At 41.7% G+C, this 228,691-nt stretch overlaps 12 protein-coding genes across 17 annotated transcripts; 5 read left to right on the forward strand and 7 right to left on the reverse strand.

Moving 5' to 3' along the window:
• Nucleotides 1-13,201: 13,201 nt before the first annotated feature.
• eral1 (Era-like 12S mitochondrial rRNA chaperone 1) lies at nucleotides 13,202-18,674 on the reverse strand. Its single transcript, XM_034099739.2, has 11 exons — nucleotides 18,443-18,674; nucleotides 17,275-17,424; nucleotides 17,025-17,152; nucleotides 16,865-16,942; nucleotides 16,734-16,780; nucleotides 16,579-16,640; nucleotides 16,320-16,432; nucleotides 15,603-15,908; nucleotides 14,992-15,141; nucleotides 14,409-14,489; nucleotides 13,202-13,561 (listed from the first exon to the last, which is right to left on the reverse strand). The coding sequence occupies exons 1-11, from the start codon at nucleotides 18,546-18,548 to the stop codon at nucleotides 13,439-13,441; spliced, it is 1,344 nt and encodes a 447-aa protein (XP_033955630.1). The 5' UTR covers nucleotides 18,549-18,674; the 3' UTR covers nucleotides 13,202-13,438.
• Nucleotides 18,675-23,481: 4,807 nt separating this feature from the next.
• fam222ba (family with sequence similarity 222 member Ba) lies at nucleotides 23,482-55,715 on the forward strand. Of its 4 annotated transcripts, none has more exons than XM_034099717.2 (3): nucleotides 23,482-23,576; nucleotides 45,705-45,832; nucleotides 52,050-55,715. In XM_034099717.2, exons 2-3 carry the CDS (start codon nucleotides 45,751-45,753, stop codon nucleotides 53,813-53,815), a joined length of 1,848 nt encoding a protein of 615 aa, XP_033955608.1. In that variant the 5' UTR covers nucleotides 23,482-23,576; nucleotides 45,705-45,750; the 3' UTR covers nucleotides 53,816-55,715. The 4 variants fall into 4 exon arrangements, with proteins under 4 accessions (XP_033955608.1, XP_033955609.1, XP_033955610.1 ...); XM_034099718.2 differs by lacking the exon at nucleotides 23,482-23,576 and adding an exon at nucleotides 24,476-24,818; XM_034099719.2 differs by lacking the exon at nucleotides 23,482-23,576 and adding an exon at nucleotides 43,621-43,753.
• Nucleotides 55,716-56,543: 828 nt separating this feature from the next.
• On the reverse strand, nucleotides 56,544-70,919 carry trpv1 (transient receptor potential cation channel, subfamily V, member 1). 2 transcript variants are annotated; one of them, XM_034099707.2, is made up of 17 exons: nucleotides 70,737-70,919; nucleotides 70,263-70,478; nucleotides 66,973-67,177; nucleotides 66,674-66,825; nucleotides 65,968-66,120; nucleotides 65,719-65,856; nucleotides 62,933-63,234; nucleotides 62,149-62,325; nucleotides 61,924-62,079; nucleotides 61,753-61,848; nucleotides 61,599-61,669; nucleotides 60,817-60,982; nucleotides 60,666-60,732; nucleotides 58,775-59,106; nucleotides 58,567-58,688; nucleotides 56,982-57,094; nucleotides 56,544-56,890 (listed from the first exon to the last, which is right to left on the reverse strand). In XM_034099707.2, the coding sequence occupies exons 3-17, from the start codon at nucleotides 67,161-67,163 to the stop codon at nucleotides 56,799-56,801; spliced, it is 2,328 nt and encodes a 775-aa protein (XP_033955598.1). In that variant the 5' UTR covers nucleotides 67,164-67,177; nucleotides 70,263-70,478; nucleotides 70,737-70,919; the 3' UTR covers nucleotides 56,544-56,798. The 2 variants fall into 2 exon arrangements, with proteins under 2 accessions (XP_033955598.1, XP_033955605.1); XM_034099714.2 differs by lacking the exon at nucleotides 70,737-70,919 and having other exon boundaries at nucleotides 66,973-67,172; nucleotides 70,364-70,385.
• A 1,807-nt stretch (nucleotides 70,920-72,726) lies between these two features.
• On the reverse strand, nucleotides 72,727-80,891 carry shpk (sedoheptulokinase). Its single transcript, XM_034099124.2, has 6 exons — nucleotides 80,675-80,891; nucleotides 78,115-78,289; nucleotides 77,877-78,029; nucleotides 77,554-77,729; nucleotides 76,818-77,018; nucleotides 72,727-73,562 (listed from the first exon to the last, which is right to left on the reverse strand). The coding sequence occupies exons 1-6, from the start codon at nucleotides 80,706-80,708 to the stop codon at nucleotides 73,147-73,149; spliced, it is 1,155 nt and encodes a 384-aa protein (XP_033955015.2). The 5' UTR covers nucleotides 80,709-80,891; the 3' UTR covers nucleotides 72,727-73,146.
• A 707-nt stretch (nucleotides 80,892-81,598) lies between these two features.
• emc6 (ER membrane protein complex subunit 6) lies at nucleotides 81,599-83,590 on the forward strand. Its single transcript, XM_034099437.2, has 2 exons — nucleotides 81,599-81,791; nucleotides 82,839-83,590. The coding sequence occupies exon 2, from the start codon at nucleotides 82,873-82,875 to the stop codon at nucleotides 83,203-83,205; it is 333 nt and encodes a 110-aa protein (XP_033955328.1). The 5' UTR covers nucleotides 81,599-81,791; nucleotides 82,839-82,872; the 3' UTR covers nucleotides 83,206-83,590.
• A 619-nt stretch (nucleotides 83,591-84,209) lies between these two features.
• p2rx5 (purinergic receptor P2X, ligand-gated ion channel, 5) lies at nucleotides 84,210-91,859 on the reverse strand. The gene is made up of 12 exons (XM_034099435.2): nucleotides 91,657-91,859; nucleotides 90,684-90,834; nucleotides 89,662-89,733; nucleotides 89,458-89,533; nucleotides 88,829-88,913; nucleotides 88,566-88,646; nucleotides 87,835-87,976; nucleotides 86,050-86,183; nucleotides 85,875-85,965; nucleotides 85,724-85,789; nucleotides 85,012-85,100; nucleotides 84,210-84,897 (listed from the first exon to the last, which is right to left on the reverse strand). Exons 1-12 carry the CDS (start codon nucleotides 91,785-91,787, stop codon nucleotides 84,651-84,653), a joined length of 1,365 nt encoding a protein of 454 aa, XP_033955326.1. The 5' UTR covers nucleotides 91,788-91,859; the 3' UTR covers nucleotides 84,210-84,650.
• Nucleotides 91,860-107,076: 15,217 nt separating this feature from the next.
• On the reverse strand, nucleotides 107,077-112,832 carry LOC117458050 (polyubiquitin-C-like). The gene is made up of 4 exons (XM_071205363.1): nucleotides 112,726-112,832; nucleotides 110,749-112,125; nucleotides 108,514-108,609; nucleotides 107,077-107,838 (listed from the first exon to the last, which is right to left on the reverse strand). The coding sequence occupies exons 2-4, from the start codon at nucleotides 112,115-112,117 to the stop codon at nucleotides 107,141-107,143; spliced, it is 2,163 nt and encodes a 720-aa protein (XP_071061464.1). The 5' UTR covers nucleotides 112,118-112,125; nucleotides 112,726-112,832; the 3' UTR covers nucleotides 107,077-107,140.
• Nucleotides 112,833-114,507: 1,675 nt separating this feature from the next.
• cenpv (centromere protein V) lies at nucleotides 114,508-117,694 on the forward strand. Its single transcript, XM_034099828.1, has 5 exons — nucleotides 114,508-114,656; nucleotides 116,039-116,131; nucleotides 116,371-116,440; nucleotides 116,520-116,634; nucleotides 117,383-117,694. The coding sequence occupies exons 1-5, from the start codon at nucleotides 114,586-114,588 to the stop codon at nucleotides 117,535-117,537; spliced, it is 504 nt and encodes a 167-aa protein (XP_033955719.1). The 5' UTR covers nucleotides 114,508-114,585; the 3' UTR covers nucleotides 117,538-117,694.
• pigl (phosphatidylinositol glycan anchor biosynthesis, class L) lies at nucleotides 117,546-152,783 on the reverse strand. 2 transcript variants are annotated; one of them, XM_034099827.2, is made up of 7 exons: nucleotides 130,310-130,744; nucleotides 129,472-129,571; nucleotides 123,196-123,286; nucleotides 122,078-122,145; nucleotides 120,757-120,788; nucleotides 118,551-118,684; nucleotides 117,546-118,029 (listed from the first exon to the last, which is right to left on the reverse strand). In XM_034099827.2, the coding sequence occupies exons 1-7, from the start codon at nucleotides 130,566-130,568 to the stop codon at nucleotides 117,901-117,903; spliced, it is 813 nt and encodes a 270-aa protein (XP_033955718.1). In that variant the 5' UTR covers nucleotides 130,569-130,744; the 3' UTR covers nucleotides 117,546-117,900. The 2 variants fall into 2 exon arrangements, with proteins under 2 accessions (XP_033955718.1, XP_071061479.1); XM_071205378.1 differs by lacking the exons at nucleotides 129,472-129,571; nucleotides 130,310-130,744 and adding an exon at nucleotides 152,697-152,783.
• On the forward strand, nucleotides 131,185-198,596 carry ncor1 (nuclear receptor corepressor 1). Its single transcript, XM_034099825.2, is given in 48 exon segments — nucleotides 131,185-131,338; nucleotides 137,741-137,887; nucleotides 137,889-137,924; nucleotides 141,251-141,345; nucleotides 141,666-141,789; nucleotides 141,791-141,868; nucleotides 143,474-143,656; nucleotides 145,186-145,299; nucleotides 147,106-147,162; nucleotides 147,310-147,362; nucleotides 149,283-149,349; nucleotides 151,962-152,134; nucleotides 153,974-154,064; nucleotides 154,308-154,486; nucleotides 154,624-154,678; nucleotides 155,144-155,245; nucleotides 168,255-168,385; nucleotides 169,364-169,659; nucleotides 172,096-172,161; nucleotides 174,319-174,455; nucleotides 174,538-174,637; nucleotides 176,806-177,238; nucleotides 177,323-177,446; nucleotides 178,126-178,303; nucleotides 178,910-179,077; nucleotides 181,298-181,464; nucleotides 182,107-182,221; nucleotides 182,516-182,601; nucleotides 182,706-182,874; nucleotides 183,216-183,323; nucleotides 183,410-183,493; nucleotides 183,590-183,840; nucleotides 184,573-184,876; nucleotides 185,349-185,576; nucleotides 185,784-185,972; nucleotides 186,379-186,528; nucleotides 187,133-187,318; nucleotides 188,360-188,495; nucleotides 188,966-189,645; nucleotides 189,819-189,935; nucleotides 192,658-192,797; nucleotides 192,909-193,126; nucleotides 193,226-193,369; nucleotides 194,072-194,217; nucleotides 195,083-195,136; nucleotides 195,228-195,425; nucleotides 196,009-196,185; nucleotides 196,286-198,596. Coding segments are annotated over 47 exon segments (7,446 nt in total). The 5' UTR covers nucleotides 131,185-131,338; nucleotides 137,741-137,812; the 3' UTR covers nucleotides 196,570-198,596.
• A 904-nt stretch (nucleotides 198,597-199,500) lies between these two features.
• Nucleotides 199,501-215,242, forward strand: zswim7 (zinc finger, SWIM-type containing 7). The gene is made up of 5 exons (XM_034099456.2): nucleotides 199,501-199,636; nucleotides 201,103-201,124; nucleotides 202,048-202,150; nucleotides 209,685-209,789; nucleotides 214,897-215,242. The coding sequence occupies exons 1-5, from the start codon at nucleotides 199,555-199,557 to the stop codon at nucleotides 215,005-215,007; spliced, it is 423 nt and encodes a 140-aa protein (XP_033955347.1). The 5' UTR covers nucleotides 199,501-199,554; the 3' UTR covers nucleotides 215,008-215,242.
• A 7-nt stretch (nucleotides 215,243-215,249) lies between these two features.
• On the reverse strand, nucleotides 215,250-228,432 carry adora2b (adenosine A2b receptor). Its single transcript, XM_034099457.2, has 3 exons — nucleotides 228,253-228,432; nucleotides 227,629-228,092; nucleotides 215,250-218,455 (listed from the first exon to the last, which is right to left on the reverse strand). Exons 2-3 carry the CDS (start codon nucleotides 227,946-227,948, stop codon nucleotides 217,741-217,743), a joined length of 1,035 nt encoding a protein of 344 aa, XP_033955348.1. The 5' UTR covers nucleotides 227,949-228,092; nucleotides 228,253-228,432; the 3' UTR covers nucleotides 215,250-217,740.
• Between the last annotated feature and the right edge of the window lie 259 nt (nucleotides 228,433-228,691).

Here is a 228,691-nt window from a genome sequence, read left to right on the forward strand (position 1 = left end):
TATAGATACACATTGTCATCTTTATTTTTGATTACATGTATGGGAAGTTATGCAGAAAGTCTGACATTCTGAGTGGTCACTCCCATTGTGTCTTTATATATGTTTTGTTTATTCAAAACTGTGTTTTTTGGGCAAAGGGTAAAGCATCCAAATGAACAACTTTATCATTATATGTAACGCTTATTCTATTAAGAAAGTACATTTTTGTTTCTGTACCCAGTGCCTTTGTTAAATAATGAAGAGGTCATTCATACATCAATGAGCAGTTTGTTCGTTTTATCGTAACCTGTAGATTTCTAATGGAATATTCTATCGTGAATTTACTGTAAAACAAACTTATGTATTATGCATATGATGTTCAGCTGTTTCTACCTTTCTCTGTTTTATGTACTTTTCAACATTCTGTACTGTAAATGTACAAAGGAACACATATGTATCTAGTTAGATGATACATATAAATGTAGTATTTACCAGATAATGTTTTGGCCATTATATCGTGTGCCAAAATGTATAATTTCTTTATCTAATCAGAATAGTCACATTTCTATTGTCAAGTGGCATTTTAGAGGAGGATGGTGAAAGACCAAACACTTAAAGACCTACGCCTTAACTCTTCATCTGACACACGTCCGTCTGTCGTCTGTAAATCATCTCTGTTAAAATGATATTGTGGCTCCTCATGCTCCACTGGCCTTTTGGAGAACTAACCCAGCATGGCATTTCAAGCACGTGTTCATGTTACTCTGTGTGTGTTTTGCCCTATAATAAACGTTATACCACTTCCTGGTTGACTCGCTGTCTGGCTCTTATTGGAAATAAAATAGTGACAAACTGAGGGTCAGCAACCCTCCTAAAGACAGTTCATATTCATCCTGCAGAGGGCAGGCATCACAAATACTAACAGAGGACCCCAAACACTACTGCTGCTAAGAAATATCAACCATAAAAAATACCAGGTTCACTACTTTATTACAAATAAGAATTGTAATGATAAAGGAAGTCATAGAACTGATCACAAGGTACTTATAACTTTGTTTTTCAGGTAATCATGCCTTGAAAAAACATTGAGAATTTGATTTGGTCTGTACCATAGACGGTCTGTACACATGTTGTTCACTGGTGCACAATGCCTACATGTTTCCATTATCATACACTTACTTTCTTTGATGAGGCAACTTATCTTCCTGGGTGAAAGAAATACAAATACCCATACAATAATGTAAAATAACTCTGTTACAGGTAAAAGTACTGCATGCAAGATCCCACAGTTAGAGACATAAAACACGTATCTTGTTTAAAAAATAAATATTCACATAGATACGTTGTATACCTCTGCCATGCAGTGTTGGAAAGTAACTAAGTACATTTAGTACTGTTCTTAAGTACATTTATGAGGTTCACATACTTTACTTGAGTATTTCTATTTTATGCTACTTTATACTTCTACTCCACTACATTTTGGCAGCAAATATTTGACTTTTTACTTCACTACATTTATTTACAACATTAGTTTGTTACTTTTGCAGGTTCAAACTATTATTACAGAAAATAAATCAACAAGTACATTATGATGTACTATTATGGAAGCAGTATAAAAACATATGTAACAGTGACACAGCTGGAAACATGTGGAGCATGGAGAACACACTGACTACATGATGTAATGGCATCAAGATTACATTGAATTGTTTAAGAAAAGTTCTCTCCCCTTCACCAAACGGCAGCAGTTGTTTGATATTAAACTGTTGCATCAGAGCAGCTTCCTGCCTCCACACGTGCTGCAGAATGAAACTCTTATCTGAGCGCACAGTGGAGATGTGTGGAGCGTTTGTGCAGCAGATAAACAGACAAACCACCCAGATAGTCCCACCTCCATCTTTATCTGCGCTTGCAGGAGGGCTCACACCCACAGCCCAACTAGGGAGTGGGTTACCATGGTAACTGCCCTGTCCCGCCTAACTCGGACTGTCCTAAAGAACATATCTACAAACACAGCAGTTACTCACATAAGCAATATAAGACAGTCTTTATACTAACTGTGATGAATGGGCCTGACCTTAAAGGGTCGGCCTTATATTAGTATTTAATTTCAAAAAAAGATTACTAAATATAGTACCAAATGAAAATATCTTCAGAATCTGCTATCGGTGCAAGTATTTTACATGAACGAAACCAATTGAATATAAAATACATGCACTTATATGCAGTGTAAAATACATGTGTAGGCAACATGCAATGGTAGCGTTTTACCCGTTTTACCTCATATTTTCAACATTTCTGATCATCATCTATTTAGATTTTTTTGTTCTTTTTTTTTGTTGCAATTCTTTAGTTAGAAGATAGTTGAGAACATTTTACCAGTTACCATAATATATACTTGCAATGACAGGGAGTATTGAAGGTTTGCAAGAACGGAACAGTATACATTGAAACCCTCCCCTTCCCTTTATCCCTGTTTTTTGCATCTCACACCATTTTCATGACCTTTATACAAGAACAAGGGATGTGCAGTAACAGAGAGTAATCAGCATGAGGGACAATCCTGCAGGTGTTTTTACAGTCCAGCACCTGGAGATGCTGAACACATGTATGGCACAAAAAAACATCCCTCCTGTCTGGAGAAAGGCCAAAGTGTTTGCAATCCCCAAACCCGGCAAAGACCCAAAGAGCTACTGACGCATTTCCCTCCTCTGCATCACTTACAAGCTCTACGAGAGGCTGCTACTCTACTCGCAGATGACCTTTGCATCACCACCCAACAAGTAGACCTCCAGAAGATTGAGCCTGTCCTTGAAAGTATCCTCCAAGAAATGTCAAGCTACTACAATAACAACCACCTGAAACCCAACCCATCAAAAACTATGCAGCTTCCACCTGAGGAACCGAGACGCTAAAAAGGAACTGAGCGTCACCTGGGATGGCCACAAACTGTCCAACCATACGCATCCCACCATGTATCTTGGTGTTACACTGGATAGGACACTCTCCTTCAAGAAACACCTGGAGAACACCAAAGCCAAGGTCAACACCCGCAACAACATCCTGCGCAAACTAGTGAACTCCAAGTGGGGCGCAGATCCACCAACAATCCGTGCAACTGCCATGGCCCTGTGTTTCTCTACAGCAGAGTATGCCTGCTCAAGCTGGAGCCGATCACGTCACACCAAACTGGTCGACACAGCCTTGAATGACACCTGCCGCATCATCATGGGATGCGTTAAGACAACACCTGTCCCGTGCCTCTATGCGCTAGCCGGCATCTCTCCCCCCGCACATCAGACGACTAGGTATCGCTCAAGATGAACGGAGAACACAGGAGACAGACATCAGACACCCCTTGCATGGCCACGTAGCACCCCCACGCAGGCTCCGATCCAGAGCCAGTTTTATGCAGACAGTCCTTCCCCTCCAGACAACCAAACAAGTAGCAAGGACCAACATCTGGGAAGATGAATGGCAACGAAATGACACACAAGCTCTTGAATGGCTGGACAGAGGAATCACTCCAACGGAAAGCCTCGCTAGTGGCCACGACCTTGGCTGGACAACCTGGAAGTCACTTAATAGACAGCGTGTGGAACAGGGGAGGTGCAAAGCACTGATGAAAGTGTGGAACGACACCACAGAAGACATCTGCTAGAATCCACTTCAAGACAATGTTACTTGCGTACCATGCTGCGAATGGATCTGGCCCTTCCTACATCCAGGACATGGTTAAACCGTACACCCCAGCACGTGCACTCCGCTCTGCATCAGCTAAACGGCTCGCTGCACCCTCACTGCGAGGGGGACCCAAGTTCCCATCAGCAAAAACACGTGGGCCTTGAATAAAGGTTCTATTTCGTCCCTACTGACCGCCAGAGGCGGTGCTTTAGCACTGGATATGTCCATCGCGCGCGCATGCGCAGCTCGAGTACCAATAACAACAAAGTCACCTGTGACCCACGTGACACCGGCTATATCAGCCGGTATTGTCAGAGGATCTGTTCCTTTTCATCTTCTCGCTGTGCGAGGGGTACCGTGGCTACGTTTTCGTAGCCTACAGCGTTCAGGCTTGAACGTTGATTGGAGGGATTTCTCTGCAAACAGCTGGCCGCGTGAAGCTTCGCGACTGACAGTCGGAGCTACGGGTCGTAGACGCGTCCTCCAGGAGCTGCGCCGGCTGTGCAGAGCCTCGACAGACAGTTTGTGTCAGCTTGTTGCTAGTGATGGCTGTGTTTCCACACCCGCTCCCAGCCAAGTTGTCCTGATTACCATCTTATTGTTTGTGGCTTAGACTTTCTGGTGATGACAGTGTTCCCGCTTCCTCTCCCATAAAGTTGCCCTTATGCTCTTTTGAAAGTTCTGCTTGTGGCGTTGTGCCCGAGCTATCATTAGCATTTGAGTCCCAGCTTTGGCTGCGTCCCTCATTCGATTTAGTATGGAAAGCCAAGAGTGTCATACTTTAAACCCGTTTTTCGTTTAGATGCAGAAAGTAAGGGTAAGTACTTTCTATTTCTAGAAGCTATTATCTGGTCTTAACATTTGTGTTCTGACTTGGTCGCTTGATTGTTAGCAGCAGCCGCTTGGCTAACACCTTGCTGTTGAGCTTAACTATTAACTCAGGGCAGTGCTCCCGCTCCCTGTAGCATAGGGTTTGATTGCAGTAGCGCTAGTTCGTTGTATTACTGCTCCTAGTACTAGACTCCTAGCACTAGGATGATATGCAGAGAACATCTTCACGGCGGGTGCTGTGTGCTCGGCATGTGCGGTTACTACTGTAACCAGACACGGTTCTATGCGGGCTGTTCTCTTTCTTAGAAGCTAATTATCTGGTCTTAACATTGTGTTCTGACTTGGTTGCTTGATTGTTAGCAGCAGCCGCTTGGCTAACACCTTGCATGTACGGTTAGCTTCATTATTTAACTCAGCCGGTGAGGGCAGTGCTCTCGCTGCTGCTCCCGGTAAAACGCATGGTATGGTTGCAGTAGCGCTATATCGTGGTATTTACTGCTCCTAGTACTAGACCTCCTAGCACTAGGACGATATGCAGAGAACAATATTCACTGTGTGTGCTGTGTGCTCTGCATGTATGGCCATTAAGGAGGATTTCATCCTCCCAATATTATATTGTCTAGTGGGCAGCCGTTGGCTGACACTTTTAGGCACCGGCCACAGTTACTATTGTAACTAAGGTTCTAAGCCGTAAGTACTGGGCCATAATTACTACTGTAACTACGGTTCCAAGCTGTGTAAGTACTGGCCATAGTTAATACTGTAACTACGGGGTTAAGCCGTAAGTACTGGCCATAGTTACTACTGTAACTACGGTTCCAAGCCGTGCACGTACTGGCCATAGGCAATACCGTAACTACGGCTCTATGCCGTGTAATGGCCATAGTTACTACTGTAACTACGGTTCTAAACCATGTAAGTACTGGCCATAGTTACTACTGTAACTACGGTTCCAAGCCGTGCAAGTACTGGCCAGAGTTACTACTGTAACTACGGCTCTATGCTGTGTAAGTATCCAAGCCGTGCAAGTACTGGCCAGAGTTACGACTGTAACGACGGTGCTAAGCCGTGTAAGTACTGGCCAGAGTTACTACTGTAACTACGGTTAGATGCCGTGTGAGCCCTGGCCATGGTTACTGCTGTAACTACGGCTCTGTGCTGTTCTATTCTTTAGAAGCTAGTTATCTGGTCTTAAACATGTGTGTTATTTGACTTGATCTCGCTTGATCGTTAGCAGCAGCCGCTCGGCTAACGTCTTGCGTATACTGTTAGCTTCTTTATTTTACCCAGCTAGGTGAAGGCAGTGCGCTCGCTCCCGCTCCCTCTACCGGTAATGCGGATGTAGCTACATCCCTTTTTTTGTTCGGCAAGTAGTAGCACCGCTCTACTCTTCCCGTTCAGCAGGTAGCCGGTGAAGGCTGTGTTCCCGCTCCCGGTTACACTGCATCTGGCGTTCGACTCTAACTTAACCAGTGAAGGCAGTTCTCGCCCCCACTCCTGGTAGACGCCAAACGGCCTCGTTTTTCCGTTAAGCAGGTAGACGGTGAAGGCTGTGTTCCCGCTCCCGCTCCCGGTTACACTGCATCTGGCATTCGTCTCTAACTCAACCAGTGAAGGCAGTTCTCGCCCCCGCTCCTGCTAGACGCCAAACCGCCTGGTTTTTTCTGTTAAGCAGGTAGCTGGTGAAGGCTGTGTTCCCGCACCCGCTCCCGGTTACGCTGCATCTGGCATTCGTCTCTAACTCAACCAGTGAAGGCAGTTCTCGCCCCCACTCCTGGTAGACGCGGAACTGCCTTGTTTCTCCGTTAAGCAGGTAGCCGGTGAAGGCTGTGTTCCCGCACCCGCTCCCGGTTTACACTGCATCTGGCATTCGTCTCTAACTCAACCAGTGAAGGCAGTTCTCGCCCCCGCTCCTGGTAGACGCCAAACTGCCTTGTTTTTCTGTTAAGCAGGTAGCTGGTGAAGGCTGTGTTCCCGCACCCCTCCCGGTTACACTGCATCTGGCATTCGTCTCTAACTCAACCAGTGAAGGCAGTTCTTGCCCCCGCTCCTGGTAGACGCCAAACTGCCTTGTTTTTCTGTTAAGCAGGTAGCTGGTGAAGGCTGTGTTCCCGCACCCGCTCCCGGTTACGCTGCATCGGCATTCGTCTTAATTTTAACCAGTGAAGGCAGTGTTCTCGCCCCCGCTCCTGGTAGACGCTAAACTGCCTGGTTCCGTTAAGCAGGTAGCTGGTGAAGGCTGTGTTCCCGCACCCGCTCCCGGTTACGCTGCATCTGGCACTCGCCTCTAGCTCAGCCAGTGAAGGCAGTGTTTTCGCCCCCGCTCTTGGTAAACTGCCTTATTTACTAATCCAGCTAGGTGAAGGCAGTGATCCCGCTCCCGCTCCCTCTGCCGTAATGTGGGTGTAATTACATCCCTCTTTCTGTTCGGCGAGTAGCAGCAACGCTCTACTCTTTCCATTAAGCAGGTAGCTGGTGAAGGCGTGTTCCCGCACCCGCTCCAGGCTACGCTGCATCTGGCTACCCACAGAATGGTTCATTCATGTAGCGCCTGTAGGGTTTCTCTTGAGCCCGAGGACGGCCACGACCGTGCCCCTCCTGCCTCGGCCGCTTCTGGCGGTCAGTGGGGACGAAATTCGAGCATCTGAGGGAGGGTTCTCACGGTAAACGCCTGCATGAGCTGTAGCTGCATGCCTCGGGTGCTCAGAGTGGCTCGAATCACTGAGGTGGAACGTCTGGCAGCAGCCAACAGACACCTCTCCTTGTCACGTACTCCTCCAGATCAATTCGGCCGTTCCCGGCAACTTGAGGGAGCGATGGCTTTGTGTGCTCCCCCCAATAGAAGGGACTAGAAATAGGCTGTCCTCTAAAGTGGATCGGCTAGCTGCCGATAGGGGCATGATGAAGTCGCCTCTTGGCCCTTCAGCCTGGGCCCGGTGTAGGGGCTGCTAACCCCCCCCCCCCCCCCCCCCCCCTTCGGTGGGCGCCCCTCCTTCGGTTGGTGCCCTTCCTTTGGTTGGCGCCCCTCCTTCGGCTGACGCACCTCCTCCGGTTGACGGAGAGTCCTCCGTCGCGGACCAGTCGAGCCAGGGGAGCTGTTTAGATCAGCTGCCCTCGGAGGCACTGGAGTGTGCCGCCCAAGCTAGGCAGACCAGGCAGCAGCACTCGGGTCCGCGCAGACCTGTGCCCATTCCCAGCAGGCCCAGGGGCCGCTCTAGCAGCCGCACTCAGCCGCTGGATTACAGGGGTGGTCTGCAGAGGTCTTAGCGGCCCACTCAACCGCCTCCCAATGACTTTCGTGCCCCATGTCGCCCGCCTTCCAGGCGGCCTCGTGCCCCAGAGCCTGACCGGAACCCCCCAAGAGGCTCCAGGGTCCGGGGGGCTGGGCTCTGAAATCCCGGGGGTGGTCGGCGGCTGCTTTCCCAGCAGCAGCTCAGTTTCTGGGCAGTCTGTACTTCCGTCCCTTGGGTGGTTTTCACCTTAACCCAGGGGTACGGACCGCAGCTCCGGCCCCTAGCCTTCGGCTGGGGCTAATTGACAGTCGTCAGCGATCCTGCAGGGGCCCTACCTCTGGGCCAAGAGTTGTCCGTCCTTTTGTCCAAGGACGCAATCAACCCAGTAAGACCCTCTGCTTAGCCAGGGGGTTCTACTCGGCATACTTTCTCGTGAGCAAGAAAGTCGGCGGATTTCGCCCGATCTTGGACCTCAGAGGAATCAACAGATTCCTGAAGGTGCTGCCATTCTATATGCTGACTACTGCATACGCACAGGTGGAGTGGTTCCCAACCGAGGGATGCCTACTTCCACGTGGGCCGGGCAAGAGGGTGCCTTATATTCAGTTCCTCCGGCCCTTGGGCAGACTGGCAGCTGCCTCGGCCGCTGGGCCCTTAGGCCCGCTGTCGTTGTGCCCCATGCAGATGTGGCTGAACAGCCTTCACTTGGACGCCAAGTGGCACAGGCACAGGGAAGTCAGGGGTGTCGCAGCATTGCTCCACTCTCCGTCACGCTGGAGGGGCAGGGCCTATCTCTGGTAGGCGTGCCCATGGGCGCCATCCCATCCCGCCAGGAGACCATCACCATAGGTGCATGTCTCTCAGGGTGGGGTGCAGTGCGGCAGGGCAGGACCGTTCAGGGTCAGTGGTCTGCCCAGCAGAGTGCGCGCCGGGTCAACGTGCTAGAGCTTCGGGCCGTGCAGCTTGCACTCACGCACTTTCTACCCCAACTGGGGGCAAGAATGTGCGTGTTCCTTGGGGACAGCATGTACATTGTTGCTTAGACAACAGTCCCTTCTAGATAGTGGACGTTCTCACTCCACTCTGAATTTATGTGGCTGCGATTCTGCCCGACATGTTCGGGTCGACGGCACCACGGCGGGGTGCCACAGGTCGGTGTCCCTCTTTATGAGAGGGGCTTTACGGCAGCGTCCCCCTTGCACCCCGAGGGCTCCGGCTTGGGACCTGCCCTTGCTGCCGGATGCCCTATCACCTCCTCTCTTCGAGCCCCTGGCCCAGGTGGGGCTTAGGTGGCTGCCCACAAAGGCAGCATTTCTGCTTGCCATAGCCTCAGGGAAGTGAGTCGGGGAGTTGCATGTCCTCTCCATAAACAATACATGCCCGAGGTGGGACTCTCATGCGTTGCCCTTTGGGCAAATGTGGCATTCCCACCCGGGGTCCTTCCACAAACTCACTTCAATCAGCCTGCCCAGCTGGCACGCTTTGACATTCAGGAGTACGGCACATCGAAGTTGCTGTGCCCGGGGGGTGCCCAAAGGGCGTATATCAAGGCTACTGCCTGTATACGGCAGGAGGAGCAACTCTTGAGTTTGCCCTGGCGGCACTAAAGGAGGTTAGGCCCTCTAACCAGTGGCTTCCCCACTGGGTTGTCGATACCATCTCACAGGCTTACGGGGCCAGTGGTCGCCCCCTGCCACCAGGCTGAGATGCCACTCTACAAGGAGCATCTCAACATATTGGGCTGCCCTGAGAGGGGTGCCCCTGGAGACCATCTGCGCCGCGGCGTCGTGGGCGTCTTCTGGCACATTCTCCAGTTGTCATCAGGTCAATGTCGCCACTCCCCATTCTTTGGGCGTGGTCCTTTTGCCGAGCTCCGCTGCTTCCAGTGGTGAGCAAGGGCTTGGATTCTTCATGACATTGTTGGTATAGGTCATCCAGTGCTAAAGCACCGCCTCTGGCGGTCAGTAGGGACGAAATAGAACGATAGTTACGGCTGTAACTACGGTTCTATGAGTCCCGGATGACCGCCAGAGTTCCCTGTCACTCAGAATTCTTGTGTGCTCGCGAGAAGATTCGGGGAACAGATCCTCTGACAATACCGGCCGATATAGCCGGTGTCACGTGGGTCACAGGTGACTTTGTTGTTATTGGTACTCGAGCTGCGCATGCGCGCGCGATGGACATATCCAGTGCTAAAGCACCGCCTCTGGCGGTCATCCGGGACTCATAGAACCGTAGTTACAGCCGTAACTATCGTTTTTTGCTGTTAAACTATCGCCTGTCTGCACTTGGGTCCTCCCTGCACCGCTCAACCATAACCATTTAACCACTTTCTTAACTGTATAGTCAATGTGTTTTATTGTGAAGGATGACTTCAGAGAGCCGAGCCCCCCTGAAGACGTATTTCTTCTCAAAGACAGTCTGTTATTTAAGGGACAAACTGCAGCGCTTCACAGTCAGGACATCATTTGATGCTGAGAATTTGACGTGCGGTGTCCCTGTGACATATCTAATAAAAAAACACAGCTCTTCATATCCTGGGATCTAGCTGAGCGCATGCAAAATAGTTTAATAAGTCAGATAACATGACATCAGCTGACACATCGCAGCATTACATTCCAATGCATGAATCCATCACGCATAAATCCCAGGGCCACGAGATTCAGAGGACTTCAAGATGTATCACCACACCGGGAGATAAAGCTCTAATCCTTTTAAATATATGATGGAGAAACTCACATACTGCTGGGTGCTTTCATCAGACCGAGAAAGGGTCATTAAATATGGTAACGGTGCTGTTTCAAAAAGATAAAGGCCTGTATGCAAATGGGGGTCAAATGAATATCAATATTAGGAGCAGGTCATCTAGTGTATGAATGTAATATTATTTTAATATTTTTTCAAGGAAAACATATATAATGCTGTTAAACGGCTTTATGTATAAAGCCAACTTTGGTATAAAATGACACTATAATTGACTATAATTAAGGTTAAGAAAGGTGTTAATCAACGATTCCTGCTTCTCATTTTTAATAAAAGTATATTTACTGAAAATTAAAATTGACACTGTGGTGTTTTTCTGAGGGTGTGGACGGTCAGGTTAGGACCAGATAAGAGAAAGCCCCCCCCCCCCCCCCCCCACACGTTCTGTCCTCCCCCCCCAGATGTCCTCACGGTATGCTAATGAGCCGGGAGCCTTTAAGTGTCGGGGCCCGGCAGGCAGAGCAGTGAGGAGCCGAGGACGGGGACACAGAGGCCATAACGCATGAGCACATGAAGGGAAGTGTCAGTGGAACATGAGAGATGGCACCCTGCATGGGAGGTGAGTGACACAGAGAGAGAGGGGGGGGGGGGGGGGGGTCGCTGGGGCCTCACGCAGCCGGGGCCCTGCAGCAGGTGAGAGGGAGGCTGTGTAGCATTTAAGATGTTTTTTTAATTTATTTTGCCAACATAGGATATCATTTTTTGTTGGTTTATTACTTTAATGTAAATAGTCAAAAATGGTTTACTTATTTTTTTACATTTGTAAGTAATATTTATTTATTTTTTATCTTATTTATTTGTTGTCTGTTGTTTATATTTATTTATAGTTGTATTTGTTTGTAAAACCAACATTACATAATTCATTTATACAACAAAATCCCAGCCTTTGTAACTAAGGATCTTTTTAAAATTACATATTTTTTGTTGGTTTATTACTTTAATACAAAAACAAATAGTAAACATTGTTTACTTATTTTTTTACATTTTTAAATGATTATTTTATTTCTTCATCTTATTTATTTGTTGTATACCTGCAGTTGTATTTGTTTGAAAATTAAAACAATAATCACATAATTCATTTATACAACTAAATCCCAGCCTTTTTAATTAAGGATTATTTTTAATTACATATTATTCACTTTGCCTTTTTTTAAATAGCATTTTTAGCATATAATTAACATTTCATTGGTTGACCGTCACTGCCTCCCTAATGACCCTCTCCCTTTGCCCCGCAGACCCCCGTCAGGATCCCTCTGCTGGTTGTTATGTCTTGTGCCCCGGACAGGATATCATCTTATACTGTAAGTTTAATAAAGAGACACTACAGTATAGATGATGTACTATCCAGGGTTTTCATTCTCCCAGTGACTCAATCAGCGCACACTGGCTCCTAACGGCCTGCTCTGGGGGGGGCCGTCAAACCGTTACCATTACTGAGTTTCAGTTAGGGTAAGGGTTATACGGCCCTCGCTCAATGTCATCAGGACCTCCAGGAACAAGACAGTGACATCTTTTCATGTGCGTAAAATAAAGCTTATTGCTCCCAAACGAACAAGTGTCTCGTTATTTTGTGCAAAGTGTGTGTGTATGTGTCAGCATCCTAAATATCCTGTGTGAAGATGACTGTAGTATTTGGGAGCAGCAGTTGGTTTGTCTAAGTGAGGATCTCTGCAGCGCAACCGTCTTATCTAATCAGTTGGGAGCAGGCGTCGCAGAAAGCAAGGGGAGCCTGAAGGGCTTCTGTGAGACATTCAAAGCCCCCCCCCCCCCCCCACCCAGGCCACTAGCTGGTTATTCATCAAGATGCCCCGGATAGAGAAACCGTCAAGTTAACTCACAGGAAGCAGGGATGAATCCAATCACCATTATCTGACCCATTTTAGCATCAGGTTAGTGCTCCATACTGCCATCCATTAAGGGAGACCATTTCGCCCTCGGGGCAGAGCCGGGCTTTATAAGAGCCAAACAAGCAAGGGAGGAGGAGGAGGAGGAGGAGGAGAAGGGAAGAAAGCAGCGGAACAAAAAGTGATAGTCTCAGGGACGGATGGCCACACTTCAAAGGCGGTGGAGAAGGCTAAAGTGATGTGGGAGTGGAGGGAACAGGATGGTGCATCAGGGACGTCTGAGTGAACATGACGGTGCAGGGCCCGCCAAGTAAAGAGCTCTGAGAGCCAAAGATAAACCATCAGGCCTTTTCAAAGCTCGCCAAACCTGCTCAGCCATGAACGCCCTGTCAGGCTCGTGTCAAACCATCCATCTGATGAGAGTCTGTGTCATGTTTCGCTGCCTCAAATACATCTTTGCTAAATAAGTGCCAACAATTCTACCTTCACAGATCCTCATGTGTGTATCAATGACTCACCCCGTTGTCTGAACCTAGAATGAAGAAACAGAGAAAAGCCTCGATGAATTGATGACCTTTTTCATAGACGTCCACATTGTGTCACACAGTGTTTTAAACTTTAGAATTAGAACTTGGATTATTAAATTAGGGGGGTTTTAATATAGTTCTGCTTTTCTCAAACACAGAACCTATTTCATTTACTTCATCCAGACTTCTTTCGTCAAGGTAACGGGGTGAGTAACTGATATACAAATGATTATTTTGTGGGTGTAGTAGTCCTTAAATGGCACTTTACCGATGATGTGTTGAATGTCTCTAAAGATAGTAAAGGCACCCCTTAGTTTTCTACCAGCATAATAACAGCAACTTAGAGGGTACAAAGCTTTAATAGTATCTTCTGAGACTGCATGAAAGGTTGCTGCTGATGCAGGTAGACAGAAGATGCAACTTCAACAGTCCTCTTTCTCTCCTTCAAACAGGTCCATGTCTTCATACAGCTCCACTCATGAGCAGAGTCCTCTCTTCAGTTCCTCTTTTCATGTCCGTAGCCAAGAGGGATCTTAAACCCAGCAGGATCGGTTTCATCAAAGTGCTTCCACCCGCCTCAGACCTTCAGCTTGGCAGAGAGCTTCAGCCTCACGTCTCTCAGGAAGACTCGGCTCAGGTCCTCTCCGGCCTCCCGAGCCATGCGGCCCACCATCTGGCCCCCGGCCCCGATCACCATCCGCTGTGGAGAGAAGAAGCACAGCCGTGTCAGGGCGCGGAACATATTGTGTATCTGTCAGTAATGCAGGTTTGAAAGACACAAATAAAAAAAGGACCCTGTGGAAAATAGTTTAATGATATCTGAAGATTTACCAAGAAAAAGAACATTAGGTTCAAACAGATACAGCTGTTCTTTTTTTATGCAGTTTCTATAAAATAGCCATAACCCGTTTCACCCTGAAGCATTCTAAAAGACTGCAGTGACCTCCAACATATATATTTAATATTCATTTAAAGAAAGCGTGACAAGATAGCCTTCTCTCAGGAGATATTCATAAAATAAATTATCTTTCGATCCCTTTGTTGACTCGTCCCTGTGAGTTGTACATTTGTGAAAGTCCTTCCTGTGTTGAATGGAAGAGCTGAGGAAAGGTCTGAGTCAGTCTTCTTAAAGGTCACTAGCCTTGAAACATTTCAGCACGGCAGATGTAGCTTCAAATATTCCTCACATCAAATATGTATGGTTTGAAAGGCTGCTCAAATATTTACAAGATAAAAACACACGGAGAATGAAGGCCAAATCAAATCAGAGGCCATCAGAGAGGATGCAGGTGAAGCAAAAGATTTCATTTGCCTGTGCCTGAAACAAGCCAGGCATCTTAAAATTGTTTTTTCTACCTTATTCATTTTACACCTGACATTTATTTGCCAGCTTGTGTCATTTGCCTTTTAAAGCCAAGTCAAATAAAATGTATGCTAAACGTAATCAATACTTTCAATATGCATCTATACATAGTTTTTAATGATGTGTTAAAGCACAAGAGATACTTCCCATCTTCGAAACCAAGAAATGTGTGGAGAGCACGTACCATGTGAGTGTCTTTCTTGGTATAAAGTTTCACAGAAATATCCAGCTCTCCATTTTCTCCGTCGTCCCAGAGTTCAATAGACTGAAAGAGAAAGATTGAAATATTGTAGAGGACATATTGTGATTTTCTTCAGGTTCATATTTGTACCTCTACTGTGACATGTGTCCATGCTTTAATGTTCAAAAAGCTCTTTATTTTTCTCACAGCACCTCTTTTCCCCCTCTGTCTGAAACCAGAGCCCAGTCTGCTCTGATTGGTTAGCTGGCTGGATCTGTTGTGATTGGTAAAGATGTCCCACCTCTTACCTAATCACATACAATATGTTGGTGCACTGGCCAATAGCAGCGCGAGTGTTACACAGTGGTGTCACTGTTTTAGGAGGGGGAGGGGGAGAGACACACTACAGAAAAGGGAAAACCCCACAAAAAGTATTGACAATTGTAAATTGAGAAATTGTACAGTAGCTGACGACAAACAATGAAAATAATCCCAAAGTGTGAAATGGCCAGGATCCCCAGGATCAGTGCAGGGAGATGTGATGGTGTAGTCAGATCTCTGTCTATCTATCGGTAAACTGGTTCACCTGTGTGATGGAGTAGGGCACTTCCTGTGGCAGATTCTCCAGAAGCTTCTCTCTGATGGTGTTGGTGCAGATCTGCTCTGGAGTCTGGTCGGTCAGGACTTCACTGTGGTACTGCCACGAGCCGGGCTTAGCCGCAACCATAAAGTAGTTCTACAACATCCAGATAAAAGCATGGTTATTATCAGTAAAGAAAAGGAAAAAGATATTACCTTAAACAAAAGTAGTTAAAGTAAAATGTCAAATAAAGGATTAAATAAAATAAATTAAAATACAAACAAATATGTAAGTAAAAAAGAAGAATGTGCAATAAAAAACTTAAATAAATTAAGGAAATTTATATAAAACATACAGAGAAATAAGTAAAATATCCGATAAAAAATCAAATAAAAAGAATAAATTAAGAAAGAAATAAGAAGTAAAAATGTGCACATTGTACTCCAATATATACAGTGGTGTATTAATATGATATTATAAGGGTTTTGCTGCTGATGGTGAACTTATATCTTTATAAAGTGTAACAATACAATCATTTATGACACAACATGCATCCTGTCCTCCAGACGGGCCTGCCTGGGATATCACTGTTTAACCTGCCATAGTAGAATGTGTACCTTCAGTGTGTCAACGTCCTCTTTGTCCACAGAAGACAGCATGAAGACGTCCTTGAAGTGAGCCCAGCCCTGCTGACTCCTCAGAGCCTTCAGCTGCTCTCTGCTCAGAGCAGAGCTGGGATCAGCGTCTCCTTCCAGCCCCGCGGGGTCCTCGTCGGGCGATGGCTCTGGCTGCCTCTCGGACCTCTTTTCAGCCTTCGGAGGCTTGATCACTGTCCTGACCCGCAGCTTGCGTCCGTTCACCACTCCACATGTCAGCTCTGCTGTGATGTCCAGCAGCCGGTCCTTAGTCTTCAACAGGTCCACCTGAGACACATGGGGGCATCAGTGAAGACATCAGGAAGACTCCTCAGTGCAGGTTAACATTCATTTGAATGTTCTGGGATGTTGGCAAGGAAAGTCTGGTGATATTCTATATTCTATATTCTAGTCAACTGATCCTAATTCTACCCAAGTATTACCCATGCATCCAAAGTACAGTATCTTCTTCCTGTATGTCATAGAGCCTCTATTGTATTATTACTATAACAATACTATTACAACACATCAGTAAGTTGCACTGGGGGTTGAAAGATACGGTGACCAAATGTTTAATTTAGCCCTTTGAAAAGAACAATCCGTAATCAATTAACTATATCCATGACTTGCTGTCAATATGTATTACTTTAGCTGCATTTAATAGGCTTGTAATGACTGTGTCATTCTGTGGAAGAGTACCTTATTGAGCACCAGGATTGCAGGGATGTCAGTGTGCTGGGCCAGGCATTTGAGCACCTCGAAGTCGAGCCTGCCGCACATCCAGCGGTCGGACACATCCACCAACACCACCACTGGAAAACAGACACAATAACAAACACTTGGAACTCAGCACTGTTTTTTATTCTTAAATGGTAACTTTGATAAATGATGGAATCATAAAGAAAGGTGCACCTCAGGTCCGACTTATAAAAAGGTTCAGAGTTCATTTACATCATACCTATGTCTGCTTCTTTAACCGTGTTCCAGGGATCCTCAAGCAATGCCTTCTCCAGATTATGTCTGTGGAAACAAAGCAGCCAATCATATTACATTTTATGATACAACTGGATGTAGATTACAGACTTTAAAGATATAAATAAAATAACAAAGCACCTTTTGACCTTTGATAAAGTAGTGAGACCAGGAGTGTCCAGTAAGATCTACAAAATAATACACAAATGGGTTAATGTTTGGTTTTTAGAATGGCATTAAATATAACAATAGAGACATGAGGAAGGTCTTACTATCTGTGTGTCCTCCTCCGTCAGGACGCCCACGGCCCGTGACCGTGTAGTGTGTACTTTCTTGGACACGGCAAACACCTTAAAGAAATGATTACTGACTTTAGACATTGAACACCTCCTTCAGATGAATATCAATGTACATGTTTTAAAAGACACATACCTTTCTTCCAAGGAGCTGATTGGACAATGTGGACTTCCCAGCATTGGGGGCCCCTATGAGGGCCACTTTCAAAACCTTTGCATTTTCAGGCTGATCTGGATGTCTCATTAACAAGGATAATTGTTCAGCTGAAAACACACAAAATAAATCATTAGAGAAACAAAGAAGGGATTTATAACTTTGGATTTGCGACAGAATGGCGTCAGCAGGAGTTTATCAGATAAGTTCAGGGATGTAAATCTCTGATTACCGCCGTCTGTTAGAACTGATACTGGCAGGCGATAAGAACTGCCGTCTGCCTCCACTGCTTTGCCTTTCATCAGTCTGTTGAGAAATGCATCTGATGTAATAAAACAAGCAGGAGTGAAGATAAATCCATTCCTCCGTCCTCTGCTGCTTCCTGTGAACACATAAAAACATTTCCATCACTTCTCTGCCAGCAAGGCTGCAAGGTTACTCCTTCATAATAAGCCCTTGGGTGCTATTATGGCACAGTATAACGATGCGTTCGTAAATGTGTTCATAAAAAGTAATTACAGAACCCAATCAGATTGAGTTTAGAAATAATGGCATGCCTTCATGCAAGTCTGGATGTAGGACAGAGTTATACAGAATAGCTTTTGATAATCGTTTTATTTTTTAAAGCAATTTTCTATGTGGCAGAAAATGTTTATTTCATCCTTTTGTGATTGGAAAATGTGCTGTTTTTTACTGCTTTATGGCATATTAACATGAATTGATTTGGGTTTTGGTCCCACAAAAAGCGAGAAATGTATCATACTTGGACTTTCAGAAACTGATATGGACATTTTTAACTATTATGACATTTATTAGACCAAATAATGAATTCATTAATCTAAACAATAATCAACAAATTAATCGAAAATTATAATAAATGTTCAATTAATTTTCCTTTTGCTTACATCTTCCAAATTGTTGTCAATATGGTCCCTGAAGACTTGTGATAAACTTACCAAATGTATTTTTTATAAAAATTAAATGTTAACAGAGTAACAATGTGTAAAACATATTTTGAATGCAGGGGAGTTTAAATGCTGCCTGTCAGACTCATGAAGCATTTTGCACATACATGGAAGTCACAGTTGTAAAAGTATATCCCTGAAATGGAAAATCACACATTGTTCACCTATGCTGTCATTATTGTCATGCATTCTACCTGTACCCTGTTAATGAAACGTCTCCTCGGATGAAACAGGTGTTATTGATGGAAAAAGAAGCCTGTGCCTCAGCAGAGCTAAGAGATGCCTGATTTATTGGGTCGCCCTGCTATATATAAACGTCACAGTACGCCTATAGGCTGATATTCTAAATACACCATGCTTAACTAACACCCTAATACTTTCATTGCAAGAAAAATACAAATAAAAGAGCAGCAGAAAGCCTTGTTTTGGACTAACCGGCTGTTAGGAACCATGTCGCACTTTCCTGTCGAGTAGTCCCGAGGAGCAATCTCGAGACGAGGGAGGAGTCTCTAAGAACCCGCGAGCACAATCTGAGCGCCATGGAGCTTCAGTCACTGTTACTGTTATATTTCAGATAATATCACACTATTCATCGTTTCAGAGGTGAGCGCTGCTTGTTCACATTGCCATTACAGGGGGGAACCATGTTGTTTTGACCAAAGAAAAACGTCTTCCGCTTTAAAGAGCTTCTCACAGAGTGTCGTGTGGAAACTACACCGCCCCCTGGCGACCACTGTGTCAACTACAACATGTTATTTCACCCTGCATACTGTTTGATAGAAGGATCTTTATTAGCTTTTCAAATTGACAGCAATTACAGAGAAGCAGTCATGGCAATACAAATCTTGGATCTAACACTCCCTCCAACAGCGCTCATTGAAAAAGGAAATCATGCAAGTAAAAGCAACACGAGAATATCAAAGATAACATAGTGCAAGTTCAAGATTCAAATATTTAACAGATGTTTAGTTACATAGTAGAACAGTGTAGTTGGTGGCAATGAAAGTCTTAAAATCTTCAGTCCCCTCAAATAGTGCAAAAATAAAATAAACTTTACACATACAATTAAATGAGGATGTAAAATAGTGTAAAGAAATAGTGCAATTAACATAAAGGTGCAAGTGCAGGAATAAGCAAACAATATTCATGTAATCAAATGGGACAGAAAGCAAATGTAAATACTGAACAGCATTATTGTTTGTTGTAATAATATAAAAACACAAATATGCTGAGTGTACACAGATGTAATAGCTATAAACAAATGGATGTGGAGACAGCATCCATGTTGTTTTTCAGTAACTCAGAATGCACCTGAGCCCCAGTTTACGAGCCACCTGTGTAGAGCAGGGATATATTGGAGGCTAAAAACGGTCAGCGGCTATTCCAAAATCAGCTCATCATAATGCAAACACACATCCACCAACATGAGCAAATGGCAGTTTAAAAAGGATGACAGGCTCTCAAAGGATCTTTTGTCTGGGGTGATAGTCTGTAGAACTTTGTGAGGGATGGTGCGCCCATAACCACAAATCAGATCACAGCGTTCCGAATGTTCCTATCCCTCTTGTCCCTTGAGTGCACAGAACAGAGCTTATCCCTGAGGGTGCTTGAAGCACAGTTGTGACAATGTTGTCGAGGATATATTGAACATACACGCTTAAAGCATTATGCCAACACTGCATGCTTTCACACCCCGCAGCTCTTCAGAACTAATTCACAATGACAAGCTGACATAATGACTTGATAACCATGACGTGTGTAAGGTTAATCACAGCACTAAAAGGACACAGTTTGCATATTGATTGATTACTGTAACGTGTTGTTTTCATTCTGTATGGCAAAACCAGGCAGAGCAGATGTCTCCCTGTAGTCCATCAAACACGCCGGCTGTTTGCTGGTCCTCGAGGACTTGCTCAGGGCGGAACAAACACCTCCACTGGGGAGGATGATGAAGGATATCAGGTAGCTGACAATCTGTCATCATCTAACTCTAAAAGCTCTGCCGCAATGGAAGGACAACAATACAAAATGGAGCTTTTAGCAGTCACTTACTGCCGAATTCCAATTGAACCATACCAAAAGGATATTTGAGGATCAGTAATGTTTGAACTTTCTCTCTATCTGCCTCCCTCCCACTCTCCCTCTCGCTCCCTCTTAAATTCATTCAAGGCCTTTTCTCCCTCCGGGCTTTCCTCACATGGCCATTTCACGTGGGAGTGTACCAGAGTTCTTTCTATGACTGCATTAACTTTGGCCTTCAGAAAGAGCTCTCTCTCCCTCAAAAAAAAAAAAAAGAGAAGACAAAAAGGTTTCGCCTGCAGACCATTTAATCATAAGCTGCAGCCCACTTTGCCATTTGAAGTGCACTTGCCAATGAGATTTAGCATGGTGTGATGGAAACCCTCCCTCTGGTGCTGCAATTCAGTGCGCTGTTGATTCCCAATCAATCTTGTTTACTGTAATTCTAACAGAACACTTTGTATTGATAGTGAACAGGTCAGATCTTCCTGAATATGCAGAATTGTGTGTGGCCGTGCACCCTAGCAGCCTCTCCTAAGTCCGCTAATAACACTGTCTGGGATTAGACATGCAATAATTGGCAAGAAGATCTGGCTGCTCATGAGGAAGTTCATGGAATAATAAGTGTGAGCCATGGGGCATGTTAACAGGGAGCAAAAAAACAATCTGTCAGTGCGTCAGAGCATCCATCACTCCATCACTGCCGATTGCAGTGAGAGGCGTGATGCTGCAGCTGGCTGACTGTCTATAAAACAGCAGCTCCTCAACTTTCTCATGCTGAGGACTCCAACGCAGATAGGCTATTTCTAAAGCATCCCACAGATTAATGAGTGGATAGATGAATTTCCATACTTGATAAATGAGAAAGCAGTGAGGTGTAACTGTTACGTCACACATGAGGTCCTGGATGTCCTCGAAGGCCCCTCCGTTCAGTAATCACTGCATACGTCCTTGCTCAGGCTGCTTTTTAAAAGAGGGGATTTAGCTCCCAAACTACCCATATAGGTCACACTGATGCTCTGATTGTACAATCTCTTTCTCAGTGGGGGAGATAACGGGGGAAACAAACTTTTATTCATTCTAGACTTGCAATCGATGGGACTTGTCTGTGAAGTGGATCAATAATGCCTCTCTTTGAAATCATCAATCACGTCAGTGGTGAATTCAAAAAGCGTAATTAGGAGCAGCGTTCTTAAACATCCTGTATTGACGTCTTTCTTTGGTATGGAGAAAGACACCGCTCTGCATCATTAACTTGGTATCATTGCGTGATGGAGCCTGCTGCTGCTACTTCCCCACCTGCTGAACTCCGAGCGCTGTGCGTGATTGGGCTTTCAGACCAAATTCTCCCCGCTTTCACTTGCTGATGGGGGAAGTGAAGTTTGCAGGCCTAACTTGTCTGGAGTATTGTAATAAGCCCAGATCGTACTGGAACCCAGGCCAATGGAGTTATCCTCCACAATGCTGTTTGTGCAGTTGGACATCTGTGATTCTTTTCTCTAATCTTCTCATTTGATTACTTTTGTGCAGGTTCTAACCCGACATGACACACATTCTGCAACCTTCCCATCACTTTCCACCATGTTCAGCTTTGTCCATTTGTCTCTCTCTGGTAATAAAATACCATCAATACTGTGGAGAGGGCAGGTGGGTGGTTGTAATGGAGTCATTTATTTGAGTTGTCACATAAATATAAGTGTTTGATTAGGGAGCCATACACATCAGGCTGCACAAATAGAACCTTTCATCAAATCACAAAGCATGTGACACTATTGACCGCAGAGTTTTCTCACTGGCTGTGTCGTCTTCCACAAGATTCACAATATGTGAAGAAAAAAACGATGCAAGGACAATACAGCCGAAGGATACATTTTGTGCCAGTGAAACAGATGAGTATAACATTTCATACATTTATATTTGAGTATTACAATTACACTCTTCTGTTGAGCCAACTAAGGTCGATTGTCTCTCAATAAAACAATCGACCAGCAACAATCTATATTTAGGTATTAGGGCATAAATGCAAGAGAGAGACGTAGGCTTGGGAACTCACCATACTAAATCAGAAGTAAAAACTCATCTTGGACTTTGAAGCCCACATTAGCAAAGTTACCAAGACAGAATGCATCCCCCTAAGAAATGCTGCAAAAAAGCAAGGCTGCTCTAGCTGTGAAACTGATTCATGTTTTCACAACTTGCAAATTGGAGTATTGTAAACCCCTTTTTACTGGCCTACCAAAAAAGGCTGTTTGGACTAGTTCAGAACTGCTGCCAAAACAAAGACTGGGAAACTGCAGTCACTCTTGCTTTAGCCACACTGCTCTGGCTCTCCATTACCTTTAGGATTGATTTTAAGGTTCTTACAAAGCACATAATGATAAAGCACTTTCTGACACTTAGGACTTTAACTCCTTATCAATAACAAGAGCCCAAAGGTCCTCTGCCGTTGATATATGACCCTCTCTAGATACATTATGCTAGCTTTGCTGACACTTAAAGGGACAACTGAAGACCCACATAATAAGCATGCATTTAGTTAGTGTGATGTGTTTTTTTTGTAAATGTTTATGATCATGTCTATTAATTTTGTTTCTCTCTTTTTTTTGTTGGTCTTTATATTCAATTTTTGTTTTGTGCTAACACATTGATGACCTTCATGACCATATATCTATGTTCATGACATCCTCAACAAACATTTGGTGTGTCCCTCAGTATGTATTTTTCACCCAAAATACAGAGACAAAACCTTTCCAACATATCCCGAGGTTAAGTGTCATGTTAACTGATGATGTTCCCCACATTTGGTATCCCTGCTAACATCACTGTAAATGCCTATGAGGAGCTCAGGTCAGAAGAATTTCATTGCCATTTCTACACTGTAGCTTTGGGCATATGACAATAAAACCTTTGAATTTTAAAAATCTTGAATCTAGACGTATCGCTTCGTAAAAAAAGAGTAATCGGCTTAATGTTGGTGTACACTTACAATTTGGCTAGTGGTTAAGGGCAGTAAAACAAGTCCTTCTGAATATGCAACAATTCAATCAAAATCAATTCATGTATCTTTAAAAAGAAATTGCAGGGGAGGCTACTTAGTTGCAGCATTTCACTAAATATGTTTAGTTACCCTCACTGATCATATGCAAAGTGAATTTAGTAGGGTAACACACCTTGAAGTAATCATTATTATTAATAAGTTGCATCTAAAATGATCAAATTGTGAATACCTCTTCCTAGAGCTTACAACAAGCTTAACAACAAACAAAAATAGACATAACTAAAAACGAGTTGAACATGAACTTTGATAATAATGTCAATACAAATATGTACCCGTCCAATAAAATCCCACGCTGCCTGTCCCTTTAAACCGCTCGGTGTCCTGCGCAGAGACCAGCGCAGTCTGGACTGCTCCCAGCCTCTGCGCATGCGCCGGAAGTTGCTGCCGCAGACAGCAGCAGTGATTCGGCAGCGCAGGGCAACGGGAGAAAATCTGTCCGTTTTAAACCATGGCGACGTACTAAACGATGCCTTTCGCAGAGGAAAACGGAGAGTAAGTAGTTGTCTCTTTATAATACGGCTACTGCCTGATACTGTGTGATGTCCTCTCAAATTGTGGCATAAATATGAGTAGAGCTTGAGGAGGCAACAATGGGACTGTGTATGTTTCAGACTGGCTGGCTAGGTTAGCTAGCCAGGAGCTTGGGCAGTCAGCTGGCACCCCGACTGGCAACATGCAGCTTTATAGCTACTGTACTGCTCCCTTTATTGTCTGTGGATACACCTCACGGCTTGCTGTCTGTTAGGAGCCAAACATCTTTTTTTCAGGCACTGAAGTAGCCATGTATTCCTGCCTAAAGGTGGTGTTACCTGAATGAAACTGGGCTTGTGTAGTTGAGCTGTTTAGCAATTTTTTGCATTATGACAACAAGCAGTGAGGAGTAAAAAGATTTCCATTTGCCTGCTATCATGATTATATCATTGTGGTATTTATGGTGCAGGTTGTTTCATACCAACTCAAGAGAAAATGTGAGTTCCAGCCAGCTGTGGGGGAAGTTGTGTGTTATCTTGTGTAATTATAAAGTATGGGAGCTGTCACTAAGTTGTTTCCCACTGCTAGTATCTAATACACTCAGTGGGACATGCATGCATTACATCCAAATTTAGAGTCGCTTCTCTCATGGTGCAGATGCGCGCACACCTTGCTCTCAGCGCGTCTGCAAATAGCACCTCCTAATATAACGACAGAGGAGGAAAAGTGTTCCCACCTTGCAAAGTGTTAAAGGTGATAACAAAAGGTTGACGTCACCGAGCTCATCCTGATCCTGCCGCACAACCTCGACCACTGAGGAGGAGGAGGAGGAGGAGGAGGAGGAGGAGGAGGAGGAGGAGGAGGAGGAGGAGGAGGAGGAGGAGGAGGAGTGCGAGGAGTGCAGAAGGAGTACTTTCAGAGGAGGAGAGCAGCTTTTTTGTTGTTGCCATAACGTCTAATGGTTCGTGTCTGGAAGGAAAAAGGGTCTTTCTCTGATCAAATTTCGGGTAACCTAAGGGCACACTTAACTAATGGGATCCTATCGATGTTTCTCTCCCTCCAAGCCTGATCTTTAAACGGTGGAATGTTAATGTTTCCACAGCCTGTCCGTGTTATCTTTGGCTGCTCTGAGTCTGGCTTTATTGCTGTTTAGTCGGTCTATAATGTCATGGAGCTTGACGGATATGATTTAAAAAAACGCAGTAAACCAACACTTCTGAGACTGACTGGACTATGGGAGTGATCGAGTTTATTCTGCACATGGTAAGAGGATAACATTATGCAATTTCTAAAGATAAAAAAAAACTGTTAAGTGTGCATTTGCACAAGAAGTGTCTGTTGCTGTGAAGAAAGCCATTATCTTGCCTTTACCTTTTACGAAGGTGACTGTTTCGTTAATAACAGCTGGGGCGATTTGCTTTGTGAATTCCTGTGGTACTCAAATAGCAGCCTGACATTACTCGCCAAAAGTGCAGTTTTGAAATGTAGCTTTTTCCGAAGAGCAGATAATTAAATTTCAGACCGTGTTGTCTGGGAAACTCAGGCCCCTAGACTCTCTGCAATTATCGTGTAGAAGGAAGCCTTTTTGCATTGAGGTGCTATGTTCCCCAGCACAATGAAGATGAATTGGGTCTTAAAAACAAATGACTGCAGGCCTCTCCCCATCTGTAAAATGCAGTTCGCCTCTAACGACAGCAATGACATTAAGTCACTGTGAGATATCGTTATGCTTAGGCAAACAACAGTAGATCTTGCACTCGTGGTTCTAGTAAACGTCTGACTTGGATTTCTGTGTGTGCATTTATTACTTTAATTATGTCTTAATTTGTGTGTTAGCTTTAACTCGTAACATCCGCAGCCTGATTCATGTCGGGAGCACCTGGTTCATTTGTTCATGTCATGCTGATCTGCAGCATTGTAGAACATTACAGCGATCTGCCAAATTGAAATACCACTTGAATGCATGTGTTAATTAGGGCTCTGCGTGGCTTTTCAAAGTGTCTCTCCTCCTCCTCCGCCCGTGAATCATGTGCTGACTCTTGGACCTGTCACCGCAAACCCCAGAGCCTTTGCTGAGGGCAAACTGACAGGATAGCAAGTTGCTTTGGTTTTTCTCCCAGCCAACCACGGACAAATGTATTGGGACATATTGATTTACATTGTAGGCAGAGGAGAGCAATTTCCTCTAAAATACTCGTGTAGCATCTTGGCTGCTGTTGCTCTTCGTCGACAATTGCCTGCAGACAAGGTTTAACTATCGCAGAAATAACACCACATTGTAGTGAACACACACCTATTTAGGCTTCATTTGGTGGACATCTTTAAGCAGTAAACAGAGTTCAGAGAGATTGTGATGTGCACACTCACACACAGTTTTTTTTGACCTCACTGTTTTCAACTTTCTCCTGGTAACCAAATAGCTAAACAGATTTTTAGTGAGTGACAATTGTTATTGAGAGAAACATCATTATGAGCCCCTTACACTGAGTCCCTGATGTTTTGGGTTGCGGCATTCTCCACGTGACAGTCAAACAATCTGAGTCCCACCATTGGTCTGGTGTCACACAGCAGTTATAAGGGGATAACATCAAAGCTCTGTTTTATTTCTCAGAGACATCAGAGCAAGACTATGAATAACGGATCACAAGGTACAAAGAGTGAACCAGGGAATCTGAGCTGATTTAATGTTTCAGCTGTTGTTCAGATTCACAGGGAGCTCGTTAAAATACGTCGATTAGTAAAGGTCCCGATTCTGTGATTGTTGGCTGTGAAATGGCTCGACTAAACAAGCATATCTTTTGATGCAACGATTTTCTGTGCTGGAATGAGTCACTTGGCTCATTTTGGTTTATTCAAAGCCCAGTCATTTGATGTAGCGTTTTAGAGACGGTACTTGAATTGGAAATGTGTAACAGTACGCTCTTGTCAATGCAATTCATTTCTTCCTTTCATATTCCAGCGGGGGCTTCTGTATGTTAAATATCATGCAGGTGTTGTCTGCGAATTGGATTTGCATAGCAGATTTTCATTTCCCTCAACCCGGGAGTTTGAGATGAGCAGCATTTTGTTGAATATCATCCATTTGCTAAATGAGGCTGACCCCCTGTCCCAGACAGCATAGCAGAGATTTCCCAGGTAGCAGTGATGTGCCAGCCTGCTCCACCTTGTAGTCCCCATCACCACGGCAGCTGTCAGCCATCCACCACTTAGAGAGACGCGCTGTGAGGCCACCCAATGTCTTCCCAGCTATGTGAATCGTTTTTATAGACAGAGGGCAGATGTTTGGTAGCTTTTGTGTGAAAATCACGAGGGTCAAACGCAGGTCAGGGTGGGAGTAAAGAACTGTGGTCACATGATACATCCAGATCATGGGCACTTCTGGATACCTCAGAGAACAAGGGACCGTCTGCAGGGCTCCGACTCTGGATCAGCTGTTACATGGTGTTCAGTTGAGTTCACATGGGTTGATGATTTACAATGTGTCATGACCACAGGCGATAGGTCTGCTTTTAAGATAGACTTTGCGTCTTTGTTTATCACATTTCTGTGTTTTCTTGAATTTGCATGGATTTGCAAGTTGCCAGCAGGTCCAATTATGACAAAAAGCCCCGCTCTTGCTGGGTTAGCTTGCATAATCAGCAAACCTGAGGCTCGAAGCCAGGGAGGGCTCCAACCTGACGTTACAAGACCAAAGGGCTTTTCGGAAATTGTTGTGTCTTCAGCTTGAGGGCAATCGGGTATGAATCCAAGCCTCCCGGTGACATTCAAAGCAAAAACAGCAGTCATAGCAGCAGGAGGAACAAGGCAGGGTTTAGGACGGCATCTGTTTGATCAGACTCGTCGGAGGTACTGGAGACGACAGGGTTGTTTATCCACCTCCATCTTACAGGAACAGCAGAAGAGCAGTCAGATACTCTTATCTGTTTATGGCACAAGATAAGGCTGCCTCAATCGGATCACTGACCCAACACTGACACTCTCCACCCCAAATACCAACCCTCTGTGCCCAGGGGTTGCCAGGCGAATCCCATATCACTTAAGTAATCCTAATAGGTGCCATTAGCATGTCCGTGGTTACTGCTGCAGTTTTCCAACATCCATGCCAACTGTACATATCAGAGCATCATTAGCTGGCATCAGAGAGGCTCAGAGTCTCACCCGGTCTGCAGGGTCAGAAAGAATGGAGCAACAATGCAGGAGTAAAGCTGTAGGGGATACCAAGTGGAGGGGGCGAGGGAGCTCAGAGCGTCATAGTTGGCTCGGACGTTAGATAAGGGTAAGCTACCAGAGGATTATAGAGGGTGGAGATCAAAATTCTGCGCATTAATTGGGCTTTATTTTTAATATTTTAGAGGGTTCATTAGACACTTAATTGGATTTCAGCTCCGTCTGTAGTCTAAAAGTCATTTTGGAACAGGCTTTACAACCTGAATAATAGTCTCAAATGTTTGTTGATGCTTTGTCATTAAGCACAGAGTGTGTGTTTTTAAAGGAATGCTTTATATGATGACCAAAATAGTTTCATTTCAAAATGCTTGCCTTATCCTCAGCTTAGTGATGGCATCAAGAATACAATGAAAGTCATGAATTGGAGGTATTTAAAATCTTTTTTTTGTTGCCTTGTTAATAACTGTGTGATGAAATGTTACTAGTCTTTTATAACCTTTGGCCAGACATAGTAACCTAATGGATGGATATCATAAAGTTACATTGTCCAAAAGGACAAAGCAGGCGAGGCTCGGAGGCTTTGTTAAGAGCTTTACTTGGGAGAGACTGAGGCTGAAGCGGTCAATCCACGGCACTTTGCCATGACCCCCCTCAGTTTATCAAAGGGTGCACCACTTCTCCAGGCCTCAGTGTGTGGGTGTGTTTTTTTCTGTGTGCGTGTGGTGTACTGGAGGGATTGAGAGGCCCTTTTATAACCTCTTAACCCTCTAGTCCTGTTTGCAGCCATTGTTGGCCACAGTGAATGGTATCTCCGTGCCTTGAAAAGTAACCAGATGACATTCTTCCTGTTGTTCAAAAGGGCCCGGGGTTGTGTTGTGAGAAGCGGCTGAAAGGATAGGGGAAGACTGTGACTGTGACCTTCAGAGGCTAACCTCTGGCATGTCATTCCGAGGCTGTTTGAAGCAAACTCAGACCTTTCTCCCTGATAGCAAGCATACCAAGTCAAAAAAAGGCAGACATTCCTGTTATTTTTCAACAGTTGCAAACCCAAAAGTTTGTCTTTTAACTTCCACTATAAGGGAACAAGGGGTTGTTTTGTATCGGCTGAACTGAATCGTTATTCCAGACAGGCAGAGTGTCTTACAGCTACATTGTCCAAACAGTCTCTCAGCCTGTGACCAGCAGTCCCCTCTGCACGGCATGCTGAAATACCGCCGCTGCTGGGATGGCAGAGGGGATGAAATGCACTTAGTGAGACAGTAAACATCGGCACAGCTCTCAAACTAGCTTACGTTGTTTACGCTGGTGTATTTGCTGTCTTCAGCTGGAATGTGCAGAGATGCTGTTGTTGCTCTGTGTGGGGGGGGGGTTCATAGTTCAGCTCTGTGGATGAGCAGTGATTGTACATAATATTCTCCTGAACTGGAACACCCTACTTGACATTACTGAGTGTGTGCATTGAGATTTTTGCAACGGAAGACTCTTGGACAAACAGCAGAAGCATATCCTTTTTTTCCTTTAATATTAAGAGGTTTACAAGTTGCTTTTTAAGTGTTTGCCTCACATTTTTGCAAACACTTAAAGATGAACTCAGCCTTCACAGCATAATGCAGTGTAGCTACCCAGTTGTGAAGACTCTCACAACTGCCTTAACCAGAAGCTTTTACAAGTTAGAATAAACTTAAATGGCAATGTGCCTGTCAAAAATGATCTCTGAGAGCATGTCTTAGGGTAAGAACAATGTTTTCTCCTGAATAGCATTCCTGCTTCCTGTGCCACCTGTATGGGGTTACATTCGGGGTTAGACCTCTTGCAGGCGTCTGTTGTCCGGGCCCCTTTTTTAGGAACTGGTTGTTCTTTGGGGACTGACGCGAAAAAGAAAAGCTGTCGAGTTTTAAGGGCCTCTTTTGTCAGACACCTTTCAACGATTAATGATTGGCATATCTCCTGCCATTTCCCCCTTTTTGTTTAAGCTGTTGAGTTTGAGAGCAAAGAAATGCATTGACCGTTCCGTGTGATGTGTTTGCAGCCTGCACACACACAGAGGCGAGGTTGTTTACAAAGGAAATGAATTGAATTAGGAAAAGAAAATGTCAACTTTTATCATGCTACTGCACAAACTATTTTGCATTCGTCAGGAAATATGCCCTGAAGTAGTGTAACATCCGCAGAATGTGATTGAGATGGAGACAGGGTGGGGGCAGAGGAAGAAGGGTGGGCCACAATATGAAAGGCATACTTGGAAGTGCGCAGAGTAAAGAGTCCTGAGGCACGTCGTGTTGCCGTGTGACAGAGAAGCATTCGTCTTGGATCTGACGTCCCAGGGTCTCATTGCGAGGGATTGCCTGTGCTGCGTGTCGGCTTTCTGTAATTAATAGCCAGTATCCCCCTCACCCCATCAAGGGGACCAGGTGCTGCTTGGATCTGCTCCGGCATGGAAAGACAGCAGATACGCTATAGTGGGTTTTATTAAGATAAAACTCACAGTTGTCACCAACAACCCTCTCATTGTATACATTTCAGCCATCAGTGTACACATACCAGTCCTAGACCAAGAGGTTTTATCATTACGGGGAATTTTAATGGTGCATTGCTGATGGATAGCTTGTTGGTGAAAGATGTGGTTCATCTAGTATACTTTGTGTCAAGCACCATTGTACTCTCGTCCTGTGCTGTTTAGCGGGGCTTGTGGCCCTGACAGATTGCCATCCCGATGGGGAGATTTAGCCAGCCAGCACTGCCAATGGCACGGACACCATCATTAGGCTTTGATCAGCTGCAGTCTGCAAGGGGAAGGAGGGAGAGTAATATTCTTGATCTAATTACTGGGAGACATTTCAGGCAGTGTAATGTGTGATTTAACCTCTTGTCAGAGGCTATAAAAGGAAGCTGGGTTAATCTTCCTGGAAACCTATTTTCCACGCAGGGGAGGGTGTCTTTAAATGTCCTTTTCCCATGAAGCTGGTAAAAACCAGCACACCAGTGCGGTATGCTTACACACCACCGATGACTTTCTACTTGAAATCTCTCAAGGCAAGAATTCTTTGACCTTTGAATGTTAGCAAAAGCTGCGCAGGAACTCGTGTGCTATGTACATTTGGAGAATTATAAGTGGAAGAAAAAAGCTTTTCTTTTGACTTATGTGTGCTCTCACCAAATGGATTTTTTTGCAGCCCCTTTTGTTACTCTCTCTCATTCTTTCTCTTTCTCTTTCTCTCCCTCACCATAACCACCCACACACTGCAGCATGATGAGTGCAGGAGATTTGATTGAACAAATAGATTGTAAAGTGCAAACGAGGGGTTTGGGTTAATCAGTCAAACATAGTTAAACAATTCTTTAGGACATGAAGGGATTAGTCTTGCCTGCGTTGAGCTCATCAGAGCCCATTCTCCCCAGCCCTTGCCGGGCTTTAAGGGCCAAGGGCCACGGCCTCTCTGGCTCCATGGAGAACCACACACGCACCCCTCAGCATGCTCCATTGCCTCTGAATGCCCCACCACTCTTCTCTCCTCTTTGTTGGAGAGTACAATTAGAATGATGGATTAGCAAATGAAATGCAGACCTTTCTATTCATGGCCACCCTTGCTCAAAGTCTCATTCATGGGATCTATCACAAAGCTTCTTTAAAATGGTTACCAAGTCCAGTCTATAATTCCTTCAGATAAGTGTATCTTTTCCCCTAAATTCAACCTTAAAAAACAGCTCCCTTACAACTTTGCCAACATAAAGGCTCTTAGTAGCATCTTGTTTTTACAGGATTACTTCCTGTACATTTACCACCCCTTTATTCTGAGTGCTGATGGCACCGATGGCAAGTGGTCCTGATGTGATGATGTGTTGGCTGGCTCAGGGCACAGCTGCAGCCTGGCCAACCCGCTCTAAATGACCTGTGTCATTGTCTCCTCCATATTCCTGAGAGCAGAGCACTGACCTGCCTGAGCCACAATCCCTTTTAGCAACCCATGATCCACGTTGGGGTGCCTTTTACTTTTTCAAACACCACAATATTTATTTCCACAAATGTAATTACCTCAGCCAAAGAGATATGGTTCTGTTTTTCAGTTTGTTTGTTAGCAGGATAACGGGAAAACTACTGGATGGATGGACCATGGATGTATAAAGACAACTGGAGAGTTTCAGTGTTGGAGGCAGGGACACGTTCATATCTATGAAAGTCCCGGCATAGCATCATGGCATATAACTCTTAATTTGGCTTTTACCGCCTTTTATACATTTAAGGACCTAATGATTTACTTAAAGGTCACATGTCATGGCCATTTCCACTGATCATAATTCCATTGTTGTGGTCTACTAGAATAGATTTATACTGTGCAATTTTCCAAACTCACATTGGTTTCGCATACAGCATCTCTGTAAAGTATGTGTATTCACTCTCTCCACTAAACGGCTCGTTGCAGCTCTCCCCCCCTCCCTGTGAGCACAGTGTGCTCTGATTGGTCGGGACGTTGTGAATCGCGCTAAGCTCCGTGGAGGTGTGATTTCCTTGTTTAGCGATACACAGCGAAACACAGCCAAACTCACCCTGAGCACACACAAAGTCACAGCCGAAGTAAAAACAATAAGTGTGGCTTGATATTGAGTAAGAAAAAGGTTGATAAACACTGTGAGAATGGGTCTGCAGAGAGAATTTCGCCGCGATCCCAACTGTCTGTTATCAGCCTGCAGCCAGGGAGGAGAAATCAGCAGAGCTGCATGCACTGAGTGTGTGAGGAAGTCCGTGGATTGGTCAATTTGGACCAATCAGCGGGGGCTTAACGTAACGGCTCCACGGATTGGTCCATTTAGTTCCGGGGACGACATGATATCATGATGTACCCGGAAGAATCAAATGGACAGTGACGTATCTCCAACGAGGCGTTTTGGGGAGGTATTTTCTGTTTTAGAGTTTTACTCCCTACATGGTGTACTTTGAGGGTTTTGACTCTGCAGACCGTTTACATGCATAAAAACCTTCATAACACACAAGGGGACGGGCAATAACCGGAAAAGCATGACCTTTAAGAACCTTTCAAGTTTTCGTACTGGCTAGTTGATATAGTTTATTGAAATGATCCACAGATTTACAGCGTTTCTTTCCAAATGTAAGGGATAAAGTATTATTGGGCCCGCATTTAGAAATCTAAATTTGCACTTACTGTATTGAAATGGCCTTGGTAAAATGATACACTCTCCAAGTGCCTCTAGTTTGTTTTTTTAAAAGCTACTTTGGAGTTTACATATATTTGTTCTATATTAGGCTATACTACTTTTTTCTACAACTGTTTTAGACCATACCACTTGATTGTTTGACACTGTTGACCACAACATATTACTAGACCGACTAGAAAACTGGGTGGAACTTTCGGAAACAGCTCTAAATTGGTTTGAATCCTACTTAAATGACAGACAAAACTTTGTTTCTATAGGTAAATACAGATCTGAGTTGACAAATATGCATGTGGGGTACCTCAAGGCTCCATCTTGGGGCCTCTTCTCTTTAACATCTACATGCTACCACAGGCTCAGATAATGAAAAACAACAAAATAAGTTACCATAGCTATTTATAGCTAATTTACGTAACAATTTCACCAGGAGACTATGCTCCAATTCAAACACTGAGTAAGTGCATTGAACAAATCAATGACTGGATCTGTCAGAACTTTCTCCAATTAAACAAAGATAAAACTGAGGTAATGGTTTTTGGAGCCAAGGCAGAATGTATACAAGTTAGCGCTGAGCTTCAGTCTGCAATGTTCAAAACAACAGATGAAGCCAGAAATCTAGGTGTAGTCATGGACTCTGACCTGAGTTTCAACAGTCACATTAAAACAGTTACTAAATCAGCCTACTATCACCTAAAGAATATATCTAGGATTAAAAGACTAATGTCACAGCAGGATTTGGAAACACTTGTCCATGCTTTTATCTTCAGTAGACTGGACTACTGTAATGGTGTTTTTACAGGTCTCACTAAAAAATCTATTAGAAAGCTGCTGCTGCTCAAGTCCTCACTATCACTAAGAAAGTGGATCACATCACTCCTGTTCTGAAGTCTTTACACTGGCTTCCTGTGTGTCAAAGAATAGATTTCAAAATACTGCTGCTTGTTTATAAAGCTTTGAATGGTTTAGGCCCAAAAAATGCATTTCTGACCTGCTAAATTATGAACCATCCAGATTTCTCAGGTCTTCAGGGACTGGTCAGCTTTCTGTCCCCAGAGTCAGAACTAAACATGGTAAAGCAGCGTTTAGTTATTATGCTCCAAATATCTGGAACAAACTCCCAGAAACCTGCAGGTCCGCTGGAACTCTTACTACTTTTAAATACAGACTAAAGACTTTTCTTTTTCCCCCTACTTTTAATTGAACTATTCACATCTTAAACTGCACTGTAACTTTTATCCATGTATTTTTTCTTTTAATGTTTATTTTATTATCTTGTCTTTTTAATGACTGATTTTAAATGCCATTTTCTTAATGTCTTTCATTTTTTGTAAAGCACCTTGTGTTGAAAGGTGATATATAAATAAACTTGCCTTGTTTTGCAATGCTATCTTGAATTTAGAACAGAATCCATTATTATCCAAAAAAAAAGGGAGGAATAGCTGCTTTTTTCTGTCTTATTCGAATGGGTATCTTTTGGGCTTTGGACTGTTAGTCAGCATTTGTAACTGCGGTGAGGTGCGTTCAATATATCAATATTCTGCTTTTATAGTCCAACATCTATAATCTTAATCGTGTTGTGGTATTTTGTAACATTGTGAAATGTTTCGATTCAGAAACAATGATAACTTTTTCCAGTTATACTGTCAATTGTAGACTAGACATGTGGTTTTCAGTAGGTATGGAGAATCTTTGATCGATTTTTGTCATCAGAGTAATGAGTTTTAGTCAATGTGAATCTTTTTCTGTTTACCAGCCCTATGTATTAGCACTTTGCAGCACTTAAAGTACTTGAAATTCAGTTTTTAAGCCCAGGTTCTACTATTCGTCTCCGTTTCCCACCAAGAAGATAACACTCCTGATATCTCTTCCTCCCTCTCCTCCAATCCCTCCTCCAGTGAAGTGTGGTGGGGGGGCGGTAGATGCTGTGCTCTGTTGAGACCCCAATTAGCAGGACTAGCAGGCCTCCTGAAGGTCACTCCCAGAGCTTTGGTGTGAGAACAAAGGAGTGCTGGGCGGTCAGGAGTGCTCGGAGAGTGACGGAGCTGAGACTCTCATCCTGATCGACCCTGGAGTTCTCACACAATAACCACATTTTATTAACAGCATATTCTATATTTTTGGCATTGCACAGTGTTAAAAAGTGTCTTAAGATGTTTCGCTTAAGGTCAAGTGTTCTCTGCAGACTGTCATCGTATACTGTGACCATATCTGAGGGATCCATTTGTCATTAGCTCCAAAGTCCCCCACTTCATCAGCCCGTGTCTGGTGTCTGCTATCTGGGCCTGATTGATGGCTCCGTCCTTATTGCAGGGAACGGGGGTCGATGGCGAAAAATTTGCTGCTGGGTGCATTAATGCTGTGCTCAATGGCATGGACCTTTTGAGCATGCCTCATCAGTCTTGAACCATTATATGGCCGCAGGAGATCTGAGATGAGCAGGCATGATGCAAGAAAGAAAGAGAAAGTGAGCGATGGGAAAGAGTTTTATCATCTTGGCTAACTCTATTACTCATATGACTATCTCACTGGTACAGGCCAGACGGAGCGGTAATCTCAATCTTGGTATAAATTATGAATGATTTGATCAAAGCATAAGTAACAAAAATAACCAATCTGAGCAGACAATCGATGCTAGCTTTTGGTACGCGACAGTTTTCGATACTCAGCTAAATTAGCACATTTTGGTCTGTACGTTTTAAGGTTTGATACAAGCTGTAATTGCATTCTCAATGTATATCAAACTGATGATGAAACTGAGGTCTTGGGGGCAAAATATTAAACTATTTAGATGATGTGTTTGCTTATTTTGGCGTAACATCATATTAGAAGTCCTATGATGCAAACCAAGTTGTTCAATCAGTGTAATAATCAAATTGGGGATGTGGTTGTTGTGTAGCACATTGCCTGATTGCTTAGGTTTTGTTTGTTTATTTAAACCAGTACCGGTGTAGGTGTAACACTCCTGGTGCCATGACAACACCAGGTATACACCAACAGTGTGTGTATGCTCACAGTCAGACAGACGGAGGCCGTGCGAGCCTGGGAGGGCCAGATGTTCCCATGCAGACACAGAGGTGAGATGTTTGCTATGCCGGGCCTGTGTTTGCTCTCCACAGAGTCACCAGCCGGCTGCCCAGTGAGTCTGCTGGGGGACAGAACTGGGGGCAGAAAGGCTCTCAGGACTTTTCCTTGTGCGTGGCTAGGGTTAAAAGAACCAAATCTCACACAACTCTGTCTCTTTTATTCCTCTGATGGTCTGAGGGTGCGAGGGGGACTCGCTGGGCCTCGCTGGAGGCCAGACTGAATGTCAGAGCTGCCACGGAGGCGGCTGACCTTACCAGCCCTGCGTACACTCAGGATGGAGACAAATCCGCTTTTATCGAACTTGTACACAGCAGGATTTGGCATTGGCATGAAGGCATTTGTTTTTGACTCCAAATATTTCTACCACTTCTCTACATTGCACCAGTTGAGAGTAGATCTGCAAAGATGTATGGATAAGTTAAGTATTTCATTAACCACCAACTATTCTGATAACTGATTATTGGTTTGAGTACTTAAATAAATAATAAAAGTCAAAATCATCTGATAGTAGCTTTTAAAATTTCATTTGTTCTGGTTTCTTTACTTTAGGAAAGTTAACTGAGTATCTTTGAGTTCTTAAAAAAAACATGACATTTTAAGAACGTTATCTTGGGCTGAAAAAACTATTTTCTGACAATTGAAGACCAAGCGATTAATCGATAACCAATTTGAGAGCTTTTTCTTTGGTCTGCATTAGGAAGATCCCCTCAAATAATGCGACAGAAGCAGAGTCTTACTCACAATAACAGACTAGGCTGTAAATAACAAAACACACATTTAAAGATGATGAATCCGTCAGTGTTCATGATTCATGAATGATTCAGTGGCCCGGAGTTATTTAAGCATCTTAATTCCTAGTATTGATGGTCTTTTGTATAGATCTAGACACCCCTCACACTTATGTCACAGTTAATAAATGAAGAGGCTGTTATTGACTATGTTGTACATTAATGACATGCTCATTGTCTACACATACTGAATATCATGTATCACGGTTCACTGATATTCATTCAAAACCGAGGTTTCCTTACTCAATGCAGCTCTTCTTGGCCAAGTGTCCCTTGTAAAAGAGATATGTAATCTAAATGAGTATACCCTGGTTAAATAAAGGCTAAATAGATAAGGAGAAAGGTTTCTGAACCAAGAGCTTGCAATAAATAAGAAGTCTAGACAAGGTTTAATGCGAATAGGAAAAGATTAAATTGTTTGAGCAAGACCTCATGAAGGGGTGGTCCAAGCATAATTCTAATTAGGGTTATTTCTTTATTTGCATTGCAGCTCATAAGGCAGAGAGGCCAGTTAGTGTAATGGCAAAGTGGATACATCTCTCATAGCAGGCCTGTGCAACACTTGAAGCTGTTTTTGTGCATTAAGCCCTTTTAGGATGATTTGTGAGAGTCAGCGCTTGCACCATTCTGCCTAGCAGAGCTGCTCTGACCCCCCCTCTTAAATCAGCCTAGCTGCGCTCCAAACAGGCCAAGGCTGGTTAATGCTGGGTCAATAATATGGGTCTGGGTGGGACAAACACACAGAGGCTTAACTTTTTTCTCTGTTAAACACAGCGTGCATGTCAATAGGAAGACACGGGAAATACTAGAGGAAGTCATTACTCCTGCAGGGGAAAATCGCTGCTGTATATGTACTGTAGGCTTGCCTGTGTAATTTCCTATGCATGTGTAATTTCCTATATGTGTGTGAGAGAGATGGGGGAACAGCTGCATTGATTTGGTTTTGTGTGTACTCGGAGCAGAAATGTAAGCCGTGGGAACACCTGGAGAGAGGGGAATATTGGAGAAGAGTAGGTGGGGGTGTCAGCTCTGCTATTGGCTCTGTACCAACATGCACACACACACACACACACACACACACACACACACACACACACACACACACACACACACACACACACACACACACACACACACACACACACACACACACACACACACACACACACACACACACACACACACACACACACACACATACCCACTTCTGATGTGTGAGGGCAGCCTGGGATCCCAATCAACGGCACTTAACAAAGCTTCCCTCTTTCTCCCCTAATCGCAGGCTCAATTTGTCACTGGGGTGTCCAATTTCTGATAAGCGCTTTGACTGAGAGAGGCGAGGTGGGTGTAGGGAGGAACACAAAATGGATGCACCTGCTAACAAATGAAATCAAACCACTCGATCTTCATTTCCCCTTTTTCTGCCAGCTGGAACAATGCTGCAGCGCTTTAGCTCCCAGCACATTGAGTTATTTCCCACTAAGCAGGGAGAAGGACTGGCTGACTTACAGTCAAATAGTTAGAACATGCCCAAAAAAGTATATTTTTGGGTAATGTTTAGCTGGAAATTACTAGGCTTTTGCCATTTTTCACTTCAAATCAAATCAAGTTTTATTTATATAGCACATTTTATAAACGATTTTTGGTCGAGCCAAAGTGCTGTACATATAATAAAATTAGCCTACAGTAGAGACACTTTACAGCAAATACAACAGCACAGATTGTTCAGAATATCAGTATGAGAAAAACGACACCCTCTGTCCTTAGACCCTCACATCGTACAAGGAAAAACTTCCAGAGAAAACCCACAGTTTAAGGGGAAACAATGGGAGAAACCTCAGGGAGAGCAACAGAGGAGGGATCCCTCTCCCAGGACGGACAGACGTGCAATAGATGCCGTGTGTAAATAGAAGAGATAATACATTTTACAGCATATAGACCGAATGTTAGGAAATGCATGTGTCTGTAATAAGAAGATGAATCCACGAGGATGTCAGCTACAATCCTGTGGAAGCCATCAGGGAAGCAGCATGACGAGACCCAAGGCAGGACCGCAGAGACAGGTTCAGCCACGACCCGAAGTCCACGACTTAATCCAGAACTCAGGATAGATGATCCAAGACACAGGACTACAGCAAGAGGATCAGCCTCGACTCCGGATCCCGGCGTAGATATAGATAAAAAACAAGAAAAAAGATTTGGCTGGGTTAATCGGAACAAGAGAATACACAGACAGAGAGGGAAAAGGTCATTGGATAAAAGTTATTCTTGATAACCCTCTAGAAAGATCTCATGAACTTCCCACTCAATCTATCAAGACCCGAGCAGTTCTATTAGATATAGGATAAGAAACAGAGATAGGGAGCACAACAACCTATCTCTTCGTCAGATGCACTCCCCCGCTTATCTAAGCGACTCTGTACCCCGTTACCCTTTACAAGGCCATAGACCAGCAGAGGGAAAATGGGGGGTGGGTAAGGGTTTTTAAGAATAAACCGCAAGGGTCTAAAGGGAAAAAAGATGAAATATAAGGTACTATATTTTAAGTAATCCCATCTACTATTCCTATATTCGAATAATGTATAAACTATTTTAAAAATACTTTATGAAATCCTATGTTATGTTATAAATATAAAAATAAAGAACTAAATGAATAAATAACTAAATAAATGAATAAATAAATAATTAAACAAAAGCCAGAGAGAAAAAGTGAGTTTTAAGTGTTGATTTAAAAAACTACAGAGAAGTAAGTAAGATTTCGGGCAGTGTAGTTTCTGCATATCTGTGTAATTCTAACCCTAACCATCCTAGTCCTGTCCAAGCCCCACTGTCTGGCATCTGACAGGGCAGCATGTGACTCAGCACATTGTTGTCTGGTGTGATATAGGGATATGTAAAGATAACACGGATGCGGTGGCATCACAGAGGAGATGAAAGGGAGCAGCGTTGCTCTCATATGTAAGAGCGATGTCTCTGAGTTGTGTGATCTGATGAACCAGAAGGCTGGTTCTCCAGAGGATAAACAGTCTCTTTCGTGTTGTTTATTTGCATGTGGTTCTCAGTATTTCAATACTGTTGCCATCTGGCATTTCTAAAACATCAAGCTAATGTAGTGTGGCTCTGTCCTTTGGTCCATCGGTCCCTCCACTGCTTTGGCCTCAGTATCTCGACAACTAATGGAAAGAAATGTTCCAAGGCATTCATGATCCCCATCATTTGGTGATCTATTTAACTTCCCTTGAGCATCACTACCATATAAAGTGTGTTGTTATGTAATGAATATGACTTGATGGGCACCTATTTCTGTTCAGATATTGACGTTTCACATATAATGTGCATATGAATTTCTTGATACCCAGACTCTCCCTTTAATGCCACCAACAATTAGAGTTTTAAATGTAATGGCTCAACAACTATCGGAAGGATTGCACCACAATTGTGTCCAAATTAGTATTTGCCAAATGCTGTGGTTTATGTGCAAATACGTGCAGAAGTAATGGCACTCCGTTCAGCTGTACTTTAAGCTTCCTGCTAATTAACAAATGTAAGCAGACTAGCACACTCAAAAGGTACGGTGAACACAATAAACCTGCTATAGGTTGGCATGTTAGCTTTGTTTTTGTGAGCATGTTTGCTTACTGATGTTAGCATTTAGTTTAGCTTCACCCCCACTGTGTTGATATGTGCTTCCAATTAAAACTACCAAGTTACAGTCAAATCTTTTGACTATCGGCACTGATACATTTGACTCATTGTATGTGTTAATCATCAATTAGAGTACATCCAATCCCTCCAAGAGAGCTGCTTCATGAAAGCTGTTTGTTTTCCTTTTCTTTTACATGTCAGATCTATTTTCTCCTGTCCCTCAAGTGGTTTAATACTGTCATGTCTGAGACTAGGCTGGCTTATTCCTCACTGAGGCATGCCCAGCTTCTGGCTGCTCTCTAGATGGATTTGCAGCAGATAAATAAATAACTAGGCCTGCACCCCTCACTTTGGATCCCCTCTGTTGGCAGGCTATCCACACTGCTTTTTTATCAGGTGTAAACATGTCTGTCAAATGGCACAGCAAGGGGCCTCGGCATTTTGGCATTCATGACGCCATGCATGCGGCGCTGCCAGCACTTTCTGTCTGCCCGCCTGACCTTGGCTAGGCTTGACATGAGTGAGCAGACTTTTGCGGCATTTCCACTGCATGATACGGCAACGCTCTATCAACTTAACTCGCACTATGTTGGTTTTCATAAGCAAAAGGTGTGGATAGTTCTTGGTTTATGGTCTTTTTTTTGGTCGCAAGTGGCCTCTGTCAAAGTTTTAAGTGAGCTGAGCAAATACAAAAAGGTGAGTCAAAGAAATTCGCCTTTGTGTGACACGGGACATCCTGCACAAACCCAGCATTTTTATATAGCAAAGCTACCGTTAATAGAGACCTCAAATGTTTTAATTTCCTCGCCCCATTTGTGGCAGTCATCCACTTAGCTGTACAATTGATGTTCCTGTCTTTGGTTGCCAATACAAAATATGTAAGCTGTTGCTATATTTATCAGCTTAGAATTCTATCTACACTGAGGAGTACTATCGGAAACGAAATAGAAAACAGGACCTGATACCAAAAGTGAGTTGAGTCAAGCCGAACAATGGACTGGCAAAGAGGCATTAGCTTTACCTTCCCCATGTGTAGTGCTCTTCAGGAAGGCAAGTGGGCTTAAGTGGCTGTTAGTCAAACTGACCCCGAGTTGAAGAATGGACCTCTTCAGGCTTCTGTGCTGACTTGGTGGACGGATAATGGCCATGACATAGCTCTAACAAAGATAGCCAGGCCAGGAAACTCACGCCTGATATCTCCTCATCCTTACATCCCCCAACCATTATTGTCATCTTCTCATCTGTGAGGACATCATCCAAGAGGCCGGGCCACTGACGTAAAGACAAGAGTGGAGGAATGAGGTCACTCTGATAAGAAGAGGCCTCCTGCTTTGGCGTTGTGTCTCCTTTTCAGAGCTTCATGGTAGAAGAGCCTGAGTTGGCATTGTGAAACCAACTTTCCGTCTCTGACACGTAAGCTAAGATTTAACCGACTGTGGACTCTGCATTATTCCAGGGGCATGCCGTCTCTCTCCGCTCCACATCCCCATCTCACCTCAAGGAACTGTCACTTTTTCATCAGTTGGTTACTGAGGGTTCATGCAGCCTCACAGTTGTTTCTCAGACTCCTCCCTTCCCCGTATAGAAGAGTATTCTGGAGTAGCTGTCTCCCTCTCTCCCACACTACTGCAGCAGATTCCCTGTTTGACAGTTTTATGCCTGACACCTCGTGTCTAGCAACTGGGAACCCACTATTTTACAGACTCTCAATGTTTGTGCGAGTTAAGATTGGGTTTGTTGTCTTCTCTTGGCTTCTCTTGTTGCCCTCCTCTCACTATCATGACCGACTCCCACTCTCTTGCCCTTTCTCTTTTGGTGTGAGATAACAGTCCGGGTTGATGAGGGGTCTCTGCTGACTGAAAAAGCAAACGGCCCGTTCCAACCGCCTCGGGATGTGCTGCAGTCATCAGGATCCATTGTGTGAGGCCGTGAACCAGCCTGTCATAGCCTCACATGCCCATGGCCCTCTGCTAGCAATAGCAATCCTTTTCGACTGTTGTTTGTAAAGCCTGGTGGGCTAATGTAGGCAATACCAATCTGTCATTTCTTCCTAACATGCTCCAGAGCCAAGGCTTTTTCCCCTTTCTTTGACGGAACACTCTGACTTGGTACTCAAGGGTAAAAAGCCATTCTCTATTTCCTGCTTCTTTTCTTTCTTTGCCTTCTATTCAGAGACTCTGCTTGCAAAGAAAAGTCATTTCACTCTTTCTGTCCCTGAGAGAATCAACACAGTGAAGTTGCATTGCATTTTTACTGCAACATTTTTTTCTCGGCTCTATTTCAGACCCATAACCTGGGGGTAAACATGCAATTAGAATAACAGCAGCCTGCTTTCTCCTCCACTCTCCTCTGCTTCAGCCGTTAGCACAAGCAATGTACAACATGGTAACTTGGTTCTCCTAATTGCCTTTGCTTTTAATTGGTATAGAAAAGCAGTTAATATTCAACCAGCAACCAAACATACTTTTCACCTTGTTTTTTCCCCTTTATTGTTTTTCTCCTCTAATATTGTTGAACTCACATCCTTCTAATGAGCTTATTTCTGGAGCACATCCTCATTTCCTCATGCGTTACTGCCGGTAGATATTTAAATAGATGGTTTCCTATGCTATTACCCTAATGCATTTCCACATTTGAATGCAGATTGTAGGTGATGAGGAGGATATTGATCAAAAGATTCAACTATAAATGAAGTCTGCTGTCTAATCTCCTAAATGGCTTCCGTCTTATCCTCGTCTTATTATTTTTTAAACGTCAGATGGCTTTCTTTTTCTCCTTCCCTACAGAGGAATGAAAAGAAAATATAGGTCAGCTTTTATGGGAGCAGTTTGACACATGACACAAGCCATGCGCATCACTTACTCAAGTCCTGCTTTGTCTGCCCGCCTTTATTTGTCTATAAAGAGAGCGACACAGTTATTGGCACACTTTTATTACGGTTCTATAAGTAGCTGGTGGAGACTTGCCGAGTCACAGGGGCCCCCCATAATACTCTGAGAACCCTGTGGTGTCTGTCTGCATGGGGCTGATAGTGTGAGACGCCTGGCTAAACTCCACCAGGCCAATCCTGGCTGCACACACTGCAGCTGGCCTCCACAGACGCTACTGTGTTTCCACTGCGGACAGGAGGGGCTGTGTCTGTGTGTCACCCAAAGGCTACTAAGCCATTGGGTGAGACACCTATTGGGCTGGATGCGTGCATGGCTGGAGGGACAGAGAAAGCCCAGTCCAGACCAGGCTAAACCCCTGGCATGGTCGCTGTTAGGACTCAGCCTCCAGCGAGCTCCGTCCCTGTCTGGATTCAACTCTCTATCAGGTGTAGTCATCCTGCTCCTCATACAAATGGTGTGTGTGTTGGTAAATGCCTCTGTGGGGGCGGCGGTTTTTTGTAAAAAAGAGCCTCTGTTTGGTGTGTGATGTATATTTCAAGTCGATGTGGCAGCGGTGCTGATAGGCGAGTCAGTCGACGTCAGGCTTTCTGTTCCGTTGGGTTTCATCTCTTCCTGCTCGACTCTGTAAAGCAGATTGTCAGCTGGGGCATTACCATAGGCTGACCTTTGCCGCTGCGCTCCCCACTGCACAGCTTTCTGACATTCAGGGGCGCTGTGGGGGAGGCAGGAAGGGAGCGGACTGATGGTCTGTTGGCAGTTTTCTTTGCCTGTAGTGCGCTGATTCTATAACAAAATGCAGCGACAAGTATAAGGCTGTGTGGGCTTTTTTCCCCCGACATCATTTCAGTCTCTTGCCACCTTTTGATATTTAGTTTCTCTGCACCCCTGCCCTGCCTGTTGTCAAAGAGATTGCTGTTATCCTTGTGTGAAATCTTGGCACCTTGATAAATGAGAGAGCGCTGGAAATCTTGCCTGCTGACATCAGGGCGCTATGTACCTAAAATCCTTTCCAAGGCCGAGGGAAAAGAATAACATATCAGGCCAATTAAAGTTAATGCATGGTGACACGCTGAATCGAGGGCAGGGATTGCTGCCATATGGCGGTCCAGGCTGTAAATCAAAAAGCAGTGGAAAGGGGGGGGGGGGAGGATGAGAGTGGTGGGAGGCTGGGCAACAGAAAAAGGTGACGCAGCATCAACTGCACAAAAAACACCCTAAATCTTCAGATCTGTCTCAAAGAATACAGAACTGCCACCCACCATTCTACCCTTTTCTCCCTTCCTCCCCCCTGCCACCCTGCCCCTGCTGCACCCCAAGGTGCAACGCTCACAGGTATCTGTGTAGAACTGGCAGCTTCATTAAGGCTTGTTTTTTTGTTCATCCTCTCGCTGGGAGGATTTAAATGAGCTGTCATTCTGACCTTTTTGAGCTCCTGCTTTTTAAAGCAAGTTCAGCCCCCACAACACCCCAGCCCCCCCGCCACCCGTCCTTCTCTCTTTCCACCTTTCCCTCTCACTTTGTCACTCTTTCCTGCTCTTGTCTCTTCTCCCTGCAGGGGGGAAGACACTTTTAAGCCATCACCCTGCGGCAGACAGGCACGCCAAGGTTGTTTTGTGGGTAATTGCCTCTCTCATAGACGCTGTTAGTCTGTGCACACTTTGCCGCCCTCTTCTGATGCCACGCAGCAAAAAGAGAGGGAGGGCGCGGACTCTGTAGACTGAATGTGCTCCCTCACTGTTCTTCGGTGCTGATTAAGCATCTGGTGTTTTGAATACAGCAGTAAGCCAAGTGGAGCGTGGCTAACGTGTTTCTCCCTATCTATTACATCAGGTTATAGCGCAAAAGTGGCAGACATTTATTGGAGTTGCAACCCTGTTTATTCATCTCCTTTCCCCACATTGTGAGCCAGCTCCATTGTTTAACTTCTCCTGAAAAAAAGAGGACTTCAATATCGATCCGAGGCTCACTAACTTGTCCGCGCCCAGGCCTCTCGAGTGTGTTCTTTTCAAGTGTACAGGAGTCATTAATTCCCTCTGCCACGGTCTGGTGGAGGCGGAAAAGGTAAAGCGCAGGTAGCAGGGTCCAACTAGCTGTAACATGCAGGCGGGCCGGGGGAAGGAACCGAGTCAATTTAAAGCTGCGCCGCCTCAGGCCCAGTCTGCCCGTTTTACTTCAGCTGTTTGATGTTTAATTGAAGTTGTTATTGGCATCAAATGTCACCTTACCTGATGCTCCAGGTGTGAATCGCTTTCTAATTGAAAGGTAACCACATCTCCCTCAGCCCTGAGCCTCGGGGGGTCAGCCACAGAGTTCTATTAGTCTGGACCCAGCTTCTGGATCATGTGCTGCCTTGCAGTTATGTCTGACTGCTGACCTCGCTCTCTCTCTTTTTTCTCTCTCCGCAGTGTGAGGAGAAGTGTGTGTCCCATGTTGCATTAGTGTCTCTGTGAAATGCTGGCCTGTCTGCCAAGGCCAGGTGAACTCCCCCTCCAGCTTCTCCCCCACACGCAGATGAACACTGGACATCAGAAATGTAAGTATCTCCATCTCTCACACACACACACACACACACACACACACACACACACACACACACACACACACACACACACACACACACACACACACACACACACACACGGCTAACTAGCACCAGCATCCCACACAAAAATACCAAGCTGTTACCATCCCTCTACCCGCCCTACGTCAGATGGCCATGCCAACCCTGGCCTGGTTCTCTGGTGTTAGAACCATAAAGATAAAATGAAAATGTTTGGGCTCCAGGACCATGGATCTGTCGTCAAGAGACATTTAAGATGAACTGGGCCATTTATTTGCCGATGTTTTGTCCCTCTCTCTCCCTCATCGCCCCCGAAGATCTGTCTGCCACAAGAGTTCCTTCCCGTCTGTGTGCCACACTATTGCCACAGTCATGTGTTAGATTCCACCCTCTCGGGTACTTTTCACTATCAGGAAGAGTCAGTCACTGTCAGACTGGCAGACAGATTGCGGCTGAGTGCTTTTGCCCTGATGATCTTGTAATGAGAGAGAATTTAAGAAGCAATCTGCTGCCCCGGTTTTAATGGTAGACTGGTCAGAGCTGGCCCAGTTAATTCAATGTGTTTGAATTTCACAACTTGGGAATCAAATTGGACAGTTTGAGGGGCAGCTACTAACTGGACTGGAGGAGATTATAGTACGTCATATAGTATGACCATGTATACCAAGTATACATGGTCATACTATATATACGTATAGTTGTTCCTTGTCACCGTTTTAAAAGTGTTATGATCATTTGTTTAGCCAATCCAAACTTTGTTACTAATTTCTTTAAGGGAAAAATAATTGTGTTAATATCCCATGATTCGGATCAGCTCACATTTTAAATTGGTTCTTTATTGGACAACGATACACCATTCCACAAAGTTACATTCAAATCATGTTAGTAGTTTTTGTGTAATACTGATGACAAACAGACAAAGAACCCCTCAAACAAAGACACAATGAGCATGTGTGGTCTCGATGGTTGCACCGAATACTGAGATTACTCTCAAACACTGAGCTTCTTACATATAAACCAAACAGATCAATCACTAAATATAGCCCATCCAGTTTTTCATTCCATCAGAAAATGTCACCTTTTCTTCCTGCCTGTTTATCTCCGAGTGGAAACTCGGCTCCAGCTTGACCCATTTCTTGCAGCAGTTTTTTCTCTGTAAAATGCTCCAGCTCATCAAGACTGTAATTTCAGAATCACAGTAATCAGCCAACCCCCAGGAGATCAGCAAGTGTGAGGGAGTCTGCTAAGTGCCAGCGTCTGTTGCCTCACTCAGGCAGACTTGTGACATAGTGCAGCCATCAGATACACAGTTCCTCCGCTCTCCCTTTATGTGACACGCCAAAACACATGAGAGCAAGACACATGAGAGCAAGAGGCGCAACTGGAGTTCAGTTTGTTTTTCTCTCCAACGCTGTAATCCATTTCGATGACAGAGCGTTCAGTCCTGGAAGTGTAATTTCAATCTATTTTGTTCCCCTCCTCGTCATTCTCTTGTAATGCTTTCCCTTTTCATCCGCTCTTCAAAGTATCATTAACAGACGCCGTGTTACATCAAGAGCTGTGGAACTGTTTTTCATTTTAGACTGAATCTTAGTCACAGTGAACAAAAAGGATTCTTGACACTCATGTTATCTCTCTTGCTGCCAACTATCCATCCCCCGTAGACCCCCTTCTGGATTTTCACAGTTTGTAACGTTTTTTATGTTTTTGAGATGCCTTTAAGCCGCCACACACAACCGAAACTAGCATCAACCCTGGGATAACACTCTGCCATCTCCCTCCTGGCTGTCTGCAGGACTCCGTGTCTCTGCTGAGCTCCATAGTTAACCCAGCATGGAGGATCATTTGACAGCTTAACTCCATGAGAGGTGTGCTTGGCTGCTTTTAGATGAAATTCATGGACTAGTTGTCACTTGAAATCTTTATTCAATACTCTGACAGACTTCCACGGAAAGAAAAGGCATGGATGGAGAGTTTACATAATTAACTCTAATTTGTGTTCCCATCTATCTAACCTTGAGCACAATCCTTGCAGCAACACTCTAATGCAGTGTTTTATTTGACATGCTGCCCTTTACACCTCCCCTTCCCTCTGATTCCAAATGATCCATGCCTTCCTCCTCTTCCCAGGTGGATCTTTGCAGAGTCATTTAAAGTTACGAGCTTGCAGGTTGCCGTCAGAGGCGAGGCCAGAGCAGCTGCTCTATTTATCATCAGGGATCAACTGTTAACAGACGATGGCTGTGAAATGTTAAGGCTGTCCGAGGAGTAGATTAGGTTTCCAAAGAGACAGTGGGTCCCAAAGAAAACGGCTCATTCTCCAGGCAAGATGATTCAAGTACCACAAAGTGGCCCTTGGTCTTCAGTTCTGCTTACAGGCAGAACAAACAGTGAGTACAGCTGGGCCACTTGGCTGATTTTCAAAACTCATCCTTACCGAGGTCAAAAGCCACCGTCTTTTCTTCCTCTCCCTCCCTATAATATTCTTCATTTTTCAAAAGGTCTTGTGGTTTTGATCTATCAGCATGGGAGAGGCTCTACTCAAACGTCTTTTAAAGATGTTCGGAGGTGGCGTCATGTGGGATATTCACATGTCTAATTTGATGCCGAAGCTTCAGACCTAATTTCCTGCTCTTGTGTGAAAATTGCAATTTGCAGCAGCATGAGCCCATGCCCCCTGCTGCTTAAACCTCGTTCAATAAAAACAGTAGTTTGAATAAAAGAATCCCTAATTAGTGCCTGCTGACTGTGCACTTATGTTCCAACTAGCTAGCTAGCAGCGGGGTAATTAACGCAGGGCCAGACTGGCCTCTTTCCCCGGTTTCCCTCCTTGGGAACGTGCTTAGTTGGAGATCTGAGAGATGATATGCTCGCAGCCACCAGCAGCCGCCTACAAACTTCACTCACATCCTCATTAACCCTCCCTCAGTACATGAAGCTTTTCCTCTAATCCAGGTTTCAGGTTAAGGTTGAAATGCTAATAAGCTACATTTGCTTACAAGAACACATAATCAACAGCTGCCAGAGCCCTGAGACAGTTATTAACAGCAAGAGGTCGATTTTATCCACTGTTTGGGATTCACTGATTTCACTACACATTTTATAGCCGTTCTGTTCAAGCCTTCATTCTGATTTGCTTTTTTTTGTATCTCAAAATGCCTGCCTAAGCTTTGTTAACAATGTGTAATCCCTTTTCCAATTTAATGGATTGGTCAGTTTCCAGACATTGACATTGCTTTCTTTGCTACTTGCCTGAGTCTTACAACTTACGTATAAAACTCATTACACAAGTGCCAGAGGCAAAGAAATAACTCTTATAACTATTATTAATTCTCCTTACTACCATATATAAAGATATACACATTCATTTAGGTATTGTATAAAATCATTTCATTTCGTTATGAAGAATGTTGAATAGTTCAAAGCCTTGAAGCTTGTGCACGGTTTGCACATAAAGATAAGGTTACACTTATATTGTTAGTATTGTACACTTTGGGTCATTAGATTTCATCGGTGTTCGGGTAATTTTGACTTGTGTCATTTAAACATTTCCATTAATTCAATGTCCAAGAGTCTGAAAATGCTGTTTTTTCTCAACATTTTATTTTTAAAGTAGTCCAAAAATAGCTTGCTTTACCTCTTGCTGCAAAAAGATGGAGGCACTCGGGCATTTAACAGCACCCAAATGACATAACACAATAACAAACAATCTGTTCTTCCAACATGTTTTAAGGGGGATGACGCTATGAAATATGACAACAAGGATATTTGGTACAGCATTAGACTTAAGTTACAGTCTAACACACAGCAGATTAGAAACCAAACGTTGATGTCTCTGTTGAAGCTCTTTGAGTGAGACTGTTTGCATCTACCTTCACCTTTCCTTGCTGTAAATACATTTGTATCCAACTTGACTTCTCATCTCGGAACACAGAGCGGTTTCCTGAAATATGATGTTACATTTTTAGTTCCTGTGTTCCACAATCCTGGTTTTCATCCAAAGGAGTCTGATCCCCATGAAGTGAACAAATATGTTTAATTCATTGCAACAGCTGATGGTACTCTCTTCCCACCTACTTACAACCCTGTCGTAAGCTACATAGACATGAGGTTGCAGAGGAGGCTGTGACAGAATCTCTCAGGCTCTAGATATACTCTGGATACTGATGGCAAACTATGGAGGACAGAAGCTGCCAAAATAAATGAATATGCCTAAATGTATCAAAAATATTTAAATAAGGAAGCATAGGTATGAACCTAGCTGTTTGGATCCATGCACTCTGATGCTGATCAACCAATAGATGGATCCAATGATAGACTTTTAATTAAAGCCCCTCTCATTTGCATAGCAATGACTAAGAAATGATTAAGTGTAATACAAAGAGAAAGAATATACATAATTTAATAAAGAAATGCATGCAACGCAAAAACGATTTAAAAAATAAAGAACATGCAAATAAATATATAGAAAATATAAGACAAATTGTAAATGAATAAGGAAGCAAATAAAAACAGAGCAATTTGTCACATTATATATTATAAGGCATATTCATTTATTTAAGGTCTTTTTTTTTGCAGCTTTTGTCCTCCATAGAAATAGGTACATTTTGTATGCATAACATAAATTATGTATAATACTGTGTGCCTTTGTATTTATTCAGTCTGCTTCTATGTTACTGTACAACCCATCATTTCCAAAAAGGCCATTAATCACTACCTGTGTTTGACAGCTGAAGCCCATCTTCAGCATGTCTGTGAGCCCGTGTTCATTTATCTGCCTTTGCTTACCGTGGCATTTATTCAGTGGCAGACATTAGGCCACGGTGATGGCGGGTGTCGAGCTCCAGCTCCTTGGCCCAGACCCCTGCATTAATGAGGCTGCCATCAGCAGGCTGAGCACTCGGTCACAGCGGCCCCCTGTGTGCCGCCCCATCCCGGCCCCCGCACATCGCCGCCCATTGTTTCCTGTTCACAAATAAAGCAGGAATTAATTAGCCGCTTGGCACAAACTCGTGGTGCAGCCGTGTCAGAGCTCGCAGTTCAGCTCCACGCCTCATCTCTCGACTCCAGCCTGCCTGCTGTGAGACTGAGCGTAACGGGCACCGCCGCATGAAACCACAGAGCTCTGCCAGCAATTCAGACATTTCAAATTACAGCTCACTCGACAACAGAGAGAAGCAGTCTGCATGCTGTGATGGTGACATCTCTTTTAAACTGAAGTCCCCTGCTCATAAATAATGAAAGTAGCTCAGTAACCAGTCAGATCCTTCTCACAGATCAGCTCCACTTGTGTCCATCAGTCTGAGAGCTGTGGTGTAAGTAGGTCAGACTGGTACTGCTGAGGTGATGGGGACAGTGGGAGCCTGTCATTCTCTGAAACTGTTATCACTGACTTGTATTGTGTTGAGTGAAGAAAGTGTAAGTGAGCAGATCGGAAATTGCAATCACGCCCGTTAGACACCGACGCCGACACGATCAGCCACACCTGCATGATCATGTCGCACATTTTCAACACATGCACAAACACATGACCGTGTTCACAGTGTCACATCGGCATTGTTAAATTTAGCCATGGTGCTTAGCAGGTGTAACAAATGTCTGCGAGCGGAGGCCTGGGAGGTGTTCCTGCTGATCAGAGACGCTGCTGCTGTGTCTGATTACTTGTCTGCTGTCATGGAGCTCTGCTCTCTGCGTCAATCTTTTCCTCTTCCCCGCTCCCTGCAGCATCCACGGGGGACCATCACTGCCTTCACTCATTCTTTGTTTAGTTTGTGATTCAGTAGCAAGCAGCGTAGACCCCCACCCCAACCTCAGACGCACACTTATTGTTCGCCCCGGATGCTGCGTCAATTAAGGCCACTAAAAGCTCCTGACCTCAGACGCCACCACAAAATTGGATTTTAGACTGGCTATGTGTCGGCCACAACAATTCAGCTGAGAATGAGATTGGAAATATCTCTTTGTCCTCTGGGAGATGTGATGGTCTTTGGTAGAATAACAGTTGGGTATGGAATATAAGAGCGCTGTCTAAATCAGGTTCCTCTGGGCTGCTCGGATTACAGCTGATGTGCTCTGTTGTGCCATATCCACCTGGATTAAGTTGTCTTTCTCATTGTGCTTTTCTCTCTCTTTTTTTCCCTCCCTATTCTGTCTCTGTCTTCCACTCTGACCCATTCTGTCCTCACCCCAGGGGACACCACACAAAGGATGCGATCGGCTCCGTTTCCAACCCCTGCAGAATTGGATGCATTTGCTAAGAAGGTTGCCAACAACCCCCTCACCATCAAGATCTTCCCGAACAGCGTGAAGGTCCCCCAGCGGAACCACGTGCGGCGTACAGTCAACGGGCTGGACACGTCGGGCCAGCGCTACAGCCCCTACACCTCCTCTCAGGCCAAGGCTGGCCTCCTTGCCGTCATCAAGGGGCCCACGGTCAAAGGCATCCTCAAAGATTTTGACGGCAGCAGGGCTCGCTTGCACACTGAAGTCGTCATGAACCCCCACACCGTACCCTACCAAGTGGCTTCGACCAGCACTTTAAACCACCACCCGGCTCTACCGAACCTCACCCGACACCAGCAGAGCTTACCCCTTCAACAGGACCCACCTCAGACTCTACAGATGCCCATCCCTCCGCAGCAGGGTCACAACCAGAGCCTCAGACACCCTCCCCCCATGGCCCAGCACCCTCAGGGCCCACCCAGACTCCAAACTCTGTCTCAGCACCCGGCCCTCGGCCACCCACAGGGGCCCCCTGGCGTCATGCTTCAGCAGCAGCAGCACCTCGAGGAGCAGCCGGCCCCCGGCCTGCAGGGGGGCAGACAGCTGCCAGATGGCGACACACCGCCTAATGTTACCGTCTCTACCTCAACCATTCCACTCTCCATGGCCGCCGGGCTGCACCAGGGCCACCAGGCCGATCTGAGCCACATCGTTCATCAGATCAACCAGTTCTGCCAAGCTCGGGCCCAGGGCGTGGAGGTCACCTCCATGTGCGAGGGTCAGATCGCCAACCCCAGCCCCATCAATCGCAACCTGCTCATCAGCGCCTGCTCCAGGGTGTCCATGCACAGCAACCCCGCCACCCCTGGTTATCCCCAACATAACTGCATTATCTGTCCTCAAGAGAAAGCCACAGGGCCAATGGGAGCCCACCCCCAACACAGCATGGCTGTTATGAACCACTTGCCTTCCAACCACAATGATCTCCAGCAGCAGCAGCAGCAGCAGCAGCAGCAGCAGCAGCAACAGCAGCAGCAGCAGCAGCAGCAACAGCAGCAGCAGCAGCAGCAGCAGCAGCAGCAGCACCTGCAGCATCTGCATCAACAACAGCAGCAGCTCCAACACAACGCGCAGCTGCAGCAGAAGATGCTCTCTTGGAATCAGCACCAGTTGGCTCACGTTCCCCACATGCAGAACGGTGGGAGCCACCTCTGCAAGCAGCCTTCCAGGGACCCCGCCTTCCATTTTAAGGGCATGGGCTACCCGGCAGAGGTGTGTGTGGGCCAGCCTTACACTCTGAAACCTCCCATAGAGAGGCCAACGCCCTCTCCACCCGTCAACAACAACGGAATGCCCGGCCACATGGCCCACTACACTAACGGCCACTACTTCCAGTCCCACGTTTGGAACAGCAGCATCCTACCTACACCCAACAGTGACAGCTCCGGGTCTCAGGACATAGCCATGCCATTCCACGGTGCGGGCCCAGGGGGCTGCACCACGCTAGACTGTGGGCCCCCTGGGGCTCCCCATTACATGCTAGGAACGAGCTCCTCCGCCCAGTGTAATCTGATGCAAACAGCAGATTACTTGGGTGGGGACTTCCAGACGCCCTACTTCCGCGATCAGAATCTAGGGCTGATGGGTAAGATGCACAGGCCTCCTCTGAGCAGGGCAGGTCCAGAGGTCGGGGACGGCAGAACCGCTCTCATCCAGCACCCAGGGTACAGATAAGCTATGGCCTTATCTACACTACAGTTATCAAACCCCCTTTGTTAAGTCTTAAGAAAGGAAACACATGAATACATTGATAACTTAAACCGCTTAAAGAGGGTAAATTAATACAGGTTTTTCCCCGTTTTCTTTTATAAATCTTGCAAGTGATCAATTGCTACTTTTATTTTTGTTAATGAGTGCTTTTACCTGGCACTTTAGGGAACTTGTTCATGTGTATACTGTGTGTGTCATTCCCTCCTTCCTCTATTTTACTATCTGTGTGCCTGGGTCTAAACAAACCCTGTGTTATTTCTATATCAGACCTTTCAGTTATGTTTTCTTATGCATGTAAGAAAAGAAAAAACAGATGGATCCCTGCAACGTCTAATAATGGATGTTTTTTTTAACAGGGTTATGTCAGGAATTGTTGGCTCAGACTAGTTTCACTACCTTTTGATTTGGTGTTAAAGCTCCGATCTCATCAGAATTTAAAGATTAAACGCAATCATTTGAGGGCAGAAGAGAGTAATAATCAGTGCAACACCACCACACACGAATAAAAGCTCATGCACACGTTGTTTTATTTTGCTTTTAACTGTAATTATTTACTTGTATAGTAGGACTATTGAAGATCTATTCCTCTCTGTCAGTTAAGGAAGCATGTAATCAGGTTGTTTGTACATAGTCAAGCTCCAGCTGGGAGCAGATGCGTTGAATAGGCATTGCTCTGTCCTGCTGAAAATGCTGCAATGAATTCAGGTGTTTAAAAACTAAAAACTTTTTGTCAATGCCAGGAAGGTTTGGCAACGAGATTGTGAAATGTTAAGTGCAGAAAAAAGTAATGAAAGATTAACCTTAAAATGGCCAAAGTCATGTTAACAAGGACACACTGTTATGAAGATGTGCCATTTATGTGTTTGTTTCCTTTTTGTAACCATGACAAATGTATTACTTGAATGTTGAGATTATTTGTTTTGCAGTTATTGAAGGTTGGTAGGTTGGTTGGTTGGTTACGAGGACAAAACTCTGGAGTAGAATGAATAAAAGTGTTCCTAATGTTGTTTAGAAACGAGCCTCGTCAGAGTTTTGATCCTGACAGTGGGAACTTGAGTGATTTAAGTTATGTGTGGTTGCTACTGATTCTGATGTGAAGTCTGCTCGAAATGAGACCAAATTGATCACTTGCAAGATCACTTGGAGGCAAACAAAAAGGACTTTTAAGTTTAAAGTGAAACAGCAAATGCATTGTTTATTTTATTGTACACTGGCTTACCTACTAGACTACTGTAACTCTAAAGTTTAACGATTGTGTGTGAATGTCGCCTGCTGATGAGTTAAGGGTGAGTGTGTAAGAGTGTGTGTGCATAAACACAATGACGCCCATGTTTTGTTCACCTAACTCCCTAACAGCCCTTAAAAAGCCTTAAGTGTTTGGTCCTTGGACTTCCCTTGAAAATGAGCATGGTTTTAATGAAAAACCCCAAGTAATAAGGAGAAAGAAGATGCTAAGGATACACAGAAACAGCAATTTATTGGTTTATTTCTGGTCTTTTTATTTTATTGAAGTTTTGTTGACTCGACAGAGAAATTCCTTGAGAGATTCTTTATTATGGAGAGCAAGAAAAGGAGTAATATTTTGTAATTATATATTTTAGCAATGTGTAGTTACTGAGCTGTAACCATTTTTTTCCAAGCTTCAGTTTGCAGTTGTGACTATTTATAATACTTGATTTGCTTGTTATTTAAATTTCATTTTCTTCTTTTGTTTCTTGTACTATTGCTGTGAAATGGAAGAAGGTCCACAAGCCTTTCTTTTGTGTCATTCTGTACGACAGATGAGAGGCAAGAGAGTGAGAGTTGTGCTACTCTTTTTGTAATATTGTAATAATAAAATAAAGTTCTAATTTATGCTTTGAAATTAGTCTGAAATTTGGTTTGGATCATCTGCAACACTCACACTGAACACGGTTGTGCTTTTCTTCTCATTCTCACTTCATTCTTCGTGAGCTAATAGCGAAAAAGGGCTCTTAAAGGAATATCTCCTCCACAAATGATCATATTTATATACATTTATTACCCTGTGCCTCCTTGAGTGTATGAAGAAATAACGGAGAAGTAACAGAGGAATGTGTTGACTAATGTAAGTAAATGGTCCGAAGCAACTGCAAAACTAACTAAAAACATCCATTTACAAACTCACACAACTCATACATTATAATACATTTTTCTTTGACCAAGTTGTATGCTTACTTTAGCTCGAAACAAACGCAGTTTAAAACACTTTGGACAGGATGTGGTTTCTTAGTCGTCTCATATAGGTTTCTTACAGATGTGTGCCAACTGAAAAGGCCGCCTAAACCACCTTTCATTTGTAACTGAGGCTGCTAGTGCCAAAGATGACGACTGTTGCACCAATTGCTCTGCTTTCATGCCATTTTACCCGAGCCTGCCTCTGACAAATAGAAACAGGAAGTAGAGTAGACTAGGCACGCTGTGAAATCCACAGGACTATCTGGCTGCAGTAGATTTAGCTTGTCTAGCTGTGATGAAAATGGGACTTGTATAAAGGGCACACTGCAGGGGGGGGGCGAGATCAGCACCTTTCGTAATCAGTATTACTCCATGAAGGATTGGGAGCTGTGTCACAGGCAGGTTCTGGCCTTTGTGCTGAGAGGATGTGCATCCTGCTCAAGTGGTGGTGGAAACAGTGTGTGCAGAAGCCTTTGGATTAAATGTACTGCAAATGTATGATTTGGCAATTAGGCATCTTTAATCATTTGTCCTATTTTACACTGTTGTGTCAGTCAGGTGAACACATATCTACAATATCTCCATCTCAGTGAAATAATGCCACCAAGGCTACATTTAATATCAGGCTGACAGGGGAGTATCAGTCAGTCAGAGAGGCAATTCACACATTTGACAGTTACTTTTCTTTGCTGTCTTTAAATGTAAATGCCTTGATGTCCGGGCAGCCAGTGTGAAGCTCTCTGGTGTGTCTTTAGACTGGTGGGGGGTTCAGAAGATTCATCTCTGAGGACTGATATGCCTGCTGCCGACTGCCCTCTGTGAAAAAGCCTCTCCAGCTCCTCCCTGTGGATAAAGAAGGATATGTTCACACATGACTTTCCTGTCACAGAGAAATAGTAAAAAAAAAACATTTACTGCGTTCATGTTTCTGCACCTCTGTTGGGCGGGGCGTGTGCTGCAGGCTGCTGGGCGCGATCCCAGCACCCCGGATCCTCATTGATTTTGCCCAGGTTGCTGTTCCATTTGTTCCAGTTGACTTCCTCCACTCTGAGACGACAAGAGGACACATGCTCCAATTACTGTATGCTGTGCGATGCATCAATCAGCTGTCAGAGAAGGCAAATTAGTGAAGGGCCCAGTGTGCTGCGCATCAATCGATGGTGCTCACATAGCTGCATCTTTTGATGAATCTTCCAGCCTACAGCTTTTGTATCTTCTTTATTATCATAGCTTGCTACACCTTGTGTTCTATCACTGTTTAAAGGATCAGCTTGAGGATGCAGAACAGTTGTGGTATAGAGAACCTCCTGAATGTAAACATTTGAGGTTTGACTTTGTAATATAATAGTCTCAAAACAAAGTCGAACAGCTGGCCGTTATTGCAAAACATGTCTTAAACCTCTCAAAGTATCCTTCATATCAACTTGAAACCTGCCTATACAAACCTCTAAGACTCACCTTATGCATAGATCTAGTGTCTAATTCAGCACAGCTGGACAGAGTAGGGGACCACTACTGATCAGTAGACGTATAGCCGATAAAATCTGCTTGTCATTTTTAACTACTGGGAATGTATACAACATTGAGAAACCAAGCAAGCATCTCTTTCTTCAGCCCTGGCTTACTGTGCTTAGGAGCCCTGTGCACTGAGCCTGTTTCCTGTTGACAGTTTCATAGGTTCGCTTCACTATATTTTTCCCACAGACCCAGAAACCAACTAGTACCTCTTTAGTTTGAATGTTAGCATTTAGCGTGTTAGCCTGATCACAAGGACAATGATAACTTCCAGAGTTTTAGCAGTTGTAATGTGTTCTCCATCTTAGTTTAGCATGTTAGCATGCAGTGAAGAGAATTCCATTAGTTTAGCAGATATTAGGATACAAACCAAAGTATTTGGGCAAAATATTTTCATTTTTAGCAGTGCTGGATGATAAGTTTATGATTCTGTTATCACAATTCATCCTGAGGGGAAGATTAATACCCAAACCAAATGTGGTAATACATCAAATGATTCAGATATGTCCATTTAGACTCAAGTGATCTCTATAAAAAATATCTGCATAATGCATCATTTCTATTAAACAATATTTTGGAAGAATTCTGGTTTGTGTTTGAAATCGGAGTTGTAATGACCAATCGTTTTCAACAGGCTTTGGTTGAATGCGGGTCAACAGTCAGTGTGGAGAGCAGAAGGGGCAGAATGCATTGGGCTGAAATGCATTATGGGAACCCAACAGCTTTCTACTGATTTATTTAGTTTTTTATTAGCTTAAAGCTAGCTTGTTACCTGGCTACTTGTGAAAAATGCTAATCAGAAGAAGTGGCAAAGAAGTCGGAGCCCAGATATCAGCTAGCTATACCTGAATTTTAGTTGTGCATATTACCAAATGTGATGGTGCAAGGACATTAATTATGGAAGTCTGTGTGTGTAATTTCATCCAAGATTCAGATGCAGCTTTTGATGGAGTCTCTTGATATCAGTAACAGATTGTACTGTAGCTGAACCGAGATTAACCAACCTGAAACACCGGCGATTGTCGTCTCCAAGAGTAGTCCTGAGGTTCTTCTCCACCCCACAGCGAAACCTCTTCCTCAGACAGCTAGACAGCCTTTTCTCCATGTCCAGGATGGTGATGGCCCTCTAAAAAAATAGTGAAATCACTTAATCAAACCCTAGCTGCTTGGAACAGACCTGGAACAGATCAACCTCACTCCTGCACGCCTCACCTGTAGCTTCCAGATGCTTGTGCTCTCCTTGGTGGTCTTCTCCACGGTGCAGTTCATGAGGGCGATGAGCATGTTGAGCAACAGGATGTAGGTGAGTATGATGTACCCGATAAGGAGCATATAGAAGACCACGCTGCTCTTGTGGTCCTGGATGAATTCCATGTCCCCCATGCCGATTGTGAACTTGAAGAGCTGCAGGATGGTGAAGGTGATGCTCTTGAAGGAGGGCTTTACACAATCATCAGGAGCAACTGTAATATACAAACGCCCCTTTCCCGGCGTCTCAACCACAGTGGTGTTTTCCGCAGGCTCTATGAGCAGACTGACCACCGCTGTGAGAGGACAGGGGAAACAGATTACAAATAGCACATCCTCCCATTATCGCATAGTGACAATAGCTATGCAAGCTTAGGTAACACTTTCTATGACGCCCAATGTCTATACTGCATTATAAATATGCTTTAGATGTGTAATAATGTGCTTATAGTAATGTATATGTACAGTTATAGGCCCTTAACTCACATTTTGGAAAAAGGATAATAATACTTAATGATAGTCACATTTGTTGCCAAATACAAGTGTATTATAACGTCTTAAGATACTGATAATCTATGTTTTAATGCATTATAATGTAATGCAAAAATGCTACAACTACTCGCACAAACTGGGTGAATGTGAAGTATTTTGTTAAAGGAGAATGAAGGCGTAATTAAGGAGCACTATTGGAGTGACTTTGATGGTTATTGGACTCAGGAGTAATTCATTTGGATTCCCGCTGTATGAAGAAATGAAAGGACGGCGCGGAAGTGGAAACAATTCACAAAGGGATTAAACTGTTTAAAACACATGCTCAAAGTAAGCCGGATTTTGCCGTTGTGTTTATGTGGATTCAAAAGTCGTAAATAATATAGAAAATGGAGGAGACCGATCTGATCGGAGCAACTGTGACAAATAATCCAACTGAAACCGGCATGGACAATGACTATGTTTTAAAAATGCGCTTATCCAGAAAAGCCTGGTTTGGACACTTTATGGGCAGAAGAAAGATTTCTATTAAAGAAACAATTATACATTTCTGTCTTTGTATGCCTTTAATAGCTACTAACTAATTTGTATTCAAATGAATCAATCAATTATTTGTTACATTTTATTGTAATGTAGAGACAAGGCCTTTTACAATTATATGTATAAAAAATAAAAAAAATTAAAAAGTCTAAATATGATATTTGGCCTCAAATCATCTGAGGCCTGGCGCCCCCCCTGCGATCTTTGGCGCCCCAAGGGGGGAGGCGCCCCCCAGGTTAGGAACCACTGCTCTAAGTGGTCAATGGGTTATTTGACCACTTAGCACAGCTTCCTGAGGTTTATGCAGGGATAACAAATTACAAGCTGGGTATAACTCAGTAAGTGGTCATTGTTTTCTTTAAGGAAAAATATCATTAAATAATGTATCGTCTATTATCACCTGTTTTATTTTAATACCCTATAAAAGTGATTTAAATGCCTTATTAAAAGATAATGTTTTAATACAATGGGCATTATAACATACTATGACACTCAAAACAACCAAAAAAGTTACTAGTATTTATTTATACTTTACCATGTAAGTTGTTATAAAATACTTTATAATGTGTAATGATTATTGTTATAAAGCGTTGTGAATATGTACGAGTAGTTAATACTACACTTATACAGTCTCAAAAGCAGATTACAAAGCATTATAATCAAGTTTATAATTCGTTATAGACATTGCCGTTAAAGAACATTTTATTATCTCAAAATATTTATTTGTTTAGGAAAGTAATTTATCTCCTTCTACTTTTCAAATCAATAAAAAATAAATGAGTAAAATGAGTTATATTTTCAGATCAAAAAGCATTTTGGGGAATACCTGCTGAAAATCCAAAGAGGAAGACAATGTAGACAAGGAGGAAGCGCATGATATCACAGAGGATTATCTACAAAAAGAAAAAGGGGAAAAGTGATTTAAGGAGGGTTCACTGTGATGGTCACCGTGGTGCTGAGCGTCCTGTGTGAACTACCTTCTGTATCATGATGCTGTAGATGCCCATGTGTCTGTCGCCTCTGGAGAAGTAGAGGATGTTGACCCAGCTGAGAGCGAGACACAGCACCATTACGCTGAGGTACTGCTCCATCCCCAACAGATACAGCCCGGCTGTGAACAGGAACAGGAGGCCCTGAAAAAAACTGTCAAGAGAAACCACTGTGATCCTGCAAAGCATTGTGGTTTTCAAATCTAACAATTAAAAATACATCATTAAATTAAGAACATTTACAATCAAGGACATTCCATGTTTGGGGTGGTTTACAATGTTTGAAAAACCTCTTTTATTGACAGTTTTAGTTTTGTTTATTGTGTTGTCTCCTTACTCATCTAGAGATTGTCCGTCAGTGGCCCCTCATGAACAACAAGTGCTTCATTAGCATAAGACATTTTATGCAATTGTCAAAGCCAAAAACATACTTTTCAGACGTACGCAAAAACAGACCTGAATAGAAAGGTGTTGTGTCATGTTATCAGCAATGGGGGTTCATAATTGTGCACAGGACAGGACTAAAGCCATGGATGTACATTATAAAGGCAAGTATGTTAAATCTGGAGGGAGCTGTTTGTTTGAGTGTTGAGTTCAAATATCAACAATCTTTCTCCAGAATCACTGACTCACTCAGTTAGAAATAGAGATAATCTAGTCAAAGGTTTTTTTTGTTTGATTTAGGAAAAATACAAGTTCACCAAATGGTAACGCTTTTAGTGAGTCAGTACTGTGGTAAAACATCCAACGTTTTAAACATTACTACTTACAAAAGAATCTCATAATATCCATCAATCAGCAACGTCTGCAGCTTCGGCCGTTTCCTATACATGTCCATGACCTAGGGATTTAGGTATGATTTTTTATTAAAAGATTGAAGACTGTGATGTGATTTTAATTAAAAGCACATAGTCACCTACTTACCCCTATGACAAAGAAATAGCAGTTTGCCAGCGCTGTCACTAGCTGGCCTGAAACATACAGGTAACCCAGAGTGGTGTGTTCAATGTGAAATGGCGGCTGTGGGGCAGAGCAGAAATCTCAGTTCAGATCAGCTACAAAGAGCAGTCAAACCATATGTAGCAGTCAGCTTACCAGCCCAAATTTCTTGTTGTAGGCCACAAGGGTGAAGTTGATCAGGTACAGGATGTAGACCAGGAGGTTGAGGAAAAACATTCGACCAGCAAAATTCTTCCACTTCTCGTCCAGTAGATGGCTCAGAGGCTCCATCTCGAGCATCTCGTGGCGGTTCTGAAAGGAGTCACATGTTTGAGTACAGAACAACAACTGACAGACTGGGTTTATAATGCTGGGACTCACAGGAATGTCACTGCCGTACACCAGAATATCCAAGACTGAGTTCTCCTGGTACGAGTCCACCGAGGCCAGGTCGTACAAGGAGCTCTGGACGGGCCCGTAAACCCACTCTGTGAACTTACGGGACAGATGTTTGGCTTTATTCTCTTGGAATTCCCGTTTTAGGATGTGTGAAAAAATCTGCAGACAAATTAAAGTAAAGTCAGAGCCAATTTATTTCTGAAAATGTTCAATCACAATTATCTAGGTCGTACAATATGGAGACTGAAATTGTGACCCTCTAACCTAGCCTGCAAGAAAGAAGACTTCAATGTGCATCATCAAACAACTGAAATGTGTTAGCATTTTTGCACTTTGAGTTCCCTTGATTTGAAGTCAAGGTCGTTTTATTATTTGGTAAAATTCCTTAGATAAAGTGTATAGTTAACAGGTTCTTCGACATTAAACATGTCAGTAAATATGGTGCACATGATGATGGTGATATTCAATTCATTTGTTTATCCCCCAACATTAGCTTTTTATTTCTAGTGCTTCATAAATCATAAAAGAGTTTGTGAAGAAAACTTGTGAGTATTCTAAACCTCAATTTTCCACAGAGCTTATTATCTGATATAATCCAAAATTAAATGACAACATTGGTAATCATTGGCTTTTGGTCTAGGGAACCCAGTCATCCCAGGGCCCGCCAAACTTTACTCCTTGGGTTGTTGCTAGGAGTCTTGTTCCTGGGCCTGGGCCTCAGCTAGCTATGCTGCTATGTCTACAGTGACACTGCGGAAATGTTTACCCCAATCTTGCCAGTCTTGGCAGCCATTTTGAGAGGCGTCAGCCCATTGTTGTTCTCGATGTCCTCCAGCTTCGACTTGGGGTGAAGTTCGGCATTGGTCTTGAGGATGCGGTCATACATGTTGGTAACAAACTCTGTGTTATCGGTAGAGTTGTCAGCCGCCACCAACACCAGGGCGTGCAGCACAGTGTTTCCATGAGAGTCAGTTAGCTCAGCATTAGCACGTTGGTACTCTCTCTTCATGAGGAAGTCCACCACGTCGGGCTGGTTGGTGCAGGCTGCCAGAGACAGAGGCAGCTCACCTGAGGACAACACACAAAGACACTCTGTTAAGTTACAGCTTTTTTTCCCTGCGTGCTATAATTGATTAAATCTCAATGTATTCTTGTGTCTACATCAAATCAATCCAAGAACAGCCATGCAGAGCAGGGCTTGAGACTAATGCCAGACAGTTCGAGTGAAACATATTTGCCAACGGATTAGGTCGCAACAAGGTTGCGAATTGTAAAAAAACCATCTGGTTACAAAGCCACTTGTGAAAGTTGTCTTTTTGGATTAAATGGTCAATTATATAGCACTTTATCAGGACTGTACGACCCCTTAAAGCGCTTTACATAGCGCACTAGGAGTCATTAATCCATTCATACAGAGCACTACCATTTGCTCTCGGAAAGCTAACATTCATAAACCCTTGTAGCAACTCAGGGTTAAGTATCTTATCCAAGTACATCGACACTTGACTGCACTGATCAAACCCATAACCTAACCTTCTGGTTGAAAGACGACCATACTCCCTCGCAGCCACAGTCCCCCATTAATAAGTGTGTTTGTTAGCTACCCATCTTATATAAGTTACAGTTACCTAACTATATTGAATTTACTGATGTAAATTAACTCCCTTAACTGTAGCTTAAATATGTAAGAAAAAAAGTAGTTTGACCCATCCATCCACCCTGGCCTCCTTCATATTGGACTTTTTAACTTTCCTGAATAATGTTTCCCTCAAACCCTAATTGCAGTTTTGCACACAGAACTTACAATAATTTAACAGTTGTAAAAATTACTTAAAGGTCTCCTATTATGCTATTTTTAGGCATATATTATGGGTCTATGATGTGTTTTGCTCAAAAAACCAAACAGATCATGCATTTTAGACATCCCTCATATCCCTCTATTTCAGGCCTGTTAGAGAAACGCAGATTGTGGGTCAATATGTGTGGGGGAATCAAATCAAATCCAGTTTTATTTATATAGCACATTTAAAAGTGATTTTTGGTCGAGCCAAAGTGCTGTACATGTAATAAAAACACATTACTACAATCACAATAAAATACAATAATTTACAACAGAAATATAAAAAGCAAAAACACAGGAGTCAGGTGTCATACTCCGCTCTGACTAGAAGGCCAGAGGGAAGAAGTGAGTTTTAAGTGTCGATTTAAAAACCCCTAGGGTCTGGGCCGACCCCACATGGAGGGGCAGAGTGTACCAGAGCCTAGAGCCAACTGATGCGAAGGCTCGGTGCCCCCGGGCTTTGAGGCTGGTCTTGGGCACTACCAGCAGCAGCTGGTCAGCCGACTTTAAAGCTCTGGCCGGGGTGTAGCGATGGAGGAGTTCGGCTATATAGGCCGGAGCCAGCCCATTTTGGGCTTTGAAAACAAATAAAAGGATTTTAAAATCAATTCTGAACCCAATTGGAAGCCAGTGTAGTGAGGCCATAATTGGGGTGATGTGGTCACGCTTTTTGTGGCCAGTCAGAAGACGTGCAGCTGCGTTTTGGACTAGCTGCAGGCGTCTAATTGAGGCCTGGTCCATACCCACATACAGAGCATTGCAATCGTCCAGTCTTGAGGTTACAAAGGCATTGATAACCCTTTCTAGATCTTTAAAAGATAAATACGACTTGGTTTTGGCCAATAAACTTCTGAAGCAATTGGAAACAGGGCTCAGAGAGAGCTGGAGCTTTGATGGCAAACAATGATGGCTTATTTGAAGCTTCGGGCCGGGGAATTCACAAGACATGTTATGCGCCACGGGTTGACCACAGGGTAGAGATGCCAAATCAATTCTGAAGAAACCTTCCTCTGGTAGGAGGTTTCAACTAGTTTGCTGAGGGTAATCAACATTATTCAATAGATAGACTAAACAGCTGAGGACACTGAATCAACTTTAGTTGTCGGTTATAGCTCGGGGTCATCTACACCCCAAGAAGGATGTGTTCCAGGTATCCCACAACAATAACTATCTCTGACCGAGAGTTGCCTGGTCATAAACTGGTAACAACAACAAAATGCTAGGGCAGCCCCCCCTTAAGGGAGATAGTGGCTTTCCAAGGCTGGGCATCTGCGTCAGAGGGCGAAGGAGGACATGCGGGGCAAATTATTCCCTGACATGGAGTATGGACAATATGGAGCTTGTTGGGGAAATATTTTCCTAGGCCCATATCATTGACCCAGTTTATCAGTTAGTAATGACCTCACTGAGCTTAGGCACCTGAGCCTTGGCTGCTGTGCTCCAAAATGTGACAGTCACAATGGCAATCTTTTTGTGCTGTCCTTTTTTGTAATAAATGAACATTAACCCTAGCCCAGCTCAAATGTAAGATTTCAGGGAACAAATGACATTGGAACTTGGAAAATGTATTTCTTCATGTTATTGTCCAGAGATGCTGTGACTCTATGGAAAGTTTCTCACTCAGTAATAAAGGTGGCGATGTGTGATCAGTAGATTATCGTTGTGTGAGGCTCCAGAGGAGGGGGCTGCGCCCTGCTGCAGCATTGACTCACCAAAGTAGAAGTTGGGGCCATCGTGTGGCTGGAAGAAAGTTCCGCAGGCTTTGGCGTGGACGTCTGCTCCTTTACTGAGCAGCAGCTCCACATAGGAGAGACTCCTCCTCTCAATGGCTATATGAAGAGCTGTCTGACCTGAATAAAAAGAGTCATACCATTCAAATCTCTTTACATTGTTTAGGTTTGAGGAATAACACAAAGAAAGACATGAGGGTTAATTCTCTCAACAATTCAGCTTCAGTTTACCTTTGTAGTAGATGTTAGTGTAGGCCGCATTTACAAACTCATTAATGTCTTTCATCTTCTCTGAAATGTCGATCAAAAGCTCCACCGTCTCGTTTTTTCCATCCATGAGGTGCAGCAGAGCCTTCATGAGGGCCGTTTTACCGTGAGACTGATCTGCAGGTGTAAACACATACAGGGAGATCATGGGCGGAGATCTGGACAAACCTAGGCACAGAGCCAGGGGCCTAAGTGTGTAGGGGCCCAGTGGCCTGCAACTACACACTGTCAGTCAAAGAGACACATGCTGGCAAAAATAAAACAAAGGGACACAAAGCGACCACAAATAGACACAAAATTATTCAAGAGACAAAATCACCACAATGATAGACTTTTGTCTATCGTTGTGAAAGAAATAAAGAAAATAATAAATAAATAAACAAAACTAACACAAGGAGACTTAAAATCAGGACAAGAAGACCATAAAAAGACACAACAGGCCTACAAATGACCACAAAGAGATACAAAAAATAAACAAATTAAGCACAAAAGCACATGAAATCAATAGAAGACACCAAGGAGACACAAAACCACAGAGTCTATGTGTCATATAGGTAAGGTGATGGGGCCTGTTACATGTCTGTGCCCAGGGGTCCATTGTCTAAAAAATAACCCCTGAGGGAGGTAACACACATGTCTACAGCTGTTGCATTATGGGTCTGACACTCACACAGAGAGTTGGACAGTTTCATCCTGTTCTGATGCAGGTACTGATGCAGGCCGTCCAGCTTTTGGACGTCCCTGCTGGCCACCGCTTCGAACAGCCTGTCAATACCAAACCTGTTGTCTGTGCTTCCACTGGGATCCAATCCTTGAATCTCTCTGTCAACATTACACGTCACAGACAACATCATTGGGGGCAAAAGGTGAAGCAATTCCAACTTAATCATCAATTCTGGGCTTGATAATACACAGAACCATGTTATAATGAGTGTTAAAATCCCTTTATGTTTGCATGGTGAGGCTCACTTGTCAAAGTTGGCATTCATTCTGATTTTCGGCTTGGGGATCTCCATCTCTTCCTGGTAATCAGTGTCCATTGGAGCCTTGGGCGGCTCATTGCTGAAACCGCCCTTATGCGCCGCTCTGTGCCGCGCTTTCTCCTCCATCGTCCTGTTGTCTGTCTCCAAAGAGATGCCAAACATCTCCGACTTCTCCATCTCCACCCCCTGCTCTGCGAATCATTCAGACAACAGCCATCAGAACCAGGGATGAGTATTTGTCAGCTATAGATACATTTGTGAAGGAGTTCATCTGATTCCCTACCACCTTAAATGATTGAAACATAATGGTAAATAAACATTGGGGGAAATAATTTGAATGCATTCTATCAGCAGACGATTGTAATGGACTTCCCATGGTAATCGCATTGCTGCTGAGAATTGACTGGCATAGTGAGCTTGAGATATTTTATTACATCTTGTAAATGTGGGAAGTGTTATCCCTTCGCAAACTACACACACATTCTGTAGATGTCCAAAATGGATGCCTATTTGGGGAGAGGTTGAGAAAACCCTAGAGTATGTTTCTGACTTAAAAAGCATCAAATACACCGAAACAAAATGCATGACGTATACACATTATGGACATAGAATATACAGTAGGGAGACCAGGGACAGTTGTAACATGGGTCGGTTGTAACACCTTCAATATCTCCAATAACAAACAAGCTAGAGTGATGAAACTCACTCTGCACATGCGCAGTTAGATGGTAAGATCGCTGAGAAAAAAAGGAGCCATGTTTGCATTTCTCACGTAAGATATCAGCAAAAGTGTGTTTCTGAGGTAAAATATTAACTACAATTATATGATGTATTTTTTGGATACTGTCTTGAGTTCAAATGTCTAGGAATCCAAACTAGTATTATTAGAATCACTGTATTGTAAGCTACAAATATAACTAGCTAAATATGGGTCAAGCTAGCAACCAGGCAGGTTCACAGGGGGTGGAAGCAAGACTGGTGGTCCTGGGACGGTTGTAACATGGCACATTTACAATGATGGCTCATTTACTTGAATGATCAATTGTTCATTCAAGCATACAGTTGTATTGTTGGTTGGTGTGCATTGTCCCTGTAAAAATAAACAGAATATAATACTGTACAGTAGGCCTAAAGTGTGTGTGTGTGTGTGTGTGTGTGTGTGTGTGTGTGTGTGTGTGTGTGTGTGTGTGTGTGTGGTGTGTGTGTGTGTGTGTGTGTGTGTGTGTGTGTGTGTGTGTGTGTGTGTGTGTGTGTGTGTGTGTGTGTGTGTGTGTGTGTGTGTTTACAGTATGCCACATGTCAGAAAGAGGAAGACAGACAGACAGGGGAGTGCCACTTGCTCTGCTGCAGAGGTCCTCACATGAAGTTGAGAAGGGCAAATCCTTCAGGGAAGTGGCAAAGTCCCTGGTCTATGCCATGTCACCCTGTACCGGTTCCATACAAGGAGGCTGAGGTTGGAGAGTCAGGGATCACAAACACCCCCAAGAGTAGGCTACTGGACACCAAAGAAGGTGTTCTCAACAGAGCAGATGCTTTTGAGAGACTACCTGATGGAGGCAGCTGATTTATATTATGGTCTCAGCTCAAAGGAGGTCGGTCCACATAGTTAAGGTAGAAGCACCTCTCAGAGAACAGTTTAATCCTTCACAGAGAATGATGATGCTGTGTGTGTTATCTGTTATCCTGTTCATTGTTCATTGTTTGTTGGGGGATGTGTGAAACCCCATTCAAATCTTATTGCCTTAGAATTTGACAGCTTTCCCTATTTGTTGTCATGTAGTGTGAAAAAGGTAACCGTTATTAACATGTTACAACCGTGCCTGGCATGTGTTACAACTGTCCCTGTACACAAGGACAGTTGTAACAGTTGAGTTGTTTTTTTTTAAATACATTTTCCAACTTGTACTTATTTCATAAAAACATCTTAAGTACATTGTTTCAGTAGCTGACATATTGATAATGTATAATATAGCAAAATGGCTATCCTATTGTAAATGTTTTTTTACTTATTGGGGAAAAACCCAAAAAGTGTTGCAACTGTCCCCGGTGTCCCTACCTACATCAGAGTATGAGAATACTTTTTGAATAAGACATAGACTTAACATTGACATACTAACATTGTTTGTAAATTGTTCCAAGAAAAGAGGTATTTCACCCCAATCACAATACCCTTCTCCCTTTATATATTTTTTTATCTACTTACTTATTTCATTATGTTTTTTATTTTCGGTATGGTTGAATTGTGTGTGCTTGGTACTCCTTGCAATTGTGCCAATCGGTCACACACACTTAGTTTGTGTCCAGTGTGTCACAAGCCAGAAGCATTAGAGAGCCCTGATGTAAACATGCGGGACAAAGCGTTTAATGTTTAACATGAGTCACTATGCGTTTGTATCAGCTGGGTCTGAATTCACCACAGGAATCACCTTCTAGCCTTTAAGGGCACAGACATATTTCCAGGCATGTGATGTTCCCGCCGCAGGGAGGAACAAAGGAGTGTATTTAGAGGAAGATTTCCATGAGAACATAACTCACAACACTTAATCTGGTAGCCACTTCGCTGCAGAATAATCAATTATGTACGTTAGGGTTTATTGAAAACAACATTTGGCAAGTGATTTAAATAAAAAATATAAGTCAAACTGATATAAATAAATGTATAGTTTTTTAATCAAGGAAAGGACAACAGGAACCTGATCTTGGTGGCTTTCTGTTCCCTTTTCTCTGTCACGAAATGGGGAATTAGTGATTGCATCACCGTATGACTGTGATCATCACTAGAGGAATAGCACCAAAGTAAAACAATTGATGGAAAAACAGAGAAGTGTGTGCTGTCCGTCTCATTTTTTGAAAAGCCCATTTCCCATGGATCTCAAATGCCATTTAGACCAGTTGTGAACACATTTTTAAAAAAATTACATTGCCAAAATATGAGTTGTTCATTGTGTGTGCAGATGCACCACCCTCATCATTCTTCTGCAGTTCAATTATAAATAAAGATTAAGAGACACAATTTGAGTCAGTGGTGAAATCAGGTCCATCTTCCCATACCATTAGTTCCCATATCCTCATAAAATCAACCACACCACTGCGGTGCAGGTTTTTAAATGTCTGCACGGTATGTTCAAATGTACAAAATATGTGTTAACAAATCACAATAGAATGTAAGATATGTTCAAACAAAGATTATTTCACTGACTGGGATGTTTGACAATGTCCTTCAGGACCAGTAGAAATCTTGTAATTTAAAACTGGTAAACACATCAATTTACTCACCAAAGGTTATTCATCCAGCACCAGATTATAGAAAGAAATAGATCTTGAAGTAAAAAACACAACAGTGTCCTGCATGGGTGTGTGAGTCCTATTGTCCTTACATGTCCGTTTATTGTAAAGGCGGTGGGAGATAGCAGGAAGACTCTGCCTGGAAGAGGCAGCGATAGGGTGACATCCCCCAGAGGATATCAGAGAACATTACTGCAGCCCTGAGTGCTTAAAAGGATCTGTTATTGACCATCATGCCAAGACAGCAAAAAAATACCACAAAGGAATCAGCGAGTACTCGTGTATTATCTGACAGGAACACATTTGTTTCACGAGGAGATAATTAGAGAGCAGTTTATCTGTGGCATATGCCATATAGTCTTTCAAATTCATTTTAGGGTTATCCTCTGAGGCACTGGAAAGAAATAGCCATCAAGATCAATTAAACAAATTCGATTAAAAAAATAACATAAATGTACAACTTACCCTTTTGAAATGCTACTATTCTTTGTAAGGTTGGTGCATGATATTTTCTTAAGCGAGTTTCCTTTGTTTAATCGCTGATTTGCTTCCTGTGTGTCTTATGCGCCTCCAGTAGTTTTACTGACATGGGTGTGTGAGTGTGTGTGAGTGTGTGTGTCCATGCTGCTGTGGTCCTGTGACTGTGTGGTTGCAGAGATTATGCTTTCTCGCGTCTGCTATAGATCTGCAGTCATGCCATTTCCTTTCTTATTATAACTTCCCTTTTCACAGCTAGGCCAAGGCACTATACAGGCAAACATAGACTCCATTTTGAGAGTTTGAGCTGTTTTGCTTCCATTACATTTCTTCCTTCCAGAGATGGAAAGCAACTAAGTACATTTACTCAAGTACTGGACTTAAGTAAAAATGGTTAGATACTTGTACTTAACTTGAGTATTTCCATTTTATGTTACTTTGTACCCCACAACAATTCAAAGGTGAATTACTCCGCTACATTAATTGAATTCCTTTAGTTACTTTGCAGATTTGGATTAATGATTTGACATACAATCAACACTTACATAAGACTTAAATTACACCTGGAGTAAATTCACAAGCTACACTGCAGTATACAAAGTCATTGAAACTATAGCTGCACATTTACCAGTTTTAAGTCACTGTCTATTTGTGTCTGTAGATTTCCTAAATTCATATAAAGTTATCCTCAGATAATTCCTCATTCCCATATTTAAAAATACAAATTAATAAAACTTGTTACATTAAAAATAATCTTAGTACAAGTAATAAGCTGGGGAGGTTTCATCTTTGTTGTACTCTATTTACAGGCAGTGTCTTGCAGAATGTATGGAATACATAAACCTCCATTTCAGTATCACTTACATACAACAATATTTAAAGTGACGTGTTCTGAAGGTTTTTACAGAGGGGTTTACTTTTATATCATTCTCAGCATGATTGATATCTCTTTTTTTCCTTAAAACATGGCGATAATTCCAGTGTTTTTTTTAATTGGTTGTTTACATCTTTTCTCTGATTTATGGAGAGATACAAAAGATCTCCTTAATTCCCTATGTAAAAACCTGAGTCTTATGTCAACAAAACAGACATCAATGTTGAGCCTGCCTTTATCCCATTTTCAGATGTATTGTTCTAATGTATTAAAATAAGCACATTAATTATTGTGATATCTATTAGAAAAGTGGTTCTCCCTTAAACAGGAGACAGGCACAGGATAGCTTGAGCATTTAAGTGTTTGGCACCAGACCAACTCTACACTTTATATAAGATGATATATGATTGATATCTTACAGCCTGGTGCTTTCAAGGTTGATCTGGACTTTTCTGTACAGATCAAACTAAATATGTTCTCCTTGATTCTTACTACGCTGAAGAATCAAATAATCAAATAACAAGCATCCAAGTGTCAACAGAGGACTGACGAAAATAACAACGGTTTATAAAATCCACTTAAAAGGGACAAAATGTAAGGACATTAACCCACTTAGTGAGTAGCAGAAGTAAAACATTGAAGTTAAAGACTTTAAATGAAGAAACAGCCGTAATCATACCGTAATCATAAATCTAAACCCAGACCGTTAGATAAAAGTGAGTGACAGTGAATGAGCAGCCTTCAGAGGAACGATTAAAAAACCTTAATGTAAGACCATTAAGCTTTCTGGGGGGAAACAATCCTACAGTATTATTCACTTTAGGTATGTAGGCCCCATAGAATGATATGAGAGCCTAATTCTAAGCCAAGGGTTCTTCTTACAGATGCCCTAAGTATAAACCCTGGCCTTTTAAAAGAAGCAGTTCACACTCAAACTTATAGATCTTATAATAGATCATACATCTGTTGTTTTCAAAGCATTCCAGAGGTGCTGTGATTTCAATCTACCTCACACTTCATAACACCTTTCAGCAACATGGAGGGAAAGAGCATGAACTCGTTGCGTTCAACCGTTACTGCAGAAAGCAAGGAGTGAAAAACAAGTGATAACACAATGTGTTTTTTTTATTCTTTGCACAGTTCTACATAGGTAGCTGTCTTTGAATACATTTGCTCTTTAACATTAGTTTTTTTCTAATGAATGATGAGCATCTTTCCAACAGACTTATGTTTTAAAATCCTTATCAGACATCATGTTATCTGAAACACTGCTTATTAGACCCAGAAATGACAGGTAATGGAGTTCAATTCAATGTTGAAAGGGGATTTTAGCTGCATTCAAGAAGCAGTTGGTATGAGCCAGCATGTATCATTTGGTAGCTTCGATCTTTGATTCCTAAAAGTCTAAAAACCTCACAGAACAATACAAGCTGGAAAATTCTTAATTCAGAGCAAAATCTGTTGTACCATTTCAGTTTTCCTGATTTTTACCAAATGAGCGATTAAATAAGTAACCTATAATGTTCACTTGATTATGTATGCTTCTCTCATGAGGTCACAGAGGACCATGGCTACGCCGACAGCAGAGTCAGCGTTTTGTCCGTACACCACCGGTTGAGGAAACGCCTTCTCCACCTCCTGCCTCAGCACCTCATTGCGGGCGATGGCGCTCCCACTGCCCACAATCCGGCAGACCCCCGCCTGCTGCAGACGCTCAGCAGGCATCATTGACATGATGTTGTGCAGGACTCCGCGGCACAGCGCCCTGGTCACGTGACCCAGAGACAGATTGGTAGGGGAGATGTTGGTGACCTGGCCCAGGCAGAGGGTGGCGTGCCTTTCCCCCAAGAGAGTGGGACTCACCGACAGCTCGCTCGTTTCCTGATTCAGGGCGCAATTAATCAGCTTCTCATATGAACAGGAATCACTCATCTCTACACCTGCAGGGAAGAGGAGGAGCTGTTTAACATTAGGATTAAACACTTAAATGGCAATAATCTCAAAAACATTTTAGTAAAGGTTTAGAGAAAACTGCTCTCTTTGGGCTGTCATTGACATTTGATTAAATTGAACATATTGTATTTGTTATTAAAAAAATTAGAGTGGCAATAAACAACCCCCATAGCGTTTCCAAGTTGTAATATTCAGGGTTCTTACACCTTTTCCAAAGTCAAATTCAAGCAAATTTCAAGCATTTTCAAGGTGCATTTTCCAGCTTTTCAAGCATCTTACAGCTGTTGTAAATTACATATTTATATACACATACTCAAATGATTATTTCCCTACCTCACATTAAATCAGATGTTCTTTATGCTATAAACAACCAAATGTGTGTTTCGTGATAGCATTCTACACGAGGATGAAAAATTAAAGAAAAGAAAACTAAGTTTAATATTTCAAAATTAGTGATCTGTACGTAGACTGGGCCTCCCGTATAACCTGGCTGAGCCGATATAAAACAATCAGCCAAATAACTTTTCAATACATTATTGATTACTATTTTTGAGGTACTTTTAGGTTGGCAGTGAACATAAGTCAGAGGTACATGGTGTACTTTTCCTCCACTACATGTATTTAATACCTTTAGTTACTTTACAGATGTGGATGAATGATGTGAAATCTAATCAAGTGTTAAATCAGACTTTAGTTCCACCTGGAGTAAATCCACCAGCTACCCTGCAGTAAACAAAGTCATTCAGACTAGCTGCACCTTCACCAGCTTTGAGAACACTTTCATGATCAATCATTATAAAACATATCATATATATTATTCTGAAATGGACCAATCTGCACAATGACTACTTTTACTGTCGCTACTTTCACTATATTCTGATGATAATACTTTTCTACTTTCACTTGAGGAACATTTTGAATGCAGGACTTTTACTGTGATAGAGTATTCCTACACTCTGGTAAGATCTGAGTACTTATTCCACCTCTGGTAGTGTATTAGCCTGAATTGTAGCCACAAAATCACGCAGAGCTGCATAAAAATAGACTCACAATGGTAACAAGTGGATAATAATATTTACAAATGTGTAAAATGATTTGTAGGTCATGCTGACTACTCAAGACACCTGACTTATACATCTTCAAAGGAAAACTGTTCATTCTACAATTACATGGGATTAAAGCAAAATGTAGTTTTACTTGTATAATACTTCAATTTTATATAAAAGACAGTTTGTTTTCATCTGTTTTCAAATAAACAAAAGTCTTGGCTTTCAGAATATTACATTTGTTTCGGCAAATTCAGATGATAAATACAACTTTGAAGCTTCGGCATAATTACAAGCAGAGAACGGACTAATGTAACGTCACAGCAGGCATAGCAACAGCCGGTGTTTCTTGTGAGTGTTTCCCCGGGACACAAACGCAAAAATACACAAACACACTCGCGAGCTTCCCCCAGACCAGTAATACAAACGAAAATGTGTCTTCGGGTCAATGTGACTGATTTCGATAGAGCAAGTCACATTTGGTTTAGGCACGAAACATACCACCAGTAGAAATACATTGCTTTCAAAATCGCTCTGTGTCGAATCAATAGATTATATTTCATGACTATAACACGAAATGCCGTGAGTGCTTCATCCTCTGAACACCACACGATGGCGACTGTAACGCACGTACGCTCCTCTGAAATGATTGTCCCCTGCAATTATTATTATCCCTCAATCGAGTTCGCTATTCAGCTAGCTGACGTTAGCTTAAACAAACGTAACATGCAACGTTAGCCTAATCTAAAATGCTCTACTACGGCGTACCTTTCATGTGGCTCGTCAGCGCAGACTCTCGCATCGTTATGTTTGCAAACTTTGCAGGAGGCTACTCGTGGGCTTGACCCTCGTCTTAGCCATGGCTTGTATTTGTCTTCTGCTAGCCAACGCTCGTTGAAACGGCAACCTCCTGGCACACAGTCATCTATCACTCTCATCAGAATGCCCCAGGTCACACGTAACACAAACACTTGCAGGTTTTATGTAGAAGCGAAGCAATTCTTTTGTTTTAATCTCAAAAGCGAACTATTCAGTCAGACAGCAATTTATTGTAAAAGTAAAGCATTTACATTTTCAAGCACTTTATCTCAATTTCAATCACCATTCCCAAAATTCAAGCACTTTCCCAACCTTTTTTCAAGGATTTCAAGCACCCGTACGAACCCTGAATATTGTAAGTGCCACTGTTGCAAAGACAACTGAAACGTGGATGTCGGATTCAGTCACTCAGAATAAGTTGCATGCCAATAAAAAAGCAATGACATGGCAATCTGCAAATGACCGCATGACGTTATCTGGAAACCTTTGGAGCTTCTAGCTACATTTATTAGAAATTAGTTGGCAACACTGCACAGCACATTGTTTTCGTAGCTCTATGCCATACATGGACAACTCATTTTCCCAGGAGATTTGACCCTGTGGCAGACATACTTTGTTCTTCCTTGTGAAAGCGAGTATTATAGGGAAGCAATCCAAACACTGTTGATGTCATTATTCTATAGCCATAGAAATAGGGAGGCGTGTGGTGCAGTGGACTAGTGCGTTGGTGTTTTGATCAGGGGGGCACAGGTTCAAACCCCACTGCAGTCAGCATGTCGTTGTGTCCCTGGGCAAGACACTTCACCCCAAATTGCTCCTGTGGGGATTGTCCACCGTATTGAGTGTATGTAAGTCGCTTTGGATAAAAGCGTCTAACAAGTAACATGATAATGGTAAGTTAAAACAAAAAACATGTCTATTGCCACATTTAATTTGACTAAGTCTGAAGATTCTACAGCTATGCTAGCAACTCTATGAAGCCGTATTACACAGCACTGCTTTGAGACAAATGGTAACCTTAGCATAACATACAGATTATTACAGTGGTCAGCATTTTAGCTTTGCAAATGTGTAAATAAGCATTAGCTAATTAGCACAAAATCCAAACATAAACAACATTTCCACTTGATTTTTGAGCGAGAGGAAAAGTGGAAAGATAATCAGAGTTATCATGATTCATTCTGGAACATGAATGTGTGGAAAACACTTAACACCCACATCATTTTGACGCTAGAGTAAGGAGGATCATCAGGGTCATTGGGCTTCTTTTTTTTTTTTTAGGTTTAACATGGCAATCCCTCCATAGTCGTGACATTTTAGTTGAATTGAAAAGTTGAACAAACACTGCACACTACTAGCATGACAACAAATACATACCAAGCTCTTTCATCCAGGAAGTGAGCATCTCCACAAATGTAGCCAGTACATTCCCTCCATTTAGTGAAGCTGCCACCGCCAAGTACGAGTCCTCGAAGTAGGGAACGTAGGAGATGGAGGACGCAGGCTGAGGAGAATCTGGAGGTTTGAAGTCAGCTGGCAAGGCGAAGGTCAGCTGGGCTGAGGTGCTTATGTTAAGAACTGAGAAATTAGGAGAGGATAAAAACTGTCATCTGAGGCATAAACACTAACAGCACCAAACAAGACATGCAGGAGACACTTGATCCATAATGCATTCATTCCTGTGTGTGCAACATAAAGAGTACAAACTAAGACGTGGGTAGTTGCTGCTATGTGCCATGTTAAGTCATTCCTATGCTTATTTATTTGGTATTTTTCAGTTTTAATACAGTATATTAACACATCTCTAATGAGGGATTTTCCAATGGAACAAACAGACTCACAAGCTAATAAACAATACCAGCACCGCTGTTGCAACTGGTAACAAATCTACAAAGAGTCACAAAACTACAAAGACGTGCAAAGCAACTGCAAAGAGACCACAAAAGATACACACAATGACAATGAAAAGGGGCCAAACAACCACAAAAATAAAGAAAATAACTACAGTAGGATGACACACTAAAACAAAAGCACGTGCTACATGTCATTGAACAGCTGTAATGGATAGACTTTGTTCTGAAGTGCATAAACAGTCGAGTACAGCTATTTTTACCTGCGTCTGTTCTGGCACTCATGCAGGAGTATACCGAGCACTGGAAGTCTCCCAGAGCGGCCCCTACTGGTGTTCCAGCAGGGATACCATGCCAGTCAGAGCACGCCTGACCCGCCCAGCCACCAGATGACACACACTGAGGAAGCAGGCTCAAAGGGAAGCCGGCCCCCTTCAGACTGCAGCATGCACACACAGAGGCTTGTAATGTAGGTTACGCATAACAACTCTTTACAATGCCAAAATGTTTAGCAATTTTAGTTGAACACTAAGCATGCAAAACCTTTAGAAAATGTGTCATGCATGTAGATTTACACTTTACGTACATGTCTGTATTCCACTGGTTGGTAGAGGTGTTGAAGTAGCCCCAGCTGGCTGCATTCTGGGGCGTCATCACACAGCCGTCCAGACCACACAGCATGGACACCACATAGTCCTGGATGGTACCTGCAACTGTGAAGTCCTCTAGGAACTCTGGCCTGCAGTAAAAACCAAACATATTAACTTCAGTTTCATATCACTAAATAAAAATGCTTTGGGATGTTTTCAGAAGTGCATGCTGACCTGTTTCTCATGTACCAGAAGATTGTTGCACAGCCAAAGCCTGTGGCCACGCTGAGATGTGAGTCTGGATTTGGAAGTGAGGACAGGAAGTTGCTGCTGCAGCGCCCATCCTGCCAGGTGATCAGCTGACTGGTGTCTCTGGCTGTGAAGAAATCCCTCTTGGACCAATTACAACCTGCAGGGGGAGAGAGGATGGAGACATCCCAGGAGCATAGATTTACTATTTAAAACTGATTTTCTCCCTTTTGGATTTGTTGGATACTTTTGGTTAGACTAATTAAGAAAGTATGTCTCTTTGTGTATAAGGGTGTATTGTTTTAACTTTTATATTAATAAAATAAATGCCACGGCACATATTATATACCAGATAATATAAGATTAACCCTTGTGCCCTCCTCGGGCATTTTTGTACATTTTTCCTGACTTTTTTTTTTTATTTGGTAATCATTTCAGCTGTGTTACAGCTTTTGGCATGGAATTCTGTAAGAAGTCTTCTTTTGAGTCAAATTTTTTGAAATCCATTGTCGTTTACTCTTACGTGTTTTGTATACTCCCGTGATGCATTTTGTACCCTCTGGGCACCTTCGTGGCAAAAATTTACACACCCATAATAACTGTTATTAAATCATCATACATGAATTTTTTTTTCTACTTTTTTTTTCATGAATCACTTAAACAACTTATAACGTACTCAAAACTACCAAACATTCAATAATATTCTGGATTTTAACCCTTTAAATGCCTGTTTAATTATTTGCATTATTTATTATTTATTACTAAAAAACACAAAACCTTACATTTTTTCAATATAATAATTAGTAGAGGGATGGGGCTTTGGTGGTTATTAGAGTCTTGGATGTGTCAAAGATTGAAAATAAAATTGATTTCACTGCATTATTATTTTTTACGTAGTGTCAGATACTACCTCTGGACCCCTTCGTGGCAAAAATGTACACGCCCATAATAACTGCTTTTAAATCATCATACATGAATATTTCTTTCTACTTTTTTTTACAGAAATCACTTAAAGAACTTATAACGTACTCAAAACTACCAAATATTCGATATTTTTCAGGATGTTAACCCATTAAATGCCTGTTTCATTATCTGAATTATCTCATTATTTATTAAAAAAGAACACAAAAAATGAAAAATATTCGATATAATAATTAGCAGAGGGATGGAACTTTGGTGGTTATTAGAGTCTTGGTTGAGTCAAAGATTAGCAACAAAATTGATTTGACTGCATTGTTATTTTTTACGTAGTATTAGATACTACCTCTGGACACCTTCGTGGCAAAAAATGCCTCATTGACTGCCATTCAAACCACCTTTTTTGATCTCACTGCCATTGCAGTATAAACCATGCATTGTGTAATGTATGTATGTATGTAGTGTAATGCATTTCGGGGCCCCAACAGTGTGTGTGTGTGTGTGTGTGTGTGTGTGTGTGTGTGTGTGTGTGTGTGTGTGTGTGTGTGTGTGTGTGTGTGTGTGTGTGTGTGTGTGTGTGTGTGTGTGGTGTGTGTGTGTGTGTGTGTGTGCGTGCGTGCGTGCGTGCGTGCGTGTGTGTGTGTGTGTGTACCTGTAAGCATGCACTGATCATTTCAGGGTCAAAAAAAGGGCATCTTGTGTGTATCTGTAAGCATGCACTGATCATTTCAGGGTAAAGAAAAGCGCATCTTTTGATCTTTTGAAAGATGCATTTCATATCTTTGAAGAGTTGCTCAAGTAATTAAAAAACAAAAAACAACTGTTAGTTTGTTTACGCACCTGGCTGCTTTCACAGCCAAATGTTAACATGCAGTTTGGCTGAGGGGTTATTTCATGAGTGAGCAGAGAAGGAGAAAGTCCTGGAGCCAAGAGTAGGAGCTAAAATGAAGAGTCATTTCACTGCAGAAGAGGCCGTATAAATGGTCATGCAGCCTTCATCTGCAAGCGATGACTCTTCTTCTGAAGAAACTAGGACACTAGGTGTCCAGAGGTAGTATCTGACACTACGTCAAAAATAATAATGCAGTGAAATCAATTGTGTTGCTAATCTTTGACTCAACCAAGACTCTAATAACCACCTAAGTTCCATCCCTCTACTAATTATTATATTGAAAACAATACATTTTTTGTTTTTTTTGTCATAAATAATGAGATAATTCAAATAATGAAACAGGCATTTAAAGGGTTAAAATCCAGAACATTATTGAATGTTTGGTAGTTTTGAGTACGAAATAAGCTGTTTAAGTGATTCATGAAAAAAAAAAAGAAGTAGAAACAAATATTCATGTATGATGATTTAATAGCAGTTATTATGGGCGTGTACATTTTTGCCACGAAGGGGTCGAAAGGTTGAAAATTCGAGGAGGGCACAAGGGTTAAACAGCTTAATGTGCAATTACAAATTGTGCAAATGCAAACAGATATGGGCAATAACATTGCAGGATAAATATCTGTATATCTGTTCCTTTGCTGCGCAAGTACTCATGTATTACAGCAGTTGTTTCACAATTGAGCACAATTTAAGAAATGCAACAGCGTTCACGCAGCACCCAGGTGGAAGGCTTACCGCGTTTTGCTTTCCAGAATAAAACCCCGTGCATCTGTCCGGACAGCCCGATGCTGCTGACATGCTGCAGTTTGTCTCGGGGCAGCAGGCCGATGCACCGGTTCACAGTGTCAATGATCCGGCCAGTGTCCTGCTCTTTCGCCTGCGCATGAACACGTACGCAGCCAGGTTACACACGGGGCAAGCACCCAGCAGGGGAGAGTTGAATGGTTACATTGTGTGTGTGTGTGTGCACACTCACCTTTCCCCGCTTTGGTCAATTATATCAGACGAAGTTGGCAAAGACTGACTAGCAACCACCGTTCTGGAGACAGTTTCTAATAAAACGACTTTTACCGACGTGGTGCCCAAGTCCAAACCCAGGATATATGCAGACATTGCAGCTAATGAAACTTCTTCTTCTTCTTCTTCTTCTTCTTTAGTGTTTATTGGCGATTGATCTAATGAAACTACTGTTGATGATAGTTGTATAAGGCAAAGTCTACTCTGCTGCGTTTGGGACAAAGTAGAAAGTCGGAAATCTTAATCTACGGCCAACCGAATAGTTCCATCCAAATGTAAAATAAGTCATATAATGCCTTTTCCGAAGGAAACATTACTGCAGATTGTTCAGGTGGACCCATTGATTGATTCCTGAACCAGTAAAATAACTTGTTGACAGAAATAGACATAATAAATAATAGCACCGGTAACCTCAATGTAAACTGTTTGTGTTTCATTTGTAGATGTTCTCTGATTACTGCAGCTTGTGAAACATGTGGTGTATATCCAATAGAGCTGGATGTTTAAAAAGGACGGATTGTCTTTGTAAACTCACCCAATGACAGTAAGCCTACAGGTATTTCCCTATTATTAGAGTTAGAATTTCCTACTCTTTAATGTGCAAGGAAACGCACCAAAACTGCTCCTTACGCAGGCTGTGCCCACAATGCATTTCGAATGAACATGGCTGACTCTTTCCTGGGAGTGCTATCCGAACGAGAATGAATGTGCTTTTTCTGTGCCAAAACAGCCGACATTCTCTGAAAACGCTCTAATATCCAGGTCTTTGGCGTTCATGACACATATTATGTTTTTATAATCGTGAGGAGCCAACGAGTCCCTGCTTACATTTCCGGTGAGAATCATCAGTTTCCGTCAGCAGCAGCCCGGAGGACTAGCTCACAATGCTAGCGTGTTAGCGCTATAGGCTAACACCAGGGGTCGTACAGTGCTACGTTTAGTTTATTTATAAGACTCTGATTATTGGAGTCACTTCCTTTTTGTCTGCGTCTGGTTTCTGTCACCAGAACATCGCTTTATATTATAGGTTTATTAGCTAACGTTAGCTACTTTGATTCAATTTGATCTGTAACCAGCTAGGCTAACATCGATCAAGGCTGACAGCTTTTCTCTTTGTCACTCGTATTAGGGGGCTTTAATTTATTAAGACCTCTGTCGAGTTGTCATTTTGTCATCCAACCTCCTAGTGGATGTTAACATATTAAATTCATACTTTAAATTACTAATATCTGTACACATTAGAATATATAATGTAACAATGGCCTTGCATTTAGTTGGAATGGAGTAGAAATGGAAAAGGCATTTATCTTATTTAAACAAATAAAAGTACCGTGTAAAAAATACTACAAGTCAAAGTCATTGTCTAATGTTAATAATTAAAGCTAATGTAGTTATTAAGCAGCAGACTGACCCGTCGTTGCATGTCATTATAGCATTCATTACATTCAATTAGTCAACTAATCATCAATCTAAAATGGGATTATTTTTAAACGCAAAACTAGACATTAAAGGACATCATCTTGGAATTTAGAAACGTTGACAGTTGTTACTATGTTCTTCTGACATATTATAGACTAAGCAATTTACCAATTGTAATCTAGATAATAATCAGCAGATTAATAGATAATACAAAAATAATAGTAATTTTCACCCTACATTGTTTTGTAATGGCAGATTCAGTAAGCAGCCTTTTCTTCTGGTCGAGCTGATTTCAACATTAGCATTCGGTTGATCAGTTACAACCTATTGCATTTGATTGTCTCGAAGGTTTTGGGTATCAAATCTTGATCTTCAGTGTAAAGAAAAAAGTTATTTAAAACTACAGCATTACGGTTATTGGATAAATGTGCCTATTTTTATGTGTGAATCTCTCCTGAAACAGGGACACCTTCCTGTGATTGCTGACCAGATCCAAGATGGCAGGAGTTGTAGCCAAAAGAGAGGGACCACAGTTCATCAGCGAGATAGCCGTGAGGGGAAACGCCGCCGTGCTGGACTACTGCCGCACCTCAGTCTCCGCTCTGTCCGGAGCAACAGCGGGAATCCTCGGGCTGTCTGGACTGTATGGCTTCATTTTTTACTTCCTCGCCTCTTTTCTCCTCTCTCTGCTGCTCATTCTCAAGGCTGGACGGCGGTGGAACAAATGTTTTAAATCACGGAGGCTGCTCTTCACCGGGGGCCTTGTTGGAGGTCTTTTCACTTACGTCCTGTTCTGGACTTTCCTCTACGGAATGGTGCACGTGTACTAAAATTATTTAACCGTGAATTAGTCCTATCTAATGCTACATAAACTAATAATATTGTCTGCCCTGCTGTTTGTAGATAAGCCATTAGTAAAATACTTTTTCAAATATGAACTGTTGATTAAACGGCTAATGTGTCAATTATAATAGAATGAAGAATACTGTTCTCTTATCCTTCTGCTCCACAATTTGTAGCGACTTTATCCAACATGTAACTCGTGCTCTTCACTACAGATAAGAGCCACAGTCATGATAATGTAGTTTGTAGTGTAACATAGATCAACAAAGATTACACCCTAACACAGTGTAAGCACTTTGCATTGTATTCATGTATGATACTATGGTTAAATTATAATAAATATGATTACTGATTAAAATGAATCCCTCTTTACATCTTGTTTGTATACATTATTGATCGGTTTGTCTGTCAGGCACTGACATCATGAAATAAATGACAAATACACTTGTTTCCAACAATCTAAACCATTCTATAAATGGATTTGAGAAGGTCACACATTTCCAATGTCTTTCATCATTCATTTGACAATCAGCCAGTATATCAGCATCGAACCTGTCCATTACAGAACACTCACAGCTTCATTCCAAAGCTTTACAAGTGATACCTATCATTAATAACTAAAATAATGATTGTGTTGTAGCTACGGCATGGCCAATATTAACGTCAACATGAAGTGCACCACTCGAATTCCAACGACAGCACATGTTACATCCAACTGAAATAACACGAATTAAGAACATTCACACATTTTCTTACAATTTGCTTTCTAGTGCATTTTGTCTGTGCTTACAAAATAATTTAAAGGTATTTTTAAAATTGATTTAGCAAATATCATTTTACGGTTTGTTTGAATCGAATCGGCATTTAACGTAATCCTATGCTACATTTGAGGTTCATGAATCACGAATGACGTTAGTTTTCTTCGCGGTGATTGTTATTGGCAAGTCTATTAATGGCGAATCAAAAAGAACAAACTGAAAATGATGCTTGATCATCTGCCAAAAAGAGCTTTTAAGTAATGGATTCATGACCTGAAACAAAGATGCAATTAATAACTTCCATTTGTTATGCAGTAATAGGCAAATATTTGGCAATTCCTTTTAGGTCTTCGATGATTCATTTAAAGTCCCTCTGTTAATATTATCAGCATAACCACAGAACTCTGGCATATCATCATTTATGGACCTGTTGTAATCTCCCACACTCCAGCTTTGGACCCTGACCCAGCCTCAAAGATGAAAACCATCTCTCTGTGTATTTCTACATCAGCTTCCTGGCCCATGTGTCCACAATAACATTTGTTTGGACCAACAAAGTCAGGACAAGCATCACTCAGGCTAGTGACAGTCCAGCCAGGTGGGAAGTGGGCATCAGTCCAACTCTGTGGTTACGCCTCTCACAGACCGCTGCAGGGGATTGGTCTTACTCTGACTTAATTTTGCGCAGAGAAGGTGATATGATGCCCTGTGCCTTGGTTAGAGAGGTTGCCAGAATATCGCTGTCCTGCGTTGCGTGGAACTGTTGGACCCCGTTGGTCCACAGGCAGCTGACTCTCTGCCAGGGCTTCCGTCTCCTCCGGTTTATTGGTGGAGTTTCCAGCCTCTTTGTCCGCAGCTGCCTTCTTATGTCTCCTTTCCCGGTGTCCTGTCTTCCCTTCCTTGTGTTTGTTCTGCTCTTTCCTGTAACACACAGTGACACACAGATGTGCCAATAAATGTGAGGATAAAGATTTTGGAAATGACTGATTTAAAAAAGAAAAAAGGTCCATCATTAAGGTGTACAGAAAGTCATACTTTAAGTTGATGATTTCAAACTTCTTGTCCCGGTAGAAGGAGCTTGTGTTCATCATGTACAGCAGTATCATGTCACATGCAAAGGCCCCCTGAAAGAGAAAATATATATTATATATAATATCTGTAGCACTCAGTCCATAATGTGTCAAAAACATAACTAATAATGCATTATAATCTACTTATATTGCTGTATAATTAAAGTTATAATGCCTCATAAATATTCATGATGCTTAAAACAATAAAACAATATTTATAAATTTAAAAGCATTTGACATAAAGTCAAGTATCATAATGCTTCAATGTTGCTGTTTACTCACTGACATTGTTTGTCTCAAGGACAATATATATTATAGGTTGATAGATGTAATAATACATAATAATACTTTTTATAAAATCATCATCACCGCTTTAGCGCATAATCATGTGATTATTCTGGTAGCTGATTGGTTAAAGTGAAGTAATGAAATGTCTTAGGTAAAGGCAGATATAATACATTAACTGGTTATAAGTAACTGTAAGTGGTCATTCTTTCACTTAAAAACATATTTTTAATCTATGCAATTCAATATGTTGTAATACTTTTTTCTTCTTTAACTTGTCATAACAAGAAAAACGTGCAAGTACTGTAACTATAATAAAACAGTGGCAATTACCCACCGACACCTCAATATTATTTAATAATAATTTTATAATATTTTATTAAACTACTCACTGCACCCAGCAGGGCAATGCCCGAACCAATGGCAATTATCGTGGGAACAATATTGAATTTCCCAGCCTGAAAAAACAATAACAAGTTTTAGTTATTATTTCCATAATAATGTACTTCACTCTGGAAAGAATAATTCCTATCACTGCTGTACCTGGCCATTGATCATTATATCGAAGCGGATCCCATACACCTTATACAAAGTGCGAAAGGTGCCATTTTCATCCTTGAAATACCTGGCATATCTGGAGGGGGAAATCAGACCGGTTAGACTCGGAGACCAGTGAGCTGACAGATGTATTTCTTGGTGAATGCCTGGAGGGACATACCTGAAGTTATATCCTGATGTGACCGAGTTGTTTAAACCCCTATCCAGGCGGGTAAAGCTGTACTCTGGATTACACCGTGAATAGTCCTTATCCAGGTCGCAGTCCCACTCAATGAGAATTCCAACAGAACCACCCTGAAGGACAAAAATAGTGTAAGTGTAACCTCAGCTCCATTAACAGGTCTATAATAAAGTGTATAGCCAAAATAAAGACAACAATGTAATGGAAACCAATTCAAACCATGTTCTGATCGCAGGGCTTTTTGAGTCCTGGCTTCAAAATTGTACTTCCTACCATTTTCTTATGTTTGCAGGTGAGTGAGGAAGCTGTACATTCAAAACAAGTCTGCAGAAGTGGTCTGATCAGATAACATACGTTTGTGGACTATCGTTGTGTCTTAGGAAATGCTTTAAGATAAACGCTAGCTTGAAAGTTCATTCTTGACTGGAAAATACAGCTTGAAAATAAAAACGTATCATATGGTCCACTTGTTGTTTTTTTAAAGCTTTCAGCCATTTCCGTTGGCCTTGTTTTAGTTGGTTTTTCATCTGGTACTAAGGATGGGTTCCAATCTGTCCGACGGACCTTTGGTGCATGTTGTCCCCTCTTTCTCCCTTCTCCTGTCTAACTTAAGCTGCAACAGTAAGGACAAAAAAGCACTCCAAAAGGAAAGGAAATTATTGTTTAGCTCTTATCATGTGAATGAATTATTGAATTAGTATTTATTTTTGTATACAGCCACTTTGAATCAATTGACACATTTTGTAATTGATATGTCACGTGATGACAACACACCATCTCTCTAAAGACTTGATGAAGACCATGTGCCTGAAAGTTTGTCTAATAGATGATCTTTTTTTTTTACTCTTTCTGAACAACCATTGTGATTTCAAATAAACCCGTGCAAACCTCCGACCTAGGCTGCCTTTAGGAGCCATGTCTATTTATATTTTTGAACACTAGGTGACAGTGATTAGCTGCACAAGCAAAAATGGGGTCATAGGTGACTGGAAAGGGAGAGGCACAGGCTGAGAGAGCACACAGTTCTTATTTGACATGGCAACAGATGTGGCAGAAGTACAGACAACCCAACAACACAGGCAACACTTGGAAATTGGTATTGTACAACTACCGCAATTAACCTCAAACTAACCTGCAGCTGTCGACCAGAAAATCTTTTTTATTAGTCTGTGTACGATCAATATCATCATTCTCCTATGTAATAATCGCAAACGGGAAATAGGACATTGGAACACCTAATTGCCATTACACTGTAATGTGGTATCTTGAGAATAAACTATGCAGAAATCCATTTTAGATAATATCTTCACTACAGTGTAAATGGCACTCCTATGTTCCATTAGAGATTTACTCCAAGACCACATAAAAAATGATGTTGCATCGCAAGCAGACCACCATCTTAGAAATCCTTTCAAATTACCATTAGTTATTAGAAAATGTTTGTCTTTGGATATCAACGGGAAGTACTGAGAAATAGAGAGAATGACTTGAGTGACAGAATTAGCTTGCAACACGCTGATGAAGATTTGTTTTCATCTTGTACTATATTCATTTTCTTACTACCCTTATCATTACATCAATATATGTTTTGTTTGTTGCAGCACACGTCTTGTACAAGTGTGTGTCTGCAGTTATTATTCTTAAATGGATTATATCTCCTAAATGTGATGGTCTATAATGGTGTGTTATCAAATGACTATGAGGAATCCAGTAATTGAAATAACTCCCACACAGTTTTATCTCACACGTTAATACACTTTGTACCTGAACAGCCATTTCCTGGAAATCACTCCCAGTCCAGCTGACCAGATCTCCGAGGCGGAAGATGGGGCAGTACAGGTGTTCCTCTTTGTCGTAGGAGCATCCTTTCAGGTAGCTGTCGTCAGGGATTTCAAGGATATTGGACCTAGATGTTCAATATAGCAGGCATGAATAACTTGTATCAAATGTCAGATTATCAGCATCTGTGAAAACCACTACTATTTCCACATGAATCGTGTTTCCCTCACCCTTAGAAAAAAATGTAACCTTCCACTCAAGTTAAAATATGTAAGTCACTTAAGTTGGAGTTATCATGTGTATCTAAGTGTTGGCGGGACGGCAATAGATTTATCATGATTAGTGAGAAAACATATGAAGTTAGATAGCTGTGTAATTAGAATAAGGTCCTGACTGATGAATTAGCTGTGGCTGACGTCACTCTGCTTTCTTGCAGGACTTCAGCAGCGAGGACAGAGCAGCAGGGGCCAACCCCCCCCCCCCCTTCAGATCGGACACCTGTCTGGGCAAGGCCCGCTGTCAAGGACTTCTCAGATGACTGTTTCACTGTCTCACTGAGTGCAATGCACAGCCTGGTATAAATAGAGGGCTGTCTGCACACTAAAACTATTTAAAGCAGCCATTGGAGCATGTAAATCCCCCCTTAGCTCACTCAGTGGTCGATGTCGTGACGCTTTGAAAACCACAAGCAATCAGCGCTACAAACAGCCACTCACTTGGAGAATTCAAACTTCGGGAACCTGATGAAATTCTTGATGTAGATGGTGAAGTTTTCCGCTTCGCTTAGTAAGGGCTCTCTGGAAGATAGAGAGACAGGCAGCTGTGAGAATTAAAAACTAAACAAGAGGAGCTGACAGGCTACATTAGCAATAAATAGAACCTGTGAAATATCTCAGTCCCCATGAGGGATCATAGCCAGTGTCAATGCAGTATCACAAAATGGCACTTTTCCAAAGTTCTGCGAGAGGAAGGGTCTTACGTGGGTCTCTTGCTGTGTTCAACAGGACACCAGGCGTGGATCTGACAGGTCCCAGTGCTGTTTATGCACAACCCTGTCTTTATTCCTGAAGGAGAGCCAGAGAAGTTTCTTAGCTAAGTTTAAAGAATTGATTATATGACGACTAATTGGAAAAATGTCCTGCTGGGGGATGAAACATGCAATATTTATATTTCACAGAATATTTGTAAAGCCGGGTTGTCGCGATATATCAATGTTGACTGTGAAACCAGTGCTAACTCTGATTCCATGTTTATAGTACACACATTGTAATATTGTGTAAATATTTAACCAGCGTTAAATATGGCTTTGTGAAGGCCAAAAATATGGCATTGTGACAGGCCAAAACCAAACAAAAGAATAATAAATAAGTAATTTAAATGTAACTTTGTGATAGCATTGAAATTAAAGTGGTAGTCCAACAGTATAAGAAAGGCCACAATTCTACAATGAGGTGAAACTGTTATTTTTCTAATATGCAGAATATAGTGTTGATCTTCAGGGATCGATATTAAAGATCTCAAGCTACAGACAGATTATGTAAACATGTAATTCAGGTTAAACCCATCAACTACTCAGATTTTGAGTTGAGTGAAATGAATGATACTCACCATGTCCGGCTATTACAGCCTCGCCCTCAACGCAGTCATCATCACTTTGACATCGTCCCTTTGGTACTTTGAAACTCTGTGGGAAGTGCAAATGCATTTGTCTAGATAGACATGGTAATATAAACAGCCATACCAGATATTACAATTGGAAAAAAACACATCAAATCAACAGGCAATAATGAGATTCTCTGCATGTATACTCACCTCTGCACAGAACCCCAGCCTCTGATTGGGTGTCTCTATGAAATTTGTTACTATGAAGAACACCTGCTCGCCCTACAAAATAAAATTAGGTCCCAGACAATGAGATCGAGAAACAAAAGGTTAAACAAATTACACTTCTGAGGAGTTCAATATTGTTAAATCAGTGGCAACAGGTGCCGAGCCTAATGATTTCTGCTGAAGCTGAAGACACTCAATAGCTTTGTAATCTCTCTTGAGAGGAGATTAATTGGGGAATAGTCTGACTGCTTTATTGATATTCTGAAAGCTCTTTTTCCTAGAAATGTTGACACGAGCCACAGATTGGATGACTTTAGACACAAATTGACAAAAACAAAAAAGACTGGCCTCCTAAACTTGGACTTAAACAACAGTTACTTGGGAAATTACTTGGAGCCTTTCTACTTGAAAGTCCTTGATATGTTCCCTTAAACCCTAAGATAACAAAGTATGTTCATTAAAAAGTATGCCACAAATCAATTCATTTCCGTAATTTTGTGAATATAACTAATTCATTCCCAGCACGTTGACACTTCATTCCCCTGATTCACTTTGTTTAAACCAATCCAACAGCATCCAATCATGCTGCAGAATAGAACAAGTAAGAGCTAATGTAAAATTGCTGAGCATCAGTTGGAAAAAAATATATACCAAATATGATTTTGTTCTTGTATAAGATTGTCTAAAAAAGAAGAAATTGATGGGATGAAGAGCACATTGCCATTATGATTTATTTAGGACTCAAAACTCAAATGTAAGGACTTGGGAATTACATGTCTTGACCATAGGTTTTGACTTGGCACCTAACTTGGAGTTTGTGTGTTTTCACTTGGGACTTATTTGTTTTGATATGGGACTTGACTTTGGACGTATCTACCTTAACCTTGGACTTGACTTGGAGCTTAATTTGGGAATAATCTGTCCTGAATAAGGAGTAAAGACTAACTTGTAACTTGCGAAACAATGATTCCTTGGTCACATCTTTGATGGATGGATGGACTCACATTCGGGGGTATGACATAATCCTCAGCACTCCACAGGTGAAGCCCGGTCTCAGAGCTGTTGGTCAGTGCAACACCTTTAAGTTTGGTGATGACTGAGGTCTGGATGGCCTCTTCTCTCTCCTGGTAACCTTTTCTCACCACAAACACCCACCTGGGACATTCACCCAAACATCACAATTTAGTTTTCATCATCATTTTTTCAGATTAACATGGGTGCATTATATATAGTATTTTTGATCCCTTGTTGAGCAGCGGTTTGTGACCGGCTAGTCAAGGGTTGACAACAAACACAATATATCTTGCATTAGTGAGTTCACCAGTATGTGGCACATGAAAGAAGTAACTGTGTAATTGTATCTAAGACAAAATCATAGAATATTGCATGCATCACTACCCTAATATATTGAACTATTTTGCAAATAAATGGCATCTGGGTGTGACAGCATCGCCCAATGGGTAAAGTACACAACAAATAGCACAAAGCCATTTTTCAAACAATTAATTAATTTGAATTAAAACAAATTAATAAAAGGAAAAGCAGCACACATTCACAACTGAGAAGCCGAAGCCATAACATGTGTACTTTGTTAAACTAATGCATGGCAATAAATCCAGTTTCATGAACATGAGCAGCTTTTAAATGACTTTAAAAAAACCTGCAGCCATTAAAGTAGCTATTTTACAACTATTGCGTTTTAAAGGTCAGACCTGATGATACTATACCGTTACCCTACTATCCTAGTCACCTGATCATATTTTCCTCATCATGACATCATTAGGTGAGGGGTGGGATACAATGACTTAATGTATTTACAGCAATTTGACACATTAATGAATCCCAACTCTTTCTGAGACACTTTACAAAAGAACCTGTGCCGCTGCCACTTTAACAACAAAAAAGTCAACGCTTTCGGCTAGCTCAACTATTTTTAACTTTGTGAATCACTTTCCAAAAGCATGCATTGCACCTCACCCGATTATGTATCCCAGCACAACCAGCTGATAGAGTCTGAATAATATCCCGATTTTCCTGTTTTCGGCGATGACTATTTTCCCAGTCTTGTAATTGAGAAGACCAAAGAAGAAGACTCCACAGCCTGCCATTCCTCCCGCACCGCGGACCGACTGAGACGGACAGCAGCTCCCAGCTGATATTTACAACTGTGCACATTTCATGCAGCGGGCAATCCCACTGAGAGAGGGGCTGTACAACACAAGCACCAACCTCAAACGCACCACTGTGAGAAAAATGCAGGAAATCTTAATCTTGACTCGATATTCAAACTTGCAAACTCTCTAAACGTAAAAGCCTTAATGATTAATCAAATGTGCCTTTATCGTCACCTTATGGTTAGGCTAATATTGCTGTGATATTACTAATAGGGCCTAGTAGGCCTATCTATAAATAAGGTTACTGCTTATTATTTTCCTTGGGCATTTGGGAAATAAACAGGCCGGGGCAGGCAGGGCCGTGCAAAAGGTGAGGATGGAAATGCAAATCAAGTGTACACACACACAATATGTACCCACATCATATTAACATGTTGGGATTGAATTACAGTTTTACTACGATGTAAAATTCTTATTAAAACAAACGAAAATAGTATTTCAGTTTTTTTTTTGTTTTTTTTTACTTTTCTAATATTATTATTTATTTCTCTAAACATAAATGCTGGTATTTTATTACGCAAATCTGGAGTATATTACTACTTAAAATACACTTTAAAACATGTATTAATAGTCCGGGAGCAGTGGGGTTGAACCCAGTGGCGATTTCTCCTGGAGGCCAAGGGAAGCCAGGCTTCCCCTGCAGTGGCGTTTCTATATTACAAAAGTGGTGGGGCACAAAAAACTTAGATGTCTTAAGCTTCTGCAGTGAGGTTCATGGCTGGTGAGACACTGGCACTGACTCTTCAGGTTTACAAATATTATATTTTGACCTAAATCAAAATATAATATTATTTTCAAAAGCCTCTTTAGTCTGATGCTTCAATTAATTTTAAACAGACAGTTCAACAGAAGGATACCCAAAAAAAATTATTTTATCATTTAAATATTTAATTGTTCTCTCTTAGTAAGATCCCATTTTCAATACAATTGTGGTCTTAACTTGACTTGAAGATGAAGTCCTTTTGCCTATCCTTCTGGACAAAAATCTCTATTACTTTTTTGTAAAAGTCCTCCTTATCTTCTTGTAGTTTCAAAAGTCTATCATAAATCTAAATGATGGATTTATGATTCGAAAATTATAAAAGTAGGGTAGACATGTGGATGTTATCCGGCTGAACAAAACGTACATTTATCTAACAGCTACGTTACCCGCAGATCTTATTTTGAGCTATTTTCTAAAATCCTATGGAGAAATCTCATTGCTTTTTTGTGGAGGGAAGCCATGCGCAGCTTACTTCCTGGTTTTAGGACGTGTCACTCTCCTCCTCTTCACCTGCTCTTCACACACCACACTTTTCGCGGCACACGTACTTACAGCCAATCAGCTCTGAATGATGTGAGATGACGTATGGTGGGGATGGCAGCTCTATGCCCCTATATGGTCATTATTTTTTGCCACACACATTAAATAGGAAAATACTCTGAGCATGCGCAGTGTAGTTTTTACAGTCACCGTTCACTTAGACAGTGAGAGGGAGGGGCAGGATCGGGTTTTGTCCCACATGGCTCTAAACAGCTCAATAGGCACACACTGTAGACACTAATCAGTAGAACACATACTAAAACAGCAATGTACAGACGAATCAGATGATTAAACATGATCTTAAAATATATTTTATATATATAGTGTGTCTCTCCCCCATTCTCATTGAGTATTTTACAAAGAGTGAAACAGCTCCCCTCTAGATGTTATGGTGAAACAGTAGATTGCACTCACTGTTGCGAGAGGAGGCCAGCCGAAATTGGCTTCCCTTGGTGAAAAAAAATGGAGGGATTGACCAATCAGACAAGGCTCACGTCATCCCCGATTAGTCAGGGCCGCTGGTCAGGGCCAGAGCCCTAGAGAGATATCTCTCTAGTGGCACGTTTCCACTGTAGGCCTCGCTCGGTTTGGTTAGGCCTTATTAGGCCCGGCTCACTTTAATGCTGCGCTTCCATTACAGTTTAGGAACTGGGGTAGTTACTATAGTAACGCAGTGTAGGCGGAACCGTGACGTCATCTTCAATGAGCGCCCCAAAAAACAACACAGCCGTTAGCTCTTAGCACTCAGAGCTCACAGCTCTTCATATCTGTTCAGAAACTAGACAAAAGTTAAACAAGTACAAACCACAGACTGCCTGTGTCATGGAGAATACAGTCGCTGGTTTATTTATGTCTGTATAGGCCGTTGTTGTGAGTGTGGACGGTCGGAGCATATATAACGTTAGCTTAGCCAAGCTCCATTTAGAAAACACGCATTTTAAAAGGATTTTTCGCCTGCCGTCTGTCTGCAGACTTGTCAAAGCATTAATTCATGGTTTTTACTAACCGGTATCAGTATGTTGTTACCTCGGCATCATTTTGAAACGTGTATTACAATTAAATCATGGTCAAATATGTTCATCTTGTTGTAGTTGTAGCCCCCTTGCCAGCGATTCTCACTCTAGTTTAGCATACTCAGCCCGACTCAGCCTGGTTGTTCCTGGCCCTAGAACCACGATTTAGTCGGACCAGAAAAAAGGTGAAAAAGTAGCCCCGGGCCAAAAGGCTAAGTGGAAGCGCAACCAAAAACGGGCCCCGCACGGCTCTGCACACTTAAAGCGAGCTGCAGTGTAAATGCGCCATAGGGCTCTGGTCAGGGCAGAGTCCTGCACGGGTCTGATTTTCAAGACCCGCTCCCGCCCGCACCCGCGACGTGCAATACCGAACCCGCCCCGCTACCCGCACATATTGCCAATTAGTTCCGCGACCCGACCCGTCGGCACAAGATCCGCAACCCGACCCGAACCCGCATAGCCTAGCCTATATATGAGTAGTGAAAACATGCAATTATTAACACATGCAGTTGCATATTTGTCTCAAAAAGCGTGGGATGTTGGTTCTTTTCTCCATCTAGGAACCAAAAGCCTCCCAGACGTTGGATTTCGCTCTTGAGGAAGTGTTATTGAAAATGCTGTATTCTCCGCTAGAGAGCTTCACCTCAGCCATTTCGAATGTGGTGTGCACAGCAGCAGATTGATGCGCTGCAGAGGTTATGATTATGCACAGTCGAGCGGGGGAGAAGTCTGAGGATTTAAACATTAAACTAAATTATTATTATTTTAATATATTTATTATGCAATACCCGACCCCCATCATCTTTGTTTTACCCAGAACCGAACCCGGAAAAAAGCGTTTGAAAAAATAACACCCGCGAATCACCTTTTTTGCGGTACCCGACCCGATGCAGGACTCTGGGTCAGGGCCATGCCAAGGGAAGCCAGAGGAGGCTGGCTTCCCTTACCTCACAATCCAATCAAATCGCATCAATTTAGTGTTGCAGTGACGCATCCTAAAACCCGGAAGTAAGCTGCGCTCGGTTTCCCTCGACAAAAAAGCAATGGGATTTCTCCATAGGTGTTACGCTCCTCGTAAAGAGACTCAAAACTTGAACCCGCTATGCAAGAACACTTGGGACGGAGACTTAGGTGAAGTGTCAAAAAAACTGGATTTATTTACGTTCCTCAAGAGACAGGCAGGAGACAAAGCAAACTCTCAACAGAGTGGGAAGAACGTGGAGCAGGGCTGAGACGGAGGTTGGGCTGGACGTGGCAGGCAGGACGGAATGGAATATGGAGTATCACTGTGAGTATACGAAGAACTGGCGAAGTCTGATGATCGAACCGGAGTTTTAAGCAGCAGCAGGTGAGTAGTGGTAATCAGTGATGATGAGAAACAGGAGCGGAGGTGAGTTGGCGGAAAACGGAAAGTAGGTCAACCACGCCCAGCCAGGAAGACAGACAAACAGATAGACAAACAAACAGAAAGAAGGAGAAGGAGATACTGCAATTCCTCACAGTACCCCCCCCCCCCCTCAATGGGAGCCACCTGGCGACCACCAGGCTTGTTTGGATGAGCCCTGTGAAAGGCCCTCACCATGATTGGGTCCAGGACACGGGAACGAGGAACCCAGCATCGCTCCTCGAGGCCATAACCCTCCCAGTCCACCAGATACTGGAAACCCCTGCCCCGACGTCTGACGTCCAAAAGACGGTGCACCGTATAAGCAGGGTGATTGTCGATGATACGGGCGGGAGGAGGGGGTAAGGCCGGAGGGCTCAATTCACTGGTGTGAACCGGCTTAATCTGAGACACGTGGAAAGTGGGGTGAATTCTCAAAGCTCTGGGAAGCTTCAACAGGACTGCGGAAGGGTTAATGATTCTTAGGATGGGAAAAGGACCAATGAAGCGTGGGGAAAGCTTCTTGGACTCAGAGATGAGAGGAATGTTGCGGGAGGACAACCAAACTGACTGGCCTGGGACGTATAGAGGAGCTGCCTTTCTGTGACGGTTGGCTGATCGCTGGTTCCATGCCGAAGTCTGGAGAAGGGCAGATCGTGTATCTCTCCAGATCTTCTGACAGCGACGCACATGCTGCTGGACTGAGGGAACTGCCAAGTCTCGCTCCTCTTCGGGGAACAGGGGCGGCTGGTACCCCAATGAAGCCTCAAAGGGGGAGAGACCAGTAGCGGAGCAGGTAAGAGCGTTGTGGGAGTACTCAACCCAGGAGAGATGAGAGCTCCAAGTAGAGGGGTTACGGTCGGTGATGCAGCGGAGAGCTGACTCCAGGTCCTGATTAGTTCGTTCTGTTTGGCCGTTTGATTGGGGATGATATCCAGAAGTCAGGCTGACTGAGGCTCCCAGGGATTGACAAAACTCCCTCCAAACTCGAGAGGTGAACTGGGGACCGCGGTCTGAGACAATGTCGGCAGGGATACCATGTAACCGGAAAACATGTTCTGTGAGGAGTTGGGAGGTCTCCAGGGCTGACGGGAGTTTTGGAAGAGCAACAAAGTGAGCTGACTTGGAAAACCGGTCTACTACAGTGAGGATTGTGGTGTTGCCCTGGGAGGGGGGCAGGCCGGTAACAAAATCCAGTGCGATGTGTGACCAGGGACGACTAGGGATAGGAAGGGCCTGGAGCAACCCTGCAGGAGACTGGTGGGAGGACTTACTCCTAGCACACGTGGGACAGGCAGAAACATACTCCAGAGTGTCCCTGTTGATCGTTGGCCACCAGAAATGTCTCTTCAGGAAAGAAAGAGTGCGGTTTACTCCGGGATGGATTGAGAACCGGGAATTGTGGACCCACTGTAGAACCTTGGAGCGGGCAGCATCAGGAACAAACCGACGGTTCGGAGGACCATTGCCTGGATCTGGTTGCTCTCTCAATGCCTCCAGGATGGTGTTATTAATCTCCCAAGAGAGGGCGCCTACTACACAACTCTTGGGAAGGATTGAAGCATCTGGAGGATCAGGAGAGTCAGGAGAGTATAGCCTAGACAGAGCATCGGGTTTTATATTCCTGGAGCCAGGGCGGAAGGTGAGGCAAAAGTCGAAGCGACAGAAGAACAGAGCCCATCTGGCCTGTCGGGAATTCAGTCGCTTCGCCGACTGGATGTAGGAGAGATTCTTGTGGTCCGTCCAGACCAGGAAAGGCTGCTTGCTGCCTTCGAGCCAGTGTCTCCACTCCTCTAGTGCCAATTTAACAGCCAGAAGCTCCCTGTTACCAACATCATAATTGCGCTCCGCAGGAGAGAGGCGATGTGAAAAAAAAGCACAGGGATGGAGGATGTTATCAGGACCAGCCGTCTGAGATAAAACTGCTCCTACTCCAGTATCAGATGCGTCCACCTCCACAACAAACTGCTTCTCTGTGTCTGGCTGAATAAGGATGGGAGCTGAGGTGAACAAGGACTTGAGTTTAATGAAAGCTCTGTTAGCCTCTGGAGTCCAACAGAACGTGATGTTGATGGAGGTGAGTCTGGAGAGAGGTGCAGCTACTTTACTGAAGTTCCGGATGAAGCGACGGTAAAAGTTGGCAATTCCCAGAAACCTCTGGAGCTCCCTCCTTGTAGTTGGGACTGGCCACTCCACCACTGCCTTGATCTTTCCAGGGTCTGCCTCCACCTTGCCCTGGCTGATGATGTAGCCCAGGAAGCTGATCCGGTTCTGGTGGAACTCGCACTTCTCCGCCTTAACATAGAGCTTGTTCTCCAGCAGTCTCTGTAGGACCGTGCGGACATGGTTCTCGTGTTCCTCCTGATTCCTGGAGAAAATCAGGATGTCGTCTAAGTAGACAAAGACAAAGCGGTTAAGGAAGTCACGCAAGACATCATTGATCATAGTCTGGAAAACTGCTGGGGCGTTAGTGAGACCAAAAGGCATGACCAGATATTCAAAATGGCCCAATGGAGTGTTAAACGCTGTCTTCCATTCATCCCCCTGGCGGATGCGGATCAGATGATAGGCATTTCGAAGGTCAAGCTTGGTGAACAGGATTGCCTCTTGGAGAGGTTCAAAAGCTGAGGTGAGAAGGGGTAATGGGTACTTGTTCTTGACCGTGATATTGTTTAACCCCCGAAAGTCTATGCAAGGTCGTAGCGACTTATCCTTCTTGCCTACAAAGAAGAACCCGGCACCCACAGGAGAAGAGGAGGGACGAATAATACCAGCAGCCACAGAGTCCGTGATATAAAGCTCCATAGCCTCCCTCTCAGGACGGGACAGATTGTAGAGGCGGCTGGAGGGTAGAAGAGCTCCACAGAGCAGATCAATAGGGCAGTCGTAGGGTCGGTGGGGAGGAAGAGAGAGAGCCCTCTCTTTGCTGAAGACCCAACGCAGGTCGTGGTAAGTAGTAGGAACACCAGTCAAATCTACAGATGCATCAGGGCAGACAACAGGATTTGGGGAAACAGAAGTTGAAGGTAGGGCAGAACACAGGCAGTTAGCGAGACAGTGCTGATCCCATTCAATAATCCTTCCCTTAGCCCAATCAATGTGTGGGTTGTGAGTACGTAGCCACGGGTAACCCAAAACCAGAGGAGTAGAAGGAGAGGATATTACCTTAAACTGGATAAGTTCACGGTGGTTTCCGGAGGTGATTAAAGTCACAAGGGGTGACTGTGCTGTGACTGAGGAGATGATTTGTCCATTTAGAGCATAGGCAGTTAACGGTTCCTCTAGCGGCTCCAAGCAGAGTCCCAGCTATTCAGCTAGCTCCTGGTCCAAAAAGCTATCCTCCGCACCAGAATCAATGAGAGCCTGGAGAGGCAATGTCATAGAACTAACACAGAGCTTGGCGGGAATAAGAAAACGAGTCAAGGATGGGGTTAGAGATGATTGCTGTGGACTCGTCAGGACCCCCAATCTTACTGACGAGCCTCCCAGTTTGGACGTACTGGGCAGTTGGGAATGCTATGCCCAGTCTTTCCACAATACAGGCATTGGCCTGCACCTATCCGGCGCTGACGCTCCTCCAGAGAAAGTCTAGCACGACCCAGTTGCATGGGCTCCTCCTGAGAAGAGGTGCGCACACTGGACGACGGGGGAAAAGAGGGAGGTCTAGACACCGAGTGAGCAGAGTAGGAGGAAAAATTGGGCTTACTGAGTGAGGCTGGTGAATCCCTCCGTGTTCGCTCAGCTCGGCGCTCCCGCAGACGACAGTCCAAACGAGACACTAAGGAGATCAGCTCTGAGAGATCCGCTGGAACGTCTCGTGCTGCCAATTCGTCCCGAAGCTGGTCCCTCAATCCTCTCAAAAACACCGCCTTGAGAGCCGCCTCGTCCCATCGAGCCTCTGCAGCGAGTGTGTGAAACTCGATGGAGTAATCAGCCACTGTCCGGCTTCCTTGTTGCAGGCTAAGCAGCTTATTCTCGGCGGAGCCAGAGGAGTTGGGATGATCAAAAACAGCTGAGAACCGATCAGAGAAGCCCTCAAAACGTAGAGTGTCAAAATCCACCGAAGAGTTTAAAGCCTCTGCCCAGGTTAAAGCTCTCCCACGGAGCAACCCCAAAACATAATTAATCCTCGTTGCTTCAGCAGCAAATGCAACAGGACGCTGGCGAAAAACCTTGTTACATTGGAACAAAAAACCTCTACATTTCTCCACATCTCCGTGAAATGGCTCAGGATCGGTGATAGGAAAATCCTGGCGAGGAGGAGGCAAAGGGGCTGGACTGGGAGTAGCCTGAAATGCTACCGTCGAGGTAGTGAGAGCGGAGATCTGGCACGCCAACTCGGAGACATGATGAGCCATGGACCGGTTACTCTCCACCAACGCTCGGATGAGCTTTTCGTGTTCACCCAGGAGGGAGCCCTGACTTGACAGGGCATGAATGATTGGGGTAGAATCCGCTCCGGATCCTGCGGGGTTTATTCTTGGCCAGTTCTTCTGTTACGCTCCTCGTAAAGAGACTCAAAACTTGAACCCGCTATGCAAGAACACTTGGGACGGAGACTTAGGTGAAGTGTAAAAAAAAACTGGATTTATTTACGTTCCTCAAGAGACAGGCAGGAGACAAAGCAAACTCTCAACAGAGTGGGAAGAACGTGGAGCAGGGCTGAGACGGAGGTTGGGCTGGACGTGGCAGGTAGGACGGAATGGAATATGGAGTATCACTGTGAGTATACGAAGAACTGGCGAAGTCTGATGATCGAACCGGAGTTTTAAGCAGCAGCAGGTGAGTAGTGGTAATCAGTGATGATGAGAAACAGGAGCGGAGGTGAGTTGGCAGAAAACGGAAAGTAGGTCAACCACGCCCAGCCAGGAAGACAGACAAACAGATAGACAAACAAACAGAAAAAAGGAGAAGGAGATACTGCAATTCCTCACAATAGGATTTTGGAAAATAGCTCGAAATAAGGTCAGTGGAAAACAAACCTGTTTGATGAATGCACGTTTTGTTCAGTCGGATAATATCCACATGTCTACCCTACTTTTCTAATTTTCGAATCATAAATCTAATCGATATAAGATAGATAGCGTCCACTCTCACCGCCGTTAGAAAGTAGCAAGCAACTGAAGCAAGTGCAATTATGGAGGGTGGAGATTTGGAGTATTTAATCAAAAATAATTGTACTAAACTTCCGCTACAGCAGCAATAACAAATACAATCTGATGACAGGCCAATGCCCAAACTGGAGCTGTGTACAGAGAGGAAAAAAGGAGCGAATCGGACGTAAGACGTTAAAGGTCTCCTGATTTAGTTTGTGAATGAATGCTTATTAGAGTGTTGTCAGGAGAGTGCGTGCGGACCTGTCGGTTAGATCAGGGCCGCGGAGGTGTTACTGCCGGGCCGCGAAATAGCTGTGAGTTTATCGTAATATTTGCAGAATTATAAATATATAAAAATATTTTATATATATATATATTTTATATATTTTTTTAATGTGTTTAATGTTCGCACCTATACCAGTCATATTATTTACTCCAGTAGCCTAGTTAATCTTTCACCAGATAACCGTTGAAAATGGCTTTTATGATGTTCCGAGGGATTCGACGGCTCAGCCTGGTCTAAGCCTCTTGTGTGCAGAAAGTTACCGTGCGCCAAGTAGGAAGAGGAGCGCGCAGGAGACAACCATTTAATTGCAGACTGTTATGTTTATGTGGGGAAATGGCAGTGCATACATTATTTGAGATATATTTCAAACTCGGACTTCATTTTAAGGACATGTCGGCCAGGGGTGTAGAGCTAGCCTATATGTTTATTTTATTAGCTTTTCTTTTTAATGACTAATTTTAAATGCCATGCTTAATGTCTTTCATTTTTTTGTAAAGCACTTTGAATTGCCTTGTGTTGAAAAGTGCTATATAAATAAACTTGCCTTGCCTTTGTTTAAGCACCGGTTTGGCAAAACAGGAGAGTAAACCAGTCAACCTTGATCTATAAATTCATGTCCGGGACTCTCACGGTATCTGCCCGTAGCTGTTTTATAGAAGGAAAACCTCCTTCACTTCATGAAATGGTTGCAGGCAGCATCAGGAGGCAGCGGGACGTGTAACTCCGCAGCACCAGCGCGCCAAGAGCTGTGCCATTTTACGCACCGCCTTCGCTGTGTTTACCTTCATCAGAACAGCGAGTGACTGCATTCTGCTACGTGTTAACCACACACACCTCTACACACATCACACATCGAACTGCCCGATTACTCCCCCTTTTATTAGTTTTATGAAGGAGATGTCCAGTCACCAAGGCGCATGATGTGTGTGTGTGTGTGTGTGTGTGTGTGTGTGTGTGTGTGTGTGTGTGTGTGTGTGTGTGTGTGTGTGTGTGTGTGTGTGTGTGTGTGTGTGTGTGTGTGTGTGTGTGTGTGTGTGTGTGTGTGTGTGTGTGTGTGTGTGTGTGTGTGTGTGTGTGTGTGTGTGTGTGTGTGTGTGTGTGTGTGTGTGTGTGTGTGTGTGTGTGTGCTCTGTGTTTGTGTCTGTCCGACACCGTCATTTGTTTTCAAATGACCATGAACAGTAATTTACACACATCTGCTAACTCCATAGGTAGCCTATATGCGGGTGTTCCCAAAATAAATTAGTTTAATCTTAATCTCGATGTATAGTGCTAAATGCTGTCGGACGTGTACCGGAATGTACGTCACTATCATAATATCTTCTGAAAACAAATGCCAGTGTCACACGCACACACACTCGGGGACGGGTCTGTGCATCCGATCATCAGATCAAGAGGGAGTGCTGGGGAACTCCAGTTCGAAACCCGCTCCTGCCGCCACTGCGTCAGGCCGTTGTGTCCTTGGGCAAGACACTTCACCCGGATTTGCTCCTGTGGGTATTGTCCACAGTACATGTATAATCCCAATGTGTACTTGTAAAAGCGCCTCGATGACCTCGAGGTGTGAAGATGGACGGTGTGGCGCAGTGCGCTGTGCAATGATCATCAGATCAAGGGGTGAAACCCGCCGCCGGTGTGTCCTTGGGCAGTATCTGACCATTGACCACGTATGATATATGTGTAATGTGTATATTATATATTTGTTTTTATTTCTCATGATGCTAGCTATTGATGTAGTCTACTGTTAGCGTGGCTATCATTCAATGTAAATCAGTCAAGAATAACACTGGAAATGGGTAGGCTATTAGAATAAAAAATATTAGCATAGATGGACATGTAAGTGTATTAACCTTTTTTTTATTATATATTTTCTTTACAGGGTTTACATTGGTTATGGATCCAGTGCCTGATGAGTGCTACTTCGGTCATGTGATAACACAACAAATTAAGTGATTTTCTTGCTTTTATCGCTTAAATACTCATTTCTTTCTTTGGTGCAGGTTCAAATAAACGATGCAACATATACATCTATGTAACATTTAAATTGTTGTCTTGGCTTAGTGTTTTCAGGTGCATCCTGGGCATTAATCCTGAGACGCACTCGAAAGCCAAAAAGAGGCATGGCAATTTAAACCCCCATGTCAGCACATTCTTCAGAAAAATTGTTGACTTTGTGTGGATGTCTGTGTAGACAAGTGCTCCCCTCCTTGTTTTCTGTCTCCCTGGCTCCGCTTCTGCCCAGGTGCACCTGGTCTGCCCCTGGCTCCGCCTCTGCCCAGGTGTTCCAAATTCCACTCAGCCGTGTGTATATATAAAGAGAAGCTGGAGGAGAAGGATGTCTCGCCTATCCTAACGCCGGAGACACTGTCCTTAGAATACCTCTGTGCCATTCTGAGCTGTAGGCCATATTTTTGCAGATGTGTTTATGTTTAGCCTGGAGGACCGGTAGTCCAGTTTTTGCAGCTTTATTTTGTTTCCCATAGGGTTTATGTTTGATTTTTGGTTAGGCGGGGGAGTTCTGGGTCCTACGGCCCGTGGTGTGGCTGGCTCGGGTTCCCTCCTTCTGTTTGTTCCTTTTGGCCAGTCCTCCAGACCTCTTTTTGTTTCGCTTGTGTGAGCAAACGGCTGATTAAATAAATGCTCGTTACCAAGTACCGGTTATTGCATGTATTCTTTCATGTTGCGGGTCTCAGCACAAGCCACTACAGCGGAGTAGAGGTTGGGGCCGTAACAACATTTCCAAGACACTGTGAAATGTACTTTGCACTTCAATGGAGTAATAAAAAGTTTAAATGGGCATTTTCTTTGTTTTTCTTTGTTGATTGAGCTGATTGAATTGTGTAGTTATGGTACAATCCCAGTCAAAATTACAATATATTATCGTATTATTTAGATTTGTATATTTACAGTAAATGACTGGCTACTGTGTTGCATTACTTCTACAGTAATAGTGTGAACATACAGGTACTTACTGTAATTTATGTACAGCAAGGTAACATAATACCACAGCTCTGTACTGCTATATCAAAGTAATTCCATGGGCATGGCAACTGTAAAGTCACAGTATTTAGTTGTACTTTTATTCTAATTAACTGTAAAATATCTACAGTAAATTACTGTGAAATATTTACAGTCAATTACTGTGAAATATTAACAGTCAATTACTGTGAAATCCATGCAACTAGTAGCCAGTAATTTACTGTAATTTTACAGCCAAACTTTTTACAGTGTCCCTCATCTTTGACAGATACTATGATTACAGTATCAAGTCTGTCACCAGAGATGTCAGGGAGACAGTGGTCAATAGGAAACATCATCTCCTCCTATCAACTGCCACCAGCCCAGAAGGTTGTTTTGTCATCCATTGAAAACAAGAAACAGCTCAACCTATTACTATTTAAGGAACTGACCGAAGACAGGCTTTTCCATCTACGGGGCACAAACAAACACAAGTTGGTCGTGACAGGGGAGGACTCATGCCCCATCGAGATCAGGATGGAAGAAAGAAGGAGCCGATATGAGCTAGAAAATCAGCAGGAAGAAGCTGACACCATCATTGTCCAACAAGTCCTAGGGTGTGCTGGAGAAGCCCATCAAATCTCTGTGGTTTCTGATGACACAGATGTGTTCGTCCTACTCCTTCACTATTACCATCAGGCAGGACTGGATGTACCACTCATCATGGAATGGAAGAGCAATAGTGGACATCAAGGTGACACTGTCCAAGCATTCAGAAATTGTCGAGAACCTTTTACCAGCCCATGCCATATCGGGATGTGACACTGTAGCGTCTTACTATGGGTTGGGAAAAGGCTCTGTCATCAAAGTCCTAAAAGCTGGGTACAAACTTTCAGCCATTGGCAACATGGATGCACCATTCCAGCAAGTCCTCTATCAAGCCACTGCCTTCATCTCAGCCTGTTATGGCATAAAGGAGAGCACATACATGTCACACACAAGGCTACTTGTCTGGGGGGGAAATAATGGAAAAGGACATATGTCTGCTCCAAACCTTGCTGCTCTACCACCAACAAATGAAGCATTCATTAAGAATGTTAAGAGGGCCCACTTTCAGGCAATGTTGTGGCGAAATCTCAATGTAAACCTGCTGCCAGCACTAAACCCGGAGGAATTTGGATGGAAAAAAGATACGCGTAACAGGTCACTGATCCCAACCCGGAAGATGCCAAACGTGTCCCAGATTACATTTTGGAGATGATCAGGTGTGGCTGCAAGAGTGAGACCCCTTGCAACTCCAAGAAGTGCGGTTGTAAAGTGCATGGTTTGCCATGCACAATGTTCTGTGCATGTTTCAGGGTGGGATGCTCAAGATCCTAACACTATGATCATCAGCAATATTTGTAATGTCCATCCATCCATCCATCTTCTCCCGCTTATCCGTGGTCGGGTCGCGGGGGTAGCAGTTCCAGCAGAGAGCCCCAAACTTTCTTTTCCCTGGCCACATCAACCAGCTCTGACTGGGGGATCCCAAGGCGCTCCCAGGCCAGCGAAGAGATATAATCCCTCCACCTGGTCCTAGGTCTACATTTGTAATGTGTCATTTCTATATGCTAATGAGCAATGTTTTATCCAACAATCTGCTTGCCTTTCCTTTTTGTTGTTGGTAATAAACGCCACGCAGTTGCGTGAGCAAAAGAGAGAAGTTGTTTGTATTGACTTTGCAGAATTCACTGCACTACAAAATTATGTTTTGATGGGTCAGCTTGAAAGGGTTAATATTCATTTATAATACAATGCACTGTATGAATATAAACATTGGGGAAGACAAATGTGATGCATTTGATTTGAATATATTTCAATATTATTGCATGAAATCTCATAAATCCTTATTTTTCTGGGATTTTGGCGTTTTGGCCATGAAGGGGTTAATATCCGGGCACCCTCCTGTATTTTAAAGAGGTACCTCCAAGCTTAAAGAAACAGCAGGAAAAAAAACTTCATCAGACGAAACAAGGTTCATCCAAAAATCAGGCTTTGGCTCCCGGACTATAACTCATCCAGGACTAAAATCGTTAACCAGCTACAGCATTATCTCTTTTTTTTTAACACATTGTTTTTCCTTGTCAAAACATTGTGGCATACATTACCCACAAGGTCAATGGACCACAGATAGTTGTGTTGTGTCAGTAGAAGCTAATGTTACCCCCAGCAGAGCGGAGTGAGGTAGACTTTTTTGTAGCTCCAAATTCACAAGATATATTACATTTCAAACATGTATAAAGCTCTTAAAACATATAGTCCCCCAGACCTGTAAACTTTGAAGTGTAAAAATGCGGAGTTTCCCTTTAAAGTGCATTTCTTTGACCTGTCACACCTTCCCTACTTCTTCCCTACATATAGTTTTCAACTACATTTAATGTTCCTCATTATATTTTGATAGTATGTTTTCTCTGGTATTTATCCAAGAAAGCTTTCCCCAGACCCCGGTTTAAGAACCACACGGTTTTAAACTGGGTGGTTATTAATGTCTGTTAAGTGAGATAGGAAATGTGTAAATGCAACTTTATAGACATTGAGGGTTAACAGTAAAACAGTGACATCTAGTGTCTCAATGTGGAAATTAGTTATTCAATAAGGGGCCTGTGTTTACAGTAACACTTCCTTACTAATGTTACCCAAGAGGTTGTTACAAGGAGCAATTTACAAGATTGAATGGATAACATTCCCTAATAAAAGCCAATATAACTTTTGACTTTTGTGCACATAACTTCAGTTTCTTGGTTTGGCTCATCAAAGTTATTCAGGCAACTCAACCACTTGTTAAAACAAATTATAAAGAAAAACTTTAGGGAAGGACAACTAACCTTAACCTAACAAAAATCTCTTGAGAGCATTCAAGATGCAATGTATGAGCAGTCAGTTAAACCCACTGACTTTTTTTTAATAATAACCCAGCAGAAGTCTTGTGTTTTTAATTATGACTTCTTGTATTTAAATTATAACCCTTAGTAATTCAAGTTAGTTGAATTCTCAATTATATGAAATACTAAAAACATCAACTTTCAAACATTGCCTTTCGTAAGATTACCTATAGTAATAATACTGGATGTAGGATTTTAACATGAAAACCAGTCATTGTGTTATTCAAGAAAAGATTAGCAAAATAAGGGCAAAAACACATTATTTATTCTCTCATCGTTTATTGGGTTAAGTTGTCATTTAAATCTCTTCACCATATACTTATTTATTGCCCGCCCCTCAGACGCAGGACGAGGTGGAGGGTGGACTCCTTCTGGATGTTGTAGTCAGAGAGAGTGCGGCCATCCTCCAGCTGCTTTCCAGCAAAGATCAGCCTCTGCTGGTCGGGGGGAATGCCTTCCTTATCCTGGATCTTAGCTTTGACATTCTCAATGGTGTCGCTGGGCTCAACCTCCAGGGTGATGGTCTTGCCAGTGAGAGTCTTCACAAAGATCTGCATACCTCCTCTGAGACGCAGGACAAGGTGGAGGGTGGACTCCTTCTGGATGTTGTAGTCAGAGAGGGTGCGGCCGTCTTCAAGCTGCTTGCCAGCGAAGATCAGCCTCTGCTGGTCGGGGGGAATGCCTTCCTTGTCCTGGATCTTGGCCTTCACGTTCTCAATGGTGTCGCTGGGCTCGACCTCAAGGGTGATGGTCTTGCCAGTGAGGGTCTTCACAAAGATCTGCATGCCTCCTCTCAGACGAAGAACCAGATGGAGGGTGGACTCTTTCTGGATGTTGTAGTCAGAGAGAGTGCGGCCATCCTCCAGCTGCTTGCCGGCAAAGATCAGCCTCTGCTGGTCGGGGGGAATGCCTTCCTTGTCCTGGATCTTAGCTTTGACATTCTCAATGGTGTCACTGGGCTCGACCTCAAGGGTGATGGTCTTGCCAGTGAGGGTCTTCACAAAGATCTGCATGTTTGCCCCTGTGGAAAAAAGTTATAACACGTTACTGATACCCTATAATGTAAAAAGGCTTACTTTAAAAATAACATACTTTAAAGCACAACTAAATATAAGGCTATGTTGTTAATGAAGCTTTCTGTCTGAAGGAACGTTATACCTGAGTTGTTACATTTGTTCATGTGTTTTGCATACAGACGCCATTCTTAGGGGACATTATTTAATATTTATATCTCAGCAGAAATGTTAAAAGTGAGTAAATAACATGAACATACTGGTAGGAGGCCGGTGATTCGAGCACCAGCGCCATTTTAAAAGGGTATTGTTGTTTGCCTTCGTTTTTGTTCAACTAACGTTACCAGCTAATGGACGATGCAGCTAGAAATGTTGCACCATTGTTATTAACGTTAGCCATGTCTTGGACGTTGTTGATAAACTTGTCGAGTAATTTATAAAGAAATAAACATAGCAGGTAATACAGAATATAGGTAATCTAGGTTAACAGATATTGTACATTAAAAACAAATGCTAATTTTAGGTTGTTACCAGCCTCTACAGTCGTTGTTTACCAAGTGGTTAGCTAGCTGATAAAAAAAAAATAGTTAAAAACAAATGGACGCTGTATATTGATGTAATAAAATACAACATTTAACCTGAAAAAAATTGTAAAACTATTTTAAACGAACGATTTTACTCACAATTTGTTTCGGTATCTAGTCGTCCCTCACTAACACCTCTCTCTGACTGTGCAGTTGCCAGGGGGACAGGATAACTTGTACTGCAGACTACACGTCATAGAGCAATATTCATCCGCAATGGAGAATAGTTCCCATTCTGTGTTTCAAAATATATAGGTTTATTATATTAGCTTCACTTTAAAGAAAGAAAGTTATACGACCAAAAAACATTGTTTTAAATGTTAATGAAAGCTACAATAACACAAACTTCAAAAGCCTACAGATTTCTGTGTAAATGTTATAATTGTTTTAACATCAGAAGCCTTTTTTCATGACGAATACACCTCTTAACCCTTAGTATTAATGTACCCTTCATAATTTAAACACTCATTGTTTATGCCTGTTACTTGTCTTCCCATCTCTGGGCCGGACATACATCCAAATATCACAGGCGGAAATGATCAAATAGATATTTTTTCATGTTCTGTTAGAATATAGCTGCTCTGTTTAAAATATAATGTGTGTTTCAGGTTGTCACAATTTAATTTGTAGGGTTTCATGTCATTTTGTCATATCTTCCTGATCTTGATGCACAAACAATCAACAGATTGTCAAGTAAGCAGTGCTATAAGACATATACATGGGTAACCGCTGTCACCTAATTATCAAGATAACAATGCTGAGCCAGTTTAATTTTGGTTTACATTACATGTCACTTGTTAGACACAAAATACATCTGCACAATCCTTATTATATCCATAATCCACACTACTTTGCTCACCGGAGAGGAGACTGTAGTGTTATCCCGTACCCTAACTTTTCTGCTGGGTTTATTTGTAGGTAACATTCTTAACGCTTGAATAACAATTTTTGATTTAGTTGTCACTATATTCACTCTATATGTACACAGTCACATATTCATGTTACACATACTGTACATGTACAAAACTATAAAGGATTTTAAGGGCCACAACTTTAATATGTAATTCATAACTTACTATAACCAAATGCTTCAATAAATAAGTCATGTTACGCTTGACACCCAAGGTAAATCAAAAGTTAAATGAGACATTAAACATATATTTTTGTATTTAAAGATATAGGCCTACATTGTATTGGTCATTGGTATATAAATGTAATTTCTTACCAATTAACACGAACATCTATTTATTTATTTTATTCTGTGATTTAACCATTTAGGGCTCCAATTGAAAACAATAATTCATGACCTTTAAACTTAACTTTTTTTTTAATGCCATGCATGTCCACTACCCAACCTTGCAAAGACAACACTTTGGTCCTGCCTGTTAACACCCAGGGCATAAGGCAATCTATTTAATGCTGCACTTTTTTTATACCTAAGTTTACAAAAATGCTCTTCCCTTGTTTCTTTGATATATTTGTTGTTGGTCTTCCTTTCCCCTAACATTTCAACCTTTTGACACTAGATGGCGCTACACCCCTATTATTAAAACTACTTTATTTCATAGGGAAGCTCACCTCCAGCAGTGAAGAAGTTCATTCACTGAGTAGGGGAACATAATGGTTTTGACTTTCCCATCAAATTTATGTTTCATATCGAATGACTAAACACCTTCAAATATAAAAGACACCATAGCATGCAATGAAAATGTGCCAACTTTGAACATTTCATTAATAAATCTGTGGGGTATCTGCTTTGACATCTTGTCATTAAAGTGCAACTACTTATTAGGATTGCTAAGCGAAAATATTGGTTTATTCATTTTCACTGGACAGCCTACATAATGGAAAATGGTACAATAACATTGAAATTACTCCTCATTAGCATGCTTTTCACCTATTTACTGCAGTTTGCATTATCAAAGTCCTATGGTTTAGATATGTATACGCGTTATGTCAACAATGCATGTACCGTCTTGTAATTAAAGCTTATATTGAGCAGTTAAGTTCACTACACCTTTACCATCAGTATTTTTTTTATGTCTCCACTTTCCCACTCTGTACCAGAGCCCATTTCTACCTCCCTTATTATTTAAATGTGGAACAGGATGCTCCAGACTTCTGTACAGGGACATTTGCAAAATGAAGGAACAAAACCAGAAAATAAAGTTTAAGCATTTATTAAGTGATGTACATTAAACTTTTGGTCATGTAACTCTCAACACCTTCTTCATGTGTAACAACTTTATAATACGGTGTGTATAACATGTCATACGTAGCACGTTAACGTGAGGGAAATAAGGTTAAGAACATGGAATCATTAATCACTTTATTGCCCGCCCCTCAGACGCAGCACAAGGTGGAGGGTCGACTCCTTCTGGATGTTGTAGTCGGAGAGTGTGCGGCCATCCTCAAGCTGCTTGCCGGCAAAGATCAGCCTCTGCTGGTCGGGGGGAATACCTTCCTTGTCCTGGATCTTGGCCTTCACGTTCTCAATGGTGTCACTTGCCTCAACCTCCAGGGTGATGGTCTTGCCGGTGAGGGTCTTCACAAATATCTGCATGCCTCCCCTGAGACGCAGGACAAGGTGGAGGGTCGACTCCTTCTGGATGTTGTAGTCGGAGAGTGTGCGGCCATCCTCAAGCTGCTTGCCGGCAAAGATCAGCCTCTGCTGGTCGGGGGGAATACCTTCCTTATCCTGGATCTTGGCCTTCACGTTCTCAATGGAGTCACTTGCCTCAACCTCCAGGGTGATGGTCTTGCCGGTGAGGGTCTTCACAAAGATCTGCATGCCTCCCCTGAGACGCAGGACAAGGTGGAGGGTCGACTCCTTCTGGATGTTGTAGTCGGAGAGTGTGCGGCCATCCTCAAGCTGCTTGCCGGCAAAGATCAGCCTCTGCTGGTCGGGGGGAATACCTTCCTTATCCTGGATCTTGGCCTTCACGTTCTCAATGGTGTCACTTGCCTCAACCTCCAGGGTGATGGTCTTGCCGGTGAGGGTCTTCACAAATATCTGCATGCCTCCCCTGAGACGCAGGACAAGGTGGAGGGTCGACTCCTTCTGGATGTTGTAGTCGGAGAGTGTGCGGCCATCCTCAAGCTGCTTGCCGGCAAAGATCAGCCTCTGCTGGTCGGGGGGAATGCCTTCCTTGTCCTGGATCTTAGCCTTCACGTTCTCAATGGAGTCACTTGCCTCAACCTCCAGGGTGATGGTCTTGCCAGTGAGGGTCTTAACGAAGATCTGCATACCTCCCCTCAGACGAAGGACAAGGTGGAGGGTGGACTCCTTCTGGATGTTGTAGTCGGAGAGTGTGCGGCCATCCTCAAGCTGCTTACCAGCAAAGATCAGCCTCTGCTGGTCGGGGGGAATGCCTTCCTTGTCCTGGATCTTAGCCTTCACATTCTCAATACTGTCGCTGGGCTCAACCTCCAAGGTGATAGTTTTGCCAGTGAGGGTCTTCACAAAGATCTGCATGCCTCCCCTCAGACGGAGGACAAGGTGGAGGGTGGACTCCTTCTGGATGTTGTAGTCAGAGAGAGTGCGGCCATCTTCCAGCTGCTTGCCAGCAAAGATCAGCCTTTGCTGGTCGGGGGGAATGCCTTCCTTATCCTGGATCTTAGCTTTGACATTCTCAATGGAGTCACTGGGCTCAACCTCTAGGGTGATTGTTTTGCCAGTGAGGGTCTTCACAAAGATCTGCATGTTTGTACCTTTGTCAAATTGAGAAACATAACATTAGGATTAAACAAAATCTGAATTGGTAAAACAGGTTTAATTGATGGGCTCTCACGTATGATAGATGTTAAGAGTACATTTGTCTTTTTATATTATCCCTATTATTCATATAAAAGATGTAGTGCAAGTCTAACTTGTAAAATGGCTTCCTTTAACAACATATCAAAAGTCGAAAATACGTTTAGACAACTGCAAACAGAATTGTAACTAACAGCAGCCATTACATCCACGCCACGCGCCATTTTGAGATCATATTGACCTTACTTTTGTTCAGCTAACGTTACTCGATAATGGACTATACTGGAAATGTTGAGTCATTGCTAATGCTTACATAAGACAGCCACTAATTCGACGACGATTAATGTCGTTAGTGACACGTATACCGTTTTAAAATAAAGTCTACAACCTGTCGAGTGTACTACTACGAGTTAATGTAAATTTGAGACAACGTCTGACAATCTTCTAAACAAGCGAAGCTGTACCGCAGTGGCACAAAACAAGCTACTAAAACATCCACTCATCAATAGTTGAAGAACTAACAACAATACAGCTTGAAAACAGAAGAAAATACATACCTACGATCAAGAGACGCCGTTAATATTTTTGGATCCTTCTTGCGTAGTGTTACTTCTCTTTCAGCATCCGCTGTAGAACTAACTGTTGTTCAGACAAACACTGTATTATATACCAATGACTGCATACGTCATCTGTGAGTATCCTTCCGCATGTGAAAGTAGTCACCACTTCTCGGCAGACCACTATTTCAATTCAAGATATTAATAGCACAATATTGTTTTATCGAATCATCACATGTTTACTCATAAAGATGATTTTATTCAAAAACAATTGTATGGATGTAAACGTTATTTTATGCGGCGGAATAATATCTCTCTCTACACTACGGTTCTGGAATTTTCTCGAACTGCCGTAGCAACAGAAACCGTCCTTGAGCTTCTGATTGGACTGCACGATTGTTTGTTTTGCCAGCGATTGGTTTGGTTGCTGTGTTACAGTAAGTATTGTTTGATGACCGACTTGTATTTTTGACTGAGATTTTAACATATATTTATGAATTAGTGTCAAGACCTAAATAGACAATGGTTCGTGTCATTCTGTGCCATTATAGTGTAACCATACACATGGACTTTTCTAAAACGTAACTCTTTCCATAATACAGAATGTCAAACAAGTTATGTCATTAGGAACTCATCAGGTCTATACATCAATATGCATTTAATGTGACACGACAGAGGGGCATGTGCAAACAGGAATTTGAGTTAATCTCCATCATTCGTCGCTGTTAACATATAGACATTTGCTTGGTAAACATCTGATACCAGCTGCTGTGACAGCAGGGTTAGGTCTTGGAGGCAAAATGGAAGCGTACACACTGTTAACTGACCACCTTTACCCAACTTGTATTCATTAGCAACCCATATCCAGCATGTTTCCTACAACACCACCATTTAAATAAAGAATACATTCCTGATTTAAAGCCAACCTGAACACCTCTGCAAAGATGTAATTTGATCAGCAGAAATAGGCGATACCAGTTATCTGGCATGCACAATAAAAAAATGACCTAAATACTGAAACGTGATGTTTGAGAACCAGAATGACCATATGTGGTGTGTCTAAAGATACACTGTTGTGTTCTGCCAGAGCAGAAGTTGACTAAATAGATTTCAATTCCCTTTTGGTTTTGTTTTAGATATATCTGATGTTTCATGAAAGCAGTGGTATGGCAATGTTCTGCTTATAAGGATGTACACACTGTACAGAAAGTACTTTGTCAAGTCACCATTTGCTATGAGAAAATTGTCAAGGCAGGAGAAAAGAATACACACAAACAGATAATGTAACAGCTGTTCATAATTCTAACACACTGCCAGGGCCACTCAACATTATCCTTCTGACAGAACACAATATAATTGTTCTCCTCTTCCTTGTTCATTTGTTGAGTAATTATAAGATTCTAAGGAAAGGGCTGTAGGTATGCATGACTAACTGCCTGCATGATGACAATGCTCATGTGATACGGAAAAACAGTGATACATAACATTTTGGTGATGTGTACCTGGAGTAAAGGGACTTTGGCAAGATATTTAGAATGAAACCAGTGATTTGCCTTCCCATTTTCTAGCTTCAGCCATTATTTCAGACAACAGTGGCACTGTGACCTACATTCAATTAAAGCTCAGATGGGGTCTGTAGCCTTCTGGGGTTCTATTTTGGGCTCATATATATGATACAACAGGGAGGGTCCTAATTTATGTATTTGGGTCACAGCTTTCCCTTAACACCACCCCTCCAGCTGCACCCTGTCATATGACACCCAACCCGTGATGCATCACACCAGCCAGTGCTTTCCAGTTCAGAGGAATGTGTTTGTGCATGTCTGTTGTACTTTGCCCTGCCTCTTGCTTGGAATAATTATGCACTGCCTCAAAGTGTTCCAGGAAGAAACGATCTTTCAAGCAAGCTATGGCCTATATTTGAGTGTTGTGTAAGCATCATCACGTGAAATAAAACTGTCGTCTGTGGTTAGTGCTGCGTACCGGTACGCCGAACCGGTACTGGACTTGTAAAAAGTTTCGGTTCAAGTCCGGTTAAAACCGGAACGTCAGGAACAGGTACTTGGACTCGCAAAAAAACTGGCACTTACGTATATTCTGGTGTCTGTGGTTATTTAAACATTCCCTGATAAACGTTATTCAGTGTCAATAAATGAGTGCTAATCCCAGTGTGCTCAGTGTACAACATCACATGTCATTTCACCTTCGATTCACGGTTTGAAAACGTAGCGTTTCGCCACATGCTAATGCTAACCGGAAGTGAAGACTTTTCAGAATAAAAGTATTAAGTAAATAGTGTGAACTTCCGGATTTTCAGAATAAAACTGATTTAAATTAAATAGTGTATTTAATTCAAAATTACGCCATATCAACATTGATTTTAATTTCTAACAGTATGTACATCACTATGTATGTAGTATGTACTGTTTAATGTAAACATGTAGTGTTGTAGAAAAGACATGGTGTACAGACAGTACAGTACACTCTGACTGTACAGTCACTACAGTGTAGTGTATACTGTATAGTAGGTGTGTAACAGTGTAATGCGTATAGTCTACTCTACACTCTACCTTTCAGCAACGTTTTAGGGATTGAGGCTCAGTCAGCTCAGGGACTGTTTGGTTACTTTAGTTTGGTAAATGAAATACATGTTTGAACTTTGTAGTAGTTCACTGTAGTTGCTGTCATAAGTCATTTGTAGACTAAGTGGAAAAAAGTGTTTTTTTTACATTTGTACTTTTTAGAGAAATGTAGACGGAAGGGAGCACAATAAACCTGACGAGTTTGAATTTGAGTTGATTATGAGTTAATGTTCAATTGATAATTAGCTCACAATAAGTTCACTTTAGTTACTCACACAACTTCACACAAGCCATGGGTTCAGGTCCGGACTTATAAGTCCGGACCTGAACCTGAACCTCTGGACTTGAGTCCGGACCTGAACCTGAATGTGAGTCCAGGTACGCAGCACTATCTGTGGTTTGTTGCAACAAACTTGACTTATTTTTGGGAATTTCAATGACCCAACAATAGCTGTGAATGGATCAAAAGTAGAGAGGCTTATAATGTTAATTTAACTCTTATCAGTTAATGGACTTTGATTAGTTTAATGTGCCATTTTGGGTGGGACGTTCAGTTCCACGTCGAAAGGTTTCATAACAAACTAGCACACAAGTTTCATCAGAGCTTCAGTGACTAGTTTGGTAAACACATTCTTTCTCTTGTTGACATCAAAGTGACTGAAATATCATCCTACCTAAATCAGAATAAACGTGTTTCTCATGATAATTTGTTATTTCCTTTATACCTACAGAATGGATCAGGTGAAACACACCGGCGGCTGCCACTGTGGGGCTGTAAGATTTGAAGTCCTAAGTTCCCCAGACCTCCATGTTTTCCAATGCAAGTAAGGAAAATAAATCTTATATTGTCTTGTAATTTAAAATAAACACTGTGTATTGGACAAAAACTAGATTGTCCAAGACATTTATTATTTTAAAATTAATGGGTAAAACACATTTGTTTTGCTAAATAAAAACAAATGAATCCCATAACTGTCATGTTAAAGAGATTTCAAACAACATGTGTCGCTTGTACACTTTATAGCAAGTTAATACATACTGAATTATGTCTGTTTTTCTTCAGCTGTAGCATTTGCACAAAGAAACAAAACCATCATTTCATTGTTCCAAAGAATCACTTCTCACTCTTACAGGTAACTCAAGCTAAATATTTGATTATGTTTGAAATCAGAAGAGCATTTTAAAGTAAATTCATTTGGTTTTCCTTGACAGGGGTCAGATTATCTGATCACATACACGTTTAACACTCACGTTGCTAAACACACCTTCTGTAAGACTTGTGGAGTTCAAAGTTTCTACACTCCACGCTCCAACCCTGACGGCTACGGTATGATCGCTAACAGTTTACACAAGACAGTCACACCACGCTCATATGTTGTTACCTAACATCCTGCTGTGTTTACTCCAGTCTACTCTGCCCAAAACAAAGCTCTTTATTTTGGATATTTGTAAAAAACAGAACCTTTATGTTCCCAATAAGAGATACATGTTCCATACCAAGTTTCCAGATTATATAAGAAAACTTCTCCTAAAATCTATACAGCAGATTCAATATATCTTTGTTAAAAAACAATTACATAATACAGAGACACACAAAACTAATTTAGGTGACATGGAGAAGATTACAAAAAAGTTTGATTAGATGATATACCATGTTGCATTTTGAGCTCAATATGGCAAAAATAACACAAGGATGCAAAAACATTTAAAATACTGCCTCACCTCACCATTATATTTAACTTGCTCTTTTTTTCCTTCTGAGAGCATTATTTCAAAAAAAGTGTTTTTAAAGAATTAAGCCCGAGCATCAGAAACGATTCCCTTCAATACATTTTTAAATTCTACATCATATATTTCACATAACAGGCCTAGTATTAGATTTGTTATTGGTTACCAAGACTATCCTCCACACACTGTAGGTCCAGGCTCCACAGTGACTGTATGACAAAGGGAGCCTTGTGACTCTCTTCACCTCCAGCACACCCTATTCTGACTCAGCTCCATGGTGTTATATAATGGGTGTAGGCTGTTTTTTTCATATGTAAATAACGTTGCGGTTGTTGTTTACTCCGCAGGCGTTGCTCCACACTGTCTGGATCCAGGTACTGTCCGCAGCATCACAGTGGAGACGTTTTGTGGGGAGAAGTGGGAAGAAAGCATGCAAGCTCACAAGAGCATCAGAGATATGTCTAAATCTGAAGCAGACGCCCAGCTGAAACACACACAATGACAACACTGTGATTTAAGAATCAAGCTTATTTTAATCATCAGTATCAAAAATGTTTTAAAGTATTTTTTAATAATCCTTGACATGAGATTACAAAACTGTATCCGTAGTGTTGCTTTTATACAGTGTAATGACAATAAAGATTTTTGAGAAACGAAAAGTCAGCATTATTTATGGAAAGGGCTTACAATAAAACGCCGAGTCTTCTTTGAAAAAGTAAAGTACTGATAACTCTTTTTTTTTTTTTACAGTGAGCAAAACAGCTCATCTGATTTGTAAACCCTTATTCACTCTTCACCACAGTTATCTAGTAGATAGGCAGCAGGAAAACAAAGTAACAGTCAGTGCATCAGTTTATCTCATAACTCAATAGATCTTCAGGTTCTTTGGCCCTTGTGGGATCATTTGGAACGTGTTGATGAACATGTATCGAGACATGGTGACGTAGAGGTAACGAAACCACAGGAGCTGGGTGCGGTGGCAATACATGGCATCCTGAAAGGAGTAGAGGGTTGAACTTGTTAGTGAGTACAAAGTAATCCATTACATTTGATATTGGATCACAATTAACACCCAATCGTGGTCCAAATATATCTGCTACTTACTGTACATGTAATTTTTATATACAGAATTAGCTTGATGTTAAGAATAATCGATCAAAAGGAAAACAATTTGATGAATTGTTAGTTAATTTCTTATGCAAAAATGTTAGACATGCCGTTATCGGCCTCTCAAATATGAAGAGATAAAAAAGACGTTTAAAGACATCACCTTGGACTTTAAGAAACTATTAATCCTGACATTTTATAGACCAAGAGATCGACAATAGATGAATCTAGAAAATGAAAATAATCATGCAATTATTAGATGCTCAACCACTTTTTTATTTAAAACCGTATCTCCACTTTTGCCTATTCAGCTCAGACACTGCATACAGCTTTGTTTAAATGTGCTAAACACCTCTAATAGGAGACCGTGACACGCCTTTCCAACAAACAGTGCATTGTGAAGCTTACTTTGGCTTGCCTGTAGCCCTGTGAGCTGAGGAAACAGCGGAGGCTGCAGGGCAGCAGCCAGCTGAAGGGAAGCTCCAGAAAAGAAATGTACTTCCTGAAGAGGCCAACGGTCACCAGGGAGAGCAAACAGCAGTCTGGGAGGACATACAGAGACACAGTTAGTTATCAGTATATGTTATTAATTCAGTGCAGCAGCAACGTGTCAACTAGGACATTCTCTCAGGCTGTTCTGTTTTAGGTCTTCTCTATAGAGAAGAAACCTGATGTTACAATAAACAATTATTCTTTATTACACTCAGGCTGTACTGAAAAAATCTCGGGAAAAATTAGAAAAACTGTCAAGTTGCTAAAAAGGATATTATATTACAGAGCACATAGTCAACATGGTGAGTTCTACAGCTATAACATGCAGGTTGTTCCCTTTCCTCTTGTGTGTTATGTAGGTTTTTGTGCATGAACATTTTCTGCAAAGGCTACATCTTTCTCTCCCACAACTGACACGCCTCAATTGGACTCCTTTACTTCCGTAACATAATGATAACACTATGTAACACTCACGCTTCTATTGGTTAGATCTCCAAAACATTGTAAGTGATAGGCTAAGGGGCGGGGCATCTCTAAGCAGTGGACCAATCATAACAGAGCTGGCCAGCTAACCAATCTTTTTGAACATTAAAGCATGTAAACATGTCACATTAGAGGCACCAAATATAAATATGAACCTGAAAATAAGCACAATAGGGTCTCTTTGAAGCTGCTGGTGAAGGAGAATTGCTGAACGGCCAGTAAAGAGGCCTTTTGTGAATCAGGCCAGGCCTAATTCACTCCCGCAGGCTACAGTATGACCAGTCAAACAGGTGATGTGTGGTATAAATAACCAGCGTGCATGATTAATGACGGTCCTGCTGTTTTTATAAGATAGCTCTCTGCAGGCTTAAAGGGCAAGGCAGACTGAAGATAAAGTGTGTGTTTGCTCTGGCCTTGGGACTGAGTAGATAATGTCCTTCTGCTATTCAACCAGCACAGTGCAACAGTTGATATTTCATGTATGATTAACTACTCTGGCCCGCTGTGCTGGTTTCTTATCATGCCGTCTGCTCAGACTTTAATGTGGGTGTTCTCTCTGGGCCTTAATGTTTCTCTTGTTCGCAGAGTATTGTCAGTTGAACATGTTGTACCCTCTCTGTCCTGATTATGTTCAAGCGGAGAGTCATAATGCCTTTCAATCACGTCTATTCATTTATTTTGTATTCACTGTTGCAAAATGTGTAATATGTAATGTAAAGCGCTTGAGCACTTGAAAAAGCGCTCTAATAAAAAATGTAATGAATTATTATGAATTATTATTTCACAAAATGTTAGAGGTTAATATCATACTTTTTACTCCACTACCTTGACTCATACCGAGTACTATTACTTTTGATTCTTGAAGTACATTTAGCTGATAATACTTCTGTACTTCTACTTCAGTAACATTTTTAATTCAGGACTTAATTTTGTTCTCTTAATACCATTATTATTTATACTTTTACTTAAGTAGGTACTTCTAAGTAATATCTAAGTACTGTTTCCATTTCTGCTGCTTGGGATAACTGTCTGGGCTCACGTTGCCACCAGCAGACCAAACTCTATAGATGGGAAACAAAAGTCATGCAACCCTGGTTACCCTTTAGAACAGAAGAGGGCGCTGTACAATAACAAACACCCAGCCTGAGCAGTCCACAGCACCTTCTAGCAGACTGGAGAAGCAGCTACTCATGTCAGGCAGTCTGTATCTTTTAATACAAATGCTACCTGAAGCCTCATAATGAATACAACTTTTGTAAAGGCTTTTGTACTGAATTGTATTGCCTTTTTCATATCCAACAGCGAGAGAAAAAGTGGTTCCTTACTCAAGAATGATCAGTTTAATATGTTATATAACGTATAGCTCCAACACAGCAATGGGTATATGACTGATCCCTCCTAAAACTGTTTCAGATTGAGTTTATCCTGGTAGGGAGTTAGTTTGAGTTTTGTAGGAAAGGATTACCAGGTCAGTTACCATCACAGAAAAAGCTTTCCAAATGAGGATTTAGGAATTAACGCAAGGGAAACCTTACTGGTTTATTTTCTGAAAATTCACAAGTAACTGCAACCAGGTACTTTGGACACACATTTTCAAATGTTTAAACCCTCTTAAAAGTTGTCTTTGTGTCCCACTTACCATTGGGTACTTGTCCAGTGGAAGCCAGATAGCTGTAAATGGAGGGAACAGCCGTGTTACAGGTTACAAATATTGAAGAGGCAAACATTGTTGTCAAAGAGATGATAAGTAAATGGCAATGGTGTGATGTTCCTACCTGCCAATCTATAACCAAGATGAGAGCTTTCTTAACACTGATTGACACAAATGAGTCAAATGTCAAAATGTGTGAGCCTACAGAGGCAGTAAGCATATACTTGTGTGTGTTTCAGGTCAATTTGTATTGAAAGTTGGAGGGTTATTTTTTCCCTAGGGACATGACATTTTAATTTCCTGTTCCTCTGTCAAATCTACTTCAAGTCGTTTACATTTGCATTTCAAGAGCAACTATAGGGGCAGCTCATCCCAACATCAAAAATATATATAGTTCTGTTTATCAATCTTATAATGTTATGGAGTAAGTTGTAGAGTTTTGAAGATATCAGATGTATGCATGTCTGCTTTTTCTCAAATAAAGTCCATTATATTGGAGAAAAGGATGGCACTTGGTTTGTGGTGCTCAAAACGCCAAAAGAAATACATTTAATAAACTCAACAGCTTTGTCTCTTTCCATAAATCATGATCTGGTAACTCAAGATACAGAGCATTTTATCGTAGGAACTATTACTGACTCCTGAGGGGTGATACGGTTGCTGGTTGTAGTTTGGTAGAAAGAAAATAGTTCCTACATAAAACTGCTCTAGATATGTGGATTATTTTTGTTAACTGGCATGGAAATAGACAATGACTTCTATTGTATTGGAGACACAAAGCAACTCACACCAATCTATATTGATAAAAAGAACTAACATTATGAAACCATTTATTCTATTTGTAGTTGAATTGTCCCTTTAACACGTTGACGAAACTCAACAACAAACCACTGAGATTTAAAATACTGCAAAGCTAGTGCACAGCCGCTCTGGGCTCTCAACATTTTTTTTTTTTTTTTAAACCAACAGTCTGATGCTACGTGCTTGGTTGGCCTCTCCAAACCAGAGCTGCCCTCCCACCTCACCACTTCAGGGACAGGATTTACTGCTGCTCTCTGGGAGCACAGCCCAGTGCCTCTGAGGACGGCCTCTCAGCTATGTAACAGCCCTATTATAAAAAACATGGTGTGTGTGCAGTGAAATATTTGGAAAGATGTTTGTTAATGTGGCTCTCAATGTTCTGCACTTTCCTGGACAATGTTTTATGACCGTGGAGTTGGCTGTGGGTACCATGCATAAGGCACATCAAACCAATCTGGATGGTGTCTTTAGGTTGGCATCTTTAAAGTCTTTCTTTAAAAGTCAGTACCTGACAGCTTTATGGATGGCTGTGTGATTGGCATGGCCGCTCACTCCGCTCCCATCGAAGGTCAGCACCTGAAACAACAAAATGTCTCACTCAAATCCAGCATTTGGGTATCTAAAAGTGAATTTAAATAAACGGAGGCAAAAGATTTGTCTTGGGTTAGTGTGTCTTGACTTTGGAGCTGTTTGACAGCTGACATCTGATATTTAAAAGCCTTTTTCTGTGTGCATGCTTCCACACAAGAGGAAGCAAGAAACAATCAGGTCAAAGGGAAAGAAAAAGTGCTAAAGACTTGGCATTTGCTATGCTCGGGCGTATTCTACCATGACTATGTCGTTGCAATCAAGCATCAGTTAACAAGTAGACTTTGTTTTTATCCCTCATGACCTGTATATAGAAAATCAAGAGATTGCCGTGGTTTAAGACCAAGGAAACAGGTAATTCAGTTTAAGAGCGAACCACATTTTACTCATGATGCTTATCTCTGTTTTTGCTGCATACATTCTTTAGAGAACTCATGATTCTCTAGCCTACTTTTTGGTCAAGAGGAATTCTTTCTGCAGAACCTGACAGGATGGGAGGAGACGGTATGTTTGTTTGTCGTCTTTGATAAGAAGAAGAAGAGATCAGCGACTGCAGCATAAAAACAACGCAGCTGTATTTGATAAATAAGAACTTTTTTTTGTCATAGCTGCTGTACTTTTTGTTTGTCAGAATTTTACTATTTTGGTAGTCGAATAACAATTATTATTCTAAATTAGTCACATTCCAATGAGTTAATAGTACGGAACTACACTGCGGCAGATAAGCATCTATGTAAACACCAAGTTGAATCCAAACTTTCAACTGCAGCAGAGGCCATTTCCTCTTGTTTTCAGGGAGGCTCAAAATGAAGTCTGAGCTGGACAAAAAGAGACGCAGTCTGACAGGAATACTATGCAGGCCACAAGGAAAATGGGACAATGAGCTTGAGACATGAGGTGCAAAAACATATGGTTAAAACTTATGAAAGCAATACATGGATTTCGTACGCAAAAGGGCAGGGAAATGGTTTGTTGACAGGAAATGAGGAAAAAACAACTGCTAAGAAAGGAAAGAATTCAGCGCGAAGCTGAACATACCATGTTGAAGGAGTGCTCTCTCATGTGCTTCACAATTAAAGAAGAGACCAGGGAGACGCTCCATTCTGCTTTGGGATCATCTGGGAGTTTTCTGGAGGGTGAAAAAAAGGATGTAGTTATCTTCCAAGTGATATTACTGATAAACAGGAGTGCATTGTGTCTGTGATGTAACTTGCGTAAATTCTACACAACATAAGCATGCTTGGTGTTTCTCAGGCGCCTACTTTTTTACGAGTTTTGTGAATTCCAGGGGGTTAGGGGTCAGACGACCCCTCATGTGCATCTGAAACTACAGCCTGAAGACAACACATTACATACACATCACTTGGCCAACCCAAGTTTGTGACTTACTCTACATGCAGATACTTCCTTTTTGGCACAAATAATACCTCTCAATTGAAAGAATAAAAAACGTTTTTTTTGCAGTTGTTCAACACCCCTGATGAACTCAATAGAAACCAGCCACCATAATAAAGAATCAATGTAATAGAACCAGTTTGTCCACCAGATATGATTCCTCTGATTTCTGTTGTTTAAAACACAAACAGACAACAAAGCAATGACGGTTTGAAAACCATGGGGGTGTCGGTCTGATGAGATAAGCAGAAAGATCAGTGATGTGTTGCTGAACAATTTAATTGAACAGGTCCTTCCATTTCAAATACTTTGATGTTAAGATAGATCATCTGCTATCCTGGAAAGACCACATTGAAGCTGTCTGGAAAAGGACAAACAAAGACTTTTCTTTTCTCGTCTTGTTCTACAGTATTGTACGTTTCTGTTTACAGCTTTGAATTTTACACCAAAAGAAAATCTGCTCAAAGATTGTAGGCCATTCGTTCGTTCCACGATTTAGACTGAATAACTCTTTTGTGCACCGGTCAATCCTAAAAATAAATATGGAATTCAATCCCAGATCAAATGGTCATTAAGGGGCTTGGTAACATGTAATGGCTTGGTAACATGTAATGGTGACTAGATCTGACAATAGTGTAACATCCTAGGGCTGCTCAATTAATCGTATTTTAATCGCAATTACGATTTTGGCTTGCAACGATTATGAAAACAACATAATCGAAATAAAACGATTATTTATTTTATTTTTTAAATTATTTATTTTATTTGTTTTTCAGTTGAATTATACTTACATTTCAAGGTAATGAACTGTTAAAAACATACTGTTCAATTTTTTTTTCAATAAATGAATGTTTTCAAAGTAAATGGATAATCGTTTTTAATAATCGTGATATCAATTATTGACCCAAATAATCGAGATTATGATTTTTGCCATAATCGAGAAGCCCTATAACATCCTCACATGGGGTGGCACATGGATGGTGTGACAGTGCATGTATATGTACGTTTTTTAAAGTGGGGGTAGGTGTGGGGGGGGGGTCATAAATAGTTTCTTCCCTCCCCTCCGTTGCTAACAATGAGCCGGGACAGTTGGGCTGGTAGGGGGAAGTGATGGATTAGAGCACTGATCTATTGGTGGCCAGTGATGTGAGGGTCAGGCTACGGTGTAAAGAGGTGGAGGGTTGGGGGGGAGGCTATGTCATGGGGAGCAGGGGTAGGAGGAGGGGCGGGTCGGGGGTTCAGAGATAGTTTAAAACTGTCCGTCATCGAGTGAATGCACTGCTGTGACATATCATAATGATTGTTTGGGATGGTACAGGGAAATTGATTCAAACTTCTCTAAAATGTTCAAGGCCCCTAATGTAATAAAAGGTATTTGACAAAAGTGTATGAATCGTAAAATACCATTCCGAGTTCACAGCTTGGCCACACTCATGCATTTCTTAATGTTGCCCTATATTCTCTCTAGTGCATTTATTCATTTATTATCTGAGGCATTTAGCAAAGCACAAGCCTGCATGGAGAGGGGTGGGATGAAAAATGAACAAAAGACACCTGACCTTTCTCATGCAGGATGCAGGCAGAGTCAGCCTCGCCATGGCAACAGTGCAACATGTCCTAAAGTAACCTCCCCTGCTCCGCTTTTGTAGCGTTGCATGTGGATGTGTAATTGCTTGCAGGCATCTGTATGTAGTGGTAGAACTTTGGCCGAGTAAGGCGGATTCAGTAGGTGTGTGTGCGTGCGTGCGTGTGTGTGAAAGAGGGCTTGGTTAGTCTGGTCACATGGACCAAAGGCCTGCGAAACTGCCAGGCTTCTATCCACACAGTCAGATAATGTCCTGCTGGGAACCGCTGTGATGCCACTACAAACTGACAATGCACCCACAAACTCACTCTGTAATGAGGCAGTTAATACAGCAACACCAATAGACACACTTTGTTACACAATCATTCAGAGGCATTTATCGTCCAGGGTTTTTTTGAGGTAATAAACTGACTAATTATGTAAGTAGTGTTTAGAAAGAGAGGTTGTTGATAGAAAGAGAAAGCTAATGTGACAAAATGTCATGTGTGTTGCCGGCAGCAGGATTGAGTTAAGCAACTGTTTGACTATTCAGAAAGCCAGTGTGTGCTGGGGACAAATGTATCTGGGATAAAAGCACAGCCACAGGTCAGTGGCCAGGCTGGAACATCACACCACTATTTACTGCACTCTGCCGTGTGCCTTTAAATTAGCTACAGCTATTTTTACCACGATCGATGAATATTTAAACCTTGTATGGGGGTACGGTGTTACTGAAGTCAATACGGCTTTCCTTTCCACAAACGTAATGCTTATGTCTTTGTTTACATCCAAAAAAAGATTAACATACATTAAAAAAAGACATTTTAAAGTCTGTGATAATATCTCAGTAAATATCTTTCTAACTTTCTAAGTAAAAGCGATATAAGTAGAGGAATTTAAATAAATGTGATGTTTGTTATAGAGTTGGTTCAGTCTGGTTGATAATGTAACGAAGCGTCGAGGTGGTTGGATGTGTGCAGTGAGCAGCTATAATTGAGTCCAGGGAGTAGACAGAGGTCAGGCCAGTGCAAGTGGAGAGGCAGCAGAGCGTGCTCAGATCCAGCTTGATCACAAAGGCCCCAACATGCACTGGGGCCCCAGATACTGTCTACACAGCTGTCCTATTCAGTAAGCATTAAAGGGAAAATCCTATTTTAAAGCAGAATTCACGTGTTATTCCTGTTATTCCATAGCATAGGCTTTAGTTGTGAGGAAGCAGGTCTCACTCAGTTTGTTCGTTATGAAACATAAACCTACACTGTGTGAAGTTGAGACTTTAGCTTGAAGACAAAACTCCAGTGGACCCAGCACACACTTCCCTGATGCATGACATGAGACGGTCAATACTGCAAAAAAATACGTATTAGTATGCATTAGGTCTGGTACTAGTTTTTTGCAAATGTTTAATACAGTTTGACCAAGTTTAATAATATCTAGATGCCACATCATTTGCATGAGGATAATTACAATTAGTGTATTTTTAATAATATTAAATATTGCATTGTTACATCCATGTTGACATGCTTTCAGTTTACTAATGCACATATTTTGATGGTACATTGCTGCGTACTTTGCCGTGTTACAGCAACTGGATCAGTGGAATAATGTGAATCCATAGTCAGGAATGTGGGTTCCATGCATCCTTGTGCATAAAAAAACAAAACCCCCTTCATAGAAAAAGAGCCCATAGAGGTCAAATACTCGTTGGGTAACCATTTAGTTTTAACCAAGACATCATTTGAAATTAATTGACTCAATGAGATGGATTTGATTCAAAACTGTAACAACATTTGAACCTAGTCCAACTAAATCGGCAGTGACAAGTAGATGCTGACAAAAGGTGCACCTTCCTGGTTTGTGTTCGCATTACAACAACATAATAACTAGCTTGGCATAAATGGGAAATGCAAATATTTTTAAATGACACATACACTGAGGAGCTTCTCTAGATTTTTCTTTATAGCATTACATACAAATATTATGTCTTGAACTAAGGGGCTAGGAGCTTTAAAACAATAGAGGTCAGTCTTGAAATTGTTACTTCAACTACTGTTAATTAGCATAATCAAACCTCCAATCATCTTAGTATAACTCCAATACATTGTTAAAATGCAAAGGGCTTGGGATTATATTGAAATTGTGCAGCTTTTTTCTGATTGTGTAAATATGAAAAAAGGGAAAGGTCACCAACTTTTGCGCAACATGTTTTTCTTTCTTTTTGTTTAAAATGACGAGCGTAAAAAGCAGGGAGAGGTAAAGTCATGGATGAACTATACTTTGGCAGAGAAGCTTAGGAGCAAAGCCAAAGTGTGGCTCTCAATATGCAGACACATAAAGGGAAAAACAGCTTGGAATGACCTACATTAGCTGTGCTCAGAGCATGGCCAAAATGTATCCCACAGTCCTTGGCAGTTGGCTCCAGCAGACGGACAAGAGGAGGAGAAGGAGGAGGAGGGGTGCTGGAAAAGAGTGGGGGAGCAGAGAGAGAGAGAGATGGAGACAGAGCTTGTTTGGGAGAGAGTGGGGCTCTCAATGTGCTGATAAGGTTTGTGTTTTGAGCAAACAGCAGAATACACAGAAAGGGAAAATGGGCTACTCTCCAGTTCAGCAGAAGTGCAGACAGCACTAAGATCAAAGTTCAGTGATGCTCTGTGTGCACAGGATTATAAAACTGCATTTAAAATACCACACACACACACACACACACACACACACACACACACACACACACACACACACACACACACACACACACCACACACACACACACACCACACACACACACACACACACAAACACACACACACACACACACACACACACACACACACACACACACACACACACACACACACACACACACACACAAAATGTTCTCTAGAGCAGACAACCTGGGCAGGCTGCCAGAATACTGCTGTAAGCTCCAGGTTAGTGCTTGAGTTCATGCAGCTCTCTCTTGTTGCACCAACGTGTAGAGACTGAAATGTGGGCGGCCCCGAGATTCTTAGAAACTCAAAACATTTCAGGGGAAGCTGCAGGGTTGTTCCACAGGAAAAAACTCCCCCTCTTCAACATCACCTTTACCACTTCTTTCTCAGTAACTTGACCTTGCCAATAGCCACAGCCACAGCCAGGAGACTGGAAGTCTTACAGCTGCATCAACAGCACAACAAAAAAGAAACATGAAGAATAACGAGTTCCTCGAATAATTTGGCCAACAAGTAGTCCTGGCTTCGATTTCTGCTTGAATGTAAAACCACTGTGGCTGTGAGTGAAATCTGTTTTAACTTAGAGGAGTTTACAACCCCGCCATACTAACCAAAGCTGTTTCTGTACGTCATCCATGACATTCTTTTTTTGTTGTTGTCTGACTTCCTCTCATTTATTTTAGTACTCGGAGATGAATGAGAGCTATCACACTAAAGTTATAATTTATTTTCTGAACTGTTAAGTTCCTGGAATGGACAACTAGTTTCTAAGAAAACTGTTGGAAAATCCCCTTTCATTCCATAGTCTACAACTGACACGCAGATATGCTCAAAAGTTTGCCAGCACAAGAAACACTTTGGTATGTAACCCACAATACAAACAAAAATTACCAAAGTTTTCCACTAATATAATCTACCTGTCAACGGCTAAATAATTAAAGACAGATTGGATTTGAGCACCACTAAATTCTTTAATTCAGTAATGAAAAGGAGAAAAGTACAATTAAGTAAATAGACAATTACTTCCCAAAAGTAAATGTGTTAATCCTTTTTACTCAATTGATTAAAAAAACATAAACTCAAAAAATGGATTGCATTTGCTATAATTACAATTTCAAAAATTGCTTTACTATATTTTAAAGTATGGGGCATTTTAATAGATAGATTGATGTCACTTTGGAATTTAAAAGCTTCTTAGAGGGCTCTGTGTCCCACAGGGAAGACCGATCACCGTCCCTGGGGCATTCTCATTTATTTCCTTTGACACATAGGCAGTTATACATAAGGCCACAGGCTAGATCGGCTCTGTTGTGGTGAGAATGGATGGTTGCGATTTCTTCTTTTGGTGGGAGGGGGCTGATGGGCTCCCAACAGGCAGACATGCTGAGACCTGACTCCTGAATTAAGGGCAGCAGATATATATTAATATATTCCTATGTCATTTTTTTAGCCAACAATTAGCTTCAGATTTAAACCATTGAGGGCTGACACCAATTAACAGTACGATCAAGAGTACGATGTTTATGACACATATTTATTTAACAAGTTAACTCAAACTCAGTTTTCTCAACATTGAAAGGAAAACATAAGAAAATGTTTTTACTTGTAAAAACGTTGTGTTGTATGTTGGTGCATAGGTTTGCTTACTTATGGTCTATTATGTGGATTCTGGAGTCTGGTATCCCCAACACTGCACAGCTGTTGAGAAGTTCTTGTTTACGCTGAGCTCCTTGATTGTAGTAGTTTCCTGTACAATATTTGGAGGACAAATTAGGCTATTGATGCTCCATAATGGCTAACATAATTATGTCTATGTAACACATTTTACAATGTCATATGTTCTTTAGCTGTATGCTGGTCCTCTAACACCAGTTAAGTTCGATCTGAATGAAATATACACATGTACCCTAATGCTTCTATGTATCATCATTTATAAAATAAGTTTTTTGAAGTGAGTTGCCTTTATTTCACTCCAGAAACCCTTGTTGATTTTTTTTTAATATAATCAACACCAAATGTGTTATGCTTTTCCTGAAAAAGCTAGTAACTGTACAAATGTATGATCTGTTGGCCTTATTAGATGTATGTTCAGTGAACACCAAGACTGGCTTTCTTTATTTTACAGTATTGAGGGAATTATTAATTCACTCAAAATCACAAGTTCTTGAATGTATAAGGTTTTATTATGTGAATACAACATAGTAAGGACTTGAATAGAAATTATTTTCAGGTGTATTTTAGAATTCAATGACGAATAATATGGTACAAAAAAAATCCAGAAGCTGCCATTTCCATATCCTTCACATTCAATTTAACATTTATGTTTAACAAACTATTATCTATTTAACTCAAATGAGTAAAAGCACGTGATTAAAACTAGCTTCCATTTGTTAGCAGCTATCCTGAGGCTATATTAGCATTCCTCCATAACTTTATAATGATGTCATAAAGCTCATTGTGATACAATAGTGTAGTGAAACCATACCTTCGGATAAACACAGCAAATGAACGCTGGCTTTTAACTCAACGAGACGTATAATCGTTGGCGCGAAGAACATACATTCATCATCCGGATGCGCAGTCACAACCAGAGCTCTGATGTCTGCGCCGACTGTGTCTCTGCTTGTTAACACGTTCATAAAATGATTCAACGACTTAACTAAAGAGCTTCGATGTCGATAGTAAATGCATTTTATCCAAACCAAATAGGATAAAACTATAAAGACAGCCGGGTAAACACTCATTATTTTGACCGTTACCGTAAACAATCCGTGTACAGACAAAAGCCTAACGTACTAATGGTTCCACGTGTATAAAAACAACAGCCTAAAAGCGGAAGGTTTGCTTTATTTAACGTCACCCCATCTTTAGATAATGCAGGAAGCGTCTTAACCATAGGTCTTAACTAATTGCAACAAAGCAATAGCTGCTCACTTTTAGCCACACAATAATGTGTTTCACTCCTTCGGAGTCACTATCACTTTCTCGGTTCATTTGATTATAAACTTCTTAGGATAACGAATAAATAACTATGACACATAATACTTTTCTGGCATATTTGAGTAAACGGGACATTGAACGTTTGTAGTCAAATGAGATAAATTAAGCAAAATGTGTATTTTTGAAAAGTGAAAAACACCAGGAACGTTACTCTGTTTGAGGGGACGATTTAGCTGTTACACCGCATAATCCTTACAGGTATATAAAAACTAAAGAGTCAAATGTAAAGTATTTATTAAGAGAATCAGATAATAGTCCGCTTACTATGTAAAGAAAAAAATATATATGTTTACTGTTCACACAACTGTGTTAGAGAATTCCAGAAAGCTGTGGATCTAACCGAGTATAGGCAATTTATATTACCCTGTCAGGACATCGACCGACAAATGCGGCGCAGCCTTCAGTCTGCCCAGTCGTCCACAGCTCACAACCCGCGGATTTACAATCAACAATTTACACATATTTCTGCCCAGGGATACATTTATCTCACACCGATATATTTTCTAAATATGAGGTGAGTACAAATATCTAATATGCAGTGAAGCAACATGCCTAATAAGCAGGCAATTTAAGTCCCCGGTCTACGATGAAAATCTGCCTTGCAAGATGGCGACGTGGTTTGGAATTCAAAGGTGAAATTCAGGCTAAGTTAGCTAGCTAGCGACAACAACAATAACATCTTAGACGCAGGGCTAATGCACTGAAGTGTTTAAGGAACATAATACGCTTAGGCGGACGTTTATTATTGTACGTGTTTTTGGTGCATTTCCGGAAAAGCCCTATGTTGTGGAAACGGACCCATCCCCCAAGATAAGCTACAAAATCCTATTGCGTTTATATGACAGTATGGTGTTAACAGCCAACAATAACAACACACAGCAACAGTATTTCTCACTCCCAGGCCGTGTATGAGGGCATGGCGTTCAACATGGCTGCTAGCTTTGCAATTGAAATGACCAGAGACCATTGGAAATGCGTTCTAAAATTAACTGTACCAAGAACTTCACCGTGAAACAACAAAAGCATAACGTCATTTTATAACAGGAAACTGCATGGCTCTACTCTCCAAATGCCTTAAACCACTTGGGGACAAAGAAATTAAAAACGGTTTAAAATGACAGATGTCGAGGAACTCCCAGAATTAAATACTGTAGACGTAATGCTCCATTTCTAAAGATATGAACAGAAGCTACATCTGTAATTTGAAAAAAGGTCCATTACATGATTCACATTATGGATTTATTTATCCAAGTTGTTACAATAGCAGGGTTAAAGACTGAGAAACAGGATATGGATAGTCCATAGTTACCATGACTGCAACAGCTGATTTTGAAAGTAAGCAAACGCATATTAAACTGCTCAATCACCTGCTTTGTATATAAATAAGATGTTGGGGGATTTAATAAGGAGGATAATGTGATGGGCTTGAACCCATGAGGTATTGTTTTTGTATGTTAATTGGGAGCACACAAACAAATGCTGTGTTTGTAAAAGAGCCAGGCCTCATTTGTAAGATGACACTTAGTGCAGAACATTTGGTTTCCTGTTTTTTAATTGTCAGCCATACTGTTCAATATTTGGTCAACACAAGTTCAGTTTTTCATCAGTTAAGTTTTTCATATATTCAATTTCATTCGGTAATCTTTTCAATTGTAATGGATAGGCTAGTTATTTTGTTCATATATCAGCATCAATCAGGTTAGACACAATTCCGAAGGAGTAAATACATTTAAACAAAACAGTACATTTCAGTTACAGCCTTAAACTATGTTTGTGGTTTTAATAGTGTATTGCTAGTGGGTGATCTTTCAAGAGTTTTGATATTTCTAATTGCTCCTCACATTTTGAAATGTATGACTCTCAAATTTGACAAAATGCTCAAAAGAATTTTCTCTTCCTTATTGTTTGGCACAAAGCCAAAAAGTGAAGCCTCACATACATTTTAGAACTGCATTCATGACTGGTCTGCTATTCCTTTTGTGTAGAAAATATAGGACATAACAACATTGGCTATTTATTTCATGGTGTTGAATGTGTTATACACAGTTATGTGATTTTTTACAAAGTTTATGACAAACTAAAACATACACTGTGACCAGTGTTTTTCACAAGACACTAAGGATATTTTTAGTATCCTTTCTGAAATAGTGAAAGTGAATCTCAAATTATGGGACCCACCAAAGTATGTGGCCTGCGGATTGAAATAAAATAACAGCTTCCCACCCCGGTTATGGTGGCAATGGTTGTAGCTTTTTCATCCCAAGTTAGCATCATAATGTCTTGGCATGATGGCCATGCTCTAAATATTGCAACCCTAGAATAAAAAAGCTAGAGACAGCAGAACACGGATTCATTTGTAGGATCCCTTGAAGAAGGGACAACAAGATCCAAAAAGAAAAATCCAGTGACGCAGAAATATCCTGTGTGTATATTCGAGGCATAGGCTTGTTGCCTGTATATAATGAGACCGTGTGAAAAGGCTTACTGACTCTGCTCAGTCTTACAATTTGCTTAACTGGTGGAGCAAACGTAACTTTGCACAGCTAAAATAGACATCATAATTTCCATTCAAACATGTTTGTTTAAATGTGAGTGGAGGATTTATTTGTTAATCCTGGATACAAATATCTATTAATAATGAGATGTTATTCAGAATGAATGGAAAGTTAACAGCATGATCTCCGCTCATATGATTGACTAGCATGACGTGTAAGGATAGAGACCGCATCCTTTACAGCTGCACATCAGAAGTGAATTAAAATCTGACTAATTAAGGCTGTACACATTTTAGTCATACTTATTATTTAACAAACTTAATTTTAATGTATTTTTTGAGCCTGCTCATGATTGGCTACATTTCTACTTGGTTTGATAATGCAAGTACATATTTCTAGATGGCCTTTTTTTTATCCTACAGTTTTTTGTTATAATTGCAAACATTTGAAGTAACTAATTCCAGTCAAATGTATTTGTTTGTAACATATATCGTTCCAGCTCCGAACGTGCCCTAGAACCGCGTTGGTGTGAAAGCCCCATTTAATTAAGGTTATTAAGGGAAGTTCTGAACTTTTGATGCACTGAGGTAATAATATGACTCCTATAAATAATCCTCATTCTGTTTGAGCTTAATAATTAAACGAGTGCTTAACATTTAATTTAATCAGATCTAAAGAACAAAGAATCAAGGCTGAAAACAACTTAAGCAGTCAAATGAAGTTCACATCGTCATCCGTTTTCGAAGAACAGGCCGCTGTCCACCCACATAAATACTGTTTTGGTGTTTTCCACGGCTGCAGCTGCACAACCCAGAGTGTACAAGTTGTTCCAAGATCATCCTTGCACTTTTGGTTTTTAAACCTTGATTTAGGTTACCGCCCATGCAAGGTGTATTTTTGGATAAGATTCTAAGCGTATTACCTACACTGGCAACAAGAACGATGATCAGGGCAGTGCTTTATATTCGCCTGCATGGAAGCACAATAATGTTTTTGAAAGTCATGCTGGACTGCACTTATTTAAGAGCATGCTCCAAAGTAAGATTGGTGACATGATAGTGCATACTAACTTGAGCACACTCATTGCTTTCTGTGACACTAGAGCAGGGGTGGGGAAACCGTATACGGCCCCGCGAGAGCATTGGTGTGGCCCTCAAGGTAATTTATAAACACACGCAAAAAAGAAAAAAATTAAAGAAATCTAGACTGCAAAATAATTAAACAAGCGAGTGCCTGTTTTTCCTGACAACGGTCATGGTCCTTGAACACAACACAAGCCTAACGTGTCATCACGTGGTATATGTCTCGTCTGACAGGGGTGTGTAGTTCTGACGGAGAGCACCAGAACGCCGCTCCGGACTTCAACAATTGCAGTACCCATAAGGAGCCGTACACATGCTGCAGTTTTTGCGTGGCTGTGTCTTAGTTGTAAGCCCAGTGGCTTTCATCCCAAGTTAGCATCATAATGTCTTGGCATGATGGCCATGCTCTAAATCTTGCAACCCTAGAATAAAAACATCCGACATACAGATCATACAGTCAATAACTTTGTTGTTATTAGCAATCTGGTTAGCTAGCTATGCTAACGAATATGCGAAGCTTTTTCTCCAACCAGTGAGGGTAAAGGAACATCTTTATATGATCATTATAGTTATCAAAAAACAAGAGAATAAAGTAAACAGGTATAAAATACAATATGACAAAAAAAGTTGTTATTAATAAACAAGAATACAGTTTGAAAGGAGAGTGATTTGTAAAATATCCATAAAGAAAAAGTAAATCTGCTTACAGTTCTGTTTCATCTGGGTGTTGAGAGATGTATCCATAGATCTCTTCATTTTGCTCTCAAAGTGCACCAGATTGATGCTTTCAACTTCAATATTTAAGAAAAAATCTTCCTGGGGGAGCATGCCCCCCGGACCCCCCTTGAGCAGGTTAGGTCCCCCCCCCACTTAAAACATGTCCACTATGGATAGGAAACTAAGTACATTTGCCCACATCTTGTGTCCATATCTTTCTGTTTGGTGGTCATACCACACCGTGCTCGTGCATGCATGCACGAGTCATGGTAAGATATCTGGATTAAGAAGTTGCTTTTCTTTGCACAGCATGAAAGAAAGGCCAAATGAATGGGCTGTGATTTTTAAGCAGAGGTCAATAATTTGTACGGCCCTCGGAGGATGGTGAAAAAATTGAAATGGCCCTTGAGAGAAAAAAGTTTCCCCACCCCTGCACTAGAGCAACACCACATACTATAAATAAACGCACAAGTTTATATTAGGGATGCACGATATTGGTTTTTTGAAACCGATACCGATAACTTCCTGCTTCTCAAGACCGATACCGATAACCGATAATAATATAATAGCCTATATATATATATATATATTAAATGTACCTGTAGTTTTTGCACACCTGGTGGTAAAAAAAAGACTAGTAGTGAGCAAATGACATGAGCATTACTACTATGAACAAAACAAAGCCAAGAACAGTTTTGGACTCTTCAAAGTGACCATATTTATTTTCCAAAATAATGGTTCTTGCCTTTTTCCAAAAGCCTCGTCGATAGGTAAAAGCCCCGATGCCTTTGCAGCTGGCTTTGGATTCGCGCTAGTTTAGCAGCACAGGCGTCTTCGTACGCTTTGAACACACCATCGTAGCGATGGCGATGTTTCAGGCGACTAATCAGGTTGGAAGTATTATAGCTCGTTGCCTTTTTCCCTCCTCGTGGAACTTCTGCATTGCATTTGTTAATACAAATAGCAAGCGAACTATCTAACTCTGAAACTTTGAAATAGTCCCATACTACCGACGACATGTTTGTTTACTGTCCTGGCTTCACGGCCGCACACCATTTACGTCACAGCCAGGCATGAGTAGGGAGCGCTGGATTTCTGAAGAACTCCCCTCTTCCTAAACCACTAATACCACAGTACTGGCAAAACGGGAGGAGCCGAGTGAAAAAACAAGCGCCCCTCATCCCAATCCACCCACACCGCAGTGTTTTTTTATTTATTTTTACCCAAAAAATATATTTTATATTATCGGGGCTATTAATACTTTTATCGGGTTTATCGGGATGACGTCATAATTCCTATTATCGGGCCGATAATTATCGTGCACCACTAGTTTATATTAATACTATCCAATCTTTTTTCTCTAACATAGTTTTAAATCTAAGTTGCCAAATTATTTTTCTAAGAGTGTTCCTCATTCAGATTTTCAAGAAGCGTCTGGACTTTCTGAAATGTATTATCATGGAAGGGAACAGCCTCCTCGTTGTCATGTTCTGGGATGGGGAATAAGATAGTTTTATTGGATACAAGGTCATCACGACTGCTTCCCTTTGTTCATAAAAGTCATTACTACACCCATAATATCACTCTGGGCCTCAATATTGACACCTGGGGTCAGGTATTGTGAGTCTAATACAAATAAATGAATACTGGTGTGGTCAGAGATGGACTACTCGAGCGTACGCTGACTTGGTCTCGGGAACTCGTGGAATTCCCCCCCCCAAACGATGATTCGGACTCCACTTGTACATTGATGCTCCGACTTGGACTCGGGCTCGAGCAAGTTTCTCTGGAGTCTGATGTCCCTATCCTGGCGTGTGCACCTGCGAGGAGAGTTCAAGTACTGGCCCCGCTATTCCGTCTAAAGATGTCTAGAGACACACCCCGCATCGTGCTGTATGCTTTCACACATTCTGCCTCCACATTGGAAAGAGAGCAGCGCAAAATGAAAACTTGCCATAGGAAAATATTGGCATACAAATATAATCACTTCTCTAAAAGGTAACTCATTTTAATATAGTTAGACATATAAGGTTCATTTACAATAATAATAATATTAGTAATAATAAGCTTTATATTTGTATAGCACCTATTACAAGAATTGTAGCCAAACTCGCTTCACAGCAGTTCAATGGACAGATTAGTATAACATGACAGGATAAAAGCAATGTAGAGGAGCAGCTACATTTCAACACATACATTAATACATGAAGACTTGTGACTCTGACTTGGACTCTTCTTAGGTGACTCGGGACTTGGACTCGGACTCGAACACAGGTAATGATGACTCGGACTCGACTCGGACACTCCTTGGGTGACTCGGACTTGTACTCGGACTCGACTCGGACACTCCTTGGGTGGACTCGGGACTTGTACTCGGACTCGACCATGACTCTCCCTAGGTGACTCGGACTCGAAGAGTGGTGACTCGAGAGTGACTTGGACTCGTGAATTGGTGACTTGACTACAACACTGCTGTGTGTTAGCATTGTCCGCATTGATTGCTTGTAGTGCTGTCCTAGAAAATATATATTAACTCAATTAAAACGGCGACCTGCAGTATTAATCTTACTGTCTTAAAGGTGACTTTCAAATAATAAATGCGATGCTTTTGTCTTGCTGCAGGTGGTTTGTTTCTCCAAACATGGTCTAGCTAGTGTCTCTGAAATCAGCAGCAGCAGCTAGCACTGAGCCAGGATGTCCAGCAGCTCGGGCTACCCCCCACCCAGGGGAGCTTCGGCAACGAGCAGGGTCCGATACCCAGCACATTCTTGTCCAGTACTCCTTCACCGGCTCGCGCCACCAGCAGGTAAAATAACTTCCTTCTACATTCTTGTATTTGAGACAACTGATGAGTTTGTCTTATCATAACTGGGCTCTAACGCTCAACACTGAAGGCTTTTACACGTTGACTTTACTCCGAGTCATTGGAAGCTAATATGTAAATTCACTGCTGTGAGTAATAGTTTGTATGTCTAAAGAAGTGAGTGACACACAGCGTCATCTTGGATTCCTACATCTGAATTGAGTTTTCTTTTTTCTCTATATTGAGCGAAGTGTAGGGTTAGAATGTATCCCAAATGTTATTACAATTACAATATGGTCTAGTTCAATATCTAATACACAATAAGTACAACAATGTGAAAAGCTTACAGACGAAACATAAATGCTTGTTTGGCACAAATACTACCACACCGTGATCATTTGATCATATTTTTAAATAAAATAAAATGATAATTCCTTCTTTAATATTGCGAATCAATTCGCAATCCTAAATATTCGTTTTTAAACTAATCGCAACTAGCTAATTTTTCGGAATCGTTGCAGCCCTTCATGAGAATATCAAGTCCAACTCAAAAACATACTAATTATACCAATATTATAATTGCAAAATTAGCAGTATGGCTGCTAAGAGCTACATTTCTACTGTAGGTTCCTGCGAATATATCTGGCTCAGGATTTAATTACAGACAATGCGTTTAGTTGATGGTAGGCGCTTTCACTTTCAAGTACTTTGCCGTACTTAGTTCATAAGAATAAAGACTCTTCGGATCTTCTTCTTCTGTCTTATTCGGTCATTATTCTGTCTTAGGTATTTTCTTTTCTTATTCATTATTCTTCTTATTCTTATGCGTCATTCTTATTATTCTTACTTATTCGGTCGCTTCACTTATTCTGGGTCTCTTGCTGTCTTCTTATTAGGCTTCTTCACTTCTTCTTCTTCTTCTTCTTTCTTCTTCTTCTTCTTCTTCTTCTTCTTCTTCTTCTTCTTTCTTCTTCTGGCAGGCCGCAGACAACTTCACGGCGTATACTGCCATAATAACTAACCTGATTAGAGTTCATTTGATTACGTCTATGAGCATGTTTTGGGGCGTCACGGCGGAAGTTAGAGCCGAACAAAGCCTTTGGGCTGCATATAAAAAAACATGTCCACTGACCTCTCCGTGGCTTATATGATTAGATTACTTTATTGTCATTACAAAAATGCAAGCACAGTGTAACGAAATGTAAGGAGGGTCTAACCAGAGTGCAAAACAGTCAGTTACATACACAATTATCAGAAGTATGTACAAAATAAATGATACAAAAATAAAGGTAAATAGATGGGAAATGTATAAATAGGAATAAATACAGAATTGCGCTTCAGCACAGCACCACGACAACAACTAGGCAGTATGGGACAGCGTGGGGTTCATTGTCAGCAGTTCTGACTGCTGAAGGGAAGAGAGCTGTGCGTAGTTCCTGTTTGTTCTATCTCTGTCGCTTCGCATTAAAATCGGAGGTGGTTAATCTCCTTCTCGTCTTGGACCTCCGCTGTTTCAGGCTTGCCAAAACCAAATGTTGCATGTCTGTTTGTCCTGGGAGAGGGATCCCTCCTCCGTTGCTCCTCCATTTTTTATTCACAGTCAATAGTGGGATTTCTTTGAGTTTTTCCTTGTGAGGGTCTAAGGACCACACCACTGTAATTGCCCCCCGAGCCAAATAAGTAGATGCAATATTGGGCCATATTCAAAGCATTGACTGATTCAAATGCATCCGCAATGTTCTATGACTTTCTTGCTGTAGTCACACTATTATCCGTGTAATATTATTTATTGATTCTGGTTTTATTGATATTTGAAAATCTGTAAGACTCTATTTTCTTATGAGGAAGAACCTTTAATTCTTACATAACCTTTAATTCTTACATAATTCAGTTTTTTGTCATGTTAAAATGATATTAAGGTAAACAAATCGCAATGATCATCGTCTAAATACTCAACAAATATTTGGGATATTCTTATCATAATTATGCAGCTCACATCAGTCACATGTTGAGTTGACTGTAGTGAATAGTGGATGATGTTTGTCATCCATTTTGGAATGAAATACTTCTTAGAAGCTAACTTCACAGAAAACTGTCTGCAGGACATTTCTGGGCATTTGGATTGTTTGCTTCCATCTGGGACAAAACTGATATGAAATGTTTCTGCAACTGCAATTGCTTGTTCAGGTTTGTTTGGACCTGATAACATTTATGTCTTCTTTACCCAATCCTTTTTTTTTTTGGGATCAAAGCTTTACTATTTACTAAGGTTTTTAATCATTTTCTTGACATCAACAAATTATTTTAGTTAACCTGATAGTGGTTCCAGTAACTTCATTGTGCTTTGACTAATGAGGCAAAGATTTGCCTTGCTTCTTGTTCTGTTATTATTCTACATTTCCTCCAGTGCTGATAATCTTGAGAACCTTTTTTTTCTTCTTTTTACATTCAGGGCTAAACACTACAAATACATTTAGAATATTAAGCACTAAGAAGTCACAATGCTCACATTATGTCTTTCATGGTACACTCAGAGCTGCTGTTGTTGACTGGTAAAATGCTCAAATAGTCCATTTAGACTTTTTGCCTTTTTATTAGATTGAGTACAGCAGAGAGCATACAGGAAATGAAGAGGGAGAGAGAAGCGGGTGGTGGGAATGCAACAAAGGTCCTCGGCAGGACTTGAGCTAGGGACGTTTAATTAAATGGTGAGTGCATTAAAGCCGCAGGCCACCGATGTAGTTACTTAAGAGAAAAACAAAACACTTTATGCTACAAATGATCCTTCAGGTCACCGTTCCTATGTGTAAGAGCCACTGTAGACGGCTGTATTGATGAAAACTGGAGTGTATCTGTTGCATAAGACAGATGTGTTGCCCGGTGACGACAGGATTCGTCTATCTGTCATAATGATTCGGATGCTTTATCTGCAAAGTGCTTTGTTATAGTTGCAGCTTTGCAGGAGGGACTCATAATTACTATAATTACATAACCTTTCCTGTAGTGTGTTGTATAGGTTTTGTGCATGTAAATGGACTGCAAAGGATGAAAAGTCTCTCCAACACACTCTCCCCGCCTGATATGCCTTGATTGGACTCCTTTGTTTACTTTCGTAACATAGTGACATCACTACATAACACTTGCGCTTCTATTGGCTAGCGCTGAAACACATTGTATGTGAGGCAGGATGTCTCTAAGCGGTTGACAAATGACAATAGAGCTGGCTAGCTAAGCAATCAGAGCAGAGTGGGCTCTAGTTTAGACCGGTATTTTGTGACCTTGTTTGATTTGCTTAAATATGTGTTTTTGTGTGTATCTCTTGCTTTCAGGATTTCTCCATCCCAGACTATCGGACTCACATGCAAGATGCTCAGGGTCGAAGGAGACCATCGTTATTGTCTGAATTCCACCCTGGAACTGAAAGGTAAGGCTTTACATTTGTTATATAAGGGTACATATATTGCATTCAAACACATTCATACAGAGGCAGCCGTACAAGGTGCAACCTGTTCAGGCAGACATTCACACATATTGACACAATTTGGTGTTATGTATCTTGCCCAAGGACACATCTAAATGTTGGTGGATGACTGTTCTACCACCGGAGCTACAGTCGCCCCAACACTCTGTATTAGTGTTGTTTTTTCCTTCAGCACACTCTCAAGATTACAGTTAGGGAAACATTCATCTGCACAACCAGATCTAGCTTCTGATATTATTTGAATATGTATTGTTTACTTGCAGGCCTCCAGAGAGACGCCATGGTTACGAACAGCAGTTTCACTCGGCGCAGTCTGAGCATGAGGCCTTGGATTCTAAACGCCCTCGCATGGAGACTGTTGCCGAGGCTCACATCTCACGAACACCTTCCACTGCCGGGGGGGATTCTAATGCCCATAGGCCATTCAGTACAGGACAGTCTGAGAACCTCTGCAGACGTCAAAAAGGTGGGCTCTGTTCTTCTTCAACGACTTCTGCAAAACAGAAAGGACCCTTTGGTCTATGTTAAGCTTTTGCCCTTACAGTAACAAACACTCCAGGGACTCTTTGCTTGTCTATATCGTCAAAAAATAACAAGAAATATGCCCGAGCCCACTACATGGTATGAAACAGCTCTCAACTTGATTTGCTTTTTTTTGGTTTTCCCCTAAATAATCGTGGATGGTACCTGGTAATATTTTGGTAAAAACTGGGTCGAGGTTCCAAGTGAGCTAAGCCAATAATAGAATTGGGAGATAAACAATTCAGAACACTAATGGCGCATTTCCACTACAGCGCGGTTTAAGCGTGCGGTGCCGTGCCCGGCCCGGCCCGTTTTTGGTTGCGTTTCCACTTGGCGTAGTTCCGGCTAGCGGGTACTATTTCACAGTTTTTCTGGCCCCATAAAATCGAGGTTCTTAGCGGGCCAACAACCAGGCTGAGTCGGGCTGAGTATGCTAAACTAGAGAGAGAATCGCTGGCAAGGGGGCTACAACTACAACAAAATGAACATATTTGACCGTGATTTAATTGTAATACACGTTTCAAAATGATGCCGAAGTAACAACATACTGATACCGGTTAGTAAAAACCATGAATTAATGCTTTGACTTAAAGTCCTTTTTAAAATGCGTGTTTTCTAAATGGAGATCGGCTAAGCTAACGCAGTATGTGCTCCGACCGTCCACACTCACAACAACGGCCTATACAGACATAAATAAACCAGCGACTGTATTCGCCATGACACAGACAGTCTGTGGTTTGTACTAGTTTAACTTTTGTCTAGTTTCTGAACAGATATGAGGAGCTGTGAGCTTGAGTGCTAACAGCTAACAGCTGATGTTGTTTTTCTGTGGTTCACATTGAAGATGACGTCACGGCTCCACCTACACTGCGTTACTATAGTTACTGCCCCAACTACTAAACTGTAATGGAAACGCAGCATAAAGTGAGCCAGTCCTAACGAGGCCTAACTATACCGTACTAAGCCGAGCGAGGCCCTGCAATGGAAATGCGCCATAATTGGCTAGAGACAATCGTGTTTGCGTCGCGTGGGAAATTCTGCACAAAACCACCACTAAAAGAAATGTTAAATAGTAGTACTAGTATAGTATAGTATTAACTCGACCAAGATATAAAATAAAAAAATGGCTGTCTGCAATAGGACGCTGTTCGCTAGGTGGTACAATTGAAGAAAACGCAAACCTTTCTTTGTTTGGATGTCGATATAGAATGCAAGTGTCACGTTGAAGATGATTTCAAAGGAGTTTCACATGGCGTTTCTATCAACGGATAATCGCGCCTACAGTGAGGGGGTACCATCTGCAGTGGAAAACAAATAGATAAAAGGACCTGGTACCAAAAGTGAGTTGAGTCAAGCAGAACCATGCAGTGGGAACGAGGCAATAGTTAAATGCCAAAACCAAAATGTAGGCTCTTCGGGACAATCCCTCTCTGACTGTGTGTTCACTTTCACAGTTGATATCTGCAGAACTGGATGGAATAAAAGAAATGTCTACAGATCTTTAGCTGTAGTTACACTCTAACTCAATTATCCCTGTTGTTTTCACCAGGACTCTCAGTTCTCTGCCAAAGTAGAGTCCACTTCCCAAGGAGGACATGCACTACACATGGGGGATGACCAGGACGCTTCTCCCTCTAAACTATCCAAGGAGGAGCTGATCCAGAGTATGGACCGTGTGGACCGAGAGATCGCTAAAGTGGAGCAGCAGATTTTCAAGCTGAAGAAAAAGCAGGTTGGTTACCTTGTTAAACCGTTGTCTCTGCAGGTAGACTCAACATCATGTGTAAGGTGTTAGAACAAATTGCACAAGTCATTTCAATTGCTGTTTTAATTAGGCAACAACTCATTCGACAAAAAATTAAGAACGGCAATGAACAGTTGTTAATCCTCATGTACTTTAAAACAACAAATAAATGCTGTAAACATGTTGATTTTATATATTGTGTTATGCTTTAGATTTAAAATATCAGGATTTACTTGAATTTGTATGTCAAAGGTATTTTTTACCTACATTGACATGAATGTGTTTAGTTGGCATTTGTATCTTTTTTTTTATCCAGCAGCTGTTGCAAGTTAGCAATCCAGTTACAAGTTCAGTTTAAGGCTGGTCGATATATCGATATTATGATATGAGACTAGATATTGTCTTTGATTTTTGAGTGTCGTCCTCTCTTGGTTTTTAAGGCTGCATTACAGTGATGTCATTTTCCAAATTCATCAGACTGTTGTAACTGTTCTATTATGATTCAATAAATCCGCATTGCTGATAATTGTTTATAAAATGTTCACGGAGTAAATATCTTGTGAATGGTCAACCCTTAACTATCATCACAACCCTTAACTATCATCACAACCCTTAACTATCATCACAACAACAAGTATTTTTTCCAAAGATATTGGACAATTTGATTTCCTACATATTGCTCAGCCCTCTTTGAATGTTATATTGTAAAGATAAGGAGTTGTTGTCGGCTTAATGTGCAGCTAGCTTCCATGCTTCTCCAGCAGTCTTTGGACCTTGTGTCCTCTGGTGTTCATGTTAACAGACTGTCAGCACACAGAGCTTTGGCTTGCACTTTGTCTGCTTCTGATTCTTTTATCTCATCATTTGGGCTCCTTTAAGGATCTATGGCTTAATAATCCTGTACCTATCATTTACTGTACATCAATGTACAAATAAGGTGCTGAACTTTCTACAGGCTTATTTCTTCACAAGAAAATGTTTCTGTGTGGATAAGCTTGTGTTTAATCCAGTTTGTGGCTGTTTATATGCAATATTTTGTCTCCTGAACTCCACCTCGTTAGAAAGGAATGTAAGATGAGCTTTGCTAGGAGAGTTTATCCAGTCTGCATTTTTCCCAAGTCGTTTAGGAATTGATTTGTTTATTCAAGGTATTTCAGGAACTCTTAATCTCGTGTCTGTAACCTGGTAGTTGACATAACCTTTAACTCGTAAACATTGACCTTCCAAATACTCACCAGTTCAAACCTGCAGTTCTTTAAAAAAAAAAACTTGAACAAGAGAGAGAGAGGAAGTCATCTGATAATGCCTGCATGGCCTTATATTACATAAACTGAGATCACATCAGTGTAGCTGCATCTCTCCTTTCCTTCATTTTTCCCACGTGAAAAGGAATACAGATACAAATCATACAAAATGTTGACTAAGGTCATGATAAGAAAAGAGGCCTCTATTGCCTCTATTTTTCTGTGTATTTTGTCTTGTGTGCTATTGGTCAAAATGTGTTTGTCGTCTCTTAGCAACAACTGGAAGAGGAAGCAGCAAAGCCGATGGAGCCAGAAAGGCCAGCGACCCCTCCCCCAGTGGAGCACAAGCATCGCAGCATAGTCCAGATCATCTACGATGAAAACAGGGTCAGTCATCAATGACACAAGAACACTTTTATGGCCACGTTGTTTGTGTTGCAGCTATTTATTTTGTTCTCATCTCTGTGATTATTCAAAGCTAGAAGAAGCTATTTTTGCTTTTCAAACAGCCAGGGTTAACCAGCTAAAATTGTACAGAGCTGCGCCAAGCTCCTTACAGCAGGGGATAACCATGGCGAACATGGCCAAGATGGGACAGTTTCCTCTCTTAAAACCAAGTTATTTTGCACTAAACTGAAGGCTGAACATGTGTCTTTAAGTCTTCTTTGCTCTGCTCTCAGTCATGTATTTTCTTCTTACTGAATTTCTATGGTTTGGTGATTTATTTTCTCTCTATGGTGCTTCTTTGTTTTCTGTATCACTCTTATTTTTCTTTCAGCTAGGGGATGTTAGTCAAGATACTGCTGATGCTATAGAAACTCCCTTCGGAGGGAACTTTGGGATTTTAGCATGCACAAAAACCTATCTAACAAACACAAGTATAGCCCCTTTTAAATTCAAACTAGTGGGAGGCTTTTATTGTTGGAGCAGTTGCAGGAAATATAAGATAAGATAAGATGGACCTTTATTAATCCCCGTGGAGAAATTCAGTTGTACAAGCAGCAACAGGGTAAGCGTGAAAAACAGGACAGCACAGATTCACCAAGATTAATACAATCAAAAATAAAATCAAGAATTCTTTTTTAAATAAGAATGATAATAATAATAATAATAAAAGACTGGTTAAATATAGGAGTTAACCGAATGTCTCTATGGATACTTTGTTCCATAAAAAGTTTGGTTCATGATGAGATATAGCTTTAATGTTTGTGAAACTCCCCCCAGATTTGTTGTAACACAGCATTTTGCAAAGCAATCTTTTTTCATTTTCATAAAAAAATAATAATGTTGGAATGCACAGAGGTTCATGCATGATTTATATATTATTCTAGAAGTTAACCATGTTTACTGCAGTTTCATTTTGGCAGACATGTGCATTTCCTCAATTCTTTTTTTTAAATGAGTTATTACATTAAACTAAAAGTAAAGCTCAGAGGCAGGCATGTGTTTCAGCTAAACAATAGGGAAATGAGTGGGTGAGAGTTTTTTCGAGGACACTGGAGTTCGTGTCTGTCAGACATTGTTGTGGTAGGAAAGCGCTGAGACACGCCTTCCTCCTCAGTTAGCTATTAACCCTTCACGCTGCGAAGCTGCTCCCAACCATGTACAGCATTCGTCTGGCAGCTGTGTTTGTTTTTCTCAGTCTGAAGATGACACTTATGGCAAGGGAAACTAAAGAGTTATTCAGTATTGTTCTGATGATCTTGAAAAAGCTGTCAGTCTTCACTGATCCAAGAAATGTCCCTGTCACTAGCCAACCCTATTGGTTATACCGCGGCAGGCACACATTTCCGTGTGAAATTCTTGCTTCTCTAAGCTGTTTGCAGTTGCTCACTTTTATCATTGTAATCTTAGTTTATTTTGACTTTATACTTTTACCTGAATCTTTTAGTCCTATGTTAGATACTACACCCCTGATTAGTTACTTAACTGGACAAATTGAATTGCTGTAATAATAGTAAAAGCATTTATCAAAAGCCTGTCCATGTGTAGCTACTTGATTAATATAAGCTTCTATTAATGCTGTAGCCAGTAACATCACAGAAGTATTACATTTATACAAGTACAACCCACATAGTGATCCAGTGTAAAATGGATTGTTTACCAAGTGTAACGTTTTTTTTTTGGCTGACATTACAGTTTCTCTTCATTATTGTAGATCTTCTAATTTATGATTCTTCTTTTTTTTTCTAGAAAAAAGCTGAAGAGGCCCATAAAGTCCTGGAAGGTTTTGGTCCTAAGGTTGAGCTGGTATGTTTTTGAAGAGATGATTATGTGTTTCGTCCTTGCATGAGGAGACGGTTATGCTGAGCTCAGTAGCAGGTTAGATATTACTGCTTGCCCAAAGGCTAATGATTAACCCCCTGTCTTTCCCTTGTCTGATTGTTCCTTTCTTAGCCCCTCTACAATCAGCCATCAGACACAAAGGTGTACCATGACAACATCAAGACGTGAGTATCTAATTCCACGGATGAATTTCATGAACATCTGTCAGCTTTGGGATAGGGACCATCTCAGCAGAAGAGAGAGTGCGGACATCAGCATGATACACCTGGCTGATATTTCTTTCTTATCTAATTGCTGAGTCACCAGATTGCCACCACTCTATTATCGCAACTGATATCCCTCCTAGTTAAGGGGTTTAAGGCCAGGCCATTTATGATAAGAGTCTTATCAGTTTGCAAAAGGAGAGCAACCCATTTAAACAAAGACCCCTCTTTGTGAATGTACACACTATCAGGGCCGGCCCAAATATTTTCTCCCTACCTCCCCCATCATGCGTCAGCAGAAGATTTCACAGTCGGGCTGTGCGATTATGGCAAAAATCATAATCACGATTATTTCTGGTCAATATTGATATCACGATTATTAAATACGATTATTCATTGACTTTGAAAACATCCATTTATTGAACTTTAAAACAAATTAAAATAATAATTTGAACAGTATGATTTTAACAGTTGATTACCCTGAACCTTAAAGGTGGGGTAGGTAAGTTTGAGAAACCGGCTCGAGATCGCTAGAATTTAAAAATACACAACCGGAGAAAATCTGCCACTTCCTTATAGAGCCCCTCCTCCAACACACACGAACACGCACATGACCAATGAGGGCACGAGATAAGTTTGTGCCCCGATGGAAGGCTGACAGGCAGGTAGGCCAATCCGTTTAGCCGGGCCGGCTAAACGGATTGGTTGTACTTTTTACAGTATTACGGCTTCTACAGATGACATTTTTGTATGGATTTTTTGTCAAAGCAGTTAAGATATTCATTGCTATCGGGATGTTAAGAGCATTCCATGGAATATAACAAAAAGTGTATCTCGAGCCGGTTTCTGAAACTTACCTACCCCACCTTTAAGTATAATTCAACTGAAAAACCAATACAAAAATGTAATTATACATTTATATCTACATTTAAATAAATAATATCAAAATAATAAATAAAGAAGATAAACAAATATTTTGGAGCGCATTTCCACAACCTACTAAACATATAATATAAATATGATAACTAATGTCACTCACAACCTGTAATGTTTAATTATACTGCTACACGCAGTACTCTTATGCATATAACGATATGACGTGTAAGATGTATAACGCAAGACAAATTGAGAGCATTGAGAAAGGGAATGCAGCAAAATAATCGTTTTTTTCGATTACGTTGTTTTCATATCGTTGCAAGCCAAATTCGTAATCGAGATTAAAATACGATTAATTGCACAGCCCTAGTTCACAGTGTGCTGTAGCTGCAGCAGTGCAAAAAAACCAGTGATGTCAATTATCCATTTGTAAATGTGTTGGAAAATAAATCGAGCTCAATCGGTTAAAACACTTTCAGATGGAAAACTTGTACTACTTGAAGGGACTACTTTTCATTAAAGATTAATCAGACAACTACCTCCTCAATTAGTCTGAAAATGTCCAGAACTTGTAAAAAAAACCATAACAATTCTTGTGAGCCAAAGTTTACATATTTAATCTGTCTGCCATTATTATTATTTATTATACAAAGTTGTTGCAGATACATTTTCTGTATATTACTAGTTAATCGTGTACTTTTTGCAGCTTTTAATAGCAGCTTTAATATAGAGAATTTAGTCGGTCAAAGGAGATAAATCCATTCATAACTATCTTTAAGGTTTTATTACAATAGTACTATTAAAAAGAGTGGGTTTTTCTTCCTGGAAGTAAATTCCCAGACTTCCCTTTGTACTGACTGGAAGTTTTGTTGCTGGAGTATCTTGTGGGACAATACTATTTTTGTGTTAGCCAGCTTCATATGCTTTATGGTAAATACCCCAACCTTTTCTGCTAAACACAGTAATATCATATTTTTACTGATTTTAAGTGTTGTTCTCTTTTAGCAACCAAGTGATGAGGAAGAAGCTGATTCTGTTCTTTAAGAGGAGGAACCACGCTCGTAAACAGAGGGTAAGTGTCCCAAGCTATCAGATAAGCATTGTGGAAGTTCTATGTGTTTGTGTCGGGACTCTGGACTTTTTGTGTGAAAAGTGATCCGCGGGTGGTATTGTGAGGCAAGGGAAGCCAGCCTCCTCTGGCTTCCCTTGGCATGGCCCTGACCCAGAGTCCTGCATCGGGTCGACCCGCAAAAAAGGTGATTCGCGGGTGGTATTTTTTCAAACGCTTTTTTCCGGGTTCGGTTCTGGGTAAAACAAAGTTGATGCGGGTCGGGTCGCGGGTATTGCATAATAAATATATTAAAATAATAATAATTTAGTTTAATGTTTAAATCCTCAGACCTCTCCCCCGCGGGACCGTGCATAATCATAACCTCTGCAGCGCATCAATCTGCTGCTGTGCGCTCCACATTCGAAATGGCTGAGGTGAAGCTCTCTAGCGGACAATACAGCATTTTCAATAACACTTCCTCAAGAGCGAAATCCAACGTCTGGGAGGCTTTTGGTGTCATCCTAGATGGAGAAAATAACCAACATCCCAAAGACAAAATACGCAACTGCGTGTGTTAATAATTGCACGTTTTCACTGCTCATATATATGCGGGTTCGGGTCAGGTTGCGGATCTTGTGCCGTCGGGTTGCTGAACTAATTGGCAATATGTGGTGGGGGCAGGTTCGGTATTGCACGTCGCAGGTACGGGGCGGGAGCGGGTCTTGAAAATCAGACCCGTGCAGGACTCTGCTCTGGACACAAGACACATTAGAGGCTCCACCCATTTCCATAGTCGTGTTGTCACGCCATACCTGGTCGACTGTTTGCACTCTGCTGCCTTCAGCTGACCGGGCGCAATATTATTGGGATTGTTAAAGCTTTTGATAAGTGGTATCTTCCCCGTTTACTTAAGGCTATGTAATATTGACACACTAGACACACTATTACATTTGCAATTTGTGTATGCGTCACACACCTGGAGAGAACCCTGCTTTTATACTGCTTGTCATCTTAAATGTACTTGTATATAATACAAATGTAAAAGAAACTCCTGTAATTACGAGGTGTCTGTGCAGTGTGACAAAAAATTAGGGCTGCAGTGAGAATGCTTTATTATAGTCTTAGAATCTGCAGCTCTGTGAGGATGTACTTGAGCTAAATGCTTTTTTGCGAGCATTAGCTAATTAACCCTAAAAACAATAACAGCTAAGAGTGATGGGAGTGTTATTAACTTTGCAGATTTTGGTATTAGACAAAAGTTTTAGACAATTAAAAGTTTGATGTGATAATAACATTTAAGGGACCACCAAAGTAATTTCAAGACATTTTAATTAAACCACCAGCCACTACAGGCGGCTATTCTCTGAGGACCATGGAGGACTACAAAAGTGCATGGCACTCAAGTTGTTGACATATTTCAGTCTTAAGCAGAGTGGTGAACCGACTGACCCCATTTGCCATCCTGCTTTTAGCATGGCTTATTGAAATAATGCCCTGATGTATTTGTACTACAGGAAATGCCTTGGTTTCCCCTATTTGTTGAAAAGTATTGTGCGGGCCAAGAAGTGCGTTTGTTGTCAGTATAACAATAAATATGGTCACATTGAATAACAGAGAAATACGCCAGCCAATCGACTGTCCCTCTGGCTTTTTTCTTACTATCCAGCCAATTTAAATATTTCAGAATCACCCCATGTTGAAACAACAACAGGGCTTTTTTTGATATTGCAATGGCTTAGTGCAACCTACCTTTCTTTGCCTGTTCCCTGTCGGAAACGGACCCTTTGGTCTCTGAACAATGGCAGAGTGCAAATGGCTAAGTGCCAAGAGGAAGGTGAATTGTTGGTCCCCTGCTGCAGAGAGTGCATACAAAGCTGTATTGTCCTCCCAATAAAGGAATCTTTCCACATCTTCACTTCATATGTGAACCCTTCCACCCCTTCACCTCATGGCTTAGTGCTCATTGAAACACCAATTTAAACAAGCATTTGAAAACTATTTGTCAACAGAAAAGCTGCTTCGGAGAAAAGCTGTGCCTTAGTCAGGAGGCTGAGTTAGGCAGTTATTTAAAAGATTAACATACAACATCAAGTTGGTCTGCATAATTACCAGGTTAAAACAGATTGAATAGACATGCAAAAAAAACTGTCAAATCTAAACATTTTTAGTTTTTCAACGTTGCAAAAGAAGCTTCAAACTATTTAGTACAGCTCCGAAGTGTTTCATCTACTATACCTTCAACAAACTGAGCACTATCTATTGCTTCAATATAAACCTGAGAATCCATATACCATATTACAAATTGCATGTACTGTAATTTAGAATCAGTTGTATTCACTCAGGGAAAAATCTATTTGAAAGGTTTTTTCCCAAAAAAGCCTTTATTTTTAAGTAAGTCTCTAAGGAGGTCAACCTTTATAGGACTGAAATATCTCAATACACTTTTAATCCGCATTACAGTCGGTGGTTTAAAAGAACAGTGTACATGCAGATTTTATTTATATATATATTTGATAGAAAAAGGTTCTTTTTGCCTCATGGTTTGGCAGGAAGACATTTTGGCTCTTACTATAGTGATAGAGGCCAGGAACCCACTCCTGATATCCCATTGGTTTCCCACACTGTGCTCACAGGAACAGAAGATCTGCCAGCGCTACGACCAGCTGATGGAGGCGTGGGAGAAGAAGGTTGATCGAATGGAGAATAACCCCAGACGCAAAGCCAAGGACGGCAGAACACGGGAGTATTACGAAAGGCAATTCCCCGAGATCCGCAAGCAGAGAGAGCAGCAGGAGCGATTCCAGAGGTAAACCGGTTTACCTGTGAACCGTCCACATAGAGACATTATACCCCTGTTTTTGTTTCTGTTAATATTGGTTCTTGGTTCAGAAGCTCACAAATCTCACCTTTTTCTACTCCTTTCTATAGTGCATATTGGTTAATCTACATCAACACAACAAAAAAAAATTCAGGCGGCATTTTAGGATTATTTTCATTATCGACCATTCATAACCTGACACCAAAGAAAATTACATTTAAAGGGGACCTATCATGCAAAATTCCCCTTTTGATGTCTTTTATACATAAATGTGTGTCCCCGGCGTGTCAGGGAACTCACAAAGTGTCAGAAAATAAAACCCTCTCTCTTTTCCTCCGTGCACAAATCTCTGAAAAACGGGGCTACAACGAGCTGATCTGGTTTTGACGTAATTTACGTCATACCGGATGGCACCCACAGAATCAATGCCCGACGTGTTTTGGACTTAATATGGCCTTTGTTTACATTAGCAAGCATCGCTAACACTCAGAGCTAACCAGTACTGGAGAGAGCGCATGTGTGAAGAAGCAGGAAATAAAAAGGAACTCACCTTGTGGTAAACCAGCAAGAGAGAGAGCCGTTGAGCACCATAATGTTTCAGAAATAATCCTTGATGTGGTTTTGGCGTTTCATCACCGCAGCATTCATTTTTAGACAGTATCTGCCGGGTCCCGCATGAGCAGGCATAAGCTCTGCCCCCTTTTTTTCTTTTTTTCAAAGCTTTTTCCCCCGAATCAGCACTTTAGTAACAGGAAGTGAAATAGAGGGATATGAGGCATGGCTAGAATGGGTGATCTGTTTGGTATTTTGAGCAAAATACTTCATCGACATGTTTTTTATACATTTTTTTAATATATCTGAGACCTATGCTATTGCCTAAATATTGCATGATAGGTGACCTTTAAATGTAGAAACAAATTGCAAAACCCTAATAAAAGTAGTTTGTTATCACAAGAGAAATATTTAGATTTTATGAGCTGCAACCAGTCATTTTCTTCTGGCAATTTTGCTTCGGATATTACTAAAATTATGATTAAGAAAATCATCAATACTGATACATTTTCAGAGTAATTGTTTTAGCTTTTATACAGACACATTAGATAATCGAAGGAGAAAAGCTATATTGCTAACTTTTTCTAGGGTCTTATTGCCCAGCACTGTTTCTGTTTAATACTGGTAACAGAGTGGATGTTTCGCTCTTGAAGTAGACATCCTGACCTCAAATTGCACAGCATCAAAGGACTGAAGTAAACTCAGTTATTATAAACCTGAAGGATCTACTGAGTGTGAGGACGTGGTCAAAGACGGAGACTGTAGAGTGAAACCATTTTTACTCTAGAAATCTTTTGATGCATAGATCATTTTGATTTGTCCTGTAGCCGAGCCGTGACACTGAAATGGTCTCTTCTATTATTTAAGATGTCTGTTCATCTAGCATCTAAATACAGGGCACAAGGTGGTGTGCAGTGGCCTATTTTGTGCAGAGACGCTGGCCGTCTAGGTGCCTCTGGGAAGGGTGGGAGACGGGGTCAAGGTCCAGCGGAAATGTTCCAAGTAAATAGTTTGCATGTCAGCACTTAAAGCTGACAGCTAGACCGTGCATAAGGAAGTCGTTAATTACTTGTTCAAGAGACTCTTATGTATTAATAATGTGTACTTGATTCTGTTTGTTGAAAACGTTTTTAAAGTTCCAAAGCTTACTCATGTCGCTTTTGTCACGGAAACTGGGAAATCACATTTCCTCTTTAAAGGAAAATAATGGGAGACTACTGTTAAGTCTTGGCACATCATACAAATGTAATGTTTGTTTGTCTCTGTTTCCTGCAGGGTTGGACAAAGAGGAACAGGCCTTTCTGCGACAATCGCAAGAAGCGAGCATGAGATTTCTGAAATCATAGATGGCCTTTCTGAGCAGGAGGTGGGTATTATCTGGAGAGCCTTTATTACATGTATTACAGTGTAAATGTACAACAGCATGGCTGGATGACAACAGCCTAAATAGAAGTGTCACAGTTTGTGTCTTTTAAGAGGGAGAGTTCTCTGCAGCGTTTCACTTGCATCATCTGGAATCCATTTCATTCAAACAAGTCACAGAGGCAGAAAGGCGGTTAACTAAACAAGGGAGACTATTGGAGTGACTATCTGTGTCCGTGCTCCACAGAACAACGAGAAACAGATGAGACAGATGTCAGTCATCCCTCCCATGATGTACGACACTGAGCAGAGGAGAGTGAGGTTCATCAACATGAACGGCCTGATGGATGACCCTATGAAGGTGTACAAAGCCCGGCAGTTTATGAATGTTTGGACCGAACATGAGAAGGAGATCTTTAAGGAGAAGTGAGTTGTGTTTTACTTTTTTGTGGCACAGGATGTCTGCAGTGTGGATATTATGTACAGGCTCTAATGCCACCTCGGCCTTGCACTAATATATTTTTGGATTTGGCACATGAGTAATGACTGGCATCTCTTTATAGGTTTGTCCAACACCCAAAGAACTTTGGCCTAATTGCCTCTTATCTGGAGAGAAAGGTAAGCTTGAGATCCTGTGTATTGCAGAATTTAATGTTATCTATATTTCACTCTTTGGGTTTTAAGACCATAAACTACTTTCCATACTAAATTAGATTGAATCCAACAGGCTGTAATGCATATTTAAGTAGTGTCCTTCAAGTTTTTTATTTTTTTATTTAAAAATAAATATTCATACACTTAACACTACTTTCAACATTATTTTTCACCCTTTGGCCATTGGTCCAGTTTTTAGCCTTTTTAAATATGGGTATTTCTTTTTTTTCTGTGTTTTATAGTATTTTTAACAAAATGTCTTTAAGGTTTTGGATATTTAGTAAGAAACTGGCTTGACTATTTTCTGACATTGTGTGGCCCACTTGATTTATCTATAAAAGAATGGATGGGTTAATTATCACTCTAGTTAACAGTAAGTTCCATCCAGTTTCACTGCATATGATCAAAATATTCCTTTTCCTTTTTCAGTGTGTTGCCGACTGTGTCCTTTACTACTACTTGACCAAGAAGAACCACAACTACAAGACGCTGGTGAGGCGGAACTATGGCAGACGGAGAGGACGCAACCAGGTAAATGTGAGACATCACTAAATATCTATTTTAAGTGTTTTCCAAACCATATAGAGCAAACGATAGATTTCCATGGGGCTGCAATGGAAACAAATGTTATGTGGCCGTGGATGTGATAGTCATGTTTAATCACAGCATTGGGTTTGTGTGACTTTGCCACACCTGTTCCACGTCTCCTTGGCTTACTGAAAGCTTCTAGTTAATGACAGATCTATGTCTACCACATGTATCACATATGTGCCCTACCTCTTTATGGAAACAAGTGCTTTGGATTTTCCCCCTACATTACTGTCATTATTTATGGGGGAGGGGTTGAACCAGGAAGCAGCGTTTGCACAACTTTCCTTTTCTTTATTTATAAGCAAGCAACCCTGGGACTATGTGATGCAGCTACAGTTTGACTCACTTGTTTGTCCAAAAGATACATAAACATTATCTGTGAAAAGTAGAATATAGGAACAGTCAAATATAGAATAAATATAACATTTAGCTATAAAAATAGGAGTTTGAAATAGGAGGAAACTGATGCTGTCGCTCTAAATGATCATTTGGCAAAGTCTGGTGTTGAACAAATATTTCTGTACAGTTAGAGTTTTAAATATACTTAAATGGACAGGCTATAGTGTGAATAAACCAGCAGTAAAGCTGATTATTTCCTCCACCTAATCAGCAGATGAATCGATAATGAAAATAATTCTTAGTTGCAGCCCTGTTTCAAATCCATTATAAACATACTTGCAAGCATAGACACACACAATATACTCAGCTGTAATGTACTGTGTTAAGCTCCTTTAAGCACAGCAAGGTTTCCCACACATAGACTATACTTGGGCGAGCCGCCCAGGTATATTAACGGCCGCCCAAGTATATTTCGCGACCTATTTCGTTTTTTTTTTTAATAATTTTTTTTAATTCTTCCGTGACCACGACGCCATCTGCGATCGATTAACTTGTGGACAATGATCCCTCGCTCCCTTGCTCTGATCTCGCCTCCTTCTGGCCTGTTAAGTGGCCTGCCTCACACAGGGTGACTGGCTGTCAACATGATGTGGCCTGCCGACATCGCCACTGTCATACAGATCATAAATCAAAGCCCTTGATTGGTCTCTCTCTGTGTGTCATTCAAGCTCGGGATAACCTCAGCTCAGGTGAGGTAAAGGACTCTCCGAGTGTTTAGATAGTTAACTTAGTCTAAGTTCTCAGTGGGTCTCAAACGGTGTGGTCACCTTTTATGTAAACGCATATTTCCATTTGAGAGGGTAGTGATTGGTCTCCGGTTGCCCTTGAGTAAGGCACTTAGCCCTTAGTTGTTCCAGGGAGAATGTCCCTGTAATCGGTCATTATAAGTCGCTTTGGATAAAAGCGTCAGCTAAATGAAATGTAATGTGATTAGTAAAATATGCATGAATAAATAAATAAAAAGTTAACTGGGTGAAAAAAGGTAAGATACACTTTTAAAACTTGTTGAGAGAAAACTAGTCTTTGCTGCTGCCTCAAAGAGGAGCAGGGGGGAGAGGAGGGAGACAGGAGAGGCTGATTCAGGAGCACACACACTCACAACTGTTAATAAACAAGTTTCAGTGTTTTTTTCATATTGGAAATGGTATGTTATTGGTTATGGCCATGATTTTATGATTATTGAAATGTATATAGTTCTGTTTAATATAGGTGTTTCCATAGATCTAGTCTCTTTATTTCCCCCTCAAAATGCACCAGATTGATGAATTTAACTCCAAAATAAAATCTTACCGGGGGGGCATGCCCCTAGACTCCCCTAGAGGATTTGAGGTCGACCCCCGCTAAAAATCACATGGATAGGTTCCTAAATACATTTATAAATACATTTATTTTTTTAAATAGTAACCCATTTCCATATGTTCATGTGTGGGTAGTATATTTAAACTATAGGGCTATCATTATGGGCCCTGCCTGTACCTGTTCGCTCTGCCATCGCGTGAAGGGTCTGCTAACAAGCGACCAACAGTAAGGTTAATGTTAATGTTGTTGCACGTCACCTCAACCCCCCCCCCCCCCCCCCCCCCCCGCTACCACCACCCCCCAAGTATATTTCAGATCTGTGGGAAACACTGCACAGTATTAGCATATATTCAACACACACTGTCGCGCCAAAAGGTCAGACAGGACGAGGGTAACATTCAGAACACAGGGAATCTTGGGACCCATTAGGTATGTGTACTATTATAATATATAAAGTATAAGAAGCTGGATTCATTTCAGACACAACCAACTGTCCAATCCTGTTGCTTATTCTGCTGCACGTGGCGCCATAAAGATTGATATGTCCTAGTATAAAGTATAGAGACAAACTGACTTCACTGAAATGACTGTCAAATCTGGAATGTGAACTTTGTAGATGCCAAAGTGAGACCTATAAAATGACAGCTGTGGAGATATTTCATTGTACTCAGATTGTTTAAAGGGCTTTTATATAATCGTAGTCTTGCACTAAAATCCAGCAAAAATGAAGGTGCACCATCTTGCAAAACACTCTTGGCAGACATTAAATATTGATTTGACTCATTCTGTTGGATGTTTTCCTCTTTCCTGTCTCTTCCTCACTTCACCAACCCATAGTCCTTGTACAGGACATTCTGTCTCTGCATCGGGTACATCAGCTGTGTGACACAGTGGATCGGTTGTGTCTTTAATGTGAGGGGGTCGGGGGTGCGTGAGTTCATGATTACATCTGGAACGTAAAGATGGTGACTGGTACTATTTCTTCATGGATGATTCACTCACCATATGTTTAGCCTTTCACTTTTTGCACCATTCATAGTATGGACCCACTGGCATTTAAGAGACATTTCTGTGACAGTGCCAAGTGTGGAAAAAGGTATTTCTGTGCATTCATACTCAGCCAGGATAACATTACACAAGGGCACTTTGTTGTTGTTGTTGTTGTTGTTGTTGTTGTTGTTGTTGTTGTTGTTGTCGGCCCTTCATGTTTGAGAAGTACTCTGGGCTTTGTTTGAGTGACGGTAGGGTGCACATACATTTTCTCTCTTGGATGTTCTACTGACTGACAGGCACTTGGTTTCTGTGGGATAATCAGAGATGGGATTGTTGGTCCAGCACTTGTTCGGATCAGACTTTTGAACATTGGTGAATATTAATTTGTAGATGTTAACACAGGATCCAGTATCAGCATCTCGAGTGGACTGCTTAAAACATCAATAGACTACTTTTAAACCCCCCACCATAGCATTTACAAGTGCAATTATACTTTGCGCTACTGTTGCAAAGACAATTAGATCCAAGGGACATATTTAGCCATTTATTCATACCAACATGGAAAAAACTAAATTAACTCAAATAAATTACAATTATCCCAATACTGCAATGAGAAATCTGTCACAGAATCTTCTGACTCTTATATAAACAGCACTGGGGCCCTCTCTTTCCCAACCACTGAGCTTTATACATGTGAATGTGCGATAACATTGCCAACATGCAAAAATTATATGATGTAAATTGTTTTTGCTGGTTGAATATGAACTAAGTACATTTGATCAAGTACTGTACATGTACTTAAGTTTAAGTATCGACACGCATATGGCATGCCGATTTAGCTTTTATTCATTTCTGGAGGATATAAAAAAATCAATTCTTACTAGTAAGAATGCAAATTATTGATATAAAAAATTGAATTTTAACTACTTGGAATGCAAATTCAATTGTAACTAGTTGTAATGTGTATTTCTGATATCAAGAATTCAATTTCAACTAGTCTAAATGCCAATTGTTATCAAAAAAGGATTTTGAACTAGTTCAAATTGTATTTCTGATGTCAACAATTGAATTACTGATATCAGAAATTGGCATTTGAACTAGTTCAAATTCCAACTCCCATTGACATGAATGAGAAAAAACGATGCAAATTTCACTAGTTAAAATCGCATTTCTGATATCAAGAATACACATTACAACTGGTTACAATTGAATTTCTGATATCAAGAATTTGCATTCTAACTAGTTAAAATTCAATTTTTGATATCAGAAATAAACATTATTACTAGTAAGAATTACATTTTTGATATCAAGAATTCGCATTCTTACTAGTAAGAATAGATTTTTTGATATCCTCCAGAAATGAATAAAAGCTAAATCGGCACGCATACATAAATAACATGTGTTTACATTACTTATTCAATAGTTTGAACACAAAGTAAAACAAAATGAGCTCAGCATTAAAAAAATTACAACTATAAATAACTTGTATTTATTTGTAAGTCATAAAACAGGATCATTTACTTTGTCTTTACTTTTACTTCATAATGTAATAAGCCAAATTGAAGCAACTGTATTATTTAGTGCCAGCTACTTCCACTGAAAATATTTCTTAACAATAAACGGTTCACGCTGGTTTTGTCTTGTCATGTATGTCCGTGTCAGTGTTTCATAATCATTAAATGCGGTTCCTACAATGTTGTAGTTTTGAAACACAAGTTGTCACTTTTAATGTAAAAGCTGGTTTAAGATGGTGTCTATTATTTGGTGTATTTTCTGGTTATTACCCGTCCCCTTGTGTGTTATGAAGGTTTTTCTGCATGTAAACGGTCTGCAAAGTCACAAACCCTCAAAGTACACCCTGTAGTGAGTAAAACTCTAACACAGAAAAGACCTGTCTATGCTGCCCCAGAACGCCTCGTTTGGAGATTTCTCATTTTCCATTGTTTACTTCCTGGGTTCTGTGACATGTGAACAACAAGCCGTTTAGGACAGAGAGTGAATACCTGGTGAATACACATACTATACAGAGATGCTGTATGAAAAACCAATGTGAGTTTGGAAAATTGCACAATTTAAATCTATTCTAGTAGACCTCAACAATGGAGATATGATCAGTAGAAATGGCCATGACATGGGACCTTTAAGATTCAAGTCAGTTGCTTAAGTGGCTCGAGTGCTTTTTCCAAAACATCTTGTGGTTGTGGAGAATGTAAGTGTTTTTTTCTTCTCTCTTTCCCTTAATGCACGTCAGGATGTTGTGGATTTGAAGCTACTGGTGTGATTTAACAAAAGCAGTGAGTGGAGTGAGTCATTAGAGGGGGGAAGGAAGAGGGGGGAGTGAGCGAAAGAGCAGTGGAATGTAGGGCGAGCGAGAAAAAAAAAACTCTGAGCGAGACAGAGTCAGCGCTGGCAATTTATCCGCTGAGTGTGTGCTGTGTGTTTCCATTTCCTCTTTCTTCTGTTCCTCGGAGAGAGAGAGAGAGAGAGAGAGCGAGATAAAGATAAAAAGCCACCCCTCTCTGAAATAGCTGAGTTGGTACAGCCCAGCCATTTGACAGGCCTAGAAACTCAGTGTGCTGCTGTGAGTGCCAATCAAAGAAGAGCGCTCGGTAGGGAATAGGGATTACCTCGAGTGACCCTGCATAGATTAGTGCGTGCATGTGAGATGGACAATTCTTTGGGCGGTTTAAACGGCCCGATGACACGCTTTCCCGGAATATGTGCGGCAATGCCGTGGCCCGGCAGCCCTTCTAAGGAGCTCTGCTATGGTGCTGTCCTGCCCCTCTACTGCTACCGTTACCTCCGCTATGGAAGCACTGGAGGCTAAAACTCACATTTACAACAGTAGGAGAGCGAAAGGGATTTTATGACCAGCAAATGAGCTTGCAGGTAGGTCACTGGATTTGAAAGCACTGTTTGCTTTTGAGTTTATACCAATCTGACTCGGTTTGTATCTGCTTGTTCTGTAACATTTTGGTCCGTGTCGTATTTTTTCTACTGCTCTGTTGCTCAGGCAGTTTGCTTCTTCCTATTTACTTGCGGCATGTAGGCAGTCAAACTCGGGCTATTTTAGGGTCGTTTTTTTTTCTAGGGCACGTGCAGTCATGGTTTTTTATTTAACAGTCAATCCAAGCCTGTGAGAAATGCATGTATTAATGCTATGTTGTAGGCACTTTTATAAGGAGAAATTGTTCGAATGACTTTTTAATGGGATTTTTTTTTTATTTACGTGTATAAGGCTGCAGTGAGGCTGGCAGCTTTGTAACGTGCCTTGAGCACATGGGAATCTTCCATATCAGCAGAATCTTAAACTGGATCTCTACTCCGAATTCATATTCTCACTCTGCTTGTGAACATAAAAGTAATAGACGGCAGTAAATAGGAGTACACTTGTGGATACCTGCACATGCTACGCCCCCACTGTCTTGGCTTCTACTACTTGATTGGCTGATTTTAAAAGAAGAAGTTGCATCTTGACTAGATGGCAGCTGACAGTGAGATCTTTAAGATTTCCATTCAGGAAACTTTAACCAATTATTTGTTATTGATGCAGCTTTGCTAGTGTTAATAGATTGTTTATGACAAGCTGCAGTTCAGTGTGGCATTTTATGGTCTTATATGAATAATTCATATTGAATGTTTATCATGGGGTAATATTAATTTACAGTTCAATCATTCAGTGATTGTTGAATATAAACTTATACTCAAGAAAAATACAGAAAAACAAAAAAGGATTACTTATTTTAGTTTATTGGGCAGTTTAGCATCATAATGTGGCAGGAATGTAGTAATTCTTTTTTTTTTTTGCACCATGATCCTGTTTAACCAGTTTTTAGAGCTGTGGCAGTTATCCAAGTTGTCTATTTACAAATTGATTAATTTTCGATGTAGATGTATTGCTAAGCTCTAAAACAAACATTATAAATGCAGAGCAATGAAACAATAAATTAATTGAAATAAATTAATTGATTGTCTGTTAATCAGCCATGTTAGCAGAAACAAATGTGAAACAGAGTGTGTACTGCGGAGGAGGCCAGAGCACGAACTGCAGCTTTTATTGCTGCAAAAAATGTAGTTTATCTACACAAATCCTTTTAAATTAGTTCTGACCTACAACCAAAAAGAAAACTGCTACATGCCATTTTTGTTGTTTAACTTGCTAATACAACACATTCCCTACAAAGATGTGTTTGTGGTAACATGACAGAATGCCAGATAAACAGAATACCAGTGTTGGAAATGTAACTGAGATAATAGTCCTGTTCTGGTTGACAAAGTAAAGCCTAATCTATCCATCTCCAATGTTGTTTTAAAATATATTTTTAAATGTTATGTATATACAGCTAAATTTACAAGGTAGAAAAATGACCTGCACATTTCTGCTGTTTTCTAAGGGCAAAATGCTCCTTGCAAGCTCCTATCGTAATTGCTTGGCAGTGAGGTTCATCAAGCAGTCAAGTAGTTTCATCAGTTTGTATCTGCACTCTTTATGAGAATGTTTTCTCTTTTGCTGAGCACCCAGTAACCAGGGTAACTGTGGCTAATGCTGATGTTTTTTACCTTTTTTCTTTTGACGATAAATTGTTCCACCAAGATTGCTCTGATGTTTCCATCTGCTGGAGAGTGCATTATATTTCAAATGAAAGCAAGTTATTGACCCTGGGGTTAAATGCGACTGCTAAATGCATTTGTTTACCTGTCATTTTCCCTTTTTTAGTCGCGTTACTAAAATGTGTCAAAAGATGTTCTGTTCTATGAATTGGAGTGAAATAAGTTATCCAATAGTAGTTTTTAAATGTCCTTTTCCTGCAGTTAAATAGCTTAAGCTAGAGTGAGAGATTCCTCCAGGGGCCTACGTTCTGTGGTAGGAAAGGGAAGCTTGACTTGTGGCTCTGACATTTCCTAAGTCAAACAGCACTTGTGAATCAGCGAAAGAGGGGAGAAATTAAAACTCTCAAAATAATTAAGCCAGGTCAAGAAAAGAGCCTTATTTAAAAACACTGAAGAATCACAGGGCCTCATTGACGTTTGGAGAACATCTATGTAGGGGCTCTTTACGCTGTGTGGGAGAAGAGGCAGGAATGCCACGACTCTCCGACCACCTCCAAAGCAAACACGAGCACTCGCTGACCCAACCAGAACAGAATCTCACTGAAAGAGATGTATGGGGGGAATAACTGATCTAAAATAGACTGCTCTGCAAAAAAAGTCTACAGTGCCAACAATATGCTGCAGGCAAGAAATGAGTCAAGAAGTCCCAATCCAAGATTGACATATTCCTCTCTGCATACATTAACCTGCAACCTGAGCTGTGGTTCTGCAGGGCTTCCCTTAAATAATCGAACAGTCCTTCTGCATCATCAAACCTTGCCGGAGAACCCTTTAAACCACATGATTCGGTTAATGCTCCTATTCTATTTTAGCATGCAATATATTCTAAACATGGGTTACCATCATGCTGTGCAACCGTCATACCACTAAAGAATATGTTTACAACATTGCATCTAATTTTCCTGAAACATTTATCCAAAGTGACTTCCATACCATAGACTACACGCCTACAGGAGCAATATGGGGTTAATTATTTTGATCAAAGGACTGAACCTCTGATTGGTAGACGCCCATTTAACCCCTGAGCCACAGCCCCTCACCCTCTAATGCTCTAATGATTTGTTGAGCATGCAATGTTCTAAATGTGGGTTAACTCACTTAGAACTTGAAACTGTAGATAGCATCATATTTAAAAATGTATTCGAGCAGGGGTGGCCAACCAGTCAGAGGTTAAGAGCCACATTTTGTCTATGTTACTGCAAAGAGCCACATCAAACACAGTCACTGATACCGCTTGTTTCAGTTTTTTGTTTTCTGGAGACAAGATTTCAACCACGTCACTGATGCATTTTTGTGGCACTGGGATATATATTTTTTAAATCCTCTGGAGCAGAGAGAGGAGCTGTGGATTATTGTTATTGATTAATGCATCAGTGTTTCTTAGGGTCAAAAACTCACAACTTAAAATGAAAGCGTTTAGTTTATTTAATAAAAGCGCACATGTTCAATGTGAAAAGTGACAGTAGTTATAGATTATTTGCAATTTGGTGCTATATATATATATATATATATATATATATATATTTAAAAAAAAAAATTATATATAGGATCAACACCTTGTATTTCAGGGGGAGGCGTGGGGCTCCGTTGGCGGGGCGCAGCGCCCCTCCAAGACAATGGTAGGGGAAACACTGGATGTTTAATCAACGATTCCCCCCCCCCCCCTCAAATTGATTCACTGCATCGCAGGTATTATTGTGATTGGCTCTTGGGCCACATCAAAATTAGACGCGCTGTCATCCTCTCATACTGACACCACACATACACACGTAGGGAGAGCCGGGACGAAAGTAACACGGGACGAAAGTAACACGGGACGAAAGTAACGGAGCGATTTTATCCGAGCCCAAACAACTTTGACCGGCCAAATTATGTCCGAATTATCAGCATTCAATACTTAACAGACCTACTAAATATCAGGTTTAACTGTCAGGAGTAGTGTTGTCATGGTACCAACATTTTGGTTTCGATACCAAGTCAAGAATTGCGATTCCGATTCTTTTTCGATACTTTTCTTAAAAGAAGGGAAACAGTCTTAAATGTAATTATTGTGCTTTATTTCACACCAGAACACAAACTTTTAAAAAATGAGAAAAATAAATGACAAGAATTCGTATTAAATAAAATTAATACATTTCTTACAGACGGGCCTTGTGGTGTCCGTAGGCTTGCCCTCACTGTCAGAGATATAGCTAAAATACTTCCAAATTTCACTTCTGGCATCTTTTTTGTCAACAAGCCGAGGCGCAGCGGCAGTTGCACTCCCACTTGCAGCCATGCTTCTCGTTTTCTCACATGCTCTGGCAGCTAGCGCGTGCACGAGAGAGGGGAGGGACTTAGAGCGTGCACGAGAGAGGGGCGGGACTGCAGGCAGGACTGCAGTGCAGGGAGTGGAAGCAGAGCGCTGAACACACACGGCTCTTATTAAAACGGCGCTTTCTCACCGGAGTACTTTCCCCCGTCATTCTTAAAGTACCGATACTAATGAAACGGAGGAATCGTAACGTTTTTAACGGCAGGGTATCGCGGTACCTTTCAAGTATCGGTACACCGTGCAATACTAGTCAGGAGTCAGTGTCTCTCCCCCAAACTCACACATATACAATTCGATATGAACTGAAGAGCCGCATGAAAGTTGAACTAGGCAAAGAGCCACATGCGGCTCGAGAGCCGCGGTTTGGCCACCCCTGTATTAGAGCAACAGATCAACATCAACAAGTAAATGTTAAATTAGCTTGAAGCAACCGATTTTGAAAAACGTTTACCAATAAAATAATCCTTGAATCAAATGTTCAATTTTTGTCTGCAATCGATTGGAAGAACAAGAAAGAAAGGTTGTAATCCAAACAGTATAGTTAGGGTTAACTCGAAATGGTACCAAACACGTTTGCCTACAGCATCTCAAGAGACAGTAACGACATCATTAAACACTAACTGTAACTATATCAATTTGCAATATTGTTGACAAAAAAGACAATACTGAAATTTATTTTTTTAAAGGTGGGGTAGGTAATTTCGGAGAAACCAGCTCGAGTGTGCTAAATTTGAAAATACACAGCCGGAAAAAATCTGCCACTTCCTTACAGAGCCCCTCCTCCAACACACCCGAACGCGCACATGACCAATGAGGGCACGAGATAAGTTTGTGCACAGATGGAAGGCTGACAGGCAGGTAGGCCATCCAGTTACTTTAGCCGGGCCGGCTAAAATGATTGGTCGTGCTTTTTACTAGGGATCGACCGATATGGCTTTTTCAAGGCCAATAACGATACCGATTATTAGTAATCAAGGAGACCGATAACCGATATTTGGAACCGATATACATTTGCAGTAAAATCAGAAAATCTTGGTGTCAAAATGTAGAATAACACAAACTCCAACACAACTCAACACAACTTCTTTGAAATGCATTTAAGCATATATTATGTTTAATTAACTTTTAAACATCTGACAACTGGTTTCCTCTCTGTTCCCTTTTCTTTAGTGCAGTCATCTGCAATGAGTTAGAGAGAGAGACAAGAAGTGGGGCTACAGGCTGACATGCTTAACTAATAATAAATGCTTAATTTATGATATCTGTCTATCTAGCATAAAATCCCAATAAGCTGCGAGCAACTGCAAAACACTAGTGCTAGCTAATGTTTTGCAAACTATTAAAAGTGAGGCTATTACTGTAGACCTAACGTTCGTCTAGTAGCCTCACTTCTAATCAGATGGCGCTGTGGGCGGGACATTGCTCGTGTACACAGTGGTGACTGCAGCCAGAGAAACGGCCGCATCAGAGCCAAAGTTTTATCGGCAATTTGATAAAAAAAAAGGCCGATACCGATAATCGGTAAAATGCGGAATATCGGTCGACCCCTACTTTTTACAGTACTACGGCTTCCACAGATGAAATTTTTTTATGGACTCTTTGTCAAAGCACTAAAGATATTCATTGCTATCGGGATGTTAAGAGCATTCCATGGAATATAACAAAAAGTGTATCTCAAGCCGGTTTCTCAAACTTACCTACCCCACCTTTAATTGAAAGCTTAACCAAAATGTCGATGTATTTATTTTGACAAATATGAAAAGACTAAATAATTTTTCCCAATGCAGAACTCTCGTTCCCTTCAATGCACATGGTGAGCTCAGTCAGGAGGACTTGCAGTAACTAGTTTACTATCTTAGCTAAGTTAACAACAACAGTGCATTGGAGAAAAATGACTTTCATTCATCTTGACTCGATGGACAAAATGAAGTTAACTTGTACTATAAAACTAGTAAGGACATTTGACACTATCTCAGACTAAATTCAAAAGGATCAGACAAAAATAAATAGCACCACATGCAGTTTTCTTTCCCACACTGTAGATTGGATTTTGCTGTTCATGTAGCTCCACTCCAAGAAGGCCAAATCCCTTTGATTATTAGCTGTCTTGGGCTAGAGCTGGCTAAGGCAGCCACTAATTCAAACCACCATGGCGGTCGCTTACTGCCCGCGTTTGTGAAGAGGCAAGCCTCTCTTTATCAGATTTTACTGTAAGATCTGGCCTGTAGACTCCTCGTGTGCAGAGCTACGGCCACAACCCTTTTTTAGTTTTGTTGTCCCACTGCCTTTCCTTTCTGCCTCAGCTTGTATCTTTTGCCTTTACCATTGAGCGGAGCACATTCCTTGGCCCCATCTGGTACCAGCATGGGATGTTTGGCTTGGCATAGCAGACTTGTTCCAGCACAGCCTATCATGGAAGAGGCAGGAGGAAGCTTTCGGTGGTTACCGCGCCAACAGTGATGATAAAGAATGCTGCCCTGTCCTTAATCTCTGTCAGATCAGTTTAAAAAATTCCGCTTTTGAAAAATGTTGACTCTCATGGGAGTTTCTATCTGGACTCAACCTCAACCTGTTTTTACATTAAAATACAGATCTGTGTGAGAATATTTTTTTTTTGCATCTGTTGCAGATGATCAAGCCCTTTTCTCTCTTTGACAGATTGATTGAGACACAAGCCATAAGAACTGGCCTTACTCCACTCTTTTTCAATTAAGCAGATCAGCAAACAGTACCTGGAATATTTGTTTTGATGTCACATAGTTTTTGTGATTATATCAAAATGTGCCATGGCTTTAAACGTATCTTTACAGAATGTACGACTAGGCTTTTCTAGTCTAGAACTATTTATTTCATTAAAAAAATGAAAATTCTATTCATTTTGAGCAACATTTGCAGCTTGAAAGTCTAATTACCAGATGCTAAAGTACAAATCTGCCATTTACCGGACCTGGTCCATTTGCGGTCAAAATGAATATTTAAGTAGACTTGTAAGGCCATATCTTATGTTTTACAATTGCATATGGTCCTCAGGGCTCACAAGGCCAATGCAGGCTCTGTTTTACCATCTGAAGATGTCTGTTTCTTGATAGTGTGTGGGAGTACTGGCCCGGGAAGTGTTTAATGAGTCAGAAGTGCAGAAAATAAGGTTGGGATCTCACAGTGAGATAGTATCATACGGGTGGAAGATCTGATGATATCTAAATGAAAGCATTGATATCAGGACTAAAAAGTATTATCTCCTTTGCATTCTACATGTTGACCTTTTTTTCTAATAGCTGTTGTTTTATTCAAGAAGAAAGCCACTTACATATTTCTTTTGGCCTTTGTCTCCAGCAAATAACGCGTCCCTCACAAGAAGAAAAGTCAGACGAGAAAAACGAAGAGGAAAAATCTGAGAAATCCGAGAAAAAAGAGGACGAGGAAAAGAAGGACGAGGAAGAGAAAGATGAAAAGGAGGATTCTAGGTGAGTCTTGAATGATTGTTCGTCATAAAAGTAAATGTAGTCCATTGAGCCTGCAAGCATACAATGTGTTGGAGCGCTAGCATAATATGGCCTCTTTAAGGGCTTAAATCCCCGCTAGACACAGTAGAACAACTAGAGAAAAATGGAGAAGTCAATGCAAATGAATGCTTTGTTGCATAATGTTATGGGAATATCCAGGATGTCAACATGGATAAAAAGCTACACAGTCTTGTGAATTTAATTTGTAATAACACCAGAACTTATTTGGCAATGACATTTCTATTACATTGTGCATTCCCTTCTTTTCCCGGCAAAGGCACCTCTTACAGTCAAACAAGTTGTATGGAGTTGATCCATTTCAATATAGCTTTCCTAATGCAATACTAATTCATGTAAAAAAAGGTTTGCTAAATCTAGGTTTCAGTTTGTGTACATCAACAATATTTTTCAACCCTTCAAACAAGAGACAAGACTGTACTGTGTGCTGCTTATGAAGCAATACTTCCTGTAACCTGTTGACATGAAAAGCACAAAGTCTGCTTCACATTCAGTATTAATGGCACTGGAGGTGACTTTTATCATATCCTAAAATTCAATTTGATTATTGAGTTATAATCATGTGATAAACAGGATGCAAAATGTTTTATCGTCTCATCAAATTATGAATAAACATCAAAGACAGTGCATTTATTGTAAGATCTCCCATCAAAAAACCCTTGGTAAAATTATGCATGCTCATGAGTTGTTCAGGGGACAGTAGTGTGTTTTGGCACATTTCTAAAACACGAGACAACTTGCTAACTTGTTAACAAGTCCGTTTGACTTCAGGGTAGACATTTCAAATAAGCTTTTTTTGTATTTTCAGCCATGGAGAACAGATTACAGTAAGAGCCTGTAATTGCTGGGTCAAAACGGAACAGATATTTGCTGTACCAACAGTCTCCTAAACTGTGTTTCCCCCCCTTCTAAAAACCACAGGGACATTGGCAAGGACAAAGACAAGTGTGACGGTGGGGAGGACGAGGACGGAAAGGAGCAAAACACGCCGCGTGGCAGGAAGACTGCCAACAGCCAGGGCCGCCGTAAGGGAAGAATCACCACACGCTCCATGGCCAATGAGGCTGCATCTGTGGCGGCTGAGGAGATACCTCCCCCCGCCCCCGAGCCTGCCCTGCCAGATCCTCCGCTGCTCCCCAAGCCGGATCCAATGCAGAAGTCACTGAAGGAGCCTGCAAAACCCCAGACTCCAGTAGCTTCCATGGATGCTAACAAAGGTAAATCCTCTTGGAGATGCTCTCTGGAGGTGGTTGAACATATTTTTATTTTTCAACAAATTGACACATTAGTGCCACAGAGGAAAGAAATAAAACCAACATTTCATCACAAAGTATGTAAAGAAAAGAATGTGTTCGCTTCAGATTAGCGGTACCACCTAACCAAGCAGTAGCAGTAATGCTTTTACTTACATTTTTTGGGATTGTTTACCCTGGTGTAAGTTCTCCGTTCTAAAATCACAAATCCAGCCGAAGGGAAGTCTCTTGGCTGTACTCTATGCCAGGCAAGCCCATTCCGTGCAATCAGTGCCAGGCTTTCACAACGTAACAACAAAAATACTGCACAATCATTCAATTGCAGAATCCTCACTTCCTGCCTGACCAAATGTAGTTTCCCCCGGGATTTATATGAAATTATTTTTTACCAGTGCCCGATGCAGGACTCTTGCTGTCACTGGATGGTATGGTAGTAGAACATAAGTTAATAGTCTTAGCTTATTGTGTTATGTTTACATCGAATAGCAACAAGCCATGGATAGATCCTATACAAGGTTTAATGATATGTCAGAATAATGCTCTGCTTGTTTTGTCCCTCTTATAATGTTTACATTGATAAGCTGATAATAGCCTAAAAGTGTAGAGCAGTTTTCAGGCACTCATTGCAAAGTGCCAGACAGACTCTGTCCTGCCCTGCACTCAAGACACTGTATGTCCATCACCATGGCAATGTGCTGCTCTGTTGTCATGGCTCTGGGGCTCTTCCACCCTTGTTCAATTCTGTCACAAAGATGCTAGCTCATATTTTCACGTATCCAATCCCCTGTGTGTTACGTTTATTGTTGCGTTAATCTGCATCGTTGATCACTGCTCTGTAAGTGTGCTTTGCTTCTCTGCCACCTGCTGTCCATTGAGCTCTACCTCTCAACAGTTAAGAGTTACGCAAGGTCTGTCCTAATAATGTGATTAATACGCGTCTGCAGTGTGTCCTTCAATTGACCTTTCTGGCCCTGATACTCTGGACATATTATGGTTTATGCAGAACTGTAATCTCCCTGAGGGACTACATTGTGAATTTTGCATGTCTGTTTGCCTGCCCTGTATTACTACAAGTTCCCTTGTGAAATATGCTGCTTCTTAGAAGTAAGTGGGCTAGGTGCTAAAGGGTAGCTATCTCTCAAGAGTTCTTCTGTTGAAATGATTCCATGCGAATATTCGTTCGTTGGAGTACTATTCGGGTTTCAATTTCGTTATTCGGATATTGTTTTTTTTCAATTTATTGAAAACTCCAATATCAACGTAAGAGCTCGAATATTCGCTGCTGATTACTACCGAATATCCGGAGCCCGAATAATGGTATTCGGGACAGCCCTACATGCGAGTTCAGGAAGCTGCTGTTTCAGTGCGGGCAAATGGTGGGAGTTTGAGCTTTTTAAAACTAGTGGGGGGGAAGTGGGGTGTGTCTTATTCGGTGAGTCAGTACATACATTATGTGGCCCCCCCCCCACCACCATCAAAGTTGCCCATCCCTGCTCTAGGCTGTGTGTTTTCATAGCCACGAGATTAATGACCACCCTTGAGGGGCCTAGCATGTCACGGGGAGAACATGTGAGTTTTGCCTCGGGGAAAAGGAAGTCTAGAGCAGTAGACATTTGTTTAACTAAGTGTAACAGACTGTGTGGCCAGGAGACCTTTAGTAGGAGCCGTCTAAACAGTGTGAAATGATCTCCTCGTCTTTTAGGGTGGGGGTGGGGGGCATTCAAGCCTAGTTGATGTCAAGGGTACATCTGCTGCTATATTAGTCCAAATGTTTACACAGTATTGGTAGATGCTACCGAGGAGTGGGCTAAAGTTCATTCAGCCCCTTCCACACTTACTCTGCACTTCTATGCATTTTGTAGGGGGGTTTGAAGCTGTGTTGCCAAGCCGAGGCTAGAAGGGTGTGTGTGTGTGTGTGTGTGTGTGTGTGTGTGTGTGTGTGTGTGTGTGTGTGTGTGTGTGTGTGTGTGTGTGTGTGTGTCCATGATGAGCATGGTCACAGTAGAGGGGTGGGAGGGCTCTGGGCTGGCTGTTCTTTCTTTCTATTTGTCTGCATCCAAGGCCATTTCCCAAAGAGGGAACCAGCTGACCAGGCCCCTCCCCCTCATGGATTTGAGAGGAGGAGGGCTTGCTCGGAGCTGTGGGGAAGGGGAGAGACAGAGAGAGATAGGGAAGAAAGAGAGACGGTAGGAGAGTGAGCGTAAGAGAGGGAGCGGGGTCTCGGCAGCCCTTGAATGAAAACAGATTATTAGATTAGTGGCCATGAGGAGGAGACGGCTGAGAGAAGGACTGTCACTCTCTCTCTGTCTGTCTCCCCCTCCCTCTCTTCTTGTCTCTCTATCTCTCTGTATTTCTGTCAGTGCTAATGGGGTTTTATCTTTTTTTCTCTCTGTGGTTTAGCTGGTGCAGGTGAAACCGGAGAAACTTCTCGCTGGACCGAGGAGGAGATGGAGGTCGCCAAAAAAGGTTGTGTTTCATTTTATTTTTCTCCCGCTTTACCTCTCAGTCGTCCTTATTTTTCTCTGTTACTGTTGCTCCTCTTCTTTTTGTGATCTTTCTTCCCTCCCCCCTCTTCCCCTCTGTCTTTTTATTTTCCTTTTTCCGATTATCTGATGTGGCTTCGCCTTACATGAACTTCACACTAAAAGAAACTGGTGCTGTCAGACCACCATGAAGAGTTTTAGGGATTTCTCTTTTAGCTCCACTCTTCTGCCGGTTCCTTCAACCTTATCTATTAAAGCCCTCCATGAAGCAATAAAGTGTGACAGTTACAGCCTGCTCCAAACACCACTATCTATTATTCACATCCAAAGACTTTGTCAAGTTACTTTGGTCTTGTAAATTCTTCAAAATGTTTGTTGCACTCTGTGCCTTGTGTCACACTGCACTGCTGCAGTCATTAGTCAGGTCATGTGCCATTAAAGACCCTCTGCTCCCCCATTTAGGTCGGCTTTGTTGTTATGCTGTTATGTATAAAGCCAAGAACCCATAGACTGGCGGAGGAAATAAAAGGATTCATGTGGATTTATTGGGACTCTCTTGGAGATTTGTTTTCTCTATATTTCTGCTGTGATCTCCTCAGGCATCGCGACCTGAGTGCTAGATGTGTGTGATTCAGGATTCATGTAGCCTAAAGAGACCTCCTCTAGTCATATAACTAGAGGAGACCACATCACTGGTCGTGCAAGAGCAATTAATCTGCATTAAACTCTGTGTTTTTAAAAGATGATCACATCTGAGGACTAGCGGATAAATCAGAAATGTTAACAGAAAAAAGGAACATTTATTTTTTCATTAACATGCTAGTCAGATCCATAATCATCATATTCCATGTTACAAGCAGATGTTGTTGGAGAAGAAGTAGAAGATATTGGGGCACTTGCTCCATTTATATTGTTGGACAAAATAACTTATCACCTTACACTTATAATTAATATAAAACTAAAGAGCCAATAACGGTTCCCTTAAATATGACAGTAGAAATGAATGAATTAACTAAAACAGAAATGAAACATTATAAGCGTCACAAAAGTTACGATAATTGAAAATAAAGATGATAACATCTCCTCTTAAGGACTTTGTCAAGGATGTTTGAGCAACATGAATTGGTAGGTTGTTGCCATGGTTATGCTATAATTCTGACATTATGTTTATTCCTGAATACCAGGAATGGAACAAATCAGCCATCTTTTCAGATCTGGCAGAATTAATGAAGTTAAATGATTTCACTTGATAATTAATCAATGTAACTTTCAAGGTTGGTTGAGCAACCAAGTTTATCTTGAGTCAAATAACAGGGAGCGTCAAGGTCCCATAACTTGCAGGACTAGTTTCTTGTTGTGTGTGTTCTGTATGGTATGAATCAATTGGAAGCATTTGGGAGCCTTTTTTGCAAGAGAGTTTTATGCAGTTTAGATTTAATTGCTAAAGTGTTAAAAACTAAAAAGGTAATAAAATATATCTTATTTGTTTTGTCTAGGACGTTTCATTATGTGCCATCACTAAGTGTATTTCTGTCTTGTTGTGTGCAAGTTTAAGTAACTCTAAATAAGAGTATTGACTCTGAACAGTCCAAATGCCCCCATTCCCGCATTTTACCGGAGCAGTAATGGGGCTTTGTGTTTCGCTCCGTGGTGATCTGTCAATCTGCCAGCATCTCTCATCTCAGTAGTCCTGGCGAGGGAGTGGAGGTCACAGGGGTTACAGGATTTAGAGAAGAGAAGCACTAATGTCAAAGGTAAATGGCAGCCTGGCAGAGCAGTTTCAAAGTTTAGCTGATTGACAGTGTTAATGGAAGACCAAAATCACACCATAGCAACAGACAAGTGTCATTTTGAATAGCAACCAAAGCGACTAACAATAAGTGCAAACAACCATGGGGAAACAAATTAAAACGGCAAGAATCTTGCAAGTACAATTGCTTAAAATAAGCCAAACTATTCTAAATATCACAACTTTTTTTGTGTTAGATTGTATTGGCCCAGGTGCAGTTGAAACGGTATTTAAAAAAATATATAATAAATATGCATTTAAGGAGATACAATAAGATTATGACAAAGTGTAAAAAAATATATATATATATATTAAGTCCTCTTGTTAAATCGTCTCATTGTCTGCACCCAGGGCTAGTTGAGCATGGGCGAAACTGGACCGCCATTGCCAAAATGGTGGGCACCAAAAGCGAGGCACAGTGCAAGAACTTCTATTTCAACTACAAGAGACGTCACAACCTGGACAACCTGCTCCAGCAGCATAAGCAGGTAGGCTATTGTTGCTTTCTTTATGACTAATCGCCGAGTGGTTTCAACAGTACTGATTTATTCAAAATGATCTGTTTCATAGGATACACGGCGGGCACGTGCCGATAGGTCTCAAGGTGAAGGTCTCGCTAATGTGTCACCCGATGATGAGGATGACGACGATAACGCCGATGACAGTGAAGGTCAGAGAAGCATATACTCGACATTAAACACACAGATACACACGATTCCCTCTGGGCTTTTCTTCTCAGGCTGATATGTTTCTGTATTAAATGTTTGTCCTTGCTTATGAGTTGTGGAGATTTGCGCCTCAGATTACCAAGTGTTAAGTAAAGAGGGCGTGGAGAGAAGGAATGTCGCGATAAGTACAGTGCAAAGCTGGAAAGCCTGATCTAAAATGCCCTTTGAATCGTCATGTCATTCGCTTGATGGTGATGGTGCTTACTCTCTGCTGACTGTAGTTTTAATGAGAGAGGGGAAAAAGGATCAAATGGGGGGGAAAGCAAGAGGTGGAGATAAAAGATATGGACTAATTCGGAGTACATGAGCACCTGTTTCATAACAATTCTTGGCTTTGAAGACTCAACAAAGCCTGCTCTTTGAACACAAAGTGCCGGTCCATTTGTTTGATCCTGCCTGGATCTCCAGAGGTCCTTATCTTTGCCGTGTGAAGGGGGCACACTATGATAAACTTTGAGATGGCGTGCTAGATATAGAAAGCGATTATGATTCGGCCAAATGTATATTACAATTCTTTAAATCGACATGTTATTTTAACAGCATGTCCTTTTAGTGAGGCTCAGCAGACTCGTATGTAACTTAAACAGCCTCCATCTCACAAGATAGCAACAGCGACAGCGGGAGGTCACAAGGTTTTCTGTCATGTTTATTTGACTTTGTCTTCCTCCCATGGAAACCCAAACTGAGCTTTAGAGGTCTCAGTGATGTGCAGCCTGTGGATCTCACATTATAAACAGCAGTGAGATGGCGCACATGGAGCTAGAGGAATGAGTAAAGCTCATTGTAGACTTTTTTTATTAGGATGTTTAGTCATACTGTGATTTTGGTTTGATATTCATAATCAGTGGTGGAATGTAACTTAGTACATTAACTAAAATACCATACTTTAATATTATTTTGACATACTTATACTTTACTTGGGTATTTCCATTATATGCTACTTTATACTTCTACTGCACTCGTTTCAGAGGCAATATTCTACTTTTTACTCCACTTTATATATATATATATATATACTTATCAATTGAATATTTTATAAAGTCTCTAAAATTGTCTCCACATTGACAAACTACAAGATTAAAAGGGTGTGTACATGTGATAAAACAGGATATTAGAAAATCTTTAATAATACAATACTTTGAATGAGCCATTCTGCATAATGGGTACATTCACTTTTGATACTTTAAGTACATTTGAATCGTAGTACTTCTATACTTTATGTTACTTAAAGGGGCCATTGTACATTAGTAAGTATTATAAGACCATAGCATTTTTACTTTTACTCAAGTACAGTACTCAATCAATCAATCAATCATTTATTTATATCGCCCAATATCACAAATGTTACATTTGTCTCAGTGGACTTCACAGTTTGTACAGAATATCAGTATGACAATACGACACCCTCTGTCCGTAGAGCCTCAGTACTTTATCCTCCTCTGTAAATAATGCATCAGTTTTTTCATAGACATACCATCTGGTCTACCATCACCATGGCAACAACTGCAGCGATAGACAATATGTAACAGAAGCAGGCAGACTTTTTTGAATATGCTTAAGAAAATATAACTTTCTGATATTAATTTATAATTGTTCTCATTCTACAAAAGCAGTTTGTTCTAATTATGACTGTTGTTATGTCTTCACATTTTAAGATATTTAGACTGAAGCATACAATATTACTAGATGTATTGTTAGATTTTTTTGATTATTTTGAAAGTCTGGTTTTCTGTATTATTGAAGCCTTGGATTTAGCACAAGCACATTTAAGTGGTATGAAGCGAGGTCATTACATTTGCAAAATTAGGTCATAGATTAGATACAAAACTAACTGGCAATTACATGTGTCCAAGTAAAATGTGACTATATAGATAAATACATAATGGGAAGGATAAAAAAACACATGTTTAGATTATTAGATCGCCTGTGTGATGTGTTTCATCTCTCTTGGGTTATTCTTTATTGGGTAGATTTGCGTTGTGAAAGGCAATTTATTTTTATATTTAATTCATTTGGCTTGCTCTTTTATTCCTAAAGAGCATCCAGTTGACTTGCAAGTCTTGTGAGTTTGATTGAGTCTCATGCATCTCTCTCTATCATGCTTCCTCAGGCGGTGACAACAGCTCCGATACAGAGAGTGCTCCCTCCCCCTCTCAGTCTGGAGACTCGAAGAGGGCAGACGGCGCTGCAGGAGATGCTCACTGCTCTGATCAGGACAAAGGTCAAGCCAGTAATGGAAAGGGCCTGGAGCCTTTATACGGAGGACTCTGTGTAAAGGAGGAGAAAAGCCCCGAGAGCGAGAGCGGATCTCAGGAGGAGAAGGCCAGGATGGGTCCCTACGGAGGCTCTGTTCACCCCAAAACCGAACCTCAGGACACGGACATGAACTCCGGAGAGGTTCAGGTGAAGATGGAGCCTGAGATGAAGGAGAGAGGAGAGAAAGGAGATCACAGCGAGAGGCACAGGGAGCTCCACTCAGATAATGACTCCAGCGCCACCTGCAGTGCTGACGAGGATGTGGAAGCAGAGCCTGAGAGACAGAGGTGTGTTTTCATGTTCTGTGTACATAATTGCAGTTTATAAGAAAGGGAAATGTTTTATATACATTTTGCTTTGTGCCTCTGCAGAATGTTCTCCATGGAAAAGCCTTCGATGCTCAACCCTCAGGGCTCGGTCCTGGTGTCTTCACCCAAGCAAGCCCAACTCAACATCCAGCAGATGCAGAATAGGGCAGCTGCCATCCCACCTATGGTGAGTCACAGTTTCTGGTTTATCCATTTTCACGGGCACAGGTTAGATCATGCTCACATTTCCTGTGTAAGTTATTATGAAAGGTTTTTTATACAAATTCATAAAAATGAAAAATAAATTGCTCAATTTGAACAGTTATGTGTTCGAGGTTAGTAATATGCTGGAATTTGAATATACACACATTTTTTGCATAATATAGTTTAATCTACACAATCAAGGAAACCACAAATCTTATACTGTTTGAAATGTTTAAAAACCTGTCGCTTTTTGTCTTCTGGTGACTCCCAAGTAAGAGTTTTGTAAACTTTTTCACAATTTTTCTGAATTGCAATATAGTAACAATTTGGATTTAATGATAAGAGCATGGCCATTTTTGGTTTACGTACCTTGAATTTGACCCTATTAAAGCTACCCCTGATACATAAATCATGTTAGTATTGGGGTTTGCTTACAGTGTCAGCCTTTATATTTCTACCTACCAAGATTTAATAAAAGTATAACATTGAAATTGTCTTAAAGCAGAAGTTTCAAGATGCGTGGTGAAAGTAGTTCTTAAGTTGGTTCAGCAGCCTATATACAATGTATCAGTGCTCATGCAAACTACCAACGTGTCAATATCTCACTTATTCTTATCTTGAATTCCACCTCATCTGGATCTTTTCCTCCTAAACTTGTGTAGATGCCTGGTTCTTATGGCCCCGGTGGTGTGCCAATGAGTGGCTTTGCCATGTTGCAGCACCAGATCAAAGCAGTGCACGATTCAGCGCACCAGGAAGAGAAGCAGCGGCAGGATCACGGAGACCTGGAGCGAAGACCGTCCTTCAATACCCGCAGCCCCACTGTTATAGACAGAGATGGTATGAGAACAAAAACTATCCTTCATGTTCATCACTCCTTCAGCCTCCTTCCGCTGCTGGCAGTGGACTATTTATTGGGGGTGTTCATTTACGTTCACTTTGAAAAAAGGGCATGGTGGTCTGGACTAATGTGGTTCAGTCGAAGCCTAGACAAAAAGTTAGCTGACCCTGTTTAACATGTGATGTAGAGATCTGCTTTGATGCCCCTTTTTGAAATGCCTCTGGCTGATGAAGGGGACTTTGGTGTTGTTGTTTTTTAAGTCGTGTGACTTGAGCATGTCAGTTTAGGACACTCGTTGCTTATGGTGGTGACATATTTGAGGCTCTTAGGAAAGGAAAGTGCTAAAGTCGCTTGGTAGTCTACATTAGTCATTTGAAAAGCCTTTTAGCGTCTTTTAGCACCTTTTAGTGCTGTGAAGAGCAGAGCAGCTGCCAGTAAGCTGCTGAGCTTTGACACCGAGATATTTATTACACAGGATTCAGCGAGTGTGTGTGTGCGCTGGTGGCGGTGTTATTTGTGCAGGGTCAGCTCAATGCTCACCGGCAGGGAGTTTCTTGTTTTAATAGTGGCTGTCTTCCCTCTGTCCTTATGCCTGTGAACTGTAGGTAAGCCCTTACCCTACATGCCTTATGAAATGAAGCTGGCTCTGGAACAGGAGATGCACTCTGGTCGGCCAGGCTCTCCCTACAGACTCTCCCCCAGGGAGATGAGCAGAGCCTCACCCCAGCCTGACCCCAACGCCCCCAATGCCTCCCGCTACAGTGTGCCACCAGGTAAAAAGCACACCTCCTTCCCTGCCTTCTTGCCCTCTCCCTTCCGTTGCTGATACCAACTAGACTTGGAGGCACATACTTGACTCTGTTGGCAATAAAAAGTTCTATAGTCTGGTTTACAATTTTATATTTTAATTTGCCATGTATTGACATCCATAGTTTAGATCAGGGGTCGGCAACCCTAGGGACCGTAACCAGTGGCACACTAGGAATAAGTGTGCACAAATATTTAAATTGTATTTTCGGATCCTGAACGAGACCGCCGGCAGAGCGCGTCTCCCCCTGCAGAAGGGGGAGACCCCCATGCACGCAACGCAGCACAGAAGGATAACTTCTAGCCCCGCTCTCTTTAACTCCAGTCGACTTTCTGGTCCTTCATGGTTTAACGACCAGTGGTGTAGCGCACTTCACACATTGCAGTACCCATAAGGAGCTGTTTTGCGTGGCTGTGCCTCTAGTTGAAAGCCCAGTGGCGATCTCCTCATCTGTCATCAAAAATAATATGCTACACAGGGGCGGACTGGCCAACTGTGTGTTCTGGAGAATCACAGTGCGTCCGGTCGTCAGTGAACCGAGCCGGTCGCCAGCGGGCCGTTGACGACCGGGTTCGGTCTTTATTTATTTAAATGTGTTTAAACGGCATCATGTAAGTTGCACTGACAGGCAACAGAGGTCCACAGCTTCCCCGCAGCGAGGCTCCCCCAGTCCCCCTGTTGACAGTTCACGAACATCGGCACACTAATCACATTTTTTTTTAAATGGCACTTCATATCAAAAAGGTTGCCCACCCCTGGTTTAGATGAACATGCCTGTCATTATAATTGCTTGATTGTCGCCATTTGAAGTTGTGGCAGAGGAGGACTGTGATTTGAATCCCCTCATAAGTCGGGGTTTGTTGGGATTTTTGGTTTGTTGATAAATAATGCATTTTCTAATAGGTAGCATCATGGCTACATGCTTTTGAGGCCACGCAGAGCCTGTTTCCCAGCACAACCTCTGAAGAATGCTTGTACACGTGTACCATACAGTAGCAATCCAACAAGCATGAGCCAGCTCTTTCTAGTATAATCACAGGCCAGACAGAAGTTTGGGGATTTTATAACTGCAGCGAAAACGTCAGTGCATGAGTCAGATATTTTTGGTCTGTCCACCAGTGCAGAGGAAACACAAGCACACTTCTTTCCCCCTAATCTTGGCCTCTGTCCTACATTCTTGTCGCAAAAAGAGGCCAAGATGGTGGGTGAATCACTGCCAGTCAAAAGTTGCCATCATCACCAGTTTTCTTTCTTTCTTCTTTTGTGCAGTTTAACATATCGTTACCTTATCTGTCTGGAAACATTCATTAACTTTTAAACCCTGGTGTCATTCACATTTCCAACACTAATAAGACCAGAGGAAGTACCATTTTTTGCTAGCATTGGTTAAATCAATAACTTATGTATTCCCACAACCTCTGTCATGAACCCAATGTGTTTTCATTTGTACATTCACATGTGGCTGCTACAAATTAAAAGTACCACCATGTGTTTACTAGAGTTTTGTAAATCAATCCTCATTGGCTAGAACTAGCATGTGCTCTACATATTTCGGTTGCCCTGACAACTTTGGTGAATGGTAAATTGAAGCATGAATGTTAATGTTGGACACAAAGTCTCCCTGCGAGAAGGATTTATAAATTTGTCATAGAGCTGCTTGTTTTCTCGTATGTCCCTGCATGAGTCAGCAGGAAGATGACGTCCATGCTCTGTTGGAGATGCTTTCACACAGCCATTTCTTATTTTTTAAAGTGCAGAGCATGAGGCGCGCTCCCTGCATCGAGGTTACTCCCAGTCTTGTGTTTGTTTGTTTTTATGCTTCGAACCATTTTGTCTCCTCGGCTTTCCCAGGAGACGGTAAAGCAGACAGCAGTCATGGGCCAAGGTTACATCAAGTTGAGGATAGTCTATTAACTGGGGTCTTCAATGCTTACGTCAACACTCACTGGAGACTGTCAGAATTAAGCTGAATATTTCATCAGGCACTCTTTGAACGGGAAATGGTGCTTAATGGAAACCTGATGTTGGGTGTGTTGATGTTGTGGTGTTTTGGCCCAATCTAGGTTGCAGTGGGAGCTGGTAGAAGTTGTTTTTGTGATTCATTTAGTATGTAAGACGTTTTTTATACTGCTGTTTCTAATGCTCAGATGTTGACCAGTCGTCTCGATTATTTTTGTCCCCTCAGTCCTCCACCCGGCCCCCAACCAGCTGGTCCAGAGCACGGCAGACGGAGTCCGAGTGACGTTCAGCAGACCCAGTCGACCTCCCAACATTCCCTCTCCTCCTCCACTCATTCCAACCACCAAGCCCACCGACAAGCCCTCCTTCATCCAAGGAGGCTCCATATCCCAGGTAAGACATTAAAGAGGATTGATTGCCTGTTGGAGCAAGTGGAGTAACCCTACTCTTAGTATTCCACACCACTGACATTCACATCACACTGAGAGCCAACTGGAAAGGTTCCTTGTTGAGTTTTTGACTTTCGCTGAGTGGGTGGGTACATGTGTATCGGAGGGATGCAATACACATTCCAGCCAACGGTTTTACACTATTCCCATGTTCTACAGGTGGCTGTAACACGATAAGATGTGTTGTAATGCGCAAGTAAAGATAAGGAAGAAGGATATAGCCAGCATGTTATCATGAATATAAACAATGCTAAAAATACTTCTTTTTATTTTCGGTTTTGCAAAGGTTTTATGACATTCAACCCATTTATTAGACGTGTTTCTCTGCACACAACATTTGCCGTTTACGAAGAAGATCCACAATGCACCTTTTATTCATCAACATCATGTGAGCTGTCTCTTAGAATTAAGACATATGGGTTGGATGATGAGCTGTTTTTCACAACAGACTCACACAACACTGTTTTAGTAACATTTTGTTGGGTTGATTCAGATTGCTCAAGCACAAATCCATACTAGACACTTTCTTATTGTTGTGGACACCTGACTTGCCTTTAAAATATGTTCTCTGTTCCTGCTTTTCCAGGGAACTCCCGGCACATACCTGCCGTCCCATGCTGTCTACGGTCCGGAGGGGACTAAGAGCGCAGTGGGCTCCATCTCTTTAGGTCTGCCTCGGCAGCAGGATCCTAACAAACCTGGTAGGACTACACACACTGCACATTACTAAGAGTATACTCATATGCAGCTTTAGACATTAAGTCTCAACCTAACACCTAAGAGACTAATATATATTTATGGTCGTAAGGTTTTTTTTCTCCTCATCACAACATCTTGGTAAAGCAAGCATTTTTGTATGATAACTGTATAGATTTCAGTACTTTTCTTTTATAAGTAATGTTTTTTAATTCAAATCTTGAAACAGTTATTCCTACCATATTCACGAACCATGCATGACTTAATTCTCTTTTTTCTTCTTCTTTGTAATCCTCCAGGAGCTGCAGTTCCATCCATGCAGGACGGCAGGGGCAACCCAGCAAAGATGGGCGAGGGTATGACTAAGAGAGGGTCCATAACTCAGGTAATAAATGGTTGAAGTGGTCAGATAATTGTTAGATTTTCCCACATAGTTGATGTGTTTGCTTTTTATTTTTCATAACATTTTCCCTCTTTTCTACACAATAGGGCACGCCAGCCCTTTCCCAGCCCATCATGGCTGCTGACCTCCTGAAGGGCACCATCACAAAGTTGGCCACAGAGGACATGAGCAACCCAGACAAGGCCAGGGGAGACCAGCTGTCGAAAGGTCATGTCATCTATGAAGGGAAGAGTGGTCACATCCTCTCCTATGATGGTAAGTGCTTAGTATGGAAGCCTTGAGAGTTCTAGTGAGAAAGAATATCTGGTGGTGATGTATTTACCATCTCTGATCCAAATAGTCTTTTCTCCTGTGTTTATGACTTCAGCACAGATTTATTTTTGTAAAATATTTTCATTTATTTCTGTTTAGAGTAGAGAATGATAAAAAGCAACTTGACAACAACCAACATTTCACCTACCAATGGATCACCAGAATCAGTTTTTCTCCCTTGCCTTTCAATGCTTTCCTATCTTTTATTATTGATACATCAAATAATTGTTGAGTATTCCTTTACTTTGCACATAAACTACAACATGTATTTTTGTGCCCAAAAGCTATCAAGAACCCAAGGGAAAACACCCGCAGTCCCAGGACAGCCCTTGAGCTTAAACGCACTTACGACATGATGGAGGGACCCTTGGGCAGGGGACACCCATTCGAGGGTACATTTTGAGTGTTAATGAGTAAAACCTTTTCTACTGTTTTTCTTGTCTTGTATTGGGATACTGACTTTGCTCGTTTGTTTCAGGGTTGATTAGCAGAGCCTTGCCCAGAGAAGGTCAACATGGAGATTCTAAGGAAAGACCAATGATGACTGGATCCATCATGCAAGGTAAGCTAATTGTAAAGCATTCAACATTAATATAATGTTTTATTCAGTAGCATCATAAATTAGGATAAGGCTCAAATACTTCTCAAATCTTTCCAGGAACACCTAGAACGGCTGCAGAGACTTATGAAGATGCCATGAAATATGGAAAGCAGATAAAGCGTGAGAGCCCTCCCATCCGCTCCTTCGAAGGGGGAATTGGCAAGGGCAAGCCCTATGAGGGAGTCAACACCATCAAAGAGTTGGGACGCTCCATTCACGAAATCCCCAGACAAGAGCAGTCCGGCCAGGATGTCTGCAAGACCCCCGAAATGTCAGACAGGAGGGGTATGGAGGGCTCCATGTCCCAGGTAAGACCATTTTCTTTGTGGACAACATTTATTATTGTTATTCTTTCAGGGCTGCACAATAATCATAATTATTTTTGATCAAAATTGAGACCCCGATTCCCTCATTAACTTTATCGGGTTCCATAAAAAACATTGGGTTTAAATATGAAATACTTCTGGAAATAAACCCTATGACAAAGTCTTCTCGGTAAACTCTCGTTCCATGATAAGGGTAATACGATAGACACTTACTCTTGTTTTGTTTTCAGTGTTCATGTAGCATTAATAACACACTTTACAAATCTTTTTTATTAAGCGACACTGATAGCCTACGTGACAACGTACTTAATAAAAGCATTCAGGCATATGCCAGAACACCACTTGCAAGCCTAGCATAGCTGCTCCCTAGAAATTGAAGCCAAAGCATCTCTATCGCCACCTGGTGGCTGGCTTTTTAGTTTAGGAAGCGCTTAAATAGATTTTCAGCTGCGTTTTCTATGAATGAAGCACACATTTAAAAGTCAGGAATTTGATCATGTTTATTTCATTATTAGAAACCAAAATTGGGATTGAGATACATATTTTATTAATTGTGCAGCCCTACATTCTTTAGATCTGTTCAGTGAATATTAATGGCTTTTTTTATTGGGCTTTATTTTACCTTTAAGATTTTGAATATGCTTATTCAACAAACATACAAAGTCCTATTAGTTATAAATTAATGACTAACTTGTTGTTGCTGTCATTTACCAGATTCACCCTCACAACCAGTCGACCATCAAGCACAACGTCAAGTCCCTGATCACCAGTCCCAATAAGCTTCCCCACAACATGCCCCAGCTCAATGCCATGGAAAGAGCCAAATACGAGGAGGGCAAGGCGGTCCGCCAATCTGTGCTCAACTCCACCTCTGTCCTGCGCTCCACCCACCAGGAGGCTAACAAGTCTCAGCTTAGCCCTAGCATGTACGAGGATGCCAACGCTCGCAGGACCCCTGTCAACTACAGCACCAACCCTGGGTCCAGAGGATCACCCATGATGGGACGTACACCCGAGGGTAGGTTTCATAACTATTTTAATCACAAACTATTAAACTTCTGGTTCCCTGCCAATCATTACATGTCCAAAACTGTATATTATATAGTTGGATCAAATTGAATTAGACATTTATCTTGCATAACTAGGTCATCATTTTTATAAAATAACAATATTTGGAGTACAAACTAAAATGCACACAGTGCTGAGGGTATTGATATTAAAAGTAGGCTTTAAAAAAAATCCCAATTAATTTGAGAAGTTTATCCAACAAAATGTGTAAGAATACAAAATGTTTCCTTTAAAACTAAATGTATTTTCCACAGAAATGTGTTATCCAATGGAAATGACCTTTGACGAGGGAACCAGAGCAATGCTAACTCCAGGGTTGGCCCTCTAAATGACCTCCCTATATACTGTATTTACTAAGTTGTTGTGCAACCAATCTTTTACTTACTAGAAGAGCCATGTGTGTTCCTCTCTTTCCCACAAAGGTGTTATGAGCTCTGCGAAATCTGCTGCACATGAAAGAAAGAATGCCATGACCCCGACACAGAGAGAAAATATCCCTTCCAAGTCTCCAGGGACGGGCGGTGACCCTGTGGGCTCTCACAGCCCCTTCGACCCCCAGCACCGGCACATTGTTCCTGGAGAAATGTACCGAGCACACCTGCCTCCACACCTGGACCCCACCATGGCCTTCCACAGAGTGCTCGATCCTGGTACAGTATTTCAAAACCTTTTAAACAAAAATATAACAGTTTGGATTCTGGGTTAATTTTCATAAACAACTCGGACTCTAATTCATAGGCCAGGTCAGGCATGGTCAGGATTTGTTTTCAGCTATTGGCATCAGCAGTCGCGATCAGTATCTGTGAGGCCTTCTGTTCATATTTGTTTTTGTCTTTGTTTTTCATCGTCTGCTACAGCGTTCATGTTCCCCAGGCAGCCGTCTCCAACCGGCTACCATAGCACGTACCAGCTGTACACCATGGAGAACACACGGCAGACGATCCTCAATGATTATATCACTTCCCAGCAGATGCAAGTCATCCGACCTGACATGGCCCGAGGGTTGTCACCGCGGGAACAGCTCCCTTACGCAGCCGGACCCGGAGGTACGGACCTCCACTAGCTGACCCTCTCTTACTTGGGGGGTGTAGTATGCAGACTGTGTGCTTGTGAAGTAGTGGCTACCTTTTCCAGACGCCCAGAAGCAAATGACCTGGTCAAATTTAGCTGATTTTGCTCTTAATTTTGGGGCTGCAACTGATTCGGCTACTACTCAATTCATGATCGGGTACGGTCTAAATTTCCATTTGCTGAGTGGTTGCCTCTTACAAGTTCTTACCACTGTTCCACTCCCCTTTGCAGCCCTGTTGCTTACTGATCAATCTGTATTTGTGAGCACTAACACATGATGGTGACGGGTTAAAGCTAAATGTATACGGTGTTCATACGTTCAAAAATTAATGAATCGGTTCTTGTTGTTCACCGTTGGCCCTTTGCTTCTGTCTGTAAAAGGGATAATTGATCTAGCCCAGATGCCTCCAACTATCCTGTTACCTCACCCTGGGGGAACAGGTAATCCCACTTTGGAACGCATCGCCTACCTCCCCGGAGCTCAGCCCCCTTTCCCTTCTAGGGCTTTCAACCCAACCTCCATATCGCCAGGTGAGGACCCCTCCCTTCCCCATCCCTACACGTGTTTCCTTATCCTTCCCCGCCACGACCTCCATGTTCCCTCACGCCTCTGCGAGTGTGAGTGCACTGAACAGAGTTGGCAAAGGTTTGTTCTGCCTATCCAGTGACAGATCAAGTCTTACTGCCATCTCACTGGGCGGGATTTCTCACAAATCTGTTGGTCTGTTGCACGGTGTGTTTTTCTTTTTAATCTTTAGAAATGATGCTCCTACATAGATAATTTTTTAGGGGCACACAAGCTATAGGTTCGAATAGATTTGTGTATTGTACCGATTATTACAATGCCTTTAAAGAGTTTCTAACTACAGTTGAGACGTTTGAAGTATATCATAGTAAATGCAACTAAAAGCAGCAGCACTGTAATGAACCCTGGATGGTCTTTTGCATTCATGGTTTTGACTAAAATGGTAAATATAAGAATATTCCTGGGACTGAATTTGACCAGGGTTGTGATTTGTTGGAACACCTTTGGTTCTGATATCTAAAGGAATCCTGGTCCATCCGGCTGAGACCTTGTGAGTAGTGTGTGTGTGGATAAATCCTGTGTGTTTGTTGTGTCTGTCTTTGTCCTCAGGCCACCAAGCCCACCTTGCTGCCGCGGTTGCTGCCAGTGCGGAGAGGGAACGGGAGAGGGAGCGTGACCGGGAGCAGCAGGAGAAAGAGCGAGAGAAGGAAAGGGAGAGGGAGCAGCGAGAAAGGGACCGGGAAATACGGGAACGAGAGCGGGAACGGGAGAGAACCAACGAATACATGCGCGGAGGTGAGCTTTGTAAAAGTTGGGAAAGCCTCAATTCAAGATCATCATCTTTATATCCCTTTATAATATAAAAAAAAGTGTTCACCCACTCTGTGGAGAAAAACGTTACCAATTTATAAAAATACTGTTATTAGTCATTAGTTGACCACTAACAAAAAAAAGTTCCTGATAAATGTCCTGTCTTTTGTCCACCTACTAATTTTTCTAAGTCTCTTCTTTTATGTAGTCGGTTGACAATGTATCATAGTAGACAATATGACATAGAGGACCAAACAAAAATTGGATAGAACAAAAATTGAAAAAAGTATATTTAAGACTTCATCTCCAACTTTGGTTTGCACATACAAAATAACCCTAAGTAAAAGTTGTAAGGGAAACTTCTGTGTAGCAATGCAGCGGGAGTCACCGACTCAGGAAGGAGACACGGTAGAGCAGGAGCTTCGATGTCAAACACTGGAGGTTTATTTGGAGTTACGGCCGGAGAATTCACATCACAAGTCACAGCAGTCACGGTCTGACTGCACGTGTGGATTGCCACGTCAATTCTGGAGTGCCTCTCTCTCGTTAGCCCATTTAACTGGTTTCACAGAGAGTAATCAACATATTTTGATAAGATAGTTTAGACAGTTGGGCACACTGAGTCACTTGCGTCCATCACTTATGGCCTCGAAGATGTCATACCTTGGGAGTCCACAAACAACAAAGAAGGAAGTGTCCCAGTGCACCCACAACAACAGACCATCTGTGACCTAGTGTTGACCGGTCACAGAATGGGAACAATAACATTATGGCTGAAGCAGCCTATGTCCTTAAAGGAGATAAACAGACGTCAGGGTTGGTCCTGTACGTCATATCTAGGAGTCTAGGTCAATAATTTCCCTAACAAAAGTGACATTCCCTGAACACTAAACATACTAGTTTATCTGATATACTTTGCAAAATGAAAAACAGTGTTGCATATAATAATTGTTAGACAGCGATTGCTTTTTGTCACTTTATATTGAAACCCACTTTTACAATGTCCCATGTTTTTGTGTGTTTCAGGTGGAGCAGAGCAGCCCGGCCGACCAGGGAGTCGAGGTTATCTGCACTCCCCCTCCCCCTCGCTCAGGACGCAGGAGGTGGTGGTTCAGCAGCGGCCCAGCATCTTCCAGGGCAAGAGTGTCATCACCGCTCTGATGTAAGTCTCTACCTTTTCCCCCTAGATCTAAGTTGGCTCACTTATACTTCTTCTCCTGTTTCCTCATGAAAACACATTGTGCATCCTTTTTAAAAGCATTTCTTATGTCGTTACAGTACAAAAAAGTCCTTTTTAAGACATTTGTTTGTCATATTCCAGTCATAACTAACGCATTTTACTATATTAAAACTGTTGCAAATGTTGTTTTGATAATGCAATAGTTTGTTAAATAAAAAAAACGAACAAGTTATTTTCTGTATGTTTCACAATTCATTTAAATGCATTTAAAACAAATTGTAGTGTCCGATTTCATTAAAAACGTCCTCTTGTAGCCTTCTTTGGACAAAATGTCAGTATAATTTGTTATACAAAGATAAAAACACAAAGATTTAAATATTTTCTGTATTTCAGGCTGTATACTAAATACAATGAAATATAGTTGATGCCTTTATCTCTTTTTTTCTCTTCAGGCCTCAAACAGCAGCAGCAACAGCAGCATCACAGAGCGGCTCTCGCTACAGCACTGCAGCTGACGCTCTGGCTGCTCTGGTGGACGCTGCAGCCTCCGCCCCTCAGATGGACGTCGCCAAGGTGAAGGAGAACAAACAAGAACGGGAAGACGAAATGTCGAGGCGAGCAGCCAGCATGTCCGAACAGCAGCAGCAGCAGCATCTGCAGCAGCAACAGCATCATCTGCAGCAGCAGCTTCAGCAGCAGCAGCATCAACAACAACAGCAGCATCAACAACAACAGCAGCATCAACAACAACAGCAGCAGCAGCATCAACAGCATCAACAACAGCAGCAGCAGCAGCATCAACAACAGCAGCAGCAGCAGCAGCAGCAGCAGCATCAACATCAACAACATCAGCAGCAGCAGCAGCACGAGGCAGAGAGGCGCTCCATGCAGTCACCATACGGTGCTATGTCTCTGCCAGGGGGTAAGCCTCATTCTGCTTACTCTGAGGGGCCCGGAGCTAAGGATAAGGGCCCTCCAACGTCAAAGTCTCGCATCGAAGAGGAGCTTCGGACTCGTGGAAAGACGACTATCACAGCAGCTAACTTCATTGACGTCATCATCACGCGGCAGATAGCCTCGGACAAGGACTCAAGAGAGCGAGGCTCTCAGAGCTCGGACTCCTCCAGCAGCTGTGAGTGTTACACATGATGTTGTTCAAACAGCTCATAGGTGCACTGCAACACAATGACATCATCAGTCAATCTTTAATGTAATCTTTTTCTTAGAGTAGAACATGATCAAACCTTCATATTGTGTCCTTGGCTTCACACAAGTAGTAACTCTTTGTCCATGCTTGTCTTGCAGTGTCATCTAATCGATACGACAACACCGCCGGAGGAACCATCGAGGTGATCAGTCCTGCTAGTTCCCCAGTCCAACCCCAACAGGAGAAACCAGAGGAAGTGCAACCACAGGCAGCAGGTATGAACACACAAACTCCATTTGAGCATATCATATTTTGGAAGAAGAATTATACTTTACAGAAGCCCTCAGAGGAATAAAGGGAAGATAATTCAACCGTTTTCTGATATAAAAAGTGTTTCTCCTGTGATGTGACATAAGATCAGGTAATTTTTGCATTTCTAAATCATCTGGATGATTTTTAGCATTACTCATTTAAGCCACAATAAATGAAAGTCAACAAGGTACATTATTGTGTGTTAGCCTCACACATCATGATGCACCCAGTGCCAGTGTATAGATATTAAGTCTCGCCTGGAAGTAAACAATGATGCATTTAGTCTCACTTGGGGTAACATGGGCCGTATCTCATTTCTGAGATTCCTCGACTCCTATCCTCGTGTCTTAGTCCCGCCCACAGGAGATGCGAGCGGAGGAGCCGAGGAAGGGAGTCGAGGAGAGAGGAGGGGAAGCAGCAGGCGGTTAGAGAAATGAGAACTCCTCTCTGAGCGGTCATATTAAAGACACACACACAGACACACAAACACACACATACACACACACACATATATATATATAACGGTCAAATCAAGGCAAGGCAAGTTTATTTATATAGCACTTTTCAACACAAGGCAATTCAAAGAGCTTCACAAAAATGAAAGACATTAAGAAAATGGCATTTAAAATCAGTCATTAAAAAGAAAAGCTAATAAAATAAACATTAAAAGAAAAAATACATGGATAAAAGTCACAGTGCAGTTTAAGATATGAATAGTTCAATTAAAAGCAGCGACAAAAAGAAAAGTCTTCAGCCTGGATTTAAAAGTAGTCAGAGTTGCACCGGACCTGCAGGTTTCTGGGAGTTTGTTCCAGATATTTGGAGCATAATAACTGAACGCTGCTTTACCATGTTTAGTTCTGACTCTGGGGACAGAAAGCTGACCAGTCCCTGAAGACCTGAGAGATCTGGATGGTTCATAATTTGGCAGGAGGTCAGAAATGTATTTTGGGCCTAAACCATTCAGTGCTTTATAAACCAGCAGCAGTATTTTGAAATCTATTCTTTGACACACAGGAAGCCAGTGTAAAGACTTCAGAGCAGGAGTGATGTGATGCACTTTCTTAGTGTTAGTGAGGACTCGAGGGCAGCAGCATTCTGAATTAGCTGCAGCTTTCTAATAGATCTTTTAGTGAGACCTGTGAAGACACCATTACAGTAGTCGAGTCTACTGAAGATAAAAGCATGGACACGTCTTTCCAAATCCTGCTGTGACATTAGTCTTTTAATCCTAGATATATTCTTTAGGTGATAGTAGGCTGATTTAGTAACTGTTTTAAATCAAGCAATCTGATTGGTTGGTAGCCGTGATATACTGAGCGTATACCACGGGTAGAATTGTAGTTACTTTTCACAACAAGTCAGTATCCCTCCGCATCTGAGAAAAACTGTATACAGTTGGGCTGTATAGCTGTGATATAATGAGCATATACCACGGCCTGTCGTGAGCTATTGCTTAAATATATATATATTTATATACAATTACAGAATCAAACAAGTATGAGAGCACTCTCATAATAACATAACACTATCAGAGACTGGATATATATCCCCCCCCCCCCCTCTGGTCGCTAGAATGAGGAAAATTAATTACGGGCCAAAAGTTGTATTAAAAGTAAGCATCTATGCACACACTGTACCACACACACCTACACCACACACACCTACAGCACCTAAATCATATAATCAGGCTACAGCCGTAGTGTATTTTATTATGTGAAGCACTAAATGGTCATAGAAAAATATCGACTCTTTGTCTGTAGATATCTACTAAACTAAAGCAATTAAAGAGAGTAGGTCTGTTATACTGAGTGATATATATTATACACACTGCTCTGCTTTCTGCACGGACCTCACAGCTGTTATCACTGTAAACATCGCGTCCGCGATGAAAGCAGTTAATAAAATAATATCCAGGGGATGCATGCAGAGCTGTCATTGGCTGAGATCAGTCCGGCCGTGCGTCACGACTCTTTGAAACATCTCTGTTGCCGGAAATGCATCAGCGGAGGAGCCGCGGAGGACCATCAGTGTATCCTCAATTATAGCTCCTCCAGAGAGCCTCCTCGACGCTCGATCCTCAGTCCTCGATGTGCATTTAGAGAAATGAGATGTCCTTCAACATCGCGCACTGAAATTCATTTCCGGGTCACTACCGGAGGACCAAGGATTCGAGGAGTCGAGGAGGGGAAATCTTTTAAATGAGATACGGCCATGGGGTACTGGTGCTTGTGGCCAAAGTGAGAATTGCAACAACAAAAACAAACCAACCCTTCAAAACCATTGCCCCAACCATTCTCACAGAACTTGGAAAGATTGTCCTGGAAAGAAAGAAAAAACACCTGTTTTTAAATCATAAAGACACAAGAGATAACTACTTTCAGCCTTAGAACATGGATCACCAGAATGTCTTTTTTCAGTGCAATACTGAATAACATTTTTTATTAGTTTAAGTGTTCGGCTTTAGATCATAAAGGACATGTTACAGATTTGGCTGTGACGGCTCAATTTAGCTGCCTGGCAAGTGAAGTAAACATACCTTAACTTAAATGACTTCACCCACTTTGTCACGAGACTCCTCTGGAAGTTATTCCTTTCTCCTGAAAACTCAGAGCGGTGGCTGTTGGCACCCATTTAAGCTCCTCCACACCTCACCCTGACTCTCTGTCCCATGTCAACCTACAGCAGCTGGCATGCGGGCCTACGACATGAGTCGTTACCGGCAATCTGCAGAGCCCCCCCAGCAGCCCCCCTCTTCCCAGGGTGAAGGCTACTCCCAGGTTCCCAAGACTCACCGGTTCATGACCTTGGCAGACCACATTTCGGTAGGAAACACATAAGAATAAACAAAAATAAAATAATGCTGAAAATGTAGATTTACCATGAAGATAAACCCACCGTACCTAACTGTTTTATCGTCACTCCCTTTCATGCAGCATATCATCACCCAGGACTTCGCCAGGAATCAGGACCCTCCTCCCGTCTCCTCCTCAGCTTCGGCAACATTCCAGAGCTCAATGCCATCCGTGTCCTCGTCAGGCCGGACCAAGGGGCACAGCCGCTACAGTCCTGAGAATCAGGGCCAGGCCTCTCACCACCAGAGATCCACCAGCAGAGTTTCCCCAGAGAACCCCCCTGACAAGCCCAGAGCGAGGTACACCAACCATCCAGTTAACTATAAAAACAATCACAGCGAGTCTGATTTATTCCTCATCATCAGGCTAACGTTTGTCCCTCTCTGCTCCCTATCTAGGCCCGGTAAATCTCCAGAGCGAAGCGGCAGGCAGATGGAGAACTATGAACCCATTTCTCCACCACAGAGCTACCAGGGCATGGAGAAACCGGAAGCGGCCGGGCATCCACCCCAGAGACGAGAGGCTGAAAACTCTGAGATCAGGTACGGGATATCAAGTTTTTTTTACATTATAGTTTGAAGTTGTTGTGCATCTCAATAGCTAAAGCTGATAAAGAATCTGTTTTAAAATGTTATTAACATTTTAAGAATTTGGTAACCGACCCGAAGTTGTTTGTATTGAGAAGCATCATTTTCAAAGCTGAACGAGACTTTGTACTGCCATGCTTCCTTTCAAATAATAATACACTTTTCCTCAATAAAAATTAAGTAAAAAATAATAAAGACAGAACATTTAATTAATTATTATTATTATTATATAAATAATGTAATTAAAAGAACATAGTAATTATCTAAATGAGGACAATTGTAACTGACAAACATAAAATGGAAATATCATTAGAAGTTGATTAAAATAAAATGTAGACGAGTGTGCAACTTACATGCTTTGAGATGTAAATGTAATGTCAGCTACTATACTTGTAGAAGATAAAATAGCCAGCGTTTTTACACCTGATCAACACATTGCTGGAGTTAGTTTTCTTTTAGGGCCCTGACATTTGATGCCTGGCTGCATTAGACTGTAAATCAAATTGTTTGTTGGATGCCAGCAGGCAGCACCTTGCCCCCTCCCCTATCAGCAGTCATTCGACATCCCGGCCGAGTTGAAAGGGCTTTTTCCCAAAAGCGTTTCACCTCAGTTACCCCTCCCTGCCATTTGACTCTTTGCCCTTTGCTCGTTTTAAGGAATGACTCGCGCTCTCCGGGAAGTGTAAGCTATCTGCCTTCCTTCTTCACCAAGCTGGAAAACACCTCGCCTATGGTGAAATCCAAGAAGCAGGAGATCTTTCGTAAGTTGAACTCCAACTCTGGTGTCGGTGATTCTGATGTTGGTAAGTGGGTCTCTTCTTATCCTGTCTCTTCAAACTAGGGCTGTCCCGAATACCATTTTTCGGGCTCCGGATATTCGGTAGATATCAGCAGCGAATATTCGACCCGTGCGGGGGGGGGGGGGGGGGGGGGGGGGGGTGGGTGGTGGTTATCAGCAGCGAACCGCTTCAACACATGTATTTCGGTTTATTCACGGCATTCATTTTGTTATTCTACAGTATTGTTGTTTTATAGTTATTTGTTAATGTATACAACCCAATTTGTGTTCTTTGAAATTGAAAAGGATATTGCATTGTGTTTGTTACTTTCGTTGCAGTTGTATATGTCTTAAGTGTAATTTGGCTTGGCTTCCTATTTTGTATGGACATGCTTTTATTTTGAAGGAGAGTTAACGCTGTTGACAGGAAGTTGCTATGGAAACAACGTGATGGAGATTAACGCAGAAAAAGTCATATCTACATATAAAGATGGAGAAAGTAAACTATAACGTTTATGGTTAAGTGTTGGCACCCCCGGAAGAGGCACAAGCTCTTACGTTGATATTGGAGTTTTCAATAAATGAAATTTGGCAGCGCGGCTGCCAAAAAAAAAGGAATATCCGAATAACGAAATTGAAACCCGAATAGTACTCCAACGAACGAATATTCGGATATTCGGGTACAGCCCTACTTCAAACTAACCTGCAAGCATCAGATGATGAACTGTTAATATGTGTGCATGCATTTGTGTGTTAATTCACTCATTCCTTTACATTTTTCAAGATCATTAAGCATGTGATAACATTGAAACAACTTCACTCATTGTATCATGTGTAGCTCCATCATGTCAGACTTTAAAAAAATGTAAAAGCTAAATATTGTTTTGCAGGAAATGCTCAACCAGGCACAGAGATTTTCAACTTGCCTGCTGTTACCAGCTCCAGTAAGTAATGAAACTCTCTGACACTTCACAGTTCTTTCTAGTTGATGTCTCTGTTTCTAAATGTCTGTTTTGTTGTGGTGTTGCTTTGTAGGCAGCATCAACCCAAGGAATAACTCATTTAGTGACCCGGCCAATAACCTGGGCCTAGAGGACATCATCCGCAAAGCCTTGATGGGCAACCTGGAGGAGAGGCCAGAGGAGCATCAGGGGGGTCAGTCTGCCAACAACAACAACACACCCAGCGCGGGCAGCGAAGTCCGCCAGGAGGCCAACCCGTCTCCCAGTATGGGTAAGCACCAAATACATTCTCAGAATTAAACATGTTCACAACAGCAAGGGACCCCAGTGCGACAACTTGTCGCACTTGCTATGAAATGTTGTTTTGAAACAAGGATAATTCTATTTGTCTTTAATAGGGGTGCTATGGTCTGATTTCACATAGAATCTCCCAATAAATTATGTTATATAGCCCATTTTGATAGTTATATGATCCTATAAATGTTCAATATTATCTGAGAATAATTTGTGCTTTCAATCTCTTTTGTCTACATGAGAATGTATCTACACTGACCTCATGAAGGCTAAATAACAATAACATAAGGCCACATTGACAAAATAGATCTTAGTTTTCAGGGCACTCACTTAAGGATGTAGTATTTTCAGAGTGTTCAAATTTATTGTGAATATATATATGAGCGATTCTGAGTCATATCAACAGGGGGTAGTGCTAAGAAACCGCTGTTTGTCGATAATAGGATAGACGGATACATTTCAATACCAATCAGATTTTATTATGAACATTTTTAGATGGGGACGTTTTAGTTAAGAAGGAATTTTATGTTGATGATATATAAATGTTTTTGAATCTACAGGGAAGCAGAAGCAGAGCAAAGCCAACAGCCGGAAAACCAAGTCCCCTAACCTGGGTCAGGCCTACGCCGGAGGGGAGCGTCCCTCCTCAGTGTCCTCCGTCCACTCCGAGGGAGATTATCACCGGCAAGCCCAAGCTCAACCCCAGTGGAGCTGGGACGACCGACCCTCATCCACAGGTGAGCTGTCCTGCCTATGTCATCTACAGAAACTATCTCCTGGTCAAATAAAGACAGAAACATTTAAAAATAACGTTCTCTTCTGCTTATCTATCTCCAGGATCAATGCAGTTCCCATACAACCCGCTGACCATGCGCATACTGAGCAGCACGCCACCCACCTCCATAGCTTCCCCCGCCATTCAGAGCCAGCAGCAACAGCAGCAGCAGCAGCAGCAACAACATCAACATCAACAACAACAACAACAACAACAACAACAGCAACAGCAGCAGCAGCAGCAGCAGCTGCAGCCGCCTCCTGCTGGAGCTCCGGTGGCCCAGCAGCGGGTGTGGCAGTCTCTGCTGTCAGAGCAATACGAGACCCTATCTGACAGCGACGACTGAGCCCCGCTCGCTACAAGCCCCGACAACCAGAAGAGAGCCCTCCCTGCACTAAGGCTTGTCTTTTCACCCCCTCTCCCCTCTCCCAGAACTATCCTCGCTGACTGGTGAGAGTGACAAGTAGATGGGGTGGTGTCCTTTTTATTTTTGGTGCTATGGCGCCCCCTGGCTGTTAGCAAAGAGTTGAAGCAGCAGCTAGTGACAGGCAGGGCTCTCCAGAACGAGACTGGATTTGGTCTGGAAGCACTCACCCAGCCTGACCGAGTGGACGACGTGAGCTGTAGTAAAGATGAAGAACTTATTATGTAAAAAGAAACAACATAAGAGACTATTTCTGATTTTTGGGGATTTCTGTAAAGATATACGTTGTCTTTAAGAATCATTGTATGTAAATAGAGTAACCTTTTGCAGTGTTTTTCTTAACTTGATTATTTCTTATTTTAATGTCGCTTTTAAATTGATCCACTTTAAACGAGAAGAGGATGGGTGTAATCTTTGGTATCACAGTTGGTCTCTCCCAGTCCGCCCCACATGACCTGACACCCACGCTAATATTTTTACCATAGCAATGCTGAGAGAGACCTTTTGGTTTGTATTTGACCACGAATGGAATGCTACCCCCCACCCCTGCGCGCCATCCACCAAGCTCCACCAGAGCCTGAACATCGTGGACACAGATGAACAATTAAAGCAGCAATTTTTTTTATTTTTTTTTATCTTCACCACATAGTGGAGATGATGCGTGGATTGTAACTATCAGATGGTAGCGGAAACTTCTCACCCCGTTCTAGACAGAGACATTTCTTCAAAACAAGTTGGGAACACTGGTGTCATAGCAGAAAGGTGAAAAGTCTGATATAAGCTTAATTTAGCCGGATAAGATATGACTACTCCTGGACTGCGTCTGAGTAATTAAAGTGAGCCAATGCTTTTTTTTCAATAGAGCTGACCGTGGTGTTTAGCTGTCTCTCTCTGCAGTTTCCAACCTGTCCAGAATTATCTGCTCAAATGTTGTCATGGTAAAAAAAATAGTAAGTCAGGTTTTGCCATGCCTTGTGACTTGAGAACGAAGGCAGCTTTAACTAATTTTCTCAGAGATATATGTTGGTGTTTGATGTTTGTATTTGTTTCTGTAGTCCCTCTTTTTTTTTTTTTTATACTGTCCTGACAAAAATCTGAACTCTGTAAATTGTCTTTCCATTACACAAAGACAAAACTAACCAAACATAAAGAATGGTCTGCACCATTGTTGCACTTTTTTGCTTTGTAGCTTTTGACAAGAAAAAAAAGCATACTACCTGCTGTGTAACTTATTCAACCTCCAGCATAAGAGTATACTAAGATGTGCTTTAACCTTTTCCCACCACTCACAGAAATCTGGATGTTGAAACTTCCTGTCTTTTCTTGTAGCTGGTACAGGATTTTGTAGTGTTGACACATCACAGTTACAGTTTTAAGTGTTTGGTACCGTTAAATGTTTGCCGTCATGGTGGCTCAAAACCGTGACCACTTAATCTCTGCTTTCGTTGTGTCAGTCAAGAGGCATAAAGCTTTGAATTATTATAGGTACATTTCATAAATGGCAGTAACTTTCCGTTGCAGATGGTGAAAAATTACCATGTTTTGTCTTTCAGCTTTGCTCAGTTAACAAATCCATTCTGCTCTAAACTTTCCTTTCTTTCCTTTTATTTTGATCTTGAATCATTTGTCATAGCACATGTTCAGAATTTTTTTTTCAACATCTTCGTCATCCATCCTGTTAAGGAGGGGATGTTATGTGTTTACAAAGGCAATGACAAAAAAAGTTTACAAACTTGAATCTTAAAGAAATCCGACATGAAGCCGCATCTTTTCAGCTCTCTAACAAACTCGCAGTGGTGACTTTTCTTTTTGTCTTTTTGAAATTGAGACTTGAAAACCCGTGTATCCTATGATGTTGCAATGTTTGTATCGCACAATGTCTCTTAGTAGGCTATTACAAGAGTTCAGACCAATCAAATAAAGTGGATCAGTTCTCCACCACTGAAAAATGTGTAGGTGTGCCATCTATTAAATTAACCAATACCATTTTAGTTTTTTAGATTATGGCCTGACATGTATCACAACTCTTCAGAATCCTTTTTATGCGAAATATAAAATGAAAACATTTTTACCACATTCTTTAGCAATTTCAACTTGCGGTTCATAAAAAATAAATTGTATAGAAAACAATTAATTGCATTAGAGCACCTTCAAATGCAGAAAAATACCTTTATTACTGCAGTAAAGTGGATGAGATAATGCACAACTATAGGCCGATCTCACAGAAGATATTTAGGTGCTTTCCATTTAGGTGAGCCAGCTCCTGGAATCTGGTACTGTATAGAGCTGTCTCACAGCAGACATTATGATTCATAATGCCAGTAAAAGCAATAGTAGTAATGAACTTGATTGTGGTTCTATTCCATTCAAGTATTGCGGTGTGTTAGTGACATGCACCAGGACCCTGGAAACCGATGTGGAATGGAGAAGAAATCTGTGTTCTCAATAACACTTACATTTTGCTATATTTCAAAATCGTTGCTATATTTAAAAATATATAGCCTGACATGGCAATAGTCTGGCGGTGCATTGGGAATGTTGTCCTGAATTTGCATGAAAGTATGTCTGGGATTTGCTCTATACACATTCACCTAAAGAGACTATTTTAAGGATTAAAGCAGGCTATTTTCCCAATACTTGTATTGGCTACTCTTAAAATCAAAAGTAAATGTGCCTATGTAGTAGCAGGAACTTTAAAATTATCTCTACTTCGTCCTTTTAGAAACGTTGAAAGGCCTAAAAGCTCAAGGGTCTCCGAACAAATACAACGCTTGAGGTATGTTGGCTTTTATTTTGGAGGGAAATCAGACATTCGAACCGGATGTCGTTATATTTTGGTCGCAGTTTATTGGCTACCGGAGTTGGTGACTTCCTGAAACGAAACTGTCTGAAAAGTACACATCCATAATGAAGATGCGTTCGTTCTTACCTGCAGTTGCTGAACAGCTTTTCCGAGATATTCAAAAAGCATACCAGGAAACTTCCCAAAGTAAGACGAGGCTGGTAAAGAGAGACAGACCAAACAATTATTCCCGGGGGCAGTTTTAGTGGAAAAGTAGCTGTAGCACTACTAGCTTTAATATAGGAGAACGTGGCACACTCGCTTGACTATTTGAGCAAACTTAATGTTAACTTACCATTGGTTAGTACGCCGTAGTTAACTTTACATTAAGTCAAAAACAACCGTCGTTGTGTGCTTTAAAGTAGCGTTCATGCAGCATTTCTTACATGTTAACTGTTGTTGTATGATGTAGTTTAATATTTGGCCTGTAGGAGGCGCTGCTGGTACACACTTCTATCACTGTACACTAGTTTAGGTTTACACACCCGAGGAATAAACAGGGCGTCTCTCACAGCAAACACTAACAGGAAAGTACAGGTGTGTTCCTCTGTAATGACTTCCAAATGTATGTGTTCACTTAAAGTGTTCAAACCTATTTAATAACAGACATTGGCTTGTTAGAAATCTCAGTTGGTTCTACTAATATTAACAAAGGTCCTGTTCTGTTTGTGTGTCCCAATAAGTCATAACCTGAAAAAGAAGCAGCTAAGTGGAATCTAACCAAAGTTAAGTTATAACTAGAGGTCTATCTTGCATGTTTGCTTAATTGAACATAATGCCATAATTTATGCCCTTATTTTCTGGGGAAAAAAAGAGGCTTATCATTAACAACATGATGACACTGTCTGAATCAACAAATGACAAACATTTTTGTTTCATCACATTCTTAAATTGTCACGCAACATTACCGTTTCTTAACACAAGTTGCATACAGTTGCCCCCGAAGTGTTTTTATCGTCACACAACATAGAATGTGGGAAGGTTATGCCAAAAACAAACCCACAACAAAGTTTTGTGTATATTGTCCATAAAGGATTATATCGAATCGTAAAACACAACTGCTATGCCTCATTGGGCTTTTGTTACCATTATTCAGTGGGTTTGGTCCATTTATTAGAAAAACAAACTGAACCACTGAAACGTTGGCTTTATGAAGAGTTGGTTTATCTGTATACTGAAGTCAGGCCCAGGGACTCAACAGTAATGCAGGTTTGAAAAGTCAAGCCACAGCCGTTTTACAAGACTCAATGCCATTTCAGCAGTCGTTTTCACCCGTATTTTCTGAAAAAGTCAGTAGACTCCAACCCATAACTGTCTGGCCTCTACATTGTTGTATCACTAGGAGTGGTAAACACATATACTAACAAGTAGCATTACCACAATGTAAAAATATGATGTAGTCTTAAGGTTCTGTTCTGTGTTGTGTATTTTAATATCAAATCTTTACCTTACACTGCAGGAAGATTGTGAATTTATGAATGTCTTCAAAACTGATTCCACCTACTAGATAAATAAGTATAATTGAAGTTGTATCACTCTTCAATCTGTCAATTTCTTTTAGTAATCATGATCACACATTTTAAAATATGTTTTCATTTTTCTTTCTTTTGCAGTACCTGATGACCTGCTTATTGCGTAAGTATCAATTCATCATTCCCATTATTATCAATTAACTTCCATCACAGATATGAACCTACAGCCTACAATCACTAACACTGTTTTGAAAGTTTTCCTCATTTCTCACGGTAGTCATCTTTCCTCATCAGAGTAATGATCTAAGTTAAGTGCAGAAGCCACACTGCGGAGGATGAGAGGCCTTTTTGTACTGTCTGGGTTTGTGATGTAACACTGAGACACAATGTCATGATGCTGCTTTGTGTCTTTACAGAGAAATGTTCCTGGCTTTCATAGTTGTTCACTTAGTGAGAGAGAAGGTTGCTCACTGTCTGGGTCAACACGGCCACATCCTGTATGTCGGGAAGCTTTGGTTTAGGGGCTCTTCATCATTCACAGGCAGACTTAATCCTATTTTTACATTTGTCTCCTGGTTTGTCTCATATCTGCCTCATGAGAAAGATATGAAGAAAAAAACAACAATATTTGTTTCATTCATTTCAGAAAGAGGGTGAAAATAGGTCCTGTGGAGAATGAATAATTATAAAATAGATTTAAAGAATGTACAAAAAAAGCTTCAGTTTGGTTTCAAGCTAAATACAATTTTTTCTTCCATCTCTAGCACGGACTTTAAAGAAACTGTTATAGTGTTTGTCTTCTACGATAAATGAGCAAGTGCTTCACCTTAGATTCACATTGTGAGAAGATCCAACAGTGATACAGGGTAGAAGTGATTGTTGAAGAGGCAGGTTCTGGTTCTTCGACTAACTGTGCCTGAAGTTCAGAGCCGGGGGCTGCTAAAACATGCTTATTTAATTAGGAGCTCCACCGCAGGCCTCACACACGATGCAATGTTCACAAAAACTATTTCAAACTCCTACTCAGCAGTTTCTGTATTTATGCCATGTCAAATATCTGTCTGTGTTTCTTCCTCGTTCTTTCAGGCTGAAGTTTGTTTTCGGGCCGTGTGCGCTGCAGGCTCTGGACCTTGTTGACCAGCACTCAGTCACCTGTCTGTCATCTCCCAGTGGACGCAAAGCTTTCCAGGTCCGTCATGCTTCTGTCAAATCTTTAGCTTTTCAAACTGTACTTGCAGTGTACCTTACACTAAATCATCACCATAATAAAAAAGTCGTTCCAACCTTAGTTACAAATTCAATGTGAGCAGGATTATATGAATCCCTTTGAATGAAACCAATGGAATAATCAGGATTGAATGCCCTATCTGTAAAGACAATGTGAACTCTGTCAAACCCACTTGAGCAGCTGATCTTTTAGTTTGAACCTTTTGATTCATGGTTTCATAACAAAAACGTCCCATCAGTTGGTTATCTTCATTCAATTAATGTTTTCAACCTGTGGCACATCCATTAGTCAAGTCCCTGCATGCCTCACACAAACACACACTACACTACTGTGTGCTAATTGAAGCTCATTTAGCATGTGACACTTTATAATGGTATAATAGAAACACTCGGGTGGATATTAATAGTGAAAAAAAAGTTTTGCGGTCTTGTATTGCCAGATAATTCATGATATGACATTGAGAACATTTAGATTTCCCTCCCTGATAGTAAATCCCCAGGGTGCGATTTTTGACCTGAGTCACCCTCTCCTCAAAGAGGCAGCCCACTGAGGTTGTGGTCATTGGACCCACATTTCCTGTAAACTCCTTCAGGCCCCTGCAAAAACAGATTTATAAAAGGAACTGTACAACAGCTCAATGCAGCTAAAAAAAGACATGTTCTGTTCTTTTGGGACAGACAATTGTGGGCGTTTTTACGGTTTTATTTAGTCTAATTTCCTTAAGGCCTGTCTGACAATAGTGGTCAAGCAGCATATACTGGAAAGGCTATTGTCCGTTATTATTCTGTTCTGGAAAATAGTTTTCCCCTCCAAACTTATGTCGTATGTTTGTGGCTCTGGTTTCTCTGAGAACAAATCCAGAACAAGTTTTATACTTTTTTGGTACTCAACCAACAAGCAACTTTCACAGAAGAAATATGTAATACTGTATAGATACATGTGTCAGATTTTCCAAATATGATTGGTGCTTTGTGATGTTTAGATTGTGAACAGTTAGGTCTGTGATTTGCGGTGTATAAACTGAGGTTTTAATGAATTGATTGAAAGTTAACTTGCTGCAACACTTCAGTTTCAACATGACTCACACATACAGACACAGACCGCCATTCACACACAGCTGTAGGTATATTTTGTTGTCAGCCAACTGTTCTTAGCTAATTAAGGTTTGTTTGCTTTGGTATTTTAATGCATTAAACAAACTATATATATATTTATGTTGTCACCTTTGTCAACTTGGAGGATTTTGCTAAGCTGTTTGTTCTTGTTTAGCGCTTTATGCTAAGCTGAACTTGCTGCTAGCTATAGCTTCATATTCACTGTACAGACATAATTCAAATGTATCTTATTATCTAAATAGAGTGATTAAGGGGCATCTTCTAAAAAGTCAAATAATTGTAACACGTAACAGAACCTCCCTTTAAATAATCCACTTTATTACAACCATTTGTTGTTTTGAAGTGCAAACTTTAAACGCTTAAGTCTTACACGGCCAAGCATTGTTGACTTTAATTAGAGAGTAAATAGTCAGGTTGCATTTTTGAAGTACTCAGAATTCCAAGTGAAACATTCCTGATGCTTTTCCATCGTCATGTAGGTACAGGCTTTTGTTTTGGGAATGCCAGCGTCACCTCATGACTTAATTGGGAAGTTTTACAAGATCAACAGCATGCTAATATATCACATAACGTTCTCCTTTCTCTTTGTTATAACTCTTGCTGGTTTATTTTGTGTGGCATTAGCAGTAGTGAGTGTTGCTTCTGTGATGATGGCAGGTCTGTTTAATGTTTGAAACGTTAGTGATGCATTAAGTGAGACTATGGTTTACATAGTGTCGGTTTGAATGCTGTCTCTAAGCCGTGACAATAATATTTAGCTTTCCCCGCTCTCTGACTCTCAGATTAATCTTGACAGTGGGTGCTCCAGAAAGCTGCTGCTGGAAAACAACCAAGCTCTTCCCACCTAAATATCTGGAACCAGAACATGGCTGGCATGGCATGAAATGTAACTTAAGATAATCACAGACTTAAAAAAAATGGAAGATCGGTGAAGAAGTTCTCTGATGATCAGGCTACATGTTTCCCCCGAAGTTGAATAATATTTGGTGAGCATCATGTGAAAGGAGACTGTTTGTAATCCTCTCCAAGAGAATGAAAGCAGTGACGTCAGATCCTGAAGCAGTTGCTCATTTAAAAAATAGAGCCCGACAGTCATTAGTCATACACTTGTCAGGAGTCCTTACAAATAGTCTGTGTGACGTGTGCAGGATGAGAGAGCAGATTTCTCTCATCAGATCATAAAAGGTCATCTTTATGGGGCCCTAATACGCTCATATTAGGTTCATATTTGTGTTTTGTGTTTCTACTGTGACATGTCTCCACGCTTTAATGTTCGAAAAGCTCTTTATTTTTCTCTTACTGCCTGTGATGCAGCACCTCTTTTCACCCTCTGTCTGAAACCAGAGCCCAGTCTGCTCTCATTGGTTAGCTAGCCAGCTCTGTTGTGATTGGTCAACCGCTAAAAGCACTATTGGGTGAGCCTGTTTTTTCTGACAAGATATTCTATTAAGATATTCACAAATGTTCCCGATAATAGAAATTCGGCTAATGTTCCCATCCTTATATATGAATGAAGAGAACTTTTCAGCACCCTATATTTAGTTTGACATCGTTGATAAGTGTCTGTTCCTGATCTTGTTTGTCTGTGGCAAACAGCAGAAATAACTTGATTAGGTGATGAGAGGGGAAGTAAGGATGCAGTACTAATGCAAATGCCTGGTGTTAAGATGTGGCAGTACTTCAATACACCTTCTCCAGGGGCATTACGTTTCCAAACCACAGTCCTGTGACAGGAACGCAAAACAAGGTTTATGTGGAAGGCTTTTTAGCACTGGAGGTAGTTCATCAGCACTCCCATGAGAGACAGGCAATTCTTGAATTAGTCATCCCAGTCTTTATACAGTGTGCTGGAGAACAGATGCAGTGGTTGTGAGTCTTAATGGCTTCCCAGAGCTTTATACTTCCCTGAAGCCTTAGTGGTGTGGAACCAGGGGACAGAGCGCCAGGACTTTGGACCGCCCTCTGTCTGCTGCCAACTCTCCCAAAAGGTATTCCTGTGTGAGCCAGCATTTCAGAGCTCTGCCGAGGCTTTATCTGTTCCTTCCGCAGCGACTGTCTGAATGGCTGATCTGGATGTATAGTGTCGTTTTGAGGGAGACCTGGATACCTGCCAGGCAGTGAAAGCCTTCAGTTTGCGGTGTGAGCTGCAGCAGAGCCACATCATCTATGATGACTGCTTACAACAAAAAGGCCCAGAGTGTGAGCTGGTTTTCAATAAACCTGGCTCTTTGGAGCAGTAGAGGTCCTTGGCTTGGTCTCCACAGTCGTACTGTTTCCATCCTGCAGTGCATGGAGCTTTATTCATCTGCACTGAGGTGCTTTAAGCCCATGTATTTGTCTCTCTTTATGTCTTATTTATAATTAAGTGTCGCGTTGAAGACGTTTTTTGCTTTCGTAAGTCACAGGGAAAGGTGATTTATCCGAGCTCTGGAGAATAATGGAGCCAGCTTTGTCATCTTGGGAGGCATTAGTTATTGTGCAGTGTCAAGCTAATCCAAAGACTTAATGTCCTCATGTGTCATGTGCATCAGGACGAGACTTAGATCACTGTCTATGGCTGGGAGTGAACTACGTACGGCTTGTTTAAAAATGCATCGTCTCTATCTTGTTTCCTCAACATACCTAATGTGAAATGATGTTGATGGTGGAAGCAACCTCAACCGGCTTTCTGTCACTTTTATGAAACATTAAAAATGAGAGTCCACTCAAAACTATCAGGTTAAAAATCTGGTTTTCTGCATTAATATCTTAAATGTTATTAATACACATACTTATTGTTGTTATATGTTGTCATAGAATGTGCACTTCTTTATGTTTGTACTAATATTTTTATTTTATACTTAAAAGGAGCAAGTGTTATGAAATCTAAATTACCCTCAGGGAATAAAGTATGAAGTATGTTTTACCATAACTGTAGTTGGGATATTTCAGGCATTTTGGACTGTAAAATCCCTTTTTAACAGAACTGGAAATTGAAGAATAAGGATTTAAAATCATGTCTTTAGCATGTGCTGTGACCCTGAAACGGTAACACACTCTTTGAGATATTCCATCCGAATCAGTTTATGTGACGTGATAACTTACAGCTGTGGCGTAGATTAGAATACTCATATCCCAGTAAAATACCATGACTTCTTACATAATGTGGGAACAGTTTGATTTCACACACAAGCAGCTGCAGATGACATCATCTTTCTCATCTCTCTGCAGAAGACTTCATAGAGATCTTGAAATTATCGGAAATTACAACAAAACACTTCTATCACTTTGACATTTGGTAATACACCGATACAGTTAGTTGATTTAAAAATTTGAGGTGAGTAAACTAATAATAATAATAATAAATTATAATTCTATAGCGCTTTTCTCGGACTCAAAGACGCTTTACAGTGTGAGGGAGGGGGGTAGACCATGAATGTATAGGGGTAGACAAACAAGGACAGGCAAAAACAACAAAACAAAACAACTGGGTTTGATCCAGCAGTCATGGTTAAGGTTGTGGAGAGAGATAGAGGAGAAATGGCTGACTCCTTTCATGTCTCGACTAGCTGAGAGACATTTGGAATGATCTTGTTTTTCTTCATGCCTTTACTGTCTACACTGCTCCTCAGCGGCCACACGCACAGCCAATAAAAACAGCATTGTGATCCTAATCGGTGAACATTCTCCATCATAAATAAACCGCCCACGTTTATCTCTGTCAATGATCTTTCAAATAAGGCCAATACATATAGGCTCAGAACAGTCTCATAATACACACATGCACACAGAAGGATTCACACTTGTATTTCTTGATCCGCAAAAGGATTCACACTTGTATTTCCGGATCCACACTTGTGTTTTTCAATGCACACACAAATGTGTTCCGTTTCATATACATGTAAATAAAATCCAAATACAGAAAAAAGTTTTACATATGTATTTTTGATCCTCACATATTTGTTTTCCGTTTAAAACCGCTGAACCTGCAAACACAAACAGCTTTCTGTGCATGGATCGCTGTGCATTCGTGTGTGGGTTTTTTGAGACTCCCCTGACGCTCACCCGATTCGTACTTGTAATTTTTTCTATCTATAGCCAATCAGATGTCTCCTTCATTCTAAGCCAATCACATGAGCGCGCCCCCACGAGGGTAGATTTCTGAGAAGGGTCTAGACCAGGGGTCTCACACTCAAGGCCCGGGGGCCAAATCCGGCCCGCGACTTCATTTTATGTGGCCCCGCAAGAGCTTGCAAAGAATATAATACGTTTATTATAGGTTACATGCCACTTTACAGAAGCAGGTTGCCCATAAACTACATGTCCCACAATGCATCTTGTTTTGTGACATGCCCACTGACTTGCAATTATTTGCCCTGCACTTCTGCTTTCAGACGTAGTTAATTACTAAGTTATTATCCTATCCGATAATAATGAAATTCAGAGGCAATAATGTAATATAATACATTATTTTATATATATATTATATATTTATATAGTTACAACCGGCCCTTTGAGTGCAACCTTTAAGCGAATGTGGCCCGCGATGAAATTGAGTTTGACACCCCTGGTCTAGACTCTAGCTCATGGTCTAGCTGCAGCCGCGGCCAGTACACGGCGGTTCACGAGGGTACACGACACGCCCACCTGACACGACACTACGGTGGCTGAGAAGGGTCTAGCTGCGGCCGCGGACAGTGGAGGTTGAACCAAGCGGCGCACTCCTTTGGGAGGAGTGCTCCGGAGTCTTGTGGCCAAACGGCGGTACTACACTTGCTTTGTGGTCTCTAACTCGTTGGATAATTTTTTTTAAACTAAATAAACTACCCAGTATGAACGTTCCCGGGTAGCAGTTCTCTTCCCTCCCTTCAACCCTAACCCTAACCCCCATCCTAACCCTAACCACTCCCTACCTTTTTACCTAATCCATTATTCCTTCCTCCCTCCTAAACCTAAACCCCAAAACCTCTCCTACTGTAAGAAATTAAAATCAATGTGTATACTACATGGGCTGTATGATGTAAATCTCATCAATTCTGGGGACGGGTTGGCTCTGGGGACGGGCGGCGCAGTGGTCTGTGCATCCGATCATCAGATCAAGGGGGAGTGTTGGGGAACTCCAGTTCGAAACCCGCTCCTGCCGCCACTGCGTCAGGCCGTTGTGTCCTTGGGCAAGACACTTCACCCGGATTTGCTCCTGTGGGTATTGTCCACAGTACATGTATAATACCAATGTATACTTGTAAAAGCGCCTCGATGACCTCGAGGCGTGAAGATGGACGGTGTGGCGCAGTGTGCTGTGCAATGATCATCAGATCAAGGGGTGAAACCCGCCGCTGCTGCGTCTGTAAAGCCGGTGTGTCCTTGGGCAAGACACTTCACCTGAACTTGCTCCTGTGGGTATTGTCCACAGTTTCTGACCATTGCATGTATGATATATGTGTAATGTGTGTATATGTAAAGCCAGTCATTGAAAAAGCGCTATAATAAATGTAAGGAATTATTATTATTATTAATTCGTTTTTAACAGTGGTGCCTCTCAGCCACCGTAGTGTCGTGTCAGGTGGGCGTGTCGTGTACCATCGTGTACCGCCGTGTACGTGTACTGGCCGCGGCCGCAGCTAGACCATATTGAGATTTCTTGCGTTCATGACACTATACGCATTTTGCGCAGTCCGCACTCTCGCTAAACAGAGGGCGGAGCTTCAGGTGATCATGCAGAGCTGCGTGTCTCCGTCAGACTCAGCAGATGATCTGATCCCTCTCTAGACAGCTTCAGTCACTTCACCTCGTCCACTGTGTGTGTGCCTCTCTGTGACAAGCTAAACATCCACGTAGGTCATCATGTCACAGTCTAAAGTTAAACTGTATTCACAAAAGTACAGAAAGGAGTGGGAATCAAACCCTGAGTTTAAAGAATGGTTGAAGCCATTTATTTGGAGATGACACACGGCATACTATACTGCCTTTATTGTAAGGGAGATTTCTACGAACAACTATTTCTACTTTTTCTAATAGAGACATTTCTGATCTACTGTCGTCTGGATCCTTGAAGGGGGTGGAACGTTTTTTCCGTGATTACATTATGCAAATTAGGCGATGAAGTCATGTAGTGACTTCTGACGACTTTTCGGACAGCCAATAGCTACTTTCCTTACTATGGAGTTGGCAACACTCGAATGCACAGCGATCCGTGCACAGAAAGCGGTTTGTGTTTGCAGGTGCAGCGGTTTTAAACCGAAAACAAATATGTGTGGATCAAAAAGTGTGAATCCTTTTGCGGATCATGAAATACAAGTGTGAATCCTTCTGTGTGCATGTGTGTATTATGAGACTGTTCTGAGCCCATAAATATAAGCATTGCCATATATTTACATTTGTTTTGCATGAATCTGTTGCAGGTGATAGGAGGATCGGGGCGTTTGTACACATGCTTTGTGTCCTGTCACTACTGCCCGTGCCCGGCCTTTGCTTACACCGTGCTGCGCAGAAATGAGGGCCCGCTGGTGAGTGTCCCACAGTGTTACACACAGGCTCAACACTTTAGAGAATATGGCTGGCAAGTTTAGCTTAATGAGAATTTTATTTTCTTTATGCATATTTGATCAGATTCTGATTGAAATCATTTTGCTACTCTCAGGTGTGGGTTTTTTTTTCTTTCAAAAAGGTATTGCAGTATTTCAGACACTACAACATAGAAATGCTTTTTAATTGTTTTATTTTTGAATAAATTAACCCAAACTACTTTTATGATTCTACATGATAAATTACATTTTTTAAAAGACTGAGACTACCGGCCTCCCCCCTTGGAAAAATATGCCATATTTTATATTTAAATATAACATGCATGCAAATTAGTCGCTTTTCGGCGCCTCCCGCTTTTTTAACGCTGATGATGTCACAGGGTGACCTGTGTAATTCGTGGAGAACCGACACACGGACTGACTGCCAACTTCTCTCTTCAAAAAATGTTTAAGAAATCTAGACCGCAAAAATAATTAAACAAGCGAGTCCCTGTTTTTCCTGGCCAAGGACAGGTTCCTTGAACACAACACGAGCGTAACGTGTCATCACGTGGTGTAGTGCTGACGGAGAGCACCGGAACGCCGCTCCTGCACAAATATTGCAGTACCCATAAGGAGCCGTGCCGCAGTTTTTGCGTGGCTGTGTCTTTAGTTGTAAGCCCAGTGGCGATCTGTTGTTATTAGTATCTGGCAGGGGCGCCGCCAGGGATTTTGGGCCCCATGAAAAGATATCACATTGGGCCCCACCACCAGGCCCAGGCCACGCCAACCAAGCACAATTGCTGTAACCACCCCTCCAGAACCCAACCGACTCATTTATGCTTTAAATAACTCTACCTGTACAGGCTTGCATCTATCTTGTAGTCCAATACTAACTGCACTATATTTACTGACACTGAGCGGTGAACATATAACACTGTGCAGACGTGCAACATTCTGCTGCAGTAGAATTCACTATTTGATATAACACTAACATTCCTGACAATAGACCTCAATAGTCATCTTTTATGGTGTACATGCCTTTTTAATAACATTTTTGAAAGGAACATTCATAAATGAAAATAAAATGACCTCTTAAATTAAAATAAAGTGAACATTAACACCAATATTATCATTTATAAAATGCTATAACAAAAAAAAAAACATAAGCATCAGATTATTCAATTAAATATACATACTACGAAATAAGCGGGTATTAAAGTGTAAATGGACAACAAAACAGAAATGGAAATGAAAAGGCCTGATGGTGGTGCTAAATCAGAGCCTATTACCTGTTCTCAGTCTTTTTCTCATCATGCATCTTGTGTGTAGTGATCAGGTAGTGATCCAATATCGTTACCATAGCCTTGCCCTTTAACAGTTATTACAAGCCCTGGCTCAGCCTTACTCACCAAGAGCCCAGCGCCTAGCCTTCTTACAGGCAAAGACACTGATCAAGTCCTTGAAGTCCAGCTTCCTAGCCAACTGGCTTTCAATGGACAGCATGGCAAGACTGCAAAGCCTTATGGGGGGACAGGGCTGCGGAGCCTAAAGATGGATCTGTTGGTCCTGGCACCAGGGGGAGGGACAACTGATTTAGTATGAATTTCTGCTAAAAATGTACCTGCATTTATTAAATGTCAGCTAAAAGAGGAGTGAAATTAAAAACGTCAGCATTTTCTGTGAAGATAGTAACAGTACTTAATGTCAGCAAAACATTACAATTGTTATTTACAATGGACTACGCTTAGCTAACAGACTAATTTCCACCACTCATAGACCACACCCACCTTTTCTTTTGAAAAACTGGGTGACATACTGTCGCCCTTTAGTCCCTCTCTCTTGTCTTTCTCTCCTTTATTTTCTTTCTTGAAAGCCTGACTTTGTCGTACACACGTAAATACTAGCATCCCTGGTCCTAACATGCTCTCACTCTCTGCCAGAGAGTGCGGTGCCACACAGCGTTTGGAGGCAGGACCAAACCATTACATGTAATGTAAATAGAGGGGGGTGGACTAGGGCTTTGGATAATTAACTTTCGGAAGAAAAAAAGTGAAATGAATCGTACGTTTAGTGAGTACATCATCAATTTGACGTTATATTAATGTTAATTGTTGATGATTGATGAAAGGTTACTTAACATTTTTTTCTTAATGTTCTAAAAATATTTGTGGCCCCTGTCATTCATGGGCCCTTAGAATCGTCATGCGTCATGCCACAACCGTGCACATGCATGCATGCCTGAGTCATGGTAAGATATCTGGATTAAGAGGTTGCTTTTTCTTTGCACACCATGAAAGGAAGGCAAATGAATGGGATGTGATTCTAGTATTTTTAAGCAGAGGTTGAGTTTAATCATTTGTACGGCCCTCGGAGGATGTTGTAAAAATTGAAAGGAAAAATGTTCCCCACCTCTGCTGTAAATAATAATAAAAACCCTTGATTTATAACTTAACATCTCTGTCTCCTATTGATCAGAGTATATTATAAAGAATAGCCAGTTAATTGAAGCATTATAGCACAGGCCTTTGTCAAATGGTATATTACGCTGTTTTTTTCCTGCTTCGAATAGTTCTCTCTTTTTTCACCATACGTGTGTTTGCATCCCTGATTCAAGCTCTTTAGAGAGACCTTAAAAATAGAGATTAACAAATAAACTTGCTTTTTTTTGTTTCAGAGTAGTGCCTTCAGATAAACCCTTCACCTTTATTCGGCCTGTGCTGGGAAACCCAGGCCCCCAGAATAACCCTTCAATAACTCTCTCTCCTATTTGCAATATCTTCTTCAAACAAGGCCAAATGGGTTATAAACTTAAAAAAATATATTTAGCTCATAACTTTTTTTTGTGATGACACATAGAGGCACGTACACAATGTTCTGCATGTGTTAACTCTATATGTACACCAACCAACAGAAGTACACATCTGCGATACATTGTTAGTACAGCAGCATATTTACTCTCTGCAACGTTTCACAGCCATTGTGTCTTGTCAATCATGCGTGTATCCTGGAGAAAACTGCCGCCCAGGCAAAAGTGTAAAAAAGCACCCGTTGAAATATGTGTAACAGATGTAATGTGGTCAGGTTATGTTCTGGTCAGCGAGGGGTGTCTTTATCTGACCGGCTGTTGCTTTAAGTACTGCTTCGAGCATCAGGATAAGTTTATTCCCTGGAGGATGCTGCTAAAATCAGTGTGAGAAACAGAGACCATGAGAGTTCATCTCTGAAATCATTCCCCATGGAAACAGACTGAACTATTCACTGCCTCATCAAACTCTCCTGCAACTTTTAAATCTAGGTAGATGGAGTTGTTTTGTGATGTTGCATGTGTGGAAGCTAAGATGCAAGACAAGGCTCATGGTGGATCAGATTTTCAAGACGAGAGCAGTATCATTTTCAGGATCATATTTGTATTTTGTGCCTCCACTGTGACATGTTTAAATGCTTTAATGTTCAAAAAGCTCTTTATTTTTCTCATACTGCCTGTGCTGCAGCACCTCGTTTCACCCTCTGTCTGAAACCAGAGCCCAGTCTGCTCTGATTGGTTAACTGGCCTGCTCTGTTATGATTGGTCAGCAGCTTAGACATGATTCGCCCCTTAGCCTGTACAATGTGTAGGAGCGCTTGCCAATAGAAGCCAGAGTGTTACATTGTGATGTCACTATGTTCAGAAGAAAACAAATGTGTACAATGGAGGCGTTTCAGGCCGGGGGGGAGTGAGAGAAACTGCCTCTTGAGGGAACTTTGGGATTTGAGCCTTTGCAGACCATTTACACAAACCGATATAACACACTACATGAAGGGATCCCAAAGCACCAAAAAGCACAACAAGGCTCCTGCAAATCCAAAGTTAAAACCTTATAAAAAGAAGAGACATTCTCTCAACAGTCCTCCTCCGCTGGAGCCATCCTGTTACTTCAGGGGCACTGTAATTTCCAACATTGCTGGATAAGGCAACACATGGTCCATACGGCTCTGACAAGTAGCTCAGATAAAGGATCCCCCCCCTCCCACAGCAGACTGATAAGTCTACAGGAGAAGCTAGTAAACAGACCTCTGTCCTTTCCACCACCCTCTGCCTCATTGCTTATGTTGAAACACTCATCCACAGGCATGTTAGTGTGGAGGAAATCTCATGTAAAATGCATGGATAGGCTGAAGGTGGAAATAAGTCACTGATTAACATGTTGATGTTGATAGTAATGAGAGGAGTGACACATGTTCACTGACTCATGCACACGGACGCTGGACTGCATGGCTTTGCGTCATTTAGCTACAAGAGTTACGTCTAGTTTAACACACACCGTTAGGAAAAGAATACACTCATAATAATCAAAGTGATATCAATATTAGATATACTCCTTGCAGTTGTAGCTAATGACTTGTGTTGAGGTTTAATCAGTGGGGACATTTCCAGCAGCAGCTCCTCTCTAGTCTGACTTGAAATGACCAAAGCGCCATTCTTCACCTCTGTGCCATTTATCACACTGATGTTCAATGACTGAGGCCCCGGTCACACGAGGACGAAAAGGGTCGTTTGCGTTACTGTTTAGTGTCATATAGACCGTTCGGCCACACGAGGACGACCGAATACGGCACTAAACTCTGCTGCTCACCCCCGCGTCAAAGTAAACTGCACACTGAATTCAGATTATTTATCTTTCTCTCGATATGGACCTAAACGCGAGTGAAGTCTAATCTGACAGGACGGAGACACCTCTCAAACTACCTGCACTAGTTATAAATATGTTTATTTTTACTGTCGGCCGGGTCACTCATTACTGGATCAGCTGCTGCATGAAACAGACCGGTTCCCTCGGCCCCCACCGCGGAGAATAAACAGAAGGGCAACCATGACAACCATGCTTCTTCGCTGCTTTTGTGGAGGAAGTTACAGCGCCACGTACAGGCTCGTCATATGTACTGCAGCTTCTCCAGCGGTTGGAGCTAAACGGAGCGGTCTCGTGTGGACAGACTAGAGACACTATATCCGGTGAATATTGCGCGTGGACGGAAGCTTTTTTGCGATTGCCTTTGCGTTAATCCTATGCGTTTAGCCGTTTTCGTCCTCGTGTGGCCGGGGCCTGAGTCTGTGCTCTTTTGTCCACAGTGTAAACACATCCTGGCTGTGTACCTGTGTCAGGCCATGGCTGTGACTCAGCAGGAGAGCGTGTCTGATCCGCAGATGTCCGCACTGTTGAGTGGGACAGCCCCTCTGTGACCCCCAGGTATGTTCAGTACTACCCCTAAAGAACGATGTTCTCAACCTACACGTTGGGTCTCTGCAGAGGATCGGAGGACGGGAACACAACTGCAGTTTATACTCTTTAATTTGTCTCTCTGTAAGACACCAGATATGTCATGTGTTTCTCTGGAAACTACATTTTTTGCTTCTTTTTTAAAAACCTGAAAAATGTCATTTGTAAATATAAATCGTATACATTTTTGTAATAAAAACTCACCTTTAACAATATAAACATTGCCTTTATTAACAAAATAATTCACAATACATACAGATTGCATTATGTTAAATAGCGGTATCAGTTGTAGTTCAGTTGGATGAAAGGGAGAAGGCTTGACCACAGTGGATGCTTCCTGATTAGTAACGACACTACAGCACACTGACAGGAACTCGGGAATGAAAGGCAGGAATGTTGAATTAGATCAACTCGGTTTTGTCTGTCTCACATTTAGAATCACAAAAGAAGGCAATAGTTTGACATCAATCAATAGCTCGTAGAAAGCCGGACACCTACAGTACTTATTGTTTACACAACAACGACAGTACAACGTCACAGTGCAGTTACAGTATAGATGTCTCCATTGGAATGTACTTACACTTTGGCACACTCCTGTTTTTAGCCCTTGAAGTTAGTGAGAGGTGGTACACTGGACATGTGGGGGGGTATAGTGAAGCAGTGAAGTCAACACCAACACAACATGGTTCAACAGCACCCATGAAGCTCACCAAATGAGAAATACGTCAGTGCAATGTGTTTTTTCATTTGTGTAGTGATGGCTCTCAGGTGACTAAGTTCACCCTTTTTTTCTGTCACATTACAAATTCACAATACTCCCAGCAAAACTCTGCTGTGCTCTGATTAAATTCACCAAGACCTTTCTGGGTGATTCATCGGTTCTGTCTCATAAGCTCAACCACACCCCCCTCCAAAAAAGAACTAAAGCATCAGGTGCGTTAAGGTTTGACTCGGTGCTGCAGATGTGTTGCCTCAAACGAGTAACCTGCATGCGAGCACCTTTGCAAATAAGAAATAATGTTTCCTCTCAGAGAACAAGTCATTCGTATGACAGGCATATTCGGGTGTAGGTATAAATAAATTCAAATATTCAGAAAAAAAAAAAAAGAAGTCACATCTGGTCTGTGTTGTAATAAGATTGATCCAACCTTTCAAGGTTCTTCTTGCTAATTCATGACTAATAAACTGAGGGAATACTCCCTTTTTTTATTTCGCACTTTTTTATTGCATTACATCCCCCTTTTATTTCAGGAATTCAGGATTGAGGAATTTTTGGGGGGCTAAAATAGACTAATACAAACCCATCTTTGCTAGCGTGGAAGAGTTAAAATGGTGTGCCTTAGCAGTTTGATTAGTCCTCAATACAATTAATTGAACTGTTTTTTCAAGTTCAGCTGATCTCAGGTCAGTGAGTGACTGCAGCAGCTTGTGGAGGACAGGCTGCGCTAACAGGACAGAGAGAGCCTGAGGATCCCAGCTGAGACTGTGACTTTGAGAGTGAAGGGGGGGGATGTGAGTAAGTGACATTCATATACACCGCACTGAATGATGTAAGCCATCACATGCATGTGCAACAGAAGCTCTGGTAATAAATCAGTATCTAATTTGCATTGATTGAAATATTTAGATTTTCTATGCAGGGATACACTGCCTGAGCTTCTGTCACATGAAGCAGCTCTGGAGGTGTGTTTTTCTAAATTCATTCTTGTATCTTGGGCTGAGTCAAATCATGCTGTTTATTTAATACCCAAAACGTTGTCTTTCTCTGGCTCTCAGGGGTCACCCGTTTATTTTGGGAAGGGAGAAGATTCGTGTGACAAGCAGAGCAATTAGGCATTTTTTCCCTCTTCTTGTTTGGTTCGAGGCCTTTTCCAATATGTGTTTTTGTTGTGGGGTATTCCCTCATGCAGGAGAAAATTAACACTGGTGCGAAGTTGAAGCATCTGTTCAACAACATTTCTGCTTTATAAAGATATTTTGTTCTTCATTCTGTGGTAACACTGTATTTTGTTTAATTTCAAACGCTCATTACTTTAGATTCAACCATTCCTGCTTGTCTTTAGTTGTTTAACAGATTAACCTTCACCATATAGACAAACCTAGCAAAGTAGCAGTTGAATTGTTGAATCTCGACTAATAAGCTGTTGAATTGTTACAAATCTGTAGGCTGATTGTCCAAATGTAGTGTTACCCTTCTTCTATATTTAGCTTGTGATGGTCATGAGCATAAAATAATGTTAAAACGGCCACAAGGCGAAAACAACAACAGATGTAGTATACTTGTACCTCTCTAGGTCCACGAGCACAGATATAGCCACACAACATTTTTTTATCTCTATATTCTCATAAGATACGATCTTTTAATAAATAAATTAATAAACACCGTTGACAATATAAAATAGCAGGGCATTAAAGGTGTTTGGAGTTGAAACGGAGTGGATTCAGAATGATAAATAGCATTATAGAATGTAGTTTGGATCCTGTTCACAGTCCTACGAATCCAGTTAGCTTCAACATGTTTTTCAAAAATAATCCTTCACAATACAAGGGTTACGTCTCGTCATTCAACATTTCACTGATTTACCGCCGATTCATAAATAAATGTCCACATTCAAGGTGCGTCTGTCATCAGTTCTTCTTCACATATCATCCCCTCGTTCTGTAAACATTAAAGACCTCAGTGAGAGTCAAACGCTCTATAGCAGAGGGTCGATGGTCATGTGGATCTGGTCTCTGTTGTGCCTGCTGCCGTTGGAGCTGTGGTACAGCTCCTCCCTGCGGCACAGGAAGTGTCGGGCCAGGATTTTCCGGAAGGTGTTCCTGAAGTCCTGGATGCGGTAGGCGTAGATGATGGGGTTGACGGCGGAGTTGGCGTGGGACAGAATGATGGCCACGTACATGACGTGGACGGGCTGTGTCAGGTCGTAGAACAGCGTGAGGCAGTTGAGGATGTGGACGGGCAACCAGCAGACGGCGAACAGCCCCACGATGATGGAGAGGGACTTGGCGGCGCGGATCTCCTTCTGCAGCAGCCCGTGGTGTTGGCTGTCCCCGTTGCCCACGCACTTGAGCTCGATCTGCCTCAGCTGCTTCCTGGCCACGGTGAAGATCTTGATGTAGATGCCCAGCATGATGAGCAGCGGCGGCAGCACGCACACAAAGAAGTTAAAGTAGACCATGTAGTGCATGGCCACCACGCTCTCAAAGTAGCACTGGAGGTGGCAGCTCTGCAGTAAGTTTCCCCCCCGCCCCACCAGGCTGGCGTTCGTAGCGTTGTCCGCCACAGAGCTGTTGCAGCTCGAGTACTTCATGTTCCATCCGAAGAACGGGATAAGGCCAATGACGAAGGAGAGGATCCATAAAATAGCGATGATCTCTCTGGCGGTCTTTCCCGTCATCAACTCCTTGTACCTGGAGGAAACACAGCAGAGGTTAGCGTCTAACATACGTTTAAAATGTTGAAGATTCAGTCAAATATCTCTCAGGTAAGTAGGCTCGTGAGATCAAGTTCATCCCAGGTGAAACAGATAAAACACACGTTTTTGGATGTTTCCTTTTTTTGTACAATTTTACAACAGGAATATTTACCCATGTGATTTTTACATTCCTGCATTTTAAATTATTTTTCTCGAAGTATCAACATCCCAACATGATTAAAGCTAGCACATTGCTCTTTCTAGAACTTGGTAACTTTTAGTAGGGAAACATATTTATAGTATTAATATTGTGATATGAGACAAATTGTTCTCTTAGATTTCTTAGAAGGCTTTGATGGAGAAGTTATGTGAGTCTTGAAAAGGATTTGAGACAAACTTCACACTACATGTTTTGGAGAAGCCCACAGAGAATGTTACACTTCTTTTTCTTGCAGAAAGTGAGCTGGGGCCCTTCTCACTTCGGTTAAATGGATTCCTTGCGTCCCTCACTTGAGTCGTTTCCCTGCGACTAGTCCCTCCCACCAGGGAAGCATGGAGAGACGTAAGGAAACCACGAGAAGCAGGGAAATGAGTTGTAAGAGCAATGGGACGTCCTTTCCTCCGGAGCGCCACTTGAAGCGACGTCCGTTTGTGATGACGCTGCACAGCTGATCGTCTGACAGCAGCTCTGTCCCCGTTATTTCCACACACACCCCCGCCTCTGTTAGTACACATTTACTGACACAAACATTTGTATCATCTGTTGTAGACCCAAATACATTAAATAAAATAAGAACTCATCCTCAAAAAAGATAAACGCCATTCTTAAAATGTATAAACGAAAAAAGCGATCATGAAAATGTTTCCAAAAAATGAATAAAATGATTTTTGACCACTTTGTTGTTCAGATCACATATTTTTAACTAAATGATACATTAATTTAAACAAAACATGGTATAAACTGAGGAGTGACTCCCGTGAGGTTCATGTGTTTTCTTCACTCCGCAGGGAAACTGCTCTCATGTCAAGAAGCACTGCCTCGTCCAATCAGTGAGCGATACACAGTAAGGGGGCGGGGCGAGTGTCTGAGGATTTCATCGAAGGATGGTCTGGTGGTTCCTCGGTTATAGCTCCTCCATTATCGCTCCTCGCTCCTCCGGCAAAAATAAGGCCATTGGGACGCTACTCAAGATGGCGCAGACAAATCAACTTCCGGTGAGACCGAGACCGAGGAGCGAGGAAATGAAAAATAAGAGAAGTGAGAAGGGCCCCAGGTGTGGCCTTACTGACACGACACGTTACTCTTAAGTACCTCCAGCTGTGCAGCAGAATGCACATTGGACTAATAATGGCCGAGAATCTGGCAGAAATGATCAAGTGGGATGGTGACTCGCTGTGACTTGGTGCATTCAAGTGTTGTAAGAAATATCGTCCTCTGTCTTTTCTTTGTACTTTTTAGTTAATTAAGATAATGATCCCCTTCCCACAGCATCGTCAACACGACGCTGGATTTAGAACCGCTTTAGTCCTACATTGCAGTGTTCTTAGTTATTTGAATGGAGCCAGTGCGGGGGGGCAGCAGGACTCTGACAAAAGAAACAGCAAGAGTCTAAATCCAGGCTATCAGCACAGTGAGGCTGCACCAGTATAATGTTGTTTTAGTTTAGCATGTTAACATTCAACGTCTGCTAATTAGCTCTAAACACAAGGCACAGCTGGGGGGACCGCCATTAGTTTAGCAGGAATGGTTCATTAGAATGTATCCTCAGGGTGACATGAATGTATGTAACAAATGTCATGGCAGCCATCCATAATTGTTGAGGCATGTCTGACAGACTAACATGGGGCCATGCTGCTAGCATTGCTAAAAATTAACCACAAAACCTCAATAAAGTAAAAATATAACAGAAACAGGTCAGAGATAGGGTTCGGCCTGAAAACCTTGTTAGTGACGAAAGCTAAACAGTTGACTTTAATATGACTTTAATAATGATGTTTGGTTTCCATGTTTGATTTGAAGACACTTCACATCTCAATGATGGACCCCACATCCTGATGGAGCTCATTGGTAGCATGGATGCACCACGCAGACACAAACATCTCTAAGCTGTTGACCAATCACAACAAAGCCGGCCAGCTAACCAATCAGAGCAGACTGGGCTCTGGTTACAGACAGAGGGTGAAAAGAGGTGCTGCAGTATGAGAGAAATAAAGAGCTTTTTGATCATTAAAGCGTGGAGACATGTCACAGTAGAGGCCACAAATATAAATATGTCCTCTTTAAATGTTACCCTTGAGAATATCACCAGCTGCTAAATGAAAGCATGAAACTTGCCGCTATCTCTTTCAGTTTCTCATATCCTGTGTTGCACAAACACCAAAAATAAAAACCTCCCTTGGGGTGTGAAGCCGGTTAACACTTGTGTTTACTGTATGTGAAGATACTATAACTGTGCCACACCAATACAGTATCAAGTCTTGAAGAGGAGAAATGAAACAGCACTTTTACTCTGTAAACTTTGTAAGTGCTTTTTGTAGTGTGATGCCGACATTGTGACTTTTTTAATCTTGTGTTCTTCACTTTGGATTCACAGGTGAATATTGAGTGTTACATTTCACAATGTTTTACATAAAGCCATCTCCTGGCCGTCCCCATCACAGCGCTGCAGGCTAAATGAGCTGTTCGCTTAGAAGTGCTTCAGGCGAGCGACCTTATGGTAATGACACACACATGGTGACACACACACACACACACACACACACACACACACACACACACACACACACACACACACACACACACACACACACACACACACACACACACACACACACACACACACACACAGCAGGAGGTGCCACACATCTGATCTCTACAGCTGCACAGGACATCATCACACCATATCAGCACTTCAGATGTGACTTGCAGTTATAATCACAATCAATTATAAGACGTCATTAATCCATGAGTTAATGATTGAATAATCATTACTCTATTGAGTAAGCTATTTTATATTGATCTGTCATGTCATTTATAATTCATAAGCCATTTATGTTGAATAACCCTTTGTGAATGATGAATTAGTTATTTAATAATTTCAATGTTAATGATAACTGTTTACTTGCTAATTAAAAACAATGTATTATCACGTTGAAGGATAGGTTCACATTGTAAAGTAGACTAAACAATATTTAGGCTACTTCCTAATATGGATCCTCGGAGAGTTATTGGTCGTTTTAATAAATTCCGTTTTTTATGGAATGGCTTAGAAGTGGTCCCTTTAAAATGTAAGCGATAGGGAAAGTCCACAGTTAATAGTACAATGGAATGTAATAACTCTTCCAATGTACATGTAATTAAGTGGAAGTATTGATTATGTAAAAAGTGGAGGCACACTGATCTTTTAAGAATCATTTGTAAACTTGTATTAATAATGGTGAAGTATAGTTTATGGCTGAAGCACAGGGTATTTGCAGAGTTCCTTCTTGTCGGCCCAGTCACCACAACACAGAACTCCTCAGTCAGTCTGCTGTTTCACTTCACTGTGCTGATATCACGGCTGCAGACTCTCACATCTTTAAACAAAAGTGTTGAAGGATCAGACATAAGAAATGCAGGAAGGCCACAGGCCACATTACCACAATGCAAACGGTTCATATCACCTCTCTATCCCCTTGCTTCCTGTCCTCGTAACTATTTACAGCCAAATAAAAAAGAGACAGAAAGCAGTGTTCTGCAGAAACGAACGCTATCAGTTAGCCATAAATCATTTGAGGATAAGGTCAGGCTATTTCAAGTGGAAGAATTATGCAAAATCAACTTTGTCTGTACTGTATTTCATTTGCTCAACAAGTTAAATATTCATTCTTAAATGTACATAGTTGTTCCACCCTTCGCCATCCTCATGAAAAACACCCTTTCATTGGCTCAGTGTAAATGTGTTGTTACAGATGTATTTCTAACCACAACATAGTATACTGCCTGTTGAGTTAGGTGCAGAATCAGATAATACTGCCAGTCCCCCAGTGCGACAGTGCTTCTCTTTTCTCTCTTTTTGAATGTTTTTTGAAAAGTAGTAGTTCTGTGACATTAAGGTAAAGTTTATATTTATATTGTCGGCCTGGGATTCTTAATGGGATTTCTATACAAATACAATGAAATAAGGCAATCCCATTAGAGGCTGCAAATGCAGCCAGGCAAAGACGAAGTGGGTTCAACGAGCCGCAGTTCCCTCAGAATGTGATAGCCGTGACAGGAAGCGTATGCCATCAGGGTTTCGGGTGCGGAGCATTTGCTAGTAAATGAAAGCCATGTTAAAGGAACAACACTTAGTCATTAGTGCAGAGCTGCTGCGATTAGTCCACATATTGACCAGAAAACTACTCGCTAACTATTTTGAAAATCGTTTGAAAGTCATTTGTAATGCAAAAATGGCTGAAAATGCTGTTTTATTTTAAGATGTTCTACTTTTATATAATTTTAAGTGAATAACTTGGGGTTTTGGACTGCCAAGACACATTTAAAAACATCACACTTTAGGAAATGGGATGGACATGTTTCACTATTTTCTGACAAAAGGATCAACCTAAAAGTGATTGGCAGATTAATCGATGACGAAACATATAAGTTAGTTGCAGCCCTAGTTCAGAGCAAAAACAGCCTGCTATAATAACTGTAATATTCCCAACAGTCAATGATTCATCAGTGGTGTGCAGCGGGGCCTCTGTGCTGTGCCCCCCCGCAGGGAGGTGGGCAGCCTGCCCCGGGGGCCATGAATAAAACAACTCAAGGGAAGCTTCAGAGCTCAGGATGACCTCGGCACATTTCCACACCTTCCTCTACGTCTCCCACTCCCCTATGACTGTCCATAACAAGTACAGCCGGCCGCACAGGGGCCTGTTTCCCAGAGGACCCAACTCCTGCCCCCCCCGCCCACTCTTTCTGTGGAGGCTGAACGGATTAGTTCTGGCATGACGACAGCCCGCTGGCATCTATCTTTGTTTTGCTTTCTTCCCCTGCTCCATTCTCCATACATCCCCTTCTCTTTCTATGTCGCTGTGCTTCCGCCTGGGGCCACGGACCCCGGCAGGGCCACACACTCTGAAACATCCGCTGCCCTGCTTCACACACAGTCTAACAGGTGACCGTTCACAATCACCACACAGACACACTCCCCTCAGTGTGGGGCTAACAGAGCTACGCAGCATTTATGTGACTTTTGCTAAGTGGCATCACATGGTTAATAAAAGTGTGCAAACACAGTTCTTTATTTTAAAGCTGTCACGGTCCAATTAAGATGCAAATATTGTTTCGACAGAAGAGAGAAAAGTAAATAAGGATGTCATCTCTGTATGGCTTCCTGGGAAGTATGGACGTGCTTTCCCACAGTGCAACAGTGTGTCTCGCTGTCAAGAAGCTCAACAGCTACACTTGTCTCATTTTGATGCTTGATGACTAAAGTGATAACTCCAAATCTGTTTTTGAAGTATTAAAACCCCCTTTAGCGAGGTGGTTTTCGTTCTCTTAGAAAATAGTGGCTGTCGTCGTCAGCTTGGTTTCACTACAATAATATAAAGAGTTACAACTTCCTGCAAATAGTCATAAGTGTAGCATATTAGGCAGATTTAGCCTGCAACAAATGATTGATTTATTTTCAAATGATCTGTTTTATATTTTAGGAATCAATTGATTGATCCGAAAATGGTCAACACAATACAGATCAGAGTCCAAAAGCCTAGGAGGACGTCTTCAAATGTCTAGTTTAGTCAACAACAAGTGAAGAAACTGATTGTATCAAATTGATTATCAAAACTTAAATGTTGACAACGGATTGGTTATTCGATGAATGGTAACTGCTCAACTTTCCAGTTCAACAGCTCTTAAAACTCTCAGTGGCTCTAGCAGACATGAGGACAGAGGACAAGTTAAAGGAAAAATATAAGTCCTTCACGAAAAAGTGAAACAAATTATCATTCGACATTTCGGGACATGTGTTTTTCTTGTCAAGAGTCAGATGACTGACTGTCATCCCTGTCAGTTAAGTATTTAGTTTAAGTGGGGAGTCTATTAGCTTAGCATAACAACTGGAAGTATGGGGAAATAGCTAGCCTGGCTCTGTCATAAGCTCAAACACACCCTAACATCACCTTTAAAGCTCACTTACAAACATGTCAAGTAGTTAGTTGTATCTATTCTGTATATACTTGCTGTCACTATTTTAGCGAGTCTTACTTTCAACAGAGAGAAATATAACAAAAGTAAAAAAACACAATATATTACATAATATTGGAGAGTTTAAGCGGTGCTGGTAGGTGGACTGTGTTGCTGTTTCCCCTTGATTTGTCTTTGTGCTAAGCTAAGCTAACTGCTTCCTTGCGTTAGCTTCCTGTGTGGGGGTGGTATCAATATACTCATCTAAATCCACAGATGTTGACGTTTAGATAGATTTCTACGGAATTTGTTTTCCCTAGAATTCTTTTTCAATATCAATGGATCAGATGTTTTTAGTTATTCGACTCTTATACTACTTTGGATGTTTTGAAGTGGGGTTGTATGAGGTACTTATCCCTACTCAGTGTATCACCTGTTTGGAGAATAAATTGAGCACCATCACAGAAGTAAAGCATTGTGCTAATGTGGACAGGGGCAGCAGCACAACATAAACAATATCAGTATAAGTGTAAGCTTTATTTAGGATATTTTAACTGCTTTACTTTGCCGTGAGCCAGCCTGTTCCAAGGAATCATTTAGCTCTCTTCAAAGCTTCCAGACTTCATTGACAAAAACAGTCATTTTACCTTGCAGACCATGGGAGGTGCGGGTCTACTGCTGCCGCCATCAGTGAGGTATTTGTGTTATTTTATGACATCCAAAATAACCTACCATCTACTGGACGCCATTTACTGAAGCTAAATCACTGACAATTGTTGAGTACCTCATTCAGAATGTTTACAAAGGATGACATTGTACCACACCCATCACCACTCCATCATTTGCTGAAACAAAGACAGGAAGAATGCAATAATGTCATTCTTACTTTTCCTGTGCACGCTGAGGCAGGCCTGATGGTGGGTGGGGACGACCCTTTGGGGTCTCTAACGTGTTAAAGGTTATTTCGAAAGCCCCCGACAAGGACAGAGGGACAAACAGCAAGAGGTTTTTTTTCTCTCAGAACAGCAAACAGGGGAAAACGGGGGCTCGTAGAGAGCGTTGAGTGGGTGGGCAGCTCTGTCATCTCCAGGGGTTTAAAACATCTGGGTTCAGCCTTTCACTTGCACTAAAACCATCTGTCAAAACACTTTCATGTGATGGCCTGCAGACCGGCCAAACACTGGACATGTAATGTGAGCCGCACACACACTGGCTTTATGATCGTGTGTGTGTGTGTGTGTGTGTGTGTGTGTGTGTGTGTGTGTGTGTGTGTGTGTGTGTGTGTGTGTGTGTGTGTGTGTGTGTGTGTGTGTGTGTGTGTGTGTGTGTGTGTGTGTGTGTGTGTGTGTGTGTGTGTGTGTGTGTGTGTGTGTGTGTGTGTGTGTGTTGTGATGCTGGGCTTTCAGGGGAAACTATCAAATGTCATTTTCAAAAACCTTTTACAGAGAATGTATCAGGCGTGACCCGTGTTTCCTGTCCTCATTTGGTTTCTGTCTGTGGTCAGAAATAGAATTACAAATGGGGACTTTACATACCACTTGGGGGAACATTTCTTTTTTAACACGACTAAGTGTCAAACTGTCCTTTCTTGCCAGCGTATGAGTGTAATGGAAATGACAGCACACCACAGCCCCATGGCAAGAACAGGCAGCAGAACCACAACCAAGGGCCCACAACAAATCACAGCAGCCGGTGCCGCCTTTAAGAACAAGTCCACCACACTCTGATACGGCGAGAGGCCAGAAACAACAGGGACAGACCATTGCCATCTGATCATAAAGATTCAGGGAAATATCCAGCAGCACTGTGCCGCCTCGGTGGAGCACGGTGGGCTGAACCATCAGGATGAATGGAAGTGACAGAGCCAGGTATCGATCCGCAGCTCTCCCCCCCCCCCCCCCCCGTGCCGCATCAAACACAAGTCAGATCCCTGCATCTTTCAAGAGCCGCAGGAGGAGAATAAGTGAGGAACTGATGGATGGAAGGCAGCGGTGGACAGTACCTAATTACATTAATTCAAGTAATGTACTTAAGTAGAAATTAAAGGTGCTTGTGCATTTTTACTCCACTGCATCTCAAAGGGAAATATGTGTATACACTACATTTATCTGACAGCTTTAGTTACCTTGTAGTTCCACTTCCAGATTAATAATGCACAATATCAACCAAAACATTTCTACAAGCTGCAACAATAAAATGATGAACCCATTATGGCATCAATAAATGATACAGTAATATAATATTCTGAAATATGCCCATGATGGCTGTTAAGCTTTAATAATTAAATTACAATCTAAGCGATGTGGTTACATTCCACAGTCGTTTTAAACTGTAAAAGATAATATCGATATGTTCACTTTTGTGCTAAAGGTATATTTTGAATTGTGAATTATTATGAAAAACGTTTGTATTTTACAAAAGTGCAACTTTAAATGCATGACTTTACGTGTCAGAGTTAAGACTTCTTCTTCCACTGTGTGAAGGTGGCAACAGGTAATCCCTTTCGATGTTCAATCACAGGTATAAAACAGTTCAAAGTGTTTCTCTAACATCACATACAATCAATCAATCAATGTCAATCAATCAATGTTTATTTATATAGCCCAATATCACAAATGTTACATTTGTCTAAGTGGACTTCACAGTTGCGGAGGCATTATCCGCGTATCAGTCCGCATTTAGATAGCAATCCGGCTATTTTTACGAGGCATTAAACTGCACAGGAGACTGATTCATGAGATCACAGAGCAGATACTCATCTTCCAGGACCCCAATTCAATTATTTTCCATACGGGACACATGCCAACATTTACGGCTCTTTAATACAGATAAGGATGAAGGGATGTCAATGTGTTTTTTAAGCTTATTTGGCACACAAGGGATCACCTATATTGATCTGAGGGGACATGGGTGTCTTTCTCCATCTTTACCTTTATCCTGTCAGATGGGGAAAGAACTTTAATCAGCTAAAAAGCATTTTCTTAATAAATCCACACTAGTAATTAAAAAAAACTCACCTCAGAGAAATGTTCACGGCCAGATATCTATCAATAGCAATAGCAAGAAGGCTGAAGATGGAGCTCTGCGTCAGGACCAGGACGAAACAGGCCAGGAAGAGGCAGCCGTAGAAGTCCAGGTGGATGCCGATGCTGATGGTGATGGCAAAGGGAATGGCGAGGCACCCCACCAGAATATCCGCCACAGCCAGGGACACCAGGAAATAGTTGGTGGCGTTCTTCAGGGTGGTGTTGATCGCGACAGCCCAGCACACCAGTACGTTGCCGAATATGGAGAGAACCGCGATTACTACTTCAATAAAGATGTACAACGAAGCCATGTCAGCAAAGTGTGTTCGAGGACTAAAAGCTGCAGGCTGATTTCAAAAACCCACAAAAAAACGCTTCTAATCCCAGAGGAGCAAAGAAGTCTTTCTGCTGTAATCCAGGAGTATTCCACAAGTGTGAGCTGCAGAGCCAGCCATCTGTTGGGAAGAAAGGGATTAACTTCATATTAAGATAAAAACACCACAAAGTTGACAAAAGCTGCAGGAGCTGCGTAAACATGCATCCACCCTGCCCACGCCTGCTGCAGCAGGAGTGTACACCTTCAACAGATTAAAGTCCCTGTGCTGATCCCCTCACCTTAATGAGCCTGTACATCGTGTCTGGATGTTTTCACACAAACACACAAGAGATCTGTGGAGCGCTTCATCTGTGGATCTGCAGCAGGCGGTGTATCGCGCAATTTCCCCCCGACAGAGGTTTTGAAGCGCAGGGGGAACACACAAGAAAAAAAGAGGGGGAAAAAAAATCAATTTCACAGAGAAGCCACGCCTCAAACACACACACCGAAACACAAGCGCGGAGCAAATAGATTAGGGTGGAATCCCGAACGAGCGTCACCCTGTCCACCGTGCGTAATTGCGCGCCAATTAAACCGCGTACACTTTCATTTCAATCTTAATGCAGTGTTCTTTGTACAGTACACACGCACGCGTGTCTGCACCTGGTTTCAATTACAGTTGTTTTGGCCCCCTCCACGACAGGGACTTCGTGGAGGCAAAGTGACCAAAATAGATAT

Source organism: Pseudochaenichthys georgianus, chromosome 14 (genome assembly GCF_902827115.2).
Source record: "Pseudochaenichthys georgianus chromosome 14, fPseGeo1.2, whole genome shotgun sequence".
Taxonomy (NCBI): domain Eukaryota; kingdom Metazoa; phylum Chordata; class Actinopteri; order Perciformes; family Channichthyidae; genus Pseudochaenichthys; species Pseudochaenichthys georgianus.

Excerpts from the sequence above, each read along its gene's own strand:
- eral1 (XM_034099739.2), bottom strand. The coding sequence starts at position 18,548 with ATGGCGCTCAGATTGTGCTCGCGGGTTCTTAGAGACTCCTCCCTCGTC. Across the intron at positions 16,781-16,864 it reads CGGAGGAGGACACACAGATA|ATCTTACTGGACACTCCTGG; the intron begins GTAAGACCTTCC and ends ATTATTTTGTAG. Across the intron at positions 14,490-14,991 it reads TGCCCTACTCCATCACACAG|TCTATTGAACTCTGGGACGA; the intron begins GTGAACCAGTTT and ends TTTCTCTTTCAG.
- fam222ba (XM_034099717.2), top strand. The coding sequence starts at position 45,751 with ATGCTGGCCTGTCTGCCAAGGCCAGGTGAACTCCCCCTCCAGCTTCTC. Across the intron at positions 45,833-52,049 it reads GAACACTGGACATCAGAAAT|GGGACACCACACAAAGGATG; the intron begins GTAAGTATCTCC and ends TCCTCACCCCAG.
- trpv1 (XM_034099707.2), bottom strand. The coding sequence starts at position 67,163 with ATGGAGAAGTCGGAGATGTTTGGCATCTCTTTGGAGACAGACAACAGG. Across the intron at positions 62,326-62,932 it reads CCAAGACTGGCAAGATTGGG|ATTTTTTCACACATCCTAAA; the intron begins GTAAACATTTCC and ends ATTTGTCTGCAG. Across the intron at positions 62,080-62,148 it reads TGTACGGCAGTGACATTCCT|AACCGCCACGAGATGCTCGA; the intron begins GTGAGTCCCAGC and ends GACTCCTTTCAG.
- shpk (XM_034099124.2), bottom strand. The coding sequence starts at position 80,708 with ATGCACGGGGTTTTATTCTGGAAAGCAAAACGCG. Across the intron at positions 78,290-80,674 it reads ATTCTGGAAAGCAAAACGCG|GTTGTAATTGGTCCAAGAGG; the intron begins GTAAGCCTTCCA and ends CTCCCCCTGCAG. Across the intron at positions 77,019-77,553 it reads GAGTGCCAGAACAGACGCAG|TTCTTAACATAAGCACCTCA; the intron begins GTAAAAATAGCT and ends CTAATTTCTCAG.
- emc6 (XM_034099437.2), top strand. The coding sequence starts at position 82,873 with ATGGCAGGAGTTGTAGCCAAAAGAGAGGGACCACAGTTCATCAGCGAG.
- p2rx5 (XM_034099435.2), bottom strand. The coding sequence starts at position 91,787 with ATGGCAGGCTGTGGAGTCTTCTTCTTTGGTCTTCTCAATTACAAGACT. Across the intron at positions 88,914-89,457 it reads GGCTGTAATAGCCGGACATG|GAATAAAGACAGGGTTGTGC; the intron begins GTGAGTATCATT and ends GCTCTCCTTCAG. Across the intron at positions 85,790-85,874 it reads ATATAATGATCAATGGCCAG|GCTGGGAAATTCAATATTGT; the intron begins GTACAGCAGTGA and ends TTGTTTTTTCAG.
- LOC117458050 (XM_071205363.1), bottom strand. The coding sequence starts at position 112,117 with ATGCAGATCTTTGTGAAGACCCTCACTGGCAAAACAATCACCCTAGAG. Across the intron at positions 108,610-110,748 it reads GCTGCGTCTGAGGGGCGGGC|GACGTGTAGTCTGCAGTACA; the intron begins AATAAAGTGATT and ends ATATTGCTCTAT. Across the intron at positions 107,839-108,513 it reads ACTAGATACCGAAACAAATT|GGGCAAACATGCAGATCTTT; the intron begins GTGAGTAAAATC and ends TTTTTTCCACAG.
- cenpv (XM_034099828.1), top strand. The coding sequence starts at position 114,586 with ATGCACTGCCTCAAAGTGTTCCAGGAAGAAACGATCTTTCAAGCAAGC. Across the intron at positions 116,132-116,370 it reads CTCCATGTTTTCCAATGCAA|CTGTAGCATTTGCACAAAGA; the intron begins GTAAGGAAAATA and ends GTTTTTCTTCAG. Across the intron at positions 116,635-117,382 it reads CTCCAACCCTGACGGCTACG|GCGTTGCTCCACACTGTCTG; the intron begins GTATGATCGCTA and ends TTTACTCCGCAG.
- pigl (XM_034099827.2), bottom strand. The coding sequence starts at position 130,568 with ATGAGTGTTTACCCGGCTGTCTTTATAGTTTTATCCTATTTGGTTTGG. Across the intron at positions 129,572-130,309 it reads TTTGCTGTGTTTATCCGAAG|GAAACTACTACAATCAAGGA; the intron begins GTATGGTTTCAC and ends AATATTGTACAG. Across the intron at positions 118,030-118,550 it reads AGGGCTACAGGCAAGCCAAA|GATGCCATGTATTGCCACCG; the intron begins GTAAGCTTCACA and ends TACTCCTTTCAG.
- zswim7 (XM_034099456.2), top strand. The coding sequence starts at position 199,555 with ATGAAGATGCGTTCGTTCTTACCTGCAGTTGCTGAACAGCTTTTCCGA. Across the intron at positions 201,125-202,047 it reads CCTGATGACCTGCTTATTGC|GCTGAAGTTTGTTTTCGGGC; the intron begins GTAAGTATCAAT and ends TCGTTCTTTCAG. Across the intron at positions 209,790-214,896 it reads GCAGAAATGAGGGCCCGCTG|TGTAAACACATCCTGGCTGT; the intron begins GTGAGTGTCCCA and ends TTTTGTCCACAG.
- adora2b (XM_034099457.2), bottom strand. The coding sequence starts at position 227,948 with ATGGCTTCGTTGTACATCTTTATTGAAGTAGTAATCGCGGTTCTCTCC. Across the intron at positions 218,456-227,628 it reads GCCGTGAACATTTCTCTGAG|GTACAAGGAGTTGATGACGG; the intron begins GTGAGTTTTTTT and ends TGTTTCCTCCAG.